The sequence below is a fragment of the Melospiza melodia genome, chromosome 3, assembly GCF_035770615.1.
Source record: "Melospiza melodia melodia isolate bMelMel2 chromosome 3, bMelMel2.pri, whole genome shotgun sequence".
NCBI classification, from domain to species: Eukaryota; Metazoa; Chordata; class Aves; order Passeriformes; family Passerellidae; genus Melospiza; species Melospiza melodia.
Genome location: NC_086196.1, coordinates 15089800 through 15378157, shown reverse-complemented (window position 1 = coordinate 15378157; position 288358 = coordinate 15089800). Strand labels below are relative to the sequence as shown.

At 37.9% G+C, this 288358-nt stretch overlaps 2 protein-coding genes across 4 annotated transcripts; one reads left to right on the top strand and one right to left on the bottom strand.

Annotated features, from left to right (window-relative positions):
* Positions 1-55123: 55123 nt before the first annotated feature.
* Positions 55124-74900, bottom strand: DDX1 (DEAD-box helicase 1). The gene is made up of 26 exons (XM_063150858.1): positions 74842-74900; positions 72868-72919; positions 71928-71991; positions 71394-71423; positions 71087-71183; positions 69563-69610; positions 69350-69433; positions 67932-68015; positions 67439-67515; positions 66123-66195; positions 65934-66010; positions 65110-65224; positions 64480-64618; positions 63397-63457; positions 62147-62245; positions 61374-61463; positions 60598-60786; positions 59528-59579; positions 58959-59105; positions 58223-58314; positions 57643-57715; positions 57142-57214; positions 56983-57025; positions 56662-56757; positions 55793-55913; positions 55124-55447 (listed from the first exon to the last, which is right to left on the bottom strand). The coding sequence occupies exons 1-26, from the start codon at positions 74855-74857 to the stop codon at positions 55317-55319; spliced, it is 2223 nt and encodes a 740-aa protein (XP_063006928.1). The 5' UTR covers positions 74858-74900; the 3' UTR covers positions 55124-55316.
* A 2094-nt stretch (positions 74901-76994) lies between these two features.
* NBAS (NBAS subunit of NRZ tethering complex) lies at positions 76995-236875 on the top strand. 3 transcript variants are annotated; one of them, XM_063150855.1, is made up of 52 exons: positions 76995-77138; positions 81591-81645; positions 82329-82365; positions 84062-84139; positions 85073-85120; positions 86183-86226; positions 86605-86738; positions 87425-87558; positions 87677-87775; positions 92082-92220; positions 93651-93716; positions 97205-97333; positions 99192-99255; positions 100513-100706; positions 101787-102044; positions 102838-102963; positions 104231-104382; positions 105143-105277; positions 105547-105625; positions 106339-106440; positions 106738-106874; positions 121080-121163; positions 121579-121732; positions 123085-123270; positions 124242-124415; positions 125369-125502; positions 126239-126301; positions 127045-127167; positions 128652-128754; positions 131009-131232; positions 133552-133664; positions 136171-136284; positions 143263-143376; positions 144274-144431; positions 145771-145869; positions 152180-152347; positions 152936-153049; positions 153303-153426; positions 158269-158345; positions 158862-158999; positions 173891-174120; positions 177091-177201; positions 180333-180583; positions 182557-182891; positions 191415-191633; positions 191878-192080; positions 198920-199009; positions 201283-201478; positions 216393-216532; positions 221570-221714; positions 227603-227731; positions 236114-236875. In XM_063150855.1, the coding sequence occupies exons 1-52, from the start codon at positions 76995-76997 to the stop codon at positions 236387-236389; spliced, it is 7143 nt and encodes a 2380-aa protein (XP_063006925.1). In that variant the 3' UTR covers positions 236390-236875. The 3 variants fall into 3 exon arrangements, with proteins under 3 accessions (XP_063006925.1, XP_063006926.1, XP_063006927.1); XM_063150856.1 differs by lacking the exon at positions 127045-127167; XM_063150857.1 differs by lacking the exon at positions 152180-152347.
* The last annotated feature ends 51483 nt before the right edge of the window (positions 236876-288358 follow it).

The window sequence follows — 288358 nt, the reverse complement described above, 5'->3', positions numbered from 1 at the left end:
AAAGAACCCAATTTTCAGGTTATTTCTAAAATGAGGGGGAAAATCGTATGTACACATAGTACTTGAAACTACAATAGGAGAAGAGTTAGAAGAATTGAATGTGAGCAAAGCTGGACAGACAGAGAAAGAAATGCTGGTTAAAAACTTGTGATTAAATGAGATTTGTAACAAAATTTCTCCAGGTCCTATTCTGTGCCTGATTTTATTAATTTTTTGTAAAAATAATTTGTGCACATGATTAAGAGATTAACAGAACCTCTCCATGAAAACCCCACTGTACTGCAGGTTGTTCTTCATGACACAGCAAGGAGGAAATGTGTGTCACATGGGCCAAGGAGGAAATGTGTGTCACAGTTATCTAAGGTACTTCCATCACTGAGAACAGAAATCCTGGAGTTGAACTTTGATGATCCTTTTGGGTCCCTTCCAGCTCCAGATATTCTGAGTTAATGTCCATCCATCACCACTGTCATTTCTATTAGTCACCCCAGAAGGCCCAGAGAAGAACAAGTAGGGGATGTAATTTTATCATCAAAAGTTACATTTTAAATAGAATTTTCTATAAAATAAGTTTTTATCATCTTGAAATAGCAGAAGGCAAGAAAGACCTGAATATCCTTATTCTGTCAAATAGTGTCATGTGACTCTAAGCAGGCAAAAATAATCTTAGTGTGCTTCAGGCAAAGTGATAGAAATAGAGACGTGTTGATGTCATTATATAAGGTGCTAGAAAATTCTCCTCTGAAGTACTGGATCCAGTCCATGTTCAAAGACTGTGAATTTAAACTAGAACAAACTTGGAGAATAACCTTCATACAGATCTGTAAAATAAAAGTGGAGATAATATATATGAAATATCATAAATATGTGTAAGCAAACATAGTGCAAACCACCAGAGAGAAAAAAAGAGCTATTAAGTTAATAGATACTGTTGGCACAGTAGCAAAACGGTGTGAAGCAGTAATGAACACTTTTAAACTGCAAGTTAGGAGATTTCTAATACCAGGAGCAGCTTTCAACCAGAAGCAGGAGGGTGGGAAATCTTAGCCAATTTTATAATGAGTCTTGCAGAATTTATAAACAGGTTTCAGTTGCCTATAACAACAGGGAGCAGAGCTTTATGACCCACTAAGTTTTTCCGGCCTTATGCCAACAGATGCAGAAGGCACTGGTCAAAGAAATTCTGCTTGTTCATTTAAATGGGAAGTTTTCACATGAGTTTTATAGGTATGAACACTGGTTACATGTTTACTTTCATGGTATTAAATGAATGCACTCATTGGTGACTGTTATTTTGAAAATTTCTTATTATACTTTAACATTATTTTTAATTGTACCAGTAAAATTAGTTGTTTTCATTTATAATTGGGCTATAAGTAGCTTGGGTGTCAGGTGTGCTTCTTATTATTCCTATATGTATTCATATTAAGACAAAAGAGAAAGGAGAGATGCTTAGGTTGGGTTTGGATTTCTTTTTGCTTTCCCTTTGACTTTTCCTATGTTGCTATTTGTTGAAATACAGTTTTATTCACTGCATCATAATGTTCCGCCTTTGTTCCTGAAAGAAATAGAATTCAAGCCCTCCAAAGTTGAATAAGTTACAAATGTAAGTATGTCATGTATACGTCTGCAGTAGGTCATGTAATTGATTCTTTGTGTTTTGTTTAAGGTAATTGTTTTGCTTATTTATGTTTAATGAGGAATTAAGTTAATTTTTATAAAAATTAATAAAATCAGGAAACTCAGTTATTTATTACTATAGAAGCCATTTTAGCAGTCTTTTCAAAAAGACATAAGTAAAAATCCTTTCATTGCGACTGTCAGACAATATGTTTTCCAGGTCTGGTTACATATGCTAAGAGTGATAGCCATTAAGTGTTATTAATTATTTCCATATGAATGAAAATAATCTAATAATAACAACAATAAAATAGTAATTAGTGATATAAATAGTAATTAGTGATATCTATTAGCACAGATTTGTATTTATTTATATCACTGCCTCCTACTCTGATTTTCTCTTTCTTTTTCTTTTCAGTTTTCTTTTGTTTCCCTAAGTGTATTCCAAATTCAGTCTATACAAACCTGGCATGGGGTCGCAGAAATTAAATGGTGAAAAAGCTGAAATCAGTGGAACTAAGATGAATTTCATTTATATTCATCTTGTTGAGGACAAGGTTCTACACAAATAATAAAATTGTTTTAGTCATGATCTAGAAGACTGGGCTAGCAGTATGGCTGGGGATGGAGTATGGCATTAACTAAAATTAGGATTTTACTAAGCAGTGGTGCTTACTTCTGTGTTTGAGCAGAAAAACACCACAAGCAACATCTGCTTTCTCAGATAACTTCTATCATTCTTTCTCTGAAAGAATAAAGGGTACTGAAGATTTAAAAGCTGTGGAAAAAGTAGAAAAATATCAGGTCACTTGGCCCAAATCCCAGATTAGGTCAACCACTGCCCCTTGAAGAGAACACTGAATTCCCAGCTCTCAATGATGCCATGCTAGCCACTGGGAAGCATCATTTCTTCAGAGCTGATTTAAAAAAAAATAACCCAGAAAAAGAACCCAAGATTCCAAATTCCAGAGAGAAAAGTTTTACTTTGTCTTCTAAATCTGAGGAGGTGTGCTGCAATTTCTTACATTTCTAATTCTAGTTTTTAGGCAGTGACTATTATAATACTTTAGAGCTGTTAGATTTTTAGTGAATAAAAAAGGGCCCACTATCGCAAAAGGATGAGTACTTTGTCCATTACAGGATACCAAATTGCTTTGTACCAGTGTGCTGAAGTGTACATAAAATCTGCAAACCATCATTAAGAGGGTGTGCAGATGTGTGCTACTCAAACAGGTATGCCCATAAAAAAGGTTGCCATTTACTCATATCCAGCTGGTCATTACTGCATCTTTGGCAGAATTTATTACCCCCACTTAAATTTGCTTACAGAGATGCTCACACGAGCACTTTGTATCTTCTGAAGTGAGCTGAAATATTTTGGCTAATGGATCTCATCATTAGTACTGAAGCAAATCAGGCACCAGCCACGAATGAGTAATGACTGGATCCAGACCAGAAAGAAATAACCTGGTTGTTGTTTCCAAGTGACATATCTCAACAACACATTGTCACAGAGTTTAATTCTTCACCAAATCGGAACGACAAATTTAGAAATTACAGATAGAAGGAGGCCTGAAAGAGACCTGACCAGGGCATCTCATCCCTTTCTATCTCCGTATTTCTATGTCATTCCTGACAAGTTCTCGTCCAACTTGTTTTTCAATAACCTCCAGTGATGGAAACTTCACTTCCCAGGCAATGCATTCCAGAGCTGCACTCACCTTTCTGTTAGGAGGTTTTTCCTGTCATCTGATCCAATCTCCCTTGTGCTAATTAGAAACCTTTGCTGTAATCACAATATATTATTCAGAAGGTCCACATCCCTCCTGAGCTGTGCACAAAATCAGACATTAGTGCTCCAGCTGACACCTTACTAGTGCCAAATACAGCAAATATTTCAGCTGAATTAGAGATAACACTCCTATTTACTTTTTTTTTTGTTTTTTCAGAAAGGCATAACATTCTTGACTCTTGTCCAGGTTTTGAGCCACAGTAACTCTCAGATCTTTTTGTTTAGCCACACATATTTCAGTTTTTACTTACAGAGAAGAATTCTCTGTGTGTCATTTTAGAACTGTGTCTATTTTCTCTGTGGAACTTTTGAAAGATTGTGATCTTACCTAATGATACAGTCTGCAATGAGCTAGAGACTGGACAAGTAAAGTCCTTAAAACCCTCTCAACTTGAAAAATTCTACAATTCTCTGACTTTCTGAGATAATTTTGAACTTGGATTCTATCCTACTATGTACTCAAAGGTTGTCCATCTTGAGTCATTTGCAACGTTAATAAAATGATTATATCCTTGCCTTTCAATTATTACAAAAAACTTGGCACAGTTTTTATTCCAGGACACACCCTTTATTCCAAAATTGGATATATTCTGCCAGACTGACTATGAACCACTGCTAAAATACTCATGAAGTGTGGTAACTGCCATGTAGCAGTAGCGATTTTCCTTGCTCAAAACAAGTTAGACATAAGTGTAAGAAGTCTGAAACTCTCCCAATGGCACCATTTGTTAACCAGCGGCTTCTTTTTCAGGAAGGACCTGTGCTCTCCCCAGACTTTTACTCACTCCCAGAAGATTTTACATAAATACCACCAAGTCCAGGTCTTTCACCATCCTTCCCAGAGATGTATGGTGTCTCATCTCTTCAGCATTATTCCCAGCACTAGTACGAGTTCCTGCATGGTTGAACATCAGCATGAAGCAGTAGCCACTGGGGCAGATGAGCCTCAGCAAATTCTTCATACCATCCTGGATTAAGAGTACTGTCAGGGCATACAGCTCATGGAACGTCAAGGCCAGTACTCACGTGTATCACTTCCACTCTCTTAGGACTCAATTGTAAAATAATTCTGTCTTTCACAGTCTTTACAGTTCCGCACTGCATCTCACAGCCTCTTGCTTCTTTACTACTGGAATGAGAAACCATATGCTCTCAGTTCCACCATCCTGGTGTTATGGAGGTAGATTCTGCCTTAAATAGAGAACATCAAACTCTAAAGAGCAACCAACTGTAATCAACTTCAAAAACTCCTTTCCTCTTTTCCATTCTGTCTAGCTTCCTATGGGACCATGTTTCTTCTAATTAGATCTGAGTCAGTGATTGCATTTAAAGCCATCCAGACTGGTGTACAGCACCTCCTGTTCTCTAAATCTCCTTGTGGAAGTAATGAATGGACTTTGCAGCTTTAAACAGTAGCCTGGTTTTTTTCATGACTCAGCTGCTACAGATGCATGCAAGCTCACCAGCTCCTAGGTTTCACACCAAAATGATGGCCTTGGTCCTCAAAGTGGATCATGTCTTTGCTCCTGTACCCCAGCAGCAGAGTTCTGGCAATAATGAAATTATTTCTTTGACATCCCTGGTTTTGCTGGGACGTGAAGAGCTGAAAATGCATCCAAGATGTCATCTCTTAACAGATTTTATTTGACAGAAAAAGTAATGAGTGAATTTTCTCTCAACAAAAGTCAGTTTCTCAGGTTTGAACATGGTCTCTAAAAACTGAAGCAATCATTTCAAGATTGTTATTTGTTTAGGTGTCAGAGTCGTGAAAGATAACTATATGAATGTATAGATACACAGTTGGTAAAAAACAGAAACAGTGTGATGAAAAAGAGTGGAGAGGAAAAAAATTAACAGCTTTGTTACTGTGTGTAAAACCAGTCCAAAGTTCCACAGACAGATTAGGAGAAGAAACAATAGTTTTTAACTGTGCCAGTGTGGCTTTGTAGCCACTGCTCAGGTGATGTCAGGGATGCCTGTGATACTGGACTGACAGAAGATGCACAAAAGGTGTATCACATGGCAGAATAGGTACCTCCCTGTACATGTATTTTTTTCATAGAGGGATTGAAGTCTGTTCAAGCACTTTGTAGCATTCAGGGAACACTGTTAACACTTCTCTCCTTCCCTCTCTCTCATTAGATAATTTAATCTGGAGAAGGTGATGTGATGGTTCAGTTGTCTTCTTTTCTTTGCAACTTCCTTCCATTAGCTGAAATGACTTTACAAATGACATGAGATTGTCTTCACTGAGATCTGTTGAAGAAGTTGAATGTAGGAAGCAGAATTCGAAGATTATGATCTTTAAAATTTGAAGATTTAAATCTTTTGGGAATTATATAAGTACCTGTTATTTTCATAAATTATAATTTGGGACATTTTGAGACAAACGTTCTCAAGAAAAGTTGTAAAACTACTCTAAAACTTAGTAATATGTAACTATCTGTGCATGCAGGACAATGTGTTTATTTGCTAGGGGGGAAAAAACCCCAAACAACTCTTGGCACTAGAAGGTTTTAAATTTTTGTTTCTCCTCCCTCCCTTACTAAATCCTGGATCAGCCTAACATGTATGTGTTTTCATCTAAGCTAAGTGACAGCATTGTAAACCTAACCTCATCAACATGCTGTAAACGCTTTGAATTAATTAATTAATTTCCTCTGGAAATCTGTTGTATCCTGCATTTCACTTTAACCCCCTATGAAGAAGGCCCAACATGGAAGTATCAGTTAGCACCATAAGCACAGCTCAGTGACAACTTTGTTGTTAATGAAAAATGGTTACTGCTCCACACGGAAGCCCATTGATGTTGATACAGCCAATGCTCCTGTGAGCAAACATCTGCTCTGTGTTAGATGCTGATCCTAATTCTCAGTCAATATTTTTGGACACTGCTGTTGTTGATAATTTATTGATATTACCTGGGTGTTCTGCAAAGCTGTTTTGATGTACGTAAAGCAACGTTTATTTCATAATAATTTATTAATACTACTTCAACTTATATTGTCATGTTGGTTTGGTTTGTATAGACACACATCATTAATACTTACATACTTGTTTAAGCCCCATTTGGCTCTTTTAAATGTTGCCATTGGAAGAACACTATCACTGTTCATTTGTGTGTTCTCTGTTCAAATCTGCCAAGATGTGGTAATAGAAGTACATGCAAAGAAGACTTTTCCACATCCAAAATAACATTATAAAACTAAGCCTCAGTAATCCACGTCATAGGAGTAAGGGGACTAGAGACAAGAAATATCAACACTGTCAAAGTTTAAGTACTTGCCTGCAATGCCTGTATTTGGAAGATTTTTTAATAAAATGGCAAAATACATTTTATACTTATTTGATAGTAAGGAAGGAGCTGCCATCCACCAGACATTTGTAAGTAAAACTATATTGGAACCCATGCTGGTAATGTTACAAATGATAAAAGTTAACAAGAGTGTTCTGGCAGTTCAAGCAATAGTGAACTTAATTGATTAACCTGAAGAATTGCACTGCTTGAGAAAAAAGGTGTCAGCATGAAGAGGCTGTTAGAACAAGCAGGACCCTTAGGTAGAGTAACAAGGGAAGAAAAACTCAGGTTAAGGGTAATTACACGAGTAGAATTTTCCATCTGGACATTTAGATTTCAGTGGATAGAGAGGCAAAAAAGCTCATGAAGCCAGACAAGTGAACACAGAGAATGGCAGCAAGAGTCAGAGAGAGGGGCCAGAGAAAATTAAAAGTGGCTGTAAGAAGTCAGATGAGGGGCAAAGTAAGAAACTAAACTGTGAGTGGAGGAAGGAGTAGAACCTGGCTTGAATCCCAGGTCAGGTGGGGAACCAGGTGAGAGAAGACTTCCAGACTGGGCTGAGATTTAGCAAAGACTTTGTGAACAGAGGGCAAGAACCAATGTACTCTGACCCTGAGAATGGCTGGACTAAGGGGATTTAAAAGGGGTACACTGGGGAGAAATAATTCATACTGGTGCCACTGAGAAGAGAGTAAAGGTGGTGGTGGAGGGGGGAATAAAAGGTTCTTAGTAAAAAGCCCTAATTATTTATTTCTTAATTTTAGAATGCATTACTTTGTATCTTTAAATGTGGGGAGATAGTGGTGAGATATGCACTGTAAATCTAGTTGATCAGAGGGAGGCTGTGGTTTGAAACATTTGTTAAGCAATGAGAAGATCTTGAACATCCTCTTTTATAAAGAATCCTTGGTTGCTATGGAGGCAGTTTCAAAAGTCCTTTGTTACAATATGTGTTTTCTGCTAATAAAGAAAAAAGAGGTCATACATTTTTGGCTCAAAGTCGATAACCAAGAAATAAAAAAAAAAAAATTATTACTGAAGGGATGGAGAATCAGAAAGTTAGGCAAAAACATGCTGCCCATAGGGAAAAGACAGTCTGTAACTACGGAAAGAGGAGACAGGTAGGAAACAAAGAATGTACATTTTAAGAATAGTTTTCACTTTTTACTGGTTATCTATTTGCAGAAGAACAAACTTCATGGGGAGGGGAAGGGTAAGCTTGCTCTGCAGTCAGAAAATCAGACCTATGCAAACTAAGGATGCACTGAAAACTTCAGAAAAATCCATTTATCTGTTCCAGAGGGCACCTTTCTTCCGCTGCTCAGAAAGGTGTCTGAGCAGTTTTCAAGAAAAGAGAAAGAGGCAGTTCATCCCAGGGTGTTTCTCTTTCTTACTGCACAATACCAAAGGACTGTGTTTAGCATCAGTCTAGAGTTCAGGCTCTTGTGGCTTAAAGAAAAGGAGAGCAGAAGGTGTGGGCTCACTTTTTAAACCTCTTTTTAATGAGTTAGAAACCCCTGGTGGTGGGTCACCAGTGCAAAATGCGCCCTGGCAGTTCTGTTCTGGAGAAGCTGCGTTGCCCCTGCGGAGCACTGCTGTCGGAGAGGACCCTGCACATGGGAGAGAGCTGCCGTGAGCCAGAGAGCCCCCGGGGTGGCAGAGCAGGGGCAGCAGAGCAGGGGTGGCATCCCCAGGGCAGGCAGGGCCCATCCGAGCCGCCTGCACCTCTGTGAGTGCTGCAGCCCCATCGTGTGCTCGCATCTGAGCCCGGCGAGGAGGGGCACCCACTGCTGTGAGAGGGGCCCGTGAGGGTGGACTGGGGCTGGAAAGCAGATGTGGAAAGCAGATGTGGTGTGTGTGTGCCTGAGCAGAGCAGAGTGTGACAGCAGGGGCTTGGGAAAGAAGTCTCAGTAATGACTGTGTTAAGATATTTAATAAAGAAGTTACCTAGTGTAAATAAATCCATATGTTTCGTAATCCATAGTCCCATTCTGCTTCAGCATCTGGCAGTGTGGGGATTTAGCAGTGATAGAATTAATGGTATAGCTTCCTATGATATTTAATGGGGAGTAGAAAACAATTAATGACTTATTTTAAATGACAGTTTCAAGAACAGTCTTCATTAAGGAAGGCTCACAATTAAAGGAGATTATGGTTGCTAAAAGCCAGGAAGAATTAAACTAAACAAGAACAACTTGGAAGAGGGATGCACATGCATAAGTATGTGCATTTGTCTTTATGTACTATTTGTCTTTATGTACTATTATAATTAGGAAGGCTCAAAACTTGTCATAGAATTGATTTGGGGAAGAAAAGAAACATTTTGGCTAGATTGTGTTTTCTGTGCTAGAAGTACCCATTTTATCTGACTTTTATTTAGTTTTGACATTTTTTTCTGCCCTCTTAGTTCCCTTTCCCACAACCAAGCAGCAACTTTGTCAAAAAAGAGCAAGGAATGGACAAGGAACAGGTGGTGTGGGGGCTTTTTGCTAGAAAATACTGACAAAAAGTGTTTCTAATTTGCTTGCTTTGCCAGTGAACTTTTCAGAAGAAATAAATAACCAGCTATGTCCTCAGTCTCTATGGATATACTAGGTCAAGTAGCTTGTACACAGAGTTCCTGTTTGCCTCTCGTTCTAACGCTCTAGAACCACAGAATCATAAAATGTTAAGGGGTTGGAATGGATCTTAAAGATCAGCTGAATTTTTATTTCAAGAAAACAAGGCACAGCTTCTAGGAGAAGCTTCTAGGAAGCTATTGCTTCTTCTTTTCTTCTTCTTTTTTTTTTTTTTTTAAGTAGAAAGTTCTTTAAAACACTCACTGAAGAAACCATTGGAAACAAAACTGAAAATTACCCCTTTAATCATGAGGAGTCTGGCCATGAATATTCAACTCTGCTCTTTCCCCTGACTCTTTTCTTTCTCTGGAATTGTGGTCAGTACTATTCATATTTTCTTAAGGTTGACCACATCTAAGATTATGTGGGATGCCTCTGAGATTGTTTTGAAAGCAAGTTCATAAGAAGAGTGATAGTTGCAGTAAGACTTCAGCACACTCAAGGAAGCCTGTGACCCCTCTTCAAAAGGGATGGTACACTGCCAAAGTAATTTAAATAATGTTGTCCAGAAAGCTGTTTATTATTTATGTAGTTATCTGAATGTCCTTGTTGATGAAAGTGTTCTGCAATTTTCAGTGTTCCTTCACAATTTCACACATCTCTGACCTTCCTAAGGGAGGAAAATATCTGCAAATTTAATACAAAGTAAAAATGTTAAATAGGAACATTCATAGCTTGCTAATCATCACTATAATAACCAGGTGTGTTCTGGGGAATTACAGCTGCCTAAGGGCCACAAAGTTGCTCAGCTATTTCCTACTGGTTTTGCCCCTTCAGGAAAAGGAGTGTCAGGACCTTCCTCTCCCCAGCGGCTGGTTTGTAGGAGGGTGGTTTAGGGAAACCACAGAAGAGAGGGAAATGGGTTTGCTGCCAGCAGCTAGCCCTAGGGGAGACAGGCATATTGGTACTTAGCTTTGCCGTGGCAGAGATTTCTGAATTTAAAAAGTGCTTGTTCTTCACTCAGCCAGGCACCCCAGAGGCTTCAGTGGATACACAACAACCGTGCTACATGCCGCTACAAATTTTTACATCCACGCTAGCTTGAACTTCCCCCGAAAAAAATGCAGTCCTGCGAGATTTCTTAGAAAACCCATCACTCCTGTCCCAGTGCCGGAGGTGCCGGGGCTCAGCACGGCTGCCCTGGGCTGGAGCCTGCTGGGGGAGCCCAGGGACACCCCAGGACACTCAGGGACACCCAGGAACACTCAGGGGCATCCAGGAACACCCAGGGGTACCCAGGGGTACCCAGGGATACCCAGGGACACCCAGGGACACCCCGAGATACCCAGGGGCACCCAGGGACACCCAGGAACACTCAGGGACACCCAGGGACACTCAGGGACACCCAGAGGCACCCAAGGACACCCAGGGACACCCAGGGATACCCCGAGATACCCAGGGACACCCAGGGGCACCCAGGGACACCCAGGAACACTCAGGGACACCCAGGGGAGCCCAGGGATACCCAGGGATAATCAGGGGCACCCAGGGACACCCAGGGACACCCAGGGGCACTCTGGCCTTTTGCTGTGTGCACAGGTCTTGCTGTCAATTTAGTTATGATCTTCTCTTTCTGTTCTAGTGAGTTCTGGTGATCTCCTGATTTGGCTTCAGAGAGAGTGATGAGTGGTGAGGATACACTCACCTTCTCCCAAGATGCAGAATGTTGGTCAGAACTAGTCAAGTTGCTCTGATGTTCCTGGATATATTACATTCTCTCCAATGGTTAATTTGTATGGGAAAATTGTGCAGCTTGTTTACACACTCAGATCACCAGATCTGTCTGGGGATGGTAATCCCTGAACCATACTGGCAAGGATGTTTCTGTGCTTATTCTTCACCTCTTTGTGGCATGGAACATGGTCCCCTAAGATCATCTAGAGGGTTTAAAGAGTCCCAGCACCTTCTCAGGCACTGTCAGTCTCTACTCAGTCTCCACTTTCTGCGCCCCTTTGTCATTGCAGCTTTTGGTCTCATACTGCAGATCTTCAGTAACTTCGTATGGTGGTGGAGAGGGGGTTGCAGAGACATGTAGAATAAGACCTTCCTAACTAATCCATTTAATGCATGGTTTCCTATAGTTCATAGAACCACAGAATCATAGAATGCTTTGGGGTTGGAAGGGACCACCTTAAAGATCCTCTAATTCCAAACCCCCTGACACAGGCAGGGATGCCAATAGTTTATATGGCTTGGCCCTGCTATCATAGATGGTACTTTCCAGTCCTAGTGTAATAAAAGTAGAAAAACAGGGCCAAAATTGGAATATTAGTGATACCAATAAAGTGTTGTGATAAAGTAGCAGACATGCTACAGAGAGACACGCCATGCATTGTTAATGGCTTTTAAGACATTCCCACTCCAAGAGAGTTCTTCTCACCTGGGATCCTCTGAAGTCATTGAAGTCACTGTTATCTCATTCATCACTGATGACAGATGAAGCAAAAGTTGGCCATACTCTTAATTTAGTCACCTCAGTAAGATTTTTGAATAAACATTTCTCTGCATGCTGCCTCCTCCAGCCTTTCCTTCTTTTAAGAAGTTGTCAAGTACACCAATATCATATGTAGTCCTGCTAGGCAGAAATAAGCCATGTTCCTCAAGCACAGTTGTTGGAGCAATACTACAACATCTATTATTTTTAATGTGGACAGACTCATCTGAAGAGAATGAAAAGATACTTTCCATTACTTCTTCATCTCACTGCAGTGGGAAAAAAGAGAAACCAAATGTACTTCTTCTGTGCTTCTGGTTCTTTTGCAGAAGTGTATTTTCCTAGAACTTTTTTGCTTTTATGCCCTAGGGAGGAGTGTTAGCAGAATCCAAATATTTGTATGTTTATTATTCTTTGCACATGTATTTTCCATTAGCATCAATGGAATTTAAATGTGTACATAGGGAAGGGAAAACAAACAGTTAATGATCTAAGTGAGAGAAAGGGAAACACAGGCCTCCCAGAAATCCAGTTAGCTGTGGGGGGAAGGGGGGGAAATTATTTTCCTGAATTAATTATATGAAATAGAAATGGAAAAGGCCTGATGGGATTGGATCCTTTTCCTCTGCCTTCTGCAGGAAAGGGGTTGTATCTATGCTTGCCTCTTCCTCTTAGTACATTATCTACTCTTGGAGATCTTCAGTGAATCAAATGCCTACAGAGCCTTTTCATTGGCAACTAATTACCATGACTGTCAAGAAATGTTTTCCTGATGCGCAACTTTAGAAAGAGAATTGCTTCCTCAGCTTGGAAAATACATAGTAAGTTATTTGTTAGTTAACTGTGACAGAGAAAACAAAGAGGTAGCACTAAGTGATCACAGAATATCTCAAATAGGAAAGGACCCATAAGCACCATCAGGATGCTCCCAGAAGGAGAAGTAGGTCAGCCTTGCAGGTCAGCCACCTTCAGAGTGGCCACAATGAGACATTACAAAAACACAGCTTTACTTTAATTTATGTCCCTGTGAAAGGAGATCAAAAATAAAGTAGTCCATCTCATAGTGAAAGAATATATGTTGCAAAGTTCATTGTCTCCAAAAATCCCAAATAAGCAAAGAAACAATGAGTAGTGAGTCACAGCAAGTTCAATGTTGGTGTAAGCAGAGGAACAATTAAATTTGAGGTACTTAAAGATGTTTGGATCACAGAAAATTAGATGACAGAACAGCACAGCAGTACTTTTCCCTCCCATTCCAGCCCTTCCAACATTTCATTTGGTGACCCCTGATGTCTCATTTAAGCCAGTGCCAGGACACTTGAGCAGCTGGAGCACTGCAGCTGCTGGTGCCTTCCCAGCAGGTATCAGTGATATTATCAGTGCAACTAAGCAGCTAATGGGCACCAACACATATCATTGGGAATCTGGACACTGGTGCAGATGACAGACTCTCAAGTGACCATAGAAAAGATAATCCTTCTCACAGAACATCTGAAAATATTTGTTTGTCTATTAATTGTGAACACCTTTCAGAGCAATGAGCTAATCTATCTGGAGGCAGGCATTCCCAGAAAAGCAGAGGTGGAGGAGGTGCATGTGTCACTGCCTCCATCTTTGGGAAGGGTTGTATCTTTTAGACAGAATTCTTTCTCTGCTTAGCAGCGGTTAGTCAGGAATTTACTTTGAGCTGTGGTAAATGCCAAGACAAGTTTACCCCTCTGTAAATTTAGCTAAACTCATAATATCTTGGAATTGCACTGTAGTGCCCAGCCAGTCTATTTTTCCCATTTCATTAAACTATCAGTAACAATATTAGAGGGGAACTCACAGGAAGGAGGTGACCAACTCATTTCTGGAACAGCAGCTGACCTATATCCTCAGAGGAATAAGAAAGCATTGATGTCAAGTTAGGAACAGAGAAGTACATTTGACTGTGTAAGCTCAGAAGGACAGGTAAAGTTGAAGAAGAGTCTTAGTGAATTAATGCCATTAGGGATAGTCATGATGTGATAGTGACACTTTTATTAAAGGATGAAAAGTAATGCTGTACTTTGGAAATATAATGTTCTCTGATATTTTAACTGCTATATCTCCAGGATGATCATTATCCTTTATTCACTTCTTACATTCATTATTATTTTTCACAATGGAACCTATTGAGCTTTCCATGGTATATTTCTAAATTGTTCTTGAAGGAATGAAGCAGAATATAATCATTCAGAACAAATGAGAACTGATAATTAAGAAGAAATACTTCAGTAATTACAAGGTTGTTCAATTAAAGTAATAAAGAGAACCAGTTGTGATTGATCCATTCAAAGTCATGGTTTATTTTTACAAAATGGATTTGATTTCTGGCTAGCTGGGAACAGGCAAGTGATCTCAAGGCTGCAAGAACAAGATAAGGAATCTGAAGAATTAATTACTTGCATTCAACCTTGGCTTATTTGCAAGGGAGAGTTGTTGTTAATGTAACAACTTTGCACCAGTGATTTCACTAAGATTTCAACAGCGAAGCAAACAAAAAATCTCACGAAGAAGGAAGGATAAGAAGGCAAAGGAAGAGAAGTCCCTGCTAGTTCCAGGCTTAGAGAACGGTCACAAGTAAGACTGATGGACAAAGGGAGGCTGCTGTCAGAATTACAGAGCCTGGAGTACTGATTATCTCATTAATGATTCAACAATTTCATGGAGTGTTTGTTCATAGATTTCAAGTATTGGTTTCTACACCTAAAGAACAATTTGAATAAAAGAAACTCAGAATGATACAAACTAGGCATTACACCATCTCATTTGCTGAATTAAGGCCACAGGTCTAGATTTTCTGCCTTCTTTATTTGGTGACTGAGAAGTCACAGAGCTCAGAAAAGCAGTGAGAAACCTCATACACTAAGTAAGAAGCTACTTAGAGTCCCCAATTTCTGAAATTGCAGCCTGCTTTGAAATCTTTAGGCCAGCTCCAAGAGACCTCTTGGTGTATCTGAATACAAATATAAGGATTCCCTAAATAAAAATACCAAGCACCATCTAGCATAACTGATTACAAATTGTCTTTAAACATCACCAGAATAGCTGTTGCTGCCCAGTTTTTCTGTAATGAAAAGGTGATTGCAGTATTCAGACCAAAGGAAGTGCAAGAGCCAGAATTTGTTCTTGTCTGTCTGATAATTTTTAAATTTATAATTTCCACCTCACCAGGAAGTTTCCTTCTGGAAAGAAACAGTTCTTCTAATGCTTTCCTGAGAAACATTCTGCAACTTTCTTGGTGAAGACAGGCCATTTTCTAGGAAAGAAGGAAAGTTTAGCAGGGTTTTTTTTAAACACCATTGCTATGATAGAGGTCAGAAAAAAAATATGTAGAAAAAAACCCCCAGTTTTGAACTATTAGTTTCTCTTCTGCAAAGAATTTTCATTGTATTCTATTTATCAGTGGTAATAAACCTTCCTCCATATCCATGCAGAAGGATGGAGTTGAACATATTTTCCTGCTTTCTCATATTTTTTAGGTCATTACTGCTAAACTTGTGAAAAGAATTACTGAAAATTAATTGTCCATAATGGTATTAAAGGACTGTACATGTAAAGGTATTTGGGGAAATTTAATTATGTGGGACTTGTGGCATTTATATTTGTCCAGTCAATAAAAGCTGATTTTTATGCATCTTTACCTGTTACTCTTTCTTTTTAACATCCATCTCTTCTTTCATTAGAGATGGAACATGAGGAAAAGTGATCAAACACCATCTTCAGAAGCAGTTTTTGCAGGATGACTTGTCAAGCACAATGAATGGAACATTTCATTCTGTTAAGTGAAAGGAAACTTAATTGATACTTGAGAGCAATTCCTTTGACAAGTAGAGGTTTTTACAAAGTTCTCCTACCCTACCCAGAATATTGTTCACTTCAGGGATGCTAAATACCAGAATGTAAATTGAATGTATTTTCTGATGGGCCTGAGACAGCAATAATTTCTGTACCTTGGTAGATGTGTTTCAAAACAGAAACATAAAGGAAAAAACAGCTTATAGAATATATAAGAAATATTACACTGCTGGTCCTATCTGCCTCCAGCCTCCCACCATGCTTCAGAGTCCATACAAATGACTTCAAGTACACTATTATTTTGTCTTTGCTATATACAACGTGATAACTCCTATATTTCATAGCATATTTGTTTTTCAGGTTTGTTTAACTGCTATATTTTATAGTATATTTGTTTTTCTTTTCCCATAATAGAATTGGGCTTTAGGTCTGTATCTATAGCAGGATGAAAGAAAATTGTCTTTATTTTAAAATTAATTTTCTTGTATTAAAAAAGCTAACATTGTCAAGTTAGCTTAAATCAGAGAAATTGAAAATGCAAGACTTCAGAAAATGTCAAGAGTCCACGTAGTCCTTCCTGTTTTCTTGGAAGCATAAGAAATTAAGCATAAGAGATGAAAATGATTGAAAAACCTTGCTGATTATCCCAAAATCTTTCTCATAGCAGAAGTCAACTGTGTGGTCATGTAGCTCCTACTAATTTCTTAGCATCAGGAGTTGAGTTAGCCATCTGTCCCTTTCTCTGGGGTCACTGCCATCCTTGGCAAGATTTCAAAACTCTTGCCAAGGTTTTTCCTATTTCTTCCCTCATCGCTTCCTCTTCAGACTTAAGGATGTAATTTGTGTAGGCCTGGCAGAGCTCTATCCACTTAAAACAGCTATAATTGCCTTTCAATATTTTGCTGCCTCTGCCCTCAGGAAATTTCCTGTGGTCCCTTTTAGATTTCAGCGCGTCCTGCAGCAAGCCGACCTCTGATCGCAGCTCTCGGCTCTGCCTTACCCTCTCATCCTCCTCTCACACACACTTTTTGAGCAGACTCTCAGCAGATCTCCCTCCCTAGCCTTCCTCTTTACTTGTCTCCCCCTTTTCATCTGTCTTTTCCATCCATAAAAAGTGTTTGAGGTGCTTAGTGGAATATTTCTCTTGGTTGACAGGTTTTTTTGTCTCTTTTCACTGTGTCATGAAAATGTGATGCCAGAGGCATATGGATGGTGGCAATGGAATTGTTCAGCATGCTAATCATTGCTTTTGTTATGTTATTAGCACTCTTATCTACACTGGTTCTTTAATGGTAAAGAAAACAGAAAAGCAAACATTTTCAGAAGTATAAATATGTACTTGTATACCTAAATCCCACTGCCTATCAAATTTTTACCCTAATAACTGTAGTTTCTTCTTTTAACATTAGATTGAACTTGACAGAACTGCTTTAAATCATCCTAATTTTTTACACAATAGGCAATTTTGGTCGTTATTTTTAAAAATTAAAGAAAGAAAATATGTCCAAACCATGCTATTTTATATGAAATTAATGCTCTACATCAGGAGACATCTTAAAGATAATTGACATTAGATCCTCAAGCCCATAATATTACTTCCACTTCTCATTCACATCTACAGTGTGGAAATGCCTGGTGAGTCAGTGCAAAAAGCCAGCATGGTCTACCCTTTGGTATCTGTTTTTTCTTCAAGCACTCCTCACATACAAGAATCTTGATAAAATGCAGTCTTGAAACACCAAAAGCCTCAAGTCATCAAAAGCTCTGTTTCACCTGAGAATCCTGTTCAGTAGGGAAACATTTATCTGCCACTGGAATACTGTCACCACCTGCAGTACACTGTGCTGCTGCCACTCAAATTTACATATTATTACAGAGCAGAGGAGGAAAGAGTTTTCTGCACTAAGAGGGATTTTAAGATCTAAAACATATTTATCCCATTTAAACTTTACAAGTTTATTACAAATGAAATGCTCAGGGCTAATTAATGACAAGAGCTCAGAGTTTTTATTTTGTTGGCTGCACTAACAGCTGGCAATTAGCCTTATAAAAATAACCTTTTGCTCAGTAAATCCCACTATTCTTACTTTGAGCGAAAATGCAAAGAATGTATCCAATTCTGATGCTCTCTGCATAGCTATACAATGACAGACACCTTCATGTTCAAATGCTTCATAAGATATTTAACTACCCCCTCTTAACTGAGAAACATCCCCAGAGATGATTAAGCTACACAGAAAATCAGTCAAAACCTAAAGCTTAACGAAAGTTTCTGACCTCTTGCACAGTCTGGGTAAAACCTCTGGGTGAAAAACCTTTTCCTGATATCCAACCTAAGCCTCCCCTGGCTCAGCTTGAATAATACATGGACAGAGAAGCACATTCCTGCTGAATTACATACCATATATTATATAATGTTGTTATTGGTTTTATGTTGGGTACATGAAAACAGGTGATACCTGTCATGGCTGGAGTAAGGGATGTTTGTAACTGCATTGCTCTCACAGAATATACACACACACACACACACACACAGGTTCTCAAATTGTTCAACACCTCTAAAGGTTTTATTTCAAGTGCTTCACATTGTTACAGCAGTTGCATATCACATACTCTTTTTTCCTTTTCTTTTTTCTTTTCACCTTCTGTTCTGATTTATGTCACATATTGGGGCCTTTGAGGTTTTGTAGTCTACAGAAACATTTAAGACATGTTTGGATATATCTGATGTCTCTTTATGCTCCATATCACTACCCATTGCAGTTGAAACTCCTTTACCTAAAGTCAGCAGAGTTCTTAGCAGAGCCCATGGCACTCTCTGGTGCTCTGCAGCTTGGAGCTGCTTTGATACTTGGGGTTACTTGGGGCACTCCCTTCCTTGGTTCCAAGGCTTCCTGACAGTGTCCACAGCGCTGGCATTTTGCTACAGAAATGAGGACAAGGCACTTTGGAGGTGAAGGAGCAGTGCCAGGCCAGAAAGCTGCAAAGAACCCAAGAAATTTAAGCTTCCCACTCCCACTGCTTCTTTCTTGTTGCTGCGCAAACATTATCCCTTGCTCAGCGACAGCAGAGAAAGAGCAGAAGGCTGTGCAGGTAGGAGGCAGAGCCTGGCTACTCAAGCAATGCACTCACTGCCTGTCCTCATCTGCCATCTCAGGCAGTCTGTCACTGTAGGCTACTGTTTACTTTGCCTGTGACTAAATAAGCCCTGTTGGTTGGGCTTAAATTACTATTCTTTCCCAATGGAAAGGCTTTGTGAAAAATGCCACCTTTCTCACTGCAGGTTTCAAGGCTTAGTGTTTTCTATAAGTACTTCAAAATCACTCATAAGCATTTTAAAGACCTGTGACATCGAGGACTGCTGATTCTAAAACAGGATGAGCTTTTTAATTCAAATAATGGTAAAGTCTTACAAAATGCTTATGCAACCTGACTTTATTTGACTTTTATTGTCTTTTCTACACAGATACCCCAGTCTGGGTGGTTAGTTACCATTATAGCTCAGGAAAACTGTCACTTCAGGATAAAAAATGTATTTGCAGCTCTCCTTTCTGAACATAGAGATGTTTCACAGCATCCTAATACATGTACAAGAATTACACTGATGATATAAGCCCTGTTGCCAGGATACTTTTGCAAGACATTTTTCTTTACTTGTCAGTTGAAAATGGTGTGAAATAGCTGTTATTTAAAGTATTTCAAACTACTGTTCACCCATAATGCTTTAAGCAGCACAATAGCTAGAAAGCATGAAGTGGAACATCAAAATCTGTATGAACAATGCTTACTATTAATATTATACCTACAGGATGATTTCAAACCCCTCAGTGAGCTGAGAGAGAGGTATGACCCCCTGAAGTATAATCTCTTTCAAAACTCCTATGCACTAATTCTGTCTCCCACCATCTGCTTTATGGGAATGCAATTTCATATAAAAATGGAGTTGAGTCTTCTAGATTACAGAAAAGAAAGAGGATTCAGCTACAAGACCCATTATGTACCCCCCATGTAAGTCAGGGGTAGATGCTGCAAGCCAGTGTCCCACAAAAATACATTTTTGAACAGAATTTCAAAATTTCTGAAGCATTCTTTACACCGAGCTCTTCAGTGAGCTGCCTGGAGTCACAGTGTTCAACATCTCAGAAATTGTTTTATCAGCATGAGTCTCCAAAGCTCTGTTGCTGTCTGATATTCTAAGCTAAAGCATTGAGACAGAAATTATTTCTGTATCCCACAGGGCACAAAGTGCTCTGTGCAAGGGACATCACAAGGGAAAGGCAGGGATGTGCCCTAGACTGAGCATCACCTTCCAGTGAATTGCAAAGTGATTGCAATTCAAGGGAACTTGGCTGACAACAAAGTCTGACACTCAGACAACAACAAAACCCAAAGGGTATAATTTCTCTGCCTAATTTACCTTCAGCACATAAGAGAGTAATCCCTGCTGCATTGATCTCTCCTCAGCCTTTTTTACCCTGTTACTGCCAGAACCTGAAGATATTAGATATTAGATTATGATGGGACAAACTGTGGGTTAAGGGGGGTAGTTGACACTGTGTAACAGCTCAAGCTGCTTTACACAGCTTTAAAATATAAATACAAATATTCTGTGTGAGCTATTACTGTCATTACCTGAAAACTTACATCTGAGCATTTTAACTAGCTGAAAAGGTGTGCCTTTTTCATCCTCCTTGGTGGCCACAAAAGTAAAGAAAACCACTGCACCTTTACCTTAGTCTGATAACTAAATTCCTGTTCTGCTGGCATGAGCCAAGTGATCACAACTCTGCTAACATGGAGTAAAAGTGATTTGGAAAATTCTCTGTAAACAAGTTATCCTATGTATACTAGAAAATCAGGGGAGCTTGTGTACACAACTGTGCGAGAGCTAATCCACAGAACGGTGACAAAAGGAAAGAGCTAAAGCAAAAAGTAAACACAGGATTAAATGGAAATCTTTTCATATTAAAACAGGATACATTGTAAGGAGATGAATTATTGAAGTAATCCTGACATTGCAGACACTGCACTGATACAGTTTTTAATGTGAATTCTCATCTCAAGAGTTTTAAAGACCGGTGGATATTTGGGGGCTCTCAGTAGTTTCTGCTTAGCTGTAGAACACACTGTGAAAGACAGGTCCTGCCTGCCTCTGTGCTCTGTTCCAGTTTGGAGCACACACACACTGGACTTCATTTCCCTCTGAATCCTGGTAATTTTCTGTCTGCAGAGGATGAAGTTTATTTGTGACAAAACATAAAGGGTGTCCACTGGAGGAGGCAAAACCCAGTGAGATTATGCTCACTATGTATGCAAGACTGGAAAGAGAACCCCGTCCCTCTGTTCTCACCAGGGGCAGCCCTTGACAGTGCGAGCAATTAGCAAAATTACCAGGGACACTGAGTAAAATTCCATTTCATGAGCTCTTTTTTTACACAGAATTTCCTCCACTTCTGCCAGAATTCTATATAATGTAATAGAAAGAGAGGAGTGAAAATTGGCTTTGGAAGACACCAGACATCCATTGCTGCACTAATTTTCCCATATTTCCTTTCTGCCAAACCTGTTCTGGAGATGTAACTACAATGAAATTGTGAGACAAAGCCACTTCTTGGTGAGAGGGGTGTGTATGTTTACACTTCATTTAACAAGGACAGAATTCTGTCTGTACAACTCAGTGAGAGTCATAATCCACTGCAGGAAGCATACAGTTCACATTTTTGTCTAAGGCAAGATCATAATATTTAATGCAAGGCTAATAAATAGATCTTTTAGATCTTTCCTAAATTCTTGAATATAACAGGAGCAATTAGCATTGTACCATTTGTATGTTCAAAACCCACACTTGCTTGCTTGACAGTCATGCTCCCTCTACCTTTATTTTTGCCAAGGAGAAAAAAAAATGAAAAAATCTTCCTTGGATTCCTTGCAGTTCCAGGTGTGCTGCCCTTTTCTGCTGTGACCCATGGCTCTGGTCACATCCTCCTGTCACAGGCAGTCATGCACAACTCCACCAATGCATGTCCAGGAGTGATCAAGGATGCCTCCTCTGTCCTCTCCTGTTTTTTTTCTCAGTCACAACTTCCCTTTCAGTCCAATGCATATTTAATTTTGCTATGATTTATTCCTACTTAGTGTGGTAAGCATACCCATTAACTCCAAAGATTTCTGTGATTGCCTATAGATCATGCACACACTTTCAGGATGCTGTCAAAATATTTCAGCATCAGGCTGTCATTGCAGATAGGAAGGCTGGCATTTTTAGCTCATCTTTCTCCCTTTTTTGTCTGTGCCCCTTGTGCAAGGATTCTTTCTCTCATATTTGCTTTTTGCAGGGCGTGTTTCCAATACTGTTTAAAGTTGTGACCTGTGGTGCAATGTCGAGCTGGGGAGCAGTCACCAGTGGGGTGTTCTAGGGGAAAATACTGGGGTCAATATGGTCTAATATCCCATTAATGATCTGGAGGGTGGGATAGAGCACTCAGATGATACAGAACAGGGACCAATGCCTGACACACCCTGTGTGTCTCTGCAGGCTGGAGAAATGGGCAAACAGGAATGCGATGAAGTTCGACAAAAGGAAGTGTGAGTCCTCCACTGGAGAAGAATAATCCTGTTCACCAAAGTGGGGGTGACTGCAGACAGTCATGGAAAGCAGATTTGCAGAGAAGGACCTGTGGGTCCTGGTGAACAACAAGCTGGAAATGTGCCCGTGCACTAGAACATCTTAGACTGCATGAAGTGTTGCCAGCAGGGTGAGGGGGTGATCCTTCCCCTCTGCTCCACACTGACAAGACACACCTGGAGAGCTCTGTCCAGTTCTGAGCTCCCCAGAACAAGAGGAGCATGAACACAGTGGAGACAGTCAGTGAAAGGCCACTGAGATGCTTCAGGAATGACAGCATCTCTCCTATGAGTAATGTCTGGGAGAGCTGGGACTGCTCAGCCTGGAGGACCGAGGGCTCTGGGGAAATCTCACTGTGGTGTGTGAATACCTGATGAGGGGAGTAAGAAGGACACAGACTCTTCTCAGTGGTGCTCAGCAGGAGGACAAGAAACAACAGACATGCATTTTTTGTATCCAAACATTAGTAAAAACATTTTTATGATGAGGGTGGTCAAGCAATGGAGCAGATTGGTTGTGAAATCTTGGTTCTTGGAGTTATGCAGGGAGGGGCCAGCGGGACGTGGCCCTCAGCAAACTGCTCCAGCTGACCCTGTTTTCAGCAGAGAGCTTGATCTCCAGATGTCCCTTCTCATTTCAATTCTTTTTAGTCTCCTCCTACATTACCCATCATGAGGCTTGTACTGCCTACTAGGGGCTCCAGCTAATTTCCAGTTTTCCATAGAGCACAGCACCAGCGCACTCTGTAGTGCAGCACTGTCCAGCATTGCAGTCACAAAGAGGTGCATGACAGTGCCAGCAGCCCACAAACACTGAGGCAGACCATAAAGTGGTGTCATATTTTAATGTCTATTTTAATAGGATTATGGAGGAAGGAGTTTATAAGTAAGAAATTTACAGATAAAAGGAAGTAGTTTTAGTAAAACAACCTACTAGTTTTGGAAGCTGATGTCCTGAAAAATCTTTAATATCTAAGTTCCTTCTTACTTTTTCCCATTTTTTCAGCCTGACAATCCTTAGAAAAGGACAGTGTCCTCTAAAAAACTGAAAAAAAAAGTATGGCTGGTTATTATTCACAAGTTTCCAGAGTTTCCATTATTTTCGAAAATGGGTGGTTTCCAAGCAAATTATTTCATGAATTGTAGATAGTCACTGAAACAACTTCAGCAAGTTCAGAACAACACAGCTTCAACATCATAGCAGGGAATTGAGAACTGTAGAAAACCATGGAATTAGACACACTACTACAATCCCCAGCAGTATGGAGGATCTAGATTTTGTTAAAGTTCCTGCAACCCACAAATTTACTTTCCTGGCTGGCTGAAGGATAAGATCTGTGTAAGCTGTTAGGTAGTAACTAAATACTTTTATTTTTTTCCTCACAGAAATGGTAATTGGCTGACCACTGTACAGGATTCTCCTCATGCAGATTCATCCCTTGTGTCTACAGCTCAAATGAACTCCCTGGTCGTGCTTCAGTGGAGGTTCCTGTTCCCTTAGGTGGAGAGAACAACAGCAGATGTTTGTGATTTCTTTTCCTTGAAAAGCAAGTTGGGCCTTGCAAAGCAAGACCAACAATTTTATTTTTAACTGAAGTCCACAAATATCACAGGATTCTGGGAAACTCCAGAGTTTCTCAACCAGTAAGAAAATATCTTTATTTTAAATATATCGTAGATTGAATGTCATGGAGCTCTGTCTCAAAAAGATAACATGATTAATGGGAATGTTTGATCCTTTCTCCTTGAAGTTATTAACAAAGCAAATCATGTTGGACTAATCTCTAACACATGCCAGTATTTGAAGAGTTAATTAACAAACATGGTGCAAGGAAGAGTGGTACAGGGATTTAATACCACTCAGGGGCACTAACAGAGAAAATAAAACAATTCTGCCTGTGTAAGGAGACTGTAAGGAACACAGGCACAGCTCATATGCATTCTTACCCAAACCCCTATCAAAAATCACATTCCATACACATGCAGGTAATTTTTCAGGATATTACAGTGCTATGTTTATATATTTATATATTTTTGTCTTGTAAGGGTTTCTATTTTGTTTTGAGATGACTCATTTCTGGAATTACCTAAACTGTCCTGATGTTTATAATAAAAAGTTAAATGGAGTGTGAGGACAAATTGGTCAGGTAATCTTCATTTTACACTTTTTAAGTCCTACCCTATCTCAGTCTCAATCTTACAAGTTTTTACTTTATCCCTCCAGCTCTCCCAACACATATGTACTTCTCTCCTGTCCCTACCATCATCTTAATTTTCACCTCATGACTACTGTGATTATCCACTGGTCAGAGAATGTCCACTTTAAATCTCAATATATCCATAGCAGGACTTTTTGATGTTTCAAAGCTGATGGTTCTTTTTTTCCTTTCAAAATATGAACAAAACCAGTATTTTTGAAAAATTACAGTTTCTAAAAATGTGCATCTTTTTATATATTTTTAAAGTTTTGAAATTAAGCAAAACATCTGATTGACTGGGGAGCAAAACCAGAACCACAAGATTTTCATTAAAAAGACATATCTTAAATTATTTCAAAAATATTTCATAAGTGCCTTCAAAACCTGATCGATTTATGTTCAAATTAAAAAATAAAAAGCACTCAAATATACATTTAAAAAATCTTAATACATGTCAACCTATTATAGTCAGTCCTCCACATGGTGAAAATTCCTCCTAACTACTTGCAATATTTTAAACAAGAAATTAAAATTACATTAGAAAAATTAAATTTTTCTGTTAGAAGACTGTTCTAAAAAAATTATTTTAGAAAGGGACACAGACAACTGAACGGACAAAAGTTCAAGATAATCACAGTGAGTAATTAATATGTAGTAATTGAAAGGGGGGGGAAAGAGATACAAATGCCATTTTGTAATCTCTTAGTTTTCGCTTACTTTGTTTCAAATATGTTATTGCAGTCATGCCACCTGGTAAATTGTGTAATTGAGAACCAATTTTTCTCCCAGTATGACAGAAGCTGACATGTGGAAAATACTTTCCTTCCTGACTTTGAAGAGGATGGAATGGAAAGAAGCCTCATTTTAAATAACCTTCACTTTTGAAAGCTTTAATTAAATCTTTACTTAAATTCATGCTCACTTTTAGTGATTCTATCAGTTACACTGTCCTGGTAAATGGAAAATTCATGGGCTACTTCCAGAGAACAATGGACTCACCGTTTGGGTTGTTTTGGGTTAGAATGGAAATTAAAGCCCATCTAATTCCACTCCCCTCTGCCCTGGGCAGGCACAGCTTCCACTTGGCCAGGTTGCTCAAAGCCCCCTCCAGCCTGGCCTTGATCCTGCTAAAATGTTCATGTTTGCATATAGCAAAACTTATCTTTGCCCTTGACGATTCATGTCCCCATGCTCTGTGTCATCTATTTCACCCTTGAATATACTCTTTGTGAATGACCTCCCATGTGTGGTTTGAAGAATAACTTCCACTCTTCCTAGTCACAAAATTCTCAAATTATGGAAATGTAAAACATTTAGATAACAGCTCTTATGTTTTGAGTAGGCAGTCTAAGAAATAAAAGACAAACATTTAAGTCAATTAATTCTATTAAGCTCAAGAAAATTACCATTTCTTTAAATAGTCTTCATGGAAAGTTTAAGATTCATCTTCAATATCATAGTCATTTTATTCAAGGAAAGAGTAATGTTAGTTCAGAATCTTATCTTATCATATAAATTAAATACATGTTTCTATGGAGAACACATCTGACCATAACATGGAATTTAAACAGATTCCAGTAGTACTGCTACCAAAATAATTCACTCCAGCAATGGGAGGAAATGAGTCATAATCAAAGAGGGAGATGCAAGTAAAAATTCTTCAGATCCTGTTACTGGTGCTGATATTCTGTGTCCTTCTGGAAATTCACTGCGCTGGTTTTATTAATGATAAAGCAGAGATTATGAGACTTTCTTCACAGGGGAGTTGTGAGGATGCTTATGAAGTGCTCTGTATCTCCAGGAAGAAAGTCACTGCACAAGTACAAAGTATGAACAATTTCTTATCATTTCTACTATAAACAACTGATCTACTTGCTTATTTCTATAGGGTAGATGATTACTCATTCCTCCTTTACAGGATATAAAGTAGCTGCTCCGTTAAACAACAGTAAAATTTAAATGTTAGAGATATTTTGAAGAGTATCAATATGGAAAAGGTTGGGGGAGGGGGCAGGGAGGGGGCTGCCCCTGCCATCAAAGTATATCCTTTGCACATTCCTGGCACTACATCAAGGTTAAGTTAAAAGCAGCACTTGAAGGCAGTTGCATGTGGTAGATTGTACAACAAGGCTCATTAGCCAATGGTGAGTCTTATGTAAAGGTCTTTAATGTGGTACAATGGCATTTTTCAGCCTCTTTTAAAAGGGAAAAAGTTAATAATGTGAAAGTTTTATTACTTTTATTCTTTTAAAGAAGTGCCTTTTTGTAGGGAAACGTTGAGGCTAGTTAGAGCAATAGCTCAGGGAATTTCCTTCACTCTGGGAAGGACTGCAATTATAGAAGGGGAAGGGACCACAGCAGTAAACTGGCAACATACCAAGGTCTTAACCCCTGAGACAGGAGGTGGAGGAATAGGTGTTAGCAGTCTTACACAAGTCCTTAAAGCATAAACATATGGTAAATCCATTACCTAAACTACAAAGAATGGAACCTTGCTAATAAACCTATTTACTAGGTTAAATAAATACAGAAAGTGTTTTAAAAAGGCGAGCTGTGTGACATTTTAAAATCAGACATTTTTCACTTGTCAGAATTTGTTGTTGGGAATCTGTGAAACATGATGGCCCTTCCAACCCCATGGACACACACAGTCCTGTTCTGCCCACTCGGCCCCAGCTCAGCACTCCCTGCCACCACACGAAACCAAGAGCATTTATTTCTGAGGTCCTGTGCCACTGCCTGCACAAACACAGTTCATCACCCAGCTGGCTGCTGGCACTCATGATGAACAATAGAATGTAGGTAAGATTCAAATGTATTTACCACCTTGTTGTGCAGCCCTGTGCTCCATGGCATGTTTGATTTTATCCAGATAAAACACTGGTCCAGAAGTAATAATATTGAGCAGGCAAAAATTCAAATCCAGTGTCTTTAGCGGTGGCATGCTGCCAGTAGTTTTAGCAACAGCTCCACAGATCATTTTTGCATCACCCTTAGTACAAATATGTTATTAGATAGGTCATAAAGGGTACTAAAGCCAAGGAGAGCTGTGTTTTACAGTTACTCTCCCAAACAATTGCCCTTCTTTGAGATGTGGGAATGGGATATCCAGGAACATATTTTAAAACTTCTCATAGTGGCTTGATGGATTTGTAGCAGAGATGGCATTAATCCAAAGCCAGCTGAAGTCAGTGGCTGATTCCCTGCCCAATCTACTCCCTTTGAAAGTAGGTGGTGTGGACACACAGCTGAGGTGGCCATGGTGGCCGTGGTGGCTGTGATGGCTTTACAATCAGGTGTCTCTGAGGTGGGGTGGCTGCTCAGGGGCAGTTCTGTTCTGCAGAATTCATGTGAATTTGCACTCTCACTTACCAGCCTGTGAAAGGTACTCCTTTGCTGCTGCTGGTAAGTGATGTGCTTGTGATGAAATTTGTGCTGCATCAGGTTAAAGTTTTACTCAGGAAAGAAAAAGGGCAAAAAAAAAAAAGGTTTGAAAATTTCACATGCCTTTGGAAATCCAGTAATATTTGGTCATTAACCTGGCTGAAATCCATCTAAGTGTGTAGTCAAACACAAGCCACTTGTTCTCAAGCAGTGTTTATGGAGAAGGAAGCAAGGTGGGAGATCTATTACTTTAGCTCATACTCCCCATCAAATCTCCCTCTGTAAATACACAGTCAAACATTAATGATGACCCTCATCTGCTTCAGGTTCATTAAGGGAGATGCCTGTGCCTGCATGGAATGCCACTGACATCTAGCATGGAGCTGTAGTGCTAACAGAGTGGAGAGTAGCAGATTTAAAAGGACTAAATTATTATCATTTAAAAACATTTTATTATACAAGATAGGTAACAAGCTGCAATTTAAATAAAGTGCTTCAAATTATGTGGTTGTATTTCTGGTTATATTTGAAAAAAAAAAGGTCAGTATGAAGTTGCAGTTGTAACCATTAGTTATGTGATTTTAAAGAGTGGCAACATAGAAATAGTTCCCTTGTGGTAATTTTATGTTAGGAGTATTCTATTGTTTAACAAATGCTGAGGGAAAATTATTTGTTTCTTTCAATAAAAATATATCAAAAAAGAAAAAAACCTATGTAGATTATAAGGTCATTCTTTAACAATGCTGTTATTTGTGATGAACTCCTATCCAGCTGCTGATGTGACAGTCTGTATTAAATGACAGCATCAATATTGCACTGCACTCAAAAAACCCCAGGCAAATAGAGAAATCAAGTGTTTTAACTAATGCCATTCCAGAACCATCTATATATTTTATGCATATGAGTACACCAGGAGCACTTCATACACCAGCTGGTATTGGATAAGATATTCCTCAGCATTTTAAAATTATTTCAATACTGTAAAACAGAATAACATATTTAGATAAAACTTTGGAACCATTTGGTATCTCAGAAAGTTTTTATTTGATTTTCTCTCCAATTTTCTCCTTTTTTTGGCAAAATTTGCCATATTTTTAGCCATCACAGATTTTTGATGAAAAAAAAAATCACAAAAGCAACTCTGAAACTGGATACAGAATAAGGCAGATCTGTGAAGGGTGATCGGTGAACATCAGGAGTTCTAAATATGCAGATGGCATAAAAGCTTCTAAAATAAAAAGGTATTGTGCTTGGTTTTCATATGACAATAGTAGCTCGCACAAGATATCAGCAAGATGTGGATCTTGCTGATATCTGCTGGGATGGTAGCACAGCCTTTACTGTTTTCAGATGATCCTGAGCATACTTGTAGGAGCTTAGGGTGTTGGAGAGGAAAGAGCACACAACCTCTTCTTTTTATCGCCTCTCCCCACAAATGTGCGCGGGGTGATGGGGGCCATTTGCTCCTTTAAAGCTGTCACTTTGATAGGCACAAAAGGATGGGAGCCCTCTGGCCAAACACAGACATTTGCACCTGAGTGACCCAGGTGATAAAATGGGGTGTGAATGACCCAAAGGTTAGGAAGGGATGAATTACCGGCTGGAAATGCCTGTCAGGGTGGACTATAAAAAGAGCCAGTGTGGGTAGCCCAGAGGTACCCACCTACATACACGACTTTTAAAGGTGTTATGAATCTTTCCTGGAGCACAGAAGAACAGATTGGGTTTTCCTGAAGTCTTATGGAAACCTGAGTGTTAGGAGACATTAATCTCCTGTCTCTCAAGAGATGATCTGTCCACAGCGCACGGATACAGCAGAAGGCCCTGCTTATCTCAAATCACTGAGGCAAGCAGCAGAAGTTGCACAGGTCCGGAGCTCACAGCCCAGGAAAGCCCTGCTGGGACAAGCAGCCAAGCAAAAAATGGACCTACTCGTGCATTTAGTATGGAGGTTGTTTGTTGTTTGTTACAACCATGCCTAAAATCACTGGTAGTACTCTATGAGCTAAATATCCCTTACAGAAGTGCTGGGAAGATTTTAATGTTCATATGCACAGTAAGCTGGAGTCAGATGCACACTACAAGAGGTCTTTTTCAGGCTATGAAACCTGAAAACAGGTTAGATGAGTGATATGCAAAATCCCCTCATAATAACCATCTGGTCACACAGGAATTTGCAGTGTACATTAGGTGTTTAAATATTGCACAATAAAGCAAGTATTGGATAAAACCAGAAATACTGAGGGAATGAGCAGAACCCCAAAACTTTCTTCCCTTGGCAAAGTAACCTTATCCTTTTCTGCAGAGCAAGACCACTTCTATCTTCCTTTCCATACATAAGATGTAAAAGCCAGTCATCTCAGAGCCTCAGCAAGTTCTGCTGCCACTAAGCTCATGTGAAAGGCATGCAGCTCTGTTTCCTCTGGCTGTGCTTAAAATATCTCTGAAACATCTAAGAGACATCTTCTTGTAAGACTTCGTTTGGTTTTTTTGAATTTAGCCTTCAGAGACATCCGAGTCAGAGCTGCAGGTAGGCATCTAAGCTCAAGATGAAACAGCAAACTTCACAGGCATCCCTCTTTCTCACAGTTCTTGGATGCCTTGTCAGTAATTCCTCTGCCAGCAGAACAGCTGTTTCACAGGACACTGTCCAGTTTAATGTGCGTGGTGTTCAAACCGATTTGTCTCCTCCTAGTCAATGTACTTTGAGCTATGGTGTCTGAGTCTGGGTGGTCAATGATGCTCCTGGAGCCAGCACCCAGACACCAGGAGTGACAGCAGTAGGCAGTGGCATGCCTGAAGGGATATTCTTAAGCTGATCACTCACTAGCTCTTTTCTTTCTCAGAGGCAGAAGCTCCACAGGACCTCTGTGAGGCAAACTGGGCAACAGTAATAAGCCTAAAGACCACACAGACAGAATTTTGAGGAACTTAACGGGGAGAGCAAATTCTTTCTCTTTGCATCCACCTGGCTGCAGTGTGTTCCAAGCCACCACTCATCCCTGGGGGCTCCCAGCAGCACAGGGGGCTGCAGGAGAACCTCTTTCTTGTTAGGATTTTATACACAGCACTCTGAGGAACTGAGCTACCCAGGTGTCCAAATGTAGATATGAACCTGTCTATTCCTGGTGTCTCAACACAAGAGTGGGTGAAGGCAAAAATCACATGCATCCAAATGTGTTTGAGGTTAACCTTAAACTGTGCACTGCAGGAGGTGTTTGTTTATTTTTTCTCAGCCTGTTTTCATAAGCACTTTCTAGTTGATTACCACAGTCTCTCTTTTTTTCCCAGTTTCTAAGGAAAAACTCAAAGCTCTCATCTCTTTGAATGCCGTGGTTGACAAATCACTGGAACCATCAGCCCTTGCTGCATGTAATTTTCTGGGAAAGAAAATACAGTTTTCTAGAATAAACACTTTCAAAAGGATTATTTGTTTAAACAGTCCACATTTTTCAGAAGGGATTATGATATTCATAAATTCAAATGTGATTGTTAGTATGTTCTGAAGAGTATATTCTCATTTTCTCAAGGCACCAGGACTGCTATATGTACTCATTTACAGTGGTACACAGCAGGTGCTAATGAAGCAGAAATGTCAATTTATTGTGAATTTAAGCAAAACAGCACAAGCACAAGATCAATTATATTGTTAGACATGTCTGGTAGATTTTAGGGGTTTGGGATTGCTTTTGTTTTCTGTAGTTACATCAGTCTAAAGTCTGATTACAAAGAAAATCTATACTCAGTTTTCCTTCATGTTTAACTCTGTTAGGGACAGTGGAACTAACACATAGAATGTAATCATTCATTCCATTTTTTTCCCCAGTAAAAAAGAATATATGTAAATCATAAATGATGGTAAAGCTGACTGATTAGAACATATTTTAGATATTTAAAAAAAAAAGAGCAACAACTACAAAGCCTTGGTTCCTGCATTTCTTGCAAATACAAACTTGCTGTTTTCACTGGGCATTTCAGATGTGTGAGAAATGTATTATGGAATCCTTAAAACCAAGATTTCAATCATGCCAGTTTAAAACAAGGAGGCGCAGTCAGTCTGAGGACACACAGGTTTTCCAGCACAGGCATTGGTTTCTAATGGACAGAATTTACTGCTCAATCACATTGTTACGCAACAGCGGCAAACCAGATTTAGCTGCTACTTTTTCAAAACAAATATAGTTCTACATTTTACACCTTAGTCTGTTCCTGTGCTTGATTAAACATTTATAAATAGTTCCCCCTACCCATCCTAGAAATGCTTAGGGTTCAGAGACAGTATCTTGTTCACGGCACAGTCTATTGGAGTGGAACTGAGAGACAAAATTCAAGCAGATTCTGTAATACACAAAATAGAGAGGAACTGAGGTCAGGAGTTTGACTTCTAGATCCATTGTTTCATTTTATCATTCAAACATTGCCCCAGACTGCTTTGTAATTCAGGCAGAAGAGAGTCTTGAGACTGATTTTGAGTTTGTAGCCTGTCTGAGAATTTGCTGAAAACCAAATCCTTCTCCTAGGAGGAACTGGATAGGGGATGTAGCAGGAGCAAGTCTTATAACTGGTATGAAAGAGAAAGTAATAACATGTATTTTTCGCAGTTTTCTAACAAGAAGAATTAAAGCCATTGCATCTTCACTACCTTTTCAAAAATGATCATCAATCAAAATAGCAACGATGGGGCTTCCAGAGAAACTGATGGCTCCAAAATGAGAAGTTTGTGTTGCAATTTTACCTGCTTCAGCTTTTCATTGATGGTCATATCCACACAGCACAAATTATTTCCAAAGGCCTAGACTGCCAGATTTGGCAATCCATTTTTTTGGTGCTTCCTTACTAGAAATTTGGAAGAATCCATTCTTAGGGGTGCTGAACAGCTGCTGTTCCTACTGATATTAGTATCAATAAAGTCTTTTTTGATTCAACTGAAGATGAGATTTTGTTCCCTTTCCTCAGGTGCATCTCAGGAGAATGACCACCTTCTAACTTGGACATAAGTGAATCACCCTCGTCTCACAGAAATTATTCTCCTTGAATTTTAGCATGACTCTTTCTCTTGCTGTTTCAGTTTGCTAAAACTGAGTCCAAGAACTAAATGTAATAAGATTAAGACTGTATAATAAATAATATACCAGATTTTTATGACACAAAACAGTATTACAAACATAATCTTCTCCAAGGCATGGAATTTGATATTGCAAATAAATGTACAGTAAGTTCTTTGTGCATATTGGGACCTATGTGTATTCCTGATAAAATGCCAGCAATTAAAATGAAAAGACAACATGTATAGCAGCTTGATGGGGTTTTTTGCTAGTGAGTTGGATCGAAAGAAGTAGAATGTATTTGGCAAAGAACAGCTAACCAGCATTAGGAGATTCTGTAATCCAATTGCTAATAGATGATCTGCGATTGTTTTCTTGGCATTCCAGAAAATACATAAACAGCTTCCTGTGTAGATTAAGAGTCAGAAGGGAAATTAATGTATATTACAGCAATATGTGGATAACTACAAATTATTTTACAAAGGGGAAAACCTTGGAACTACTCTGTTGTTATTGATGGAAGGTTAACCTTCCATCCACTCCAGAATAAAGCTTTGACTCAGTAAGGATCACAGGAGATGACTCTAAAAATATCTGAAACGATTAGGGTTTGCTGTTGCACTGCTGTTATTTAAGGGAATGGATTTTTGCATCAGAAAGATGTTGTGCTGTAGAATTCACATTTCCAAATAATTTTCTGATAAATGCTTCATAGAACTTTTTCTGCCTGTGTAACAAGAAGCGATAAATTCACAAGTAAGAAAAACCTACCACCTACTGTTACAAAAGAAAAGTGTGACAGAGAATATGGAGTGACTGATGAAAAGACAGGTGGACATGGCTGATGTTCAGTATCCTATTCCCACTGTCAGAAGCAGAGGATGAGGTCATGTTGGTCATTGGTCTGAACAGCATGAGATTTCTTATATTCCTATAAAATATTTCAGATGTGATTGCTAGATAGCAAGAATGTTTAACATAATTAGGGAGCATATAAAGGATGAATGTGCAAAATTTAATAAGCTATTTGTGGTACTAAGGTTATTTGTTGTTTAAGGTTTTGTATGGAGCAATCTGTGCCTACAAAAACATGCAGACTGTGCATGAACAAGAAGCCTTATATTTGAGATATAGAAGACTACACTACTGGACCACCAACAATTTAAAACAGAGATTAATCTTCAGTGTTTCAGTCATCTGAATGGATTGTTTTATTACTCTTCTAACAGGAGTTCATTATCTCAGAAAATCTGAAGTATCTGGGAAAGAGCAAGAGCCCCTTTAGACCCACATGGTGCAATTGCAAGGGAAACCTTTCTCAGCATCTTCCTCACCAGTCCTAGTTCCAGAACTGGACCCTCAAACTCTGTTAACAAGCTCATAATTGACTCAGAAATTCATTGTGATATATCAGACTTAAGTGACAGTTTCTGGAAAGAACTGGCTGCTTGAAAATCTTTCTCCTGCGGAGTAATTTGGAGTCCTTAGGTGATGATTTCAGTGGTTCCCTCACAGAGTTTAACTCACTGTTTGAACAGAAGTCACAGAAGCCTTGAAACACTCTGAAACACTCTGGAAACAGACTGAACACTCTGAAATGGGCTCTCCCGGTCTCAATGTATCCTCTAATCTGACATAGGAAGACACCTACATGTGCACATGTGGCAGCCAATATACATCAGCAGTTACATTCTTGTTCCCACTTTCCCTGTGTTTTGGCACTCGAGTGCCATCTCTAATAAACAACTTTCTGTGGCTCAGGGTCACGAAAAGCAATGAGGAGCTTTGCTACAAGCTCATTACTACACTTCAACATCTTGATGTATTTTGTCCAGATGGCAGTGCAGAAATAGATCCCACTGCACTTGATTCCATGTAATCCTTAGAAATCATGGAAACATGGAGTCCTGGGACAGCAGTGCTATTATTGTTCACTTGAGAGAATACAAAGTACTGGGACAGAAGTACCCTATACCTACACACAATACTGACTTCTTTTCATTGAAAGCCTGTCTTAATTTTCTCATTGAAGATATCCCAAAACCTCAAATAAATTAATTTATGTAAGCAACTTACATTTTCTTTTTCTTTAATCTTTCTTTGACAGTTGTTTCTGGGCTTGGGGAAAACACTAGGCCAAAGGATGGTATTTCAGAAGCAGTGTTTTGTGCATAGGGTGAGCTGATTTGTATTTTATAGGTGATATGCATTCTCACTATTAAACTTACACTGAGGGATGAGAGAATATAAATGTATTTAATTTACAATAATCTGTGTAGAAACTATCTTCTTACAGCCATAGCCATACTTTTAAACAAAGTACATTTCCTAATTGTACATTTGTTCTTTCCATATCTATGAATTCCAAGAAATATATAGGGATTATATATTTTATATATATATATAAATGTACATTTATATATAATGCATAGTCTAACTTTAAAAACATTTTCTGCTAAAGTTAGCAACAAGAGTAGAACATTTCTAAATAAATATAGAAATTAATCAGTGAAAGAAGTTAATATCATTTACACTCAGATAAGCGAACAAAATTAAATGTTCCTGTCCTGGTATCTAGACCAACCACGATTAATAGGCTTCAACCAGTCCATACCAGTTTTATCTAGTGCTTAAAATGTTAGCTTGTCTTCCATTGTAAGCATCAAATATTTTTTCTGTGATTACTCAGTTGTTATTAATTGTTTATGTAATTGCAATTGTAAATGGAATGCTTCACTGATTCAGTAATTAGGGAGCTTGATTTTGAAATAATTTATTAGGTCTTAATTTATGTGCTGTGAAATCTGTTAGATCATTTGCTAGTCAGTATGTTGTCTAGAATAAAGGCATTTCTACAAAGGGATTTTAGGGTGAGGGTCACCAGTATAATCAGAAACATACTCAGTCTGGCCTCCAGCTAAAGATTATATGCTTTTAAGTGTATTTCTGTTTTGCAAAATGGCCTTTTGAAGACTTAGCCACTCCAACAAAATTCCTTTTTTCTATATAAAAAGAGAAAAAGCAATTATTTTGCACTGTTGTTTGACTTCCCACCACCACCAGCACCCTGTCCCCTAGATAGATGACCCAGCTGATCAAGTGTGAGAAGTACATAGTTCTCTGCACTGACCTGCCTGAACCTCTGGAATGAAATCTTCAAAGTTAGAAGCAAAAGTTGGCATGAAGACTAAGCAGGGATTTGATTAAAGATTTGGAGTTACCCACACAATAAATTGAACCAAACTGATTTTTGTCATGTACAAAGGCACACTTATGTTTTCCACAATGCATGGAAGGAAGTGACTGACATCAGTTGGCTTTCAGTGTTAATTTATTGTATTCATCCATACTCTTATTATAATAGAGGATTTGTCAGTATGTTCACTATAAAAAAGAAACCCAAAAAAACAGCCAGGACTGGGGCTGGGCCTTTTTTATTGTCAAGCTCAGCTGTTACAAATGATATTTGACTGAAACCTCAAAGCTTGTCTGCTTGTTCATGACGCTCTGAAATGGAAACTTTGCACTTTGAATGTCTTTAGAAATGTACATGTAGAGGGGTTTAAGGAAAAACATGGGGCTGCTGAATATATTGCTTTGGGCAGGATTTATCTGACAAAATATATATATCTATACGTCAATACATACATTTGCAGCTGTCTATATTTTAGACTTCTGTAGATGTCCATAGGTAGATGTCAGTATTTCAATTAATCACAGACTCTACATAATCAAAGAGAAGTGTGGTTCATTTTAATCCAAAGACAGCAACTATAAAGTCTGATGTCATGGGCACACCCAAGAGTACTTGTGAGAAGGGAATTAAATGTGACTGAACTGCAGTAATATAAAGTGAAGTGAAATGAATTTCACAGGAATGACCTGTAGTTTAATGCTTTGAAGGGGCTTCTTTTATCCAAGAGATTACCTCTTTAGATTTTTTCCTCCATTGTTAATGACATTTCATAGTCAAGGAACATATTTTCGAGTAATCTCACATATAAATATTTTGTCTCTGGACAAAGATGTAAACTACCATAGTTGTATCAATGACCATGGTCAAGAAATGTGCAATATTCAAGTTCATTGTCATAAGTGAAAATAAATTTAAAATACAAAGCAGGCAAAAGTCTGAGCCTTTCACTCCTCTTTTATTTTTCTTTCCAAACCTAACTCTTCATATAGTTACAGTCATGACCTATGCAACCTTCCTTTACTCTATAGTGTGTATTCAGCAGAAACTCCTAATTAACAACTCTCCACGAATATCAATGGTTCAATAAACAGAAGTGATAAGCAGATTTTTTTTTCTCTCAGAAGTTTTTTTTCTGGAGCCTGGAGAAAGCTAAAAATAAGTGGAGTGTGTTATTAGGAAAAGGAAGAAAATGCACATTGGAAATAGAGCAGGGTAAAAGACAGAGGGAGAAACACAACTAGTAAACATATGAAGAATAATTTTAAATGGGAAACAGAGAATATGGAAGCACATTTAATTGAATTTTATTTGTGCAATAATTTAAAATTTCCCTCAGATGCAGTTCAGTTCTTGGATATATTAATAGGATCTGCTGAAACCAGTGGGATAATAATGAAGGACAGATTTTCTCTCTGAAACTGAGATGGTTATAGTGTCAGCACAATCTGCAATCAGTGAACTTTTCTTATCTGGGAGCTTCAAGATTAATTCCTAAAAAGACCTCTGAGAAGGCAGGCACAGGACAGACATTAATAAGGAAAAAGACAACTGTTCTTCATTTAGTCAGATTCCAGAAACTTGCTTTATCAGAATAACTGAAGCAAAGCAGAAAAAAAATGTGTATTGAGAAGCAGTTGTCAGAAATTTCCTTTAGGAGCTTGTGATTTACAGCTGAATTTTATTTCATAATTTTATAAATAATTCCTTAAAGATTCATCCGTTGTTCTTCTGTCAATACATTTCATTTAATGTTACCTTCTTTAAGAACATCTAAGCAAAGTTACCTGCACAATATCAAAAGCCAAAGTGACAGTATGGACTTTCTCAAGACCAACAAAATGCTTGTCAGGAAACAAAAATCATGATTATTTCTCTCACATGCTTGTTTTTATTCCCTACTTGGCTTGCTGCTACATTACCTGGATTCCCAGGGGTTTTCTAACTCTCAGCCAATGATCCTCACCAAGGAGGAGGAGGAGGGAGGGAGTGTTACATTTCTGTGAGAATCTTTGCAGTTTGTTGCCACCGAGTGAATTGGAACAATTTGGCTTTGAGGAAGTGATTTATATACACACATCCATCACATATAACCTGCTCTGCTCTGTTAACTCTCTGTTTGATCTCTGGAGGGTTCAGTAGATTAGGGAGGGTCTTCACACAGAGGTTTCATTAACAACCAATTGCTTAACCTGGCATGACTCCTGTTTGTGCATTTGGATGCTTTAAATTGGGAAGAATAGGGGGAAAAATTGTTAATGGGGATCATTATTTACCAGTCCAGGAAACACCAATCATGCTTTTAGAGAGAATATGCCTCCCATTTCCTCGATTTTATGTTTTAGACATTGTAGAAAACAGAATTGAGGTTTACAATTTGAGCCATTCAAAAATGGTGATCACAGCATGTGAATTCTGGCATACAAAGTATATCAGTAACCAGAGAGCATGAACTTAATTAAATTCATTATTTAATTACATATCCAGCCATAAGCTGGAAACCTGAACATTACAACCCAATTTAATGAGATAGTAAATGCAGGCCAAGCAGTCATACTTTTACATATTCCAGATTAATGGGTCTCTGGTTACTGTCACCTGTTTGTTCAGGGTGGGGGGAGGCATTTGATCAAGTCAAAGAGTTGATATTATTAAACAAAGTTAAAGTTTGTTATAAAAAAAAAGTTAAAGAACAAAGTCAGAATCATAGAACAATATGACTATTCCTGCTACTGGTGGGGAATTTTGAGATATTAGCAGCATGCAGTTTTGGAAAACATCATCCAGAGCTGCAGCAGGGAGTTCCCATGCAAGCATAGTGCACTGTGTCTCTGCACTCTCTTACAAAAAAGGGATATTCTGTTAATGAAGGATTCAATGTAGTACTTTATGATATCTTTATAAACCAAATGCCTGGTTTTAAACCAGCAAAGTGCTCACCATACTTTAACAGTTAACAAACTAGTGAAAGCATGTGAAAATTAACAATTTCTTGTTGAACTCAAGAACCTGGAAGAAAATAGGTATTAGTAATTTTTTGGAAATATGTGGAGAAAGTTGGCAGAGCAACTGTCAGGGTTTATTAGTGGCAACTATGGCAGCAAGACAGAAATTTGGCAATGATTATTAATATTTATTTCAATAACAAAATATAAAGGACAGTGTTCCATTCTGTCCTAATATTTGAATGCTTAAATATTATCTGTTATTAATGAATAACAGTGGTCCAATATATCCTAAATTCTGCCTATCCCATGCTCTCAAATCCCTCCCACCACAGATGTCCAGAAAAACAGATGTGCTCTGTAACATGCCCTGATATTTAAATGATAACAGACTATTGAGTACAAAGCTTTGGAAATTTATTCTCTCTCATATTAAAGTTACAATTCAAGCCTCAGTGGCATTTGCAAATGTGGTGATAACACATAAGAAAGAGAGAGAGAGAGAGATTGGATTTAGTACTTCATCGATAAAAAGCAGCAACCTTAAATGTATAAAGAATTTTATTGGTGGTCTGATGCTTTTCCTGTAGAATTGTTTCCTGTGTTTCCTTTACCTTTCATTACCTTTCCTTTTAAGCCTTCCCTTAAAGCCTTTAAATCCCCTGTTCAGTTTCCCAAAATGAGCAGTCTCTTTCCCATGATTGTATGGGTATGATCACAGCTATATTCTTCTATATTAAACTTATCAAACTAAAGATTCTCTAAATCTAATGGAAAACAGAAAATTTTGTATCCATCACAATGTTTTTGTTAGCATTATCAATCACATCCTTGGATATATGTTTATTATCTATATGCAGTATTCATGCCCAGATATAATACTATATATCCTTATCTTTATATAATTTTGAATTTTCCTCTGTTTTCTATAGTGATCAATTCTACAACACCAGCAGCAACATTTAGAACCCCTCTTCACCTTTAACACCACAACATTCCACCACTGTTCCTCTGATTTTTATCTGTCTCACATGTTATCTGTTGTCCTGTATTATAGCTAAATCAAAGTTTGTGTAGCCAGGGCTGACCCTACCAGCCCACTACCTGGGACAAGGAGCTTTATCTGTTAGTACCACACAGAATGACAAGCTGCAAGTTAATTTCATTTTTGGTGAAAATAATTTTATTCCCGAAGAATAAAATTACATTAGAAGACATGGAAAGAAAAAGGTTGTGATCTATGATTTCTGTATTTAATTCATATGTCTTTTACATATTTGTGGGAGGTAGAATAGAATGCAAGCTGTGGGGGATTACAATCTTAAAAAGTGGTTTTAGCAGTTTTGTAAAAGGACTATATATATTCCCATATAGGGTCTTTCCCTGGTAATATTCTTTGAGCTCATGAAAAACACTGAGTATTTGTTTATTTGTTTGTTTGCTGTATTGAAATCAAGCTTTCCATGATGATTAACATGAACAGGAGCCTTTAGAGATTTATTGCCAGAATAAGGAATGTCTCCTCTGATCTCTCCTGTAACAAATTTTAGATCTAGCCCCTCAGGAAACAGAAAGTACATAGTAATGAAATATTGGAGATTATTTTCAGTATGAAGTTACCAAAACCAGATATTGATTTCTACATTTTCTGGTCATGCATTTCTGGTTAAACATGAACCTTTTATTACCAGTTTTATCCTGACATTTCATAGTGGCTTACACAGGGATTACCATCAGATGTTGAGCATTAGGATGCATTGGCTTCTTAGGTTTACCTTTAACTGAATGTGTCTCAACAAAAAAGGACTGGGTGAAATACTGAAAAGAAGCTGTTAATCCAGCTGGGCAGATGTACCCAGCAGAGAGAGAAATGTGCTGCCACAAAGAGATAAAGGATGCACATAATCTTCTTTCTGCAGCTAGGTACACTCACCATGGACTTTTGCTTTAGAAATTAAGATACAGACAGCATTCATTTTCTATAAAAGATGGTATAAGATTTTCCTTTTGTTGTTTGCCAAATGGACACCCACCTTCACCCACAGCCAGCTCACACTGTGTTGAATCAGGGATTGATGCAGAGATGGAAACAATCAAGGGGAGCTGCAAGTACCGCAGCCCATTTCAAAAGCATTCCTTTTCCAGGCCATCAGCTGCAGCAGCAGCACAGGAAGCCTTCCCTGATTTTACCACTACTGAGCAGCAATTTGATGGTGTTTATGCATGGCAGGACCCCACCAGCGAGGAGACCCACAGCTCTGAAGCACCAGAAGTGGTGTTCAGAGGAAGGGTACAATTGACAATGGAGCTGTTCACGGCACCAGAGCTGCAAGCCCATCAAGCATCCTCTCTATCACATTTATTGCTCTTTATTCAGCTTTAAAGAGGCTTTTTTATCCTGCACAATTTAGCTGATATATGTGCTTTTCTGCTATTTTTCTTGTTCAGCAAATGAACATCGGGTTTGACAGACATCAGTGGGTCTAAGGGTTCATGGGTTACATTTATCTTAAAACAACGCTACAAGGCTTATCCCATGCTTCAGCACAGGCTGTCAAACATGTTTGTCCTCCCCATTACACTAACTAAAGCTGTTGTGTCACTGGGCTCTTCATGTCCCCTTTTCAGCTCTGCTAAAGGTCCCTTATCTTGTACTTTCATGGCATAATATCTGATGCTGAAACCACACGGAGAGAGAAGTCTTATGTGTGGCCCCCAGGTGAGCCTGTAACACCATAAATGTAATATTTACCTCAAATATCACCCTCTTTCACTTGTGTCCTCTGACAATGCAGCCCTAGTCCTGGATTTTGCAGTGAGTGCCATAGCAAATAGACATTAAACACATGAACAGGATTTTGCTTGATCCTATGAGAAAGCAAGGTGGGGAATCTGAAAATCATTACTGAAAGATTAAGATCTGCAAATAAGTATCAATAGCACTAGTGAAAATACAGAAGAATTTCCCAAGGACTTCCAAAATGCATTAATGAATAAAGTTTCCCCTGCATGTTCAGTTGATGATGATGTCAAAAATATTTTCCATTTTAATAGTAACTCAGAAAGGTACTAAAAAGAAACTCCTAAATATAGAGTTTGGAGTGTCCAAATAACTTTCTGTAAAGGTTTCAGGGACAGGTTGTGAAGGAACCCTTTGGACCATTCATGGTTATTTTCAGTACATCATGAAACAACAGAGAAATTGAGGATATTTTAAAAGAGCAAATAAGACAATTGGATAATTATAGGCCTGCCACACTGACATTGATCCTAAGCAAAAGAGCTGGCTGAAGCAGGACTTGATTAATAAATTAAAGGAGGAAAATGTAATTAATGTCAATCAACATGGGATTACATCAAGCTAAACTGGTAGGTTTTATGATGAAATTACAAGTTTAGTTAAAAATAGAATCACAGAGAAATCATATATTTAGATCTCTTTATGGTATTGATTTGGCACTGCCTTATTCATCTATTCATTTATTAAATAAAAAACTATGGTGACAAAAATGTAGCATTGTTCATATCAGCAAAATTATGTGACTGAGAGGTCTCCATACACACTGCAATCCATCACTGAAAATGTAGGGGGTTTTTGGATCCCCACAAGTTATTTGTATCAAAATCTAGGAAAAAAACCCAAACAACCCAGAGTGGTACAAGCCACATCATAACCCAACCATAAACAAGTACTTTGATCCTAAATATGGCCACATATATAGTATTACCTGTGAGAATAATCACTCCTCTAGGTTGTAACCTCAAACAATCTCTGGAAGAAAAAAAAAGGGGAAGAATTGGAGGCAGAAGTATCAAGTTTTCAGCATGATTCCCTACTTTAAAGGATTGATACCATTACTGGCCACAGAAGGAAGGGAGGTTGCATTAACTCTGTGCTTGGAAATTCTGCTGGAGCACCCCTGGTGTTGATACACAGACAAAGAACAACCCTGGAGACTTAGAGTTTGAGTAGAAGTCACAGGAATGATGTGAGGATTAGAAAACTTCTGTGTGAGGTACTTGAGCACTCAGTAAAATAAGTTTTGTCAAAGAAACAAAGACTGACTGTACCATATTCCTTAGGTACTTATTTAGGGACAAAATTTAATTACAGACAGCTTTTCAGTCCAGATAAAAGTGAAGTTTCCATTTCTATGATCTTAGGTAGAAAGGTTAGACCAGCAATTAGATAAAACTCAAAAAATAACTCAGAATAACTTACTCTTAATGGATTCTTTCCTTTCCTCTCTGGCCTATTCCTTAAACCAATGAACCTTTAACTCTACTCTGCACAGTTGTGCTGGGAGGTGAACATATTCTCTCCCAAAAGCAGATTAAAGCTGATTGGGTGCTGTAATCTCTAGTGGCATGGAAGAAAAGGATTTTAAAGCTCAAAGGCAGAGAGAATGTGCTTTTCATTCCTCTGGGTAATGCTCTAACCACCCATCTACAGGGCAAAAGCCATCACTGGTGATGATACCACTTTTTTGATGAGAAAGGAAAGAATGTTGCTACATTTAATGTAGAACACAGTCATCCAAGAATACCCCCATCAACCTTGTTCTAAAAGTATTTGCAGGCAATTTAGACAAAGCAGAAATATTTAGTTTCTGGTCCTTGAATACGGACTGAGCAGACCCCAGCTTCTCTCCTGTCTTATTGATCCACTTTTGATTACTTTCTGAAGGAAGGTTTAAGGCTCCTGAAAACTGTGCAATTCAGGAAGGAAATCATTTGCAGAACTGAGACAACTTTGGACTTGGAATCTGAAAAATAATTTTTAGGACATCAGGAATTTAATTTCAAAGTGAAGATGGACTTCACTGCTGTTCTAGGTCTTGTTCAGAATCCCTTATGTTCCATCATGGGTGCAATTTTTATCTTGTAATAAATAAAAAAATGCATTTGGAAGAAAAAAAACTTAATAGAATAAACCCATGTGTCTTTTCTTATAGATATGAACATGTTCTCTGATCATCATGATTTTCAAAACAAAAGGGGCATACAACAATATAAATGAGCATTTATACAATAATCTATAATTTTGCATAATTACATAAATATACTCATATCCAGTAGGTAACTTCCTGTAAATCTGAAAATGAAAATTTTAAATCTACATTTTCACTTTTCTCCTTTAACAAAATTAAACTTCACAAATAGAACTTTATATATGGTTCTTCCTACATCAGTGCAAGTTTAGACAGAACAGACAATCCAGTAGCACTCAGCAGGGGTCTTGAAAATCCTGAAGAAAATAATTTAGACCAGAATTTCCTACCTGAGCTTCACAATTCTTTGCTTTTACATTTTAGGTAGACCCTTAGCTTTATTTAAATGGGGTTTTTTTGATTGCATCTCTAAAATATTGAAGTTTAATATATACAGCATCATTACCTTACATTGTGAAAACCACAAAAGCATAGGAAAGTAATAGCTTTCTTGACACACAAGAGGATTAATTTGTATGAATTGAATTTTTCTGTGGTCTATGAACTCACATTTCATGGAGAGGTCAAATTTATAGGTGGAAAAAAATCCTCATCCAGTTAAAACTTCATAGAAGCTTAACATAGAAACATGAGAGATGTGTGCTCCTAGAATTACCTTTGCAAATTAAATTTCCAGATGGAGCTCATTTGAGAGTATACTTGCAGGAGTGATTATTTTTTAAATAATGCTACAATTTTATTTAGTACATGAGTTTGGTATTTTCTCTCTTGCTTCAGAAAGCTATTATCAAAATTGTTTAGACACATAGAAAGCAATGTAAGCTAAAGGATGACCATTTTTATCATCAGCAAGTCAGTATCTTTTAGACTTGTATGACTCAAAACTTCCACAAAAAAAAAGTGCTGCTAAAGGCAAAAGCATTTTACATCTATTATCATTAGCACTTTTCAGTAAATCCCTTGTATTTGTAGAAAAAGTAATAGTACATAGCACCTTTTACTTTTGCTGTGTACATTAGGACACAGCCATTTGGGCTACCTCCATGATCCTGATGACACCCATCTATAAGGTACAGGGGCACACAAAGACTTCTTAAAACATCACTATACAGACTGCTTCTCACTTTTAGAAACAGATTTTTGAATAATTATTTCTGAATTTTTCTCCAGTACTTATGTAGATCAGCTGGATTCCAATAGTCATGGGGTTCCACTGCTGTCTTTCAGCATGTCAGGCTACAGTAGGGTTTTATTTGTCCACAAATCCTTAGCTAAGTACTCCTTAGTTTATTTTGATCAACTAAAATGACAGCAAAGGGATGTTGAGGCAAACTAAACTACCCAAAGGCAATTTTTAAAATTTTCCATTTGGAAAACATATGCAAATCTATATGGGTATAATTAAAACACATCCAGTACCACAGCAGAAAATGATGCCTAAAGAAGAGCAGGGGCTATAATTCTCTGTGAGGGTGCCTCTCACAGACAGGCTGCAAGGTCATCCCCAGCTAACCACAGGAGCACTCAAGCATGTGATCTGTCTGGGAGCCTTAGTGGCAGTAAAACAGGCTGCATCCTCCCACTCTTCTTTAGGGGTGTATCAAGGCACACTGTGTTGATAAAAATCAGCATTCCCACATTCACCCCACCTGTCCAGGAGACTCTGTTGGCCATGAAACATGATTGGTCCTGGTCAGAGCCGTCCAGGCTGACTTCTTGTTCCTGATCTGTCAGTCGGGATACACAATAATCACTTAAAAATCACAGAACACTTGCTCACTTTCAGAGAGCAAAGGAAAAGGAAAAGCTGGAAAGGGACTTTTTACGGGGACATGTACTGATATGACAAAGGAAAATGGCCTTAAACCAAAAGAGGGAAGGTTTAGATTACACACCAGGAGGAAATTCTTCACTGTGAGGGGGCAAGGCACTGGCACAGGTTGCTCAGAGAAGTTGTGGATGCCCCATACCCAACAGTTTTCAAGGCCAGGCTTGATGTAGCTCTGAGCAACCTGGTCTAGTGGAAGGTGTCCCTTCTCAAGTCAGGGTATTAGAAGTAGATGATGTTTAAGGTCCCTTCTAACCCAAATCTTTCTATGAATCTGTAAAAGTGTGCAAAACAGAAAATTAACAAATAAATAAGTAAATCGATCTTGCAACATTCTCCTAGACCTTCACAAAGTACAAACTGTGCCAATCTTTGTTATAAGAGAAACTATAAACCAAAATGTAGTCCCCAGCCTAGTCCTCGGCTGTGTGACAGACCACTCCTTAGCACAAGAGGGAATTTAGTGAGTCTTTCAAACAGCAAAACCACACACAGAGTCAGCCAACTAACCTGCAATTTAGTTATTCCCATAAGTTCTTGTCAGTGTGCACAAGTAGTGTTATCACCTATAATTGACTGGAGGACTTCAATTATGCTGGTAAATTTAGCAATAATTACACATCTTTGCCACCATTCAGGAATTACCTCTCAGGGCATGGAATCTGTTTATACTCACTTCCAACACATTCAGCCTTGACGTGTTTGCTCAGCTCCATGGGTTCAACCAACCATAACGATCTCGTTCCTTACGTGAAGTGTTGTGCTCCAGGAAACAGCATCTTGAACCACACCGTGGTTTCTCAAAGAAACCAGTGTAACTATAAAGGACAATTTTTTTGGCACAGAAAGAAAAGCACCTTTTATCCTCCTAACACAGCAGAACTTACGAAAAAGAATTTCACTGGCATAGGAAATGGGTTTTGTGGTGGGTAGAGTGGATGCCCAAAGAAATCTGGGATCATCTTAAATACGCTCCTTTCTTCATTATGCTCATTATTTCTCAATCTCATCCTTCCTGTTTGTTCCTTCAAAAGAATGTTTTTGAGCCCAAGAGTTCATATCATTCCTTCTGGGAGAGCAGTGAGGAAAATGAGCCACTCTTGACAGATATCAGAGGGCATCACTTCAGGAAAGCTCTCATCTACCACAGTGCCAGAACAAGGGCTTTAGAAAAATAAAGCTGACTGTGCCATGTGATTCACCATTTTTTCCTCCAGTCAAATGTAGAATGATTTACAGTACCATTCCACTGCTGCTCTTAGTTTTGCCCCTTAGGTCTCATGCTAGCAAGTGTTCTGGGAGGAATGTTGTCCTGTTGTACCCTCCTTACCTGGCAGATATCTTCGCTCTTCCCTTGAGTACATCCCCTAAACCAGAGGTAAGGGAAAGCAATACCAAGACATCTGGCACAGGCAGGTGAACCAAGAATGTGATGTATCATGCAAAGGGAAGTCTGAAATAGGGTCAGTTCATAAAAAAAGACAGTGCTTACTTGTGACACACAAGTGCAAGCAGAACTCCAGCTAAAACTTTTCACATCACTGTATCAAACTAAGCCTTGGATGGGCTGTCCTTGCCCACTGCTATCTTCCCCCACCAGTTTTTTTCTTGTTAAAGTAACAGATTAAATTAGTAAAACTAAGGCAAATTCCTGACACTGGTCCTGTGAAATGATACATACATGCTTTTTAATACAAAAAACTTTGCAGAATAAAACCTTATAAAATCTGTATGGCAAACAAAACAAAGTACTTGCTGCTGACACAATACAAAAACATTTATATTTAACAATATAACTAAGATAAGCCAAGAACACATGTAATACTGGAAATTGTTTCTCATAGCAGCAACACCTCTGGAAATCAACTCCTTCTTTAAAACTTTCTTTCTCCACATCAAACACTTGTCAGGAGTGCTGTGGCTGTTCTCTTAGGAAACAACAACCACTGCGAGACGTAATTTCTGTCTGAAGGTTAATTAGTTTAATGCAGGAAATAGTCTAGTGGAGTTGGGGATTTCTTCTTCAAATAAATGAGTTAGAGGCTTGAGTTTGGTAAGAATTGCCTAAGAAATTGTGGCTGTTGGATGTGGTACTTTGAACAACAGAGCATCACTATACAAAAGGAGAAACAATAGCATTCCGCAAGTTCTACCTGAGTTGGCAATTTGTTAAGTTTTTTATTAAACACTTAGAAACACTGGAATAGCCTCATTTGGGGGTGGAATTGCTTCCTGCTTACTTTTGTTACACTCTATTTTGTTCAGTACAAACCTAATGTGAACCAGAACGTAGCTGAGATTGGAATTTGTGAATGAGCTGCAGAGATTGACATCTTGCTGAAACACAGATGCTGCAGTGAGAGGATTTTCCATCATGGCATATCAAACCACATTATTTTAATTTGCCTTCAACAATAGCAGTATGCAAGAGAGTAAAGAGAATTTGTATTTGCTGTATATTGATTTGCACAGTCAAGATTATCACAAAGATTTAAGATTGTAAGACACTGATCTCTGAAGATCGTAACCTTAAAACCAGAGCATGTTCGGGCACCACAAACCTAATTACCCCAAATCATGTAACTTATGGAAACACTTATGTAGAAGATTATTTTCAAGCTGGCAATTTAGGTCTCAATCAGGATTTGATTTGCATTCCTTCTTCAATTTATGGAGTTTGCATTTCTTCCTTATCTTACCCTGATACATTTTCTCCTCAGCCCATGGCTGTAAACTAAAAGCCACCATGGAAACAAATCCTGTTGATATAGGAATAAAAGTTAACTCACTTTTCATCAGTAGGGTAACAGGAGAGGCAACTGGATGCACACAGGGTCTAACAAGCAAAAAGGTCACTTTATCGGATGTCTTACAAGAAAGGAGACAACTTTAAGGGGGTATTATATAGGCTTGATGAAAATATTTTGTATACAAACACATATTTCTGATTGTTTCAGTAGCCTGTGCAGTGTTTACTTGGACAGCTTCCCAGGGATTTCCTGCTTTTTCAAGGAGACTGCATCCTGGAGCACAGCATTTACATAAGTCACCTACACGATAAATGAGATAAGTAAAACACATGGAGGAAGCTTCTGATACCATAGGCATTATTCAGGAGAAAACCCCAAGTTTAATATGGAAAGATTAGCAACAAACTTTTTCCTCCTTTTGATATAAAGACTATTTTTAACCCATCAGGAAAAGCTGTTTGAACATACCATAGAAAAGTTAAATCTTAGCAAGAAAATACAGAAAAAATAGATATAGTTAACATATACTAAGCACGACATAGTTTTAGAAACTTGGACTAAATGCAGTCCATAGTTAAACACATCACCTGGCAACAATGGCTGTTGGCAAAACTCCTAACCAGAGTTTGGGCTGCTGACAGAAAACTACAGATGACTTCAGACTATTTTATAATTTTGAAACTGATTTTAAATTCTGTTCTCACTTTTTAGACCATTAGAAATACCACAAAAGATCAGTGCTTAGAGGTGAACAGACTATCTTTTTGTAAAACTTACTTATTTTTAACCATTTCAGCCAAACACAGCTTAAATTCTTGTTATAAGGAAGAGCAATGCGAGTTGTTGGTTTTTTTTTTAAAAAAGGTTAAGACTCAATAAATAAAAACCCCTTAAACCTATTACTGCATTTGGTACAGGGCTGGTGAAAGCATAACTGCGTGTGCTATATACTAACAACTCTCTACTTCCTATTTTAAATCACTTAATTAAAAATACCATTATTGTTCAGCGGAACTGTAATAATCAAAAAACAATCACAAAGGTTTTTTAGTAGAATAGAATAGAATAGAACACATTGCTTAAAACCTAAATAACAGACTACTCATCATATTGATATACACCGAAGAGTCAGAAATGCCACTGAAAGCAATTTGGATGCAATTTCTATTATTATTTTAATATCCTACATGATATTCTTCATTACTCATACAAGAAGTTGAAGTAATTCTAACACAATTACAGCTTTGGTTAAAAGGATGTTGGTTCCCAACAAGGCATCTGTGGAAGGATGGTTTTAATTGATACCATCCAAATCTTCTATGAGCAACAATCAACAAACAGAAGGAAGTTACCACTGGACAATCCACAACATTGTAGTGCTCTCCAAAGAGAGCAAACTGAAGAGGAAACACAGTTTAGGAAATGTAAGGACTATGATGTTTCCATATGTGTTAGAGTTTTTAAATTCAGCTCTGTTTTACACAGAGGATGGTTTAGGTTGTCCAAACACAAGCTTTTCATGCTGTTTAGACAGGGTACCTGAATTTTCTGTCTAGTACTGGCAGGTCCAACATAACACCTACAGAAAGGAGACCTGTAATTTCTGGAGAGGCAAGATTATCCTGTCCCACAACAGTGTCAGCTCAATGTTAGCTAGAATCTGAATTCCAGCAATCTATTCTCCATGTATTAAGTTAGCTGTTAGTATTTTTAATTTTTCTGCTAAATAATAAATGAAGAAAATCCCTTCAGGACAAGAGAAATTTTCTGCTATACACCCTAGGCACTCCAGTAAGCAGCAGTACTCAGCAGTCATGGGATACACTTCATGAATGTACCTTTATGTTCTCCCATAATAACAACCATTATGAAAAAGACAAATTCATTCACGTGCTGAGTATCTTGAAACAGCATTTAACATATTACTGCTGCAAAGATATTATGACAATTCTTGCCAGTCTTGGCTGACATTCAGCTGATTGCTACATCTCTTTACCTCAGTTTTTCCATCTGTGGATCTGGACACATTTTTTAGAAATCAAGAGATATAGACAAAAATCACTGCAAGAAGCAGAGTGAGTTTTAGACAAATTTTAATAAGAAACGATAAGGACCCTGCTCATCATTGCCTAAATGCATTAGTTACTGCAACAAGTAGCAACTCTGAAAAGTAGCAAGTTTTTGCTTTTAAACAATGAGTAGAAAAAGCATTATTAGAGAACTCCTTACAAAAGGTTTCAATCCCCCTCGCCTCTTGTATAACTTCATTTTGTCAACAGACAAGGGGTGGTGCAATTGCAGATATAAAGGTTTTATCACATTCTCCCTAGCTGTTACACTTTTCCCTAGCTACAGAGGTGTAAGGCAGCAGGCTACACAATTCTTGGCAAAGTTCATCCTTCGACTCTTCCACCTATTTTTCCTCTTTCTTACATATACCTAATCTAATCTACTTGAGATGCAGCTATTTTGCTAACTGGCTTAAGCAGGAGCCCAGTTTACTGCATTATTTGGATATTCACATATGGTAGTGACCACAGGCCAATTACCTCTTCAAACAGACCAGGCACGTTTATTTGTGTGTGTGATTCCATAAACATGAGAAGACTGAAGTACAAGTCTGTGTTGCCAGCAGCAATTTTGTCTGCTTTCACAGTAGCAAAACAGAACCATACTTAAAGCTAAGGGACCAGCAAACTCCTCCTGCCTTTGGAGCTTGCTAAAAGGGGGCCCCAGCTCAGCAGTTTGGACACTGAGTGGCAAACACCATCTGTATCCTTTTCCCTTCCATAAAAGGAACCTTTATAGGAGTGTAAAGGAAAACAAAGAAAGATTACTACTAGTAGTTATAAATGAATAGTTAATCATCCAATAAGAATGCGAGTTCTCTCAAAGACATTGTGCTAAAGCAAATTAGTCAAAAATACAAAGCTATTGAACAAGGGTGCTCCAGTAACCAAGTAATAAACTCAAGAAACCAAACAAAAATATCTCCCAAGTCAACTTTATAGCTGTTATTAAAATAAAGGTTAAAACTAGAATTTGTTTGGTTTTTTTTTTTTTTCATTTTACTCAGGCTAATCTTGAATTTCTCTTTCCTTCCTTTTGGTCAGGAAAGCTGAAGCACAGCAAGAATGTCTACATAGGATTTGCTTACACAATTTTAAAACCAGTAAATGCAACAAATATTGCCAGGGGCACTGATGAAAGCCTATTTTTTGTTTCTGTTTTCAGTTCGCAAGCCCTAGAAATCAGCACTGAGAAGAAAAATAAACACAGTTTTGACATGTACAGTAGCAAGAATTAGCTTTGTACCCAGACAAGGAACAAGCCCTTTAAAGCAGAAGTTCGTGGATTAGCAATCCGAGCAGCTCACATTGCATGTTTATTCAAGCTGCGACAAGAAGTCAGGCAGTGAAGCAAGGGCCCTTCATTGTGAGTGTGCGTTCCACACAAACAGCTCCAACAGCTTTAAGTTCTTTTTAGTTTAGGAGTTTGTTTGTTTCTAAAGAGAAAAAAAAAAAAAAAAAAAAAAAAAAAAAGATAGGGAGAATGTAATTGACCCGGTTGGGAGCAGCAGGCTGGGATGGGAAAGGGGATACGCGAGACGCGAGCACCACCACGAGGCGGGCAGGGCTGAGCGCGGTGCGAGCGACCCTCGGGACAGACAGACAGACAGACCGGCCGGAGCCCCTCGGGACAGACAGACAGACAGACCGGCCGGAGCCCCTCGGGACAGACAGACAGACAGACCGGCCGGAGCCCCTCGGGACAGACAGACAGACAGACCGGCCGGAGCCCCTCGGGACGGACAGCCAGCCCCGGCCGGAGCCCCTTTGGGACAGACAGACCGGCCGGAGCCCCTCGGGACAGACAGACAGACAGACCGGCCGGAGCCCCTCGGGACACACAGCCAGCCCCGGCCGGAGCCCCTCGGGACAGACAGACAGACAGACCGGCCGGAGCCCCTTTGGGACAGACAGACCGGCCGGAGCCCCTCGGGACAGACAGACAGACAGACCGGCCGGAGCCCCTCGGGACAGACAGCCAGACAGCCAGCCCCGGCCGGAGCCCCTCGGGACGGACAGACAGCCAGCCCCGGCCGGAGCCCCTCGGGACAGACAGACAGCCCTGGCCGGAGCCCCTCGGGACAGACAGACAGACAGACCGGCCGGAGCCCCTCGGGACAGACAGACAGACCGGCCGGAGCCCTTCGGGACAGACAGACAGCCCTGGCCGGAGCCCCTCGGGACAGACAGACAGACAGACCGGCCGGAGCCCCTCGGGACGGACAGACAGCCAGACAGCCAGCCCCGGCCGGAGCCCCTCGGGACGGACAGACAGCCAGACAGCCAGCCCCGGCCGGAGCCCCTCGGGACAGACAGACAGCCAGCCCCGGCCGGGCACGAAGCACACGCGTGCCCAGCAGCACCCCGGGCAGATACCTACAGAGATGCGGACAAAAATCAGCTAACTTGATTTCCACGAGAGAAATTATTTTTTCCCAATCACTTGGAGCATTCCAATGAGATGTACAGCATCACCTGATTCTGATTTATTTTTCTTGGGTATCTGTTGGCTTTTGACATCCAGTACAAAAATATCTTCATAGCTTTGACTGGTGTGAAAGCAAGTCAGTGCTTGGTTCAAGAGAGGCAGTTAAAGCTTTTAACTGGAATCATGCCAGTCTATCTTGATATGCCTTATCACTTCCTGTAACCAGGTATAAAGGCATGTTCATTCCCAAATAAAAACAAGAGGCAGGAAACATCATATCAGGGAAAATTGTCTGCACTTAATTCAGTGTAATTTCATTCAACTTGTTATTTTATTTTGGTTTTTAAGATTTTTAATAGCCATACTTGCTTTCTGGAAAAAATATCAAGTTTTCCAGTAAGTCCATCTTACTGGTTTAAGACAGCAGTAACAGCAGTAACTGCCAGACCCCTCCAATTGCTAGTTTATATGCCATCTGATCTAAATACTTTTCCTAGAGATTACTGATTATGGCAGTGGGGATTTTCTGCCATTTAGCACATTTAAGTTCTTGACATCTCACAACCTTTGAAGTCTCTCAACCAGAAACTCCCCTGTACCTCTTTCATCCTACTGCATTTGAAGGCATATCAGCAAAACTCTTCTGAAAGCAAGTATACATCAGGCCAGTGTAGTAATTTCAACTCCAGCACCAATACAAAATTTAGGTAAGAATTGGCATTCCTAAATTATATGCCTAAAGTAATTTTCTTTTCTAGCATCATTTTTTTAGCCCTAATTAATCATGATTTGTAATTTCGATACTGAACAGCAAATCTTGAAAGATATCAGCACTTGGGTAACATATAGCAAATTAAGAATGTCACATTTCAACAAAAAGATCAATGCTCCTAAGACTTTGATTCCATCTACCTACCATTTCCCTGTGATTTAGAAGTATTTCCCAAGATATATGTCTAAACTAGATGAAACTGGTTTTAATCTTAGCTTCAACTGGCAAACATGAATATCTAATTCCTTCTGCACCTAAATGATTTTCAGCATTGCAATAAACTAATTTTGAAATCTGTCAATCCTAAATCAATCATTACTTTTGTCTGAAAGGACCAACACAACACGATAGAACTTTTCTTCCCAAATTCTAATGATAAGCATCCCATGTAATCTCCTCTCTCCTTGGGATCAAGTAACATCACTAATTTCTGTAAATGCAATACTTTGTTTAAATTACTGAGAAATCTATGGTTTTTATTATAATCCTTGGGTCTTTCAGTCTGCCCCCTTCCAGGTAACACTACAAATCATTATTTGCTCAACCTGAGTTTAAATTGATTGTCACTGCTTTTTCAAGGGGATGGAAAATTCTGTGAAAAGATGACTTCACAAAGAAGGCAAAAGCTAACTTGGATTTGAGGATGTCTGGCCTTCCCAATGACCTGAGATATCTGGATGACAATTTGCAGGCAAAGTCACTGAAATTTCTAATTATCATCAGAAGAGTCACTAGAGAAAAAAAAGCTGAAAAGAAATTCCAAGCCAGACTGCAGGATCTTCAACTGAACAAATTCAACATGCCTGAAAGCAGCACAAGAGGCATTAAATATTTCAGCCTATACTGCTGCATGAAAAAGCTTTTCCTGCAGTTTTATGAAATGCTTTGATACTCACACGGTATTCCCCTATGAATTCAAAAGTATTGTAGAAATCTTTGTAACAATATTGCTACAATATTGTACAATCCATTTCAGAAATTTAAGAACAATTAACTGTGAGAAGTCTAGAACTATAGAATCAAAATGCAGTTATCAGCCTAGATGTAGGGGGTTTAGGATAACAAAGAGCTTCATCAAATACTTACTTGAGATCTGGGGTTTTTTCTTATTTAGTATAAATATAAACAGCTGTCAGAATGAATATGAATCTATCTTTAGTCAGCCCAGCATTAAAAATTTACAGTACACAAGTAATTATATAATTTTAAATGTAAATAAATAGAAATATAAACTTCTCCTCCCATATCTGCCTAACTACCCTTGTACTTTCAATAAATTAAAAAAATCATGCAAAGAATGATGCTGCAAATCAATCCTTTAAGGCAAAAAAAAAAAAAAAACAAACAAAACCATCTTTGACTTGTTTAATTTTATTAGAACAGCTTACTCAAAGTTAACAGTGCTGAACACTCTCTTCCTCATGCAAGAAGTATATTTAGTTTTAACTGCTTTCTAACTACCTCTACTCAGAGACAGTGTGGGATTTTTGCATTTGCAGGGCAGAGCATTTTTTAACTCAAGCCTTCTCTCCAGTGTGGCACAATCAGAATGTTCTGAACAGCTGGTTAGGAAGATAGCCAAGATGCAAGAAAGATGTCTGAGCCTCCTTTTCAAGGGCAGCCAACTCTTGTACTGTAGGTGCCAGAATATCCACATGGCCTTTATACAGTCCACCTGCCAAAAGAGATACAATCTAAATTACATGTTCAAAGTCACTTCAGCAGAACTAACAATGCCCAACCACAGTCATTCAGAGAGTTAATTACTTTATTAAAAAAAAAAAGCACAAAAAAAACCAGAACAGGTATACACATACTCTTGTCACTTGCAACCTATAGGCTGCATGTAATGCTGCATGTAATGCAGCAAATGACAGCAAAGAGCTAGCAGCCTTTTATAATTCATTTATTTATCACCTATTTTTTTTTATTTATAGTCTATTATTCTGTAGTGACACAGGAGACAACAAGGAAACTGAGCACTGCATAGCAAGAGAACTTGAGAGCAGTTCATCCTTACCTCCCAGAGCTCTCTTCTGCCCATATGTAACTTTCCCATCAAAATCATCCACTGGTACTTTTATGTCTGGTTCAACTTGGGCAATAGTGCAGTTTAAGTGTTCTTCAATCTCCCCCAGCAACTAAGAGAAAAACCCCAAGAAGTCTTTAAGTACTCTTATGGTCCAAGACTAGTCCAACTAGGGTTCAGAACGGTCAGATTTGAGTAGTTTGGACAGGAATGGTACACAAAACAGTTTGGTCACAGATACAGAAGACTAACACCTTTTTATTAGCTCAGATGACACAACTTCATTTCCAATTTCAGTGTGGTTTTACCCTACCTAGAAGTCTTCATTTCATACACTACCCTACTTGCATGAATGAAGCTACTTTATAACACAGCTCATAGTCCAAGCTTATTTTACCACAGATGAGGTGTATTTGCCCTTCCTCATTAGAGAAAGAAGGCAAGTACTGCTTTTTAACATGCATTCATGGCTGGTACACAAATCCCAATGAAAACCTACTTAAGAGATAAACTATTTCCAGGCTAGACAAACAACAGTTTTAAGTGACAATTTCGCAACAAACCATCTAGACTAACATTCTCTTCAGGATATATATCTTAACAGACTTTGATTAGGAAGACTATAAGGAAACTGCAAGTAAGATTCCAACAACATTGGCTGGGAATATTAAAATAAATTTTTATAATTAAACAACTTACAGAACATGTAACTTGAAAAGTCTTCTAATTTCTTCTTTAAATGTAATCAAAGGTTACAAACACCCTAAGACTAGATTTGTACTTCAACTACACAGGCGAAACAGGAACTTTATTCTGGAGTCTGTTAGAGGAATTGGGGAAGATTTAAGAAAAATGCTTACCTGCATCTCATTGTACCATATGGTACAACCTCCTTCTTCCTTCAGCCTGGTGTTATAACACCCTTTTCCACGACTACTGCATACATGATACCAAACCTAGAAATAATGCAAAACGACCTCTAAACTTTGTGAAATAGTGTAGTACATTCATTTTGACTAATTATAGCATGAAAAAGAATTCAGGAATCTGTTTATGTTCTCCTTCATTTAAGTAGGGACAAAAGAGGAATTTTTCAATGTAGGATAAGAAGGTCTGATAGCAGCTGGGGACAGAACCTCAGTAAATAATGTCTGCTCATCTTTGCTTTAGAGTATAATTACCTTTTCTTTTTCTTTTGCCACAAGGGAGATTGCCAAACCCATCCTGAAACATTAGGAGACAAGGGAAGGAGAAATGCATTTCAGTAACTATTGCCAACTTGTGAAACAACAACAACAAAGCTCAAGAACACCTGGTGGCTGCTCTGAACACACACATACCTCTCAGCTCTGCCGACTCTCCCAATTCGATGAACATAGTTCTGTTTTTCATCAGGGAGTGTCACATTGATAACTGTGTAACACAGACAGTTCACAGAGAACACAAGATTTTTTTTTTTAATGTATGAGCTAAGGTCAGAGATCAGACACCTAAAGTATTATTTTCATTGCTGCAATTCCACTCCTTAGTCTATGTACATACTTTATTACAACAGTTACAGGTACAACCTGCAATAAAGGCTCTCACACTCTAACTGCTTTCTCTCTGATTATTTTTTGGCAAGAATGGAAAACCAAATTAATGATTCCCAAAAATGTCAGACAACTAAGTATTTGAGAACTTATGGTGAACAACCAAATTAAATATTGCCTAGTTTCAGCCTTTAACATCTACATCTCTTAAAATTATGCTATAAGCCATATTTATTTTAACTACTGGACAGGCAAATATATTGAAGCTCCAGTGCAATTCAACAGGTTAAGTTTAAAAAACTGTCTTACCATATGGTACACCATGAATATCAATTCCTCTAGCAGCAACATCTGTGCAGATCAGGAAACGGACATCTCCTCTCTGCAAAAACAGAGCTGTAATGAAGTGTGCTAAACACAGCAAGCAAAATCCCAAGCAATTAAATCATAGTCCTTTGCACTTCACCTTTAAGAACACTTCAAGTAAAGCATGAATAGTTTGGTGAATTTACATCCTTGTTTCTTTCCCCAGAACCATAAGGCAAACAAAACCAACAAACAGTTTCATCAAAACTAAACTGTAATACTGAAATGTTTTTAAGTGACCAAGTACTAAAGACCTTAAAAACCAGTGTAATTACTATAGAGTTTAAAGTTAGGTTTTTATTTCAAAGTAAGCCTACTATCTTCTGAATTCAAACTCACAAAGGTCATACTGATTACTAGTGCAGACTTCCACCTACAGAAAATGTGCCTTACAATTTCACGAAGTGGGACAGAGAGCATTTGAATGCAATTTAATTTAAATAGAGAACTAGGAACACAAATTAACATAGAAATTCAGATATTGGGAGGTGAGGAAAAAGCCTTCAAGAATCTGCTGCATCACCTTAAATCTTTCCAGGTTTTGCTTTCTTTCTTGAGGTTTTCTATCACCATGCAGACAGACACATGAGAACTGATGTCCCTTCCTATCAGGGCCTGAAAGAATGTATATGCATTAATTACATCACATATTAAGCTATGACACAAAACCATACAGAACTGGAAAAAATTTCAGAGGCACTGTGGTTGAAAAAATACGCAAGACAAGCAGTAATACACAATTTCTCCCTCCTCCCAAGAGCAGACCTATGCAGGCACTTTTCCGTACTCCTTCCTGTTTTAAGTTTCCTTGTTTCTACAAATGCTTATCTTCACCTTCCTCCTCACACATTGCTTTCACTGTTCCTGTGTTTTCTTTCACATTTCTCCAATGTCTTTTTAGGTGTGAACATCTCTTCCCATGTCTCTTCCCCTTACTGACTATCAATTTTACTAGCATATTTCAGCAGAGGCACCATATATCTTCTCACTGGTTCAAACTTTGGTGCATGATGGGTTTCCATTCATTTCAGAACTATCTGGAACAGGTGCAAGACAGTTCACTGCTTTCACAAAGAGAACCCCTGCAGCTGTCTGCTACAAAACTCTGAATTTTATGCCCAGTCAGTATGCAAAAAAACTGAAGCACGATTTTTTTGTGCTGTGTCCCAGTACTGGTGATCTCTATCATACAAATTTGGTGCTGAAAAAACACAAAAGTGAGAAATGTGAGCTGAATAAGGCTGACATGAAAACATTACCTCCACCCTGCTGGATGAAGTATTGCTCCATATTATCACAGTCTATTTTAGTCCTGCAGAAGATAATGGCTTGATCCATCTTGTGCTCTTTAATTGCTCGAACAGTGTATTCTCCTTTTAGAATTTTAATAGCTTCAGACCACATTTCTAAATAAAAATAAAGAAGTTATTTCACTCAAATTGTTTAAAAACATGAAGAACCTTTGAATTGCATATCTTTGAAGTTCTCTAGCCTTCAAGTACACAGTTAAACTTTCATTATTAGAGTAAGTAAGCTAAGCCTTCAGTTTCTACCTCTCCATTCCACGCTCCTGTGCTCCAAGGTGACACAATACAGGAAGAATAAAAGCACTCATTTCTTATACACACCAACAAAGACTTGCCTACAAATCTGCAATATATATATTCAAGTCTCTTTCCCACTTCCAGAAACACGTTTCTCTTCAAGACATTGAGAATGCAGAAATAAAATTTTGGAGGAACATGACTCAAGGCCAGTATCTACTACAATTTACCTTTATTTCAAAACATTTACAAGAATGTCATGATTTCTTAGTGTTGCTCATTACCTGGAGTGTTGGCACCAGGCCGTGTATTGTCTTTTGCATGTACTTCATCAGTCTAGGAAAAACACAAACAAAAAAGCCCCTCAAGTCAGTAGCCCACTCTTCACAGAGAAATACTGAACTCCATTAACTTGTGACTAGGAAGAAGCAGAAGTTTAGAAGTAATCTTAGCATTCTGCTCTCCTACCAGCCATGTTTACCCACCTTTGGCTACAGGAAGGTCTTGTATTTAAGAATACAAAACTTATATTCATAAAAAAGGGCAATAAAACTATGTAGCCACTGGATAGGAAACACCTTTGAACAAAGTGAAGAATTGAAAACACACAAACAAACCAGAATAAAAAGACTTTGCAAAATATAGTTAAATCACATAAATAGCAATTCCTTATCTTTTCCCCTACACTAGCCTGAATCAGATATAAACTTAAAATCCAAAAGAAATAAACTCACACTAAGACTTAATGACAACACATGACAAACAGATGTTCCAAAGACAGAGATTAAGAAAAACCATAGATTTGTAACTGCATCAGAGTTGCCAAGAACAAAATATGGTTCCAGGTTATTCAGAACTTGAATACTAAAGACCTGAACAACCAACACCTTCTCATGTGAATAGGTGTCAGGTGTATGTAGAATCTGGAATCTCAAATGCAGTCTGATAGTGAATCCATTCCTGTAAAACCTCCTCATCTCACATGGGTTGGAGACAGAGCTACCTTATAGAATGACCCATCTTGGCAGGCTTATTCCCTCCTGGCAAGTCAGAAAAGAGATACTAAGTACAGTTAGGCCATGGACCATTAGCTGTGAAATGAGTGAAAAAGCACAATGCCATGGTTCTCTAGTGCAAATCAGACTGTTACTCTATCAAGCTCCTCCTCAGTCATGTTTGTAACACTGAGCTGTTCAGAAACAGTTATGACACCACTGATATGATGCTGAATACCAGGGAAAAAACCATTTCAGATTAAGCTGTTTCAATAGCCAGCAAAGATCCTTCAATATTAGGCCCCTGTTCTGAAGGTTAAATAAGGAAACACAGACAAATAACCTCAATTTTCACTTACTCTGATATGATTCTTGCCGAGCCTTTCCCAGAGTTTATCAGTTTTTGGATTTACAGGCACAACTACATGGTGTACAGTTTCAGGGACAGAATCTTCTCCTTTCAAATCTACCCAGGTAGGAAAATGCATGATTTTTTCGGATAGTTTTTTCACATCAAAAGAATGCAGGGTTGCAGAGCACACAATCACCTGAGAAGAAGAGAGTCACATGGATACCACTGAAGATAAGATCCTCCCAGTCCAAGAAGGTGAGAGTAGAACTGTATGAATGTTATATAGTTGAATAGCATAATATAGCAAAACAGAAACTGTTTGGATCTCCTCATCACAGAACCACTCAGTTGGCAAGAGTCAGGACACAAAATAAGTTGATTAACTATTCTGTTACAGAGACCCAAAAAATTACTAGGAATAATGCAAAACTATTGAAAGCTGATGAATCAAGATTATTAATATGTTAGAAATCATAAAGTTTGTGTTCAGTCATGTTTGCTAGATTTATATATAAATAATTCAAAATAAATTGAAAACTCCTGAACACTAGGCTTCAACATCTAGGAGGCTAAAAATATTTTCACGGGCAATTACTGAACTCACTGAACACGTGTTAGTTTTGGACAAGAGCTTTTGGGAACTCCAAAGAAGCATGCTCTATGCCAAATAATAGTCAACAACTGAAAGCAGAACACACAACACACCCCCAAAAATATTTAAGCAAAAAAAACAAAAAAAAAAAACCCACAACAAAAAAAACCCAAACCACAAATATTTTATACCTGGAGTCTCTTTCCATCTGAGGTTATCTGAGGAATTTGACTATGGATTCTGTGTATGAAATCTGAATAACCTTGGAGGAGAAGGCCATCCTGTGTGGGGATGAAATAAAAAGAGATGAAGCTACAAATCTCCTCTCATTTCTCAGTCTTTACACTTGAGTTAGATAAGCAATACAACCCTTGTCTCAGAAGTTCCTGCTTTTAATTAGCTGGACAGGTCAATGCATAGCAGGGATATTATTACTAAGGAGGAAAACCCAGTAAAAATGTGGAGCACTTACATTATAGCTGCTGAGAAGCTCAGCAGCTACTCCTAGCTAACACCCCAAGGCATTTGATCTTTGTGAATATTCAGATGTACGACCAGAGATCAGAGAGATGCCCTTATTTCATAGCACATTCAGCACAACATTCACTGTCCTCAAGACCTGCTGGGTTAACTAACATTTATATTTTATCTTTGTCCTTCGAGCTCCCTGCAGTGGCAGGGACAGACTTCAGGATCTTGTAAATATAATTTGAAATGCATTTTCCTATCAGAAAAATTCAAAATAGATTTAACAGAGAGGCCAGGAGTGTGGGAGGGGAAACAAAAAAAAAAAAGTAGGTTACTATGGTTGCAAACAAGGAGAGGATTAAGGTGGAACAGTCTATAGGTACCTAACTGTTCCACTGAATTATCAAATACTATAGAATAATCACGTTTCACTTTTTTGCAATTATCATACTGCATTTAAGAACAGAATTTAAGTAGCACTCAGTTCTCTACATACAGCTTCATCCAGAACCAGGAATCTAACTTGAGATAAATTAATCTTCCCTGTTGAGACCAGGTCATCCAGCCTTCCAGGAGTTCCAACAACAATATCCACCTATGAAGTACATAAAGAGTATGAGTTGGTCCTGTAACTAACTAGAGACATGAAAAGTTTTATCTAAGCTTAACAATATGAAACAATTATCAGTATAATGCTTTATTTTCTATTAATTATAACTTCATAAAATCCTAGAGTAATTTGTGTCAGAGGGATCTCTTGAGATTATCATTTGGTCTCCACTCCCCACTTTCACATGCAAATCAATGACAATTTCTAGGTTACTTTAGGTAGCTGCCTAATACAATTTTCAATACCCTTCTGGAAAGGGATCCTACAACCTCCTCTCTGGGCAACCTGCATTTTGGTTCTAAAGTCATTTCATTAGCAGAATCTACCTTAGGGAGGAAGCCTTCCCTTTTTTGGGAAGTGCTGTGCCCATTTTTTCCTTCCCTGGATCCCAAGCTGTGTAATCTTGTTATCAAAAGCCAACAAACAGATTTGTTTTTAAATGGGGATAAATTTTTCTCAAGGTGGAAGGATACAAAATCTACCAACTACAGAAATAACTACAAATTTTGCCAGACAGAAAGGTTCACAATCAAGAACTTAGCAATCACATGGAAGTCTAATAATCTTCCAGTTCAAGTAGGCTTAACAGAAAATTTTTATTTTGGCAGCTAGAACCACTAGAAAATTTATCAACAGTGATGTGCTTTCACTTCCAAAAGTGAGTGTTAAATAAAAAACATGGCCCTGTGACTCTGTTCTCCCTACAGTGAGATTGAATCAATTGTACATTCCATGCTGCTGAAACCAGACCACTTCCTTCTATGTGGGACTGATTTGTAGTGCAGGTTCATCTTGATAACTGCAGACTATTATTATTCACGAAAACAGGACAGAAGTTAATAGGAAAACTGCCTTGTTGTTAAAGAACAAATGGCAAACAATTGAACTTTCATTTTAAGATTTTCAGGAGTACTCAGGCTCCAAGAGAACTTAAGTGTATAGGTACTTGTATTGACATGGAAGTAAAGGAACAGCTGCTAGACTGCTGCAACATGAGCTTCCTATCAACAGTACATTTTCATTTCAACATGTTTATTATTCTTATTACATGAGTTACCACCATTAATATCCTCTAGCAACATCATCAATTACTTGGAACCCAAACTAATAAATCATATGAAAAAAAGGCAACTTACACCTTGTTCCAGTACAGAGAGTTGATCTCTTGCAGCCACTCCACCAATAATAAGCAGTTCCCTAAAATTACATCAATATATTCGACATTTACCCATTTACTATATTCAGAAGGTACACTCAGAATCAGTCTTCAGACAGATGTTTTTATTGATAGCTGACAATTAACAGCTCTGAACAGTAATTTCAAGAACAAAATAATAGAAAAAATTAATTTTGAAACTCATCCTTTCACATATACTGTACTTCAGTTCAAGTGAAACTTTGTTACCAAATTGTAATTGGATGTGATTATCACTGTTGTTTTAAGCAAATTAGCACCGTAACAAGTTTAATCTTACAAAAAATGTTTCTTAAAAATCTCCAAGATAATGTAACTTAGTTCACTAAAGTTTTCCTGTGTCTTGAAAGTTAGAAATGCAAATAACAGTAAACTAAATTAATCGTTCATTGTAGCCTGCCCATTCCTATTGCTTAGTCCCAGCAATTCTAGCAAATGAACTCTTATAAACAGATTGCCGTTTAGAATTGGGAAATGTTTAAGTTTTAGAAGCACAGTTGTCTCTCAAAGCAGAGACAACTTAAACTCAAAGCAACTTACAGATGAATCATTTTTCAGAATTGCACCTCTACGATAATTTGTCCTGTAAGCACATTAATTAAAGAGAACAGACCCTGTATACAACTATTTGAGGGAGATGAAAAACAAACAAAATGAGGGGGTAGAGGGAGATGGGGGCATAGGAAAATGTTTAGAAGAAGGGCAGTAAGCAGATAATGTTTATAACCAAGAGAAGCATGTGAAGTGTCATACTAGTTATCACTGATAATTAAAAAAAAAACACCTACCCACCAAATTTCTTGTATGAGAAAAAGGCAGTCCACTGATAAAACATACCAAAAACCCCTAAGTGGTCTAACTGCCGTTGCATAGCCAGAAGTTTGGTTGGTAGCAGGTTATTACTGATATTATTATGGTTGCAGATCATGGTTCACTTACTACAAAGTGGAACCTACTCCCCATCTCCCCATGAAGTTACAACCATGGAAAATACCATAAATGCAACTAACAAATTCACTTTTACCTTAATTTGGGATTATCAACATATTTTTTGAACTGCTTCACATTGTTCAAAGTTTGTTCTGCCAGCTCTCTTGATGGTTCTACAATCAATGCTTTTGGAGCATTTGGCAGGTTCTGTGCTTGAACGACTTGGGCATTTCCTAGGTGGACAAAAAAAATCACCATTAAGACAAACTACATTCCTATTCTGGAATTTTTTACTGGAAACAGATCTGGATTTTCTATTAGTAATTAAAATCTAATAATTTTAAATGCTCCATTGAAAGGTGATGTGATTGCTTTCTCAATTATGAGTAACTTCAGAATAATGATCAGAACTTACAAGTGGGTGTACTAGCCATGCAGGATAACCCATTCCATTGTGGAGCATAAAGACAGAGACATTTTTACAGTAACACTGTTGAAAAACTTAGCTGGACTTATTTTATGTGATATACTTCTAAATTCAAAATATGGAAAACTACTGGTGGTTTAACAGTAAGAAAATCTGGTATACTTTCAAAAAAGCATCAATATTTCTTCATTACTGCTGTATTTAAGATCTTTCTGATTGCAATTAAAGAGATTCAAAGATGCTCTGCAACATAATCTGAATATAGAGATAAGAGAAGTTTGTAAAAACCCAACCTACCTGAGTGTTGTGATTTTACAACACTACCCTCAGGAGCCTTGCAAAGGCCAACATAGCCATCTTTTGGTGGAAACTTGAAATCTTCTTCACCAAAATTGAATTTCAATTCGGCATTCTAGGTTTCAAAGAAGTTGTGTCATACACACAGATTCAAGAGACCGCATAAAATGAGCAACAACTCAGTAATGAAAAAATCAGATTGAAAAGGAGATAAGCAAGGTCTTTTCTTCTCCCATCTTAGACATTCCTCTTCCCCAAGTTGCTGGAACTTAAACTCCCAACCAAACACACAGAAAAAATCCAAAAAACACCCCAAATAATTTTTTCTGAACTTGTACATCTTTGTAACTACTGAAAAGATTTTTTTGTTAAAATCTCTACTGCTTGAGAGACAGACTCAAGAAGACTAAGTCAGAAAGATATAGTACCACCTTACAGTAATGTTAGAGTTCAGAACAAATGAAACAGGCTATCTGACTTTCAAGCTATTTGCTTGTATCAGTTGAATGGCAGTATACAATAGTTTATAACACACAACATAGCACTGTTATTAGGAATTAGTTGTCCATTCTACCTATAAATTCAAGATTAAAATTTGAATTTTAACATTTAGCTTAAATGTAAATAATTCAAAGCTATTTTATTACTTAAATGGTACTCAAAGCTACTTTATTACTTCAGGAGTGAATACTGGTAAACCAAAGAAAACTGACTTTACATGCACAACTGCAGTAACTGTAAGTGGCTATGCAAATTTTATACTTAAGTATTAACAAACCGGGAAAAATTATAAAAATCTTGGACATCTGCAATATTCCTGTTACCTTCAGTACACAAGCTGCAAAAAGTGCTTGGTTCCTTATGTGTGGTGGGATTTCAAATGCAAGGCCAAGGTCCTTCCCTGAAAGTAGGGTTGGTTCAGTCAGACTCAGCAAGTGTGTGCATTTCTCTCCTTCCCTCCCCTCCAGTGAAAGCATCCAAATAAAATTCCAAACAAAGAGAATAAAACTTACCATTTTTGGAAAATTTTATTTGTCCTTTTTCTGTGTCTAGATAACAGCCAATTGTATCATGCATAGTGAACTCCTGCAAAAAAAAGATGTTTGTGAAGCCAAGACATTTTCTGTGCATTAAGACAACTTAGTGCTTATATTCTGTCAGCTTTTAGTGTTCTCATCTTTCCCTAACAAATGCTGATTATTGACAGAAGTCAAGCAAATTCAATTTATTTCAGTCAGACCATTGTAAATAGGACACACATTTTTATTTGATTACAAGTCTTCAGTAAACTGCCCAACTGAACTTGATATTTAAACATTTATTACTGCTTAAAATTTACATCAGAAACCAACACAATGGCAACAATACATTTAAGTAATTTACCTGGAAGTATTCTGCATTATGGAAAAGCACACTATCACATATTTATTAGCCAATGTAAATCTAAGCTTAGAACACCAAACATGACATCAGAAAACTGTATTTTAACTATAATAAAAGGCTAATGCTTGAAGATGACACTATATGCATATCATGTATGCTTAAGTGCTTTATTTCAGTAACTTAATCTGCTAATTTTAAAAGTATTCAATAACATTTATACATTATTAAGTGCTTCCAATCAACAGCTCAAGAATCCCTGTTAAACAGGCTACAGTAGTCGTAAAAGTTGCAGGTTTTATGACATTGTGGTGTTATTATCAGCACAAAAAAATTAGAGTTTCTGCTTTAGTACTCATTTATTTATGCTTAAACATCTCAGTTCCACTGCTACACTACACAAAATCCATTACAGATATTCCCAGCAGACACTTCAGAAGTGTACATTAAGGTAATGGCAAACCCAACTCAATAGCCAGAAGTAGTGCACTCTATGTTTTAGTAGAAATTAATAATGCCTTTTGACAGATTACAGAGTTGTGAAATTACTTCTATTTTAACTTCTAGTAAACAGAATATGATGCCCTCACTTGCATGTATATACAGTGTAAACATATGGGTTGATTTATTCAAGCTAAAGATGAAGTCAGTCAAGACAAATCTCAAGAGGTCAATTAACTTTTAACCTGTAACACACAGCAAAATTTTAACTTCTAAATAAGAGTCAATATAATTGCAGTATAACCACTATCATGTCTCAGCTTATAACTGTTTTGTTGAATCTTTTAATAAGCTTTTATGCAAAAATGCTTCAATGTTCCATTGCCCTTGTGCCCAGTGAGCCTCCCTTAGCAGTGAGCCCTATTTCAAAAGACAGTTGATTGTAACAGCACAAAACTAACATGCAAAACTTTAAAAAATATTTCTGCCAAATGCAATTCAAGCTTACCTCACCATAGCTGTCAAATTGCTTGTTGTGAGATTTCTTACCAGTGCCACCAAATCCAAAGCCAAATTTATCAGTGCCTGAAGACAAGACAATAGGTTTTTATCTTTTGGTTGACACATTATGCTTTTTCCTTTTGGTATTAGCAACTGAAATTTCCAACACTATCACATAAACAAATAACACACAGTGCTAACCACTAACTTCTGACCTGGATGTACACCAAACCAGATTTATTGATTTTACCAGTCTCCAGTCATCTTCATTAAAAATAAAAAAAAAAGCATAAAAGGCAGAAAGTCACAGCAGACAAGAAAGCACTGCCACAACCAAAGACTTCCCCTTACAGGAATTAAAATACTTATACAAAACATTTTCAACTCCCCAGTACTGGGATCCTTCCCGAAGACTTCATTCTCTGCAACACTGGAACAGCACTCCACCCATTCCATGTCAATATAAAAACTACCTATAGGTTCTTCAGAAGGAAACTCACCCAGATCTAGTGAAGCCTGCATAGTTGACCAACCAACTCTGCACAAGCCTTGGTCATGACAGGAAACTTCATAGTAGTATTTGCCTTTAAAAGAAAAAGAAAGGATCTAATACAATACCCAAATTCATTAAGGTGATTCAGTCTTGCTACTTCCAAGACCATACAAATCTAACATCCCAGTCCTGCTGAAAGTGCCATGAAATCCCCTACACTGTGTTTGTGTGAAAAGGTTGATTGTATACCTAGGTAGGAAACGAAGAAAGAGCAGGCAAAAGGGACTCACTGAGAAGTAGAGTGTGAAAGGCTCTAAAGGAGTGACGAGCAAGAGAGAAGTGGTCCTACTCAATGCACAGGACCTGATAAAACTCGGGACACAAGGTTCTGCAGAATCAGAACCAGACCAGCAGCATGCCCCAGCATCAACAACTCCTTGTGCCACTTGAAGAATATCCAGCTGGCTGTTATGTACACACAGACAACAGAAATATCTGCACACCCCATTAAAGGAGACTGTTTAGGGTCTTGCTGAACATGCTCCCAGAACCACTGGAGTATCAGGATGACTCTACTTCTGAGTCAAGTGTTAGGGTTGGCCTCACACCTACTGCTACAACCACAGAACCAAGAAATTTTTGAACATCTGCATGAAGTCTGTGAGGAAACAACTCAAAGTACTGTGTGTATAGCCATTTCCTAAAAAAAGGCATTCTGATGAATATTATTTACAATTCTGCCTCCTGCAACTCAGTCTCCTATTGATGCCTGAAGATTTTTAGCTTTCTCTGCATACTTCATGTATTTGTAGCTTAGTAGAGTGTTAAATGCATAGGTATAACTTCTAGTACTTTTCCAGTTCTCTTTGCAATAGGGAACAAACTGTTTGATACATTCTTAGAAGTTTTGTTTAGTCTTGCTTGTTAGTTTACCAAGGACATTTTATTTTGTACCACATATCGTAGACATAATAAAGGCAGAATCTGAGGACCAGGGGGAAGACTCCAATGGGGCAGAATCCAGGGGGAAGGGTTACCCAACCAACTGCTCCTCTATCTGGAAAATACTGGCTGGATATTCTAACTGTCCAATCTTATAAAACTACAGGAATCTAATTTGGGGTGTGGCTCTCACCATATTGTGCACCTGAAGGCTTTCAAGTAAATGTTTGCTTTTCTATTATAAGTTTAAGGTTGTTTGGGAAGATTTTGTTCTACTTTCAGGCATCACTATCAGGGAAACGGTAATTTACAACACAAGGAGAACAAAACTGATATGTAACTTCCAAGTCTTAAGCTACTAAATTTGGTCAGATGGATAGAAAGTTTTTAATGCAACCATCTACATTAACAATGGCTGACCAGCAGGCATTTCAGCTGAAACTTTTCTGGAAGAGTATTCAAAACACATCACTTTATATGTACCTTTAGTCACTCCTCTAGTCGCTCTGCATCCATGCCATTCTTTTATTTCTCTGCTTTGACAACACAAACCATCCGATCCAATTGCTGAAAATCACAAGACAGTTTTAGTTAAAGAAGTTGCCTGCTTTTAAAAGAAAACTTCATGCATTCTTTCCTCTAGTTTATTCTTTTTTACCAAGCAAAAGTTCTGAAGAGAACAGCAGGACAACTCACCAAAAGCTGATCCTCTGTCATAGGGGTTCATTTGCCATTTATTGAGCACTAAGTTTGAAAGACAGTAACAGAAAAAGCATTTAATCCACAAAGCAAGCCTGAGAAACTCAAATTAGAAGCTCAAATTGTTTCTAGAGTGTGTGGCTCAATTTTCTGGGGAAATATTTTCATTTCAATGAAATTCATATAAGCTCAAATGAAGGCCTACAATCTGAAGGAAGGGCACAAATGCTTAATGCAAACAGATTCTATGCAAGTTTAGATTATTCCATTAAGAACACAGATTAAGTTACTTAAAATTGCAACTGCAAACAATGAAGACTTTTATAAAATAAGGTGCTTCACACAATCACCATCAAATTCAGATAGAAAATATCCAAAACCATATTAAGAAGAACAAATCTGAAATGCATTATTTGCCATTTCTGTTCCAAGCTTACATTAAGGTATCCTTCAGGCTGTAAGCTAAAATGTCATTACTAAGGAGCTAAGATACATGCACATAGAATTTTTGACTTCATTTTTCATATGCCCAACAACATGCTATAATAAAATACATACATGACTTAAAAAAAAACAGGTGCCATTTCAGTTAGGTTTACTGAGTGTATTTGTGCATTCACATTACATTCTCTCAAGGAGGATTTGATTTTAACTTTTTTAAAGTTGACTTTACTGTCACCAATGTAGCAGTAGTTATAATGATGACAACTTCTATAACATCTTCAGAGTGTTGTTTGTGCAAATACTGTTCATTGACATAAAACCCAATCTTACCAGTACCAAAGAATGGACATGGTTATTGGCTTTACAGTTTCAAGCCTAATTAAATGGATGCATAATAGACTCTCAAATACTGTGAGGATATTATCATAGTTACAATCCATTCTATATGGGTGAGTTCCAGCCCTATGCATTTCCTGCTCAATTCAATGTTTACTAGAAGAAACAAGATTATCAATTATTCAATTCCAAACCTAGGCAGGTGCCAAAAGGAACACAACAGATCTACTCAGCACACCAGAACTGAAAGATCCTACACTGTTATCCCAGCCACACAAAAATATGTTTGAGCCCAAAAGAGATTTCTGCTCAAGCTCACTTAAGAGGCCCAAACCAACTCCATGGTGTCATAGCTGGTCTCATCTAATCCTGCAATAGAAAGATATTTTTTAACTCCTTCTTTTAAGGTGGACTGCTACCACTTCACATCTTGCAAGGCATTCACCTAGTATGAGGCTTCCAGAAGAATGCTGGAAAGCCAGGTGTGGATCAGCCAGCCTCAAGCTGAAAACAAGAGCATTACTAAGAGTCTGCAGTCAAATGCACACCAGTTCTTCCCATGATTCCACCACTAAATTTATATTCTCTGTTTAATAAAACACTAAATGATGATATTTACATTACTCCAAATTATGGAAAAAAATATTTATCTAATGGCAGGTTAACTTTACTTTTAAAAGTGACAAAATCAACACAAGTTAGCAGAATTTTGAATTTAAGGAGTGTGACACAAAAACTTACCTGCCCCTCCAGTTTTAATAGTGGCTTTTCCTTTCTTGCCTTCCATTTGGTCTTTCAGTGTTTCATAAACAATCTGGATAACTGGAATGCTGAAAGCCTAAAATGAAAAGTAATTTTCATTCCACAAGTTATACACTTATTTCCAGCCTCATTTTTGGGTGCAATACCCACAGCCAGAAATACTGAAATACATTCCTACATATATGTTGGTAAAGACTATTACCAAAAATGCTTAAACATATATAAACATTCTTCCTGCATTCCTTAAAGACTATTACCTTCTGCTAATATAAATTTCATTACTTACACCAGTTTTTCCACTCCCAGTTTCAGCAGCCTATAGGAAGAAAAACACAAGAGTTTTACCAGGACCGTAAGGTCTGTTCTAGAATTCTGTTTTGATAAACTAAGTTTATTTTCTAGGAAGTATTATTTTGGCTTATGGAATAAAGAAGACAGAGAACCATAAAAGACATGATGAACAAGGCATACTATTCTGATACTTTCAAGACTATTGATACTGCAGCATTGGCTTGGGCAGTATCAGCCATGTTCCATACAGAGCTGGGTCAAGTATTTACAGCCAAAAGGAGCAGATAAAATCAGACAGCCCTCATTTATGTGGCAGTGCCTGTCAAGAAGCCAAAAAATAAAGCCTAATACTCCCAGATTTCATCTGCAAGAACAGCTGGAAACACATTAGTAACTCAAAGAGAATATACTTTCTATTGAAGCAGGACAGGAGAGCAAGTCTAACTATGGACCCATCCAGAAAATTCACCACACAAGCAACAACTGAAAGACACAGGATTTCTAAGAATAGGCTACTCTGCCTACATACCATAAGCACATCACCACCTCCTAAGATCAACGGGATGGATTCTGCTTGGATATCTGTAGGGAGACTACAGGAAAGAACTCATTAACACAAAAAAATGTTCTACATCAATAGAAAAAGAAATTTTCGCTTATCTAGAAATTCACAGAAACCAAATCATCTGCAATATAAAGCAGGTAACTGCTATTTCTCCTGGCTTGCACTGGATTCAGCTGCATCTTGGTAAGAGCACTACAATTCACATCATTATGCTAAACTATAAAAAAAACCATTATTAACTATATATTCCTTGTCTTCTTTTCTTCAAACGAGTTTTTCTTTAAAGCCACTTATGCTGACCTCATTTACATGATTCCTGTACAAAAGTGGAAAAAAAAAATTAAAGACAACTAAGCTCAAACAGCATTTCCAGACAATCACAGCTAATTAATATTCATATGAGAAGAACTACATACATTAAGTTTGTCCATACTGACAACTTTCTGAATGACGATTCAAAACAAACTGAAGTAAAAACATGTTGGCCAAACAAGTAACCAAACACAAGAATAACAAATTTTTTACAAGACTGACACACATGCACTAAGTTTGAGAAACACAATCATAGATCAGTCTGGAAAACATGCACTAAACTAGCATTAATTATGTGACAGTATTTCATCTAATAACCCCATGATACATATAAATAAAGCACAGAGCCTTCTGTGAAACAAAAGAAGTCAAGCACAAGCGGTGACACTCTGCCTGCCCAAGGTTAAATGTCAGAGCTGCAGTCACAGTTTGTGCTCTTCAGTCTCTCACACTGCAGAGAAGCACGAGAGATGCAATGACAGTTTAAGGAAAACACACATCCAATTTGCTTTAATGTGACAGCAGAGGTGCGTTAAGAAGCATGTCATACATTGCTGAAAGGCAAATTAGAGTTTGCCACACTCCTACTTACAGCCAGTCCATCTCCTCCACTGCTTGAGCTATCTCAGGCATGACACCCATTTCTGTAAGACAAGCAAAGAAGGATCAAGCAGTGTTATTAACCTCACATTGCCCAAAGATTGCCAAGCATCAACACTTCCAGCTACAGACAGAACCATGGAAAACCACAGAAACCAAAAAACATGCTGTTTAGGGCAACAGCATGTGCAGCCTTCACTCCAGCACCCACTGATGGAGACGTTCTCCCTCCCTCACAGGCAGCTTTGAGAGCTGTTCCCACTCAGAGCAGAGTAAGTGAGGCACACACAGGGCACAGGGGCAGATACAGACACAGCAGCAAAGTGAACACTGGGAACAGAGCACCATTCCAAGGGCAAGGTATTTATCTTTGCACCTCTAAGGAAACTGCCTATGCAGACAACAGGTCAGACTTGTAAATCACAAATACCCAACTCTCCCTACGGCTGAGGTGCAAACAGTAGAAAAAATCTGATCCTCTAAGGACTCAAGTTCACCAAATCTCGCCTGACAATAAGAACACGGGGCTTTGATTTTGACAAAGTTATTAATGACAGCCATCTTTTAAAGTTTTTTTCTTGGAAACCCTTCTAGCAAGCTCATCTCAAGGTCTGATGGTTGTACCTCAGACACAAGTTAAACATGGAGCAACATGCTTGTACATTGATGAACAAATCCTCTGTACTTAAAAAGGAAACAAAACAAACTTGCAGCTATTCAATACAGGCAAGAGGAAAGCAAATCCTAAGCAACCCAAATGCTGGTACCATCAAAATTACAATTTCTCTGTTGGCTGTTGGCCATCTCCTTGGGTACATAAGGTTACTTTAAATCAATTCCTTCAGCTACAAACATGCACCCTTCTGAGCAGAGGTTTCACACACTGGCCTCGGCACTGCCACATGCTTGCCACAGCAAGCACATGCACACACACTGAGCTGGGCTGCTGCAGGTGGGTGTGCACAGCCAAAGATGATTATTATTATTATTCTTCCACTTGCTATAATACAAATGCTGTAAGAAATGTGTTTTATTTGTAATGTGATTGCAGGAAGCTTTAATATTTTAAAGTGCTGGACTCTAATCCTAAAAAAGTAGACAATCCACACAAGCAACAAAATCAATAGCAATCAAAATCAATTCCTACTAATTCCAAGTTGGAAACAAATCCATACTTTTTTTTCCCCCATATACTTCCAACTCACACAGTTTAATTCAATATAAAGTACACGAATTTAATCAAACAATGACACCATGACATTTCCCTCAACTACATCCAAATTAATCCAAACTGACCTCTAGATCTCAGGAAGAAGCTTCAGCATTTCCCCCCGATGATAAGATGCAGAAAGTTCAGTTAAAAGGAACAAATTAAAAATCCCATGTACATTAAAACTTTACAGAACTCTGATCTTGGCTGGCTGCCTAGTTCTACAAATATCTACAGGGGGAAGGGAACACAAAGAGCGATGCTTCCTCCTTTAATAGTAAGCTTTTGGATTACAGTTTACTATTATATACACCTATATAGTTTATATAATATATATAGTTTGCTAAACCGTATCGCCAAGCAGCGCTTCTCTTACAAAAAGCCAGTTATTAGCAACTGCTATACAGAGAGCAGTTATGATAAACCTCCTGTTACTGAAACCAGCCAGCATGAGGAACGAGCCTAACTTCTAAGCAGCCCCTTTGCTAGATGCGCATATGCAATAAACCTGCCAAACCATTCCGACAACCACTTCTCACAGCCCACAGAAGGCCGAGAACACGGGGAGAGGCACGCACATCCCCCGCAGGCCTCGCAACCTCCAGCCTGATCTATGGTCAGCCACACAGCCTATCGCGGGCGAGGCTGGCAGGGCGGCCGAGGAGCTTGCACGGTGCCTCAGGGAGCCCGGGAGCCGGCGGGCAGAGGCGAGAGGCTCCCCCAGGGCCGAGAGGCCGCGGCCCCCGCGCCACGTACCCGAGAACGCCGCCATCTTCGCCGCGGGAGCGCCACGAACACCGCAGCGCGCAGGCGCGCGGCCCGGCCGCCGCTTTATGGGGCCGGGTGGGCGCAGGAGCCGCCGCGCCGCGCGTTCCGCCCCGGCCCGTGAGCGCCCCCGGGTACTGACGGCCCAAGGCGCCTCAGACTCAGACACACCGCGGTGTGTGTCGCATATACACGAACAAGGATACTCTTTATTCGCCAGGTTTTACAGAAACTTCTCCAAATTCTGCACCATCTTGTTCTAGGGTAACTTCTACTGACATTAAACGCAAGAACCTTCGGGGTTTTTTAAAAAACAGAATGAGATTGCAAGTGCAGAAGTGCAGTTTCTACAGTTACATCAGGAGCCAATGGTGCATTTGTCTGCTAAGTGGAAGGCACGGCATAAATCATTGCCTATTGCTTTCCACTGTGAAACACAGCCTCAGTCCTTCTGAAGGCAGCATGAGACACAGACACATCTGGGTCAAAAGCTAAAAAAAAACAAATCAAGCATCTCTGACAACGTACTTCTCTTGGGTACTGTGTTGCAATTTGAATACTGGTTTTGTCCCAATAGATTGTTTCAAAAATTTTTTTAAACTTGCTGAGCGCCACTAGCTGTTAACTTACACTGTAGAAACTGGTATCATGCAGAGAAAAATACAGCAGGGTACTCTATACCCTTCATACCAGGCTGTTTGCATTGCAATGGTTTCTCATGTATTAATAATTCCTTTGGGAGTATCTTCCTTTGATGTGCCTCTTTTCTTTCACTATTATTCGCTATATCTGTCAATCATTAGTTTGCTTGCTTTCAGGTAAATGACAAAACTAGAGATTTTTTTTAAAGGCACAGATATGAATAATGCACAGATTCAACCATGACTCTAAGAAAACCTGTTTATAGGCAGACCTTGATATCAATATATAGTGCTGCTTGTTAGTGTGGAACGTGGAGTGTAATTTACGATACATCTCCCACAATTTTTTGAAACTTACAAACAAAATGTTATACTATTTACTATTGCTTTACAAGCTACATTGTCAAATATAGTTAAAAATATAGAAACAGCAAAAAGGCATTTTTTCTCAGTAGTTGTTTCTTCTTGAAGTCTTTCCCAAGCATCCAACAGAGCTTTCATATTGCCCTGAATCTTTAGTTTCAAAATTTGTATTTTTGTTTAACCTAATTCTAGGATACACAGTTGCCTACAAGAGCTTACTAACACAAGAGAAAATTAGACTGCAGGAGCATAAGTGTCAGGGTGTGAAGTAATTTTATTTCTATTTTACAAATGCTTTATAAAGTCACAGGAAAGAGGCTGAAACATCAGTTCTTTCACAATTATTTCACAGAACCAGGTTGGGAAAGATATCTGAGATAACTGAGTGCAACCTGTGATGGAACACCACCTGGTCAACCGGACCATGGCACTGAGTGCCACGTCCAGTCCTCTCTTAGACAGCTCCATGGACAGTGACACCACCAACTCTCTGGGCAGCCTATTTCAATGCTTAACAACTCCTTCTGTGAAGAAATCCTTCCTGGTGTCCAACCTGAATCTACCCTGGTGCAGCTTAAGCCTGTCGGCTCATCCTCTTGCTTCTTCCCTGGGAGAAGAGACCAAACCCCCCGGCTCCAGCCGCCTTTCAGGTGGTTGTTCAGAGCATTAAGGTCTCCCCTGAGCCTCCTTTTCTCCAGGCAAAAACACCCCCAGCTCCCTCAGCCGCCCCTCATCAGACTTGTGTCCCAGAGCCTTCCCCAGCTCCCTGCCCTTCTCTGGACACGCTCCAGCCCCTCAATGCCCTTCCTGATGTGAGGGGCCCAGACTTACAAACAAGCTCATTTTATCTGCTTGAGAGAGCTGAACGCTAGGAACTCTAACTCGTACGACTGAAATATTTAGAAGTCCTACGTAGCACCATTAAAGCCGCAAGAACCACTAGCGAGAAATCCACCTTTTGCCTTTTCCCCCACTGTTTGCCCCTATTCGGTAAGGGCGCAATCCATATCCCGAGGTCTCGGCTGCACCGGCGTTCCCCGCTCCGGGCCGGCGCCGCACGAGTTAAAGGCGGAGCGGGTTGGCCCCCGCCGGGCGCCGTCGCCGTGGCGGCGCGGGGAGGGCGGGACGGCCCGGCCCGGCATGGCCGCCACCGGCGGGGACGGCGGCGGGGCGCCCCGGGAGCGCGGCATGGCCGGCGCCGGCGAGCAGGCGGAGGACGGGGAGGAGAACATCCTGTACGACCTGCTGGTCAACACCGAGTGGCCTCCGGAGACGGAGGTGCAGGTGCGCGTGGCCGCCGCACGGCCGCGGGCGGGGGAGGGGACCGGCCCGGCCCGGCCACGTTGGCGTGGGCGGCTCAGCGGCGGCGCTCCGGGGGCTGCGGGGATGCGCCGGTGCCTGCGGGGCGGCTCAGCGGGATGGCCGCGCTGCTCCTGGCGGGCACACGGGCTGATCGTGCCACCCTCGTCCCCTTGTGCCTTCGTGTCACTTGATTCCCACCGCGGCTTGTGCCGCCTGGGATGCCTTGAAGTGTTTTTTGCTTATTGAACAGTGTATATCGCGTTTTACTGTTGAGCTGGCACAAGCTCAAACCCAGCATTCAACTATGGTGACTGATGTCCAGGTGTCATCTCTAAAAACTGCTGTGCAAAGAGATGTGGAGTCTGTGCTGGTGAAAATACGACCTTCGTTGAGTTTATCTTGTATGAGGAGAATTAGATCCTCCCTCTGGACTCCTGTATCAGTACAGTTCTGTCTCTATTTGCAGGAGTGGGGTGAAAGGGAAAAATATTTCACTTTTATGTCTGCAACGAGCACAGATACCCATTTCTGATTTCTTAAGCCAGCACTTAAGAAATCACAAAACACTGTTCTTGTACTGCAGGTTTTTAGTTGTTTCTAGCTGTTCTTCTTCCCAGGTCACTAGAAGGGCTGAGAAGCTCTTTCATCTTACCTTTTTCATGTTTTCCTCTGCAATGTGCTGAGCTTGCTGCTTCTGTGTCTGCTCTTGTCTGACTTGGATACAAAGGATGCAAACAATGTGTTTTTATTTCTTTCTTGTAGTGGCTTTTCAGTCCACTGGAGTTTTTAATACATTTCCCCCTGAAAGTTGGTAATAGAAGCATTTTAACAAAGTTTTGTGCTTAATGCGAACAATTGAAAAGAAAAGATGTAAAAACATCACAAGTGGAAGAATGTACCTGTTAAAAATTACTAGAACCATGCTCAAAAAAAATAGGTTTTCATTTATCAGAAAGATTTTTTTTGTTGTTGCTTTTGATTTGTAAATCCTCAGTTGCAGCAACAGGTATGGGTGTTTGGAAAACATGATTGCACTATTACCGTTTATTAGCTTAATAGGTTATTAATCGATAACCTATTAGGTTAATTACCTATAAGGTAATCGATAGTTGCATCTATTTTAATTCAACTGTGTTGAGAAATGGTAAGTAGTCTTTGTTTTTAGTAGCATATGGAAACAATTTTCCTGTTGCAAACCATGAGGAGGACTTAGGTATGATGACACCAGGCTGTGGTTCTACAGCCCTGTTAAGGGGGCACATTTCTGACAAGTGCCTTTTCTGCTGCCATTAGTGTTCTTGAAGTTGTACAGTAAGTTGATTAAAGAAGTGATTAGTCTGAGACACAACCGTGTTGTTTCATCTCCTTTTGCCAAGTGGTCCCTTTAATACCCCTGTAGGTACCAAGGGGGCTGTGAATGGTATGTCAGTGAGGTGACACCTCTTCAGTGGCAGCATGTGGGGGTGCCAGTTTAAAGTGACTGTGTAACCACAGTCTGAGGGTCCTCATCTGCCCTGGTAGTCAGAATTTCTAAGCATTGTTGAATTCTGCTTGTCAGCTTAAGCAGATGGTGCTGGTTATTTTAAACTTGGTATTTCTTGCCTATTTTTTTTAAAGATAATACCTGTTTTCAATAGCAGAAGTTGGAAGGTTTGAAAATACTATGCTGTATAGTTTGCTTGGATTTACATTCTTTCTGGAAACTGTCAGTATGAAGGACATTTCTGATAGTCTTTTTACCATTTTAGTGGGAAATTGATTTTATGCTGACAACATAGGCAAACAGATTATTTTGTCAGTATGAGTCAGGTTTTGCCTTAAGGTGTCTTAACAGTGATATTACTTAGTTGATTGTCCTAAGCCACTAAGTGTCCTTAGGTGACTTTCCCTTTGGAACATCTGTCTCTTTTAATCCTGTTTTTTTCACACTGTTTGGAAAAAAATCACACCCTACTTTCTTGTAGAACTGAATCTTTTGGAATAAGTGAGATACGGAGTGGTAGAAAGGGAAAGAAAGTTGAATGCTGCGCTGTGAAATGAAATTAGTTGTCTTCCTATGCAGTAATTCAGGCTACAAAGCCAGACCTTAAAGTTTTACAGGTATTTATTGACTTTATATTTTCTGTTATTTCATTTAGGATGATTAATTTTTAATTGCAGAGTACTAGAACTTACAGCTGTAATTATTGGAAGATGAGTCTTGTGATGAACATGTGAAATCTTGTTACATTCAAGACATTGATGAAACTGGCATGGATCTCTTAGACTGAATGCCCAAATTTGCTTTAATTTTAATTTTTGTCAGTATTGTCATTTACCTGTACTGAACGTTCCAGTAAGAGTTTTTTTGAGGGAAGAAGAGGAGGGGTAGGGGAGGTTACAGCAGTTATTTGTGAAGGAAACACACAAGGAATTGATTTCAGCAGAGAGGAGAGTGGTGTGAAAATCAAGCAGTCCGTGTTCTGGATGTTGATGCCATTGTATATAATGCAGTGTTTAAGAACACTGATATATATAATGGGAATAAAAGGAATTACTGAGTAGTAGATCCATGAAAATAGTGAATGAGGCAGTGGCTGTGGGCAAGGTTGCAAGAGAAGACTTGTGAAATGATTTATGGAAAAAAAGGCTTATTGCCTCTATTTCTCTCTTCTTCAATTTATTTTCCAAAATGTATCACCTGGTCTTGTGGTTTTGTTTTTTTTTCATTACAGTCTGATGTTTTGAGATTTCCCCAACACTCAGCAGCTGCTTCCCCCCAGTAAACTTGCAGGGTATGGAAGAAAATCCAAAACTAAGTGGGTGTCTTGTCAGCAAGAAAGTTACTTAGATTTTATTTCTGGAATGCTGTAGGGAAGGAGAAGTTGAAATTGTTTTCCCAAGAAGGAACAAATTAAAAAAGAACTACAGGATATCTGGTAACCACTGCTATAGCTGAAATTATAAGAGTATATTATAAAAGTAAAATTTGTATCTTCAGGATATAACAGTAAATCAGTTTTGCAAAGTGTTGAAGATGTGTGGAATAGCAGCCTGTAGTTTAGGCTCAGGAGCAGACACTTTAAATATTAAAAAAATTCTAAAGAGATGTAAGCAGTTTTAGGAAATGTTTTTTACTGGGAACTTCCCCATAAACCAAAAACTTTTAACAAGCTCTGCTTTTAAGGTCCCTAGGAAATTGCAGCTCTCCCTGAGGTACTAGGGTAGCTGTAAGAAATAATTTATGCTCTCGCTTATGTTACTGTAATGCCTTGTTATTTCCTGGCTGATCAACCTGAATGTAGAATGTTATCTATTAGTACAGCTGTGTTTGCTTCTTACATGCTGCGAGATGACAGCCTGGTTATTTGAAAGACTGTTTATGGATTGCTAACTTTGCCTGGAAAACTAATCTTTAATAATTTAAATTTGGGAGCCCAAATATTATTTTTAAGCATTGACATACTGCAGAATGTTGATAAATTTGTATGTCTTTCAGTGTTTACTACTTTGTAACTTGGTGAGGTCTGAATATTTCAGTTAACGAGAAATTTGGTCTATGTATTTTATCTTGAATGGAAGAGAAAATTCAGTCATTGCCTAATGCTCAGTTTGTGGTGCTGTAATATTCTCATTAGAAAGGTATAAGCACGATTGCTTATTTTTAGGATTTGTTTGTGGATCCTTCCTTATTGGTTATCCTTGTTCTCGTCTCAGTTTTGTATCTTTTTTTCTGCTTCTTACTGGTAAATAATTTTATCTCTTCTTATAGATAAGAATATATATCCTGTGTTGTTTTGTGTTCCTTTTTTCTGTGTTTGGAGAGTGCTTTCATTTGTGTAGTGACTGCAATTGCTCCCTTTGCCTAAAGTAGAGCAGGGCAGGTGGAAAGGCTGTGTGAGATGCTGTGGAGTATAGGTGGTTATCTGAGTGGCCATATTGCATGGTACACAATGATGTGAAAAGGGGGCTTTTTTCAGAAATAGTTTGTTTTTCTTGATGTTTCTGAAACTTTCATGAGCAGTCTTTAGGTAACTTAGCACTTAGATATTAGCATAATATGTTGCACACCAAGTACTTTGACTGCTAGGCATTACAGATCATTGTGGCATTTATTTGGCATAAAAAGAGTGCTTTATAATACCTTACAGGAGAACATAATCAGAAGGCAATGTCTTTTGTTACTACCCAAAGATTGAGGCAAAGCTGAATCAATAGACAATCTGTGGCACATTTTGTTTATTGCATCTTGGCATTGAAATGATTTGGCATTATTGCCTGTTTCAGCTTATGCAGTTAAAGTAGACATTATATGAAGTGGTGAGTAATAGCAAATACATAAGGAACTTGAAGGCTAGGAGCCAACTTAAACTTAATCAGTGAATGTATGTATGAGTATTGTATTTAAGTTAAAATGTGTGACATGCTGTCTGATGATTATTATTGTAATTGCAGCCAAGAGGCAACAGAACACATGGTGCATCATTTATCATCTCTAGAGCAATTGCAGGTAAATATTACTTGTTCCTGCCTTCATGCCTTCTAAGACTGTGTGGATTGCTTGTAAATTTTAAAATTTCTGCCCTTTAGAGTGCCTAATGATGGAAGTAGAATACAGCATTTGTTTTCAGGAAGATGTTTTCTGATTTTGAAATGGCTGTGTTATTTTTATGTCAATTTTGTGAGCATTCTTGTCTCCCTTAGTTTGTTGGGACAAATTAATAAACCATACATCTTAGAAATTAACAAGCTCTGTGTTTTGCAGAGCTTGTTAATTTCTTGCACAGCTTGTTTTGCAGAGCTTTTTTTGTGTTTGTATTTGAGCAATTTTTTTTCCCTCTCTTAACATGCTTTGCACTGGGTTGTCTGTTAGTTCTATGAGGAAGTTTTAGATTCTGATGATGTTACATTGCATAAACCAAGTGTTAAATGGCAGTGACTGAATTGTATTTTCATCCAGTAGGAATTTCTCTTAGAATTTAAAAAAATGTGCAGTGGATTTTTTTCTTGTTTGTTTGTTTAGTTTGTTTTTTATTTTTGCATTTATTCTAACATAAGAATTCGTTGTCCGAGTATAAAGGATATTTCCCTCAATACCTTTTTCTTTAATGAGAATTTGAGATTCCCTGTGCAGTAACCTGGAGTGGGTTTTAAGACTACTAGAGGTGTAATTTTTACCTCTTTCCATTATAGGTCCTGCATTATTTTTGCTTCGGTACATCTGGTACAGGTAAGTTTTACAAGAATACTGCAAAAAATATTGGGTAATATTTTTATAGCTTTTTGATTTGATGGAAAGTAATTCCTGATGGGAGTAAAACTGAACACTTGTTTAGAATATTGTCCAAGGAATGCTTAGAATACCCACTTTTCATAATTTGAGTTGCAGCTGAAGTCTAAATAGAAGAAGACTGGTGTGTACTAGTTTGACTTTGTGCTTTTATCAGAAGCTGAAGTAACATTGCAGTTGGAACAGGTTTCTCCAAACACATATTTGTCCTTTCCACTCCCAGCTGAGATACTGCCAAGGAAGCTGTTGTGAGGTTTTTTGTTAAGCCTCATTGACAGATATGATGTCATGACAGAGTTCGCTTCCTTTGGAGTAGTAATTTTGAATTTTCTTTCTTTGACAATTCAAACTCATACGAAAAGCTTGGTAACTGTTTGAGCAGCACTCATGCCATTTATAAATTTAAGTTTTGATTCAAAAAGTCATGAAATGGTCCCAGAAATTTGTTGGGGTAAGTACAATGTTTCTGGAAAATCAGTCATTATATGGCTCAGCAGGTTTGAAGATAAGAGTTTCCTGTTTTAAAGGAGAATCTGTTATGTGGAAAGGGACATTAATGTGACTTCCTGTGAAAATGGTAGTGTACTTGAATTTGGCAGGGAATACTCCTTTCCCTATTGCTAGTGTTCTACTTTATTTTTGTGCACCTACTGCCCCCCACCCCTTTTCTCATGAGGGATTGATGTTTATGGGCAACATATGGTCATGTGAGTCTAGTTGTACAAACTCAGTTGTAGATAGAATTCACCTACTTTTCTTCCCTCCCTACAGTAGTCATAGTTAAAAGCGAATTTCAAGCTTTTATAATTTATTCTAGTTGCTATTTTCATGTATTTGATGAAAGAGTTTTGGAGGGAGCTTGGGAGGCCTCTAGGTTAAAGTCCACTAAAATCAGGAGAACACTGAATTCCAGCTGAGTTCCTTGCGGCTCTGTCCAGCTAGGTCCTGGAAAGGTTAAAGAATGGAGAACCCAGAGAGTTCTCTGGTCAGCCTGTTCAAGTGCCTGACTGTCTTCATGGCAGTGAAAAAAATCTCTTTTTAATGTCATCTTGGAGCCTCCTTGGTTTTGAAGTTACAGAGACATTTAGATTGGAAAAGACCTTTACAGTCACTGAGTCCAACCGTTACCCCAGCACTTCCACGTCCTCCAAAGGGTTGGTCATAGTTTCTTCTGTTCCAGCCACGTACCTCTGTTGCACCCATCTTCCTGGTATCAGTGAGAATGCTGCTGTTCTGTTATCCTGAAGCTTTCGCTTTTTCAGGCTAAACAAATAAAATTCCCACAGCATCTGATGTATTGTAGGGCAAGTACTTCAATCCCCTGATCATCTTGGTGCCCCTCCTGTTTGCTGGTATTCTTCTTTCAGTGAGTGTAGCAAAACTGGCTGGTGACAGATTGTAAAGAGTGATAAATGAATGATTAGTTCCCTTAATATGCAGTTTTGTTCTGTTAGTAAAAACAAGGCTGTTGTTAGCCTTTGTCGTTGGCAGGGTGCAGTGTTGATTCATGTTCAGTTGCAAACCCTCTCAGGTAACTGATGGGTGCCTTGAAGCTGAGTTGTGTGGTGTGTCTATCTCAGGTGCTGCATTGGTTCTCTATGTGTTCTGATTGATCCTGATGGTTTTGGTATTTCAGCCCTGCAAAGTTTTCTCTGCCCACTGGACTGGTTCGCCTGGTTAGTAAGCAGATCAACTGGCACCTCGTACTTGCAAGGTAACCAGCTCCCATGCTTTGCCATTTCTGCCAGGAGTGAATGTATTAATGCTTCCTCTGCTCCTCCACCATCCCCACTCAGCCATGCTGAGTTGGTGTTGTGCTGAAGATGTGCTTTTCTTTCTGTTTAAGAGAAATACTGGAGGCTCTCACAGGTGGCCTCAGTGTGCTGCCTAGGGGCTTCTACCTGCTTCCCTTCAGTTAGTGCCCCTCTCACTCAGGGCTGAATGTCTGTCTGGCTTTTGGGGCAAAGTGACTTGCAGTGCAGTCATTTTCAATTTCAAGTCCTGAATTTAGTTGATTAAAGACTTAAAACTTGGCAGGATGCATAATTTTAAAATAAGCAATTAATGTTTGTGGAAAGTGAATGCATACCTTCAAGACTTGTCTGCTGTTCCGTGCACAGAGAGAAGTGAGTTCCAAGGCTAGAGCCAGCTGTTCTGCAGGAATTTTAGCAGCATCAGTGAGATCACTGGCTTTTAAAGTAAGCACAGAAAAATGGTTCAGTGACATGGTTGCATGAAGGTAGTAGGGAAGGTTTTAGTTTATGTTGTTTGCAAAGACACATAACTTAGTGAATTATGATAGTTGTTTATACCAGATAAAGCAACACATAGTTGTGTGCATTGCTGTTGTAAAATTATCTATAAGCAAATGCTACTCTGACCTCTCATGCAGTGGGATTTTAGACCTTGTGCTGTTTTCTTAGTGCTGCTGGAAAGGAGTGGCAGATAGATTTCTCTGAAATGAAAGCAATATCATAGCATGGATATTTGATTTTTAATAAAAACCCAATATTTCCGATTTTAATATTTTTTAATTTTTAAATGAGGCAATTTATATCTAACCATAGAGAAAAGTACCTAGGACTCTGATGCACATTCTGTAAGGAGTGGACTTTAAATGAACTTTCACATCTGTTTTTTCTTTCAGCAATGGTAAATTGTTGGCAGTTGTTCAAGACCAATGTGTAGAAATCAGGTAACTTAGTATTATCTGTTACTTCAGCTCTGGAGTTCTGACAAAGTGTTTCTGGTCATTTGCTAGCAATACTTTCACAGATTTATTTTTTTGTTTTGCAATGTTATATATTGTGAAATTTATCCATGGAATGATCGTAAAACCAGGCGCCTAAAAAAAACAAAACCCAAACCCAACATAAAATGTCCTTGACTCCCTCAATTATAACAGATGTGTTGATATAAGTATATATTTGTATCTCTCTCTCTGTTTTCAATATGTGAAAGAAAAACAATCGAGATCCTCAAAAACACTCAGCACAAATGATGGTCTTTCTAACCTTTGCCTTTCTGCCCCCTCTAGAAATTCTCCCCTATAAATGGGACAAGGAACTAGTACCTAGTGTTCTTCTCTTGGAGTAGCTGGCATGTCTAATACTTCACCTTATTTCACAAGTGGTGTGGATTGCTGTAAAGACTGATGCTTTCCCTTTTCTTGTGCTCTCTTAGGAACAAGCTCTCCTTTGCCAGTTCAAGAGCACATTTAGCTGTAGAACAGATCTTGATTGAGTGTGTTTACTTGCTTCACAAAAATCCATTTGCTAGAAGGTCAGACCTTCCATTTATATGTAAAAGAAGCAAGTGTATGAAAATTGTTCAATCAAAAGTGGTGTGAGCACCATAAACGTCGGCTTAAAGACTATAAAATAAATCTTGTGTTTCAACTGTATTAATGTAACTATATTCTTGCATTGTTTCTAAAATTGTAACCTAGAGAATACTGACTAGGTTTTTTTTTTCTAAAGTTATATGAAGCACTGAGATGATGCTGTCCTATTTTGTACAGCATTACAAGTAAATGAGAGATGTTGGTATTTATGAAGTTGCAGAGTCTCTAAAATACTATTGTTAGTTACTGTAGCTGCCTGGAGGGTGAAAGTTACTATCTGCTTTTTTGAACAAGGAGTTAGAGGCATGCAGGCCTTTGAATTGTGCATTTGGAATATTTTTATAGTGTTCTGTTACAGAAAATTGAACAGTGGATTTTTTTGTATCTAAATTCATAGGAGTCTTATTTCTGCAGGTCTGCAAAAGATGACTTTGTATCCATAGTTGGAAAATGTCAAGGTATGGCAACCTCTTCATTATTACTTAGTGTCATCATTGTTATTCATACATTGCTAAATGGTGGTGTTGGTTTACTTCAGCTTCTTAAAATCATTGGAAAGAATCTCTTAATAATTTTGCTTTGTGACTAGCTCTGTTACCCTCTCTCTGCCACTTCTTTCTATTCTGAGTATATGAAACCTGAATTTGCAATGAAATTATAGTTAGAACTAATGGCTCTGGGAGACATACATGGTTTTTCTTTCTTTACTCTCCTCTGAGAAAAGCTTGTAATGCTGCTAAGCCCCCTGCATTTTTTGATGCAATTGGCTTTTGGTTCTGTTTAAGGGATTATATTTATTTTTTGCTTTTATTAATAATTTTATTCTTTTTTCATAGTGCCAAAGGATCCTAACCCTCAGTGGAGGAGAGTGGCATGGAGTCATGATTGCACATTACTTGCTTATGCTGAAAGCAGTGGAACAGTCAAAGTGTTTGACCTGATGGGTAGTGAGCTTTTGGTCATTTCACCGGTATGAGCTCTCTTGGATTAAATACCAATATAGTAGAAATTTTTTTAAGGATCATGGGTAATTTCCACTTTTTGACCTTTTTAAAGTCATGGCTTAGTTTGCTATAAATGCTTACACTGAATACCACACAGAAATGGACTTTAAAAAGTTCTACTATAATACACCCACCATAGGATCAACAAAAGTCATGTGTAACCCTTACAACAGCATAAAAGATATGTTTTACATCTGTCCTAAATTGTGGTACATCTGTAGGTGCATCAGCCAGTGGAAGTATGGAATCACCACAATTTGTATTAATAGATAATAAATCTGGACTTTATATGCAGAGTCAAATTGTAAATGAAGAAATATTTCTGCCAAAGTACTTTGCTTGGTACAATATTAGATAATTGCTGTTGACAGGCCCCACACAATATATTTTCTATTTTGCATGTTCAAAGGGTGTTTTGAACTGGTTTGTGAAGGTGGCTCAAGTGTATTTCCTCAATATATTGTCTTTGCAAACATTGTAATTATATGATTTCTTGATAATCAAGATAAAAGGAAATGTATTTAGTTTTAACTGAAACTTTATTTTTTAAATACAATATAGTTAATTTAACTTTCTAGTTCTTTCAGTAACAGAGACACTTCTTTAAAAATTCCCTTTCTCTCCCAATGTCTGCCCTTATTTTTGGGTAAAGACAGCAAGTTTTCCAGGCGATCTGAGTTACGCTATTGCTGGATTGATCTTTCTAGAATACAAAGCAAGTGCCCAGTGGTCAGCTGAGCTCCTTGTTGTTAATTACCGTGGAGAGCTGAGAAGTTATCTTGTGAGGTAAGCATAAATTTTGACTTGCTTTGAGATGCCACAGTGAACTTCAGAGAAATTCTTTCTACTCTTTAAAGAATATAAATCTGAAGTAACGCATATCTTTTTTTCCTGGCATACCTAGTGTTGGAACAAATCAAAGCTTTCAAGAAAGTCATAGTTTCAGCTTTGGCAGCCACTATGCCCATGGGATAACAACTGTCATTTACCATCCTGGTCACAGGTAAGTGTTCTGTTTGCTACTTGACATTGGTATGTAAATGATGAACAAAAAGTGGCAAAATAAACATTGAAGTGTGTTCGATAGGGAGGGGGAGAAAAATCTATTCCTGCTAAAATTGGTATTAGGGCATCAGTGATAACAAGTCATGTTTCTTTCTACTATGAAAGAGGAACCTTAGTTCATCTCACTTGACTTTCATTATTCTATTAGTAAAGTTATGTCCTTTTCTGTTTGAGTACCTTGCATAAGCAACATGCACTTTTTAGAATGTCAGGAATAGGTTCAAAAGAGGTTTCTGAATGTGATGAAAGATGGGTAATGCTGAAGGGTAAATTTAGGGGTTTTTTTCTTTCTTTTTTTTCTTTTGTTTGTTTTGGGATTTTTTTTTGTGTTGTTTTTTTTTTTTTTTGTTGTTGCGTTTTTCCATCTGGAATTCACTGCTGGACTTACTGGTGAGCTCATTGTAACTGAAATAAATCCTGGTTAGCCTATTATATATGCTAAAAATGGGTCCACTTTTTTAGTATCAATTTGTTATGTACCAAGATAAACTCAGCAACTCTATTTCTCTTCAATTGTAGGAACCAAACTTTGTTCTAGATATTTTTCTTGTATTAGATCTGCTAGGATTGAATCTTTCAGTGCAATATTACATGCAATGTTACATCACTGTATGTTTTTAAATGGAAATTAGGCCTGGCTATAAACTACCAGAAGAAACTCACTGTTGAAAAAACTTCTTCTCATTCTTCAGTATTAAATGAGCTGTCATATCTATCTTAGGAAAACAAATTATTATTAATGAGATGTAATGTTCTTCTAGCTTATTCTTTTGAGAGATTATTTTGTATATGGCTTTTTCTTTCCACTTAATTAATATTTAGTGATTTCACATCATTATTACTCAATATACTGAATTTACAGTTTTGAGGTAATAGTTGTGGGTTATGGAGCTTTGGTAGCACTCCATGACCAGACAGCAGAACCAACCCCTTGTATCGTTTCATCAGATCAGGTTTAATGGTTGTAGTATTTCCTTCTATGTGCAGCCTGTTGAGTGGCTTAGTAAAGTTGAAAAATTGACACTTGAAAGAATGGATAATTGGATGGAATGGATGGAAAACAAAAGAACCAGAGTTTTTCCCCTGATGGATGCAAGTCTTTTCCGTTTTTAAATGTAGTCTGTGGTAGAAAGCTTGTAAATTTGACATTGGAGAATTCTAAATTTGTGGGTAAAGTCTCTTGCTGAAACTTTCTTGTTATCCCAAAAAACTCTGGAAGTGCTTGGACACAAGTACTTGAAAGTTGTGCATTAAAGAAAATTGTTGATATGCCTCAAAATTTTAATTTTCAATAATGTGTTTGATCACTTAACACGTGTTCAACTTTGTCAGTTTGTGCTTTCTTGCATTTAATTTAATTTCAGGTGGTGAAATTATACTGATCTTTCTTCATTGCTTGTAAGGCTTGACTTACTGCATTACTGTATTACTGTGTATTTGCTCATGACCCATTATAGTGCAATAAAATAGCAGTTAATAACTTAATTTACTTAATTTTTTCAGCTACATGTATGATAATTGCAAAGAGACTATGTCAGTAGGGAATGTTTCTGAATCTGTAGGAAAACTTGAAACTATACCTTTTGGAAAAATCCAGTGATGACTTTTACTGTTGTGGAAAAGTATTATGTACCTTGAGTTTGATATCTAGTGCTGGTGTTCTCTTGTAATCCTGCTTTCGTCTAGGATGGAATTTACAGTGCATTTTAGTTGACAAAACTTAAATGTCTGCTTCATTGTGAGCTCTTTGTAAACTCAAATCCAAGGTTCAACAGCTGCTTGTTTTGCTATCCTAATCTGGAACTGAATGTGTCATTTCTGGGTTATCTGCAATTGCTGCAGAATGTGTTTGATACTAAAGTATAAAGTTTGCAATGAAGGGCTTGTGATGGAGGAGTTAGAGGGTTTCAGATTTATCTAAAGTTTTTGTACCAAAATTGCTAAGTAAAGAAGGGCATATCAAGTTTTTCTCGATTACCTCAACTGAGCTTGTTCTTGAGACTGGTGTTACACTGGTTATCTTCAACCCAACTTTGTACAAACCTATGGAGTGGAGTACAACTGAGGTACTGCAAGAGCAGCCAGTTTTTGCGGCTGGAGGAACTCTTTTAGATTATCTAATCCACTCCCCTTCACCTCAGTGTCAACTAGAGGAGGTTGCTTGGAGCCATGTCACTGCAAGTCCAAGACCTGCACATCTGTGTCCTCCCTTAGGAGCATGGTCTGTGTCAAGGCCTCTGAGGTGCTGGGGAGCTGCTCCAGAGGGTGCTGGAGACTGAGCCTGGCAGCACATCACTGTGATTTTTTTTAGATCGTACACAAATACTGGGTCTAGCCATCTTTTTCTGCAAAATGCTGCACTCTAGGCCTGGCAATTACATAGTTGTTTCCCATCTTTTTCTGCAAAATGCTGCACTCTAGGCCTGGCATTTACATAGGTCTTTTCCCAGGTTTTGTTGAAATGGTTCCTGACCCCTGCTAATCAGGTGTCTATCTAGAACAGAAGCTCAAAGCACCCTTTGATTAGGAACAGTTGGCAGAACTTGCTAAAAGCTTCTAAAGCATGCTGGCTAGCTCTTCCTGTCAGTGACAGGCATTGTGAAGTTCCTCAAAGGCTTTCCAGGAATTCTGTGATGGTCTCAGGAGTATGTAGCTGTTTAAGGATATAGGAATGAAGCCTGGAAACTGCTGCATGTTGGCTGGGCCATGTGTAGAGTACATGTGCAAGGAAAAAACATTAGTCTTCCTCAAGTTCATGTCTCTGGTTGCAGTTTTTGGTGAAAGTGACTTCTTTTTTTCTGCTGTAGGTTATTCTTAACACCAGAGAATAACCAAAACTCTTGAGAACTTTAAGCATCATTCTTGAGAGAGATCTTACCACTTTCTACAACTATGTGAAAGGTGGTTGTAGCCAGGTGGGGATCAACCTCCTCATCCAAGGAGCCAGGAAGACATAGAAGAAGATGAGGCTTAAGCTGTTCCAGGGGAGTTTCAGATTGGACATCAGGAGGAATTTCTTCACATTAAGGGTGATTAGACATTGGAATGGACTGCCCAGGGAAGTGGTGCAGTCACCATCCCTTGAGCTGGTCTAGTTGACATGGTGGTGTCTGATCATAGATTAGTCTTGATGATCTCAGAGGTTCTTTTCCAGCCTGATGGTGCGATTTTGTCATTCATCCATGGTATAAAATTATCCTGCTGTAGGTTAGTGACTAGCAGGAGACTTGGCATGATTAAATAAGCTTTACTGATCTCTTAAAAAGGATTAAATGTGGAAGGAATTTTTTTTTCCTTTATTCTTTCTTTGACTTTTGGAGGTGTAGTTTTGGCATCCTGGTGGCCAGAGCTGTGCTGTGTGAGTGGCAGCCCCTGCTGGGGGCAGAGCACTTGGGGAATGGTGCAGCCTTGGGAAAGGGATCATGCAGCATTCCCAGGGCAGAGTTTGGGCTCCTGCAGTTGTGCCTTTTATTGTGGATACTTTACCTTTTGATATGTGATTCATTACAATCATGCTTCCAAACAGACTACTTTTCTGAAAGTTTTCATCAAAGTAGTGATCAGTTAAATATAGAAGTGCTTGTTAATAAGGTGAAAGGGCTTCAAGGGCAAATACTGTGATACAGCTTAGTGTAATAAAGACAAGTTTAGTGTAATAATTACAAGACTTACATAAAAGTTTTTAAAATGCCACCTGTGGCATTAGTGTAATGATTACAGTTTAGTGTAATAATTACAAGACTTACATAAAAGTTTTTAAAATGCCACCTAATGGTATGCAACAAAAGTATTACATACTCATGTATAATTGGTGCAGTGGCTTTAGAAAACAGAATTGACAAGCCTTAATGTGTTCAGTTCTTCAGTGAAAGAGAAGTAGCTTTTGTACAACATCTGAATAAATGAGAATCTGATGCTTAAACAGAATGATTGGAACTTGTTATATGCTTAAGCAGTAATTTTTAATCATTTTTGAGGGTAAGAAGGAAACTCAAACTTGTGGCCAGACTTATTGTATTCTAGATGTTGGGAATTATGCTACGAATAACAAATGTTACTTGAATAATATTGAAGTTTTTTAGATTTAAGGGTATTTTTTCACAAAGTTTATTGGGCTGTTAAGTGTCTTGGTATATTTAACCTTTTGTTACCCCAAGCAAACTGCTATAGACTTAAGAAAATTAAAAAATATGTGGCAGTATGGCAGTATATGAAATCATAATGCATCTTTATATCTATTACAGACTTCTCCTTGTAGGAGGCTGTGAAACAGATGAAGATGGAGTATCTAAAGCAGCTGGTTGTGGAATATCTGCTTGGAGAATTCTGTCAGGCTCTCCCCATTACAAACAGGTCACTAGTTATGAAGATGATGTTAGAACAGTAAGTTTCTCTCCTCATTTTACTGGATAAATATTGTCAATGGAAGGTCAATAAATACCTCTTTATGAAAGACGAATTTAGTGGGATGTTTTGCTATTTTCTAAGCTATGATACATATGTCTAAACAGTTATCTTTTTCCCACAGCATCCATTTTTGCTTTTTCTGTAGCATGATTTGAACTTTAAGTTCTTAATTATCACTTGTGGTTTTAAAACCAAAAACAAGAAAGGAGTCTAAATTTCCAAGCTACAATATTTTTTGCTCCTAGTTGTACATTGGGATATATTACCTGTCTTTGTTGGAGAAAAGTTACAGTTTGTTCTTCTGTTACTTCAGAACAAAAGGCAGCACGCCTGAAATAAATATTTCAGTTTAATTATAGCTCTTGATTTCTTTTGCTTCTAGTAGAAGTAAATGTTTGATTTGGTAACAGCTTGGTTATACTGAAATAAATTTACTATATTCCAGGATAAATTCCAATGTTTACTCTTATATAGGTATTGCTTAGTATTACAAGTGAGTTGTTAATTTAATTGCAAATGAGGAGTGCTTTTCTGTGACATGTATACCTACTGAAGTTGATAGAATTATACAAACTGGATTTTATAATGCTTGCATTATTTTAAAGTAGGCAGTCTTATGGAAGTTTAAAAATAGTTACATCACAGAATAAGCTGAATTGAAAGAGACCCACAGAAATCATCGAGTCCAACTCCTGGCTCTGCACAGGATACCCAGAGTCACACCGTGTGCCCAAGAGTGTTGTCCAAACACCACTTGAGCTCTGTCAGGCTGGAGCTGTGACCACTTCCCTGGGGAGCTGCTCCAGTGCCCAGCCACCCTCTGGGTGATAAACCTTATCCTGATATGCAACCTAAACCTCCCCTGGCACAGCTTCAGGCCGTTCCCTCAGGCCCTGTCCCTGTCACCACAGAGCAGAGATCAGTGCCTGCCCCTCCTCTCCCCTCCCAAGGAGCTGTAACTGCAGTGAGCTCTGCCCTCAGCCCCGTCCAGGCTGGACAGAACAAGTGACCTCAGCCGTTCCTCACAGGCTTCCCCTCAGGGCCCTTCACCATCCTCGTGGCTTTCTTTGGGCACACTGATGGCTTCATCTCTGCCATATATTGTAGCCCTGCTGACTCATTCAACTCACTGTCAACCAGGACCCTTTCTGCAGCACTGCTCTCCAGTCTCTCATTCCTCAGTCTCTGCACACAGCCAGGGTTACCTCAGATACACAGTCTGGCACTTGGCCTTGTTAAACTTCATATGGTTGGTGACTGTCCGTCTCTAATTTGTTAAGGTCTTTCTGCAGAACCTCTAAAGAATCTTGCAAAGTTATTTTAGTATTTTAAATATTACTTTATTTTTGGTGGATGGAACTGTGGGAGATTGTTTTTCATTGTATGATTTGTTTCTGTTCTTACAGGCACAGAGAAGAGGATTATTAAGGATTATGAATTTAAGATTTTACAGCAGGCGAGGAACAGAACAGGTATTAAGATCTAGGTCTACCTCAGAAATGTATTTTACGAACGTAATTGTCTATTAATGACTACCTGAGAGACTGACTGCAAGTAGGTTTTAATTTATGCAACTTAGGAATTAACATTCTATTAAATTAATCAAAAAGCTTTAGCATTAAATGGAGTAGCTTGCCACTTACTTGGTTTTCTTAAAAATCCACTTAGTTCATTTGCTGAAGTTTGAGTCACTGGGTTTCAGGAAGAGGTCTAGAGATGTAGAGTTCAATATTAAATGTAAACCCTTATTCAAAAAAGAAAGGATTAGAAGCCACCTAATTATTGTTAATGAATGTGATAATCAGACCATGTTAGATGTGTTATATATTCTACAACACGAAAGTAGATTGTAATGATGTTTCTCAAATAAAATATATGCCCAAAGAATAAGAACAAAACTCAGCCTTCTGCACTACATGTGTTTCACTAGAAAACAACAAAAAAGCCTCAGCCCACAATTTTCACACCATGTGGGAAAGAAAAAATTGGTGGATTCAAACTAATAATTTATGGCTTAAATAGGGCAGACACAAGGACTTTACTTTTACACTTTGAGATACTATGGAAACATTTTGCTTATTAGCTTCCAATGTTTATTATGGGTCAGACTTCTATTCCCAGGAGCCTAATGAAACTGCTGATCAGAATCAACTTATTCTTAACAAATTCTGGGTATAGACCATATGTTCTCCTCTGCCATGAATGAGTGTTAAACCTTGAATGTTGTGCTGAAGTGTAGGTGTGTGCTTTCTGTATTTCTAAAGTGTTATACGTGGTGCTCATTCATGGCTTTCTTCTACATGCCTTAGGAACTTCCCATGCAGTACTGCTTTTCCTTTTCTTATCTCTTGTCTACTTGTCATGTATAGCCTTGGTTTGATTCCTTTTTCTATCCCCCTTTCCCTTCTTGTAAGAGAAATTGTTTTCCCTTCTTTGGCTTTACAAGGAAAGAACTGTAAAGAATCTGTCTACCACCTTCACTCTGTGTCCCTCTGAGTGGAAAAATGGCTGATCTGAGTTAGAAATGACCTTAATAGATTCTTGGGATGTTTTAGGTGGCTGGTTGAAAGAAGTTGCCTGCTTTATTGGAAAGGGAAAACAAATCTTTCTGAATCTTTCTCAAGGGTGGAACAGGGAGAGATTTTATTTCCTTCACTGAGAATGCTAAAGATAAAGCTGACTTAAGCTTTTTTAGCTGAAAAGCTTGTATTGCATGTAGCTGTACTAAACTTCAACTTCATTGCGCTTGCCAATACTAAATTAATGAAGAAATATGGAAACTTATTTATCCTTGAATGTTTTGATCTAATTTCAGAGATTATGGCTTGAATATATAACGTATAGTTTTTATTCCCAGTGTGAAATTAACATCCCATTTAAAATATGATGGACACAGCAGCTAGAGGACTTGTATATTACAACTGGCTACACTGGGATGTGATTCTTAGTGTTGTTAAATGACACTTAAAAAATGTGAAGTGCCAGCCTGCTGAGTTTCTCTACATCTTTTGCTGTTCCCTTAAGCTGATGAGCTGTTTACAGGGGGAGCATTGCCTGCTTTGGCAAAGGACTGATTAATTTTTATAGATAACAGGACTTGGGTGATAAATTTGAGTGTGTTAATGACCACCCAATACCTAAATCTCACAGCCAGAGAATTATTACTGTCTGCTGAGTAAACATTTACTTCCTTTCAAGATCAGTTATCTGAACAGGTTATATATTTTACCTCTGTGTTTCTGGGTGCTTTAACATCCTTTTGTTCTTTGTCTGTTGTGCAGGCAAATTAGCTTGTAAAGAGAGAAGTTCCATTAGAAGGCATGTACAATTCCTGGGCAAATTACAGTTGAAAGTGCAGTACTGCAGCTGCCTAAGAATATAGTCAGAGAATATGAATTTTTTTCTAATATAAATAATTCTTAATGGGTTTAAAAAAAAACCTTAATGCTCTCCTTTTCAATTAAAAACACATTTTAGGCATCGATTTAAGGAGTGCTCTCAACAGCTGCAAACCACTGTACAACAATAAACATTTCTTGATTGTCATTGCTTCTCTGGCATACCTAGCACTTTAAAAAGACTAAGAAATAAAATAAAAATAATAGTAAAAAAAACCTCCCAAGTCCCAACAAACACACTGACCTGAAAAGAATATTTTTTATCTTAAAATAATACCTACCAATAACATTCTGCCATTTAAACTTCTTAATTGATGGATGTCAGCTAACTTTTCTATGCTTCGTTTGTGTTGGGATATTTTCTGAGAGGGGTGGTGCTGGCCTAAAAAAAAATTGGTTAGCTGCGTGCTTGGAAAAATTTAACTGTGAATCTTTATTAAAAGGTTTTTTAAAGTGAGCTAACAAAATGGAATTTTATGAACAATGTAATTTTTGGGAATCTGTATCCTGCTGTCTTTTAGGGAAGATGGGACACTTTAAGAAATGAATGATCTTCCTGAAAACATAGTAGAGAGGGGTGAATAAATGTAAAATGTATTTTCGGAAATTGTCATTTATTGCCAGTGTCACTAAATTTGACTTTAAAATGTAAGTGTGTATTTAGAGTGTCTTGTGGAAATAGCATACAGATCCAGTTGTAAATGCACTGGATTTTGTGAATCCTTAAGAAGGTATTTTGCCTCTTAAAGTGTCCAGAGCTGATGGAAAACTTAATCTAGGAGAATTTTTGTAGCCTTAAAGAAGTTAATGTACAAATGCTGAATTAATTTATCTATATGGACTTAATCTGATATACACTATGTTACTACTTGGTCTGTTGTCACTCGAGGTTCTTGGATTTTGATTCAGTGTCCTGAAATGAACAGTGTTCTCCTCCAAGATCTCTTATTGTCTGATTTCTTGTATCCCTTTTTTTGCTTTCCTTTAATTTAAGAATTGGATTTGTAATAATACCAACCTGTAAGTTTGCTCCCAAGGAGGAGGAGTTGTACTAAGCTGTGGTTTGGTCATAGTCTTTCTTGAAGACTATTAAGGAGCAATCAGGACAAGAGAGTCAGAATAGTAGAAAACTGAGGCTGCTGGATGTTTTTTCTGTGCAGAGAACAACCTGTGCTTTTCCCTTCAAGCAGCTCTGCATTGCTGTCAGGGTGTTCTCTTAGGAATGCTGCACTTCCAGGTTTTATTTGCCATATAACGGTGTGATACAGAAGTTTACATTCCTAAAGATTTGCTCATGCTAAGATAGTGTTCTTCCTTTATGCAGGTTGTTTTTATTCTTCCATGTCACAACTGATCTCTTACTTTTTTCTTTTAGAATAAGGGTTTTTTTGTTTGATTTTAATTTAAGGTATGTTAACTTTTCAGGGTGGAAGATTGTACAATTTTTTGTTTCTCTAAAAGAGAGGAAAAAAAATGTATTTGGAGGAATTTTTTGGGGTATTCCTTGGTGTATATTTTTATTATGTTTGTTTGTTTATTTGCTTGGATGCCATGTTCGGCAGGATGGAGTTTTCAAGATGAATCTTTCTCCTGATGGAGCACTTCTGGCAGCTATTCATTTCTCAGGAAAACTGACGATCTGGTCTATTCCATCTCTCAGACAACAAGGAGAATGGGACCAAACTGCTCAGGTAAGAAGAATGTACATGTTTAGAAACTTGAATTATATATCTTACTCTGCTCCTCTAGAATTGTGTTTTTGTAGGAGTGAGAGGAGTTCAGGTAACTGTGTGTTAGCTACACACAAGCTTCCCAGTCAGCTCCATGTTTTTCAAGAGCCCTATACTTACATTTATTATAATCTTTCTATGTTACTCCCATGAACTGTGAACTTGAAAAATTAAGAAAAAGAACCAATCATGTTGCAATGAATTTTTCATGAGGCATTTTGGTACCAAGTAGGTAACACTGTTAGAATTAGACTACAACACCATTAGACTGAAATGCAGTTACAGAAGAGAAGTAGAGGCTAACATGGCTAAATTTGTTTCACTGGTTGAAACTAAATTCTGGATGTCTTAGTGTATTCTATTCCTCCCTCAAAATTTACCATACCTGATTCCAGATGATGCTGTAGAATATTTTCTTAATCAGTTTGCTGTTAAGTCCGATGCTTTCTGCAGGAATTATTTGCAAAACTAAGTAGAGGAACTTTCATTAGGAATTTCTCAGACACTGGCAAACTTTTAGTGACTTGTGTGAATTAAAACACTGGAAATTTAAAGCTAATTAGTTTTCAAAGAAAAAAACCCCAACTGTATTTTAATGAGGAAATGCATTCTGAAAAGTGAAAAATCTGAAGTGAAGCACACTAGTATGTGAAGTGTTCTGATTTTCCTCCCATTAATTTCTTGACTAATAGTTAAAGAAAGGCTTTTCACTTGGAGTACTGTATGCTATGCTCTGAACCTATGAGATATAAACCAATATCCGTTCCAAGTAGGGTAAACAAATGGGATCGAAATGTAATTTCAAGCTTATTTAGAAAAGCATTTTTAAACAGCAACCAAAACAAAATCTCAAAGAATTTCTGTTCTAGTGTTGAGATGAGTACTGTGTCTATATATGCATATCTATTTATCTCTGTTTTTAATATATACTTCAGACAAATTTTGCTCAAGGATGCTTACAGTGAATTGTATTTTTTCTTTGTTTTTAGTAATAATGAGTATGTATTCTGAAGGAGCATTCAGGACTTCATAATTCAGTGAGGGTGATACAAAGGAATATTTAGTGCTTGACTATTCTCAAAATTTTTTTATAGGTGAAACTGGTGTCCAAGTATAATGTGTATTTTCATAATATGTGTGAAATTAAATTAGACTGGCCTTATGTTTACTTTTAATTAGTAGACTCTCCTCTTTCTACTGAAAAATCAAGTCTGAAAAGCACCTTCTGCTTTATCCAAATGTGCTTTAGTTATTTCAGCTTCCTGTACTTCCACTGTGTTGCACTTGGGGGCAGGATTTCTGTCACTGCTAAGTCACGTTTAAAATAACAGCACTGCAACCTAATTCTAAACCTTGTGGTGCCTCAGTTAATAATGCTGCTGCTTTTCTTGCACTAGTCTTCAAAGGGGCTTTATAATTATGAAAACAGCTGGGGAAAATGCTTAGAGAACTGTGCTAGACTGTCACACAGGGCCACTACACAGACTCTCTTGGAGATTATTTTATGTGCCTGCAGTCCTGTGTATAGACATGAAAAGCTAACACTTGGCTTTTGATTGCTGGTGAGGAGAACCTTTATTTCTGAAATCTTTTGGGTATGATTACTGTTTAAAGCTGGTCAGGCCATGACTTGTGGTTTTGGTTTTTTTATTTTTCCTTTTAATTGTCTGTGGAAAGGTACAATGGTGCTGCAGCAGTTGTATATTTATGCTTGAGAAGAGTTTGAATTTGTAGAGAGCATTTTAATTGAAAACTGAGTGGGTCAACTACAGAGTAAATAAACGGATTCTGTGTTACTTGCATGTCATTTTTTTTTTAGCCCGGCTATGATGAGCTTAACCCAGACTGGAGACTCTCTAGTGAAAAAAGAAAGAAAATAAAAGGTATGCAGTACAGTTAGATCATTATTTTATATCACTGTGGAGTTAAAAATAGTAATGCAAATACATGAGGACTGAAATAGCTGAATTAAATCTCAGTCAGGGTGCCAATATTGCATGATTTGAATTTGTAGCATGGTAGATCTAAATGACTGTCACAATAGGTTTTTTTTCAGATTCTCTTTTCGGAATGCTTATATAGCTATAAAAAAGTTGGTATTTCAGTTAGCACAGGATTTCATTGTTTCTTCCTGTAAATGTCTAATAAATCTTGAAAGCTACTTTAATTAAAAGATACCAGTTAAAATTCTAAAAACAATTCTAAAGCAATTTCCTCTAACTGGATTTACCTCATCACACTCTATTATTTTCTGAAAGCTCAGGCCAGTCTGAGCAGCCATTTAGCACCTGGTTATTGCATGGCTGTTCCAAGAGTGCAGAGATCAATAGCTATTCCATGATCCATTTGCTGCTGCTTATACACATCTATATTATTAAGAAATTCCTGCTTCTTTTTAATATTTTCTTTGGAGAGATTCTGTCTTCAGGTTAATTCATCTGACTTCATACGTAGGCACTGCTGGTTAAGCACTATTTAAAAAAGGAATAATCTGACCTGTTTGTTAGTGCTGTTTGGGAAAAGGTTGTTTTCATCAGAGAAGAGGGAAGTGACATGTGGGGGCGAGCAGTATGATCCCACTCTCTGATGAGCCCTTTATCCCAATACCCAGTTACCACAATCAAGACAGTGACTGGAAATGCTATAGCTTCCATCCTCAGTCCTAGAAACTTTCTCGTTTACTTGGTTTTTTAGTTTAACCTTCCTAACAACATCCTCTTGGAATATCTTGATATGTTTACTTGTCCTCAAAAGTACTGTAGCCTGTTCTGATTTTCACTATTAGGTTTGTTGTCATGTTGAGGATGGCCTGATAGGTAATGAAGTAGATCTTTATCATAGATGAAAAATCTGTTAGTTTTCGTGCAAGTTAATCAGTTCACTGTGAATTTTTTCCAAATAATTTATATATATTATGTTTGTAATTGTGACTTTTTTTTTTGTTCTCAACAGCTTTATTTAATACAAATATGGTTTAGTAAAAGATAACTGATATAAAATACAGACTTAGTGAACCAAAGTTGCAAATATAACAATAAATATCTGTTAGATTAGACTGTATTTCTTCATAATGGCAGTCTCCTCTGTTCTTACCTGAGGTTTAACATTATCTTTCTTTATATGGTGCATTCTTATTTTAGATAAAGAGTCCTATTACCCATTGATAGATGTAAATTGGTGGGCAGATAATTCTGTCATCCTTGCTCGCTGCTCTGGTGCATTGACTGTGTCATCAGTCAAGACATTAAGGAACCTGCTGGGAAAGACTTGTGAATGGTTTGAGAGTTCTCCCCAGGTCACTTCAGCTCATGATGGAGGATTTTTAAGTCTGGAGGTGAGCAATGCATAAGCAGGTATCCTTGTGGATTGCAGTATAACAGTTTGCTCTTTTATATGTGATCCTTAGGTAGGGGGTTAAAATAGAAGATGTTACTGCTAATAGGAAAAGTGATTCTTCTTCCTTATCTGTAGATGGGCATTGCAGGCGGGTTCCGAACTTGCTGCAGCTTAACTGTTCTAAGAAAAACTTGATCAAATAATAAATAACTTGTGGAGAGTAGAAGCAAAACTCCTGGAACGTTGAGTCTCAATGAGAGGAAACTTGCAACAGAAAAGAATTTGTGTTGACAGTAACCTTGCATTGTATGTTAGTGTTCTGAAGAGCATTGCAACCATCCCTCTTCCACTTTGAAATGCATGACTCATAAAGAAGGAGTGAACATGTTTCACTTAGACATGAGGAACACAGTGAAGGCAGAGCCACATAAGAGATATATATTTTTTGTTTATTTTTAGTAGGATTCCAGAAGGGAGTAAAGGGTAATAAAGTTAACCAGTAATTTTCTTTATAACAGAGAAAATTACTCCTTTTTAAAGCTTATATTGAAATAGGTCTTAAACATCTTAATCAAAAGTTTAACATTAGAATCAGAAAATCTCAGTACAAAGCTTGTGTGTATGTTTTTGGCAAGTTGTATTGTTCTGGAAGTAATATGTACAGCTTGTGACTGGCATAACATAGCCTAAGGATGTAGTCTGAGATTGCATTGAATAGAAAACCTTGATTTGAACAGCTGAGAGTTGAAAACACTCTTGTATGCTGCAGAAAGCTATAGAAAGTGTGGAAAGCTGTCTCCACTGTTCTGCCTTATCTTGGCTGATGCAGGAGGTGTAGGGTAAAAGTAGGTTACTAAGAAGCCTTCACTTTGGTAGGTGAGGGATGAAACCTCACATCCAGGAGACAGATGCAGTCAAGGTTTGTGGAACAGGTTAAGCAACCTGAGAAACAAAGGGTTTTAAGGAGAGAGGGAGGAAGGATGTTGATTCTGTAATTTGAAGTGGAAGATGTACTCAGTTCTTACTAAACTAGTTAAGATGTACTAGGTGGATGCTTCTTGTTCATGTTTTCTTGCAGTGTGAGGTGAAACTCGTTCCAAAAAGATTGCGCTTGGAGAGCAGGCCTGGTGATGAAGATGAGGGAGATGATGACTCAGACTCAGATGAGGAGACTTCTGCTAAGGACAGATACTTCAGCTACCTAAAGCAAGGCCTGTACTTTGTAACAGAAATGGAACGATTTGCTCCTCCACGGAAACGGCCACGTACTATTACAAAGAATTTCCGCCTTGTCAGCTTAAGATCCACAACTCCAGAGGAATTGTACCAGAGAAAAGTAAGTCTGGAAGGAAAAGTAAAATCTCTTTTAATCAGCTTTATTTAGAAAGAGCTTTTTCTTTTAATTCCTGCTGTATTGACAAAAGGGTTTAGGTGCATATTTCTGAGAGTCTCTTAACTCTCAATGTGCTGTGTCACCTGATTAAAGGGATCCTTTTTTAAAAATAGCAGTATGATAACTGAAATGATGTGATGTTTCCACTGGGAGTCATTGTGTATCATTGGCTTGGCTAGTCTTGGACATGTACTCATGTGTTTGCATGTAGTGCAAGACTTGGCAAATATATTGAATGAAATCAGTTTCACTTGTTGTTGGCCCAGGAGTGGGTTAACTTACAGTCTTCTGTGAATGTTTTGCCTATTTTTTCAGATATATGTAACACATTAAGCCTCTGAGTCATTCTTACCAAACAGATACTGCTCTGTTTTTAGGGATCTTGGACAGACTGCTTTGTCTGTGCCATTCCTGTTGTTCTGCTGGTAAACCAGCCCACTCTGTAACTCTTACCGTTCCCAGGGAATGCTGCTGTCAGACTAAATTTGATGTATATCTAATATAATGTTACCTAAATAACATGTTCCTTTTATTTGAGGGGAAAAATCTTTGATTTTCCAGAGGTGTCCATCAGATCTGAGTCTTACTTATCTGTATCTTGAACCAGTCTCTTTCCTACCTGCTTATGCATACCCACAGTAATTATCCCTCTGCCTCTTTCAACACACAGAATTAACAATTCATTGTTCAATATGGAAAATCAGATGACTTTAATTTTCATGTGTTTGCTTTTTAGATTGATAATGAAGAATATGGGGAAGCTTTGTCTTTAGCTCAAACATATGGCCTTGATTCTGATCTTGTGTACCAAAGACAGTGGAGGAAGTCGGCTGTTAATGTCGCTTCAATTCAAGACTATTTGGTGCGTTTGTGTTTTGTGATTTTTTTTTTAAGGCTTTCTTATCAGACTGTCTGTGTTATCTTTACAGGAATGGAATTCTCAATTGTGTTCTAATTTATGCAATGTGAATTGGTGGCAGTTTGAAGAATTGCTCTGAAAATTCCATTTCATGTCATGTGTAAGAGAGCAGTTTAACTGAAGCCCTGATCTAGAAACCTTGGCAGCGAATGAAAGTCTTTTGGAATATTTTCTAACTTCTGTTAATAGCAACACGCTTCCTGTGTGTAATCTCTTCCCCCACATGCCGAAATAGATTATTGCCTGGCAGATGAAGAATAATAATTGGAAATATCAACTGTTTATACTTCAAGTTATTATAGAAAATAAATTGTGAAGGTGAAGTTGGTACAGTAGCTGTATCACAAAGTTTGAATAACAAAATTTACAGTGAACTCTGCAAACTGTAACTGATCTTTTCAGTAGAATTCAACATGGGGTTTTTTTGGCTTGGAAGAAAAACTACTAACTCAGCAGAAAAATGGTGTTTAAGTTGTACAACCTCATGGTTGTGGTAAACTATTAGTAATAGAAATGTACTATTACTATAGAACAGTAATATATAGTTTAGTATTAGAATAGCAGATAGAGTATGGTATTAGTAATATAGGTATATTAGTGTATATATAGTAGTATAGATAAGGTATATCAGTCTAGTATTACAAGAGATCAAGAAAAGTGTATTCTATATCTTTTCAAGTCAGATATTGACTAAATGTTAAAATTTAGCCATTCTGTATGTGATCTGTAATGTCAACCAAAGATCAGCAGATAAGGCAAATATATTGTGTAATTTGGGTGCCTTTTCTGTCACAGAATCTTAGTGAATGTGAAGAAGATGGTATTGAAAATTACTCTAGTGCGGTTCTGGAATTTATACACTTGATGTATAAAACATGTATTTTATCCCCAAACCATCACATTGTATTTAGTGTAAAAAGGAGTAAAGTTAATTAGAAAGTGCAAATAATTACTTCTGTTCCAGTTGTGGAAGTTCTCCTAAGTAATTTGATATTTCCATGCCCTTTTCTGCCGCATATATATTCCCCTCTGAGGGGATTGTGTTTATTTTGTTCTCATCTCTTTTGTTGGTTTGCATTGTCAGTCACCAGGGGAGCTTGACATTTTCTTAAGAGGACGAAATACATGAGAAAACTTTATTGTAATCTCTGATTCTGTTGCTTTGGATTGGACTGCGTAACGTTGTGTCTGTTCTCTTGTTCTTGGACAGAGCAAAATCAAGAAACGTGCATGGGTTCTTCATGAGTGCTTGGAAAGAGTTCCAGAAAATGCAGATGCTGCTAAGAAGCTGCTTCAGTATGGCTTGAAAGGCACAGACTTGGAGGCTCTTGTGGCCATAGGAAAAGGAGAGGATGGTGGCAGGTTTGGGAAGAGTATTTTTTTTGTTTGTTTTCTTTTTAAAGAATGGTGTATAAAGTATTTTATGGTAATTTGGTAATTTTTTTTTTTTGTATCAACCACTAGTGAAAATATTGGGAAGCTTTTGTAGGACATAAAGAAAGGTCATGCTTTGACTCAGACTTATTATATAGATGTCCATAAAGTACCTATATATTTTACCTATGTATGTATATAAAATACAGTGTTCATTGTAAATATATGCCCTGTAATTTCTTCATCAGAGGGAATTTCTGATGTCAATATTTTACTATGAGAATCTGTTTCCCTTGCTGCTTCTGAAAGCTGCAACTAATCCTATAAATGTGTTTGGTTATGTCTTAGTTGTATTGATCAAGCAGAAGCAAGACACAGTAGAGACAATTCTCCTCAGTGTTCAGTTTCTGGTGGTCGAAATAGAAAGCGGCTGTTCTTTGTGCAGTCTTCTATTGCCATTGTGTGCTGGAGAGCTGCTGCCAATCCAATTGCTGGCTGTGGAATTTAGAAACTTCTATCAAGTTTGGTTTTGGTTTGTTTTAGGGAGGGAGTGGAAACAGAAGTTGATGTCTCTTGTTGGCTTGGGAAGAATCCCTGCTTGTTTAAAACACAAAAATTCAGTATTTTTCTATAAATATGCAGATTTTTAGTCAAAACATAGACAAAAGGCTGTTTTAATATGTTTCTTCAAAAATGATTTAATTTCTTTTTTCCCCCCTTTTCTTAGATTGTTGATTTTGTCTTCCAGATTTATCTTACCAGGGGAAGTGGACATTGAAATTCCCTATGAAGACCTTCTGTCACCAGATGAAGAAATGGATACTAGAAAGGAAAAGGAGGCCAAAAAGCGTCAAGAACTGCTAGCATCAGTAAACTTCTCAAAGTAAATGAAATGTTAAGCCATGTTTTATTCAGAATTATAGGTTTATAATAACTACACAGTTGCAAGACCATAATTACTCATATATATTATTCCTACTAGAAAAGTGGTATAAATTTTAATTGGCATTATATTGTGTCAAGTTCTCGGTTTAGTTAATTTCTTGATATATCCCAGTGCAAAAAGTCATTAAAATCTGTAACCTTTGTCTTCATAATGCATGTGACATAAAATATTAATGGCAAATGTGAAAATTCCTGTTCTGAACACAGGCTGACCCTGGAACAGAAGGAGCTGTGCCGTAGCAGGCTGAAGCTGTTAACTTACCTTGATCGCCTTGAGACCTATGAGGTGAGTTCTTCTGAGTTCTCACACCCCAGGTGTTCCTGCAACTTTTGCAGCACCTCATCTTACCATTTTTTGTTATTTATTGTGGTATTAATGTTTATTGCCTTGTTGAAAGGCTATAAACTCCAGTCTGTCACTGGAGAAAAGTAAGATGTTTTCTGTTTGAGTGACTGTTTCTCCTGCTTCACTGTTTCCAAAGGATGGCTTCTAGTCTTGAGAGGTGCAGTTGGGCAAAAGCCTGCGTTGAGCATCCTGTGTCTGCAGGGAATTGAGTTATGCAGCTACATGGGATGTAGAGTTCAGGCACGGTTACTGTGATATCCCTGTCTGTCAAATTGACAAGTTCTGTGCAGGTTCTCTAACAAATCTTTTTCTTCCATGAGCTTACAAATGTGAAAGTTTTTGGAATGTCAAACTGTATTTTACTAGGTTTTAAAATTTAAAGTTTGCAGTTGGTAATGCACACACTCCCATTTATGGCTTTTACCACATCCCTGTAATTAATGATGTCTAAACCTTAATTAAAATAAGGCAGAAAATGGTTTTAGCTTATCAATCAAAAATGCATCTGTTTTTTTCATACTGAAACAAAAAACCCAGCATACTTTTCAGCGTATATCTCAAACTTACTCATCCTAGGATAAAAAGATGTGTGGACTTTTTGATGCTTTTGTAAATCTTGTATAAAAAGCAGTCTTTTTTTTTTTTTTTTGAAGGAAATCCTTGGAGGGCCTCATGCAGCTGAACATTACGATGGAGAATTCTTTAAGAAGTTCAGAAATCAGAATATTGTACTTTCAGCAAGAACTTATGCTCGGGTATTAATATTTATGTTGCTAGAATCCAGTGTTGTTTTGATATTGCTCTTTGCACTAAAGTGCTTTTTCCTCCTCCTTTTGAACTTGGTTGAATCTCAATGGAAATTTAAGAGGTAGTGTCTTTGATTTTAAATAAATGAATGCTGTGACCCTGACCTTGTTTTTTTGTTGCTAAAGAAAATTTTAAAATTAACTGTTTGTTGTATGACCTAAACTTTCTTGCTCATTTTCACTACATTGCTCTATTTTCAGTCTAAATCAGTCTTAAGCTCTGCAACTTACTGTTCTGTTCTTTAGGAAAGCAATGTGAGAGCCCTGGAAATTTTGTTCACTTTCCATGGATCAGTTTTACTTCCACACAGACAGGCAATTCTCTCCAATTTCCCGGAGACCACTTCACCACACGAGTATGCTTTGCTGTTACCTGAGGCTTGGTAAGGCTGCATTGATAGATACTAACTCAAAGGGAGAAAGTTTTTAGATTAATACATAAATTAGTTTCCATGTATGGCACTCTGTTATTGGTTATTATCTGGAATCAAGAGAGCAGCTTTGTCTGTATGGGTTTTGAGTTTACCAGTCATCGTTTTCAGCTTTACTTTGTGCCCTTTGTGGAATCCTTTTGGTCGTTAACAGGAAAGTTGGGATCTAGAGGTTCTTTACTCCATTACATATCTAAGAGGGAACATGGATTTGTCTGACCTGAAACTGCCCAGATTTTCACCTGTGTAGTACTGGTCTTTAACTGGCTTGTGGTAACAGCCACTGTTAGGAAAGGAATAATACAAGTGTTTAGGTCCCTGGAAGCAAATGCATTTTTCTGGATTTGTTTTGTGAAGTAATTTAACACTTAAGCAGTCAGTAACTTCAGAAACATTTATCTAATTGGTACTAATTCTTACGTAACTTGGTAAGGTAGAATTTTGAAAAGCTTCAAATACAGACTTTCCTACTGTTTCATTTCAGCATAAAAGCTTATTTTATTGTAAATTTTATTTTTCTAAGAGAGTCTTCCTTGAACATCATAATTAAGTTCTTCATATTAATTAGAAAAATTTTTTGCTTTTAGAGTGTTTCTTTTCAACTCTTCAATTATGATATTAGTTTTGAAGCAAATTGTTCAGTGCTCATAAAGAGATGGACAGATTTCATTATTTGGTACTTTACAATAGGACTTTGAAGCCTTACTTAAAGAGGGAAAGTTTCTAGAGAAGCTAATAGAATTTTTTTGGTAGTCTTCCATTATTATAGTCAAACTTTCCACTTCAAGGTTTTGCCAGTCCCATTTGGGCAATTCTTCTTTTACAATAGGGTTTTTCAATTCATTCCCCTGAAACTTTTCCTAACTCAAAATACTTACCAGTTTTGTTGTCTCTCAAGAGAAAAACAGTCTTTCATGATAGCTAATGCTTCCCTTTTTATTTGTTGGTAGTATTAGCAACACATTTAGTGATTTAATTAAGGTAAAAAACCACTTGTTTTATCCTTTTCTTTAAAGTACAAGTTAGGACCATGAAGAGAAATTATTGAAGCGTTTATAAAATTGGTAAAACTTACTCAGTTTTTCTCTTTTTTTAAGGTTTGGAGTGTGATAACAGGGAAGAGCGGTCATCTTAAATGTGGTTACGGTCCATTGTTGGTCATAAATAGGGTCCTTGCGTTTCTGAAGGGTTATTTGTTCTTGGTTTTGTTGTTTTTCTTTTTGTTTTTATAATTTTTTTTTACTTTGTTGTTCTGTTTGTTTACGAAACTGACTTATGCGCCAAGAGACAAGATGACAGCTAAAATAAAACATTTCACTAGTGATCTAGTAGTAAAGATGTGAAGTTATGGGGTAAGAACTTAGTTTTGTCTGCTATTGAAAAATGAAAGTATATATTTTGAATTTTTATTCTCATAGCAGACAGAACTTTCCAGTGCTAGGATCAGGTATGTGCAGGTTCACACTTTTTATCCTCCAGGTTGCAGAATAGACAATACTGTGTGTCTTTTGAAGTTTTTGTCTTTGGACAACTACAAAATGAAGATGAGATTAACACAAATCCCATACATTTATAAAACCAAAAATACACTGTATATTTGATATAAGCTTTTCCTAAAACTGTTTCTCTGCTACAAAACTGATTGCTCATAATGTTGTTAAATATACTCCCTAAATCAATACTTTAGTAATGTGATTAAATATGTACTGATGGCAGTATCTATCAATGAGACCAATATACTAATGAAATAGATTTAAGTTGTGGAAAGTGAAATTTTCTTACTATTTTAAGGCAATTCTGGCAATTCTTGTGTCATATGAATTGAAGAGAATTGAAGTTCTCAGTAATTTTTTGTGACTTTATTGTCCTTGTCTCTCTGGTGGTTGTTTTTTAGGGAGTTTATTAGGATGGTAAAATTACTGACATTCTGTAGATATGGGCTCTCTAGCTTATGTAGCTTGTAGTTACAGGCATCTCAGGACAAGCAGTGAATCAATGTTGATGAACTTTGACTTTAGGCAAATAGATTCTGAATCAGGAAAGGACTGTCTGGTTTTCCTTTTGAAATTTCACAGTGTTGCACTTGGGAAATAGGGGGTTATCCTTCAGCAGCTTTTTACCTCTTAGTTGCAAAAAAGGCTGCTCTCCAGTGATTTCTCTTAGATCTTTGTTTTTTCTGAAAATTTTCAGTCGCAGTATTTGTACCAGTAGATTTCAGTAGGGTATTTGGTGCATGTGGTGAGACCACTGGCACAGATCAGCTGATGGCATTGCCTGGTCAGGAGTGCAGCCTGATCCAGTGGCCTTGCTTAAAGAGCACCTTGTTCATGCCTTGTTGATGCCTTTGTTGCTCAGTTTCCTGCAGCTCAGACCCCTGTTGATCAGAAACGGTTTTGGTGGAGGTGTCTTCTGCATCTTCCTATATGGCTCTGTGTGTGTCTGTCTGTGTAGGATGAAGTTCTGTTTTGAATTTACCATATTGTTGTGTCTGTGTACGCTGCACACTTAGAACAATAAGGGGGTTGATTCCCAGCTGGAGCTCTGTGAGGTGACACTCATCCCTGTGGGAATTCACTGCATTGCTCTATGCTCACTTAGTTCTTCCATCTCAAGGGATATCTGGCAGAGGAGAAACATGAGATTGTGTAGCAGGTGCTGCCTTGTTAGTGCATGGAACAGATGAAGTGAGTAAACAGGCACCTCCATCTACAGCCCAGGGTAAGAGCACTGAAACAGTTGCTTGCTTTGCACCTCCACCAACATGAATACACATTCAAGTGCTTTATATGATGAACTTCCTAACCAGTAAGAAATGTTTTTGTGAAGGTTGTGTTACAACTGTTCATCTGTGTCCTTCAGTTCACCTGCCAGCTCTAAATTCTAAGTACCTGCTGAAAGAAAGGTTCCTTTGGTTAGTGCATTCTGTAGGCATAAAGTAGGTGTTTTTCTTGTATTTGGACATGTAATTTACATCAGGATGGCATTTAAAGGGCAGTGTCACAAAAATTTGAGATCTTGTCAGTCAAGGAAGAGCTGGCATAACAAATGGAGGAAAAAAGTAGATTTTTTTTCTCTTTTGTGACGGGTTATTAGGAAATACATATATTTTTTTCCTGTATCTGCTTGTAAAAAGTCTCAAATGGTAGATATACTTTTGTTTCTCATTTTTGGCACATATTTTATAGCTTAGCATCTTTTGGGGTCACTCAGAAGAGTTCAGGAGTTCTGTGTCTAAGCAGGGAATTTATTTATTCATGAGACTTCTGCAAAAGTCTGTGATTTAAGTAAGCTCAACAGCTCCCTAGTTGAGAAGGAATCTGAAATAAAAAGACACATTGGTGGCTGTAAACGGTATTGGTTTCAAATTGGTATTGTGATAGATGAACATTATTTAGTAATGTGTTTTTGTAGAATTCGGATTGTAGTGTTTTCCTACTCTTTTCATATTATTTCTCAGCTTCTTTTATGTTGATGGCTCCTGTATCTCTGCTGTCTCTTATTGAGATTCATGCTCCTTCTCAAAGAGCCATCAGATGCACAGACTACATCTGTTAAGACAACTAGAATGAAGGTGGTAAAAGTTCAGGCATTCAAAGGAGCTGATAGCTCTTTTTAATCTCTCTTTTAATAGCTATAGCTAGTGTTCTTAATCTATAGTTAAGACTGTTGCCCTGAGGTTTTTAAATGTGATCTAGGAAAACAGTGTTTTACTGCCATTATAAATATGTAACCAGAGTATTTTTCCATTTTTAAAAGTTTCTTATCCTTTGTACTAGGCTTAACTGCTGTATTATAACATTACTGCTCACATTTTCAACTCACAGAAGTCTGGAACTTCAAATGTGTGGTTCCCTCAGCAGCCATAAGTCTGCTATATTGCACATTATGCTATAGTAAAAATCTTCCCCCTAAGATAGCATTTTTTTATGTTTCTGTGTTTTTGCTTTTTAACTTTTTCAAATACCGGTGTTCAGTTGTGACATAAAATGAATTTTTACCAGAGTGCTGGATGAACTCCATTTGCCTGATGAACTGGGATAGGAATGTGGAAGTATCTCCTAAAAACTTAGTGAAGGTTTTAAAACCTGAAAATTTCCATGTAGTTGACTTTCATCTGTGAATGAGTAAGTACTACTAAGAGTTCATAAGCAGTTGACTTTGCCTTTTCCATAATGATATCTTCTCCTGAACTAGGTTCTTAGTTATTGCCTGTGGCACTGTAGCTTCAATAAAGCTCTTAGAGCTTCATCTCTTCCCTTCCTTATATGTGCATGTAAATAGATTTGATAATGGAATGTCTGTGGAACTGTCTTAATATATAGTCCCCTCTTTTTCATATTATTTTTTTTTCTTGTGAAGCTAAACTGCTTTTGGTTTTAGTGTCATTCAGAGGTGTTCATGTTAAAAGAATTAATCTCGTGGTTAGTTCCCTTTTTGAATTTGCTTGAATTGATTTGTATAGTGCTACAGTGAAAATAATAAGGATCTGTGTTTTATATGCATGTCTTTTATCTTTGCACTAATAGGAAGAAAAAAACAGTTCAGAGGAAGAAATGTAGTTAATTTCAATGATGTATTTGGTAGAAAAAACCAGCAAATCTTACCTTCTACTATGAAGTAGAAAAAATAATTTTTTGAGAGAAAGATTAACTTGTCATGATGACACTCATGCTCTTGTCTGGATTGACTTCTGGTAGGAGCAGGGAAGGTTCTTGTCCATGTTAAAATGAAGCAGTGATTTGGAGGAAGAGAGACTCCTCTGCAAGCTGCTTGTGTGTGAATCTGTGATAACAACAGGAATAGCTCATTTATAGCCAGGAGGCTGCTGCAGACGGTGAGCTGGTGAAAGTACCATAGATGTTGGTTGTGAGGAGCTTTTGAAGAAGAGAATGAGAACTTGAAGCCGTGAGGGAGATGTGGAGAACATGAACTGTCAGGGAGGAAGGAGGGAGCTTTCACAGAACCTGCTGTTCTGGAGCTGAGGTGTCATTTAGCTGAGAGAGCCGAGTATGTTCAGCATGGAGGAGGTTTCAGACAGGCCAGTGGCAGCCTTCACATAACTTCCTGTAGCATGTGAGTTGAACTGTGGCTGTTTATCCACAGAACATTGACAGGATTTCCTTTGTATTTCTGGCTAGTTAATGCTGGACATATTCTGACTTCATCTACCATGTGTGTCTCTTGCCTGCATAGTCCTGAACTGGGGTTTGGCTTGCCTTGTCCAGTCTTCTGGTGAGGTGTACCACTGCTGTTGTCTCATCTGTTCATTGTTCTTTTACAGGGTTTAGAATAAAATTTCTCCCAGGAACATTCATTATGCTTTATAAATGTACACTTCTGAAGTAGTATTTCATGATTTGGTGGCAGACAGCTTTGATCTTACTTGGAGTTCAGCTTTGTCTTTAAAATAGCTTTCAAAAAATCAAAATGGGCTATTGCCTTACAATTTTAATTGTATGCATGAGGAAAAAAACCACAGTGAGCTTCTGAACTGTGCTTGTGTGGTGTTAGCTGACTTTTCTGATGTTTAGATTATTCATTCTAGGTTGTTTAGGAGTGAAGAAAGTTTCCCTCTCCCCGGATTTTATTAGAGGTTAGCCACATCATTAAAACATAGCTTGATTTGTTAATATGAAATCAGTTACAACTTTCTCCTCTGGTGGCAGAGCTGCTTCAGAATACCTGAAGTAGTCACTGCAGTGTGCATGGCAGGGATTCTGAAGGTTAGCTAACTGTGGTGGCCAAAAGCTGTGGGATACCTTTTCCACTGGTTTATGCAGACCAGCTTTCCCAAAATGCAGGATGTTTTAGGCAGCAGCTGCACTTCAGTCTTGATAAATTTGTCACACCCTATGGGTATTTCTGGAAAATGAAGCACTTCTCTCTCTCTGCTCACCACTTCTGTATCTGGTAGTATATTGAGCAGTTGGAAACCTAAAAATACATATAATCAGTTCTGTAGTTACGTTTACTAATTAATTGTTCAAATTCTATAATGAAAGAGGAGAATGCTTTCATCCACTATGAACAATGCAATACATATCCCAGCTGTTTGAGACTGTATATCTTGGATGCATTTCTTATATTTCATCCTCAACTATGGAATAATTGTGACATAACAAAACTGTTTTAGAGATATAAGAAGTGCAGAGCAACAGAAAGCGGTGTTGATTTCCTCATTGCTATCTGAGAAGACACAGCCTTTGGACTACAGAGTTTCTAAATTAAAGGAAAATAGAATATTTTAGTTATTTTATATATGTAACACACAGGCTTCCAAATGAGGAATAAACGAGTGTTTCTAACTATTTTTCAGACAGGGAGACATGATTAAAAAAGACAGCAAAGGTTTATCTACTTCCAAAATGTCCCAAACCTACTTCTAAAAACATCAATGTCTTTCACCAAAAAGATACTGTTTCATAAATATGTTTGGGCAAGTTGCACTTTGCATTCAATGTGGATGAGTTTACAAGGGAAAAGATTTAAAGAAAAAATACTCTGAATTTTCAACTTGAAAAGTCCTGGAGACAGGCCTGTTCTATGAAATGCTTAAAAGGGGAAAAAAAAGCAAACCCACACAGCTGGTATTGGTAATTGAGTGAATTGGAATCTGACCTTAAAACTGAGTTAGACCTTCCTCTTTTGAGAGCCTGTCCTTGGAGAGAAAATAATCTTCCGGATTCAATAAATGCAGTTGGTATGATACAGAAACTACAATAGCAGGGACTTCTTTTGTCAAAGAAAAGAATGGGAAGGATTGCCAAGCCAACATAAGCAATAGAGTGAAAAGAGCAATACAGGAAAAATCAGCTCTTTTTGAAGAAACAGAGCTGAATACTTCCATAATCAGTCAATTTACTGGATTTCAATCATATTTATTCTGCTGTTGAAAAGAGAGAAGGTTAGAAGGTGGGGGAGAAGCAGTGGCTCAGGAAAAATAAAAAATACCTCACAGCCATGCTAATACTTGCATACAATGATAGTATGGCACAGCTGATAGTTTTGTTTGTTGGGAGAGAAGGCCACCTGCCTTGGTGACTGCAGTGGTCTGTCAGCAGCCATGTCTGGAATTCCAGGTGCACATGTCTCTGACCTCTGTGGGGTTTCAGTTACAAGAACAAACCTGCAGAGTTGTGTAGCACCAGGAGAATGAGCTCTGGATCCAGTGCACAATGCATAAACAGCAGGCTGTCTGTGCATTCACACCTCAGCCCTGCTAGATCTCTCTCTGGGGTGCAGGGCATGTGTGGAGGTTCTGATGTGCCCCCATTCAGCTGCATTTGCTGTACAGGTGTTGTACACAAAGCATTGTAGAAAAATTGTGAGTTCCGCCTCTTTTCAGATACGTGTTCACTTCTGTACCCTTTTGTTTCTTCTGTATGCATGAATTTTCAGACTGCAGTGGTATTTTGACACCTGAAGACTTTTTCAACTGACTTGCTTCCTTTTTAACAACTATTCCAGAGTTTTGTTGCTCTCTGTTTCTGCATGAGTCACTGAAATAACTGAGAATAGAAATCCAAGGGAAAAAAAAATAATCTGTGCTAAAGCATAAGTATCAGTTAAGAACAAACCTTTTGGTAAATGTTGAGATAAATATAGCATTCTAATCTTTGCCTTTATAGAGGGCTTAGGTACAGGGATGTCTCATCCTTTGTTTGTGTCAAGACTGGTTTATTCCAGTCCTTGTATGTAATTTCAAATACAGGAGTTTTTATTAACTCTTCAGAATGAGGAGAGATAGTCAGGACAGTTCAACACAGTCATGTAGGGGGCAGGAGGAAATTATATATTTTATTAGTATTGTTGAGAAGGTGAATGGAGATAGGAGTCATCTCTGAGTGCTCTGGGTTCTGCTAGGGTTTTTTTGTGTGTGTTCTGAGCTCACCAAGAAACTTACATGTTAGAAGTAACTTTGCATAAATACTGATTTATACTAGGATAAAAAATATAAATATCTTGCAGCTGTATCTTTATTGGTGGTGTTTTCTTTAAGCATTTAGAGAAGATGGTTTCTGAATTCTGCTTGACTCTTAGTGAGAAGTTAAAAGTCTGAAATTCCTCTCCCAACTTACTCCAGTGGTGAACCTGAATACTTTTAAAAAGGCAAATGGAGCCAGAGCAGAAAATACTTTAAAAAGTATTTTCCATGGCTTATTCATACACCTGACTTAAAATATTTAACTCTTAACTTTTTCTGCTGTGAGAAAGGGGAAAAGATAGAGGTAGACATTTTGTAGTTAAGTTTGCACTGCATTTCATTTCTTCACCATGAAATGAAAAATCTTTTCCTCTTTAGTGTTTCACAGTGAGGTCTTTTAATAAGCTTTTATGAAAGACTTCTGAAGTATGCATTTAGCACTTCAGGAATTGAGATGCCTGTACAACTGTGGGGTTCAGTCCCGAAAAACCTTATGCTGAAACATGATATTGGTCTTGGTAGACTTGACCAGAAGGCAAATGGCCAACAGTAGTTTTCAGGAGAGGAAAATAGGTACAGGCAAACACACTGCAACATTTACTTGAAGTTTCTCAAGTGAGAAATAACATACTTCCATAATATATGGCTCAGATATCCTCAGCTAGATATTTTCTAGATGTGAACTTTCATGAGATTTTATTCCAGTACAGTATTCAAGTACATGGTGGTTTATCTTCTATGCCATGCAGCAGGTAGTTAGCAGCTCAGCTACATATTGTGTAAAACAGCATCTGCTGTTTATTGTAAATGAGGCCCAGTCTCATCAGTATTTACAGCATTGTAGGAAGTAAGTACAGTGAAATATTATTTCCTATTTAAGTGAAATGATAACATGAACAACATGGAATCAGTCTTGACATATTGTTTCTTTCTTCTAGGATTCTTCACTCTGCTCTGGCATTTAGAAAAGGGACATCATACGCTTCTTGCCTCTAGTCATTCATATTGCTTGTCTCTGTACTTTTCACCTTTATTTTTATTGCACTCTTTTGAGAAAACAGCTAGAGAGTTGCACATTGCTTTGTCCCTTGATGGATTTTGGAGTTGCAGAGAAAGGGGAAAGGAAAGCAACTTTCATAGAGGGCAAAGCCTGGGAACCTGAATTGAGTGAGATCTTCCTTAACTGTTTTTTTTTTTTTAAGCAGTAAACCTTCAGCTTCAGTTGACATTATAAACCTGGGATGTTAGGGAAGTTATTTTTAATGTAGTCTTTATGTAATTAATGACTTCTGCTCTTCGGAAAGGATTCTGTTTTAAAGTCTATTGAAAAAAATATTTTAAATAGTTGGTATTTAAGGGCAAACCCAAGTGGCTTTTGTGTTATAGAAAAGGGGAAGGACGGGATAGGAAAGAAAGTATAAATGTTTAGCTGGGAAGAGCAAAATGCAAATTATTTTCTGAAAATATTAGGGATATGGAGTAGTTGCATGTCTGTAAAAAGAAGCATTTGCTAAGAACTGTTAACTTTAGGCCAAGGTGAGTAACACTTGCATGAAAATTAAACTTTTTAGTCTCTAATACATGTATGTGAGAGTGAGTAAAATAACTCAACTATGTTATAAATAATTGGAGGTTAGAAATGTGTAATTTGTATTATTACATAACTCAGTTAAAAATATGCAAGTTTTGCCAAATTTAGTGGTAAGCCTTTTATGCTACTGAATCTGTAAAGAAATGACTTCTTATTTGGAACTATATGTCCTGGATGGAACTTCACCACATCTATGGCAGGTATGCTGGATGTGACAGCAAAATTATGAAGAATATGTTCAATGTGGTATTTGGCAGTGGACAGGCTTGGGTCACTAGAGTTTTCTTTAACTTCTTTCTTCTTTTGTTTTCTTTTTCTTTTTCTTCCTTTCTAATTTCATATGGAGGGAATTGTAGCATTAGGGTTGTGTGTGTGTATTTTGAGATATTCTGGCTCCTTGTGATACAGATCTCATTCATGCAGGGGTGGTTTTAAATTTACATTCTAAATATCTGTATTTGTTTATTTGTAGTAATTTTCTTTTCACATAATTTTTTAGTCTAAAGAGAAAAATGTTGAAGTTTAAATACCCATGAAATGTGTGTACCTCTTTCCTTTTGCATGACTATTTTGCATGACTTCTTTCTCTCAATAACAACCAAAGCAACCACTGGAAGAACACCTAAACCAAAGAAAATTTCTTCTGGGCTTCTGAGATTAGATAGCAAGATTTATTTAGGTGGGAAGCTCTTACTTAAGAGAGTCATGAAAGTGCAGGTGACTACTGGGAACAAGACTTTGCTTTCAGAGTAAATACAATAAGTGACATGTGCAGCAATTTTCTTAAGGAGTCTTGCTGTAATTATTTACTTACTGGCTAAGTAATTGCTCTACTGTCAGGTAAAGGCATCAGAGACTCTTGCACAAGCCAGATTTTGGAAGAGAGGGGTAGGGGTATAGTTTGTGTTCTCTTTAATGGAATGATGGAATAGGTTGTTTTGTAAAAGACTCTTAAGATCAAGTCCAGCTTCAAACCTAACACCACCAAGTTCACCTCTGAACTATGTTCTTAACTGCACACCTCCATGTCTTCCAAATACCTTTCAGTGGTGGAGACTCAGCCAAGAGGCGAATGAGAGAAACTGACAGAGGGTCAGACCTTGTTTTACAGGTTCCTTGGTACTCTTTGGGCTGTTCTTAGTGGAGCTGTGGGTAGGAATGGGACTAAGGGAAGGGCAGGATCTAGTGCATGTTCTTTGCTTTTTGATTCTTCAGCCTCTGAAACTGCTCAGGCCCTCAGGCTGCTTTTAGAGCTTCTATTGCCAACTGGTCCTTGCCAGAAGCTGAATATTTCTTGCCCCTGTAGTTTATAAAAAAACAATTGCTATTCTGTTGTTTTACTAATAAAGAAATAATCTCAAATGGGCCTGTTGGACTTGACTACATCAAATAATTTTAACCAAGTACATTACAAATTTTGGGGACAGAATAATAGTTAAGACATTAGTTTGTAAGCTAATGTTGGAGGAAAAAGCTATCTGTAATGTGAAATTGGAATTGTTACCTGAAAATCTTCTCTTAATGTTATTCTCTCATAGTAGTTCTGGTACAGTTTTGCAGACATTTGAAACAGCTGCTGAAATGAAGCCCTTATCTGTTTGCTGTATAAAAGCACCTTTTTTCCCATTAAGAAGATATGTTAATTTTAAAAAACCCCACTTAATTCCTCCCAAAAGAATGACGACAACAAAACAACCCCAAACCAAGCCAACCAACTGAAAAACCAAACAAGGCCTCTGTCACATGAAAACAGGAGGTCTCCTCAAACCCTTCATGTTGGATTAGTCTGAAAGCCTCATGCTAGACCAGTCTGTCAGTGTCTCATTATGGGGACTCTTCATGGAGTGGTGCTAAGTGTGAGGGCAGTTCTGTGCCAAACAGAGACCCCTCCTGGGTCTGCACACCCTTATTCAAGTGAGTTCCCTGCTGCCAGTGGCTGACAGCCCCCTTGAAGGACTCAGGCTTGCAGGTTATGGAATAACACTCTTTGTTAATAAAATTGTGACAGTTTAAGGTTCAAGGATTGCTGGTGATAGTATCTGACTGCAAAAACATATTCAAAGCAATATGGATCACATAATGTAGCTCTACTCCCTAACAAAAGTTAGCTCAAAGTTCTCGTTTGGTGTGCACAGAACATGGTTCTTACCCAGTGGACATTCCTGTGGGGGAGAAGACAGGTTCAGCCCATTGGCTGATCCCAGAAGTTGTGATGGAGTCTTTCCTGACTTCTCCTCATTCTTCTATGCTATTCCTTTACATTTAAGGAAGAAATTAGTATAAAGGTATATACTTTTATACCTATGCAGTGAGGGTTGGATGTATCTTGGAGGCAGGGAATGTTGGTGTAGTAACTGATACAATGTTGGGATGGGAATATGCACCAGTCCAAGGAGAGTATTTTTCCCACGGTTGATGATTCAACAGCAAGATATCTTCCTTTATCTCCTTTGGGTTTTAGCTGCTCTGGGATTTACCAGCTAAAAAGTACTGCTGAATTCCCTTCTCTACAAGGATTTCAGCAGAGCCTGGCCATGGTGTCTACACTCTGCTCCACCTTTCATTTAGGCCCCCTTGGCACCTATTGCATGGGGGAAATCAGGCACACTGACCTCATTCCATGCATAGAGGAGCAACTGCATTTTCCTCTATAATTTCCATGCTGTTACAGCTGTGTGTATAACTTTGCACTTTGCTTTAATTTAGCCCCCAATCTTTTCCCCACCTTCACACTCCCTGCCTCCCCAAACAAAATAACCAGCCAGCCAACAAACGTTCCCTTCAAATGTCTTCTTAAGCTTACTGGGAATGAGAAAAAGTTTGCTAATATGAAATTGTCTTAGACAAATTTTATTCTGCTTTCTTTTCTGTTAAATAGAACACAGAAAAGGAGAACATTATCATTGAAATATCAAGTCCTGCTAGTACTGTGTTGATTTTATATTTTGGAAGACATTATTAATCACACTTTGGCTTTTCTGGTATTTGACATTTCAGCTGATAAAGAAAATTTTTTAACTACAAGCTGGGCCTTCCATAATAACATTCTCAGGTATGACATTTGAAATATGACTGTATTAATTTAGTTTATGAAGTCAGTTTTAAACATTAAATTATGTTATTTAAGATTTAAACAACTACAGCACCCCTTATCCCCAAAATGTATTGGCTGATGATGAATCTTTCAAAAATAAGAAAGTTGCTTTATTCCTGTTTACACCATAAATGTTAGTTTGGAGTTTTCGTTATGAATTATTTTTTAATGATGTTGCTACATGGTCCAAAATTATAAAGACAGCCATAGAGTATCTTGTTCAGGTGAACTAGAATTGAAAGCAGGTGTTACTATAGCTCTGACACAGGAATTGGCAGTTTTCCGTCCTCACTCCTTCATCTGTTTGACTTCTATAATCTGCAAACCTGTCTCTACCATTTTACTGTTGGATTACTACAGCATGTATAATTTGGAGGGTTGGAATGACTGTGTTAAAACATAATGTATTGCTTGCTAATGCACAGAGGAGGGAAAGAAAAGAGTGACCAGTGTTCTGGGTGAGATGTGTATGGGGCAGGGCAGTTTATGGGCATGCCTTGCTTTGTTCAGTGAGTTTAATGGCTGTTGCTAAACGGGATGGAGTTACTGATTTTTAGCTTATTGTTTCAACTCTTCCTGTATTGTGAAATTGATTTGTTGGTTGGAGCTCTGTTTATTTTTAAGGTACTGAGTTACAGTGCTGCTCTTCAAGGGATGAGAAGATTGAGTCAGTTGTTAGTTTATAAATAGAGCTGGCCTATGTAGTATAGCTGTTGCTGTTTATTTTCAGGGTGAGGGAAAAATGAATTAAATTTAAGATAGCGTATTGTTTCGGTATGCTGCACCTCTAATGTCTCTACTTTGTACATGGTTTGTTTCCTATTTCTACAAGTGCCAGAACCTATAAAGTTCTTCTCTTCCCCATTGGTTTATGTTCTGCATAGCTTGACATGGTTTTCTAGTGTTTCATGCTGCATAAACAGCTAGCCTTCTACACCAAGCCATAACTAATCATTCTAGTAATAATCCGTGATGTTCTTAACCTGCATCTTAAACAGGTTTTATTCCCCTTCAACCTCAGTATTTAGAAGGTGTTTCATTGTAGAAGCTTGTAGTCAGAAACTCAGATTAAACTTGAGATAAGCACAGCAGGACATATGTAGTTTCAGTATGAAGATTTGTGCTAAAATTTGAATGATTTTTTTTTTCAAGTTGTGAATATCATAGGTTTTTACTCATTTCAGTCTCTTGTGACAGCGTATGAAGTCAGAATACTTAGTGTGAAATGCTAAAAACTCTGAAAATATATAATGAATTTTTTCCTTTGTTTAAAGCATGGTCAGTAAGGAAACTTATTAATTTTTTTTATTTGCTCTTTAATGGTATAGGTAGAATATGGGTTTGTATGGATAACATGCAGGGAAAACCATACTTCTAAAGCTGCACGAAGAAGTAATGAATCTTAAATAATTGATACTGTAATTGACTGACATGCCTTTTATCAATTCACTGAAATATTTTTGTATGCTTTGTATTCCATTACTTGAGTGCCATAGAAAATTAAAAGGACATAAAATTATGTAAAGCTTCTCTTTTTTGTCATATCAGCTACAAGAAGGGGACATTGAAAATTCTTCCTTGGAATGAGCAGAAACATCGTGAAGAAGACTGGTGTGAAAAACAGGAATGCAGGTAAGTATATATAAAAGCAAGAATTTGTTTACTAATTCTTAAAATGTGGGAATTGACCCAGAAAGACCCACTATTTTTGTACACACTAACTTGTTTTTTCAGCTTTCTAAGGGACACTGACTGAGCCAAATGGAAAGCAGAGGTTGTGCAAACCTGGATCTTCAGTAGAGAGTGTTCTCTTTCATGATCTGTCACATGTTTGAATTCTCTTACTAGTTCAGTAGAGAGGATTCTTTCTTTCATGATCTCTCTCCTGTTCAGAATCTTTTAGTAGTTCCTTTGCTGACAAAATCTAACACTCACTATGGTAGGTTGATCGTATAATTTTCTTTCAGAAGTTTTAGGAAAAAGACTGATGTTAAAAAAAATTAGGTAGATAAGTATATACTTAAACATATACTTCTTTTTTTTAAAGGATGGTTATTGAACCGACTTTGCAAGATGAAGGCCAGTTTCTGTATGAAAAACAACCTGAGTTACTGAAGTACAGGACTACTGACCTTTCTGTAGATCTCGTCACAGATTGGTATTTGAGCAGAGCACAGGAAATTGAAGAATATGCAATGCAGGTGAGAATAGCAGTGAGGAAATGATGGCTGAGCAGCCTTCTCCAACAGAATCCTTAACAGTCTTATGCATATTAATAGGACACTTCTCCCTCAGTAATGTACACTCTGTCTCAACTTGATTATGGCTTTTGAAGTACTTGTTTTTTCTTCTGCAGTGTACTTAGGCTTGTTCTAAAGTTTACTCAGCCAAATTAATCCATAGAAATAAATAAGGAAGCCACTAGATTCTGGTTTACCATAGCAGACAGTAGCTCTTTTGTAATCCATGAAAAGTGTTTCCCGTTGCATTTTATGTTTGCAATTGAGGGAGGGAAAGTTGTGCACAGCATGTTGGGAATGTGTTTTATGACCTGTCACACGCTGCTGTGTTGTGTATATTGATACATGCCTGTCACACATGTCATTCTCATGTCAGTAAATGGTACTGTCATGATTTCTTCCTGGCAGTTTTTTGTGTTTCTATGGGACTACTATGCAGCTTATTTCTGCTTGATTTTCTTTAAATGTTAAAAGTGTTTGAAGCTCTGTTGCACATAAGAACAGAGCTCATCACTCGTGTGCTCTGGTATTTTATTGCTTCTCAAGCCAATTTAGCTGCATGAAAAGGAGGGTGACTGAAAGTATCACAATAGGTTAGTTCTGATTATTGGGTTCTTCTATTCCACAAGTCTGCACTCCACCAGGGCTCTTTTTAATCATAGTTGCCTGTGATCTTAACAACCAATCAGTGGGTATGGAAATGAAAGCAACTTCCAAGGATCAGTTAAATTATATAACATACAAATTACATTGCATTCTGCTCTTCAAGACTTATGTCTGCCTTGCTGAATATTTACAGCCAGTATTGTGTCCTTTGAAATCAAAACAGAACCTTTCATATGAAGGTAGTTTCAGTCACTGGAGAAAGACTGTCACTGTTTTTCATGATATAAAATGCAACAATTAAAATTACTAAATCATGGTCAGCTAGAAAAGTCATATTGCACATCAGTTACCTGATTGTCTTAGTTTAGAACAATCCTTCATATTCCATATGCTGAGATGAGCTGTGTAATCTCCAGAAGGACTAATGTTCTAATTTACATGTCTCTATATATGATGGTTGGTTAAATGCATGCATCTTGGTTAAAAAGATCTAGCAATATCATCCCCTAAGATTAAGCATTTTGTGTGCTCTTCATAAAGCTGAGAAGGGCAATTTATTTAGGAATATGCAGTCCACAAAAAATTCTAGGAACTTCAAATTACCTATTAAGCAACAGGGGAATAAAATAGATGCACAGAAAGGACTCAGATTGAAGGTGGTGTTTGGCAAACAGTTGTACAGCAGTGTTTTTTGAATTATTTTTCAGGTTGACTGTGCTCTGTCCCTTGTTCGTCTTGGCATGGAGAGGAACATTCCTGGTCTGCAGGTGCTTTGTGACAATCTGATCACCCTTGAGACAGTGGTTTATGAGACTGATGGTGATCGAACTTTGACTTTGAAGGAACTTTTAGAGATGAAGGACATTGAGAAGCTGAGACTGTTGATGAAGAATGTAAGTATTTTCAATAAATCAATAAGTATACCTTGAAATCCAGTAACTCAGATTACCCTGGATCCTTTGTATATAAAGATGCTCTTTTTTTTTTTTTTTTTTTTTTGGTAGTAGGGTTTATTTCTTTTCCTTTCTAAAAAAAAGCTAAATTAGCTCAGTTTTCTCAAAGACCCACTTTATCCCTGGCTGAGGACTCAATGTTAATAAATCCTACTTGGAAAGCTTGCCTTTTCATTGGCCTATTTTTTTAAGGATCTTCAGTGTAGCTCTTGATGATGCTGCAAATACAACATTGAATGATTGAATGTGTTGCTTGGATGTTTTTTGGTGTCTTTAAATATTTTCATGAAATTTTTATATTTGCCTCTGCACCAGATGTGTGGGTTTTGTCTCTGTACTGAGCTTGAGCATGGAATTTCAGAATAGAAAAAGATCTCTTGGAAGGGTTGCAGAATAGCTAGAGATTCAACAGGGATCTGAAATTCAGTTGAAGAACACATAAGCACCAGAGGAAAATAGGAAAGTACTCAGAAATTAAATATAACTATTTGTTGTTTTGTTGGGGTTTTTTTGGGGGGGGGAGTGGGTTGGTCTTCTGTTGTTGTTTTGGTTTTGGTTTTGGATTTATGTAGCCACTCATGGCTTGTTTTTCTATTTTGCATTCTTGTGAATTGCAGAAGGCAATGCTACTCTGACATGCTTGCATGGTCTTTCACTCATTCTGAAGCTGCAGGAGGAAGGCAGGCTTTCCTCACATAATGGCCTTCCCTCCTGTTCTGCTCAGTTTCCCCAAGCCATTGGGTAGCAGGAAGATTGTTTCAGTGTTTCATGATGTAGTAATCTGTTTGTGATAGGTGAAGATAACTGTTTCAGTTATATTGATCAAAAAAAGTTCCATTTGTTTTTTGCATTTCCTGCTTGTTTTGGACCTGTTCTTAGATTTCCTCTCTGTAACTCTTTGTGCTTTCCAGTCTTCAGATGAAAAATATGTGAAGAATGTTTATCAGTGGATGATCCCGTTCCTCCACCGCTGTGAAAACCAGTCCCCTGGTCTTGCAAATACCCTTTTTAAAGAATACTTAGTAACATTGGCAAAGGAGGACTTGACTCTACCTCTGAAGATATTTCAGAATTCAAAGCCTGATGTAAGTAAAGAGCTCTGCTGATGATTCTACTAGTTTCTTTGGAATTTCTTGTCCTGGAGAGATGAATTCAGAAATAGTTAGTTCATCTAAGTCAGATCATCCTTCTAATCTTTCTCATTTTCTTGGACCCAAGATTTGTTATGTTTTGAAAATATAGAAAGGTTTTGCCATAAATTATAATGCAGCTAAACTGTCTTTGATGAGACTGTCAAACTAATGTAATAATGATTCTAGCCTAGTAGAATAAAAATTATTGAATTGATTCTTCTTCTAAGCAATTTCCTGGTGACCTGTTTGAAGTAAATTCTTGGCATATTTCCTTTATAAAAAGTGGATATGAAAGAGTTTAATGATGTCACTTTTTTTCTTGAGGAATTTTACTAGGAGTAGATTTCAAGTTACTTCCCCCTCTCCTGCCTTCCACAGCAAATGTAAAGAATAAAGTGGGGGCCATTAGAATTGAGGTGAGAGATGAATGAGTAAGGGTTGAAGTTGCCTTCTGTGTGAGTGTTTCATGCTGTTTCTTTGGCTTAAATAATTATTCCAGAGCACACATGCACATATTTGCATGCTATTGCAATGAGTGTATGGACAGAAATCAGCCAGCAAAGCACAACCACAGCTCTTTTATGTATGTTGGTACTGTTGTACATATTAAGTAAGTCTGACAAATGTTTGCAGCAGTTGCCTTCCTCTGTCCTGCATCCTTTCCACTTCTCAAATTCAGAAAGGGTATAATGGCATACCACTGTTCTTTCAAGTGTCTGCACTGCAGAAATCTAGCCAAGATAAGTTTCTGGTTGTGACTTTACCAGTTTGTTAGCAAGAGACCTTCTAATTGCACCTAAGACAATTTATTTACTTGGAGTACACATATTTTTATATTGAAAAGAAAGTTAACTGTTCAGTTAGAAGCAAGAAATAAAAACCAGTTTACATTCTTTTCTTGTTAGTGCCAGCCAAAAATTATTCCTGATCAGGACCAGCTTATGATTACAGCGTTGGAGTGTATTTACAGCTGTGAGCGAGATGACCAGCTCTCTCTCTGTTATGATATTTTGGAATGCCTTCCACAAAGAGGATATGGGTAAACATTTTCAGCTAGTTTTTTGTAAATATTTTAGAAATATTAAATATGGATGTTAATTAATGCTTTAAAAAGGGCTGTTAAATTACTAAAGGATAGACAGAGTTACTGGAATATTCTGATCACCTCTGAGCTGCTGTGACTGTAATGTGTGTATCTATAGACTTCTGCTGTGTGCATATTCTACCAGTTACGGCAGCAAAACAAAGGTTAAAGTAGCAGCCTAGACCCAGGCTTCTGTATTGTTTCTTAGACTTTTACAGTCTGATGAATTGAGACCAAATTTTAGTGCTGTCTTACTGGTTTTGTTACAATCGTGGCATCTTGCCCTTAACTTAAAAGCAGCAATAAGTCCCTGTGAGAGAGGGGAGATAGAAAAACCTATTGAGGGACAAGTAATGCTCAAGAAAGGGAAAGCTTGAAGAGGAGATATTCTGTGATCTGTGAGGTGCAAACTATTCTTCCAGTATCTTTTACATGAAAGAAGAGAGAGCCTGAGAAAAGTCTAAGGAAGAAGGAAGACCTTTGCTCTTGGGAGACTGAGGGGGACCCTCTAGATTTTAATTGTCTTTACAGCAAGTAGCCCAACAGTTTTAATATTTGCAGGTAAACATATATTTGATTTTAATCCTGGAGTCAGACTGCTTATCTTCATATCTATGTAATACGAATTACAAGAGGAAATGATAAGGAGTATGTGTATATGTATATATTTAATTGTGTGATATCATTGCAGGCCTGAAACAGATAAAACTAAAACTCTTCATGATGAAGTAGACGAACTGGAACAAATTCTTAGGTATTTAATTTTGCTAAAATAAGTAGTGTATTCTTACAGAAATCACTAGGCATAGCCAGGAACTCTTTATGATAAGAAACTGGAAAAAATACTTACCTTTTTTTTTTAATGCTGTCAACAAGCTGATCTGGTTTTTATATTTGGAACATAGACATTTTGAGTGGTTATATCTATTTGACTGTTATACATCTCTGAGATACTTTTCTTGGAATAAAAGGTTGGGGGGTTGTGTTTTGTTTTGTCCATTTTCTTGGGGTCTTTTTGTGGGGGGCTTTGTTGGGGATTATTTTATTTGTTTGATTGGGGGTTTTTTGTTTGTTTTATTTCGGTGTTTTTTTTTTTTTTTTTTTTTGTTGGGAGCTTTGTTGGGGATATTTTTTAATTTGTTTGGTTGGGGATTTTTTATTTAGCTTGTTTTATTTTTGGTGGGGTGTTTTTGGTGAGGACGAAAAGGGTAACCTGAGGTATTTGTTTTGATCTTGATACTTCATAATGCTTTGAGTGATTAAAGACTAAAACTGTGAAGGTGTGTCATCAGGTATTGGTGGTATATGTTTACCATCCAGTAGTAGTAATATATTTTAAAAAACGTAGGTGATGTTACTGTGGCTAGTTGATACTGTAAGGGATTTTTTGGGACTGTCTGCATTTGCAGTGCATGTTTTGAGAGCTTTCAGAGTGCTGCTGCTGCAGCAGCAGCTGCTCAGCTGTGCAGGGCTCTGAAGGGCTGGCTGTGTTTGCAGCGTGGCGGAGCTGCTGGAGAAGCACGGCCTGCAGAAGCCGGTTTCCTTTGTGAAGGACACCAGGGACAGCGCCGAGGAGGCTCGGAAGCTGATGGTCAGGCTGACCAGGCACACAGCTCGCAAGTTAGTATTCCAGGGGGACTGGGCGAGAGCAGGGGAAGGCACTGAGGTAACAGAGCCTGTATGTACACTGCCTGCTTCCTGGTAGCAGGGAGCTGTGGTGTTCACCCTGCAGGCAGTGTACATAAACACTTTTGTTGAGCTGGTGATTAATGTGATTAGTGTTTTGGCTGCATTCTCCACAGTCAAAAATCTCTGCCTGCCTTCAAATCTGCTTTAGTATGTTCATGTGCGAGTAAACAAGCTTAAAATGCATATGGCTGCAAAATACTGCAGGATGATGAACTGTGAAAGTTAACATGTTGTAAAGAAGATCCTTTAAGACCTTTAGAATTTTATTGAGAGTGTAGGATTTGTAAAATAATTCTTTGGTTTTTTTGGCATGTTTTCTTGGAATCCTTGTAATAGGGTAATTTATTGATTTTAGGTATTGATTCTACCAGTAGAATATATTCCCATTTTTCAGTTTGTCTAGTTTGACTCATCTTTCATTTAACTTATCTTTCAAATGCATATGAATTGTTAAATGGCTTTTGGTATAAGCAGGTAAAACTTTTGAATCATGGAAAACCAGACATAACTGTGGGTGATTTCTTTCTTATTTAAAGCAAATATGCACAACAGTTTTCCGTGATGGTAGAGTGTTATTTATATTTTTAGTAGTTTGAAAGCTTTTTAAGACCTTTAGAAACTTCACTTTAGAAAGATCAAGACAATGCCTCTGTAGGAAAAATGTTGATTTTTCCACTACTGTTGGAGACCCTTTGTTTTGCCAAAGTAAAAGCTAATGCCACATGAGAAAATCACTATTAGCTGGAACTAGCTCATGCAATTTAAAAAGGTCTTTTTTTTTAATCTGAAAGGCTCACGATAATGTCAAAAAACATTCATAGTGTTTTTACTGGTAAAAGTTTTGGTAGAGCACAAGAAGTTGAAGCTTTGTGGATAAGCAGAGATTCATAGATCCAGAGGGTCAGAAACCTGAATACCACTCAATTTTAAGAAACAAGATCAAGTTGCAGCTTTATTCTCCTGTGATTGCATGCCATTGATTAGTCCTTTGAGACTGCCTACAATGAACAGCAGTTTAATGAGCCTCAGTTGCTGTTACAGACTTGGTTTTGCCCTGCAGTTCCCAGATCAGCAGGAAGATAGCACTCCCAACTTCCTGATGTATTGTGGAACATTATCAATACCTACTTGGGAGATTTTGAGAAAGATGGCTTAAATCCCTGTCTTATCCCACAGAAAACAAAAAAAAAGAACTTTGAGTATTGCATTGTTTTCAAACCATTTTATCGCACAGATACTGTTTTAATATTCAATAACATTAAAAGCCTTCTGTCTTTGAATCACTTCTGGTTAAAACTCTAATTAAATATTGAAATAAAGTTTAGAAAACTTATATTTTTGGTGATGGAAATCTACTGCTTTTCTTTGAAGCTGTATTGGAGAAGCGAGTATTTAATTTTAAAAAATGTTTGTAGGCAACCGTCCGTTGGTGAGGCGCAGTGGAAGGAATTGCTCCAGGATATGTTGGACATGCAGCAGAAAGTGTATAGGTGCTTACATTCAGATACTTGCTATGAGGTGAGTTTTTTGTCTTCTTACTGGCTTATGTCCCAAGTAAGCTACACATTCTTATTTCATATTGTTGTTCACAGGTTTAAATACATTTTTCTGTGTTAATACTTGGTTGCCTACTGCCTTTTTTTCCCCAGTATTTTATTTAAGTAAAAAATTTCTGGTGTTTATTCATTTTATCTAAAGCTCCTCTAATAAATACTGTGTATATCTTTTATTAAAATTCAACTTTTTCAAAAGTTGAGTCAACTTTGTGAGATTTTCTTACATAGCCTGTAATTCTGTGTACAAATGTATTTAGCAATAAACACTCCAGACTAATGAAAATAAAATGTTATCTTCACTCAAGCATTTCTTAAACATGGAGTTTTGGTTTGATGATATTATCCAAGATCATTATAGGATTATGGACTTTCTGCTGCTTGCAATTGAAGTAAAATTATGTGAGATGAGAAATTTAATTTGAATGAAGGTAAAAACCCTTGCATGTGCATAAAGTCGAAACCAATGTCAGTATTTGCAAAAGATTGCTGTTAGACAGATGTAGAATTTGCTGTGACATATATTATTTATTTACATTTTCACTTCAATGTACTGCAATTTATTACAGATGCATTAGTATGTCACCTATAATTAGTGTTTATATCAATAGAGAAGCATGTTTTATTGCAATTTACAGAATTAATTGCTTATGTCTACCCCTCTGATTAGCTCTTAGGAGAAGTTTTAAAAGCAAATCAGAAAAAAAAAAAAAAAAAGAAGGAAAAAGACAATGCTATTCAACTTCTATATAAGAAAAATCACTCCTTTTCTGTAGTTGCACGGCTAGAAAAACTGCAACATGTTTAATAGCCATGTTTTTTTGGTGGGCTACAATTTAGGGTACTTGAATTTTTTTGTAAGTGCATGTTAAGAAATTGTAATACTAGCGTACTCTGCAAATAAGGCATTTGCTTTACTCAGATCTTAATGTAATTTTTCTATTAACATTATTTTTTAACTCTGAAACATGATTAAAAAAGAAACACAATGAAGGGTTTTGGAAAAAAATATTACGTAGGAGTGCTGAAAATGCTTTAAATGTAGTGCTGTCATATGCAATTATACTTTGATGACTTCAAAATTGATAAATTGGTGAGGCAGTAAGGATTTGCAATCCCATGTGAGGTTTGGCTATTTTTAGCATGATGCTTGCTTGCTCTCTTCTTTTTCCATGCATAGTGAATTCTGTCTTTTTGGCTTCATAAATTTTGAGAGAGGTGAATGTTCTGTGTGTGATCTTTGAGGGGGAAGCGTCAGCTATGATATTTTGCATCTCTTGCTGTTCCTTGAGGGCTGGTATGTTGTGAAATGGAAGATAATCCACTTGTGTGATGTTCTTTAAGAACCACTGAATTGTTTTCCTTTCCCAGAGCATGATATGGTTTGGAGAGGGTCTTCCTAGACAAGAAGTATCTTGAAATAAAGTGTGATGGGATAGAGTGCTAAATAGTCTCCTTCATGCCCTCTTTTCCATGAAAGATTGGACCAGATGATCATTTGAAATCCCTTCCAACCTTGGCTCTATGATTCATTTATCCTCTTGAATTTATGAACTTTTAAACCTTTGATAAAGGCCATATTGCTGCAGCTGTGGTATTTCTGAAATGATTACATTTTTTATGGTCCTTTTCATTAGCACAGTAATGACTGTGCTCAAGAAAAAAACAATTTTTTTAAGGAATTGAGGTTGAGTGTCTTAAATTGGGCAGAATTTCTACCTTGAAATAAATCAGGTGTTTTGTGGCAGATGCTGCATTATATGAGTTTGCATTCTTTGAAGATAGTCTTGATGGAAGTTTAAAGAACAGCTTATATACTCAGTTCTAAATAATTTTAGTTACTTTAGGAATACAGAATTTCTTCTCTTACATTGTTGGTTTTAAGGTCTTAATAATGAACTGCCCTTCCAGATTCTTACATTGTATTAATACCTGAGAATGTAGGTATATTTTGGTGTCTTAAGTCATACTGTAAAAAGACAGTTGATATGGGTTTTTTTTTTTAACTTCCAGCAAATAGAAACTAGCTACTAGTTAATTTTAGCTTTACTTCATTGTAGAAGTACTTCCCTTGGTAGAAGTTAGGTTTTCTGCTTGGACTGAATATATTCTTTTGATTCAAATATCCTTGTATTCAAAGGGCTTAATGCCATACAGTACAGATGCCAATTTGAAGCTACTGCTCCTGCAGATTTTTCAATTACTGTTCTTTCTTTTAGATATTCACCGAAAGTCTCCTGTGCTCAAGCAGTGTTGACAATATCCACCTGGCTGGGCAAATGATGCACTGCAGTGTTTGGTCAGTGGATCTACCAAGTTCATCAAAAGGGAAGCCACAGTACCGAGTCAGCTATGCCAGAAGCATTGAACTGGTTTTGGCTGCTGGTAGAGAATATTTCAATTCTTCAACCAGTTTGACTGATAGCTGTATGGAATTGGCCAGGTACCTTTACAACCATCCTATGCATAAACACAACTGATGTAATGTTGTCATAGCATTATTTGCTAGTATCACTCCCCCACCCAGTCTTCTGTTGAGAATGTTTTTCATAAGCAGGCTCTGGAAATACAGAGTAGTGTTGCTTTTCATGCAAAGAGTTTAAAGACCCCTTTAATGCCTAAGGGTTCTGTGACCAGCTTTTCTCTTAAGGTTTTATGGTGATATTTCAAAATATATTTAGCTCAAATACTTGCTATGAATGTGTGACCCTGTGTTTATTCTGTTTAATAACATGCTTTGGTTCTCCTCTGAATTACTTTCAATCAATTGTTTCATGGTAACTTAACTTGAGTTTCTGTGAGTGATTGTTGTGTGTAGGTCTCCTAGTAGCCTTTGTGTACGAGTTGGTTTAGGTAGAATGTATTTACAGAATCACTAGGGTGGAAGAGGCCTTTAAGATCATCAAGTCCAACCCATGCCCTAACACCTCAGCTAAACCATGGCACTGAGTGCCACATCCAATTTTTTTTTAAACACATCCAGGGATGGTGACTCTGCCACCTCCCCAGGCAGACAATTCCAGCTTCTCTGTAGTTCTTCTATTCCACTCCTATTTTAATATTGAGCCTGAAGTATTTGTCAATATGCCTGAAAAATCTGCTGGATTCAGATGGGATTTTCAGCTAACATGCAATTTTGTTTTTGATTTAAAATGTTTATTAATTAACGAGTGGAGAAAAAATAGGGCAGGCTGGACAAATCAAATATTTTCCTAATCTAATGTGTATGGTGATTTTAGCCATTTAAAATGAGATGACTTGCCATTTGGACGAGCTCAAGACATGAAGCTCATAATGCTCATGAAGTTCAGCAAGAACAAGTGCTGGTGCTGCAGCAGGATCTGGGCAACCCCTGGTGTCACTCCAGGCTGGAGGATGAACAGATCAGAGCAGCCTGGCTGAGAAGGACTTGGGGGTGCTGTGGGTGAGAGGCTGGACATGACCCAGCCATGTGCCCTTGCAGCCCAGAAAGCCAAACGTGCCCTGGGCTGCATCCAGAGCAGTGTGGGCAGCAGGGGAGGGAGGGGATTCTGCCCCTCTGCTCTGCCCTGCCCTGGTGAGACCCCACCTGCAGGGCTGCACCCAGCCCTGGGTCCCCAGCATGGGGAGGACATGGATCTGTTGGAGTGAATTCAGAGGGATGAAGCACTCCTGTGAGGAAAATCTGAGGGATTTGGGGTTGTTCAGCCTGGAAGAGAGAAGGCCCTGGGATGACCTAAATACCAGTACCTGAAGGAAGCCTGCAAGAAGGACAGACTTCTAACAAAGGCATGTAGTGGGACAAGAGGAAATGGCTTCAGGATGGAGGAGACTAGGTTTAATTTAGATGTTTAAAAAAAAGTCTTTATTGTGAGGGTGGTGAGGCACTAGGACAGATTCTCCCCAGAATTTGTGGATTCTCCATCTCTGAAAGTGTTCAAGCAGCTCTTGAGCAACCTGGTCTAGTGGGAAGTGTCTGTGCCCATGGCAGGGGATTTGGAACTAGATGATGTTTAAAGTCCCTTCCAACCTGTGGCCATTCTATGATTCTGTGATTTTGCATGTTCATTTTCTTTGTTCAATGTGCATTAGTAAAACAACATGTGACTACACTGTACCAGAATGCAGCTTGTATTTAAAAAAAAAAAAACTATCTAAAAGCTTATTGCAAGAATATATTATTCATATGATTTAAAAACTCTATTTAGAATAATGTGCTCTTAATAATTTCATGCATTAATTCATCCTCAGAGGAATTTAGTGGGGTTTTTGTTATTTTTTTAATAAGCTTTGTTTTATTTTCTGTACCTAGTTGAGGAAACTGAATTTGTGACAATGACTCTTAGTGTTTCACTTCTGTTAATTTTTTACAGTGTTTTGCTTTTATAACTTCTACTATATGGCAATACCAAAACACTATAGTGGTAGAAGAAATATTTCCCAAAATAATTATGTATTTAAATACATAAACCTTCAACATCATCTGTAAATTCATTGCAGATCTAAATTCAGGAGGGTTTAGGGGATGTGCTTATAACAACCAGTAGAAGGCTATGCCAAAATAGAAATTCATTAAAACATTTAGCCAGCTATAAGAGATGAACTGTATCAAACACCTCACATGTGCATTACAAAAGCACTTAGTATTCTGACATTTCATAAGCACATTTAATTTCTGCTGGTGGTTGTTTTGTTTTATTTTACTCATCAGTTAACTTCTCCCACAAGTTTAATTTAAAATGTTTTCCTCAGACTTCAGAAAAATGTGTTTGTTCTTATTTAGGTGTTGTCTACAACTTATTGAAGACAGTCCAAGTGCTGTTCAGGAGGAGTTGGACCTCATTCGTGCTCTGGGTTACCTGGAAGAGTTTGGTGTGAAAATATTACCGCTGCAAGGTACTGCTTAATTTTATTCTTCCTATGATTACTTGAATTATAGGCATAAATATGCATGAGAAATAGTTACTATTACATAAGTGTGCTATGATTAAAATAAAGAGTCCATATACTGCCTCCAAGCAGTTTACAGGCACATAGAAAAACTATATTTTTAATAGAATTTTTTAGCTTGTGAGGTAAGAAAAAAATTTGCATATGGTGTCTTTGTTTTTTTGACTTTTAACACAACTTTAAAATAGAATATCAAGTATATGAAACTCCTGGTGATTGAACAGAAATTGAGCTCATTTTTTATTTACCAAATAATCTGCACTTGGCTGTGTGCTTTAAAATAACAGGTATGAGAGAAGTACTTCTTGTCAGGCAGTTTTCATGTCTCCACTGGGCTGTTTCATTGTGAAGTATATAAAACCCAATGACAGTGGAAGTGAACTTTTGCAAGGTATTTCTTCTGATTCTGTGCTAAAACGAAATCTTTTGTAGCTCCAACTGCAGTGGAACAGAAAGGTGTTGGACAAAGGTTGGAAAGAAGTTATGATTATGTACAATGAAATTGCATGAACCCTACTCATGGAACTGGCAGAGATGAGCACTAAGACATGAGATGTGCTGATGATAATGTTTTGCTTCTGGCATTGTGCAGAGAAATACTGGGATTTATGGAAAGCACTTCTGGTACTTTCCATATCATGGAAAATGAAGTAGATGTTCTCAGCAGCAGTTGTTACATTACTTTGGTGCTCCCTTTTTGTTCTCTTTTTTTCCAAGTATTTATTCAAGTGAATTGATGCTCCAAATGTTATAATCAGAAATATTAACATTTCTGGACTGAGAGTGTCTGATTTTTAGATCTTGCAGTATTGGTCTGTTGATTTCTAGAGTAAAATTATTTTTCAGTCTGTTTGTTCAGCCTGTAAAAGGGTACATGTATTTTCTTCAACTTGTTTTGATGTGGACATGGAGATATCATTTAAAAAAAGTAGTGACATAATGCTGCATTAACAGAATGTGTAATACAACTGATCTAGATTAATTAGAATATGTGAAATCATGCATGTAATTTCATTAATGATCCTGACATCCTTGCTTCAGTATCTTTCTTGTAAATCAAATTAATCTAATAAGATTAAAATTATGTTTTCAAGTTTTAATGAAAGCCTTTAAATGATCTGTTACTTTGATAGAATGTCATTAAAGTAGCACTAAGGATCAGCTGCAGCAATAGTCTTTTAGCAATAGACTTTTGTTTGCAGTTCTGTGTTTAGTTGTCTGTAGATCTTCCCCCACTTCTATTTTAGCAAAGTTAACAGTTTAAGTTTATGGACTATCATTATGCTATGTTGTAATAAAATCGGGTTTGAAGACTCAGTATTAAAATAAAATGTGAAGACAAGTTCATCTTTAAGTGCTTGACCCACAGTATTATATCAGATTACTTTTAGTTATATAATGTATTAAAAATTCCTGCTTAAATAATCAGTGACTGAAAACATTTTCCTGATGAATACTAATATATGCCTGTGATAGAATGTTAAAAATGAAACTAAAAAGATGACCTTTTCCTGCTCTTCCATTCTTATTCATTTTAGTCTAATTTCCAGAATTAACAGTTTTCATTATACTAATATGTCTTTGCTCTTATTTAGAGGCCTAATATCCTGTTTTAAGCCCAATATGCTAATGCAGAGTTTATCCCCATGCAGCCATTCACTCTTACTGAGTGTTAAGTGGGATATCTGCATGCTGTTCCTCTGTGTTCTGAGAACTTGCATAGTATGAAAGCATCACCTTTTAGAGCAACAGCCTGAGGTTAGCCACCCACTAATGAGCTAAATAGAGCACTTGAATCAGTTAATGATATTAAATTATGCAGTTAAAATAGTTGTTTAATTCTTGGTATTTTTTTTTTAAACACAGTACTGATTATAAGCTGCTCAGGATATGGTTGAAAGAACCTTGTGATTTGCAAGCTATCCTTCCACTTCCTCAGGAAATTTTAAAGTAAATTAAAAAGAGCTGAAGCGTTTGCTAATGACAGTTCTTTCAGTCTGTATGATGTATCTTGTCCATGCTAAATAAATGAAATCTTAGTTGCAACATTCTAAACAAAAGTTAATGCCTGTATTAGCAGTCTTACGGGATATTGCAAAAATCATAATTAAAAAAAAAGTATAAAAGTATATCAGTTAATTGTACACATTTTAAAAGAGTGAATGTGAAAACATGAAACAAAAAAGAGTTTCCATTCAGGTCAGTTCTCTCTTTTTGCTCCCTTCACAGCCTGACTTGCTAATGATTGGAGCTGGATATCCTGTGGTGTTATTTTAACTTTTCTGTTTACAGGTATAATTGAGGATCTGCATGCAGGCAGCTTTGAGCTAGTTTTCAGATTGTGTTTGCATTCTTATATTCCCCAGCAGTCCTTCTGCCCTGTGCTGTTTGAGCAGGAACACAGCAGTCAAGTTCATTTGTGCAGTCTCTAAACCCGTTCTCCTTTCAACAGTGCGCTTGTGCTCCGATCGACTCAGTCTCATCAAGGACTGTCTGGCTCAGATGTCAACAAACTATAAACAGCCTGCTAAGCTCCTGGGACTGGCAAACCTGCTGAGAGTTGCAGGTAAGCTGTACTAGTAAGACACTGAACTGCAGTGCAATGAACGTTCATGTTGTGCTTTAGGGTATTTTAGGTGATGGGTAGAATATGAATTCAAAGATACCACTAAAAAGTCACCTGGAAGAGCAGTCATTGGGGAGGAATGAAGCATTTCACATGAGTGGAATATTTCATCTGTAAAACAGCTGAAATGGTCAGCTGCTGCATTCTGCTAATACCTGAAATAAAAAAATGCCTTATCCAATCTAGAATTGGAGTAAAGGCTGATTTCAGATTGGAGGAGTTGTGGCTGAGAATATCTTGTTTTACAGTTAATTGGTAGGGAATTTACTGAAATTACTGTGACTGCTATTACCTCTATGAAAGAAGGTAGCCTGATTTAATAATAGTTTCATTTAAGATACAGGGGGAAAAATAATCTGTAAAGCATGAATTTTAGCTGTTACACTTCAGTCTAGGCTGCATGTATCTCCTTTGGGCACTAAAAATAATGCATTAAGTTGAGTATTCATTTGAAGAGCTTCAAAGATTGAATCCTGAGGATATTAAGGAAAATTTTTTATGGCCTACTCAAAGTATCTGCCTTTTGATTTTTTTTAATTTTGAAAAATACTTAATCAGTGTAGCTGTAAACACCATACTGCTGTATCTTTAGGCTGTAGAAATAGAATATAGAAATATAAAATATTTTATATTTTATGGCAGGGCATATAAAATCAATGCATTCCGGCTTTGTTATTAAAACATGCCTGGCTAATTGTTTTCTCCCTCTCTATTTGTTAAATCATTTAAGATTTTTTTCTCACATTTTCATGAGGCTTAATACTGGCTATTTTTTGCATAGTATTATAAATAGGAAGGGAGATCCTTGCGACTGTTGTGTGAGGTTGAGAACAGAGGTATGGAAATTAGGCTGTTGACCTCCCAAGATACCTTGATTCTAAGGAAGGGAGTCACAGGAAACATCCTCACTCTGGTCAGCACAGCATTGCTATGTGAAGGGTGGAGGATGGGGTGGGATGGTACCATGATGAGTAGCTGGATCCAATCTACATATTAAATATGTAATCCATAGAAAAACTTGAATGACAGTTGTAACTTCTTTTTCTTTGCTTGTAAGGCTTTTGGGGAAAAAAAACAATTCTCCCTTGGTTCATATGACAAGATTACTGTACTTTCTTTCTCCTCTCTGCTTTGTCCTATGAACATGAAGTTAAAATTCATGAATTTTTCTTAATATTCTGGGTTCTTTGTGTTAATGCTGCTGATTTTTGTTTTACCTTCTTTTTAAATCTTAAGTAATTATCTTTGTGTGAAAGAAGGAAAACCAGTATCCAGAGACATTCTATAAAGCTTTGTCCAGTAGTGTTATCCTAGTGCCTTAGCTGTAGGATTTACAGTGCCCTGGTATGTGCCTTTGAAAAGAGATCAAACTCGTGGCTCCCATCTCCAGAGACTGAAAGATGGCAGTCCCTGCATAGTATGTGGAGAACTTCAGGGAATTTTTATAGAGTTCATTGATACAGTGGTGTCCGTGTGCTAGTGTTACAATCACAGTGACAGCTACTGAATCACCACTGAAAAGAGAGATTTAAGATGTATTTAAAGCCAGATGATAAAATGGCCCCCCAGTTTTTCTCTTCCATGCACTTACCAGGCTAGAGAAAAGCAGAAGATGAATGTGTGAGATGGTAAATTTTTAAACAGGTGAATGATTTAAAAACTACTACTTACTCAACTGGTGACATATATACATAGGAAGTGTGGGGCTCTGACTTTAGTGGTTAATCTTGAGAGTAATGCTGATGGTTGCTCCTATGGTAAGTTGGGAATTTTAGTAGTAAAATTATATTTCAAGAGTGAGTAAGGAATACGCTATTTAGACATTTTTCTCTTATGCTAAATATACAAGTAACTTGGTCACTTTCAAAGTAATCTTTTGCTTATAGAATAACATTTATTTATCTCAAAGGAAAATACAGCAAGACAACATTTTCAGTAGTGACTTTCTGTGGTGAGGGATGTGAGGTGTTTTTTAAATTTTGTTTTACATACGTAGTTGTAAGATTTTGTGATTAAAAGCCGTTTTACTGTCACTGAAGGATAACTAGTTGTATTGCTTATAATGGAAAGCTGTCATCTGTAGAGAACATTCATTTATGAGTAAGATACAGATTTGGTACAAGAATGCCATAGTTGTGAATTTTATTTAAACCTAATTTTTATAGCAGATGGTCTATTGAAAACAGATTTATTTAATTTTAAGAAACTCATTTTTTCTTAAATATACTTGTTTGCTTGTTTTTCTGGATTTGGAAGCTGTAAATGGCATACCACTGTTACTGCAAATTTTTTGTGTCTGGCTCTCTAGCCCACTGACAAGTATCCACAGGATTAGCCAGTAGCATACAAAAGAAACATGATTGTCTTCGTTTCAAAGCATGCATGTAAATACAATATTTTCTCAGATTATTTAAGAAAGGCTGTAGAGTGTTACTCTTTGGTCCTTTGTATACCTCTGATGAGTGATGGAATAGGTAACCTTACACTGAATTTAAACATTCTTAGAATTTGAGTAACTAGGTTATTAATACCTTTCAGAACAGTTTTTAACTGTAATGCTGGTATAGCCTTAATCATAGTCTGTAATGAGGAGCACTGTTTAATTTGATGGTAGAGATTAAAAACAGGATTTCTACAGGAAATGTAGAAATGGTATTTATGTATCTGTCAACTTGTAATTTAAGTTACTGAGTTCCAATGAATTATTAATATTAATTAATACTATTAATACTGTTTTTAATATGATGAAGAGTTATATTAGGACTTGGTAGCCCTGTTGTGTGATAACAAACACTAGTATTATTCCACAAATTACTTTATAGACAAAAGGGCAGATTCTAAGATTTTTGAATTAGCGTACTTTAAATTTAATATTAGAAAAGGTGAACCTTCTCTGCAGTTTTAATATGGATAGTCTTTGTTTGCAGGTGTAAAACTACTGGAGAAGGATATCGTGATTTCTAACAGCTTCTGATGAAAGCAAATGGTTTTGTTGAGATATTTTGGGATAGGTCTGGATTTTGAAAAAGAGGATTGAACTTTACACGCTTAATGAAGAATTGGATAAAATGACGCCAGGAGAAAGATTTGAGTTTTGTCCTTAATTGGTTTTCACTGCTTACACAATTACCCTGATCTATGGGTCACCTTTGCTATTTAAGAATTCTGATTTTGTCCTCTGGAACATACTTACTGGTATTGGTTATGCTAGTTTGAAGTTGTGGTCCCTTCTGTTCCAAATCCACTTTGTAGAGTATTGTCTTGTGTTTTGTCTGCTCAGTGGAGAAATTTGTTTCAGTATTTTCCCCTCTTTGCTTCCCCTGCCACTCCGCCCTGTATAATTACTGATTGGAAAGACCTGCTTGCTGCATCTGTCCATGTCTATGTAAATTTTTAATGTGTGTGTCCATATAGAGCATAAAGTAAATGCTGTGTTTTATTATATGTAATAGATAGCCTATAAAATCTTAAGAACATACATATTTTAATTTAAATTTTAAAAGAATGCATTTCTTGTGGATGCAAGGGTAGATTGCACAGAGTCATTATTAAGGAGCTTTGTGAAATATATATTCTGAATACGGTTTGCTTTGAGAGCAACGCTGAAAATTAGTAATAGAATTTATATTCATATTTATCAAAGTTAAAATCTTGCTTAGGTAATGATATATCAGCTAACTTCTTAATTGCTTTAAAGTATTCGATTAATTTCAGTGAACTCTACTTAAGCCTCATGTCACTACCTCTGTAAAGTAAGCCCAGAACTGTTATCTTAATTTCACAGATGGGTAAAGTGAGTGAGGAAGAATGTGCTCAGCATGACAGCTGGAAAATCTGCACATGCTCAGGGAGCTGGAGCTGCTCTGTGTCTTGCAATCCTCACTTAATTTGTGCTCTTTGTTAAGAATGGGTGTGACAAATTCACTTTATGCAATTACTTGAGTAGATGTGTGCAAAAAAAAAGCAAGGAAAAAAGCTTCTGTATCAGAAATCAGGAGCATCCTCTCTACTCTTACTGTATGTCAAAAAGATCTGCTGAGTGTTGGTCATTATTTCCTTTGTCAGACTCTCTAGAAATGTCTCCATTATTCCCTTTTCTCTATAGTAAATTTATTTAATTTTAATATCCATAAGTGAATCTATTAGCTTTAAGCTTTGCTGAGATTCCTTAGTTAAAGCCTATTTTTGAAATCTGTTGTTCTTAACATTGACTTTCTTGCATTTGGAATTAACAATGTAGATGGCTTCTGATCTCCTAAATCTCCTCAATCTAGGTGACATGGTATTTCTGAAGTACAATGTTGATATGATTTGACTTCTAAGTTTTAATGGCATGATTTCATTCAGGATAATGTTATTTTATCCACTCAAAAATAGCATGCATCTTACCCAAGGTATTTCAGTAAGATTTTTTTTTTCATATAATCCAGATTGGATCCAAGCTTTTAAAAAGTATTTCAATATCTTTTATTTCTCAAGGAAAAAAAAATTCTATTGTTTCTGAGCTTGCATGTTTTATCTCTCGTTATTTTTATTATAACCTCAGAATCATCTAGGGAATCATCTAGGTTATCCCCTTCCACTTTCCAGTTTCTGAATTGGAGTCTGTCAGGTGTTACCATTAAGGCTTGAAGCAGAATTACTATGTAATATAATCAGGTCACAATTTGAAGAATTTTGTCATTCCTGTCTTGGTTTTAAGTCATGGATAGCTGTCAGTATGGCAAGGGAGACAATTTAGACTTTAAAACTTTTCCTTTTATGAGACTATTATTAAAATACCATCAAATTATGTGTTTACAAAGCTGAAGCAGTGAATTTTTCTATACCTGAATGGAAGATGATGACTAAACTGCAGCAGTGAGCATTATCCGTCACTGCATGGTTAATGAAAGGTGTGTGGGAAAGGACTTCACTCAGGGATTCAAGGAGTAACACTGGAGCCAGTGATTGTTCTCTGCCATAACAGTGAGTGCCAAGGTAATGGAAGTGTTAGTGAGTTATTCTTTTATTTTTACACTTGTGCTTTTTAAAAACATGCAGAGTTGTATTCTGCATCAAAACTCCTTGGCTGAAACATTGGGGATGGGAGATCTGATACCATACAGCTGCTCAAGCACAGTTAAAGAAACCCTTCCTTGATCCAAATGTTCTTCCTTTCTTTCTTTCAATACCACTCATTTTTAAGTGGGCATAAATAGCAGTGATTATTTTGCCTGAATCTGAGGGATAATAGTTTGATTGTTTCTCTTGACTTTGCTTTGTGTCTGCTACTTAGTCAGATGTCTCTGTAAGAAGTCAAGCTGTCAGGGTGAAGTGGGCATCAGGAGTGGCAAGTACGTGTCCCTCGCTTAGAGAAATGACAGTTCACATTTAGCTTGTGAGGATAGAAGCATCTCTTTGTCATCTGTAATTGCTTTTGCCCGAATGAGAGGTTCCCAGGTTCCAGAGGGCATAATTTTGCAACAGGAGAGCCTTGAATGTGATTAATTTGCAGCATTGAGTGCTGGCAGTATATTGAGCAGGAGGCTGGAAGATAAAATGATGGGAAGCTAACCTGTTCTCCCAGCTGAGTTAGTCGTGATGTGCAGGGATTAGGGGAGCCTTGATTGAGTTCAATAATTAGGGTAACTTCACTTGCCTGAATGTCATTGAAGTGCAACTGCTACAGCTTTCCTTTTGAGAAAGCTTTAAAAAGAAATTTACTTTGTCCGTGGTGATGGATCTGCAAAGTGGAGCTAAAAATAGCAGCTATGCAATTCAAGAACATGTACTCTTTAAATGATTTTTGAAACTGGAACTGTTTAACCTTCTGAAATATTTGCATTTCACAAGTTGTAGTAATACAGTTTCATAAACCAGTGCCCTTTTCAAATTACTGTAACAACACTGACTGCATAAAATTGCTTTTAATAATAGAGGAGAAGCATGAGCAAGAGGCTTGCGTTTAAAAATCCACTTGTTTTTATTCTAAAAATTCTTTCCTAAATTAATAGTTTATTTTTTCTGTGCGTGTTTTGTCACCTTCTTATAGAGTGCATGGATGTACATAGTATTTTGAGCACAAGACTGGACAAACTAATGCCAGCAAATTGTTCACTCTAAATTGAAAAAAGTTTAAAAAAATACAGATTACTAGTAAAGGGTGACAGATATAAATGTTATTTGTATTGACTATAAGTGGCTTTGAGATGGAGATGAGCTGTCTCATTAGATTTTCATCTGTGAATGCTGATGTAGTAAAATTGAGGTCAAGACATTTTTCTACAAAGATTCTTGATGAAACTTTAGTCAGAAGACTTCAATAGTATCTAAAGTCTAACTTTTGATTCATAACTAGTGGAAGAGGCATTGTCCAGAAGGTCTGGTGACTGAGATGGAGGTGGTATGCAAAAATTAGTTTCAGTTCTACTCACTCAACTTATGAGGTTACAGATGTTTAAATGCTTACATTTTCTGCATCTCATGCATTATTTGGAGCCATGAAGTGGCAGTTTTAAATGGGTCTCCGTATATTATAAGAAAACAAACATTTCAATTATTTTCTTCTACTACAGTACAAAGATTATTTTTTTCAGTGTCAGGATTTTGATTTATATGTCACTTAGCTTAAATATCAGTTTTGATCCTTTGGCCAACACATAAATACAATTTTCAAAAACTTCTTTTTTTTAACCTTGACATAACATGCCAATTGGTTTGGGGTTTTTTGCAAGCTATGGTGCCAATGTTTTTTTTAAAATACTAGCTCCTTTTATTGTTTCCTTCAGGAAAACACAGGCAATTTTATTTTTGTTTCAGTTTCAAGAGGGACTTTTCATGTTGTGGTATATAGTTCTTAAGAAATAAAGTGGCAAGCTTAAGTTGACCATTAATTCCAGTTAACTAATAATAAGTTTGATTTTTTTTTTCTTACAGGAGATGATCAGATGGAGAGAAAAGGTCAAGTTCTAATCCTTTTAGTGGAACAGGCTCTCAGTTTCCAGGACTACAAAGCAGCTAGTATGCATTGCCAGGAGCTCATGGCCACAGGTGAAGTAAATAAATACATCATGCATGAGGTGATGGAGGTGGAAATCTGAGTTCTGACTTTTGTCTTACTGTGAGGTGTGGTACTTCAGATTGTTCCATTTCATTAAAATAGCAGTTACATCTTGTTAGTGGAAGTGCACTGGCATTGAATAGAGACACAAACAGCAAATACTGCATGGAATAAGGGTGTACTGAACTACTGGATGTGTAACCTCAGGCAGCTTTTCTGAATGCCTCTGGGAACAACAATTTCTACTTCTTTCTACACTGTAGCCTCCTCAGACAGGTAAAACCTTGCGACTGCAGCGAGCAGGAAAGTGCAGGTCTTTTAGAAGTCTACCTTTCTATCAAAACTCTAAAGATATTTATATGTTTGTGCTATTTATATGATTTGTGTATGTGACAGTATGAGTGAAGGTAAATGAAACACATGTGTCAAAATACTAAGGAAGATGGGATTGGTTTCTTTGGTTCTTTTTTTCTGCTTTGAGAATGAGGGGTGGAAGTTCAGTATGTGTTGAGATTTTTTTAATATATCAAGTGTTATATATTTTATACTTTGTTTTTGTTTTTTACAGCCACTCCAGCAAGGTATTTATTATCATGCACTGAAATAAATGAGGATTTTCTTATTGTAATATGTAAAAATATAGGATGTAAGCTTACAGATGTCTATTTTATTGTTATCTACAATATGATAAAAAATAGTCTTTTATGTATTTGGTCAGTCTCAAGTTGAGCATCATCTCTGTTTTATGGAGCCTTTATGGTTCCTTTTTCAGGGGATGTTAAGCCTTGACAGAAATACCACATGCCCTCCTTTATCTCATCCAATGAGAACCGGGCAGCATCCTCCTTTCAGTTGTGATAGGGAGTGTGTTTTGTGTTCCCTTGTAGGTTATTCTAAAAGCTGGGAGGTGTGCAGTCAGCTGGGGCAGTCAGAAGGCTTCCAGGAGCTGGGCATGCGCCAGGAGCTGATGGCCTTTGCCCTGACACACTGTCCCCCCTGCGCCATCGAGGCGCTGCTGGCCGTGAGCAGCTCGCTGCAGACACAGGTACCTGCCTCTGGAGCTTCTGTTCAGTGCCTCCCTAAGTGAAGGGCACTTGGGCTCATTTTCAAGCTTGTTCCCTTAAGTTCTACCCTCCAGTATATTTATATTTGTTCTGCTCTGCTCTTCCACTTTCACTGTTATATTTCAGCAAATGAGGTCTCTTTCTAAGCAGTTTTGTCTGATGAATTGGTTTCTGAAGTGGAAGGGCAGTTGTGTTTTCTGTCTTCAGTATTTTTCATTTCTTTATTGATTGCCTGATTTAAACATTTTATTTAAAAATGCAGTTGGTGAAATCTCAAAATATTTTCCAGGTATTTATACTTTGTAATTCATCTTCATTAAATGCCCACATAAATGTGTATTAAGGGCTTATTAGATGATTTTTATGATCTTTACCCAATATGCAATGAAATTATTTTCTCACAGATTTCAGTGATGTAATGGTTTTAACAATGGCAAGAGGCTTTGTGTCTGAGCAGTCTTTATTAATTCTGCAGTGACTGACTTGATAGAGTCACATGTTAGGTGTTGAGCTGATTGCAGTATATATGTGAGAACATGTAATTGTGGCATTTAAATACAACTTATGTCAAGGTGACATAGCAAAAGTTTTATTTGAAATTGAAGGGCAGTAATTTAGGTTGTCAAAATGTTAAATTTCTGTTCACTGTAATTGTGGCTAGGCCTACATACTATGACTTGTTTGAGTTCATAGTTATCTTAGTTGTCTAAGAGTTCACAGTGTTCTTAGATTTGTAATTGTATAATAGAGACATCTTAGAGGTCTTTGGACACAGAATGTAAGAATGGGGGAGAAGGGAGTCATAGCTACAGCACGTGTGCAGCCTGATTAAGGCAGCTGCAAGAGTGTAGTCTTTTCCTTAAAAAATGCCCTGAACAGAAGTTTCTGTGAGAATACAAGCAATGTGAGAAGGTGGAAGTTCTGTGCAGAAATTCTGCTCACAAAACCATTGTCCTGTGAAACACCTGTCTTTGTGGAGTTACCCAGTGCTTCAGAGTCTCAGTTCAGAAAATGGAGGTTTTCATGACATTTCTTTCCTCTACATTGTACAGCGCGGTACATAAAGTTAAAAAAATAAATCTTAGTTTTTGGGAAAAATATTGAACAAAATTCATGGAGAAGGGAAGGTCATTTTGTCTAGGGACTCCAACAGTGAGAGGATGTCAGAGATGCTGTGTTTCCTTCTTTGCATCTTCTCTTGCCCCCTTTTCTGTCATGGAAGCCTTTACATCAGTTTCTTGGGTTTTCTGTGAAATCAGTCATAATTCTTTCATTGGCTTCTTTGCTTGGCAAAAGATAATATTTATTTCATGTTTATAGATTCTTTATCAGGCTGTGAATTACCAGTTCCTTCCTTCTGAAGGAGGTGAGAATTCAAGTATCTCTGGGCCTTCTTTGTTGATCAGTAAGGATACAGAGGTAAGTTTTAATGTGAATTTTAAAGGTAATAATAAAAGACTTGATTCTACATTACTCTCAAGAATGACAACATCTGTCTGCTTACTAGATAGAATGAGCAACTACATTAGACATGTAGTACTTTCTGTTGTTAGATTAACTTGAAGATTTTGCTTCTGTATTTATACTTTGTTCTGAGTTTTAGTTGCTTCTTCCTACAGTCTTAGTGCCATTGAAAAAAAACCATAAACCCAGAGGCAGGAAAAGTGCAAAAAAACTTATATTAAAATAAACATTTATATTGGTTTAGTTTTTTTTTTTTTTAATCTGTCTCAGTTTCAAAGCAACAATTTTAAACCTGAAATACATATTTAACCAAAAAATGTTTTTTAATTAAACTTATTTTTCCCCTTAGTACTGTGCATCATGAAGTTTATTACTTGTTACTTTATAATGTACATACATTGCATGTGAAATTATTTTTATGTGTAAGATCAGAAGGAACCTTCAGTTCAGGCAGGACAACAGAAAACAAGTCTGATTATTCTTTCTGCTTTTATATCAATTATTTTATGCCTATATGTGTGCAATTGCAAGTACTTTTGTCTCTTTAAAGAAGATGTAATTATTTACCTATTTGTGAGAACAGGAATGTTTTTCACACTCTTTGAACTGGAAAATTCTGTATTTAATGTATTCTTTTCTCTGTGTTTGGTTTAATGAAATAGGTGAGTGATAAATAAATCTAGGGGTGAGGAGAGGGGATCAAAAGCCTTAAAGAAATACAAGAAAGAAGAGATTAAAAGGGGTGGTGAAAGAGGGAAGGAAAGAAAGAAAGAGAAGGTTTGTGTTGCATAGGGTGGCTTTTTGAGAAATTATGAGAGTTCCAGCCTCCTTGGAGAATGTGTCCATATTTTGTGTATGATTTTTATGTATGTACATATGTATATGTGTGTGTAAACACACATGTGCATGTATATGTATGTATATACATGGATTTGTAGACATACCTGTAGATGTATGTATTTGCATATATATAAAATAAAGGACAGGAAGATAAAATAACACTACAAACAGAATTCAGAGGAATAGGGCCAACATTTTGTGTCTGCCAGAATCATCAGTATGAAGAACAAGTCTGTTTCACTGGCACAAATGCATTTTATTTTCTGGAAATCCATAGATGCATCTCTCTGAGTGGGAGGTTATTAAGTAGATGTTAATAAAATTTATATGGGTGTGGATGCATATGTTTACAATATTTTAATGTCTATAAAAATTTGTCATGCATCACCTTTCATCTGCTGAAGTACTGTATTGAGGCAGAACAATTAGACATGCATATAAATGATTCAAAAATTTATTCAAAGGTTTATCAGAGTTGAGTAAACTTGCTAATTAACTTTGCTATCATTTCAGTTTGCATATTGGAAGCAATTTTCATTATGCTGGAGAATTGACATTCAAAAATTTCTCCAATACAGCTTTCATTTCCCCACCCCCTTAGTTGTGGTTGATTGTCTCTTTAGAATTTGAAGTAGGTAGACAATTGACCTGGCAAGTTTGTATGTTGCTGCACTGAGGTGTATTTTCTTTTTCTTTAATAAGGCTCCTTGGCATGTCGTGTTTCAGACTGTTACACTAGGAAATAAAGTTTTGTATATTTGCTAATTTTTTTCCTTTTGTTCTCTCCCAGTTGACTTGATAGGGATTTAGAGCTTTTTTTTTTTCATTTCTTGGAATGGCACGGGAGGAAACATAGCCAAAAATTTACTCACTGTAAAGCTTTGCCATTCTTACAGACATCTGCAGTGTTAGAAAACCAATATATTTAATAACTGCAATCCTTGTAGTCACACTTCATCTAATTCCCTGTGCTTCACCTTCATCGTCTTGCACAGAATTTTTGTTTCTTTAAAGAAAAAAGAAACAAAGATTTTTCTCCCTTTTCTTGTACTCCTTTCACTTACCTCCTGATTAAGTTACAGAATCCTTATTTCAGGGAATTGACAAATGGTTTTTCTCACTTACTGATACCTTTTCAAATTGATGCTCTAAGTTTTCTTATCCTGACTTGATTAAGGTGTGGCATACATGTATTTGGGTCTGGCATACATGTGTTTGGGCATCCCTTTTTCTATTGCATTCAAAATACCTACCTGTAAGTATATCACTTCTGCTTTTTAAACTTTTAGTGACCTTTTTCTCTCCCTCTTACTTGTGTCTAGCACTGAATTATTATTCTCCATTACCATTTCTTCCCTTATGTCAAGCAACATCCTCAGCTGGTCATACTTTTTCATCAGCTTTCTCTTGGTGAACTCTTCCCTAGAAATTCCTGATATAATTTCATTTTTATTCAATTTTTCCTCCAAACTATTTCCCCTAAAACTTGCAGAAATCTTGATAGGAGTCTATATATAGTCTATGTAGTCTATATATATCATAGACTGCTTAGAAATGGTTAATTTAATATTCCTCTCATGATGGCTGCAGCATAACTTTTCTCCAGGTTTTTGGTGGTCCTCCTCTAAAAGAAATTAATGAATGCTGTGATAAAGCTGCATGTCATTATTCTGTAGGAGCTAATGCATGTGCACAAGCTTTGTGTCAACTTCTCACTGTTGTCTGAACTCATGGAATCCATTTGAGAGGTTATGCTGTGGAAGCTATCATGATTCCAATGTACAGATTGTTTCTAAGCAAAATGTTAAGTTTCACCAATCCTCATCCTTCTTACGTCATCATCTTTTTTACTTGTGTGTGCTACAAATGCCTAAAGAACGAATCTTGTGCTTCTCAACCAGAATATCTTGGTGAGAAGATTAAGTTCTTGATTAGTGAAAAACCTTTCAGAATATTAATGGTAAAATTATTAAATTCAAATAAAATCCTTAGACATGAGATGCTGTGTTGTGTATAAGCACAAAACAATATTAATCAGTTGCTTTGTGAGCTCTGAATTTATTAAATCTGCATAATATTTAAATTATGTTTACATCTGTTATAAATTATTATTTTTTCCATATCTGAATATGGAAGCGTAATTACTGTTACATGGCACATCAACCCAAGAGAAATTAGGTTCAAAGTTTTATTTTTTAATGAACTCTTGATAGAAAAGCAGATGTATTTTCTAGACATTTTCTAGAGAAATTAATATGTTCAAATTATAAGAATTATTTTCTTATAATTTGAACAGATGTTTAGATTATAAGAATTATTTCCTTAAAGGCTTCTTAAAGAAAAGAAAAATTTTGATTAACAGAGCTTTAGTGTCTGCTTTTCCAGTTTTCCCAAGCACTATATCTGGGAAAAGACAGGATCTCTTAGAACATTTGTTTACATTAAATTGGTAGGTCACACATTGTTATGCCAGCTGCTTAGAAATTACTAGAGAGTCATGATCAGTTATGCTCTTGTCCTTTAGCTGCTGCTCCAAAATGTCTCTGTCAGATCTGCAGGTGTTAAGCAGCTGTCTTAATCACTGCTGTATCTCTCAGGCACTCATCAAAGCCTGTGTTTCAGCAGCTGAATCAAATGCATTGTGTCTGCTTAAGACTGGGTTACTTCTTTTTTCCCATGATGTTATGGCCCTAGAAAGAGCCTGAACATTCAGTGACTCTTGAACGTTAGTGTTGTCATCTTGAGCTGAATCTTTTCCATAGTCTCTCATTTAGGGTCTGGTTTGTCATTGCAGGACTGGAGCTTTCACTTGGAGTGGTTCATAGCTGTAACAGACATTGAAAAAAAAATTTAAAATCCCCAATACAAAACCCTCCAAGGCACAAAAGAACCACATGTAGGTTCTGCATGAGTACGTATGTAAAAGAGGCTGTTTTAAATTCCTGTTTGGCAATGGAAGTACCAAAAAGGGAAAAGGAAGACCTAAGATGTGATGCTCTGTTTTCGAACAGACTCTGTTCTATCTCTTTTCATTTCCTTCATAGTCTTGACATAAAATGATTCTTAACATACAAAGTGTATGCAGTGTATGGTTTTTGCAAGTTTTAATCCTTGCACCTTGACTAATTGTCATCAAAGACCAAAACCAATCCTAAAATCCATGCTGCTATTGTTCTAGTTTATTATTGTCTCTTTTGTGGCTTGTCTCACAAACAGTTGGCTTTGTTATTTGTTCTCCCATGAGACTGTTTAGAATTATATAAGTGTGTGTAGGAGCCAAGGTGTATATAAATATAAAAATACGCTGTATATATTTATATAAGTATTTTAGCTGTTATTTTAAAGTAACTTGATAATTCAGAATTTGCTGGTTGTCTTTTTTTATACCATTTAGATTCAAGCCGATTTTCAATCTGCTAATTTGTCTACTATTTAATAATTAAAGTTGTTTTCTCGAGATGGGATCTCCAACCTTATTTAAGAAATAACTTATTTTGTGAGAGATTGATTTGAGATAGCAAAAAGTTGTAACCTGTAAGTGTTGCTGTTCCAGGTACAGAGTGAAATGTCTTCTCAGAAAACAGAATTTCTGTTTTTTGCTGAAAAACTGTAATTAGAGGGAAATTATTTTTAAACGAAAGTCAGCAGAGTTTGTCTGATAGTAGTAGTGCCATAAGCATTAACCCCTGCATACAAGTTGGCTCATTAGTTTTCATACTGCTGAAGGAGGCTGATTTAAAGAAAAGTGCTTTGCTCAAATGCAGTTGATAACTTGGGTGGGATGTTTTTTTCTCATTCTGTTTTAGTTTGGTTTAGTTTTGGTTTAGTTTTCCTCCATGAAAAATCAACTAGGTGTGTTGCAGCATCTACTTGAAAATGGTGGCAGAGAGGAATTAGTATTCTGTATTTAAAATAAATTACAAAAATTTGTCTTACTTAATACTTAACATGGTTTATTTAGAAAACACATGAACAAGAAATTCTCCCCCCAGGCCACCAGACCTAGGATTTTCAGTTGCTTTTCTTTTTTCAGAGCACAAAATTCTGACAGGTTGTACTTGGCATGCACTTTCTTAATTTGGTGAAGCAAGAGCTGAAAGTCCCAGTTTATCCAGTTGACTCATTAGTGGTGCATCTGTGAAATGCACAAAATGATTTCAAAAAAAATTAAAACAAATGCTGAAGGACTAAAGATGAACCTGCTACTTCAATGGTCAGCTTGATGCAGTAATTTACTGTACGTTATAGTAAAAGGTACTAAAAATAAGGTTTTCTACATGAAATTATATTTTATTGAAGCTGATATGTTTTTCCTCTGAGGTTACAATGGATAATATTTCTCTTCAGCATAATTTGGCATCCTTTGGCTCTCATGTTTGAGGTTTTGTCATTAATTAGTAAATTGTAAACTAATACTTTCCACGCTGTTATACAGGTAGAATTTTTCTGTTCCAATATACTTCAGTGTATGGGGAAATTAATAGTAGGGTTGTTAGGGATAACCATATGGCTGTTAAAGTTTGCTATATGAAGGAAAATATTTGTTTTTTGTTGTGAAAACAGTGTGTTTACCTCTGTATGCTAATTATATGTTTGTGATTAATGTGCACGCATTGTAAAGCATGCAATTAACACAAACCTTTGAGAGCTGGAATAGCACAGATCAGACAACATGGATGTTCTGGGTATTTATTTAAATGCTTTACATAGGAAGAGCTGGTATAGAGAGCCCCATTTGTGGAACATGTATCTACTCTTAAGAGTGGAGCGATGTGTGAGTTCATACTAAGTGAAGGTATATGTGCATGTATTGCAGAAGGAGTTCTTGACTGAGAAACAGTTGGGATTCTTGTAGTCCTTTAGGCTGGCTGGTTTTCAGTATTTTGCGTGCCAGCTGCAAAATTTCAAAGCTTGATGATACTTTATTACTTGGTCCAGAGATGTATATTTACATCTCTACTATTTCCCCTATTGGGAGTTCAACTTAATTAATGCTGCCTCTGTAAAAATACAAGGTTGGCTCTAATATCAGCTTTCTTGAATTATCAAAGATTAACTTTAGTATACTCAATCCTCATGTTTGTAGAGAGGTGATTATTTTAGTGGAAACATTCAACATTTATGTAGAACATTGCCATTATAAACTTTGGAATTAAAACCAGTGCAGTCTGTGGAAACAGGGGATGATAACTGAGTAAGGGGCCAAATGTTGTGCTGATAACACTGCTTACTTCACAGTGAAACTCCTAAATCACTTTCAGTTTGTCTTTTGTTTATTTTTGGCAACTGCTGCCTGAATTAATGGTCATTGAAGTGTGTTATTAATACAGTGTGCCTGAACTCTAATGCATTTGTTTGGCTTTAGGTCACTAACCTAATTACAGCAGGAGTCTAACCCTTGCATTGTGTGTTGGATATGTCACAGGATGAAAGCAGCGTCTCCTCTGGCCAGTCCGCTGATTTGTTGTACTGGACGACATCCAAAACCATGAAGGTGTTGTCCAACACAACTCTGACTACCAAAGCCATGCTGCATGCTGTCAGTGATGGGCAGTGGTGGAAGAGGTCCTTAACTTATCTGCGACCACTACATGTAAGGGATTGCTGATGTGTCCCCAGATGTTTACACATTTGTGATACATTAGTATAAAAACTCGGCTCCTTTGAAGGAGCTGATAGCTGAACCCTCAAATCCATAAACAAACTACAGACATCATGGGACTGTTTGCAAGGAAATCCCAGTGAAGCAAGGAGTCTAAAGCTGTTTTCTAGTCTATTCTCTCCTGTTTTTTAGCATAGTGTTAGAAGGCCTAATTGAAATTTGGCAGAATTTTAAAACTTCGGGGAGCAAAGCACAGTAAAGCCCACTCTTTAAATACTGTCATCTTGTATTTAAAGCTGTTCCTTTGCAGTTTCTCCTTTCTACTTTCTCTATTTCAGTGACTTTCTATAATGTTTGTGCCACTATTTTCTGTGATACTACTTTTGAACATGATTCTCTTTCCTTTTTTAAGAATACTGGACTTCATTCAAAACTGGTTTATGTAAGATGACTCCTTTGTTGCTCCCCACTGAATTCAATGATCTTTTCATTTACAGCTGTTTCCCTTCTGCATAGTGTTAACAGCATTTTTATGAGCTTTTTTACAGCTATAGGCTCAGCTATGCTTATTTTTCCCAGGGCCAAGAATTTGGAGATGTATTAAAAAGTGGGTCTGGAGAAAATGCTACTGTGGAAAAACAAGGCTGTCATCCATTTTATGAGTCTCTAATTGATGATCCATATATTGCAGAAGTAAGTTACAGTTACAAAGTCTGCAGTTTTTTGTTGAGCTCTTATAATCAAGTGAAAATACAGAGTTTTTGATTATATGTGTGACTTGAAATTCTGCACCATAGTAGGAAAAAATAATTAAAATTAAACATCATTAGAATTAAACAAAGGAAAGCAAATAGAGGAACTGAGTTAAGCAGCTGCATGTGATGCAAGTGATCCAAATAAAAGTGCAGGTGTAGAGTGCCTATGTCAGTTGTCTTTTTACTTCCAGTCTGAGGTCAGCTATGGAACATACCAGAACAATTCCTTGGAAAGCTTTGCAGAAGTGTTGCTGAGAACAGGGAAACTCGCAGAGACAAAGAGCGAAGGAAAAGACCTACTTCCAACTACAGAAGGTATGGACTTACTGGATATATTCCTTCCATGTATAGGAAATACAGAAGTATCTGTGGTTTAAGTGTGGAGAATTGTACAGAACAATCTGAAGTATTTTCTGGGTGTTTTGCATGAATTGTGATGTGGTTCAATGGCTCTTGTTGGTAAGAAGTCTTGTTAGAAGTAGCTGCAGTGTTTTCAAGGGAATTAGTGACATAGAGTTGCTCAGCAAAGACTAGAAAAATGAAAGTTCTCTTTAAATAAGCAGAAATTGTTATTTGGGAGTTGGCAATGATAGGAGGAATTGTTGAAGGTTTCCTGAATATTACCATATACAGTTCATGGGAATTTGTAAGCCATTATGAGTTATTTCTCTGTATGTCTGCATATTCAGATTCTGTGCCACTGTTTATCCAAGTTTCAGTATTGCAGGTTTATTGTAGTATTTTATTTGTCAATTAATGCTTAACTACAGCTTCTGGAATTGTCAGAATTTTTTGTCTTCTTCTGAAATGTCTACATGTTACAGATTATATTTAATAATTTTTTAACAGAAGCAATTTCACTTTTTAAAAAAAGATAAAAACCACCTGTGGTTATCTTTCCTTTTGGATATCTTCTGCTGGTTTAAGAAATTAACTGTTTAAATATTACATGCTGTTAGTGTCTTTTGAAGGAAGATATATGTATTATACTTGGCTTGTGGTAAATTCTGTCGTAAAAAATGAGTATATTAAATCATTTGCTAGATGAGAAGTTTCAAGACAGGCTTTCCTCACAAGCCACACATTTACTCAAAGTGTTTCATGAAAACCAGCATATTTGTCTTACCAAGTGTATGATTCAGTAGTCTGAGATATGTGGTGTTTGTACAGATAACTGTGTAGTTCTAATATAACAACACCGGGAATCAGAAAAGGTTGGCAACAGCTTGTATAAACTGGGTGTGTGCGTATTTTGGTCTTTACATGCTCTCTTAATGCAAAAAAAATCCTTTAAAATCAGTACTTAAAATCTCATTTGTTGTATGCTGAATGCTCATAGGCCTTAAGCTTTGATTCCAGTGTCTTAAAGGAGGAGGGGGGGCAAGGATTAAAAAGTATTTATTGCTTCCTTAGGGAAAATTATTTACTTGGCAGATCTGTGGAAATAGTTCCTGCTCTAACTTGAGTAATTGGAGCTGATTGTTTACAATTCAGTGGCTGCTTTTGAGATGGAAATTTCAGTGTTGGGGACTTTTCCTTGAAGAAGAAAAGAAATTTTAGATTCTAGCTTCAGTTTTTGAGCATCTATCTCATTCCTTTTAAGTGTGAAGAATAAAATTTTTGCCATTAAATACTTCTCTTCCACCACTTTTATTCTGTAGTCAGAGTTTCACTTAAGAGTCCTTCCAGCTGTGCTCTGAAACAGAGTTCTCAGTGTTTTCCTCTGGCAAAATGGACTGTGTTTATTTTGAACTCACCAGTCCTTCTGTATTACACCTTTTGGTAGTCAGTAAATTGTTCTTAAGCATAACATAGCTTTCTCTAAATAATTGGATTAATAATTTACTATTTGTGGTGTGTTTAGCCCTGTGTTAATGGTATTGGATCCCACCTCTTCCCCCTTAAAGCTTTGCTTTGTCAATTCTCATGGAAGTCTTTATGATGAGTTAACACATTCAGGATTGTGCAGATTGAAAATATACCTGTTGATAGCACACTGCTGAAGTTTAAGGAATCACACAGATATGAATCCCACTTATTATTCTGCATTTTTACCATTTTCAGGCTTCCTGTACATTTTTGGGTAGGATTTTGCCGTACAAAACTTGAATGCTGATATGAGGTGTCAGCTACTGCACTGGTCTAGTAACTGCAAGGATAGAAGGTTTCAGTTGATTTTGCTGACAAGTTTGAATCCCAGCTGTTTGCTTCTAGCTGTCTTGTAGGACAGCTACAGCAGCAGGTTTCAACTCCATCAAAAGAACTGAAGAACCTGGAGGGAGATGCAGTTTAGCAAAGAGGTCTTCGTTGTACTTGGTACTTTTTCTTAGGAGAGGCTGGAGTAAGCATCAGACTTTATTTACTATAACAGTGCCATGTGCAGTGTGAGAGACTGGCTAAACACTTCCCCACTGACCGTATGCATCATCATAGAAGGGTAGAATGGTTGGAAGGAATCTTAAAAATCATCTCGTTTCAATCCCTTGCCATGGGCAGGGATGCCTTCCACTAGACCAGGTTACTCAGAGCCCCATCCAGTCTAGCCTTGATAAAACTCTGTAATAAAACTCAGGATATCTTGCTGCTTTTTTGGATTGGGTAGTGTTACAAGCCTTGCATCTTGACTTTTCTTGTCCTTGCTATCTGGATGTAGGTGGTAAACTGAGTATTTCCAAGTGAAATGGTAACTCTCATCCCTCTGAGTCCTGTAAAGTGCCCCTTCCTCAGCTGTGGGCTGATAGTTCACCCACACTTGGTGTGGCTCAGGCCGTGTTGTGCATCTCTGTTTAATAGGAGTTTTGTTTCTCCTTAGGCCTTAGGGATTGATCAGGAGGTTGAAGATGAAATTTGAAAAGATGGCTGTATATCCTTCTAACCAGATTAGGCACTAAACTCAGAGTAAACCCAAGACAGTCAGTCATACCTATTAGTCCTCAGGGGTTTTGGAGCAACTAATACCTTAAGGTTCCCCATAATTTTGTGGTTAGTTGTAGATATGTCTGTTTAACTGCAGTATATGCTTCTAAGTTTATTGAGATTTTATCATGGACTAAATGAACAATTGAAGACTCAAAGCAGGTTTTGCATTTTTTTCAGAGGAAAGCCCATCAAAAGTGAGTTGAAACTTCCTGTGTATGGAGAAATTCCAATTTTCACAGATAAACCATTTTTTTGATACTTAGCATCTCAAACAGGCTGTGGCATAAAGACCTGCACAGAAAACGAAAATATTTGTAAAATCAAAATATTTTTGTGTTTCTATGAGAAATTAGTGCTTCAGGACAGCAGCATTGGCATTTTGCTTGTCACTGCCTGCCCTCCCTGGTTTGCCAACCCTGTAATGTCTAATCCCTGTGGCAAATTCCAGATTTGGTAGTGGTCTGAAATGACATTAAGTTCCTGTAAATTTTGTGAGGATAGATGATAGGACAGAATGGCATCCTGCTGATGTTTGGAGCCTGTAACTTGAACTCAGCCCTGCTAGATGGCAGAGGATTCTTGCATGGCTTCCCTGGGAGACAGAAAGCTGTATGAAATTATTTTTGCATACATGTATTTGTGTGTATGTAAAGTGCACATCTAAGTATGGATGCATGAAAACCTATCATGAACACATTAGCATGCAGAAAAATTACTGATTTTTTTTTTTCTTGGAAGGTATGAAAATAGAGGCAATTCTTTCTTCTTACATACGTTCTGGGAGTTGGGATGCCATTGTGTCACACTTCATGCAGAAGTGTGAAGAAAATCATATTGTTTTCTGGCCCTGTATTGGTGCTGTGTTCTTTGTAATTATTGCTATCCTAATGGTGAAGATCAGTTTTTGCAAGTAGTCATGTTGGGGATGTTAAGTTGAAAGGGAACCCATATTTTATTGTGTACTCAGAGGTTTTACTAGCATTAATTCTCCAAAGAAAGGGAAAAGAGAGCAGAACTGAAACTCTTCCTCCTCACTTTTTTTTTTCTGTTATCAGAGGAGGAGCCAGCAATTTTCATCCAGATTTTAATATTAGATATTTCTGGAGTTCTTACTATCTTTGCTTGGACAATCTGTCAGAAGCAAGAAGCTGTCTGAAGCACAGTAAAAGCCATTTGAAGCATAAAGGATAGGTGCTGTTGGACAGGCTTATGTTGCAGCCTCTGTGGTTACTTGTCACATAGAAATTTAGTGCTTGTATCTGGCTGAGGGCCAGCATGTAAATCCACTTCAGGCTGATGGCAAATTAATGATAATCTTAAAATTGTAATTGGTCATTCAAGCCTTTTATAAGTCATTCTTTGGAACAAAGAATTAACTGTGGGAGTGTGTGCAGAGTAATTGGGTTTTTACCAGCATGCCCTCCAGAGGAGTTTATGTAATGTGGGAATTAACAAACAGGTGTTTGAGACTTCCTTGAAATAAACAAAGAGCTAAGTTGCTGCAAGATAGCTTGTTCCTATTGAAATAATATTGTTATTAATAACATTAGTAATAATGTAATCTATGACAATGGAAACAACCCCTCCCCCCAAGTGTGATATCTATAATGCAGGAAAAGCAGGTGATTTTTGTGTCAGTTTTACCAGAAGTATATGAGTTTATAATCAGAATGCTTATCCTTTAATGAATTTATTAAAATTGCTGTAGTACTGATACTTGTTTTCAATATGTGGCAGAACATTTTTGTGGTGTTTCTTATGATACTTGTGATTTTTATTTTTTGATTAAGGCAGAAGTTTTTAATATGATTTGTTATGTTCAGTAATGAGGGAATTTGAGCTCAGGCTTGAAGAGAAGACATTTTGTACCATTCCTCTTCTTGGTATCTTCGAACCTTTAGAGCATTACGTTACTTCATTGATTTTGCAAGCAAAATATTTGCTTCTTGGAAATCAGTACAGGTGGTTTTGTTTAGCATTTGTTGCTGCATAATCTCATTCTTCTTTGGTTAATGCGTCAAACACTTTCCCTGGAAGTTAAGGTAAAGCTGTGCTGCAGTTTAATTATATATTATCTCTTTCTGGATTGTGCTGATAAGTGTTTAATTAAGTATATCTGGAGTGTTTCAAGCTAGTGTCTAATAAAATATAGTTGCCCTGAGAACATTTCATTTGCTAGCTCTCAAGGCCAAGAGGGTCAGAAATCCAAACTTTGTGTCTGCTCCATCTCTGTTGCAGTTCTGCTACAACTGGCAAGTGATGCTTTACCAAAAGATGCGGCCTTGTCTCTTGCCTATCTGCTTGCACTGCCACAGGTATGTTGACAGGGGCTTTGTTTGTGTGTTTTTGCCAGGCAAGACTATTCATAGCAGAATTCCATTAGCAAATTTCACTTCCTTAAGGTATTAAAAGCTTAAGTATTCAAATTCATTTTAATACACATTTTTACAGGTTGGGCTGGTGCATGTAAAGGAAAGTGAACATATGCCATTGGATGTTCCATTGAGCATGGCACTGATGAAAAGATACATTTTCCTACATAAAATAGAAGTTGGACCACCAGACTGACAATTCTAATGTAACTCAGAAATGTGGATAATATCCTTGTGGTATAGAAGCAGCAATAGTGTAGTTGGAAAAATATTTTGGTTAGGTGCAAGGGGAAGAAATGTAGAATTATCTTTATGTATGGAGGTTATCGATTTACTTCTGTGCCAGAAAAACACAGAGCTATTTCTAAATCATAGCAAGTAGCTTTTTAGAAAATTTGTACACTTAATGTTGTATGCTTACTAGTTCTTTCATGTAAATGAATTCTCTATTTCTTCTAGGTTGTAGACGCCAACAAATGCTTTGAAAAGCAATTACATTCTGCGTTATCTCTCCAGCTGGCAAGTTATTACTATAGCCTGCAGATCTATGCTCGTTTGGCACCATGTTTCAAGGACAAATGCCATCCTCTCTACAGGGTTAGTACTCTTTTCTTTTTAAAGCCACATTCATTAATGTTCAGACTAAAAGCTATTCTAAAAAGCCAGTACATGAGTTAAGCCTGTTAAGGGGCTGATCTGACTTACACTGTAAGCAGACTGTTGTGTTACACATAATTATTCTTCTACAGTGCTGTAAACAAACAAGTACTTCACAATTTGTGGAGGAGTTTTTGAAGCACAATATCAAGTGTCATTTTTAGGTAACAGCACTATCAGTCTTCAAAGTAGCTTATAAGCACTAAGCAGGAATGAGTATAGCTTATGCTGTTACCTTGCAATACCGTGTCCAAGGCAATATAGTACTTCCCAGGAAAAGTAAAGTCCATTTCAACAGAAACAGTGCATTTCAGAAAGTTTCCATAGCCTCACCTAGGGTGTTTTAGATTGTATTTCAGTTTACATATGGTGTTTTGAAATTTATCCTCATTCATAGGGAAATTTTTTTATTTCCTTTGACAAGTTTCTGTTTTTGGAATGGCACTACTTTGCCTGTTCTCCATTGACAATGCTTAAAGCAGTTTTCATGGTGAAGTCTGTACTAAATGGAAGAGGTGGCATACAAAAGTTTAGTAAGGAACTGATTGCCATTCTTACTAAGGTGCCTGCATAAAACCCCTTGTTTGCTCCAAGAGAGTCTTTCTGAATTTACACCAGTTCTTTCCTCCTGTGAAGAAGCTCTCTGGACTGTTTGCTTTTCAGCCTGTCTCTAAACTGTAGCTAAAAGAACACTTCTGGTCACAAGTTTTCTGAAAAGGAAGTAATCACCACTGTGGCATGAGAGAATTGGTTTTTACCATGTTAAGAATGACTCCTGATTTACAGCAGAAAGCCTGTTTTGATATTCGCCCAATTCTGCAATTAGGAAGCCTTTCATGTTCCTGCTGAGATGTTCATTTTACTTTCTTCTGGTTAGATGCTAAAGGAAAACATAGCCACAACTGTGGGGCTTGAAAAATAAGTTGGTTGTGAAGAATTAATTCCTGTTTGTTAAAAAGTTTTCTTTGAGCCTCTACATCTTCCTGCTGCATGATAACTTTAATGAAAAAAGTTTGTGGGTTTTTGTGGGGCTTTTTTTCTTACTTTAGCTTTTTTAAATAGTCCTATTTTACAGGAAAATCTAAGCAGCCTTTGGAAAGTGCAAGTTACAAGAATGAGGACAGAGATGTTAGATTGAACTATTTGTACTCCCTACTACTAAGCAAAGTCTTATCAATGGCACCATGCAATTTATCTCTTAACTGTGATGTGATCTTTGGCTAATCTTTTGTTCCATCTTGGTAAAATACTGTATGTGACTGTGATAAATAGTGGATTCTAAGTTGTATGCTAGAAATAGTAGGTTCTATGTTTAAGCTACTTTTAAACAATAGCTTTTGAAAACAACTGTAGAAGAAGATTGAATGAAGAGCACACCAAAAAAACCAGGAAAAAAAACCCACCAAAACTGGCCTTTATGCCAGTAAAAAAACAACATAATCAAATACTAATTTATAATTCATTGTTACTAATTCCAAGGGTATTCAGTGAAGGAATGTCACAGAGGTAGAAAACAAGAAATAGAAACAGATACTTTTAACCAAAATAAACATGCTTGTTTTTTTTTTCCAAAAGCCCAAACCAAAAATGCTAAATGCCAGATTTAATGTCCAATTTATGCTTAATTTTTATGCAAAACAGACATTTGCTTAAATTTACATCTTAGATGGTGTTAATAAAGAATGGGTCCACCTGCAAGTTTGTTCATAAATGCTATTCTAGTTTGTATCCATGGGAGTAGATCTAGCCATGAGTTTTGGGGGTTTTTTGTGTTTTCTAAGAGTTCTGTGTGAGGAAAAGAAAATTGATCTCAAACTTCAATGAACATGTTACACTCAGCTGGAGATGTCATTCTGTAGTAGATTGTCTTCTGACTCATGGCACTGGTGACTTGCATCATCTTTATCTTGTGGCTGTTTGTGAAAGCAGAAGTGCATCCCTAGGTCCTTTGCCTGCCTCAAAGCTGTACATTATTCTCAGAAGGAATCTGAGTGCGTTTTTGTCGATGAGAGTGTAAAGACAATCCTTGTTTTCGCCCATTCTCACTCTTTACATGGCCAGTAAATCTGGCACTTCAGCCACATGCTCAGAAGGTGAAACCTCAAGATCATAGAGCATTTGTTTCTGTCTACTAGCATCTGAGTCACAGTAGCTGTGATTTTTCTAGTCTGGTGAATCAAGTAGTATACTGTTGGAAAATGATCTGAATTTAAAGGAAACTGTATGGAAGCATGGAAAAGTCTACACATTCTGTGTTTCTCGTTTTAAAATGACATTGTTTGAAAAGAGCTCATGAGTGCCTCTGGCAGAACAGGAGAAATGTTGGTAGAATGGAAATGACAGAACATAATGTTACAAGGATAATGAAAAGTGCAAGGAGAGCTCCTCTTCTGTTGGCTAGGACAGACTTTCAAGACTTGCCAGTTAGTCAAGAAAGATATTTTGAAGCAGTGATTGGGTCTGTTGCATGAAGGCTTGTTTCTTTTTTTCTTTGTTTTAGTTGTGATGTGAAATACTGACAGCTAATATCTATGCATCAAACCAGAGTCATAAATTGTCAGAAATTCTCACTATCACTTTTTGTATTGTTGATGCCCAAAAGGAAATCATCTTGATAATTTCAGTTTCTGGTAAAGTTATTATTTTGCTTCTAGGACAAACAAAGGGATCTGGCTGTAAAGCATTACTTTATTTTGTGCCCAAGACAATTTCAAATTTTAGTTGTTATGATAACATAAACATAACAGTCACACTTTAAGGCATCTGAGCTATATTACTTTCTTGTCCTGAGGAATATATTAAAGAAGCTGTCTAACCTAAGAAAACTGCAGATAAAGGTCAGAAGAACAGAGCAAAATTTCCAGGAATGGAGTGTATGTGAAATGTACTGGTATGAGAAGACTAATTACCCTTTGAGGACCTATATTTGTTTTTGGTTTAGGTCTGTAACAGGGTGGGATTGCCTTTTCATTGCAGCCCCTGTGGTGCTGTGCTTTTGCATTTGTGGCTAGAAGGGTTGGTAACATGCCTGTTTCAGCTGTTGCTGATCCTTGCTTGCACAGCATCCAGGCTGTTGCCCCACTGCCACTCTGATTCACCTCACAAATTCCCGGTCTTGATGAACAAGAAGAAAAGCTGTACAACTGACCAAGGAATTTGCTGGGTAATTCTTCTTGTTAGCAGCTTATCTCCTCATTTGTCCTATCCTGGTGATCTGATAATTGACCAGAATAAATTGTTTACTCTAGAAGGGAGTGAAAATGCTTAATTATCCTGAGGTTAATTAATATGTTACATTCCTGTCCTCATGCTAATACTCTGTAGTTGAGGTGCTTCTGTTGTTTTGAAGAGGATTATTTTACTGACCTCAGCTGAGGGGGCAAGGTTTTTTTTGGAGCATCAAACAACAGGTACAACAAATACTGCTAAGTTGCAGAGGTGAACAGAAATTTGCACATAATAGCAGATGAAGAGATTTGCTGTTAGCAGAAAATTCTTAGTTTTTTATTTTCTTCCCTTATATGTTACTTTTCAGTCAAGAAGGTGAGTTTGATTCCTGTCCATTTGTGCATTGCAGCTGACAGTATGTTGAAGTGGTAAGCTCAGAGATTCTCCTTAGTGATACTTCTCTTGCTGTGGCCTAAAATTGGTGAAGAAGCTGAGAGTTCAGTCCCACAGAGTTAAATAGCCAGATATGTATTTATCCTTGTATATGACAGGGCACATTTATACAGTGAACCTGTGCTCTGTGCACTTAATCTGCTTCCCTTTTCTGTTACTTTCTTCTTTGGAAAGCCTCTGTCGACATCTCTAAGAGGCAAAATTTGGTCAAAAGAGGAGTGCTTTGAACTTGGAATGGAATGTGTGGAAATTTCTGTTGGTCTGCCAGGATTTCCTTCTGCCAGCATCACGTGGCTTCCAAGGTTTTGTTGTTTGTTTGTAGGTGTAAATTGGTATAAATTATAAATGCGGTTATATTAATCCAGAAATGTAAAACTCCCAGCCATGGTCTGTATGCTACAGCTTTATGTAATATTCCATATACAGGATGTTGAAAATAAAGACTTAATTTGAAATGGAAATAGACATTATATAAGAAGGCTGCATACAAGAAAAAGGGAGGGAGGCAGATCTGATGCATCTGATAACAGATCTATTACCCTTACTAGATAAGGTCCTAATGGCTTTAACCTGGTACTCTAGTGCAGCAAAGGTTTAAGTCTCTACAGGTGGTAATCTCTAAATCTCTTACTGGAATGCTCATTAAACAGTTGCGTATTGTTTTGGATATTCTGTCACATTCCTAAATTATGACTTCAGTTTACTAGAGATAATATATACCTTTTTAATCTCAACTTGCATTTATGTACATAATGTTTTACATCATGTGCATAACTAACATGCAAAACTGACAAACGGTGTCAGGCAGTCTTGTTTCATTTTGTCAGGACATTCAGCTTTCCATTCATAAATGCTATGGCTAGCACTAGGGCTGTTGTAGATGGTAAAATGGTAGTGCTCTTTATTTTTGGCCTATGATGGGCTTTAAACTTGGAGTTTTTTAAGTCCTGATTCAAGCCCTCATCTCCTGCTGTCATCTCTTTCTGTTTTGTTTGCGATGCTGAAAACTAGCAAGTTTCATTTGGCAGTGTGATTTTTCCTTGTTGTTTCACTGTTGGAAATTTCTGTTTTATGTTCTGCATCAAGTTCAAGTTTCTTTGCTGGTCTTTGGGTTGCTCCACTTCTCTTTCATGCTGCTGGTTATGCCTAATAGTTCTTAGTGTTTTCTATCCTACACTACTAACATGTTAATAACATGTTTATACATGTTCAGGTACTGATACTCGTTAACACTTGGCGAGTGAATCTATTGAATTTGATGATACTTCTGTTTCCAAGTCCAGTTTTCTGGACTATTTGATGATACTTCTGTTTCCAAGTCCAGTGCATACCTGATAGTTAGAAAAGCAAATACCTTGAATATATGGTGCGCTATTCACTCTCCCATTGGTCTTCCTTTGTGCATGTAGACTCTGATGGAGGGGAGAACCAAGGAAAAGGAGGGCAGTGGCAGAAGGCACCATGAATGGGACTACCAGGCAGACTAACTACTGATCTGGGGAGAGTTCAAAGACCCTAGTGTCATCAGAATCCTTCTCTAGATCATCAGTAATGGATTCTGAATAAAAGTGGTCTCAAAACCTGCCTCTGTAGTACTTGCTGTTGACTCTGTCCTCTCTAAAAAGCAATCTCCAAGCTTCTATCTCTTGTTTCACCAGATTTCAGTTAGTGAAAGGACAATTCTTCCAATCCATTAATAACTTCAGTTTTCTGGTTAGACTTCAGTGTGAAAACTTGTGAAAGTATTTTGCAAGATTTCTGTGTATTTGATTTCGTTTGTCTGTGTGCTCTTAGATACCCTCATAGGCCTCCAGCCAGTGAACAGAGGCCACGCTGATCTTTTCCCACCAATCTCTTAGTGCTCAGTGGTCTTTAATATCTGTTATATAGTCTGCCATCTTACTAGGGATAGACTTTTGACTTGCTGGGCTACAGTCCCTATGAAGATCCCTTTTACATCCTATTTTTTCAGATGAAACTTGCACGCTGGCATGTTATTTTTAAAAATATTTGTTGGTGCATCTTGGCCTGCCATTTACCATAATTTCACATTTGTGGTCCTTCAGAACTGAGGGATGAATGCCAGCTGCACATAAATGACACCTTCCAGATTCATTTAACTCATGGGGCTCCTCTCCCCGCACCTTCAGCAGTGAGGGCTGACACAAACATCTCATGATTCCTACTGCTGTGGACTTATTCATGACTGCTCCTTCCACACCTTTTCTCCATGGGATCCTGCCACTTCTCTAGCTGGCTTCCTGATTTTGAGCACTTTTCAGAACTTTTTCTGTCAGCTTTACCATTCTTTATAAAACACGTTCCTGGTGCTTTATTTAGCACTTAAAGTTTCCTTTCTAGCTTGTCATATTTTGTGTGTTTTCCTCATTGATTTGCTTATTTTTCAGTGATGTCTCAACACATAATCACACATTTTCAAAATGAGTGAATATTTAAGCTAACAAAAATGGAACACTCTATAAACTGTGATGTATCCAAAGGCTTAAAGCTCAAGTGAGCTCTCCTGAACTGCCAGCAAATATGGTTACTTTAGAACATCATCTGGTATGATCCCTGAAAAACTAATCCAGCAATTAGGGACAATGCAGCCAGATTGTGACAAGTAGATTCTTTTGGTTGTGATGTGTTCGATACAGATAAGCCAGTGTTTCACAGATCTTTCTTTGTTAAGAACACAATATGACAAAGTATTGCCATTCTTAGTTGGGACCAAATAATATTTAGGTGACTCAGGAAATACCCAATTGTTAAATAGTTGTTAGGTGTTGCCCCAAATCCCCTGTTTCATTTCTTCAAGATAAAGTGTTATGAAATGAGACACTTATGAAATGAGACACTTATAGTCTTGCTTATTTCTATTTCTCTAGGGTTATATGAGCTATTCTGTCAAATCCTACTTCTGAAAGCAGAGCAAGTGTTGTTCTTTAGACAGCTGTTCAGAAATTTTCTTTTAGAAAAGAGGATCTTCAAACTAGCCTTTCATTTCAGCAGTGTTGAGTTTTAGCTTGCCCACATTTCTCTGGAGACATAGTAGTGACTTTTCTTGTGAGGGAGATAGCTGGGATAAGTGCTAATGCTTTTCCTTCTTGTGAAGTTTTTTCCCTCTCTGGGACACAGTGCAGAGGTGACCAACAGCTTTTTGAAGCAGTCTTACACTAGTCAAGCAGTTTTATCTTCTCTTTTACCTTCCTTTTCCAAGCTTCTGTAACTGTTTTCTCCAGTCAATGAGCATCATAAATTTTGCAGGCAACCTGCTTGAAATTTGCTAGTCATCCAATTATTAAGAACATTTTAGCAAAATTTCATTCATCTGAGTTGGCAATACAGGTTACCTTTCAATTGCTGAATTTCCTTCGGGTGAGAGAGTAGGCTTCTCCGTCCCTTTGGTTTTTAGTTGTTTGACTCCTTGCTGGTGGGGTTTGTTGGTTGGTTGGTTTGGGTTGGTGTTTTTTTCTTTTACATCTTGGAGAATTGAGGCTAAATGCTAGATTGGCCTCTGTATTTAGTTGAGGAGTCTACTAATAAAAATGTGTATCTCAATAATGTAATGTGGTCACTGAGAAACTTGCACTTCTGAGAAGTGCTAGCAGTGCTATTGGATCAGGATGAAAAATATCTGACTTCTTGCATTTTAATAGCTGTCAGGGAACAGGTAGCTAAGTGTTCTTGTAGCTCATAGGATATCTAGTTTTTAATCTTTAAATTAGTAAAATATATAAATATTTGCATGTATCAAGTTAAGTAACTGTAAAAATTAAAAAGAAACAGTATTGTACTTAATCTGAAATTGCATAATACTGCAGTAAAGTTTTGCAGTAGGAGTGTATGCTTGTCCCAAAGTCTGTATATGACTACAGTTGCTACCATATAGGTCAAGATAAAAGGCATATTCTGAAAGAATAGCCAATTACATCATTTATTCAAAAAGAAAGCACAATGATTTGTTTTTTAGACAAAAGGGAGATAGACAGAAGGTTAGGATTATTACCAAAAACATGGCACTTATTTACTGAGAGTAATGCTGACTGCAAATAGGAAATGAATTATATGCTATGAATTTAGTAGGCACTTCACTCAAAACCATGTAGTAATTTTCTATTTTCAGAAGTGTTCTTTCAGTTGACACTTTAACCTTTTATATATCATGTGTTATTTTCACTAAAAGAGCTGTCAGATGAAACAATGAGATTTTTCTACCTCAACCTGACTTATCAATCAGAAAATCTGTAAGAGAGCACAAGGTAGGAAAAAACCTATGAAAACATTTACTCTTGGGAGAAATTATTGCTCATTCTTGTTGGAATAGCTGATAGAAATCAAAGCATAAAAGTGTTTCTCTGAGGAGAAGCTTGACATCAGCCAGTGACGTGTGCTCACAGCTGAGAGGGCCGATTGTGTCCTGGGCTGCATCAAAAGCAGTGCGGGCAGCAGGGCAAGGAGGGCATTCTGCCCATTCACTCTTGTGGGACCCTTCCTGCAGTGCTGTGTCCAGCCCTGAGGCCAGAACCTCAGAATGGACATGGACCTGTTGAAACAAGTCCAGAGGAGGCCACAGAGATGCTCAGAGGGAAGGAAAGTCTGAGAGAATTGAGGTTGTTCAGCCTGGAGAAGAGAAGGATCAGGAGAGACCTCGTAGCACCTTCCAGTACCTGAAGGGGCTACAAGAGATCTGGAGAGGGACTTCTTACAAGGCCATGAAGCGACCAGACAAGGGAGAACAGGTTTAAACTGAAAGAGAAGGTAGGTTCAGATTAGGTATGAGGAAGAAATTCTTCAGTGTGAAGGTGGTGAGGCACTGGAACGGGTTACCTAGAAAAGGTGTGGATGCCCCATCCCTGGAAGTCTTCAAAGCCAGTTTGGATGGAGCTCTGAGCAGCTTGGTTTCGTTTCAGCTGTCCCTGCCCATGGCAGGGGTCTTGCAACAAGAAGATCTCTAATGTCTCTTCCAATCCAAACAATTTTGTGTTTCTATAAAAACAGCACTAGAGCAATTTGTTCAACTCTTCAAACACAAATCACTTAGCATAACTATAGAAACAACTGCCTGGACAACACTTCTAATTACTTTTGTTTTATTATGGAACAGCAGCCTCTTGCAATTTTTGTTGGTTTTGTTCCTGCAGCAGTGCTGTGATCCAGAAGTGATTTTCTTTTTTTATACTGTCATTCATCTGGAATGAAACTTTAAAACATTCAGGGAAAAATGATACATTTGCATGAAATCTATGGTAAAGGAAGGAAGGGAGGCTGGGGAGTTTAAATCCACAGCTGCCTTTCTGCATCTACATAATCCAGACACAAATTTTTTAGTATAGTAGGAAATACCTTGTTTGCAGTACCATGTACCATACTGTGGTGAGAAGCATTTTTTTAAGAGTATGGCCAGGCTTTAAAACCATTATACTTAATTATAGCTGAGACATTAGACTATGCTGCAGAAACTTCTGCCAGATGATTTAAGATTTTAAATCTGAAACAGAATATTGTTTTAATGTCTGAATGTGTAAGACTTACAGGTTTAACAATAGAGATGAGCCATAGATTCTCTCCTTCATTGTTAAAATAAGTTTGTACCACTTGATCCTGATGCATCTTGTAGCTTACAGAAGGTATTGTGGTAGTAATTTTATATTGACCTCGTGTGAGTGATGAGATCTGCTGCTTCCTGTAGCCTTTTAAGAAATGGTCGTGAAAGTTGATCCTGACCAAAACTGTTGTCACACAATACGTGTAGCCGCAGCAGTGGAAGGAGAATAAGGCTGAGGTATCCTCACATTTGAGTTATATAACAATAAAAGTTTATTTCTGAGATGTTCTGGTCTTCCATTTGAGCCATATGTTTTGTCTTTTGCTTTGGGCAGATCAGATGTGAGACAGCTGTGATATGGGAGGTTGGCTACCCCAAATTCATGTGGTGCTGTATCTAAGTTAGAGTACTTTTGATTCACAGCATGACGAAAGTCTAAGTTGAAGACAGGTGTCATTAATTTAATTAATGAAAAGCTGTCCTGTGGAGAGATGGAGAGTATTTCTTCAATGAACAGGCACGTTCAGGATTTTATTTCTTGGGTGAACTATTTTGTTCCTGTAAATCTTTTTTCCTGCTTCGGTATGTGAGGAAAATTATTGTCTTATGTGCTTCACTTCATTCTTTTTCTCTTGCCTTCCCCTCCATCAAATTTGTAGCACATTGAATCTCTTGCTGCAAGGACTGTGGCAGTTGCTACAAGGATTAGGGACAGCTTTCCTTTCTGAAATATGAATGCATTCTAGAGGTGTGGTTTGGTTCCCAGCTGCACTGGTGATGGGCAGTAGCTGCAGAGGCAGGGAAATGGGCAAAGTGCAGCTGTGTGTGCAGCAGGATCCCCACACCCTGCTCCCTGTGTGTGTGCAACAGGAACCCCACACCCTGCTCCATGGTGTGTGTGCAACAGGAACCCCACACCCTGCTCCCTGTGTGTGTGCAGCAGGAGCCCCACACCCTGCTCCCTGTGTGTGTGCAGCAGGAACCCCACACCCTGCTCCCTGTGTGTGTGCAACAGGAACCCCACACCCTGCTCCATGGTGTGTGTGCAGCAGGAACCCCACACCCTGCTCCCTGTGTGTGTGCAGCAGGAACCCCACACCCTGCTCCCTGTGTGTGTGCAACAGGAACCCCACACCCTGCTCCCTGTGTGTGTGCAGCAGGAACCCCACACCCTGCTCCATGGTGTGTGTGCAACAGGAACCCCACACCCTGCTCCCTGTGTGTGTGCAGCAGGAACCCCACACCCTGCTCCCTGTGTGTGTGCAGCAGGATCCCCACACCCTGCTCCCTGTGTGTGTGCAGCAGGAACCCCACACCCTGCTGCCTGTGTGTGTGCAACAGGAGCCCCACACCCTGCTCCCTGTGTGTGTGCAACAGGAGCCCCACACCCTGCTCCCTGTGTGTGTGTGCAACAGGAACCCCACACCCTGCTCCCTGTGTGTGTGCAGCAGGAACCCCACACCCTGCTCCATGGTGTGTGCAACAGGAACCCCACACCCTGCTCCCTGTGTGTGTGCAACAGGAGCCCCACACCCTGCTCCCTGTGTGTGTGTGCAGCAGGAACCCCACACCCTGCTCCCTGTGTGTGTGTGCAGCAGGAACCCCACACCCTGCTCCCTGTGTGTGTGTGCAGCAGGAACCCCACACCCTGCTCCCTGTGTGTGTGTGCAGCAGGAACCCCACACCCTGCTCCCTGGTGTGTGCAGCAGGAACCTTACATGCTGCTCCCTGGTTGCCCTTGCTCATGTGCTGTCATCTCCTTGTTTTGCTAGCCATGAAGATGTTGCTTGGTGTATGTGTCTCCCTCTGGAGCATGAGACCTTTCTTAGGATTGCTTAAAATGGTGTAAAAGGAACCTGGTGTTACAGGGATCTGGGCACAAGGGAGCCTGTCCTCTTCCTTCCTTTTGGATTTCTGTGGCTGAATGCAGTGGCAGCTTTTGTCCATTGCCAAAAGATTACAGTTCAAAAAGTGATGGAAATGCTTTGCAACCTCAATCCAGAGAGGTCTACCATGTCAGTTTTGTCTTTGAGGTGATTATGAGTAGATTGGCCTCTGATCTAAGCAGTTTTTCTGATCACTTTTTCTGATCATTTTTGTACTGCAGTCTGTAGATTATTTACATTAAAAACAGAATCAAAAGAGTAATAGGTTATTTAAGAACAATTGGATGGCTTCTTGGTCTTAAAAGAAGTAAGCAAGCCAAATAGCATTACAGTGATCTATTATTATATTGGTGATAAAGTGTTCACAAGAGAGCATTTTATTTATTTTTTATTTTATTTTTCTTTTTAAATTAGTATTACCATAGTTGTACAATTATTGCCACTTCCTGAGCAGGAGAGGAGCAGCATAGTAGATCATATTTTTTGTTTGTTTGTTTTTTTAAATTTGTTTCTGATGCATATGACTTAATTAAGTCTTACATAGATTGGAAGAGGAAAGAAGGCATACCAACTTGCCTGGAAAAAAAGCCACAAAAATGGAAGATTAACTCAGGCATAAGAATGAAGATATTCCAAGATCAAAATCTCTTATTTGCTTATAAAACCAGTGTTGCTTTTATACTATCACAGTGGCTCACATATTGAGGGGCTTCACTGATGTCACTTCCAGAGGGTGACCAGAAAAAATGCTTTAAAACATTTAGTCAGGTGGACCCTGAATCCCTGCTGAGGGATTGTTAACAACCAGTGGGGCAATAGGGATAGAAAGACGACCTGTGCTGAGTAAATGACATTTAAGAGCATGAAATGAAATTAGCTTTGTGCTGAAGTGATGTGTGCTTTTTGTTTTCTCTCCATTCTTTTTTTTTTCTTAATTCCTAGGTAAGGCCTCTGCCAGCACAAGTATAGTGTTAGCCCAAGAGCTGAGTGAAATGCATGGGCAGGGGTTTCCTGAGGGATTTCCCCTCGTAGTGCTAGGGAGGCTTCTGAGTTAAGGGTGTTAATACATTTGGGTCAGCTCTTTGGCTTCTTTGGAAACTTACCCTGTGTTTACAATGTACGCATGTAAAATGCCCTTCCTGCATGATCACAGGAGAGAAAGCTTTTTTCAGACATCTCTCTAGAAGTACTGGAGGAGATTATCTGGCAAACTGGGGAGTTGGACACCTAAGCACAATTTCTAACTGGCCAAAGGACTCTGAAAAACCAAGAGAATTGTATAGTAGCTCTTTGGGGGTTGTTGGTGTGGGTTTTGACAGGTGATGTTATGAAGGGAACAAGTTGAATATGGCATCTTATTGGTCTTACTTGTCAAAATTAATTTGTATTTACACAAATTGCTGTCTGTTACAATTTGAAGGATGTCCAAAAATTGAAAAACTCTGTGAATGTTGCAGTAAGATTCAGACTTGACTGATTTTACCGATTTTTGTCATGGCCAGGTACTGTTACTAGCTAGTTTTTGCGGTTTTTTCAATTAAAATTTGTTAAAACATTTTTTAAAAACTGGTGATGCAGCTGTAGTGATTTTTCTTTCTTACTGTTTCATTAGAACAAGCATTATGTCTAATTGAATTAGCTATTTAATGGATGTAGAAATAGTTTTGCTTTTCTTCTAAAAGATATGCATTATTAAAAATGTGAAGATGTTAAAAAATGAGTACTTAAAATTAAGAAAAACAAGTTCAATGCATCTTGATACCAAACAGAAGACTGTGGGATTTCTCTAATTTCGGATTCATATGCTGCGATAGTTTAGGCCATAGGTTTTTTAAGAGATAAGAGGATAACACTTGATTGAAAGATTTCTCATGGTGAATAGAGTAAGACAATCTTTGGAAACTACTTGCAGTAAACAAACTTCAGTTGTGTTTTCTTAATCTAAATGTATAATTTTTATCTTCTAGATTGAATAGTTTGCACTTTATTTTGCCACATATATCTGGGGTTATATATACATGGGTATTCACATGGTGTCAGATTCTTTTATTCTAGATTTGACATTAGTAAGACCAATAGACCCCAAGACGTTATTTCCAAATAAGGTCCTTGGGACCATAAACAGGCAGCATGGAAGATTACACACAGGTGCTTTTACGGAAATATACCACATGGGCCCTTAATGGAGAGAGGGGAAAGCTAACAAAAGAGAGAAAATTTACTCCCATAGGTTTCCTGAGGAACCTGCCTTTCTCAGTGCACCGGAGGTTTTAGGCAGTTATGTTAAACATGTTTCCCTGTCTTGCTCTGACTTACCCTGTCTCCATGCTTTGTTTTCTGGTGTATCACATAGAATGAGATACCAGGGTACATAATAAGCTGTGGATGGGTTTCCAGCTGATATAATTGTGTTGTAGAGGCACTGCTCTGCTTGCCTGTCTCTTTTTGTGAAGTTTTATTATTCTACTACCAATCTCCTAAGCAGTCTTTAGAGAAGTGCTGCTGTTGTGTATAAAACCAATGAGTTTGCAATGTTTGGAGGGCTTCAGAAGTGCAGAGTGAAGAGGAAAAAGGATGCCCTGTAGCATTTAATGTGTCTTGGTGAGCAGCCTGTCAATTAAGATACTTGGAAAAAAATCAATTTAGAATCACCAGCAAGTCACAGAAAAAATAAAGCACGCCTCAAGGTTTAAACTTGGTGCGTGTTTTACGCAGCTGTGCACTCAATGTTCACAAGTTTGTCTTCTAATGTTGCAGAATAATTCTGTAGTAAAAACCCGAAGTATATTGCTCAGGTACACTCAACATTTTTGAGATCACAGCAGTTACATCAGCTGTTTCTCTTAGGAAATACTTCATCTACACTGGATCCTAAGATATTTTTTGTTGACTCTTCTGTGGATGCCACACAGAAGTCACAGTGCATCTTTTGGGCATTGAGTTGGTGTTGCCTTCATTTTTCATGGAAGAGAGAAATCAAGGTATCAAGTAAGCCAAGTGTTTAGATGTTACACAGAGCTCTGTTCAAGTGGAGGTGCCTAGGCATAGCCACTGTCCAGATGTTGAGATAAATTGGAACACTCCGCAGTACATGCATTCCTTTTTCATGCTTTGTGTTCTAAATTGTTGCTTTGCTATGAGGATTTTTTGACTACAGAAGTTAATGGTTTATAACAGATGCACTTGGTGTGTAATTTCTAACACAGAAAAATAAGTTTTATTTGTGATTAAGGTATTTTGAAAAGTGAGGTTGCTTACTTCATAGATGATCAGTGTTTTATTCTTTGAGGATTCAGAGTATAGGCAATGCTTCGAGTAATTTGTGGATACTGCAGTACTTCTTTGAAAGTATTAGTTCTCAACACTTAAAAGCTATTCCTCTCTTCAATCTTATATCAGAAATTCAGTAACTTTTCTTTTACTTCAGTGTTTGATTAATCAGTTACCTAGTTTCAATGTAAATAAAAGTGAGGAATTTAAAAAGAAATAAATTCAGTCATAGTGAAACATTTGTTACTATTAATTTGGTGAGGTAAGTTTGGGGTTTTTAAAAATATTGGTATCATATGGAATAGTCTAAAACATTCCAAAAGGATAAATTATGGTATCAGAGCACATGGGCCTTACAGAAAATTTTAAATTCTGTTTACTTAAAATTTCTCAGAAATGGAAACAAGTTTCCTAGTTTTGAACACAGGGGTCAATTATATATTGATAATTCTTTGTTCAGAATTAACAGGGATTTTTTTTTAGTTTGTTGTTTGTTATTTTTGCAGGCTGATCCAAAAGAGTTGATTCAGATGGTCACAAAGCATGTTACTCAGTATTCCCAGGCACACTGGCCTGAAGAAATCAGCAGTTTGATAAATCAGCTGCATTATTACAATGAACGACTGCTGGACTTCACTCAGGCTCAGACTCTGCAAGGACTTGGCAAAGGAGTGGACGTGCAGAGATTCACAGCAGATGCACAGTACAAGAGAGAAACAATACTAGGATTGGCAGAGTAAGTAATTTGTATTAGGTTTGTTTTCTCTGTTTCAGGATAGAGTAGCTTTAAGCTTTAAATTAGGAGAGTAAATGGAAAGTAGTGCTGACCTTTAGAGAGATAATTTACTTGCTTTTGAGATTTACACTGTAATACAGCTACAATTGGAACTTTTTCTATGTAACTGCTCTACTTAAATGAAATGTTGCTCAAATAAATGGATTTATAATTGAATCTATAACTCTTCACTTACTAACTTCTAATATTAAAATTAATCAGGGATTAATGAAAGCAGAGCATAGATGAAGGTTTGGTCTGTTTCCTTCATCTCCTGTAAACCTGCCCTAGCAATCTATTAAGGTATGCCCATGCATCAAAGTTTGGAATGAACTATAGTTGAAAAAAAAAAGAGTTGTTAAACTGTATTTTATTCTTAATAATTTATTTAGAACTGCTGTATATCACTTTATTTTTTCCATGTAGTCATTTGGAAGTGTTTCACCACATATGTTCTGATATTTAGCATGCTTTTATCTCATCTTTCAGAAATCCAGAATACAAAAAAAGAAGGATATAGGATAGTACTTTTCATATTAAAAGTACCTTTAATTAATACCTGCATGCAGGTACTTAAGGCTGTGAACAAGTCATGAATATGACTTATGTTTTAGGGACAGTCACAGCTGACTAGTTGACACACTGTCAGAGAAGGAGTTCTCTGCAATAAGAAGCTTTAAATATAATCTCAGAATTTCAGCTGATGTCTGCATAAAGCTTTTGAAGAGCATATTTAAATATTCTCAGTTTTCCACATGTGTAGCTACTCATAGCTACAATTCCAATAGAAATTTGCTACTAAATGGAATTGATATACCAAATAAGAGTGGTTGTATAAGGTCAGGTTTTGGACACAAAGCTGATGCTTTATCTGTGAAATTTGTTCCTGCATTCATAAAAATAGCTCTTGTCGCTGCAGATTTTGTCACTGCATTCATAAAAATAGCTTTTAATAGTCTTTTAATGTTTCCATTCAAATTGCCTGCTTTGTATCTATTGTTACTAAGTTCATCTGTCTGGTGTGTCAGTAGGTTACATCTTGATGACTACCTACAGAAACTTCAGTACAAGTAGTCTTCTCTTATTACAGATACTCACTTTGATTACAGCAGGATAACTTACATTTTCACCCCAGAGTTTATAGATACTGTCTCTTGTAAAATAAAGTAAATATGAAAAAAAAGTTCCTTACAGTAAGTAGAAGTAAGAACACGATATGAAAGGGTTAGAAGTGGCACTTCCGTATTGGGCATTTGCAGAGATCCAGTTAATTACTTGTTCAGCTTGCAGCTTCCTTGCTTTAATCTTCTCAGTGGAGTCTTAATCTGCATTTTCTAATGGAAAAGATGCACAAATTCAATGTAATTGTGTAGCATATTTGTTCTTACTTTTTAATTAAGTGCCTCATGTTTTTTAATCTTTCATGAAGTGCTGTTTGAAGGAACAACACCTGGAAAAGATTACATTTTATTTACAAAACAGCTTTTTGGAGCAATTTGCTAAAACTAGCTAACTGGTACTAGGCTGCATTATCTTCTGTATTTGGTGTATATCTTTGGAAGCTGTTGTTTATTGAGTTTGCGCCACTCTTGGGTAAGCAACACCAAAATACATCCAAAGTGTGCCTGTGCTCACCTTCCGTGAGGTCTCCTTTGGCAGTCCTTGGACTCAGACCAACAGGCAGGCAGGGCTGGGCGTGAAAAAGGGTGTGTAAAAGAAAGCTGAAAGTTCATTTTTTCAGCTTTTCATTGTGCAACAGCTGCTTGCTTTTGTCATTACCTTGACAATGAATAAATTGCTTGTACTGTTCTTCATTTATATGGTATAATTTCCATAAACCGCCACTGCCTTAGGCTGCTGCTGCATGCCACTCTAAGACAGAAGGGGAGGATTGTGGTATAGCTGATAAAGTTCCAGGAGGAAAGGATTCCACTAGTTCCAGGAGCCACTCCTGATTTGTATGATTGACTGGATTATTTTGCAACTAAAGCATTCATACCATCTTCCTCTTTCACTGAATCACAGAATGGCTGAGCTTGGAAGGGGCCTCTGGAGGTCATCTTGCCCAAACTCAGGCAGAGCCTCCTCAAGGATTCACATTAAGTACATTTTAAAGAAGTTGTTCATGACAGACCTATGAGGAAGTAATTACACACAAATAGTGTTTTTCTTGGAATTATCCTGGAGATAAAAGGTTGAACCCAACCAAACTGTGAAACCAAAACCCAAAAATCAGCCTTAACAGTATTGCCTTTATGCCAGCCTAGAAACAAGAACCATTCATCTCTGTTTGAACCAAACTATACTGGAGTAGTAAAGATTAATATGAAGTTAACTTTGAGCTTTCATATTTTACCATGATCTCCATCTCTTGTTTTGTGAAAGGGTTTATGCACTAACAGAAAAGTAGTTTTTAATATTTTAGGACAGAATGAGCTGGACATCTTCACTCCTTTTAGTCTAAAAAAACTGGGAGTGTTTTTGTCTGTGAACTACTAGGAAGAGCTTTGAGGATTTATATACCAGTTGTGCTAAAATACGGTGTTGCAACTAAATCAAATAAATGCTAACTGTGATGAGTTACATCCTTCATCACTTTGTAATTGAAATGGAATGAAAACTGAGATTTTTGCTTTAACACAGTGTTGAGTAGAAATTGCCATTGAGAACCAGTGTTTGTGGTGTAGGTTCCTGTCTTTGAAATATCTTTGTAGTTTTTTTTCTTCTATTTATTTTTTCCCAAATGGAGCACCAAGTATAAGTAAATGCAGAAGGACATGCTTAATGTATTTTTATTTAAATTTTTTTCTATGTTCTTGTTTTATGAAAAAGACATAGTAAGTTTCTAACATAAGCATTTATTTTCATATTACGTCTCATAGGGCTTAACATAACTTTTCCTTATTTTCTCTCATGCCTGTCCTCAACCAGGACACTTGAAGAAAATGTCTATAAAATTGCTGTTTCTTTGGCTCAGCGATACAATGTTCCACTTTGGGAAGTTTACATGACCCATCTGGAATTTTTATTCACTGACAGTGGGTAAGTTGTCTCCTCTGCAAATGCACATACAATTCTGTTACATAGAAATAAATGCTGAAGTATGACATAATTTAATTATATTGGGAGTGGAGTTTGGGTTGTGTGTTCATTTGTCTTGTGTTGGGATAGTATGGGAATATTTGTCTTTTCCACGTAATGCTTCTGCAGCCAGCTGTGAAAGCTGCTGTTGCAGGCAAGGTTAAAAGTCCATGTGTGTCTTACTGTTCTTCAGAGTATTCCAGGACTTTGTTTCAGTGTTCAAGTTTCCATAACTTTGAATGTTGAGTTCTCTCTTGCAGTAGCAACTTATCCTGGAGTTACTCTGACAGTCCCTGTAATATATCCTGAAACCTGATAGTTTCTCTTTTACTCTTTTTTGCTCTTTATTGACCTGTATTCTACATAATAGAGGAAATAAATATATCCCTATTCACATTGTGCATTTGTTCATATTAGTTTCATTTTTTGATAGAGGCAGGGTTTTTTTTTAAATAATGTTTTACTGAAACTGTTCTAGCCTAAAAGATTATGGCAGACCAAGCGTGGCACAGGTGTGGCACAACGGGAGGGGTGCTTATAATGTCTGTTCCACAGTGGCTTTAGGACCTTTATTTTTAAATTTATGTGTTTATTTATTTTAACCTCTTACATCATGTCAGGCAGTTTTTGCCTACTGAAAGAGGAATAAACCCATTTGATGGAAGACCAAGCTACTTGCCTGAATAGCACATGCAGATGACAGTGATGTAGAACTCCCTGTGTAATGCAGCAGCTCTTACCTACTGTTCTGACAGATATGATGAAATGAATTTGGTTTGTTTCAAGTGTTGCAGTCTTAAAGCACCTTTAGCTTGCAGCAGTGTTGGAACGTCTCTTAACATTAACAATTAATTAAAAAAAGCACTGAAACATTTTATAAAATGTGAGGCATAAAAAACAAAGCCTAGTGAATTGTCTGGAGAAGATGAAATAATGTTCTGAGATTTTTCTTCACTTCCTCCAAAAAACAGAGAAGTCGTACCCTCTAAATTTTGATGCTGCTAAATTATTTACTGCTTTAAACAAAACAGACAGTCAGGTTATAAACATGGCAACACTGGGCTGAGTGTGAAAGAGCCAGCTGCCTTCTCTGAGACTCGAATATTACCAACTGTTTTGCAACAGTTTTCTATTGTTTTCTTTGTTCTTGTCCTCCTTGATTTAGTATTCATAGAATTCTGAAATCACAGAAGTACAGAGTAACCATATTTTCTCTAGTGAAATTCAAAGAAAGTCTTAAAAGTTGATGTATAATAGCATGATATGCTGCTGAGCATATTTTTGTATCATAATCTCATTTTAAAATTGATTGACAGCAAATGACCATTACAGTATATTTGAATCTTGGGATTATTGCATTAATAATAGATGTTTCATTATGCATTCATTCTGAACTGAAATTAAGTTTATACTAAGACTTCATCTCTTTAACCAAATACACAGTATTTCTGTAAGCCACTTTACATAGGGAGAAGCTCAAAAGAGCTTCATAGTTTGAATTAACATAGTTTGTATTAACTATTCTTTTGATTATTTGGTGACAAAGAATTAATGACTTTATTGTGAAATATGAGTCTGGAAATTGTTCAGAATGACATTTTATAAAAAGCAAGAGAAAACTTAGTTATTTCTGTTGAGGAATCTGATCACATTTGATTATCAAAACTCTATAAAATGGAATTTACGATTTTAGCAAAACAAACTTTTGTCTATCACAGAACCTCTTGTTCCAGAATCTTTCTGAACACCACCATAAAATCTTCCTATCTGCAATCAGCCCTGCCCTAAAAACACTGCAAACATCTGCCAATCCTGTTCATGTACTTTAATGCTCAACTGGCTTTTAGTTTCAAGTTTGGGTATGAACACAAAAAAATAGTCATATCACAGTCTTGAAGTACATCAGGTCGAAGTGTCTGCTTTCTCCAATATGAAGAGTGGATGGTTCTTTATTTCTATTAATATTATACTTGTTTTCATTAATACTGTAGAAAAAATAACAAATAAGAAGAATCTGTAGAATTAAAAGAATGCTTGTAATGTTAACCATCTTGGGATAGGTCACAGATGTAAAAATAACTAAAAAATATCTTATTCTCCCTAAGAAATCAGTTAATTTTTAAACTGAGAAGGTTGTATTTGTGGTATTTGCTATAACAAAATCATCTTTAAGAATGAAACAGAGACATTTTACTTGGATATTAAAGAGAAGCACTAACTTACAGCATGTCTATTTGGGGATGGAAATTACGAAATTCTAATTTAATCAGTTTTAAAGTAGATTTTCCTCAGATTTAGGTAAAACTTTGAGTTGAGACAGATAAACTTAAGATGATATGCACCCATATGCACCCATTTTTCTCCCAGCCAAGGGAAAAAAGAGTGATTATCTTTTATGTAGTCAGCTGGAGGTGTCTGAATTCATACTGTGAAAAGGCTAATGTATTCTTTTCAAAAGATTCAGGAAAGAATTTCCTGAAGCAGTGAGACTGACTGAGGTCAACCCAAAGCTTACTGATATTTTCATAAGCTTTCATGGATGATAATTTGAGAAGCAACTCGTGAAACTGTCAAAGTCTTGGTAAACTGTCCTAAGCATTAATAATAGTGCCAAACAGATTAATTGCTGGGCAAGACCAAACTTTCAGTAATAATATCTCTCAAGATGTGCACAGGTACTCATCAGCTACAGAAAACAGAATGTAATGGATTGGGAAAGCTTCTAACTGGGCAGTAGGATCTTTGGACATCATTAAGCCGCAAGTAGCTGGTTAATATATTTAATAAAGTCTTCCTTCACACATGTCCTGGATGTATTTTTTCTTTTTACATATAGCTATACTCCCAGATGTGAAATCCTGCTTTGAATTCCACTTCAGTACTCGTAACCCTTAATCTGCATGTCCAACAGGTAACAGGATCAGGAAATAAAAGAGTTGCTTAGCTGTTGTTTATAGAGAGTACAGTTATCTAAGTGTTTGTGAGTGAGACCCTAAAGAGAGGGAAGGATTGTCCTCTCTCCCAGGTGTGCAGCTGTAAGAGTCTTTCATGGAACATCCAGGCCTTTAAGCAAAAGTTATTTCTAAACACAGGTTATCGACACTGCAAATAGAAGAAAGAGCACAAAGTCTTGGTCTGTTTGAGACTTTGAAAAGCAGTCCTGAGACCTTTCATGAGCACATGGCTAAATATGTTTACCCAAGTATTGAAGGCCAAGATCACCAGCGGTTGCTTTACTATTTTACACTCCTGGAAAACTGTGGCTGCTCAGAAGTGGTGAGCCATGCTCTTAAACCTGAAACTCACATACGACTCCTGAAAAAATTCAAAGCGGTTGCACCAGGTAAGAGAGTACCTGTTGATTTCTTCATCACTGTATTTATTACTTTATGATGTAAGTATTGGGATGATTATGCTCAGCTAGTTTGTTTTCCTGGTAATTGTTTCTTTTCTGTGAGCAAAGGAGATGAATACAATTAATATAGTTGCAAGTTCTTTTTCTTTGTTTTACTGGAAATTATTTGATTACAGCAAGAAAAAGCAAGAACAGGTTTCTGTTAGTGATGCAAATTAAAATTATTGGTGATATTTCATAGTGAAATTTTAAATGAAAAATGTCAAGTTCCTAGAGTATAATTTTTAACACTGCAAGTTTAACATGAATATTCTCAATGGGCTTAAGAAAGTTTACCTTTCGAGAGTCTGAATTACAGAATATATTAGGGACTTTATGCATTTTGTGTTTGTTTGTCTGAAAGAGGATAATTTTTAGTTATGTTTTACCCGTGATACTACCTTTTCCTTTCCCAGAATTACAGCGTTGTTTGTAGCCCTACATTTTCAGACAATTACTGTAAAATACTCCGCTGCTAAGCATTCAGGAACTTGAAATACTACTTTCAATTTGCTTGTTAGTTGGATACTTTCTTGAATTTTAGTTATACAACTCCAAATCCAGTTTCAGATTGAAAAATACACACTGTATGGCATTACCTCCTGTGAGGATGAATTAATTGATCAGTATTGGAACCTAATTTGATTTGGACACTAACTGTGCTGCAAAGTTTGAAGAGATGGTGCCTATGAATTCATGTATTGCAGGAAAAAAAAAGTCAGTTTTTGGAGAGGAGGGGTAACCCTCAGTTCTTATTGATATTATTCAACAATCAAGTTCTGTGATGCTTGCCAAAGAAAATTCTGCCATGAAATTATTGTTTCATTCATTTATTTAAGCAATTTATTAAAAAAAAAAGTCCTGGGAAAATATGTCAGACATAAATTCATCAGTTTGCGTGGTAAAAAATTAAATCTTTGTACTACATGCCTAATCAAAATTCTCAGTGTTCAGCACAGTTTAGAGGTAGGAGTGAAGGAACAACAGCTAAGTGTTTGCAGAGGTTGCAGGCCCAAAGTGTATGAATAAGAACATGGCAATAGAAGTCAGTTACTTCAGAAATTATATGCAGAAGAAAACAAAATAGTATAATTTCTAGAAATACTTCTGTTGTTGGTAAATTAATTGCAAGGATGTTCTTCCTCTGGGAAGCAGAGTAGTAGCATGACTCTTGATTATATAAATATTGATGTAAATGGATCTACATGTCCTATCTCTAGCTGACCTTATTTAGTTTACTTGTAGTTAGTGCCTCACAATTTTTCCTAAGCGGTAAGTACCAGTTGTTACATGATCAGAATACATATTTTAAATTAATGAAGACTCATGCTTTGACTTGCATGAGGTTTTGTGGGATTTACATTTAAGTTCTAGCATGCTTCTATATACTATATATATGTTCTTGCTTCTTTGAGAATCTGCTTTTTTCGGGTTGTGTCATAGAATCACAGAACAATTAGGGTTGGAAGGGACCTTAGAGATGAATTAATTCCATATCCCCTGCCATGGGCAGGGATACCTTCCACTAAACCATGTTACTCAGTGTCCCACCCAACCTGGCCTTGAACACCTCCAGGGGTGGAGCATCCGCAGCTTCTCTGGGCATCCTGTTCCAGTGACTCACGACCGTCACAGCGAAGGATTTCTTCCATGTATTTAATCTAAATCTGCCCTTTTTCAGTTGGAACCCATTCCCCCTTGCTGGAGTGATATATAATGTTAAAATACGTTCCATGGATTGAGAAATTTCACATGCACCAAGACATCATAAAATCTAAGTCTGTCAGTATTTATGTTTGTAAAAGGAGATGGGCTAGAGTCTTTTTAGTTCTGCAGTTGCTAGTGTATTCATTATTTCACATGTCATTTTGGAGTAGATGTAATTATGAATAACTTTTACCTCTTTCTCCTTCTGTCCCTAGGTCTTAATTACAAAAAACTAACGGATGAAATTGAAAACCCTCTGGAAACATTGGAGCCCATCCTTACAAGTCAAAATATCTTATCTATTTCTAAACTGGCTCCCAAAATTCCTAAAAAAGATGGCAGCATGCTGTCACCAAGTTCTGTTTATACTGTGTGGTTGCAAAAACTTTTTTGGAATGGTGATCACCACCTCATTAAAAAAATACCAGAAACCATGGAGGAGTGGCTACATGCATATGAAATGTGTTCCAAATACTTTGATAGACTCGATCCAGATGATATTGCTACTTTCCTTGATGAAATTACTTTTTCTTCCAAAGCTGTCACAAAGGTAAGGAGATGTTTTTAAAGAATTTTAGTCCTCAGGTGAAGCATATAATATATGAGCTCAATATAGTATCAAGAAGAAAGTCCCGGGAGATATTACCGTTTTCATTTTGCAGCATTTGAAGATAAATTTGTAAACCTTTCCCTGCCTACCTTTTCTTTTTATGACAGCCAGTATGAAAAGAAAGGAGTTTTATTCACTTAGGGAAGTTAGATCTGTGCATGTGAGAGTTTTGATGGAACCTCAGAGACCTCATGTGCTCATTCAACTGAGAATAAGATATTGTGTATTTCATAGAGTCATTGAGTAGTTTGGGTTGGAAGAGACCTTAAAGACCATCAAGTTCCAACCTCCCTGCCATGGAGGATTTCAGCATTTCTTCCATCTATCTTATATAATATAAACCTGGCCTCCTTCATTAAAGCCATCCCCCTTGTCCCATCACTACAGGTCCTTTGGAAAGCTCTCCTGCAGCCTCAGCCTAAAGTGTTGAGGGCTACTCTAATGTCTTCCCAGAGTCTTCTCCTCTCCTTACTGAGCAGCCCAGCTTCTCAGTCTGTCCTCATAGGAGAGTTGTTGCATCCCTCTGCACATCTTTGTGGCCTCCTCTGGGCTCAGACAGTCCCACTGTCCGTGTTTGACATAGATGTTAAACAGTGCCAGTCCCAATACCAGCCCCTGAGGAGTGACACTTGTCCGTGCTCTTCATTTGGACATTGAGCCCTTAATGCAACTCCTTGTATGCAGCCATCCCAGCCAGTTCTTTATCCACCAAGTGGTCCATCTGTCGTATCCATCTCTCCAGTTTGTGCATCATGCTGAACAGTGTCAAATGCTTTGCACCAGTCCAGGTAAATGACACCAGTTACAGCTCCTCTTTCTTCATCCAACAGTTCTGTAACCCTGTCAGAAAAGACCACCAAATTTGTCAGGCATGATATGCCTTTAGTGAAGCTGTGTTCGCTGTCACCAGCCACCTCCTGATTTTCTGTGCCTTACCATAGTTTCTAGGAGGATCTGCACCATGATCTTGCCAGTCACCAAGATGAAACTAACCACCCTGCAGTTCCCTAGGTTGTCCTTTTTTAAAAATGAGGACTATTATTTCCCCTTCTAGAGTCAGTGGGAATTTCTCCAGACTGCCACAACTTCTCAAATGGATGGACAGTGGCTTAGCAAATTCATGCACCAATTCCCTCACAACCCACAGAGGCATCTGTTAAGGACTTAAGACTTGTGGACCTTCAGGTTCCTTAGATGGTCTTGAGCATGAGATTTTTCTGCAGGGGCTTATTCTTCACTCTGCCAGCCCCTTCATTTGCTTTCTGCAACTTGGGTAGCATGGCTGGACCACTTGCTGGTGAAGGCTGATGCAAAACTGTTATTGGTGACACTGTTTTCTCCATGTCTCAGGTAACCCCACTTCTTATTTCCTTCCAGGAAGGACCCACATTTTCCCTAGTCTTTCTTGTCTCACCAATATACCTACAGAAGCTTTTCTTGTAGCCCTTGGCATTCCTGGCAAGATTTAGTTTGAGCAGTGTTTTAGATTTCCTAACCTGATCCCTGGCTGCTGGGACAGTTCCTCTGTATGCCTCACAGGGTACCTGTCCTTGTTTCCACCCTCTCTAGGCTTTCTTTTTAGTGTTTTTAGTTTTTCCAAGAGCGCCTTGTGCATCCCTGTAGGCCTGCTAGCATTTTTGCCTGACTACTACTTCTTTGGGGTACATTGTTCCTGCACTTGAAGGAGGCTATGCTTCAATATCAGCCAGCCTTTTTGGGTCCCTCTTTGCTTTATCCCCTAGTACTCTACCATGCAAATCCTTGAAGTCCAGAGCAGTGAACTTCCTGTGCACTCTCCTCATTGCACTAAGGATCTTCATGGCTGCTGCAGCCCAGGCTGATCCTGATTGTCACTTTCCCCTCCAGTTCTTCCTTGTTGGTGAAAACAAGCTCCAGCATAGCACTTCTCCTAGGTGGTTCCTGTATGACTTGGAGAAGGACATTGTCATCAGTGCATTCCAGGTGCCTCCTGGATTGCCTGTGCCCTGTTGCATTCTCACTCCACCAGACACTGGTGTGGTTGTATTTATTTACTTGCGCTCATCCTAAAATTCATTGTGCCGCAGGCTTGTGCTTAGTACCAGGCTTTTGCATTCAGAATAAGGTGTTCCACAGAGAAAGTATTCTGGCCCAATGCATGTAGTTTCTCAGCATTGTAATAATGTAAATTATAAACTGTTGTAATCTCATCTGGCTGAAAGCCTGGTTTTGAAAGAATGCACTTTCAATGCACACTTATCTGTTACCAGATATTACCAGATGTGGAGTTTCTTTTTGCCCAGTGAAACCTACTTGAAAGGCTATTTCTAGCATAAAAATTTAACTATGCTTTCTTACATATCTTTATTGTGAAGCGCAAAAGAGAAATGAGATTTCTTAGATTTTACTCTATTAAAAGATCTAGAGATGTCTTCACTAACTTTAACTGAAATGAAAAGGCAATAGTGTCCAGGGGTTTTTTTTTTTGTGTCTATCTTCTTTATTTTCGTTTGTGACAGTTTTTCTGAGGTATTTATACACCATGTTTAATGAGGTGAATTTCAGTTTGTTCTGTCTTTAAATACTGTTTTAATGTCCCCACAATATTAGTATAGGTTTATTAGAACCCGTCTAACCTGTGTCTATATCAGAAGTTGGTGAAAAAAATTCTAGCTGGGTTAATAAGAAACTTTGTCAGCACAGAGTTTATGCTGTGATCTGACTGTCAGAGTAGACCAGCATGTTTTCTTTAGTTCCATCAGCTGTCTCTGAAGCCTTTTTAGCAGAACTGTTGTCTTGGCTTAGGTGTTTTGTTCCCTTCTATCTCATAAAGGTACTTTTTCATTCTTATGAGCAATGATTCCGACTCCTCCCGAGATGTTAATTGCCAGACTTGACCCTGAACTGAGGTAGCAAGGGCATGGCTTGTCTAATGAGAACGATGTACTGTCTTTACATGTGGTCATTGCTACAGACTACTTGAAACTCTTGCTGTTAATGTTTCTTGAGTATTTCAAGGTTATTTCTCCTTTATTCCAGATGAATGGTACAGGGAGAGAGTGGATATCCTCCACTATGTGTCTGTTTTGAAACACCTTGATTATTTTCCTTTGTTTCTGTTCAGGATTCTAATACATTTTCTCTACCCTCCTGAGAGTAGAGAGAAGGAGTTGTATGAAAGAAACACTAAGGGCAAGATGATTGTGGTTTGTGGTCAGGCAGAATTTTGTAGTAGAGACCTGTTAGCTTTCTGGCCATGAAAGATGCTCAAGAAGTGCTTGAAACAGTTGGTCATATCATCTAATGTGCCATGCACTGGGTTTGGGATTCACAGCTTGCAACTAGTTTTGCCTCAGGATCCTGTTCACTTCTCAAGTAGAATTGTACAGTGAGAAATTCTATCATTGTTGACTCTGGAAACTTATCTCTGAGGTCTCTTTCCTCCATTTTTCATCTGGAAAACACTGCCTACATAAAAGCAGCCTTTTGACTTGCACCTGTTACTTAAATTTTATGTGTTTCGAGGGTGCCCTGGTCATGTGCTCACTCTTTTAATCTCTAATTCAGCACTTTCTTCCCAGTCTAGTTTTGTGACCAAATACTTTGCTGTATCAGTTTTCTATTCCTACAACAGATGCATATTTAAGTATTTCGTGGAAGTGCTGATACTTAGTCAAAATGCAAAAAAAACTGGTAGAAATTAGTAGAAATGAGTTACCACCTGAAAGATGAGACTCAGTTCCCAGGCCTTAAGGGTTCCTTAAATGGTCACATTGTGTGGTGGGAACTGTGTGAGCAGAGATGCATCATAGTGGGACTTCAGAAAACCATAGACTTAAAGTAACATAGTTAATGTTGTTGAAGAAGGTATAGATTGATGCAATATTTTTTTGTGTTTGTGGTAAATGAAACAGGCAAGGACCTTAAGCCTTTGTCAGTGCCATCCTCACACATTGAAGGGCTGGTCCCTTGACCACAGAAGCTCACTGCTGCAAGCAGTAGAAAGGTTCCTGCTTGTGGCACTTATACTCAGATATGCTTTAACTCTGTATAACTATTTAAGTCTTTCTGACTAAATAATAAATCATTCAGTCTCTGTAATGTTAAGAAAAGGTTGTCTGTGTGTATGGAACAGATTTCTTTCTAAAGAGGAGATATTCCAAATATTCTTTGGAATGACTGCTCATATTTTTGCATGCATTTTGAATCTGTCACCTTTTTTCCTCAGCAGCTCTGTTTGCTTTTAAATAATGTTGATGTCATAGTTTGTTAATTATAGCAATGTTCACATCAACTTCTTACCATGATGATTTTCCATTTGTTCCTGTTTCTGTGATCTTTGTGAAGCATTTTAGATAGTTCGGGGATTTTTTTTAAATTCCTTCATTGCCAGCATTTTGTTCATTGTGCTAGAGAGTTGGTTATGTCTTCAAAGAACCATCTGTTGTGGAGCTCATAGGTCATTGCCCTGATGGTTTTTTGATTAACAATACTCTGGAAAAAAAGCCTAGCACAAAAACAACACAACTGAAAACAATATTTTTAAATCACTCTGTTTTCATTATTGAACACACGCTACAAATGGAGCTTGGCACAATATGTTGATTAAAAGAAGAAAAGGCCACAGCTTTAGATGGGAAAACAGAATAAAAAGCAGTGGTATCATCAGTCTGGTCTTCTGTAGAGAAAGAGAAGCTGAAATTTTATTTACATGGGTACTGTATTGCAGACTTCCATCAGACTACAGCTGATGATGTTTTTTGTTTAACATTCCATCTTTTATAACTTCTTTCCCATATTGTGATTTAAAAGATTGAAAAGAACTTTTCTTGCAACTTAGTGATTTCAGTTGAAAGGTTGACTTATTTTCTCCGAGTCAGTAGTACTCTTTTGACCACATACCAAAGAGGTGTGGAATGAGAAACTGTTACAACTGAACATTACCCTGCATCATTTTCTTGACTTTAGAGACATTAAATGCTGTTTAAAATAACTGTATTAAAAAAGCTCAGTTAAAAGAAAAAAAAAAAGGCCAAGGCCAGAATATTGTTCACTGTCTTTTGTCTGGCTGATTGGCTTAATGCTGTATAAAACACTGAGGAAGACAGGGCATGACATTGCCTGAAGGTGTACAAGAAATGTTCTTACATAGCGTGACTGCACTCAGATGTTACTTTTTGAATTACTTGACTTCATTTTATCACTGTGCTGCAGTTCAGTTGGTTTGCCTTGCCTGACCTTGTGTTGTTCATGGATATTGACAGTACTTCTTTTTCTAGTATCAGTGCAAGTTACTTTCTTGTGCCTTTCATTTTATATAGTTATTTTAATTAAATCTGCTTTGAGAATGGAATAGGAAACTTTACTAATATCTTTTCTTTAACTTGTTCCTTAAACTTCCATTTAAACTTTTTCCAGATGAATTTTACAGGGTCTGGTGGGAATGAAGTTAACTTTCATCATAGCAGCCTCAATGGGGCTGTGCTTAGGATTTGTGACTGAAACAGTGTTGATACCACACTGGGATTTTGACTTGCTGAGCACTGCTTGTACGGTGTCAAGGCTTAATTTTTATCTCAAACCTCAGCCCTGAATAGTCTGCAGGTAGGCAAAAAGTGGTTAAGGGACACAGCCCGGACAGCTGACTTGGGCTGGCCAAAGGTGTGTTCTGTGCTATCTAATGTCATGCTCAGTGGTAGCAAACAAAGAGTTGGGTGAGATTAGAGGGATTGAGCACCTCTGCTATGGGGAAAGACAGAGAATTTGGATTGTTCAGCCTGGAAAAGAGAAGGCTTTGGGGTGACCTAATTGTGGCCTTCTAGTACCTGAAGGGAACCCACAGGAAAGATGGAGACAGATAAGAGCATGATGGAGACGGGACAAGAGGGAATGGCTTCAAACTGGAGAGTAGGTTTAGATTAGACATTGGGAAAAATGATTACCCAAAGAACCTGCAGATGCCCCATCCCTGGAAGCGTTCAAGGCCAGGTTGGGTGGGGCTTTGAGCAGTCTGGTCTAGTGGCAGATGTCCCTGTCCAAGGCAAGGGGGCTGGAACTAGGTGATCTCTAAGGCCCCTTCCAACCCAGGCCATTCTATGATTTTGTGATTTGGCAGCAGGAACTGCACCCAGCTGTTCCATCTGAACATCAAAACCCATTTTTCATTAGAAGGATGAGTGAACACTGGCACAAGTTGCACAGAGAGGTTGTTGAGTCCTCCCACATTGGAGATACTCAGGAGCCACCTGAAACGTGGTCCTTGGCCACTGGCTCTAGGTGGCTCTGTTTAAGCAGATGCCCTTTTTTGGCCCCTTCCACCCATTCTGTGTTTCAGTGTTGCTGGCATCCCAGGTTCCTGTGTCATTAAAAGAAGTAGAGCTGTTGCCATAATCTCACACTTGCACGTTAATCACTGACAACAAGACTAGCAAGGTCAGCATCTTCACATACAAGTAAATAATAGTCATAGTATACTTTATTAAGAAGTACTTATGTACTCTGAGGAGAATAGGCTTATGAGATGAGTTTTTACCCTGAAGAGTAAAATCTGTTGAGGTGAAATAGTATGTGATGTTCTTTGGTTTGAAAAGAGATTTTTGGGATTTTTTTATTACACATTATAGTCTATAGATTTTCGAATCTTCTTAAACTGTAAAAGCTTTTTAAATATAAAACTTCACATGCAAACAAAGCTTGAACTAACCCCTAAGCTACGTTTTTATCTCTGGTTCTGATACCAAATCTCATTTCTGAAGCTGACTAGAAGTACGGAAGAGAGCCAGTCACGGTTTGGAATAAAATAACCAGAGAAATTATATGTTCATAGTGCTGCATTTTGGCACTATGCAAATGTGAATGCAAAATTAAAACAGCCTTGTGAAAAAGCTGTATTTTCTTTCTTGGTTTTTTTTTTTTTTTTGAATCTGAATGCTTTATTCTGCATGTGCTTATGGCAACATGACTTCTAAACTGGCAGTATATTGACACTTTCCTCTAGGATATAAGTTAGATGGAATACTTAAATTGTTTGCTTTTTGCATCACTCTTAATTGCATTTTGAACATTAGAATGTACACTAGAAGAGAAAAAATTGAAATATGTAGGTGTTTTCTTCTTTTATCATCTTTATAAAATGGATATATAAATCCAGCTGTGGTTGTTAGATTTTAATGTGATGTGGAGGCTATGAATTTTTCCTTGCTTAGAGTAAAACCTGATATTGAGGCCTTGTTCACAGTAACAAACTCAGTTAATTTGAGTGGGAATGGAACTCTGTTGCATTTGAAACTGTATGGTAAAATTCCCTTTGTATTGTGTTCAAACTGGCAAACTTTCTTAGCTCTATCAATAATGTCCACTCATTTTGCTTTCATCCTTAAAATATCCAGTAGACCATTAGTGTGGTTCACAGCAATAGCACAAAAAACCAGGAGTAATCTATAGATCTTTCACTTGTGACTATTTATCTAGGGAGTTTTACAGTATGTAAACTGTAAAGCTTTCCACTAAATAATGCTTATCAAACTTTTTATGGCTTTGGAAGTAGCTAGTTAAATTCATGCTGTAAACATCTCTTGGACTTTGTATGAATAATGCTGTAGCAGTTTATTTGCCTTCTTTTATGATAATTCATCTTATTTCCTATTCACTGTGTCATACAGATTTAAGCATTTTTATTCTATTCCTTATGTATTTCAACTTGAAAGTTAAAATTGTTTATGTCTTTGCTCAGTATTGCAGCAACAAAACACCTGATGTTAAAAGTACCCAATGCTTTGGGTTTAGAGTTCAGGCAGAGGACACTCCCACCCATTGGAGAGTATATTGCAAGCATTGTTAAAACGTACTTGAAGTTACAAATGAGCAAATCGTCCATGAATATCTAAAATCATACTTTAGACTTGGTTTTGGACTTTGAGCCCAAGCTGTGTCTGACAGAAAAGTCAGACTTTGTTTCAGTTTAGTGCCTAGATACAGCTGGTTGTACAGGTCTTTAAAAGTATTTTGTATCGTTACTATTTTGTATACCTTGGGCTTTAAATAGATTGATTTAAAAATTCTCAGTCCTTGTGGGGTTTTTGCTTATGGTTATGGTCTTATATTTTAAACAGTGGTCTAAATCTGACAAAACTAATCTTAGGTGAGTTATCAGTCAGTCTTGTAAAGCAATTCTCACACATCTCTCAGTGAAGAACTGGAAATGAAAGGTTATAAGGTGGCAGTCTACAAAAATAATATAATTAGGAAAAGAAGTTCATATGGTTTAAAATGAACATGAGTCAGTTAAAAGAAGGACAGCAGAAGAAAGTAAAGGAATACTGATCATTGTAATAAATGACAAGTCAGAAACAAAGTTGTTTCCCATTAAATACTTCTTTTAGTTTTATGCTGTGTTGTGGAGCCACCTGACCTCTTGGCACTGCTGTAATACAAATAGTAGTGTACAGGTAATGAATGAATAAATAATTAAGCAATCTTTTTCAGCTGCCAGTTGAAGCCAGGATAGAAGTGACTAAGAAGGCTATTAAGGCAGTCAAACATCTTTCTGAGAAATCAAGAAAAAAAACTTCAGATAATGACATGAAAGACGCTGAAACCCCATCTGCTAATTATGAAGAAACACTGAATCATTTGCAACAATCTCTTGCTCATCTGGAAACACTCACTCACAGTTTTATCACTTATTTGAAAAGCAGCAAACAGGTAATGATTACTGATCAAGTGCTTGCTTTGAGTGTTATCATGACTAGCAGTGATAGACATCAATCTTCTGTCATATTTTATTAATGTTTTCTACCTTTGCTTTTGTTGACCTGGCTTTTGAAAATTCAGTTCCATCAATCTTTTTTTTTCTCAGTATATGTTAATTCCTAGCAGAAAGAAGACTGATACAGCCCTGTAAATAAGCAGTACACTGATTAGTGTTCCAAAAACTGTCTGTTCACAGGATGCACTACAGAAGTACGGCTATTTATATGATCTGTCAAGGTCAGAGAAAGAAAAAATCCATGAGCAAGCAGTAGCCATGTGTATAGATGGTCAGCCCCTGGACATGGTGCAGCAGTTGCTGCAAGTGGCTGTTGGAGATCTAGGCCTTTCTCCTCGGGATATTGTCCAATGTGCTATCAAAAAAATTGTAGGTATATTAAGGTAAGCACAAAACTTCCTTAACTAAGTATAAAAATCTTTCTTCTGGATTTTTGAAAGGTTTTTTCCCAATGTGAGTTGGTGTGTTGGTTTGTTGTGATTTTTGTGTGGTTTTTTTGTTTATTTTCACTGAATACTTGTTTACTTTTAATGTCTGGATTTTGCAGTAAGAGGAAAGCTTTTTGTTTATGTTTATGTTTTTGTTTACCAGTAATTTCATGTTATATTTTTATGAGTTGGGAAATCCTCAGCAATTTGAACAAAGACAGACAGAGCTTACAGGCGCTTTTTAGTTAAAGCATTGGCTTTACAGCGTTGTTCCATTATGTGTATGTGCCCTTGGGAATTTTTGTAACATTTACAACAGCACATAATTCTTCCTGCTTAAACAGAGTTAAAAAGCATGTTTATTGGAAATAGTAACTCGTGCAGGTATTTGGGCAGCAGAGGCCTAGTAACAGCTTCTGCCACAACATTGTGTCCTACCAGAAGTCATGTAATTTCCATCTTTGGAAAAACTTGCTGAGCCATTTCTAGGAGCTGGGCTTTTTTTGTGCTGGTTGGGTTTGGTTCATTAGAAATATTTTATTCCCCCTCATTTTTTAAGGGAATGCAGGGAAGCAGGGAGGATAATTTTATATAATCCATTTTAAATTGAACAGATACTTCTCATTTAACTATTCATGCAAAACTCTATTGTGAAGTATTTCTGTTTCAAAGAGATGTATACATGCATGGATGCAATAAGTATGAAAGAGTATTCTGCTGTTAGATGTCTGGTAAATAATGTTTAGCACTTCTAAGACCAGTTTAGAGAGATAAAACTTTGAGAATTTATCCTGTTGTTCTACATGCAGAAAAATTATATGGGCAGGATGATCTGAATGTATACACCAGTAATTGGAAAAGAAGTCTAGCATGGAAAGTTTGCTATGGCTCTACTGTTTCTTCAGCGTGCATGTATATATTATAGCAGATTGAAGTGCCACAGATGAAAACAGGGTAGCCTGTCAAATTGTTTGCAGTCCTCTTTGGCAGAAAATTGATTTCTCCTGTCACTCACTTTAAGAATGTTCACAGCATCCCCAATGATGATAGAGCTTTTGCACAGCAACATAAGTAATAATCTTTCTTGTCTGGGTTTGTCCATTTGAAGAAGAATAATTTAGCTTTAGATAATAACTGTCCTGCTGTTCCTGACTAGCAGTGTGATGTATCTGGATACAAAGCTCACAAAGTCCAGTTATTTTGACTATAATGAATCTCATTAACATGCAGAGTATGACAAACCTATCAAAATTCTCCTTTCTACTCTGCTTCTTATCAACACTTTCCTGCAAACTGAAATTCTTGTTCTTTATTTGCATTGCAAGGCTGGGATGGCTGCAAGTTGATTTAAAGTTCTGGGACAGTGACTGTCTCCAGTAACTCCTATGCAGCGCTTGACTGGAAAGAGGGGAATGACTGTCTCATAGAGAAAAGTGTAGTGGCAAAGGTGGGCAAATGAGTTGGAAGTTTCAATTAAGATGGCTTGGTGTGTGTTGTGACCTTATGTGGTCAGTAGAAATGTTCCACTCCCACTCTGCCGCGTTTTTGGGAAAGGATGAGAAAGATAATTTTGATATCATTTTGATCAATGGAAGGTTTGTCTACTACAATTATAAAGAACGTGAAGTGAAAATCTAGCATTGGCTAAAATAGAAAATACTTGAGACAATATCCTCCCTATGATGAAATTCAGAAAGGGTTAATATTATAAAGTACTACATATAATCTAAATATAGGGAAGAATTAAAAGAAAGGTTGTTACTTGACATCTCTTAAGCCTGCTGGTATTCCTGTTGTTGTTATGAATAAAATTGGATTAATCTCTGTTTTATGCTCAGATGTTCACTTTCAAGATACAACACAAATTACAACATCTTGTTAAATACTTGCATTTCTACAATTAAAGAAGCAGTCTTGCCTGTGTAGCTGGGAAAGGCAAACTTTTACTTGATCAATGCAACATTTCAAGGGAGTACCTTTTTTAGGTTTATTTACTGGAGCTTTGATATGTTACACAGTGTGGTTATTTTATACAGTAGTTTTGAAAGAGATTTTGTTGGAAAATTCTTTCTTTGACAATTAACCTTCACAGTAGCAGCTGGAAGGCTGTGACACTGAACTTGGATTTCCTATAGCTGTGTTGACAAGAAATGTAATTAAGGTATTGCAAACATAAGTGGAGGAGGCCTGTATGGATGTGAAAAATTATGGTAATGTCAGTGATTTGCCTGAAAATTAAGCAACAGTCCACCACTTCTGTGACTGAAAATATACATCCTTTCTTTCAGTTGCATTAACTACAACCACCCTTCACAGTAAAATATCTTTTGTTATTAGCACATATAGTCATTCTTGCAGAAGAACCTTCTAGAAAGTAATGTCTTCATGAAAGCTGAAGTTACTGTTTGGCTTCATTTTACAGCAGTGTATGATATGACAGGCTTAACAACTTTGATACCTTCTCTGAAACAGATTTTTTGTTAAATATAACATAGTTATTTGCCTAATCTAGCATTTTTAAATTTGTAAATCATTAAATTGCAATTTTAAGAGCATTTTAAAACTACTTTTGTCTCCATTAACTCTAGTTTTGGCACACAGAATTCAAAATAGAAACTCTTGCATTGGTATGTGTAAAAGCTCTCCACAGAGCATATTTTCATATTTTACATGATTTACATATTGTGCACTTCCTTGTTTGCCTGTAGAAACAGCCACTATAAATAAAAATCAGTTGCCTCTTCAATAGAAACCATGAACTCGTGGAAAACAAAACAAAATATTTTAGCAACTATGGTCTCCTGATTGGTCTTACCTAAGACTCAATTTAATTCCTTGCCTATCTACCATCTCTGGCATGGTGGATAGGAAACATTCCATGATCCATGACTGCAGGCATGTCCATGGTTGGTCAGTCAGGAGAGACATTTTGTCTGTTGAAGACTTCATGGTTTCCTTCACCTGCTGCTCCTAGAGTTCTTCTCTTAGATGTCCACAGGGATATAGTGTTTTATGAAATTTCACCAGGCAGTGAGCAGGAAAGGTTTGGTGGAATTTTGAGTTCCTTGTTTAATGCCCGCTGTTTGTTGAAGAGGATAAATCCAGCTTTGTTAGAAAGAGTAGCTACATTAACATGGAAAAGAAAATCAGATTTTTTATTACCCCATCTCATTTGAGCAGAGGTAATATAGAGTAATTTTGTAACTTTTATATAATGATTTTGTGGTATTTTAGATGGAAATAATGGTTTACCATTAAGACATTTATCCCCAGCTTTGAATGGTAACACCATTAGCCTGTTATTTCCTTATTTTCCTCATATTTAAATATGACAAAGCACAATCAGAAGAAGGAAAATAAAGCTGGAGTATTTTCAATGAATACAGTAATTAGGTTAAAAATTTAGATTAAGTTAATTTATTCTTCCAAGTGTTCTTTGTACTTTATTCTGTTTGAGGAATGTGATTAAATATGCATCACTTTTTCTAACACTGAACTGAAATCAAAATAAGCCTTTATCAGTGTAATTACAGCAAGCTCATACCTAGGAGTTTTGAGGTGAACACTAAATCATGTTCTGTTGTTTAAAACATCCATAAAATAGCATATAATCTGTGTGGAAGACTAATCCTTCATTAATTATATTTGTTTCTGTTAGTAGCTGCTTATTTTTAATCATTAATTATTAAGAAAAGAACAAGGCAGTAATCTGTGGAAACTTGACAGGATTATTTGTCTCAAGAGCTGTCATCTTTTTTTAGTTCCTCTAACCATTAGGCAGTAAAGGCAGTATTAAGCTTAAAAATGGATAGCTTTCAGTCTTTTTAGCTTTTTAAAAGATTTCCTTATTCTAGATAATTTTGGCTTACTGCTTAGATTAACCTTTTTTCTCCTTTCCCTGTGCTTACTAAAAGACACCTGTCTGTGTCTGACAAACTTGAAGCTTCCTGTAAGTGTTCATACATCTGCTATTCTGGAAAATCAACTTCACAGATGTATTGCCAGAAACACTGAATTTTTGTTTTGAGAAATGCCCATTAGCTTTTGTAGATAGATTTCTTTTGACCCATTTTGGTTTGGTTTGGCTTTTTTCGTTTGTTTGGGGTTTTTTTGGCGGGAGGGGGGTGTTTTGTTTAGGGTATTTTGAGGAGCTCAGAGCCTGCTTGTGACAGGAGCTACCAACTTTCATTTCTGATTAGAGATGAAGGTTTTTTGAAGAGCAAGCGCTAGTACTGTCCAGAACTGATCTCGAAATTGAGAATACCCAAAATATAAGGTTTGCTGGTCAGTTTCCTTCGATATGGTGTTCATGTACACTAAACGTAAGTGAGTGCAAGCAGAGCAGTAAGAACTCACTTTCTGTACACTGTACAATCACATAATAGTTTGGTCTGGAAGGAACCTTTAAAGGTTATCTTGTGCAACATCCCCTACAATGAGCATGGACATCTTCACCTAGATCAGATCACTCAGAGCCCATCCAATCTGGCCTTGCATGTTTCCAGCAAAGGAGCATCCACCACCTCTCTGGACCGTTTGTGCCAGTGTCTCACCAGCCTCACTGTAAAACTTCCTTCCTAATATGTAGTCTGAATTGACTCTCTGGTCTGTCACCATTTTTTCTTATCATCCCCCTTCAAGTATTGAAGGGCTGCAAATGTCCTGTTTATTTCTGTTTCAATACTCATTCTCTTCTTAGTGTGCAAGCTTTACAAGTATTCCAGTTTCCTTTTCATATGCCATGTTAATGCCCATTGTAGATGTGTTTTTATTACAAACTTAATTGAAAAAAGGGCACAAAAAATGGAAAATTGAAATCTGACCTGTAAACAAATCACTAACAAAATGGCTTATAAAAAGAGTGTTAATGAAGTGTCTTATATCTTTCTTCACTCTAGGGATAGATTTTTCTAGCTTTTTATGTTTTAAAAGAAATTGAAAACTCTCCTAATGCACGTAGCCAGTTGCATAAAATGATTTTTTGAATACTAGTCTGCCTTTTACCATTTCCACACTTCTGCCCTAAGGGTGTATTTTTTTTTTTCTTTTTCCTAAACAGAATGCTCAGTTCTGTTACATCTCCTTTCTGTGAAAATACACTTTTTTTTTCTTTTTTTTGCCTTCTGAGGATGAAGTTTTTGGTAATGGATTTTATCTTTTGGAGACATATCATGTATCTGAGAGTTTAAAACCCTGAATATTTCTATATATTCTGTACTATAAATTATAATTTGGCTGTTTCCAGATATTCTGAAGATTTTTAGAAAAATATTGAGATTCAAGCTTCACTCATAAAAAAGTTATTTAGCTTCCATATGCTAATACTGGTACTAAGAACAGCATTTTATCAGTCATATGTACAATGTATTTTTTGAAGGCAGTGTAATCTGCCTTCTATGCCTATTTCAAACTTTAGAAGTGCAATATAATAATATAAAATGAGCATGCTAAATTTTCATCATGCAACAAATCATTTTGCATCTGTTCTGAATAGACTCATATTGATTTTTAATCCAGTGTTGTTCACTGGAGTGGTGGCCACTTACTAAGAAAATAGGAAAGATGAAAATTCTAAATGCAGGAAGACATTAAAGGTTATAAAGATTTAGGTCTCTATTCCATATGATATAATCACTGTCCAGGAAATATATCTGTCTTTCTGACGTAGTAAATGACAAAACTGTAAATATTCTCTAACTCTTGACAAAAAATATTTTGGAATATCACAGTTATTTTTGCACATTACTATCAGCTGTGTAGTATTTTGGCTTTAGATGGAACAGTCAAATTAGTCTGGGCATGTGTTTGTTATTGGAAAGAGCAGAACTAGGAAGAGGCTGACATTTTTCGTATCAGAAGAGCTTTGACATGGTGATGACCTATGGAGAAAATACCCTTTTCCCTGGGTTTTTCAAATCATCTGCAGTCAGATAACTTGGTAACTATTTGTCTTTTTTTCTCTCTCTTGAATGCAGCTTTGACAAAGTAAGCCAGGCAAAGCTGTTGTTTTTCCAGTTCATCCAGGCATCATTGCTGCTCAAGTGGGGAGACACTTTGTGTTGCTGCTCAAGTGGTTTCCATGGGGAGACAAAGGGCAAAATCTGTCCCTCTCTCAGCACTGAGTCTGTTTAATGGAAAACCTTAGCTGAAAATGTCACTTTCATTGAGTTAGGAGCAAAGCTTGCTTTCCTACTAGAGTGGCTTTGGGTTGTATGTTTGTTTCTTTTTGCACCCAATTTTTACAACCTTTTAACCTCCAAAAGAAAACTGTATTTTAACTGAAACATCTTGGGATGGGAGTGGTGGACATTTTTCCATTCCTCTGTGCACAGAAGCTGCTGTTCCATGGTGGCTTGACCCCAGAGAAATCAGCAGATAGGATACTACTAACTCAGGTTCCAGTTGAGCTAATTTAAGCCAACAGAGATGCTGCAAGAGGATTTGGACAGAAAGTATGGTGACATTTATTTATCACTTTTAGGTCCATTTAGTTCATATTGATCTTTAAGGTGGTGAGATTAGAAGTGAATATTCTGCTGACCTAATTAATCTGTGTTAGAAGCACTGAACTTTAACTGTGCTTTTCCTTTCAAGTTTCATTTAAGAGTTCTAGTATTTTTTCCCATTCTTGTTGGTTTTTGCATTACTCCGACATAAAAATAAAGCTGCTAGTTAAGAAGTGAAAATTGAACATTCTTATAATTATTGATCAATTCATATAAATACTACAAGTGCAAAAAATGAGATATGGTATTAGGGACCATTTTAATTGTGGCTTTGTCTTCCCTTAATAGTGGAAATGGTGACTCATCTACAACAGAGAAAGATCCACTCAGAGTCCTTGAAGGTATAATTTCTGCAGTGCATGCAAGCGTTGAAAAAGGGTAAGAGCTTCCTGTGTGGATTCTTTGGGTGAGACTTTGAAAGATGCTTCTCATGAAATCTTTGAAGGTACAATACTGAATATGGATGATTTTTCTTCATGGATATATATAATGGGTTTGCACTTAATTTTCTAAGACTTTATTCTGGAACGGGCTATCATTTTTCATGTTAGAAGTCTGAGCCCTGACAGAAGCCTTTACTTGATCATTTGGAAGAAAGCACTGAACCTAAAATTTAGATAACTGTGTATTATAGTGAAATGAGAAAATGGTTTTTCAGCTGTGACTGCTGCAGATTGTTTATCTACCAGGAGCATGTCACTGCTTTTGTTTTAATTTAGTTGATAAACTGCAAATTATAATGATTCACTTTCAGATATCGTAATTTAGATATCTAAGTTTGTCCATATTTGTAAAGTATAGTGCAGAAATAATTTTCCAAATGCTGTATGATGCTTCACCACATTTTTTTCTCCTCTTTTGGGAATGTCCTTACTTCTGATCACATAATGGCCTCTATGTCTCACTGACATTTTCCATTTCACTTCCTGTAAAGAAAAGGAAGAAACAAAAAAAAAAATCCTTTTTTTACCCCCAGATGTACAAATGAAGAATTCATGTATAATAATGATAATAAGATTCCCTACTTTCTGGTCGCCACACAAAAACAGTTACACTATTTTTTTGAGGCTTCTGCAATGAAACTAAATGAGTTGAATGTTGGATACTTAAGTAGACTGAATTGGTGTAAAGATTTGCCGTAAATATAATTTGCAGTATTCTAAGTTATAAAGGACAAGCCAGTACTATTTTATTCTGAGATACACTTTCTGGAGTCTTTTATTTGTATACTTCATCAACATTTAACTGCTGAAACAGTAGTCTGGAGTGAAAGTAATTATGATTGCAAGGGACTGTTTATATTCCTTTAAATATTTATTTATTAACTTAAAACTCAGCTACTCAATTTATGAAACAGAAATATTTTCCTCAGGAATACATATGTAAGCCTCAAGTGCACGCTCTACAAACTCTTGAAATATTCCAGCAAGTCCCTTTAATTCCCAGACTTTTAATTTACAGTTTGAATGCCACCTGTTCAGCAAAGGCATGTCTAATTCAGCTGGAGTTCTGTGCTAACAGCATCATTCAGACAATATTAAGCCTAAGTAAAATTGAAATCCCTGTAATATGAAAACCTCACATGTCAATGTTCATTATTTCATAGCTGCAGGACAGGTTAACTTGGTATTTTCTGTTTCATATTACTTTCTCGACTGTCTTGTTAAGACAAATAAGGGAACATTAGTTACAAATCACATTCCACCAGGAGCCCCTTGCTCGGCTTCTTTTTTTAAGAAAAAAGTTTGCTTGAGTTTGAAACATTACTGAAAGTTAAAACAGCATTTACTCATTTGGTATCTGTTAGTTTTTAGCCTCCAAGGGACAGCCCAGATTATTCTGTCTCCAGCTGTGAACTGCTTGGTCAGTTCATGGTGATCTGTGAACTATGAATGCTTCCCCACAGTTAAAATGTATTGATAGAATTCACTTTCTGAATCAAATTATTTACTTAAGAGTTTTCCTAATTAACAAAGTCTGACCCCGAAACTTAGGAATTTTAACATCTCTTTTTTTTTTCTTTCTAAGGATTTTGAACTTATTACAATCATTATCATGCTAAGAACTTAGAATGATCAAGCTGGCTAGAGATGGTACAGGAAAAAAAAAATAGGACTAGAGCTGTGAATAGGAGAAAATAATTTGTGTGTGTGGAATGGAAAGAAAGGGCTTTTAAAGGAAGAAAAAGGGTGCAAGGTGACAGTATGAATAAGCATTCCAAGATAAGTGTCATACTAAAAATGTAAGCATTCAAGCTGGTTTTCCATAAAATCAGATGGTGTGGTAGTACAGGCATCAGTCAGGCCTGTACCACCCAGACCCCATGAAAAGTCTTGGACTTCCAGATGCTGAAAGCCAGCACCACTGTATGGTACCAGGGTAGTTTATGGGAGAATATGTAAGTCTACAGATGGATTCCTATGGTATTACATGGTTGTTTGAAGTCCAGGAAAAGTTCTTCTGCCACACAGCTATGCTCCTGGTTTACAAGGGTTGGTTTTCCTGCAGCCTCACAGAGGTCAGAGCTTCCATTTCCTGTTGTTAGGTATTTCTTACAACCTGAATGTGCTTTTTAAGTTTTAAAAATGCATGTAGTATTTTCATTATGATTATTACCTGAGACTGTTTAACACAGTATTATTTAATTACAGGGAGAAAATAGTTTCTTCAGATGACCTTCTGGAGTGGTTGAGACCTTTCTGTGGTGATGACTCCCTGCCAGTGAAGCCTCGCATCAGGGTATTGCAAATTCTGGAGCAAGCCTTCCATCTCAGTGATGAGGATAGCAAGCTGCTTGTGTACTTCAGGACACAGGCTGTTCTCAGAGCCTGCTGGCCTGAAACAAAGGTATTAATACTGATTGCTGCAAATTACAGCATTAAACTGTTTTGTGTGTGAGGATTACATAATGGATCACTGGTCTGCAGTATATGGTTGTGATGCATCCTGCTGTCTGGAAACTAATCCTACTTTCCTTTTTAAATCAAACTTCTGATACATTCTGATTCTTTGGAAAACAAAGTTACATAAAAGTAAACGACTTCTCTAATTTTTGTTTAGGATCAGGAGTACATGATACTGAACTTGATGAAACACTAGTTTTCCTCCATTTCAAACATTGACTTTGATGTTTTTGTATCTTCTTTCTTTTCTGACCATTTTTTTCTGTCAGTTTTATCTTCCCTCTTTATCTTCTACTTGGTGTCACATTTTGCTCAGAATTAGAATGATAATTACTGGCCACTGGCCAGACTCTTTTAGTCTTGAGCCTTTAAATATTATTGTATGAATGTGTAGCAGTCTTGAAATCATGTGAAATACCTCTTGCTGCATGTAGAATTGTTCAGAAGCAGAGTTACTTTTTAGTCATTTTCTAAGTGCCTCTCCCTATGCCAAGACCTTATAGAACAAAAATAGAATATTTCTAATAGTTCCCAAAAAATCTATGAAACAAACCCACTTTATATTCATATAATACAAAAGCAATATCTCAGTTTTGACTTGCTGTGCTAAATTCATCCAAGGGAGCAATCCTAATAAAAATCTTAAAAGGTAAAGAAAGTACTTATCTCTTGGTTTCTTTGGAAATCACTTTTTCTTTTGTATTTACAGTAATGCCAGCATTTAACTCCTCAACTACTATGCAGGTGTCTGTGATTGGATTCTTCATTTCAATCCTTTGTCAGTATTTGTGTTGCCTGTGACCTGCTTTCCAATTCAAAATAATTTCCAATTATAAAACATTCAACTAGAGTATGTCTTAAGAAAACAAGATACAAGCAGATAATAGCTTTCAGCCATGTTTGTAGAAGACAGAAAAAGAACCTGTATTTGACAGAAGCCTTATGAGACTCATTACAATTGTGATTTCACTTTAAATATTTATCAAATTTTTTTTTCTCCCATAATTTTGTATGTCAGGATGTATAACTTTGCAAAAAGAAACTCTCATCCATTTGGTTACAAAACCTAATTTTAAGACTTAATTGAATGCATTTCATATGCTGCTGTCTCATGTGTAGCTCACTGCCCCCCAGAACCCCCAGGGCTCCCTCAGCAGAGGTGAGACAGCCACAGCTGTGCTGTCCCCGCCTGTGCTGTTCCAGGAGCTGTTAAACCTTGTGCAAATTTTGCTGCCTCACTCTTCCAGCCTGTTCAGGCCTCTCCATATAATCAGCTACGTTTGGTTTCCTGAAGGGATTTATAGAATACTCCTAGTTTCAAGCAGGAAAACCTGGTTTTCTTTTTGTGAGGGAAGAAGTTTGTACTGGCTGAGCAACAGTTCATCTGCTCATCATAGAGTTGCTGATCACTTCAGTGCTTCACACTTTTTCTGATGAGTAAGCAAGTAGTGCAAGAAGACGTAATAAAGCTTGAAAAATGCACTAGATAAGCTCAAACCTTTCAGAGATAACTGTATGAAAATATGTACACAACACCATAGTACTAATTTCTCTGTATATACTATTTATTGTTTAGCTAAGTGTAGAAGTAACTTTCATGCTTAACAATAGTTAAAGCAGTGCTTAAATGTACATACATAGAAATCATTGGTTATGCACCCCAGTTTCTGCAACAGAGTGCAATTATAAGAATCCTATTGGAATATATTAAAAGTTATTCTCATTTTCATGTCAGCTCAAGCTCAGTGTGGTTGATAAGAACCCTTTCTTTGCTTCAAATATTTTGTGCTAGGTAACTAATGTGTTATTAGACAGCACAGTCATGTTGGCTTGTCCATTAGATACCTGTCACTGAAAGTCAAAGTTCTTCACAAATGTCCAAGAAAAGAAATAAGTGGTCTTAGATGTATTTATTTTGGATTTTTTCCTCTTTTAGTCAGCTGATGTCAAATGCAAGTCTACAAACTGATACGAGAAAAGGAAGTGATGGCCTTGTTTGAGGTCTTACTAAGTTTGCATATTTTGTGAACTAACAAACAAGGAAAATATAATCATAAAATAACAGATTGAAAACTATACATGTCCCAGTCCTTTAGGTATGTTAGTGGAACAAGAACACTGCAGAAGTCAGTGCTTTCATGGTTGCTGGAAAGCAAGGAGAGAGGTTTCTGTATGAGCTTTGGCAGAGCATTATGGTTAAGACACAATTTTCTCATGCAAGTTCACACTTCAGGTACGAAGACCTTTAAAAGCAACCCTGTTTATACAGGAGGGAGTATTGAAGGACAGCTTAAAAGTTTAATCAGGTTGCTGAGTAATCCTGGAAGAAGTAGTAAACAGGAGGAATCTCATCTTTCAAACTATGTCAGTCTGCCTGCCTTGTCTGTAGGCATCACTTTCACTAGTATCCCTCCACCTTTATCAATTTGGTCATCCTTTCTCATCCAGAAAAATAATTTAAAAAATCAATCACATCTTAAATAAGTGGGGAGGGAAGGGGCTGTGGATTGAATGCTGGTTTTAGATTTTATAGGAATGTATTTAAAGGTTGGTTTTCAGGGCTTTTTAATGAACTTTAGATTGCAAATAGGTCAAAAATACGTTCATTATCTTGCTTCCAGATTGTTGTATCATTACTTGTGTGGCATTTCTTACATGCTTTTGGGGGATCCCTCTTCTCCTATAGCAGTCCTTGGCACAAAAAGGGACAGCAGATATTATAAAGTATGAATATGGATTTCTATTTAATAAAGATAATTTTAATGATATTGCAGTGTTCAATTACCAGAAAACGTGTGAAAGCCACCCTCAGTGTGCCTACTAATCCTCTTAGACAGGCTTTGCATACATCAAGGAGGGACTTAATATTTAATTATGCTCTAGGTGCTGTAAGTAGTGGTCCCACAAATCAATGTGCTGGGAAACAGGCCAGCTCCTACAAAATTAAAAATGTACTTTATGGAAGCAGCTACCTATCAAACATTCAGAAACACAGTGATTTCCAGTTCTCTAATGATTAGTTAACAAAATTAAAAATTCAGGGGTCCTCATTTTTCAAAGGCTTGAGAGTCTTTAATTCACATTCCAGTAGCATCCCACGCTATGGAGGAGGAGGAGGCATGCCTTGTTTTAATCCCCTTGATGAATTTTATCTGAGCTCTTCAGGTTCTGTAATTTTCTAGTTAACTGGTGCATGAAAAATATGGGTCAAAATACTGGCTTTTTCTATATTAAAAAATGTTGGTGGGGGAAGAAAGACATCATTTAGAATGTTGGTATCAAAATTTATCTTTATTCATCTAAGATGGGAAATCCATTTCTTTTCAAATAGTATAAAAATATAGTCTGTAATGACTCAGTAGTGTCTAACGAGCCTGAAGTGTCAGCTAACAGGTTGTGTGTTTGTAGTTAGCTGTTCAGCTCAGTGACCAGTTACAAGGCATAGGTTACAGAAATGAGCTGGGGTTTGCCTCAGGAAGTTACAGGGGCACTAAAAAGCTTCTGGAAGTACACCAAGGCTTACTTTCATATACAAAGTTATTCATTGTGAAGCTTCTACAAAACACACCTTTTCTTAAAAGGATTGTTTCATTATTATGCAAATGCAAAATGTAATTACTACTTGCATGCCACTTAAATGCAAATAGCTTTGTCATTTAGAGAAGGTAATCTCATTTAGCCTTCTCCCTCATATTGTTGTATTATAGTTTTTTCATGATCTTGGGGTATAGAGAGCTGCTGAGGGCTAAATGGTTTTGAAAATTTGAAGGAATGTCTATTAAGGATTTAAAAGTGTAACTTTGGGCGCTTCTCTTATTTTTTTCTAAAGTTTAGCTTTGAAATATTGACAGATTAATTGGTGTTGTGTGTGTGGGATGTGCCCAAAACATTTTCCTTCTTTCCTGCCTGTCTGGCAGTTGATGTATGGCATATGCAAAATTGTGTCTCAGCAACCTCAGTAATGTCTGCATTGACTTTCCAAGAGCTTGGGGTGACTGTCAAGACTCCATTGCTGCTTTGTTCATCTTTTAACCCTGTTAATGAAAAATGGCGTTTCTTCATACTAGTTCCTTGAGAAAAATCTCAATGGGAATATCAATGTCCAGTGATTTTCATCTTTTTCCCATTTCCTCTTCTTATGTCATAGATTTAAACATGAGAAGTCCATTTTGTTGAAGCCATTTATCAGGTAACAGTGGAATGTGTATTTAGTTTGATCTGGCAAAACACAAGGGAAGGAGCTGTATCTGTTTTATCCTCAGCCATCTTTTATTTGTGAAAAATGCTTAATTAGAAGGAAGATTTATGTTCCTATCAACTCTGAGTCAATTTGTTATGATGTTGTTTGTAATTCTAGAGACATTGTTTCTCTGCTGGTAATGCATAAAAATTAAGCTTAAGAAATTTAATTTAAGTTTTAATTAATATTTTAAAACACTAATTTCCACTCCTTGAAGATGCAATTCATCCATATGAAAACATGTGATTTTTTTTCAGGGAACATAAATTGTAGCGTGTATGATTAATTAAATACTTTTAGATGCAAATGAAATATTCTCCATTAACTACACAAGTATAGCTGATAACACAAAGTGTAGAGAAAAGCAGCAGTGTGAGTGCACACAAGTTTTGAATTGAGCCCTGGGCCCTGCAATGCTCTGTGACCAGTAGCAGTGGCTTCAAAGGAAGATAAGAATGTTCTGGAGTGGATTGATGGGGGATCATTCACTTTCTCTCATAGGTCTTTTGTAATGAAGGTTTAAGTGCAGAATGGTTGAAACCGTGTATAATCAGTTTTGATCCCAGAAAAATTAAGAGCTTATTAGCAATATAATCAGACTTCTGTTATTATATTTCAAAGAAATCAGTGGATAAACTGTGATTCAATCTTGGGTATCCCCTGCTAAATTTTCAGCCTTAGAACACACCATGCATCACTGAGCACAAAACATGCTGAAACTTTGTGAAGGAGGGATGCCATCCAGAGGGACCTGGACAAGCTCAAAAAGTGGGCCCATAGGAATCTCATGAGTTTTACAAGATCAAGTGCTGGTGCTGCACCTGGACCAGGGAAAGTCCTGGTGTCATCCTGGGGGATGAACAAACAGATCAGAGCAGCCTGGCTGAGAAGGACTTGGGGATGCTGTGGGTGAGAGGCTGGACATGACCCAGCCATGTGCCCCTGCAGCCCAGAAAGCCAAACGTGCCCTGGGCTGCATCCAGAGCAGTGTGGGCAGCAGGGGAGGGAGGGGATTCTGCCCCTCTGCTCTGCCCTGCCCTGGTGAGACCCCACCTGCAGTGCTGCACCCAGCCCTGGAGTCTCCATGAGCAGAAGGCTGTTGGAGTGCATCCAGAGGAGGCCACCAAGATGATTTGAGGGAGAGAGCACCTCTCTTGCGAGGAAAGGCTGAGAGAACTGGGATTGTTCAGCCTGGGATGACCTAAATATGGCCTTCCAGCACCTGGAAGGAGTCACCAAAATAGATGGAGAAGGACTTTCTGTAAGAACCTGAAGTGACAGGACAAGGGGGAATGGCTTCAGACTGGAAGAGAGTAGGTTTAAACTAAGTGGTAGAAAAAAAATCTTTACTACGGTCGTGGTGAGGCACTGGAACAGGTTGTCCTTAGAAGTTGGGGTTGCCGCATTCCTGGGAGTATTTTAAGGCCAGCTTTGAAGGGGCTTTGAGCAACCTGGTCTAGTGGAAGGTGTGCCTGCCCATGGCAGGGGTGTTGGAACTGGATGTTTTCTAAGGTCCCTTCCAACCCAAAGCATTCTGTGGTTCTGTGACTTAACCTTTTTATGTGATTTGTTAAGTTTTGTGGTTTTTTAGGATATTAAAATCCATAAAATCAAATTTTTTATTCACTACACTTTTTTCCCTTATTCTGTTGTTTACTCTCAGTAACCAATTCCAGTCACACCTCCTCCACAGCTTTTTCTCTCCATAAGTATCCTCTCGTCTATCTCAAAACCCACTGTGATATGTAGTACACCTCCTGAGAAAGGTAATTGGAGAAGTGAATATGCTGTCCTTGTGGAAATTAAGACTCCATGGTTATGCATCCCAGCACCTTGATTGCTCTCTTGACTTCATCTGTACATCAACCAGAGGTCTCTGGATTTCATTCAGCGAGGCTCAGGTTACTGTTTTGACTTGATTAGACTAATTTAGCATATTTTAAAATGCAGTAGTGTTACCATTGTTACATTTTATTTGCCATCATAGAGTCATTTACTTACCTAAGACTTTTTTTAAAGTCTTTTGGAGGTTTCTTTTGACATAAACTAGCCTTGACAATCATTTGTCTGTGTTTTTGTCTTTTCCATGCTTGCAGTCTCCCCAAAACATAGTTTATGTAAACAAGGAAGCAGCCATAAACCCATGAGAAATTCTACTTTTTACCTTTACTATTTGGTTATAAACCGCTTTTTTTTTGTTTACATTTTTGGGTTTTTTTCCTCTTAGTAGATTATGCCCTTCAATGTTTCTAGTGAGGAATGTAGTTCTAAGCCCTTTGAAAATGTAAGTAAATTGTAAAACTGTTTTTCTTTAGGCATTTTTAGTGTTAGTATCTTAAATGAGTGTGTTTTTATTAATAACTGTGACAATAGATGCTGTCCTTTTTTCCAAACAGATTTCTTATTCCATCAGCCATTGTGCTTGTTGACAATTCTTATTTAGAGATCTGCAAACTCTGTATCATCTGAGTGACCTCACTCAGGTATTCTTGAAATAGTTCTTACTTAATAGGAATTTGTGATATTTCACGTTGATTGAGAGAGTGAGGGGCTCTTTTTCCACATTGCTGCTATTGTTACTCAGGGACCCAGCTATCAAGACTGTGACTGCATCAACTACACCAAATCAAAAAGAAAACCACCAACTGCAGTGCTTCTGTAATGTCATTTGGTATGACAGGTGCTGCCTGCCCTATTCAGATTATTTTTATGGCTGCAGCAGAGCTACTCACTTATTTCAGATTTTACAACCTAAATAATTTTGTGATAACCATCCACCTGGTATTTTATTTGCTCCTGCCTAGATCATAACAACAATGAAGGAATTCTTCTTCTTTTTTAACTGGAAAGAGTTATAATACTGAAAGAGTTAAAATACTGAAATAACTGCAGTTGACAACAGTCTTCTGTTCCTGTAAGACAGTGTCTTAGTTTAGTTGGAGTCTTTCTTTTTAGAAATATATCTTTGACTTTTCTAGTCCTGCCTATTTGCAGGAAGATGTTTTGGAAGTACTAATTCTGAGAATGTTTCGCTTACATGTAAACAGCTTTTAGAAGAATTTTTCTTTATTAGCAAGAATTGCAGACTTTGGTTATCAAGACAGCAGTTATGCATAGGGGTGAATACTGTGAGCTTGTGGATGCTGCTTGATGGTAGTGATGATCAGAAGGGAAAATTAGAAACCACTTGTGTATGATATGAAGGAAATGGCTGAAGCTGAGTTAACAGCTTAAAAGACATCTATAAAGATGAAAATCTTGTAATTTCTGGGCTGGATCTTCTAATGTTGTTGTCTGGTCTGTTATTTATATAATGTATAAATTCTGAATTACAAAACAATGATTAGTAGTTGATGCATACACAGAAGATTACTTAACGTGCCTGTGAGTCACTCATGTTGCACAGGTGTTAGTTTTAACTATACATGCATCCAAATTTTTACATATTACCACACACCTGGTCAAGATACAATTTAAATAATGTGTGTTAGTCCTGTCTCTTTCAGTTCCATCTAGCTAGCTATAGGAGTCTTTCAAAAGCATCTTTTTTTTCATTATTTGCTGTTATTCTCCCTACCAATATCTATGTACAGTCCTCAGAGTTTTTCTCTGTACTTGCAGATTAGGACATAGTCTCCTGCAGAATTCAAATGAATGGATTTTGTTTTCTGCATGAGTTACTCATTTTTATGCATTAGGCAACACATTTGTGTTTATTGAATCTATATGCATTTCTTAGTGAGCTGCATATGAAGCAGATAAGGAATTAAACAATATATAAATCACTTCAGAAGAAAAAAGTTCTTGAGTATTTCTATAAGAACTCAACATGTGGCTGAGCCTTAGTTTGATTCATCACCAGTAGGCTTCTTGTTGATTTGTTTTTTTAGCTTGAATCTCATAACTTGCATGTCTTGTACACTGGCTTTAATTTAAGCAGGATTTTACCTGTTCTATTGTGTGCATCTCTTTAGTTTCTGCATGCAGCAAGCTTGCATATGTGCTCAGAATTCAGTAATAGTTTTAATATGTGAAGCCCAGCTCTCAGGAAAGTGCAAGAACGCCTGACTTCAGAGTTCTTCCTCCTCTGGGATATAAGGCACGGGTTGTGAACAGTGAGTTTGTTCATGCAAAACCCTTGATTTTAGTTTTAATTTTGAATTGATTGCTTTAAGATTGTAGTTTTGATAGCAGACACTTCCCTCTGCTCTGTCTGCCAGTGTTTATGGCTTTCAGTCTAGGTCAGAGCCACCCCTGGTCAGCGAGTTCAGCTCCTGGCCCTGCACAGGACACCCCAGGAGTCACAAGTCACACCCTGTGCCTGAGAGCACTGTCCAAACACTTCCTGAGCTCTGTCAGGCTGGTGCTGTGCCCACTTCTCTGGGGAGCCTGTTCCAGTGCCCCCGAGAACCTTTTCCTAATATCCAGTCTAAACCTCCCTGACACAGTCCTTGGAATGTGGTTGGGGATTTTCGTATTTTTTTGTTGGTTGGTTTTGTTGTTTTTAAGTAACTATCCCTTAATAAAACTTACTTTGCATTAACTGGGAAAACTCCATAAGCATAGCCTCACAAAAAGCTGCTTTCAAGCAGGGGAATTTAATCTGCAACAAACTGAATCATGTTTTAGCTGTTGTGTTTTTTCATTAAACAAGAGCTAAATCCTGTCATTTTACAGGAGCATTTTGTGAGGCAAATGAAACTGGTTTTTAAAGTTGCCATGTCTCAGCTGTGACTTACTACCACATAAACTTCCATTTACCAAAATGTGTTGAAAGTAGAATTATCAAAGTGTGAACTAGGCTAGATAAAGCAAGATCAAAACAGCCTATTCAACTCTGACAGGCTCCTTTGCCCTTGACTTTCTCCATCCTGTTTATCCTGGCCCATATGCTGGTGGACCAGTGGCTGAATGATATCGTGGTTTGTTTTTCCAAGCCTGTTGTTAGTCTCCCCAGCCTGACCCTGTTGTGTCCTGGAGGATTTTCCCCTCAATCACGATTTATAAGATGTTTAATGTGGATTTTTTTAAAAGAAATCCTAGTTTAGAAATAATGGGATGCTGGTGTATGTTGCAGGGTATAATAGCACTTTTGGTTTTGCCTTGAAAAAGGGTTTACTGTTGCTCTAGCATGTGAAAATCTTGAACAAGATGTTTAATTCGTGCTTGTGGTTTTGCATTGTTTCACAAGTATATAATGTGTCTAGCATCAAAGCTGATAGGATTTCTAACATCTTGAAACAGTTTGAAGATGATGAAATAAATAATAGCCTTTAAAAACTCCTAATCTTACATGTGCAGAGTCAGTAGCTGTGCAATTTCAGGAAGAGTTGTATAGTGTTGAAAATTGTGTTTGGTTTTTGGGGTTTTTTGACTGATTTTTGCCATTTGTGTTCATATTAGGAATAATTGACTTTAAAATTTCTATTTAACTTGTAATTTTATATGTCCTTTGTAAAAAGCGTTTAACTTTGCAGCCTTGTACTGGAGGTAGGTTTCAGTAACTTACATTTGTGCAGACTTTCAGTAGCTCCATAGATACCAGCAGAGCAGGGAATGACAGATTACAGCCTGTCAAAGGAAGGACTGCTTTCTCCAGTGGCCAAACCCTACTGGCCTGTTGTATAGGAAGGACAGTATTTTCTTTGCTGATTTAGTTAATTAGATTGTGAGCTCTTTGGGGCAAGGCTGCTGAATTTTTGAGCCGTGAACAGCACATCAAGATGGCAGTTACAGGAATGCAATCAAATTGCTACCAATCCTTTTAGTTGTTGTTTATAAACCACGGTAAGCCCTGTCTAATAAGTGGAAATTTTAGCATCAGTGTTCCCTATTTCAAATTTGAATAAAATCTTGGATGTCACATCTGCCTATTACTTTGAGATGCAGCACAGATAAATTCTCTATCACTACAGCTTGGGCAGGGGGGTGGGGAGATGTATAAAATCAGCATTTTAGAAGGAAGTTCTGAGAAATTGCAGAACAATTGTCTATTGTAGCAATAAGGGACCAGTCAAATGCCTGCTTAGTGCTTCTATTTTGAATGCCATTTTAATTCAAATTTATGCTGCAGTGTTGAACATGAACATATTTTGAAATACTTACATTTACCATCTGGTAGATGTAATAAAATTAATTTTATAATCATGTAAAACAATAAGATTTTGGTTGCATTCCTTGGTAATGGTAAATTTTTCTGCCTTGAGGACAGGGAGTTGCTTTTAAGCATGGATATAGCTTTTCTCAATAAGCAAGCAATTATAGTGAAAATATTTTTCTGATTTCATTTATAAACATCCTTATAATTTATCTCCTTTGTAGTCAGCAAAATCTGTTGATGAAAGCTGTGACTCTGTCACACTGACACAGAGTAAAAATTGAATTTCCAGAATAGATACCAGTGGGCAGAGGGAGGTCGGAGTCTGTCTGCATTAGTTTTCCTGCTCACCATTCTCATACAGAAATAACATTTTTCTGTTATCTCAGAGGAAGGAGAGAGTTGAATTGACTGGATCTTTTTATTGGCATTTCCATTTTTTTTTTCAAACAAAAGGCACTCTCATCAACCAAGTCAGTCAGCACCAGATTGTCAAATTAAATAGCATTAGCAATAAAGCATTTACAGGTCTATCAGATGTGTCTGTCCTGTTGGATCAGGAGACCATTACATTAGTGGATATCTGTAACTTAAGGACACAGTTCAGAAACAGCAACATTTCAAAGTTGCTGTAATACTGGTTTTAACTTTGATTTCAGGAGTGAGATAATGTACCAAACTGAACCACTGATTATGCAGTGTTTTAGTTTGGTACATTATCTCACTCCTCTGCCATGCCAGAGGCTTTTTTTTATCAGTCATGTGTGATTTCCACAGTTTTATTAAACTTCATCATTCTTCAAGTGCATCATCTTACAGTTTTTGTAAAACTTTAGGTTTCCAGAAGCTACATAACTAACTTGTGAGGCAACTTTTCATATTTGGACTCCTTCATCCATACCACAGGTGATGAGTATGAATCAAATAACAAATCTGTAGAATAACATTATGATTCAAAACTTAGTGCATTGAAAGTCGATAAACTGAGTGCCTTCAACATTTTGGGCATCTAATAGGATCTAATCTGTGAGGAAAGAGTCTTGTAAGATAAGTCCAAAAGATTTGATCATAAGGCAGAAAAGTTGGATTTATTTGAAGAGAAATTTTAGGTGCACCGAGTTTTTAATTCAACACTGAATCTCTCATAGGCTATGACAAGCTCATGCTGTTTGTGAAGCCAGTATTTTGCTTTGTGAATTTCCTGTACGATTTTTTTTTAAAGGAACCATTACCATATGCAGATGTTTGTATATTCTCGATTCTGAACATATGTAGTCCCTCAGTAATGAAATTGTGTGTTTTAACAGTTTAACATAAGGTTTGGCTTTACTTAATTTGTGTTTTGTTTTATAATCTATCATGAGGATAATTTCTACAATTAATTCCCCTAATTGACTTTCCCATTGTAGTAAATATTTGTGCAGCCTTTTAATGAGAAACATGATGCCAGCTGTGTTCTACTGCCAAAGAGACTGCCTGAAACTGAGGACAATCAAGTCAGAATTGAGCAAATCTGTTGTTAAAACTGAAAACCCTGCTTCCCTTTTCCTTGCTTTTGTTGTTTTGTGGTTTGTTTGATTTTTTTATTCCACTTGTTTTTCATATTTCTTTCGGTTCATCTGAAGTTCATGCCTAGCTATGGACCTCATTATTCTGTTTATTGACAGGTTCTTTACAGGCACTTGTGTTAAGAGGGCTCTGAGCAGTTCATGGTGGGTTATCTTGGCATGATTAACCTCAGAGTGATTTAGAAAGATATTCTGGGGTTTTGTTTAAAAAAAAAAAAGAAGAAGGGAAAGCAGAGTGCTATTGTCCCAGTACCCTGTTTACAACATTCAGAGTCATCTGAATAGATCATCCAAAATTGCTACAAAGAGAGTGTTCAATTAAAAGTGGATTTTTTTTTTAATCTATTATTTCAACAAAACAGAGATGACTAGCCACAGCACCTCATCTCAGCTAGCTTTCACTTTGTGAAGGTGAAATTTCTACCGTATTACACAGAGCTTGCTCTGTTTCTGCTGTTGGGAGGTATCTGCTTCCTCACTGTGCTCTCCCCAGACTCAGAAAGCAAAGACAGTAATACAGAGCAAAATTTAAGTTCTCTGAAATTTTCTCTGTGTGTTTTATATAGATCAATCCATCTGTCTGTCTAGATATATGTATGTATGTATATACATACAGACACATAGTAAATATAAATGAAAACCTCATTCCTATGTGCCGTTTCAAAATATTGCTTCCTTCTAGCAAGGAACTGTCACTGAAATCTCTCTTGCTTCACATTAAAGGGAAGTGACATGCATCTAAAATGTCATAAAAAGAGTGAATTTTCTCTAGTCTTTTAAAAAACACAAATCATTAACACCATAGAAAGTTCACTTAATTTTTATTACTCTTATTGAGAAACATAGGTGACTTGAAAAAAATGCCATTGTAGAGAGAAATGCTGCAGAAATGCTCTCTTATTTGAGAATAGAAAGGTAATTCTTCTGATTGACTTCAATTGAATTAGCATGTGTTCTGTCATGAGCAATCATGTTGCAAGGATCTAGCTGTCCAAAACACAAAATTATGGTGCCAGATGAATTAAGCTCATAAAAAAATGTAAACCAAAATTTGTAAAGATGCATTATTAGGCTGAATTCCTGGAATTCAGTTCATGTTGAGTAGGATGTCTGATCTGCTCTCTGCTACTAGTAGGGGACTTCCTCTGATGGCTTTTCTCATGTATTCATACTGTCTTTGCCATTTATTGCCATTTTTATGATTATCATCAGAAAGATCTTAAAATTTAGTCTGTGTTTTGAAGTAATGTGCTGTTTGTGAAGATATAGTAAAATGTACTCAGTGGGCCGTCCAGAATGGTATGTACTTGGTTTCAGAATATAAAGAGCTAGTTTTCTGAGAAGAGGTTTGGGGATGGGTAAGCAGTGTGAGAGCTTCTGTTGTCTAGCTAGTACTTAACTTGCTAAGATGGTGAATTTTTTGGAGCCTTAGAGGTTAAACTCTTCCGTTTCTTTTTTCCTTTTTTCTTTATCTCCTTTCTCTTTTCAACCTTGCCATTTCAATATCTAGTATTATAATACTATATATTATCAAGTATATATATTACAAGTGGGTAACGGATGTCTGCTATGTGACATTTGCAGTAAAGAAAAATATTTCAAGTGGACAGATCTAGGGAACATTTTTCACTATCTGAACTGTATGGTGCTTTCAGATATGCTCTGGAGACAGAACCAAACAGTTTTTCAACACTCAATATTTTAAAGTCACAGATTATGTAGGCAAGTCAATAAATGCATCAGTAATGTTTGTTTTCCAGCCTCTTTTGAAAATTTGCCCTTGATTTATCAGAGCCACTTTGAAGAGATAGGGATGCGATCTTTAATCTTTCAGAGTAGCTGTAGAACTAAGGAAGACTTGGTCCATGTTTGATGTCTTAGAACTACTTGGGCTGAAACAGAAAAGTTAACATTTAATGCTGTGTATCTTCAGCAGAATTATAAGATGAAACTGAAGTGCTTGATATTCTGAAAGTTTCTGGACTCTGGAAGAAAAGTTCAGCATTAAAATGTTAGTAATACAGAGGGAGCTACTTTGTTTATTGTAACAAATAATTGTTAAACTCTAAAAACTTGTGTCTGTCAGGTAGGCAGTGAATTGTTATTCCGTTTGCAAGAGCCCTCCTGGTGTGATATCCAAACTTTTAAACAGCAGTTATTTCTTATTTAGTAGCAAGTTGGTTCTCATTTACAGCACCCTTCCTTCGACAGTCAGACCTTTTACCCTGCACATATTTACCATGAAACTGCAGGCAGTAATTACGTTTAAAAGAACCTGTCATCAGCTGGAGTGAATTCAAGTCCAGGCAAAAGCTGCAGGTTTGCAACAGAGATAGGCACTTGTCCCAAGACAGAATTGTCTGGGAGCTGATAGGGCAGTGGGGTTTTTTTTCCCTTAGGTTCAAACACCTGTGCAGAGAAATACTGTATTGTTAGCAAGCGTTCTTTGCTGGGGAGATTAATTGAGAAGCATCTTTCAAGGCTCTTTTCTAGGTGACAAGAGATATGGTGCTGTAAATTCAGATCAAACTATTGAATTTTCATGGATGAGGGAGAGTAGTACATATTGGGAAAGCACTGGACTTAGCCATTCTTTGAAAATGTGTGTGTATATGTCCAAAAAAGAAATTTAAGGAATTTTTGTTTGTTTGAAGAAGACAGAGATCTGATCCTCTGAACTAATCAAAGAATGTACTTGTGTGAGATTACGTTGTTCTAGGAATGTCCACCTAAGTCATTCCATAGCTTCTGTGTTCTCGCATTTTCTTTGCATGTAGTTGAAAATGAGAGGTAAGAAAATGGGTTTCTGGGAAAATTATGTTCACTGTGTTTCCTGCATTATTTTGGAACAGTGATGTTCTTCACAGATAGTTTAGCAATTGCTTTTGAATCATTGATTTCTGCGGGTAAAAGAATAATCTGGTTTAGTTAGTTTGTTTTTTGTCTCTTTCAGGTAGAGATAACAGATATTGAAAATGAAGAAAAAAGATACCATCTCTTCCTGGGACTTCTAGAGTCCAGTCAGAGTCTGTCTGAGTTTCAGCACTTGGTCCTGCTGCTTCAGGCTTGGCCGCCAATGGACAGGAGCAACGGGTGAGTGTTTCTTCAAACAGCCATGTAAGAAAAGAGTTCAAAGTCTAGCTTGATAACATGTTGTTCTCAGTCCAGTAGCTGAATAGTCAGTGGCTGGTAGGAGTGCATCCTTTGGAAAGGGTCATACTGGGAAGAATAAATGGTTTATTTAAAGCAGAGTTGAATCAATCCGTTTCTCGTAAAACCTGTATATACACATATGTAGTCTCTGTGATGAAGGAAGGCAGAAAAACATTTTATTGCCTGAACTGTAGCACAGGACAGTGTTCTATCTACTTATTATTTCAAGCTACGTGTTTTGCTCTTGTTTTTAGCAGTATAAACAGAGTCCATAAAAAAAGAACATAAAGTTCTGACTGTTCTTTATATTCAAAGTTACACTTTGCAGAAAGGCCTCTGAAAGGTGATGATGTTCAGATGGATGTGGCAGGCAGTCTGCAGGAGGCCTGGGAGGGTAATGGTACCATGAAATGGCACTTCTCTTGTCTAGATCACTACCTGTTATTTCTGTCTCTGAATAAAGCATCCAAAGCAATTTAAGATTAAAACAATTATTATCTTCAGAATTGCACTCATAAAGTGGATATTAACTGGAAGAAGTAATTTGGAACATCCAGACAATTTTATTATAGGCAATAAAATGTTTTATCAGTTCTTTGGGTTTTTTTCTGTGACTTTCTAAATAGATTTAAAGTATAGAATACAGCAGCTAAATTTTTAAACTAATTTTTTAACTAATCACTTCTAAGATAAAAGTATTCAAATAAACTCGTGTGGAGAGGCAAGGATCATGTATCTTTCAGAGAGCAGTAATATTAATAAATTTTTTGGCTAGCCGTGTCTGACAGTAGTTAGGTTAGAGTTATTAAGTGGTATTTATTTTGGATTACTTAGGGGTGTTGATTACAACCTATTTTAACTTGGGGATTACATTCACACACAAAGTGTTTATGTACGTTGATTTTTCAGAAAAGTTAAGGCTTATCTTTTTCTGAAAAGTAACTATCTTATGTTCATGTAGAGAACTGGTGGGTTACAAAGTAATCTGTAAAAGTTTTTCACATTCAAGCTTGCACTTTGTTTGGAATTTCTGGATAAGCAATAACCTGAATTCTTTAGTGACAGTTTTACAAGCCAAAAATTGTTTTCAGTACATTAGGAATTACAAGGACTGCTGTGGGATCTGTCACAAATTCATATTTCAACTTCCATTTTAAGTTTCAGTTTTGATTGTAATTGAAAATTGGATGCCTCAGTGTGTGGGAACTGTCAAATTTTTTATAATCTACACACTACCTTTAACCAAAATCTAAAACTTAAAGAACGAAAGGTCAAGTGAAATACTGCTGCAATTAGCAAAATCTGTTTTCTTTGTGTTGAACAGAAAGACGAAAGAGTTTGTGAAAGGAAAGCCCTTCTTGTATATGGGCAGTTCTTGTCTACCGTTCTGTTACAGAGTACATTAAAAAAATACATTATTATATCTACCTTGTTATATCTACCTCTTGGTGTTATGTTCCTTCAGTCTGACTTCCTACAGTGAAGACCAGAAAGAAAGAAAGAAAGAAAAAAGGCGTAGTCACAACTAACTGTGGATCAGATTTCAGAGTGGGGGATACCTCTTCCAGTTCATCAGTCTTGGAAGTGAAAATTTCTGCAAATACCTAGGTCACCTGTATCATAACTCTTTTAGAGTCTAGAGTAGTTATTATGGCTCCCAGGCAATTACACAGTCACAGTTCTTCCCTCTTTTCCCCGTTCCATAATTCCACGTTAGCAGCATTCAGCTATGCTTAGCAGCCTAGGGGTTTATGTGTGTATGTGTGCAAGTGTTCCTGAGCAGCCGATCTTTAGGATGATTGGGCGTAAAGAACAGGAGCTGTTTTCTTAGTGGTATTTTCAGCCATTTCATTTTAAAGCAAGTTGTATTAACAAATTTATGAGCAAAGAGGCAAAGAGGAAAGCACCAAGAAGTTAAAACTATGTGTAATAACATGTTTGTTTACTCTTTACTCTTTTTTCCTCCTCTCCTTCAGAAGGAGGGTCATTATTGCTTATTGTTTCCAGCCAATGTAACAATTCTTACAGGAACTGGGGAATTTGAGTCATGTGAATACTTAGAATTTAGGTTTTCAACCTAGCAGTAAATATCTAATACTTAGAATTGAATATAAAGCTGGAAAACACAATTTACATTCTGTAAAAAGTTTAAAAGGAAGGAGAAATAAAAGAACTAAGATTTGAGGGAGTTTTTGGTAGGCTTTTAATTTTTGTAACCTCTGTGTTAGTAAGTCCATACGTAATGGTTTTTTGATTCTTGTTTTCTGAAACACTCCAGGTAAAATAATACTTATTATCACAAGTATGATTCTCTTCTTGTCATAATATGCTGTGTTTACTGTGAGAAAACTGAGAGGTAGCTTGGTTGTTTCAGTCAGCATTCAAAGCTGTACACTTCTTAAAATTTTATTTTCATTCCCTTGTTATGCATGCATGCTTCTCCACCCAGATGGCTCATAGTCAGGTGTCATTTTAAACATTTCATAAAGGTGTTTCTTAAAAAAAAATCATTGACAGTACCTGAAGCTCTGCAGTCCTTTGGAACTTGCTGCCTACATTCAAAAGGCATTTTTCATATTTATTATAAATATTGATAAAGTGTTTTGGAACTGAAATAACCCCAGTGTTAGAGACTCAGTACTTTAGTTCACTTTTTTAGTCTTAATCCCGGTTTTTCCTCTTTTGGCGTTGGGAGAAAAATGTAAGGTGTTTCTGCTGTGGTTTTGAAGTAATTGCATTTTTCATGATGAGAAATAATTTTTTTACAATTACAGTTACTAAAGTAAAATTCAGGAGAGAAGAAAACTGAATTTTTCCTATTGGTATCAGATTTTGGTAACTTAATTTTGGTTTTAATTAGCGATAGGAGATAGTTGTTAATATGGCACAGGAGTTATAAGGAATTGTGATGAATAAAGCTTTATGTATGTAAACTATATAATCTGATACTTAAATAAATTTGCATATGGCAGGCCCTTGTGGCCTTGCATATTTCCATTTATTTCTGTGTTTTGTAGTGTGATTTTTTGTTTCCTTCTTCTGATGGAAAATTCCTAGAGATTTTCTTAATGTGCTCTGGGGGCAGCAGCTGTAGAAATGGAAATTGATTTTGCCTCTGAGCCTCCAAGCGAGAAATGGATCACAGAGCAGGAGCTATCCCTTTAACCAGTGGCAAAGATGGAGTTTCAGGGATTTTTTCCTTCTTATGCCATGACTGGGGATTCACAGATTCAGTGCCTCATGTTGTGTTTGCTGAATAATCTGGCATCTTGGGGTTCGACCCATCACATTGAAAGGAGCAGAGAGGAGGAGAGCTCTGCTGTTCCCAGCCAGACTTCTGGCAGCTCTGTGCTCAGTGACTGTGACTGATGGAAAGGCTCAATTAAGTTGTCAGAAGGAAGAAAGACAATGACTTCTATTTAACTTGCATTCAGAGTTTCCCACTCCTAGCTTCTCTGTCTGGTTTTCGTGTTGGGCTGTAATGACAGCTGCATGTGGGGCTGCCTTTACTTGTTTACAGTGTGTACTTTTGGAAGTGGACGATGAGCAGGAGAGAGCTTTTGTGTATGAAACAGTAGATATCTGTGGTTGTCCCCTCCAGAGCTGTCAGACAGACACTTGGTATGTCAATCCAAACAGACTCTCTTAACAGACTCCATTTACAATTATATTAATGTGTTGCTTTAACAATTGCTGCAAAATAATAACTTGAAAAGCAGCACTTTGACAGCACTTTACTGCTTCTTGTCACATGTACTAAATGAGCATCTTAATTTTCACTAAATTATAATACTAAATTTCCACTTTTGGTCCTGCTGTGAGTTGGTTTTTTTGTTCTTCTGTTTTTTTCTTTTAAGCTAAAGTGGAAAGTTTACCATGTCTTTGGGATGCTGATTACTGACCAGAGAAATTGATGGGGTGATTTTTAAAATAGCTCTTGTGCCTTCTTAAGTTTATGCACAGATGAACATAGAGTTTGTGTTATTGTGGCTTAATACAATCATTATATAAGCTGTAACTGTGCATGCTTTTAGCCCACTGTAGGTGGGAATTGAAATGCATCAACTTAATTTACATTAGAAAAATGGCAGTGTAGGTGTGTTCCAGTGTTGTGCTTTGTGCTATCAGTTAAAAGTGGTCTGTTACCCATTTCTGGCACTACATCCACTCCTAGTCAGTACACCTGTTCCTAACAAAAGTATCCAAAATATCTCCTTGATCTACCAAATAATGACTATAGGTGAAAAAATGTAAAAATGTCGCAGCAACGGGAAAAAACTGCACAGTAAACACTGTGTTTGCTATCCTGCATGATGAAATTTACTTGTATCTACTGTCTGCCATCTGTTTATGTCTGATTCTGTAATGGTGACATAGCATGAGGTTCTGTGAGGAATTAAAAGAACATTTTAGATATGTAAAACAAATGTAACTGTATTGATATCTACTAGCAGAGTTCAGATGCAAGTAACTTCACTTCCTTACCCTTTTTGGATGGGCTGTGGAGAAAAGTTTATTTTTGTCTATACTCATTCGACCTGAAAATTAAAATGTGAATCTGCCTGTATAGTTTCCTCTCAGAAGCAAGAGACAGATACTTGAGAAACAGAAGCTGTTAGAATGTGATCAAAGCAAACAAAATTAGGAATGCTGGATTCCTGTCACCCCTCCCTTGATACCACTCTGCTTGGGAATTTAGTTGGTGTGAAGCCAGGACAAGATCCTGTGCTATTCCAGTGTGATCAGTCTTTATCTGGTGTCTAATTCCTGAGGGTTTGCAATAAGCATGTCATAATTCCATGTAATTCAAATTTCTTTGTTGTATTGAAAGAGTGATGGCATTATGGACAGTGACTTGTCTCAAAACTTTAATGTTTCTTTCATGAAGTTGTGCTTTTAAGTCACATGAGAAGCAACCTACAGAAAATGCTATATGTGTATTTATATTCTATATGCATCTCTTTTTTTACCGGTCAGATCATGCACAGATGATAATCCATGGGTGAAACTGGGGACTTTTATGCTGCAGAAGTGCCCACCTGAGGAAAAGGAGAAGACAGGAAATGAAATTCTGAAAATTTGCCGTTCTTTGTATGAAACAAAGCACATGCTCCCTGTCAAGGTAGGTTTTAACTTTGGGTGTCATGTTTATGAGTCCTGTTTCAAGGTCCCAGCCACAGGTGAGATGTTGCTGTAGTGGATCAAGTCCAATGGAGAGCTAACAGCGAGGCTGAGAACTGGATTCAGTCTGTCTTGAGAAGAGTTGACTGTGGGAGATCAAGTGTTTAAGTAGTCAAATGAGGAAACAAGGAGAGGAATTAGTGAGTCTCTTTTCAGACATGCTCAGTTATGGAACAAGAGGCAACAGAGACATGTTACATCATCAAAAACTCTCATTGCACCCAAGGACAACATTTTTCATCTTTAAAGTAGTGAAATATTAGAATGGATCTATCTAGGGTGGATGCCTAGAAGAGACAGGGAGAATCTACCTTTGTAGGTATTTAGGTCTTGAGTGGATCACAGGCAGTTTAATTTTGTTGGACTTGCTTCAAGTTGGAGGCTGGTTGGATTAGCTGATCTTTGTAAGTCTGTTTCAGTATAAATTATTCTGTAATGTATTTGTAGAAAGGCTTTAATAATCTATTATAATTTAAATCAGTGTTGCAAAGATTGTTACTTGAAATTTCAGTAATTCTCTTACCAATAAATCCTTAAAGATTTAGTGAGGAACCCCTGAAAAACATGGCGATTGAAAAAAAAATGCAAGTAATTGCTAAGTAGTAACTATGATATTCTAACTTGTCTTCCCTAAGTATGTATGTATACTTCAATACAAACATCTCCTAAGTATAAAATTATTGGAAGTGTTTTGTATGTAAACACTGTATATTAATGAAGACAGTATGGAGAAGTTCTTAATAAACTTCACACAATTTCAGAGTAGTCATGCATATTTTTAGTAGGCTGATTAATCTCATATAATTATCTTTATGCAGTCACTATCTGTAATAGAAAACAGCTGATGTTAGAAAGAGAAGCAGAATAAAAACAACACATTCTGTTTAAAATACAGACAGGTGGGTGTGTGGGTTTTTGTTTGTTGTTTGTATTTTTTCCTAATCCAACACACTCATCTGAGTCAAGTTCTGAAATCTTTGTAAAATGGGATTCCAGAAGGTGGCAGTAAACTGAAATAATAAGTACATTTACTAATCCCACCAAACCTCTTTGCTGGAAGGCAGGTCCCTGGGACTGGTATAATTATATGTAACTTTTCTTTGTAAGGTGCTGAAATGATACATTATAGTTTGTAAACTCATAATCTTAGTCTGCATGGGAGTAGCTGAATTTTGTTGAAGTAGAATGTTCTGCCTCACCTCAGTGACTGAGGGAGAAAAATCCCCGTGAGTGTCACTGTCATACAGCAGTCAGTTCACCAGGAGTTCTGCTCAAGGAGGGTCATGGTTTGCATTTCTCTTAGTTGAGTAAACTTCTCCATGATCTCCATGGCAAGTCACTGTTTAAACAGAGTTTTGGTATTGATATACAGCTTCGGTTGGAAATGCCTTGCTTTGTTTTTTGTTTTTTGTTTTTTTTTTTTTTTATATTACAGGATGTTGAAAGAGCTCACCATGTAGGTATGGCTTTACAGGTACAGATAAGAAGTTATTCCAGTCATCAAGGTTTAAACAGCCTTACTGATGTAAAATACCTTTTTATGGCTAGAATGCTATGCAGTGACAAGAAGTTGCACTAAAATGTGTATAAAATGTGTAGCTGTACAGTTACCTACAAACACAGGCTGTATTCCTGTAAGTCACTGCTTGGGAAGAGGAGGAATGGCATGTGTGAATTTAAGTAATTTATTTGTATGTATGTCAACAGTACTTAGGTGCTCAAAGATTTGCAGCTCTGTCGATGAATAAGGTGGAAATGTGATCACTGACAATTAACCTGTTTAGATGATTTGACATTTCAGTATATAGACTGAGTAAGATGACAAATCTGGAATGATAGAATTCTAAAAACTGAAACCAGTTAATTATCTTGAAAAACATTTGCCATTCAAGTTCTCCCCCATTACAACCTTGCCAAAGATTGTAATGGAAAACACATATAACTTCAATTCTTGTGGTCTAGAAGTCAGAACAAACATTTTTGGATATAGTCATGAAGGATTTAACTCTTTTTTTTCATTCCACTCATTCCATTCCTACTATCTATCTAGCTTTTTAAGCCAAGTACTTTTTAAATGTCTTTTGGATAGCTATATAGCTTTAATTGTTCTGTGTTTGCTTTGTGGGATGGTATTTTGTGGGGTTGTTTGTTTAGGGTTTTAATTTGCAGTATTCAATGGATAGATACCTGCATTCCTTTTAGTGGAAGAAAGCATTGTTTTATTTGCCTGGAAGACACATGCTTGGACTGTCCAACATCTGCACTGTCTGATTAATCTCTTTAGAAAGGGATAAATCATTCTCCACCCCGTAATTGTTAAAAATGTGACTCCTCTGAATATCTCATGTTCTTCTCTCAGCCTGTGGGTCATGTGTCAGTTAACATGGGAGAATGCATCTAGTCCCTTATCTGTAATCACCCTGAGGTCCTAGAGGCTGAGATACTTATCTCCTGTAATAATACAGCAGACAGTTGGTCTCCTTTTTTTCTAATTTTTGTAGCTAGTTTTTGTTGGGATTTATATATGATTTTAGATTGTGTGATTTTGTCCATACACTGTTGTGTCTGCTAATTTTCTTCAGATAATGTTGAATTTAAATGGTGTTTTTCAGTCTGTTTTTAGCCTCTCCAGACATAATGCTGTTTGTACTCATTATCTGGCCCTTCAAGCCATCCATGAAAATACTGAATAATACTGGACCCAAAACAGACTCCTATGACATATGGGTTATTTGCCTTGCTGATGTCACAGTGAGCCACTGATAGCTGCATAACTAGAGAGAAGACAAAAGTTGTCATACAGAAGTTTCAGCTAAATAATGGTAATTCAGATTTTGAATTGGGCTTCCCTTGGCCTTTTCACAGATAACATCAAACCCCCTCTAAGCAGTGCCTCTCATGGCAGGCAGCAGATATTTGAATGCTTTCAACTGCTCACTGCACAACAGAAACCCATTTATGTTGCTCTGAGAAGTGCTGTGGGTGATGCCTTCTTTGCTGGGCTTGGGTTTTCAATTCCTGTCCAGAGCAGCCCTGTAGTCATTAGTGGCAGTGATACAAGTTGATACGTGTACTATTTGGACAGTCTTCCATGGCTGGCAAGCTGTCCAGTCCCTTCCTGTGGAAAAAGAAATGCAGTTGTTGGAATGTGTCTTTCTTCTTCAGAAGAGATTATGGCTTCTTCTGTAATTGGGTATGGTAGTTAAGACTGAGTATGTCTGCTAGACATGCTACCATCAGGCAGAAAGTTATTCTACTTGTCCAGCTGGTTTTGAGAGGGAAGTGTTTCCAAGCATGATAAAATTGCTGTTTTGCTCAGATGTATTTTATGACTCTCAGAATTTATTTTTCTGAATATTGGTGTGAATACATTTTCAAGAAAAGACGTGTAGAGTGAATCCATGACTTTTCATTCAGTAAGTTTGCTAGAATGGCAGGTATGCAGCTCAGAAGCAATCCAGTGGATTATGAAATTACCATGAGTTTAATAAGCATATGAATGCTCAGACAAAGCTTAATGCATTTATTTAGTCTTCTTATTCCTTGATCCACATCATATCATTCACAACAATCATGCCCATTCCACTAAATTGGGAGGAGCTGTTGACTTCCTCAAGGACAGAGAGGCCCTGCAGAGAGACCTGGACAAATCACAGGGATGGGCAATCACCAACTGTGTGGGGTTTAACAAGGAAAAGTGCTGGATTCTGCACCTGGGATGGGGCAAGCCTGGATGGACAGACAGACTGGGGCAATGAGAGGCTGGACAGCAGTGCCACAGAAAGGGACCTGGGGTCCTGGTTGATGGCAAGTTCAGACTGAGCCAGCAGTGCCCCGGCAGCCAGGAGGGCCAAACCTGTCCTGGGGGCATCAGGGACAGCATGGCCAGCTGGGCAAGGGAGGGGATTGTCCTGCTCTGCTCTGCACTGGGGCAGCTTTGGGTGCCACAATACAAGACATTAATGTATTAGACTCCAAGGGAGGGCCATGAGGATGGTGAAGGGCCCTGAGGAGAAGCCTGTGAGGAGTGGCTGAGGTCACTTGGTCTGTTCAGCCTGGAGGGGGCTGAGGGCAGAGCTCACTGCAGTTACAGCTCCTCGGGAGGGGGAGAGGAGGGGCAGGCACTGATCTCTGCTCTGTGATGACCGGGACAGGACCTGAGGAAATGGCCTGAAGTTTTGTCAGGGGATTTAAGTTGGATATTAGGAAAAGGTTCTTTCCCCAGGGGTGTTGGGCACTGGAACAGGCTCCCCAGGGAAGTGTGACAGCACCAAGATTGACAGAGTTTATGAAGCATTTGGACACTGCTCTCAGGCATGTGCTGTGACTCTGGGGGATGGTCCTGTGCAGGGCCAGGAGCTGGACTTTGATGATGCTTGTGGGTCCCTTCCAACTCGGTATATTGTGTGATTTAAAGCATCAACAATCAGTAGCAGTACTGAATATGAGTTTAAAGGAACAAGTCTGAATAAGAGAACAAGGCTTGCCTTAGTGACTCAGAGCTTACTGTGATGGAATATATCCTTCTAGGCTGTTTTTCTTGAAGGTATAAATTTGGAAAAGCCAGAGAGCTTCCTGTCCCAAGCAAAGCTATGTATCTGTGCAGTACCTTATAGTTGAAATATTTAATGTCTCCTCATCTTCAAATAATAATTAGGCTTTTAGGCTCATGGCTGCTGAAACTATGCTACTAAATGTGTGAATCATCTTGGTCATTAAATTGTTACAGTTATCATTAAAGTTCAAAAGACATAAGAAATACATGACTTGCATTCTCTTAGCTTAATATTTAGCTGATGAGCTCCTTTGACAATTGCTCTCAAATTGTTAGAGTGAAACAGAGAGCATCTCTTAAGAGATGGATACCATTTTCAATGTAACTATCATACAATATCCAGCGTCCCTTGCGTAAAGTGCCTTGGAAATTGGGACGTCTCTGATGGGCTTCGTTCAGAAGTGGTTGTGACAAGCAACCTAAATTCTCAGAAATGACAAAAAGGGAAAGGAAAGTTATAATTTGATTTATAGTATAATTTGTAGGTTGAAATACTTTTTGACGTATAAATGGACAAATCACTACAATACTGAGGAAAATACAACAGCTCACATGTAGGACATGTTGTTTGGTTGTTTAACTAAGGGACAAGGTAAAATTTTAGAAGTACACAATAGATTTGTTGAGGGATGTTCTATAAAAAATACCTTATGTATAAAGGAATAAAACACCTTATTTTAGAAGGTATTTTCTGGACAGTTTTATCTTGAAGTTGTGTGATGCTAAATTTATGGTGTATTATCAAATATAGGAAAATAGATCAATGGCAGAAACTTAATTTCCTAAACCTATATTGTGTAAAATATTGTATAAAATTTTGAAGCTTTTTGCAACAGAAACATTATTCAGCTCTGGTATGTGCTGTCATTTCCTCTTTTTTCTACTTTTTTGATTGCATAATTGAGTTACAGAATTGTCACAGGTGTCTGTCAACGTTTCTTTCTGTGTTTTGCAGTATTTCAGTAAGCACAAATATGTTAGTCCCACAGAGAGCTGTGGGACTGCTGTTATTTTTCAGTAAAACTCCTGATTGTAATGGTGATTCAGTACCTGCCTTGTCTTAATATAAGAAATGTTGCACTTTAACCCGTATTCCACATTTTTAAAATTTGTTCTTTCTAGTTTCCAAGGATTTGTTTCCAACAGGGAGTTCATTTGTTGTGGAAGTGTGGTTTTCATTTTGCATTTGACATAAAATTTTCATAAATTTCATTGTGAATGATGATGTTAGTAACTTCAGCGATCACACTGAGAGAATTTACTTTTTATTTCAGTGTATAAAAGAATTATGTTTGCTGCTGCTTAACCAGTCCCTCCTGCTGCCATCCCTGAAACTGCTGGTAGAAAGCAAAGACCAAGACCTTCATGCTGTGGCACTGGAGCAGATAACAGCTGTTGCTAAGGTATGAACAGTTGAATGAGCCACCTTTCAGAGGCTGAGGTAATAAGTTAGCTCTTTTATCCTGGTGTAGTAAGCAGAGACTGCTGAGACACTTAACCATTGTTAAGGTTTTGCACAGCTATTGTGTCCACAGTGAGCAGTAACACAGGGCTGGTAAGAGCTTTTATACATACTTGAGTGATTAAACCTCATAGCACTTCCTTTGAATACTTGGTGTATGCTGTTTTATGTCAGTGTGGTGGAACAGAAACTATTCTGATACATGAAGTAGGTTGTTACCTCTGTGTTCATATTCCCTCACTTTGGGGTTTTTAAAGTGATAATAGTATGTCGGATGACTCAGCTTGTTTCTGACAAATGTGGCATGTGTTTATATACACTTGGAGAGCTGTTATGTCACTGGTTTTGATGTGATGGGATGTTCGGGGACTTTCCTGCCATTCTAAACAGACTTGGTGCCAGAGTTTCTGGAGGAGAAATCTAAATACTGTCCTTTTCTTTGGGCAAGAACTGGAAGACATTAATGCAGATGTCACTTGCTATATAACATTACATAACTGTCTTTTCCCTGTACATTTGCTTTTCAGCAAATAAGAAGGAATGCCCTAAAAGCTGAAATTTAGTCTCCTAACCACAAATTTTCTATGTTTTTTGCAAAACAATTGCATAAATATTAACCACCAAAACAATAGTATATTGATTGTTTTCTTTTACCACCTGCAATTTTAGATTTTATTTCTACAAAACAAGGCTTTTTGGTAACTTTTAAACAAGATGATCTCATTGAAAAGCAAGCACAAATCGGATAATCTAATATATGCATGTACTTTCTCATCTGTGTTCTTGTTAGCCTTTTAAAATTGACTTCTTTGACTAATTCTGAAGCTTGTCAGCAGGAGTAAGTGTCCAAATACGTTTTATTTAACTATTTTTAAAGCATAATGCTGTGCAGTAGCACTTACTGAATGGTTACTAATTGTATTGCTCTTGAAACTGGCCATTTCTTTCTAGTGTGCTCCAGCTTTCCTACACTCTAGGCTGATTACATTATATTGGAGTTTTAGGGCCAGGAACCTTATTAACTTCTTGCTGGTATAAAGCATTTTGTATACCTGTGCATGCCCAAGATAATTTTGGGTTTTTTTGGCTTTCTTTTACAGGAGGCAGCTTGATAAGTTGTTTCTAGTTTTTCCTTCTAACTTCAGTATTAATTTGAGCATATAGTTCTGCAAGAGTGCTGAATAACCTAGAATTTTTGAAGCAGTTAGCTTTGGTCTAATGTTTTACTTTAAGTCAATGAAGATTTAAATGTTGACTTTATTACACCAGGCATAGAGCTTAGCCAGTACCTGGAATGTGACAGAGTTAGAAAAGCAGCTAGTACAGAAGAGTGCTGTGCTAAATGTAAAAGCTGTTCCTATATTGTATAAAAAGTACCTCTTACTCCTTGTTTTGTATGCATCTCTTATGATTACATTGTTTGCTGTTGTACTGAAAGAGCATATATTACTTAGCTATGCCAATGTTGTTTATTCAGTATCATTTTCTATGCATACTTTTTGCATTTTAAAAAACAGTATTCAGCATTCAGGCAGTTAATGCTTTTTGTCAAATTCTAAATTAATTTTTCATAGGAAGGCCATTTCTACTTACATTAAACAGGAAACAGACAAATAACATCTGGCAGAGGGGAATCATGGCTATTGATTCCCCAATCCAGTGCTAACACAGCTCCCAAACATGGCTGTGAGAAAAATACAGCACTTGCTTGCTGATGGGATGTATTAGTTAGCCATTTGTTGTATGCTGCTGACAGCTTTATGGATGTTTACAGTTAAGGATGATGCTGAAGTGCTGATACTAGAAATTGTGCAGCTTTTGCCTGTAATAAACCAACCAAGTTTTTGCGTAAGCTTTTTTGAAATTGCAGACCCCTCTTTTTATTGTGTATCTTTGAATGAACTGCCACTTGTCTTTTCTGAGTAACAGAAATAACTGTTCTTCCCCTATGTTGTGTACTGTGTGAGTAATTTAAAAAAAACCAGTTTACCTAAATAATCTTATTGCTGCTAATAGAACCCTTAAAAGTCAGATTGTTTTTGAGAGGGATTTCAGTGTTGTCTGTGCACTGTGCATTTTCAGAGATGAAAACTGATTTTTATACATCTGAGAGAGCAAGTCAATACTCTATTGCCTGTTGGTACCTATAATGTTAAAACAGCTAACAAGTGGGGGCTAATATAAGCAGTGCAATACTTGTTCAATCAATACTTTAATAGAAAATGGAATAAGCAAAATGCTTTAGTCTGAAAAAGTACTTCAGCTTTATTTGCATGTTATAATTTCAGTGATGAAGTACTGAATCTACCTTCATAACATGTTTTACTGAAAAATGTAATATGAACAATCACACATTTTGTGTGCAATAATGGAATTTCTAGTGTTCTCCAGTGTATGCCATTTATGGCTATTGACTTTATGGGGTTTAATCTTTTAAAAAATAGTTACATTATAAGCTAATGGTGATTATGATAAAATATCTTTCTCCAGTTTATTTTTCCAGGATTTTTTATGTCACTTGTTTCTTTTCCCCTTATTTATTTGTTCTAGAGATCTGTACTCCAGGAACGAATAAAAAGAAAAGCATTTTCGTCTCATATTATATTGGAGAAGGGAATACTCTGGGAAACTGCAGTTTCAGTTCTTTACTGCTGTTAGGTCATCAGAAGCCCTTCTCTTTCATAACTTATGGGGTTTCTGATGCAGGAATTATAGGTGAAATTTTGCTTGTTAGTAATGCCAGAGCCTCTGGATGCCTGTGCAAACAGTGCTGATGGGGAATTGGATCATCTAGTTCCAAACCCTGCATGGGCAGGGACACCTTCCACTAGACCAGGCTGCTCAAAGCTATCCTGGCCTTGACCACTTCCAGGGCTGGGGCATCTACAATTTTTCTGGGCAACCTGTTCCACCCTCACAGTGAAGAATTTCTTCCTAGTACCAACTCCATGCTCTTGTAAAACATCCCTCTCCAGCTCTGTTGTACTGAAAGGCTGTTGTATGGTCTCCCCAGAGCCTTTTCTTCTCCAGGCTGAAAACCCCAGCTCTGTCAGCTAATCTTCGTAGGAGAGGTGGTCCTAAGACAGTCTTCATCACCTTCTCTGGACCCATTCCAACAAGTCCACGTCTTGTGCTGGAGGCTCCACACCTGGATGCAGTACTTCCAAGTGCTCTCATAAGGGCAGAGGTACCACTTGAATGCCTACACCTCAGTGCTTGGAAGCAGATATTAACCAATACCTAAATAGGAAAGCCAAGGGAAAAAAGTCACTTCTCCTTAATGTAATTACCCCCATTAGATCTTTTACTCGTAACCATGGACATTGTGTGTGGGCATCATGCTAAATCTACGCTGACAAATTCTCCTGAAGGAGAGATGGATATGAAAAATGAAAGCTGCTCCCATTTAAACCTCCCAGATTTTACTGTAATGAAAAAAAAATTATCACCCTTAGCATGGAGTTCTAGATAGGCATATAATGATGTTTCTCTTACATATACACTCTGATTCTGGCATTATCGTGGGTCGTAGTGTATTCACACAGTATGGAAAGTGGCTGGGTGTTAATTTGTGCAGAAGATAACCTGCACCTCTGAGACCTCTTTAAACTGCAGTCAGCTGCATTCCACATCACTGGAACAGTGATTCTGGGATTAGCAATATTCTTGGTTTTATAGACTAGTTAGTCTTGGGATAGCAAGGGCTCTGCATCTGCAGGCAGATCAGAAGTGATTCATTGGTAAGATCTTGACTGAGCTGTCTGCCCAGAAAAAACAGCTTTTTAAAACTGGGATAGTAAGGTGGTTGTTTTTGACTTGCTGGGTTTTACTGTCTTACAGACTCAAAAGAATGATTTTGAAAATGAAAATGCAGTGTGTTTAGGAGTCTGTATCTACTGTAGGCTAATATTTGGTATGTATGGCAAGCAAAAATAATTCTTGAGGTTGATTTCCATTAATATTTTTTAAAATGTAACATTTTGAGGATCAAAATGCCATCTGGAACAGCATCCTGGCTCGAACAGATGGAAGAATTACAAGTCCAGTGAGGAGTAAGAATGGGGCAGATGTACAGTATTTCTTCCTCTGAAATACTACTTTCCAAACTTTTGGTTATTTTCAGCTGTATGTATCTGCTAAGTAATTGCCAGTGGTTTTCTTTTCTTGGTTTTGTGCAGTTTTTTCTTAGACTTGGATGAGCTTTTACATCTTCAAGTATCATTTGACAGAGAATTCAAGAGCGAAAAAAGCCTTTTTTTTATTTTCTTGTAATCTGATCCCACTAGGGTAATTTGATGCTTTATATTTTTTACTGTCTTAATAAGATAATGTTTTTAATTAATCCCTTTATAATTTTGGTGATGTTGCTATCTGCCCTATGCCCTTGGAGCTGTCTCTTTTTTAGTTTGGAGAGTCATAGTTTTGCTGAGCAATTTCTTGCATAAAAAACTTACTGTACTCTCTGTGGTGTAGTTCTTTAAAAATATATGCTTTCTGTGTTTGCCTTTTATATTGTTTTAGTAGGTTTTTTTTTTACTTTAATGCTTGTTGTTCTGATTTAAAATTAATTTTAAATAAATGTAGTCTTAAGCTACAGTTACAATGATTTAATTTAAAAAAATCTTACAGTTCTATTTAAACAGAGCTGTTCAGTGTATAAGGTGTCTCAATTGAGGTTTGTAAACATGTATCAATTCATTGACAATCTCTGTAAGTTGTTGTCTTTATTTAAACTAATGACTAGAAATGTTTTTATATGTGCAGTTGATACCCCCAAAATTGGCATGACCTGGAGCTGTAAAACTGGTAAATCAGTCAATTGAGCTTTCTTTGCTGCCTATTTTTAAATGCAATTCTCATTAACCCTTGGTGTCTCTGTGTTCTTCCCACACCTGCCAGACCCCACACGACTTCCCAAAGAATGGTGGAACAGACAGTGGCCTTAACTGCACAAAATGCATTCACAGGGTCTGGTTGCCATCATGTGTCTCCATCCAGTTGCCTGGAGACAACTAAATTACAAAAATTTCCTCTTCCTTACCAGGTCTTCAGACAGTTTGCAAGTCAGAAAATGGGAAATGTTAATCAGTTTAAACCTACTGATCTGTTTGGGCCTAAGGATGAGCTGTGGGGCACAACCCAAGAGCCTTTTTGTGAGCTGTGTTGTTACGTGTGAAACCACAGTGATCTCATTTCTTTGTGAGTGCAGACAGGTTTCTCTGCTTGTGGGTTGCATGGGTATCTTCCTGCCTGTAGTATAGCTCAGATGTGTAATGGTCTGTGCTAGGAACAGTCCTCTTTCAGATTTGTCTCTCAATTTTGTACATTTGTGGTATATAAAATCACACTAATTTAAAGCAGTTTTTCTTAACTGAATAGTAGCCTAAAAAAAATTTAATTTAAATCTTGCATCTGCTTAATCTCACTACTGTAATTCCTATTTGCATTTTATGTTCATAAAATCAAACAGTGAAGCCCTGTGTAAAGTCCCATTCTACATACAAGTTAAGAACAGACCACACAGAGCTTCAAGGTGCGAGAGGATATCCCTTCAGCCCCATTTCAGAAGAGATGGCAGCTGTTTGGATAATGGCTTAGTGTGCTCCATGGTGTGCTGCAAGATGCCAACACTAGAAATTTTGGAATCAGAATTGTTTAGGTTAGAAAATACCTGTGGAGTCTCACCATGTCCAGCTGTTAACTCAGCACTGCAAAGTCCTCTCTAAACCAAGTCTCAACCACTTCCCTGGGCAACCTGTTCCAATGCTTGACAACTGTGTTTTGCTAATACCCAATGTAAACCTCCCCTGGCACGACCTGAGGATGCTTCCTCCTGTCCTGTCACATGTTAATTAGGAGAACAGGCTGACCCCCATCTGACTGTAATTTCCTTTCAGGCAGTTGTAGAGAATTCACGGGCAATTCAAATTTCCCCTGAGCTTCCTTTTCTCCAAGATAAGCACTCCCAGATCCCTTAGCAGCTCCTCATATGTCTCCAGAGCCTTTCCCAGCCCGTTGCCCTTCTCTGGACGTGCTCCAGCACCTCAGTGTCTTTCTTGCAGGTGCAAGGTGCAGAACTGGACACGGGATTTGCGGTGTGGCCTCACCAGTGCCAAGTGCAGGGGACCATCCCTGCCCTGGTCCTGCTGGCCGCTCGATTGCTGATCCAGGCCAGGATGCCACTGGCCTTCATGGCCACCTGGGCACACTCTGGCTCATGTTCAGATGTTTGCTGGCCCATTTTATTTAATGATCAGCCTGTCTTCAACAGGAAAAAAATTTCCATCATTAACTTTTGGCAGTTATTAAATAATTGAAGACTAAGATTGGAGAGGCTGAAGGCTGGACATCCCTGCAGTTCTTAGAACTGTTTTGTAAACTGGACCTTCTGTGCTAATTAGTTTAAAAATGGCTTGATTACAACTGTGAAATGTCACTGCCAATCTCCCTTTGTGCAGTAGTTATGCCCTGTGTAGCAGTTGAATTGCTCTTCAGGGGTGCTAAATAACTTATCATAGGGTGTTTATTCCTTGCTGATACCCTGGTACCAATCATGGATGTTAGCACATAATTTTTATAGAAAATTAAGCAGAAAGTAATCAGGCAATTTTCTTTTTGCTTTTAAACTGGGAGGTGGTTTTGTAAATGTACTATAATTTGATAAGTTTATTTGTAACTTAATAAGGTGCACTAATTGAAAACTAGTGCACCTTATTAAGTTACAATAAAGTAACTTAATACTATTGTTTAGCCCTCCTCTGGTCCTGTTTTTATCACAGAATCACAGAATGGTTTGGCTTGGAAGGGAGCTTAGAGATCATCTCGTTCCAATCTCTTCCCTTCCACTAGACCAGGTAGCTCAAAGCCCCATCCAACCTGACCTTGAAACACTCCCAGTAATGAGACACCTGTAGCTTCTCTGGACAATCTATGCTAGTACCTCACCACCCTCACAATAAAGAATTTATTGCTAATACCTAATCCAAACATGTCCTTTTACAGTTTCATCATTCCTCCTTGTCCAGTCAACCCCTGCCCTTGTAAAAAGTCCCTCTCCAGCTCTCTTGTAGCCCTTTTTAGATACTGGAAGGTGCTGTGAGGTGTCTCCAGGGCCTTAATGTCTCCAGTCTTAGCATCTTGCTCTGTCCTCATAGGAGAGGTGCTCCAGCCCTCTGAGCATCCTGGTGGCCTCCTCCGCACTCTTTTCAAAATGTCCATGTCTTTATGTAGGGGATCTCAGAGATGAGTGCAGCACTCCAGGTTGGGAGGGCAAAGGGACAGAATCCCCTCCCATGCCCTGCTGCCCACACTGCCTGGGATGAGGCTTAGGATATGATTGATTGGCTTTCTGGGATGTGAGGGCACATGGATGGTTCATGTTGGAATTCTTGTCCACCAGCACCCCCAGGTTCTTCTCCTCAGGGCTGCACACAATCCATTCTCTGCCTAGCCTGTACTTGTGCTTGGGATTGCACCAGCCCAGATGCAGGTCCATGCACTAGGACTTGTTCAATTTCATGAAGATTGCTCAGGGCCACCTCTCAAGCTTGTCAAGGCCCCTCTGGGTGGGGCCCCTTTTTGGTTTGTATGTAGTTGTTCAATTGTGCTTCATTAAGTGGTAAATTAACACAGCACTGTATTTCAAAGAAACCAGGAAGGGCATATCAAAATTAACTGAAATAGAATTTAAAGTATTCTATAATGTTATTTGCAAAGCTACAGACAAGATTCTCAAGAGAGAATTGTGTTCTCATATATCAAGTTACCACATTTTTTTGTGGCATCCAGGATGTCTCTCAGAGGTAGCAGCTCTGTTTCACATCTTTCAATATGTTACATTCTTTTGAAAATCTCATCCTTGCTGTGGGTGCTGATTGAGAGTGTGAATGTTGCCTGTCATATTAACATGTGAAATGTAATGCAATATATTAATATAAAGAGACCAAAATTTAATATACTCTGCTCTGACCTTCTTCAGATTGTCATTCTTGATATGGAGCTAAATGGTGTGATCTGTGCTGCACTGGGACTGAAAACCTGTGAAAAGTCTATAAAGCTGGTGGTGTAATCGCAGACTGTTAAGCATTCTTATTCCTTAACTTTGTGCAGGTCAGATATTTATATTAATGTGGTAGAGTGTTAAAGACATACCTTTACATATTCTGACATATGCAAAGCCTGTATCCCTGTAGGTGATCTGTGGGGAATACTCCTCTCACTTTGAAGGTCACACTGTGCAGTCAGAGCCATCATGACATGTCCTAGCTGATGGCTGTACCTGGTAATTAATTGTTAATTACTTTGAATTTCTCTTTCTTTGCAGGTTGATGATTCCACTTGTGATGCTGAAATACTCTCCTTGCTCCTCAACGCCAAGCTGGTGGTGCAGTGCATGTCCACGGCCTTCTGCCCACGCCTCATTGACCACCTCCTGGCCAACCAGGGGCAGGGGGGCTGGGATGTGGAGGAAATTGCTCAGCAGCTTAAGGAAGCAGGGTTCAGTGCAGAGGCCGGGTCTCTCCTCATGGCTCATCGAGGCACCCATCCTGCACTCAGGACTTTCACTACTGCCCTTCAGGCTGTTCAGCACTGGATCTGAAAATGTTGGACTTATGCATTTGTCTGCATATTTGCTGGAGATCTTACACAAAAGGGAGAAATTGTTGCTCTAGTAAAGTAACAAAGTGAGTTATTACCTACATTTTGTAGAAAACACACAGCACACAGTAAATTCCCATATACTTCTAATTGTTTAAAAAACTATTGGTGCAGACGGTATAATTCTGTTGTATGATTAGCAAAGCAATGAATATGATCATCCTTTCAGATCAAAGTTAAATGGTTACACTCAGTTACGTATAAATGAAACATTAGTGGGGTGGCAGGCTATATACAATTTGTCTTAATTTCTGTAAGTAATTTACTCTTGTCATAATGTAAAACTAATGTAAAAATATAAAGATATATATAGAGCAAAAGAAGTCACAAGAGTGATTTTTGAGAATTTCAAAACCTTAAAATTCAGTATTGTGCAATGTTGTTATCACAGCTTTTGTTTGCAATAAATAAAATATTTTGCATTTAATGTGCTATCTCTTTCAGCCTTTCAGGCACATAAATATTTTCTTTCTTCAGCCCCTTTTCTGAAATTCCTGTCTTTCCTTACTGATGTTTATTCATGAGGACAAGCTAAAGTTTAAGAGATATTTTTCTCCACCATTTCGGAAGCCCCATCTTAAATCCTGAACATGTGTTGATACCATTGTGAATGTACTTTCAAAGTATTTAGTTACATTTTTCCTGAGTTATGAAAAATTGCATAAATGTGTATATTTGCAGAATTACAGAATATGCTAAGTTGGAAGGGACCCACAAGCATCCTGGAGTCCAACTCCTGACTCTGCACAGGACCATGTGCCTGAGAACAGAGTCAAAATGCTCCTTGAGCCTCCGTCAGGTTGCTACAGTGGCCACTTCCCTGGGGAGCTGTTCCAGTGCCCAGCCACCCTCTGGGTGATAAACCTTTTCCTAATATTTGACCTAAACCTGCCCTCACACAGCTTCAGGCCATTCCCTCAGGTCGTGTCCCTGTCACCACAGAGCAGAGATCAGTGCCTGCCCCTCCTCTCCCCTCCCAAGGAAGCTGTAACTGCAGTGAGCTCTGCCCTCAGCCTCCTCCAAGTGACCTCAGCCGCTCCTCACAGGCTTCCCCTCAGGGCCCTTCACCATCTTTGTTCCCTCCTCTGGACACTCTGCAATAGTTTCATGCCCTTCTTACATTGTGGCACCCAGAGCTGCCCCAGCACAGGAGGTGAGGCTGCCCCAGTGCAGAGCAGAGCAGGACAATCCCCTCCCGTGCCCAGCTGGCCATGCTGTCCCTGATGCCCCAGGACAGGTTTGGCCCTCCTGGCTGCCGGGGCACTGCTGGCTCAGTTTGAACTTGCCATCAACCAGGACCCCAGGTCCCTTTCTGTGGCACTGCTGTCCAGCCTCTCATTGCCCCAGTCTGTCTGTCCATCCAGGGTTGCCCCATCTCAGGTGCAGAATCCATCCATTTTTCTGCTGAACATCAGATGGTTGCTGATTGCCCGTCCCTCTTGATTTGTCAAAATCTCTGCCTTCAAGGGAGTCAGCAGCTCCTCTCAGCTTTGTCTCATCTGAGAACTTGCTCAGTATCCCTTCCAGTCCTTCATCCAGGTCATTTATGAAGATGTTGAAGAGCTCAGGGCTGAGGATGGAGGCCTGTGGAACCCAACTAGTGACAGGTGGCAAGTCTGATGTCACCTCATTCACTGTCACCCTTTGTGACTGACACATGAGCCAGTTGCTCACCCATCCCATTATGTGTTTATTCAGCTGTGTGCTGGACATTTTGTAGAGATATTTCCTGTAGGAGAGAGAGTATCAAAAACCTCACTGAAATCCAAAAAAATTACAATGCTCATCCTGTCAAGGTGGGTTACTTTGTCTTAAAAGGATATTTGGTTGGATAAGCAGGACTTTGCTTTCGTAAAGCCATGCTGGCTGTGAGCAGTGACTGCATTGTCTTTCAGGTGTTCTCAAATATCTCACAAAATAAGCTCTGTAATTTTACCAGGGACTGATTCTAAATGCCTTTCTGTCTCATTAAGACAGAACAATTTTTTTTGTTGTTTTCAGAGTTTTTTTTAAAAGGGCACTGTTTATTACACTGCATTACCTGAAGGGTTTGATGTTTTGTGTTTACAGACACTCTTAAAATTAGTCTGTGAATCTTTTGCCTAATCCTGTGTTCTAATTTTGATGTAATAATGTACAGAAACATTGTATGTTATAAGATCCAGAGGACATTGGAAGCAATCTCTAGGGTAATGTACTGTAACCTCCTGCTTAAGGCAGGATGCCTGTATGGCTGGAGTAGGTTTCTCCAGCCTACATTCAGTTGGGTCTGAAAAACCTCCAAGGATAACTGTGTTGATTGTTCCCATGTTGAAAAGCTTCTTGTTTGTCCTCTTGGGATCTGCTTTGTTTTACCAGCTTTTACTGACTGTGAAAATGGCTCAGATGTCAGCCTTACTTCCCCATTGCACAGGATTTGTAATGAGACTTTATGGGAGGTTATATCATCCATGGATTAGCATACATTCCAAATTCCAATTTCTATCATTCAGCTATATTGCCTTAATTCTGTTCTCTTATGTTGGCAGTCCCAAGAGCCCCAGACTAGTAAAGCAAGCATATTGGAGTTGCAGAGGAAAGAAAGGAAAAAATTAAAGAAGGTAATATTACTACCAAGTGGTAATCAGTAGATGTGGGCAAACAACATGCACACCTCCAGCAATAAAACTTTGAGATATTCTGTAGAAGATATTTCAATACTTTACAGTGAAGCCTTTTGGCCTGCAGGTTTTGTTCTCATGTTGGTAAATCCAGTGCTAGATTTTCTGACCATTCTTGTTCAGGATCATGAGGAGTTTGTGTTTAGTGTCAATCTAAAACTGAGCTGTAGAAAAACCTCTAATGAGTGTTATTGATCTCCTGTCCATTTTCTCATTTGCTGGCATTACAAATCCATGATCAATACTTTCCTTGCAGCCTGTATTATTCCTGATTTATTCTGTATTCAGAACTTTCACCTGTAAGAAAAAGTATTACTTTGGTATATATAGCCAAAATTATCAGCCTATATTAGTATATGTTGCAAAGAAACTTTAAGAAAAAAAGAGAAGAGGCACATAACAAGAACCTGTATCTCAGTATCAGCCTTTTACTATCTTCCGTACTTCTGTTTTGCAGAATAACATTTAATTCTCTGGGATTGAGTAGGATACATTAGCAGGTGCTATTGAGTTGGGTTTGGATTCTGGTTTTTGTTTTCTTTTTTCTTTTTAAAGGTTAAGAAACTCACCTTGGTAGTAGTTTTAGGCAGGTTGTTGTTATACTGAGCACTGAACAGTTCAGTTCTGTCAGTTTATTTGATTTGCAATTGGGATTTGTTCATAATACAGCGTAAGCGGATTTTCTTTTCCTTTTTTACCTCAAACAATTCCACATTCTGGAGATTTTTCTGCTCCCAAAAGGAAGTGAATAAAGAGTTGAGTTGTGTCTCCAAGAGCAGTGCTTCCTAGGGCAATTAATCCTCTTTTGTCTGAAAGACACTGACAGCGTTTGGATCTTTTAAGGAGCTTTTAGCTGCTTGGGAGACAGAGCAAAGCAGCAAAATATATCACCTTGCTTTTGAATAATTAGAACCAGAGATTAGGGAAGAAAGATCATAACTCAGAGTTTCTTTTTCTGCTGGAAATACTAAGTATAGCCAGTATGACATTGCGATACATGCAGAGTAGACACTTCTATTTATAAACAAATGTTGCAATTTGTTAACAAAAGTGCAATTCAATGAGTAGGGTGGCTACATGTGATTCAGATATTTTCCTTGTATAGTGCTAGTTCTTGTGATTTACTGTCTGTGACATTCTGCACAGTGAGAAGATGCTTTGAGAGTGGCCATCTGGTACCAGAGTATGGCCACCCCCAGCACAGAAAAGACATGGACCTGTGGGAGAGAGTCCAGAGGAGGCCACAAAAAGATCAGGAGGCTGGAGCACCTCTCCCATGAAGACAGGCTGAGAGAGCTGGGGTTGTTCAGCCTGGAGAAGGCTGCAGGACACCTCATAGCACCTTCCAGTACTTGCAGGGGCTTGTAAGAAATACGTTTTAGTTTAGTTTATTTATTATTTATTTATTTAGTTTAGTTTATTATTTAGTTTATTTTAGTTAGGATAAAGTTTTTAGTAGGGTCCATTGTGATAGGATAGATAATGTAGAAGAGGGTTGATTTAGATTAGATTTAGAAAGAAGATTTTTATAATGAGGATGAAGAAACTGGCACAGGTTGACCAGAGAGGTGGTAGCTGTCCCATCCCTGGAAACACTCATGGTCAGGTTGTAAGAGACTCTGATATACAATTGAAAATGTCCCTGCTCATTGATGACCTTCAAAGGTCCCATTCAACCCAAACTATTCTATGAATATGGATACCTGCATCATAGGGGTAAGAATTCCTACACCTGCAAAAACACAATATTTTTTTTGTATTTTTTGTGTATTTATTGAGATATGGAAGGCAGGAGCAGAGCTGTGCCTTGTATCAAAGGTTGCAGACACACCAAAAGTTCCGGGGGCATACAAATGTTTCTCAATTTGATTATTTAGCTATTACTGAACACCTGAGGTAGTGTTTGCATAGGATTATTTCGTTTGACACTGAGCTCCCTTTCCACAGTGGTAGCAGTAATCTGAAATTGCTCTCTGTGTGTTACAGTTAATTTATGATTATGTTTCTCTTGTACATCTGTGGTTGTAACACTGCCCTCTCCTCCTTGGGCCACACCATGATCTCAGAAATGCTCATTAGGCCTCAGCCTTGATGAACAGCAGCTGGCTGAGCTTCTCTTGAGCTTTTCAGAAACACTCTCTGCTCCCAGGAACTTGCACTGTCTGATGAGCTCCTGGTTTTAATGAACAGCCTTAGAAACTTAGAAAATGCCTGAATAACAACCCAAATGGAACAACATTTTTGTAGCTGAACTTTCAAAGGAAGTTACTGACCTGAATTGTGGTCAGGATGGGAAATTGCTATGACTAAAGCCCACCCTCTTGTGACCCTATGAACAATGGTCACAAGTGAGACCCCCTGAGCTCTCCTGGACCACAGTGGGCTGTGGCAACATCTCTCTCTGAGTGAGACACCACTGTGAGCCAGAGAACCCTCACGTTTATAGCACCTCTCTCTGAGTGAGACACCACTGTGAGCCAGAGAACCCTCACGTTCATAGCACCTCTCTCTGAGTGAGACACCACTGTGAGCCAGAGAACCCTCACGTTTATAGCATCTCTCTCTGAGTGAGACACCACTGTGAGCCAGAGAACCCTCACGTTTATAGCACCTCTCTCTGAGTGAGACACCACTGTGAGCCAGAGAACCCTCACGTTTATTTGGAGAACAGCTGCCAGAAGCTGCCAGAGCCTGGGCTCATACCCCCACTCCTCAAGGATCAGCCTTCATCCTCTGAGAAGATCCAAAGGCACCCAATGTGAGTACTTCCCTGAAAATATGGGGAATTTTCACAGGGATATATATGCTACATGATACATATTCCTTTAAGTCTGTGTGTGTGTGAGTATGAACACGTTAAAGCCATGTGAATATTTCTTAAATTCTTAAGTACATTAGATTCATAAATGAATTAGGTCTAAAAGTGAGTTGCCATTGTGCTATGGTAAATTCCACAAGTATCTTTCATAAAATTGTTTAAATTAAGCTGTTGATTAAGTGCTGTTAAGTTTAAGTGCTGTTAAAAACTTCAGACCTAAGCCATTGGTGACATGTGGGGCTAAGTTTGGCAAGGCTGACTCAGTGGGAGTTGATCACTCAGACAATATGTTTCATGAAGACTTTCAACATTTTTTTATCAAACCATAGGTCTCAAAAACTTGTCTTCATTACCACCCCTCTGATCTCTGAGGACCTGCTGGAACATTCTGATAAATTCCTACACCCTTAATACAACAGCACTTTGATGCCTTTATAATCTTTGATGCCCCTTTTGTAGACACAGAAAATAGTAAACCTGAATGTCTTTGGCAATTGCCTGCACTTGAAAACAGCCTGCTCATTTTGCTGGAGACGTGGCACATGATGAAAGCAGAAGTATAAAGGTCCTCTGGATGGTCAGAAATAGGCTCTTTCTTTTAACTTGGCTAAAACATCTGCTGTCGTGGTTCTATTCTCCACAAGAGCTCAGTGTCCTTAGCTTTCATGTTTGTCCTCAGCAATGCTCTATTGTACCGGCTGGAAATGGAGTATGGAGTTTGCAGAGTGAATGAGCATCCCTTTATAGCTGAGGAAGATTTTAGCAATAAAAGGACAGAGCCTCATCTTTCCTTAGTGCTTAGGAAAGTTGTGGTTTAACTACAGCTTTCAGCAGATAATTATGACAGCTAAAACTTTAAAAATATGAATCCCTCTCAAAGGCTTTCTGTCTGCCATGACATTCAGAAACATGAAAATCTCACTTACTTTGATTTCTTCTTATAGTGATAAATTTCATCTGTCATTTTCTTCACTTGCTTTGAGATTGGCTAACAAAGGGGATGGCCTGGTGCTCATGCTAATGACTCTGCTGTTGAACAAAGCAGGGTATTTTATCATGTTGATTGAACCTCCATGGGACACACTAAGCTGTGCAAACAGAAGATAAAGTCTGACATTACGTCCGGCTCAATCATAGCTGGATCTGACAACCTGGTCAGCATTTCTACCTAAAAATAAAGACTCTGCTTTCTGGAGCTGCCTGGGAGCAGATGGAAGAGAACCTGACAGCTTCCCTGTTGCACAGCCATGTCATTTCCATATCCCAGCTTCCTGTACCATTTCTCAGTAGCAGATACAGGGTAGTTAGTGTAAATTTTTGGTATATGCTGTGGGTTGACCCTGGCAGGTGGTGGCAGGTGCCCACCAAAGCTGTTCTGCCACTGCCCTCCTCAGCTGTGCAGGGGAGAGAAAATATTAAAAGGCTCTTGGATCAAGATAAGGGCAGAGAGAGATTACCCTGCATTGACCATCACAAGGAACACAGATTCCACTTGGGAAAATCAGATTAAGTTATTGCCAATCAGACCAGAACAGGGTAATTGGAAATAGAAACCAAATATTAAAACATCTTCCACCCACGTCTCCTGTCTTCCCATGCTGAGTTTCACTCCTGATTTTCTCTCCCTCCTCATCCCTGCTGGTCCAGAGGAATGAAGAAATAGAAAATTCATCATAAATAAAATTTAACGTAAAGAATGTGATTACCACTGAAATGGAATTGTCTGCTCAACATGTGTTCCTCTCGCTCTGACATCAGCATCTTCTGCCACGCTGTGCTGGCACACTAAATGTCTCTAAATGTCATTTTAGACTACCCTTCTAGGCTTCCCATGCTTTCTGGGCACAGTAATGGGAAAACCAGCTCTACACAGAGCTCTGATTTATAGTCAAATGGCCTTCATAATCCAGGTACACAAAGATTCACAACAGCCTTTTTTCCTTGACAAGCCTTATCTGCCTAATGTGCATATAAAATAATTATTCTAATGAGCAAAACAGATATATGCTGTTTAAAATAAAAAAGTAATGTTTGAAAACAAACAAGCAGAAGGAGTTTAGTCTAAATGGGAGAACAATAAAGAACACAAGCTGTGAATGAAACAGAGGGGTGATTTTAATTATTCTGATAGTACCATCTGCACTGGCTCTGGCTAGAGAGGAACAAGGACACAAATGCAAATTTCAAGAGTGTGTGTGTATCTGAATGTAAATTTCAGTAATGTGTATGTGAATACATTCAGTATCCTATATAATCTTGAAAAGGAAATGGAAGTGCAATTCAAGGTCGAGTCCTGGGATGTTTCTTTTGTGACCTTTTCCATTTGATTAAACACTTAATGGCCATTTTGTCCAAGTGATGATTTAAGTGTTGCACTGGTGAGGTCACACCACAAGTCCTGTGTCCAGTTTTGGACCCCTCAAGAAAGATGTTGAGGTGCTGGAGCGTGTCCACAAAGGACAATGAAGGGGTGACAGGTCTAGGGAGTGAATCCTATGAGCAGTGGCTGAGGCATCTTGAGGTGCTCAGCCTGGAGAAAAGGTGTCCCAGGGGAGAAAACTACTTGAACTCCCTACAACTGCCTGGAAGGAGGCTGTAGCCGGGTGGGATTGGTCTTTTCCCAGTCAACAAGCAACAGGGCAAGATGGCATGGAATCAAGCTGCAGCAGGGGAGATTCAGGTTTGACATCAGGAAAAATCTCTTCACTGAAAGGGTGGTTAAGCTTTGGGATGGGCTGCCCAGGGAGATGGTGGAGTTACCATCCCTGGGAGTGTTCAAGAAATGACTGAATGTGGCACTTAGGGGCTATGGTCTGGTTGCACTGGTGATGATTGGTCAAAGGCTGGACTTGATGATTTTGGAGGTCTTTTGCAACCTTAATGATTCTGTTGTTTCTGATAAAGACACTGCAGAGAAAAGTAGAGTGAAAACAATCCTTGGTGATTTTGGACTTTGGAGCTATAACATTACAGCCCTGTTCTGTACCAAAAATGTTCCTAAGATGTGATATTTTTCAGTCTTTGGCACTTTCTTAGACTGTTCAGAATTTCTGGACATAAGTGGATGAAAAAATAGAAGAGATTGTGAGATACTGCTTTCATATAAAGCAAGTCCAGTTTGAGATGGTTCAAGATTCAAGATATTTAAAGTTAGAAGTTTTGGGTTATTGTTAGCATTATATCCCGGTATAATCTATATCTCCTCAATGATTTGACAGGTCTCCATAGGAAACAAAACACCTAGGTAAATATTTAGGTCCTGTGTTTGCTCTTTTATTGAGCATAATGATGGAGAAATACCTGGAATGACCACACCAGGCAACTCTGTTTAATTGTGAGATTTTCTAAAACATCTACAAGATTAAGGAGTCTGAGGGTCTTGGTCTGGAGAGGAATGACAGTATTGCATCTTCTTCGTAGAAATGATCAATGAGCAAAGGGAAATGAATGAAGATGACTACAAGCTACCATTTGTAATTAGAGCTCTAGGTTTTTTAATTACTTGTTGATTCCTTCAGGTTATTTTGCTTTTAGATGGCAGTGTTAATTATGGTAGTATTCCCAAGACACCCCGGACTGTGAAAACTCTGCATCTACATTCAACAGAATATTTACATTATGTGTTAGAAATTATGTGCTTAGAGAAAACGCACAGTGAAGGAATTGTGACAAAATGATTTTTGCACAGATTCTGCTCAGCATCTTCTTGGCTTTGCCAACATGAACCTTACCAGACTGAGATACCTTTTTGGTTTTGTTCACCGAATTGGATTTGTTTCTTTCACCACCTTTATCCAAGGATTCTTAGTTTAGACTGAAGGTTGGTCTTAACATGCCAATTATCAGGGAAAATATACTGACTAGGAAGGATATGCTGCCTCTGGTTAAATGTCAGCACTCTGTTTATGCCCTGGGTCTGGGCAATCTGGCTCTCTATTTCTTTCAGAGGAAACGAAGGACTATCAATGACAGCTTTAAGAACATCTCAGTTTAGAAAAGGGCAGGAAGTTATTTTGGAACTTTTCTCAGTGGTTTTCAGGAGGACATGAAAAACACAATATTTCTTCAGATTTCATATGTATCAAACAATATTTTAAGAGCAAAAAAAGAGGGACAGACTTGGTTTCGACTCATAAGGTTAGTTTGCTGAAGCCTTAGTACTAGCCATCAGTCTTCTGAAGCCAGAGGACTGGTTTTCTTAACATTCCATAATCATAGTTATGTATAAAACTGTCAGCATTGAAAAAATATAGGGTAAAGAAAATAACTTTTGCACTTAGCATTTTACTAGCTACAGCAGCATTTGAACACATTTATAGCTAATTCCATGAAATACCACTAAAATACTTTCCAGTTGCCTACATGAGACCTCTAAAAATAGTTGACATTTTGATAACTTCTCTGTATTCTGCTTTAAATGTGGCGAATTATTATTGACTTTAAAAGCTGGGTTTACCATTCTGTGACCTGAATGTCAGAGAAGTAAGGGAAGAGAGCACAGGTCATGTTTATGCCAGTGTCGTAGTTGTAGCTTTATCAAAGAGCAGTGCCTTATACACAAAGCAAAGTGTGAGCACATGCAGCTCAATCTCTTAAATTTCCAGCCTGAAATGCAGGGAGCACTTTTGAAAATTTTTCCTTGCTCACTCAGGTTCTCATTCATCTCAATGTATCTAAAAACTATTGGGAAAGCCTCAAGGTCTTCAGGACCATCAACAGTAGAATAAAACAGGGAGCAGAATCGTCTCTCTATGTTAAATCCCCTGCTATTGCTGTGATTGAAGGCACTGGCAATGTTCTGCATATTTCATTTTTTTTTCATGGCATTTTGTGGCATTTGAGATTTTCAGCAAGGATTTAATTCTGTTCTATGCTGTTGAGAATTTCTGGTGACAGCATCGAGTAAATGTTCTTTCTGTTCTGATCTATTGTCCCATGGATGTAATGTGTCCCGAGAGAAAACCAATTGGTACCAACAATTAAAATTAGCTGGGAAGATCTATTTTCATTACTCTATTACTTATTGCAGCTGCTACTTTCAGCTTTTGGTTTTGACCACAGTTCAAAAAGTAAGGATTGCATCTGCAGGTGAACAGAAATCAGCAAGCTGGATTTTGTTATCCCAAAACAGCGGTGTGCTCCATCAGATCAAATTTCAAACCTACAAAGACTTAACCAGAGGAATATTGTAACTGTGGGGAAAAGAGTGGAATAATTCCTGGCATCGCTAGGACAAGCTTGAACAACACAACCTCTTGTGTTTACAGAGCTGCCACTGAGGATTACTGAGAAGTGTCCCACAGCCATGCATGGGAAGAAGTGGTTGACAGCCAACATCTCAAAGCCCTGCTTCACTGATGAGTTTGGCTTAACCCTAGGCCTGAGAGCTCTCTCCTCGATTAAGGGCTAGCATTTAGCACTGCTGTGGAAAACAGCTTTTTGGGGCTGTTTGATATCATGGGTGTTAGCTTTGAGTGCTTGGAGCTGGCAGCTTTTCCAGCTTCGAAGAGCTGTGGATCACTTTGTGTTGCTGTATACATTTGTAACTTTGAGACATTGACCTTACAGGAGGAAATCGCCCTTCCCCGTTCTTTGCACGTGGTTTGCACGTGAACTATTAAAGGTGAACTGTGGAGCAGATGAAGGAGGCTTTGTGTTTGCTTCTTCTCTTGCATTATGCCAAGATTTTTCCCTATTGGCCTGGAGAATTTTAGCAGTTTTTACAACTGCTGTGGCCCCAGTGATGTACAGGGATGCACAGTCACAGCTTCTAACATTACCAAAAAATTTGGCAACCTGAAGTAGGGCAATATCTGTGTATCAAAACTGTAACAGTACTCTGTGTATCAAAACTGTAACAGTAATTTTATTGATTTCTTTTTGGTAGTCACTTTTTGAAACACCCTCTGAGGAGTAATTTAATTGTAGAGACCAGCAAAGAGGATATGTAACTTCAAGACTGATGGAACCAATTGAAATTTGAATTATCTTCTCTCTTTCCAATGACTCTTTATCAATGAAATTTTTATTAAGACTACTAAAATTACATTACTAGTGTAATTTTATAAATTGGATACTACTTATGTATTCAGCTTCCTATTTGCAGAGTTCATGAGTGAGAAGGTGGTTTTCCAGAGGTGTCCAGAAACTTTGCTGCTTGGTCAGCCTGTTCCTCTCTTTTAGAGCAGCCAGTAGGCTCAGTCAGATTATGGATACTTCTTCCAGAGATTCACCAGAAGAAAGAACAGGTCCTTTGGCTCATCTTTCTATTGAACAAATGGAAGAAATTTCCTCTTTCTAGAGCTATTCCAGACATTTGTGATGGAAAATCAAATTAATGAATGTAGCCTTACTTTCCTGTTAGTTTCTTGCAGACAAGCTTAGAATTTTAAGATTTTTCAAATATTAAAGTTGCTATTTTTATATGAGTTTTATTCTCCAGATTGCTTACCACAACTAGTTACTTTTATGAGCTTCTAAGATTTTTAATTAATGCTCATTTGGCTAAGAGGATTTTAAAGGCCAATACAAAAGGCCAATACACGCCATTGTTTCACTCTGGAGTACTTAGTAAAGCTCTTATAATTTTTGCTGCTGAAAGTGCATTAGCATCTGTGTTATGTAAATTCCATAGATATCCCTGTGTTTAACAGCAAAAATCTCTTTTACAGATGTTTAGGATAAAATGAGAGGATCTTCAGACCCCAGGACTATGAATTCATGGCTTGGATCCTAAAGCCTGTTTGTGAGTATTTTATGGCTTGGCCCAGGTGGGTACTGTGAAATAATCTATTTGCCAGTAACCAGGTGATGTTACACAGACGTGTTAGGTCTCTACTCTGATTTAGCAATGATTTGTCTGGCCTGGAACTAACTCTATATGGTGCTTCTTATTAACCTGTAGGAAGGAGCAGGGCTTGTCCAACCTTCTGTCTGTAGCCTGCCAGCAAAAAGATGGGTGAAAGCTCTTGCTCATAAAAAGATGGATGCAGTGTCAGCTCTTCCTGTGGCTAGGCTGAGTTTAACAAAACATTGGTGTGATGTCTCCTTTCCCTCTTAGACCTGGTGATTCCTGTGAGTCTGAAGCTGCAGGCCTGAATGGTCCTATGCAGGAGTAGGTTGACTGACAAAAGATTTCTCCTTTGAAATTTTTCAGCTGGACCAGTCTTGGAATTATTGGACAGAGGATCAGCCCATGCCTTAGGTTTAGTGTTTTCTTTAGGGCTACTAATGTGGCTTCTTACCTAATATCCTTCCCAGTTTTGCCCCACAATATTTTGATTAGGCAGCTTCTAACCTAGCTGGTTTCACAACAAATAGAAAGGACATCCTGTGTCATCTTGTGCCCCGTTGTAAAATATTATAAAGTCCTTTAAAATATTATTAAGCCATGATAGCCTTTTTTTTCCCCCTTACCAATTCTTGTCTTATATGTACCCATACAAAAGCTTGTCCCTTACTGGAAATAAATTTATGTAAGAGAATCTTCTTTAAAAAACCTTATTATTAAACATACAAGTCCCCATGGTCATCCTATCACATTTCTGCACTACAGAATGTGAAGTCCCTTTTTCTGTGGGCAGGGGCTTCTCTGGGATTTTGTACTGTTTCGGGTGTGTGCATTTCCATTCCTTTTAAGCTTCCTACCTTCCCACCCCACATCCATCATGTCTCTGGAAACCCTAGCCCAATTTGTAGTACCAAGTCTTCAGGACTCATTTGTTTCTTTGGGGATGTTGTGTGTTTTTTGTTTTTTGTTTTTTTTTCAAAATTTAATACCTTTAAAAAAATTCTAGCTCAGCCTAAGTTATGTCAAGTATCACTTTATCCTTGAGTATGATCTCTGTGCTGAACAGTAAGATGCGTCTGTCTTTTCTCATTAAACCTCTTCCTTATCCTTGACTTTGAGATATTATTTTCCCTCACTGCAAATTCATGTTTTCATGGATATTCTGGTATTGTATTTGACATTACAGTGCAAAATGTCTAGTTAAGGTAATGAAATCTGCTATCTAGGATGAAAAACCTTGAAAAAACAATGTCCTTGGTAAGTCAGAAGAAGTGGCATGCTCTATCTGCTACCACTCTGCTGCTATACTATTTTCAATGTTAACATCAGAACTCCAAGTCTGATGCATTTAGCAAATAGCTAATTTGCCCTTAAAGTTTGTCATTTTAAAAATAGCACTCCCAGCCTCTTGTAAGCAAGCAATTCCAAGTACATAGCACAAATAAATTCCCTGCAGATCCTTTTTCATCCCAGTCATTAACCAAAGAGAAACCAGGTCAAACATCCCAATCACTAAGAAAGTCAGCCCAGGGTAAACAGACAGGAGCTGGGCTCTGCACTGTGGGTATTTACCCTGCCACTCTGTTTTGAGCAGTGGTGTGACAATAATAGAGGCCAAATTAGAAGCTGTGCTAGGTACTTTCCATGTTTAATTACTCCTAGCACTTAACTGACATCATGTTGAAAAGCTTTGTTTTGTTTCATTTTCCTAAAACTGTAATGGAAAAACATCCCTTTCTCAAATTAACTGTTTGCATTTTGGGGAATACCTCATTGTTGCCTCTTTCATTATTATGAAATTTATATTTTGAAAGGCTTTTTAAAACATTGTCTTTAGTTTCAACAAATAAAATTCTTTGATTTCTCTTTCTTCATTTTTTCTTCATGTTATTTTTAAAACACCTTCCTTGCTTTCTCCTTGAGTTGCCAAATTTTATTTGAATTACTGTACTATAGTTATGGTCTTGTCAATACTTTGCAGAGTAGAACAGCTACTTTTCATGACCTTCATGAAATACTTCTCTACCTTCATTAGAGAATTACTTTTGCTCTGTACTCATGCTCTCAACTCATTTTATTTGTGGTTTATTTTAGCCTCAGCTATGTTTCTGCAGTGGTTCTGCTGTGTAAACAGTCTCATTTTTATATTTACTACTTTAATTCTTCTTTCTCAGGTGTACCATTTTTTTGGTTAAATTTCATGGCATTTCTTTGATAAGGGGCTGTAACCATGTCCTTGAGAATCTTTAAGGTGTTTCAGCATCCAAAAATTGGTTTTGCTTTCAACTGTATCACTACAGAAAATTCAGAATATAATTCAAAACATATGACAGAGCTCCTGTTTCATCTCCCACCATTCCAGGGTAAAAGTAACTATTAGTAACTATGCTAGGAACATGTTGTGGTCTCATTATTGTCACTTGGTTGTGCAGGCAGTTAATATTAGCTTTGCCTAAACTATACATCCCTAATTTTCCTATGTAAATATCAAATTCCAGAAGTTTTACTAAAGACAAGATGCTTAAGTTAAACTTATTCCCCCTAGCCTAATAGCCCTGTGTATTGGGCTTGTGTGGCAAGTTGGTGCTGGCTGGGAGGGGTCACAGCTTCCTTGAGAGGCAGCCCCATGTCCAGCAGAACCAATGTCACCCAGCTCCAAGATTCACCCACCCCTGCCAAGGCTGAGCCCATCAGCAGTGGTGGTAACACCTCTGGGATCACAGAGCTAAGGGGAAAGGAGTTGTTGTGCAGGAGCAATTGTGGCCAGAGGGGAGAGGAGGGAGAATATACGAGCAGAGCAAGCCCACAGGCACCAAGGCCAGCGCAGAAGGAGGGGCAGGAGGTGCTCCAGGTGCTGGAGCAGATTCCCCTACAGCCCCTGGTGCAGCCCATGGAGAGGCAGCTGTGCCCCTGCAGCCCATGAAGGACCATGGGGAGTAGGGATCCACCTGCAGCCCATGGAGAGGCAGCTGTGCCCCTGCAGCCCATGAAGGACCATGGGGAGCAGGGATCCACCTGCAGCCCATGGAGAGGCAGCTGTGCCCACAGAGCCCATGAAGGACCATGGGGAGCAGAGATCCACCTGCAGCCCATGGAGAGGCAGCTGTGCCCCTGCAGCCCATGAAGGACCATGGGGAGCAGAGATCCACCTGCAGCCCATGGAGAGGCAGCTGTGCCCACAGAGCCCATGAAGGACCATGGGGAGCAGGGATCCACCTGCAGCCCATGGAGAGGCAGCTGTGCCCCTGCAGCCCATGAAGGACCATGGGGAGCAGGGATCCACCTGCAGCCCATGGTGGACCCACAAGAGAACAGGTAGATGTCTGAAAGGGGCTGTGACCTCATGGGAGGTCTGTGCTGGAGAAGGCTCCTGGCTGGAGCAGCTTTAGTGGGCTCCTGGTCAAGCCAAAGTCAATTCACCTCACCCTGTCAAAGAAGTAAATTTCATTATTGTGCCATCATGGGCTTTAGGAAATCCATTTTTCTATTTATTCTCATGTTATTATAGTGTTCTAGCTATAAAAGAAGTGTTTCAAATTTTTTTCCTCTTTTATATATCAGGGTTTGATCTTAAATTCCCTAGCGACTGATGTATTTTTATTTCCTTTTGTGTAAAGGTAAGAACTTTTTTTCCTCTGGAATGTATCTTACCTTCCTTGAGCTCTTGAAGGAAACCATTAATTATTTGGAGGCTGTTTGGCATGTTCCTGACATTTATTCAGATACTTAATATTTATCTGTATATCTTTTAACTGCATTATTTTCAGCAGTTTCAGTTATGCAGTCTGGGCAATACAAACACTGACCTTACTCGTCTATTCCTCCTTAAAACCTAAGTCTCTGGTGATTTCTTGGCATGAAGCTGTGCCAAGGGAGGTTCAGGCTGGACATCAGGAAAAGGTTCTTCACCCAGAGTGGAACAGCTCCTCAGGGAAGTGGTCACAGCACCAGCCTGACAGAGCTCAAGAAGCTCTTGGACAATGCTGCCCAAGATGCTGAACATGGTGTCACTCGTGCAGAGCCAGGAGTTGGACTTCAATGATCCTTGCTGGTCCCTCCAGACTCAAGATGTTCTGTGATACTGTGATTCTTTCCTGATAAGCACAGTCATAAAATCTTTGTTTAGATTTTCTGCTAAGGCTATATCTGTTCCAAAAGCTTTTTTTGCACCTTCATCGTCTAGTAGCCCTAGAGACGCTCTTGTCAGGCTTTCTACTTCTGTGAAGGAGTAGTTTCTATTTGTTTTTATGCCTTTAGCAACGTTTTCCTCCAATTTTTTTTGCTTACCTTAATTTTTCTTTGAGTTGTTTTCTCCTTCTTTATTTGAACATGACTCAAAAGACCATCTTATTTCTAGCAGCTTATGCTTCATCCCTGCAGACAATCTAGTCCTAGTTTGTGTTTCAGGAATGGCTGGTTATATTTTCAGCTGTTAGGATGATATATTTAAACCATTTATGTCATAGTTCCAAATTTTGCATCTTTTGAATTTCATGTGTTATCTGAAAAAAACTTTTTTTTTTTTTTTTTTTTTTCTAAATTTATTTTTGTGTGATGTCTCTTTTAAGATAAAACACTTCATTAAAGCTTTGGGGGAGAGAGCATTCATGCTTTTAACCTGATGAGTAAGTGAATGCATGTATGAAAACCAAGAATGCTGCCTAATGTAGCTGTGGTTCGGTTTTGTTTGGTTTTGTTTTGTTTAGATTCTGGAGTTTTACTGTTGTAGTTTTTCTGTTGTTGTTTTTGGGGTATTTTTTTGTTTTCATTTGTTATTATTGTTGTTGTTGAAGTTTTGGGTTTGTTTTTTGTTTTTTTTTCCTGCTCTCTTTGTTGAAGAGCGGCCAAAGTCTGTTTTCCTGTTTGAGATTTGACATCCTGTATTCGAAGGAACACAGGCCTTATGACTTAATTTGTAATTTTTGCACTACGATTTCACTTTCTGTCTGCTTCTCCACTAAGTGGTAAATGCAGGTGGTGCCATCAGGGAGGGAGTTCTTTAGTGTTTTGTGCAGTAACTTGCACGTTGCCTCCAGAAGCTCTCTCTTGCTGTTCTCTGGATTATGGCATGTTACTGTACCATTGCTGCTGTCCCTGGATTTGCTGTTCAGGTGCTGTCTAGAACAGCAGCACAGTTTCCTCCTGGTCAGAAAAGTCACCAGAAGGCTTTCTAGCAACAAAGCTCTTGTCACCAATTGTCTTGGTGACTGGATCCTTCAGCTGCATAACCCACCTTTCCTTGCTCTGTGAAGGGTGAGGACATTGCAGGGCAGTGCGTGGCCATTGTGTGGAGTAGCCATCACCACAAATGGGCTTGGGGACATCGTGGTCTTCTGAGACTTCTCTTTTGCATCATGAATATTGTGAGCCTGCAATGAAATCACGGCATCTCCAGACAGCATTCCTCCTTTGGCTCATAAACTCTACCAATAGGAAGCTGCATAGATAAATGTAATCTTAATAAAAATGGTATTGATAAGGTGTCCTATAGAGTCACTTGAGAGAGAGAAACAAATTAAAATCTTGGTTGGTTCAGTAAATCCTAGAGCTGCACATCACTGTAGAGGGACTTTAGGGTGCCAGTAGTCCTCAGACAGGCAAGGTGAGCATGAGAAACATCAGTTCCACTGATATGAATGTGAATTAAGTGCTCAGCCTGCTCAGGAGCTGAACAATTCCCACCAGCTACAGTACTGGGACTCTAAATGCCTTTGAAAATCAGATCCATCAGATTTGCAATGTGCCATACATAGATGAATGAGTGGTTATTTTGGGAAAGGTTGGTGCATGAGTTATACAAGTGGGAGACTCGATGTACAAATGATTTTTGGCATAAGAGAACTAGAACTATGTCAGGCAATCCAAGGGGTCCTGATTCCCACATCAATTTCTGAACTGTTCTTTTCTTTTGTTGTTTTTTCTAAACACAGTGACCTGTAATAGATTTTATTTCTGTTTCAGTGCCCTCTGGTGTCCGTATTTTCTTTTGTTTAGTTCTGATTTCTTCTTCCATTTTCTGGCATACTTATGCACTGAGATATCTTTCAGCTCAGTCCCTTTGTCCCCTGCACTGTTCTCTCTGACAGGTCCCATTTAACAATACTAGTCTGTCCTTCTCTCAGAAGTGTTTGCAATGTCCTTGGTTTGTGTTATTTATTTATCTCTGTCTCCTTTTCATCTCTTCCTTATTCTTTTTTATAAACTCCAAAATCTGAGGTTTACTATTCCTCGGACCACGCACCTGCAGTGGTTCCCATGGCAACATGATTCTGCAGCCCCCAGCTGTTTCATTCCTCATTCTTATTAGCAGTTTGCTGGATGCTGGTAAAAAATGCTGTGGGTTTGGAGAGGCAACCTTGCAGCTGAGAGCACGAGCATTTAATTACTTTGAAACTGCTTGTCTGGTTGTAAGTCCAGTCACTTTACCTGGGTGAGAACACAAGCCAGCTATGACTATTTTGCAATCTCATCTCATTAGTTGTGCTTCCTTGTAATCTTTGCATATCTACCTTATGCTTAAGTTGATAGCTCATACTCAATCCAATTATTTCTTATGATCTAAGCATGTTCAGATTGCTCTCATTTTTCCTACGTCTTTCAGGAAACCTGAAAAATAACTGCATTCCTTTAAAGGAAATGTTTTAAAAGCTTACTGCAGACAAGCAGAAGCTGGGCTGTCAAACCTCCTAAGTGCTGTCACAAAAATACCTCCATCATGTCCCTGAAAGAAAAGTCCTTATTACTTTGTGATGGGGTCTTGAGCAGAGATTATATTGAAAGAATATAATGATCTTTCCATCTGCAAATCTGTCTTAGTTTTATGCCCCTCATCACAGTGGAACTTGAATGTCTAATGAAGAGAAATGGTGGTGAGGATTCAAGGAGAAAATCAATCTTATTTTACTTAGGTCTTGCCTAGCTTCAACTAATAAAAGTGCAGTGAATTAACACCTGTTGTATTATTGCCAATAGAAGTGGTGCTGTCTTAAGGACATTGGCTTTATATTTGTTTTATTATTCCCATGAAAAAAAATGCAAAGTAAATACTATGAAAAAATATAAATAAACTATTCAGTTTTTTTTTTTTTTTTTTTGTAGCTGTACCTAATACAATTATATATATCTAAAACAATGGGTTAGACAAAGATACACAGTTTGAAGTACCAGTAACATGGAAGATATGGTTTAGCTAGAAAATGAATTCTTTTGACAGTCAAGCAGAAAGGAAAAAACCCCTCACATATTAAACCCCTGGTGTCAGAATTTGAAGAATCAAGTTATAAGAGAAAGCAACAGAGAGGAACTGTCTGTGAAAATAGGAATTTTAAGATGGCCAAGTAGAAGTTTTTTTGAAATCCAGACAGATGCTGGATAAAGCCAACTAGATGAGCCACGTTTGTATCTGGTTCATGAAATACAAATTTATTGAAATAAAAACATCATTGAAAGGTGTTATTTTGATAACTCTTTAAAACAAGCTTTCAACATAGTTTAAAGATGACTGTAATCTTTATTTCTAAACTACTTCACTGAAAGAATTATTTTGGCTGCTTTTATAGCTACATTAAATTGTAAGAATTATTCAAGTGTGATATCATCAATGGTATAAACAACATTATTGCATTTTGTTAGGGCTTTTTTTTTTTCCTTTAGAGTTTATCTTATGCTTAGCTCCATAAAATTATTTTAAATAGACCAGAAATTCAGTGTCCTGATTTTAGATATATTTATAAAATTGTAGATTTTAAAATTTTTTCTTCTAAATTGCTAAATAGACCAATTTATTTTGTATTTTACATTAAGAATTTATGTTCTATGTACTCTAAAAAACAAAAACTGGAGGGAATGTGAAGGATCAATTACTTGCTTACACATTACTTCCTAATGTGAAGGGAAGAATTAGTAAAATTGTTGGTATCTTGCAGTTTGCTTTTTTCTTCATGTTGGAATAAAGATATGATTTTGAATGAAGGATTGTTCCCATCATCTTTTTTAGTTTTCACAAAGCAAGTAGGCAAAAAGGCACTGCTCTCTTTTAACTGCAGCCTGGTGAGCTGGATTCTCCTCTTGTGGCCTGGTGACCTGCAAAAAGATTCAGCACCTACAGAATAACTGAGGGGTCTTATGAGCTTGGGGGTGTATTTCCCACCCCACAGACTGTTCTGTAGTCCTGCCTCTTCAAGCAAATTCTTGTGTTCTGAACAAGTGTTAATGAAGATATCCTAGAAACCTTTTAGTGGGGGGGAGGTAAAAAACCCCCTGAAAACTGTCTACAGAATATGGGCAATACAGGAGTTTTACAGTTCTTGGGTATACAGCAGATATTTAATTATTTGATTGAAAGTCTTTATTCTGTGTTTTGCATATGTACATATGTACACATTTACTACAGAATTGGTGCTCAATAAGCACCAGCCACAGCTCCTGTCGAGTGCTGAGACCTGCACTGCCCTCCATAAGCCTGCAGTGCCCTGGGGGAGGTTCCTCTGCACAGCTGAGTGTCTCAGCAGGTTTAGTGTTTGTCCTGAACAGATGGGTCAGGTTCATGGGATCACTGAATAGTTTGGGTTGGAAGGAGCTTTAGCAGGTCACCTAGACCAGGCCTTCTGCAGTAAGCAAGGACATCTTCAACAGGGTCAGGTCACTCAGAGCCCTGTCCAAGCTGACCTTGAACACTTCCAGGGATGGGGCAGCCACCATCTCTCTGGACAGCCTGTGCCAGTGTCACATCCTCCTCACTGTAAAAAACTTATTCCTTATTCCTGATCTATACCTACCCTCCTTCAGCTTAAAAACATTGCCCCTTGTCCTGTCACTACAGACTCTATTAAAATAAAGTCTGTCCCCATCTTTCTTATCAGCCCCCTCTATTTACTGAAGGGCTGCTGCAGCTGGAGCTGAGGACATGGGCACAAGGCCCAGAGCTCTGCAGGCAAAATTGGGTGTGCAGGACCCCAGGAAGAGTGATTACAGGCTAGAGCAGGAAAAGACTGAATTTTAAGACCGTATCTTGTGTTTCCCAGATCTGCATTGCTCTTCTGTGAACTTCAGGTTGAGTGAGTAATCAGAGCTGTGTGCTGTTCTAAATAAATGGAGCTATCTGCTTTTTGAGTCATTATTTAATCACTGAAATTAATTTCGTTTTCATAAAGGTGTAGTGTGTGATTTGGGCTAAAAAATATCTGCTTTCATTCACTAAAACTTTCTCTGCTTCAACATCTTATTTTATTTTTAAGGATTGTCCAGTAGAGTGGACACAAGATATGGATAAGTAATTAATTAATTGTTCTAAAATTAATTCTAATTCTTGCTTTATAAAGGAGAAGTCCTGCAGGTTTTAATGTATTGCTCTATTTCAGCCCCAGTACACTCAGAACAGTATAGCTGGAATGTGTTGAAAAAAATTTAGTTAATGATTCAGAACATTTTTCAGGCCAAAATGAACTTGCTAATTGTGGAAAGTGGTGATTTATGTATATATTCCTATGTGGAGTCCAATGGTTTATCTATCTGTGCATGTCCACACACTATGATAAATACAAAAGGATTCAAAAGTTAAATACTTGCAAAGAAAATAAATTATACCTGTATTGCATATCCCTTTCTGCAGCCACAAAATCCATAAGCATTAGATTAGATTATGGAGGTAGGGAGGGTGGGAATGCCATTTAATTTTTTTTCCTCGTCTGCCAGGTTGGAAAGAGTCACAGCAGACAGAGAAAATGAGTGTAGACTGACTATCCACAAACACTACTTTCACCCAGCTGCCCCCTGCAATTTCAGCATGGTGTTTGGGACTGAACTACCTCTTCCAGGTAGCAAATAAAACTTTTGTGTCAAAACAGTCACAGTTCAGCATTTGGCTTCTTACTGCTGAATTTTTCTTGTTGAATGAAAAACGATCCTATCAATGTCACTTGCAGAATTCAGACCATCTGATGGGAATGAGAGAAATAATAGTTTTAAGCTGACAAGGTAGGCTTTGAAATAGTCATGCTGCTGCTTTATGGGAACATTCTTCTGCTGATTTTTTTTCTTAAACGTGTATAGTATAAAAACTATCTCAAGAAAGATTTGGATTCTGACATGAGATAAGAACAGCTGTTGTTAGTGCTGAGAGCAGCTAAGAAAGGCCACTGGCATCTTTTGTGATATGACTATAATATCTGTGATATTATGCAACCATGTCTTGTGCCTGCACTCTGAATTTGCCTGGGCTACAAAAGTTTTCTGGTTTTGTATTTTTTTTAAATATTTTATTATGGTGCTGTAAGTGGCCCCTGGTGTGTGTACAGAGGATCACACTCACTTGCCAAAGGGAGAATGATGCTATGTATCCAATATGTGCTCTTCACACAGTAAGGAGACAGTGTGGTCAATGTGCTGATGGATCTTGTCACAGGCAGATCAAGACAGAAACAGCAAATCACACTGAAACTAAAAAAGAAATCCCCAGGGACTTGCTGAGCACTATGGAATAGTTGCCATAAGCATGCTGTGTGAGGAACAAAAGCAATTACAAGTTAACTGGCTTAATTGGTCTGGTGAAATAGAAAGGAGATGCTGGGTTGCATGCAGAGAGGCTGCCAGCTGGGGCTGAGGAGGAAGTGGCTTCAGTTGGCCACAGCTGTCACCCTGAAATTGCACTCCATCCTTTTGAAATTGCACTCCATCCTTTGTCTTCCTTCTGCCTGACACCTCAGCACAATGGGTAGTTTGGCTTTGTGCTTCTTTGATTCTAAAGCACCTTCAAAAACTTCTCGTGGGACTGCCAATATTAATGAAGAGGATTGCTGTATAGTGAACATCCATAGTCATGGATGCTGTCCTGGCAAGAGATTTCCAAGACTTAGCACTCTTTTAAGCCTCTCGCCAGTCTTAGTTGAAAGAAAAGTTAATTTGCATTCACAAAATCTTTTCAGACTTACTGGGACAAGTCTCCTGTCCCAATAGATAAGAGTGCTGCACTGAGCAGGTGACACTCCATTCCAGACTCGGATGAGGATTAGATTTATAAAAGCATGTGCTGTCTTGATAGGATTGAATTTAAAACCAGAGCATTTAATATCTGAGACTAGAGTCTGCCTGGCCCCAAGCACAGGGCTGTGCCCCATACAGGGAATAACCTGGCTCAGCTCTCTGAATACAGAGCTAGCAGCTATGTTTCTCATCAGATTGCTGGGGCTGTGATTTACATGAATTTGGACAGGCTGTTAAGGAAGTCAAGAATGGTCATGAGAAACGTGTTTGGTTTAACAAACTAGTTAGAAGTGCTGATGCTTCTGGAAACAAAGTTCCTTTATATTGCCCGTGGAACACCTAGTGAGATCCAGGGTAACAGCTACCCTTGTGAAAGAGAAGATGAAATAAAAGATGATTTTATTACTTGAGGAACAGCTTTAATTCAGTCTTACCTTTCCATAGTGGCATATAAACCTTCTGTGTGTCTTGGCACCAGAAACATATTAACAATGAATAGTTTTTGTTGGTGGTTTTTTTGAGATACCATCTGTGCAATGAAATGCAGATCTGCTGGAATGCTTACGTTGTGGAAAACAGAGCTGGAAATGGAGTTGAACTTTACAAACAGTTGGGGTCAATCTACATATAGCAATTACTTTTGTTGTCAACAGATTAGAATTACCAGCTCAGAAAGGTTTAAGAGAATTGGGCCTCTTTTAAAATGAAGTGTAAGCTACATGTAAATGAGCTGGTGCTGCCTCAAACTCCCTTTCAGTCCTACCACGTAAGACAGGCTTGCAGGGACTCATTAACTACCTTGGTGTGGCTGTGGCAGGAAGCCCCAGCAGAGCCTGAAGCTCCATTCCACTGGTTTATGCACAAATACATTGTCTGCTGGTGTCTGTACCACAATGGCAGAGAAGGGATGTCAGTCCTCGGGATTCTTTCGCAGGAGAAAAAAAGTTTCAATCAGAGATGTGCAGTAATCATGTACCATTTACTTCTCATTAGTATTTACTAGTGGCAGCAGCAAGTGTGCTTGGCTGATAAACTAAGTCAGAAGGAGCAGAGTGGACCCCTCAGTACAGTCAGGGTGGGAAAGGGCCCATTAAAATGATAAGACACAGAGACTTTATCTGTGACTCAAGACTTAAAATGGATTTAATAGCTGCTAAGCATGCTGTTGTTTACTGAAAGGTCAGCATGTCTTTACCATGAATGAGATAGCAAATTTTGCACTGTTTATGTTTTGAATGCTCAATGAATGCATAACAATAAAATCCCCCAGACATATGACACCATTCCAAACTACTGTTGAGTCTGCCTCAAAACTACCCCTGATATTTTTGTAAAGAGGACCAGGCACAGACATATCTAAGTAATAATTCTCTTGAAGGAGCAAGAAGTGAAAGCCTATTCCCTCTAAAGTGAACCCAATGGTAAAGTATGCAGCAAGAACCTGATTTACTCTTGTATTCAACATTTGTCTTAAGTGCAGTGCAAATGAAATGAGGCAAGGGACCTTTGTAAGCTCAAGTTGCCATCTGTAGTAAGAAAAAGAATATTAGGCTGGAACTAATTACATGACTTTAGGGATCTTACAAAAGGAATATCCAGAGGATCCTCTTGGTGATCCATTCTTTTTCACAAATCAAGGTAGGTGAAGAAAAGAAAATCCTGGAGCTCAGCCAGGGGTGATGTGGATGATTTAAAACTAAAGGTCTTGTTTCTGAAAAATGGCAGTACCCTGGTCTGGTGCTTCAGCCAAAAATGGTTGTAAAATTGAAATTGTTCATCTTCCCTTGAGGGCACTAATTCTGCCAGCCAGCAACTATCTGGGACAGCCACAAGTGTCTTAGAACAGCAGCTTGAAAGGAGACAAAGTGGGTGTTAGACAAACTCAGTCTTCCATGAATAAGCTGAGCAAAGAATCATTTGGCTGTAAGTTCTTGTTTCCAGGGCTAAGGTGTCTCATGCAATGAAGTCAAGCAAGGCAGCAGTGTTTTCTTCTACCTAGTCAGAATATATCTTTGCTCTGGTTATAATAAATATGGAATATGTTTAGAACTCTTTAATTTTTCAAGTTTTTAATAGCATATTTTTTCATTAAAAATGTCCAGTTTTTCACTAGATGAAGTGTTCCTGGTTTTTTCTGCTGTAGTGGTACAGGTAAGCTAGATCCTTGGGTGCTGGATAAGGATTGTAGAGAGTAGGATAAGAGGGTAATTTTCATCTAACATTGCCAAGTCAGTGGATTAGTAATTTAAGTCTTTAAAAATACAATAAAATTACTGAGAACTTAGAACTGATTCATAGCTGTCTTACAGTGAGAAGCTTAGGCAGATGAAAGTTCTCCAAAAGAAGACTGTGAGGTGTTTTGATATTTGGGCACAAGACTCTCCTAAGTAGAGCAAATGAAGGACTGAAAATGTTTTGTTTTTACAGGTAAGTGTAGAACTATCAATACGTCAAAGGCTTTGGCTGAGTCAGACTTTTTTTAACAGTAGAGATAATAAACCACTTCAACAAATATTTTTTTAAAAAGTAATTTCTTTAACCTTTTACTATTTTGTTGGTATTTTCTCTCAGATGACCAACCTTTAGTAAAACTCATTTAAAATTTTATGCAGTAAATGCATGGAGTAATATCTTGTCAGGTGAGCTGATCTCCAAAATTCTTTCCTTTAGAACTTAACTAATTTATCCTCATCTTATACTCAGTGCCCTTCTGCACACAGATGTAGATTAAGGCACATAGATACCCTTCTACCTCACCAGGTACTGTTACTCACATGTAAAGTCAGCTAGAAGGTGTTCATTCTTCAGTATCTCTCCTATATTAATTTATTTGGACAGTTTTCAAAGCTACTTTTTGAATTATTTTGTCCACTTCCTATGATTTTATCAGCTGAAGAAAGCCTCATTGTGCTTTCAGATTACATTTCCTGTACTTGTGTGATTTATTTACATAATTGTTTCCATTTAGAGATTTCACTGCTCACTAAAACTGGGATGTGTTACTGCAGTTTTATAACTGAGAGAGTTCAAGAACATAAGGTTTACTTTCAGACATGAGCTAAGATAATGAAAAATATTATTACCACCATAACTTCAAGAAATGCATTGATTAATATTTAGTAGAAATAACCCTTTATTTACTCTGATACTGCAGAAATCCTGTAGCATCAAATTAAAGCCATTTTGGCTGGCCATGGAGCCCCCCATATAGGAGAGCTACCTAGAAAACTTTTACTCTCCCTTAATGCTTAATCCTATGCTGTTCTTCATGGCTGTGATTCTGCAGTCACCCAATAGGAATGTCCTGGAAAAAAAATCCTACCCATAACAGGAAAGTTATGTAAGTATGTTGTAAGCATTGTAAGCCAACACCAAGAAACTGAAAAGGGAGGAATATTGAAAGTCCTCATGGCCCCTTCCATTTCCTGTTCTGAGGTCCAGACACAGTGTGAAACGTGTTTCCTTAAAGTCACAAAAGTAATCATTGCTCCAGAGGTTAAGTAGACAAGAGAAAGGAGAGGAAAGATGTATTTGCAAGGAGAGATGGAATGATTCACGTGTTCTGACACCTGACAGAGGAGGAATGCTCCTGAGACAGGAGCAGAGGCAGGGACTAGCAGCACTGTCCTGGCATCTGGGAGTGAGAAGGTATGGCCTCTTTGATTTCCACACCTGGTTTATAACATTGGTGTCTATTGCTGTTAAAAGAGCAGTGTGTAAACAGGAGAGTGCTCTAATAATTACAAACATGTTGGGTAAAACTTTTAAAACTCATCTAGTTTGTGTATGCATGCCTGCCCAGCAAGGCAGGAGTCTTGCAGAGAAGAGTACACAGGCAAGACAGAATCAAGAAGATTGTTTCAAAGAAAAGAGAAGGAATCCTTTTAGAAAACTTTTTTTTTTTTTTTTTTTGGTGGCATTCAGTGTGTGAATCTTGTAGGTAATGTCATGCCTTCTACAGGAATTAAAAGTGCTGCTGGGTTTCTGTGAGAGGAGGCCCAGCAGGCTGACCCCAGGCTGGCTGCAGTGTGAGCTGTCTGGCAGAACAGCATCAGACCCATCTGCCCCAGCAGCAGAGCCTCCCACGCATCCCCTGCTCCAGCCCTTGCGCCAGGCATCAACGTTACAATGATTTACACTGGGGTAAACATCAAAGGGACACCCTCTTCAGGGTAAAACTGAGTCGGGGTAATCCCCAATATTGTATCAGCAAACATTACCAGGAGTAAGGAGTGGGTTTTATCTGAAGTATTTATCAATTTTGTGTCATTAACTGTCTTTGCCTCTTGAATTATTTTGGATTCACAGTTTGCTGCAGAGTTGTGTTGTCATTTTCTCTCCTTTGCCTTTCCTAAGAATTTAAATGCCTGTTTGCAAAAATTCAAAAGACACCACGAACAGATAACCCCTCACTTTCCTCTGTAAGCAGAAAATCCTAGAAATGAGAGGTGGAAATTGCTGGCATGTCCTGTGTGCCGGCAGGAAAGGTGACAATCTGGAAAGCAACTTTGCAGCAAAGGACTTGGGAGGCTTCATGGATCCCAAGGATCCATGTTCATCCCATGGATCCCAGATGAACATGAGCTAGCACCAAAGGCAGCAAACAAAAAAGGGACAAAAGTTCCCCTGGCTGCACTCAGGAGTGCTGCTGGTGGGATGAGGGACATGACCTTCCCCTGGACACAGCACTGATGCAGCAACACCCAAAGTGCCGTGTCCAGCTACAGGCTCTCCAGTGCCAGGGAGGGGAGGACACAGCGGAGAGGGCGCAGTGAAGGGTCTGTACATACCTGATGATACAGCCCAAAGAAGGTGGAGCCAGACTCTTTTCAGTAGTGCCCACTGGCAGAACAGGAGCCAAGAGACACAACCTGAAACACAGGACTGCCCACCTGAACATCAGGAAACACTTTTCTCAGAGAGGGTGACTGAGCACTGGCACTGACAAGACAGACCCAGCAGAAGAGATAAAGGATCTTGGTCTGCGTTTTAACCTCTAACTAATTTTGTGATGGATCTTTGTTACTTGTGTGAACAATTTGTTCATTTCTCAGGTGAGGAACATCTTCATGGTACCTTCAAAACAAGCTTTATGCTTTTAAAAACCTTAGAAGGATTAAAGAGCAATAAAAAAGAAAAGCATGAGGATTCTGCTTTTGGAAGTTTATTCTGTGGTGAGAAAGAAATTGTATTATCTATTTCACATGTGCTTAACCAAATTTCTATCAGCCTCCTGAAAATAAAGTAAAATGTCCCTTTCTGATGAAAAGCACCTCAGTAAAACCAGTTAATGTGATTATTATGAGTTTATTTGGATTCAAGCAAAGTCTTTTCATGCTAAAGAAATTTTATTTGGCAGTATTTAAAAATGACGGAGGAGCTGGTGTCTCAAGTGCAGTATCAGAGGAGATGAGAGCTTGGAGGGAAAAGCAGTTGGTGCTTGTCTCCCACTGGCTTGTCTAATGATGTTTTGATTTGTATAATTAGTAGCAATAATATGGGTGCCCTGGTAAAATGACTATATTCAATTTTGTGGATCAATAATAAACACTACCTATATATATATAAAATATATGATAGCATATATGTACAGGCATTATTTAGACTCAAGTGAATTAAATTCAAGGTCTTGGTTCTAGTAAGTGGCTTGATAAATTGAAGCTGTTAAAAAGCATCTTTTCAAATACTTTTACAACTGTGGATGAGAAATACTGTAATATCTAAGTATTTTTATCGTAGTAATTTACATTTCATCTTTAAACTTTTGATTAGGACAGACTTGAAAAAAATACTTATTTAATATTGTATCAAGGTAATTCCCATTTGCAATTAATTTAAATTTATTTGCAAATGAATATTCAATAATTTCTGTTAACCTGCAAATTTCTGAAAACACTGGTTTTAAGGACTCTACAGGCAGTAGTGAGCTTTTTTATTCTTAAGTTGACATAATATTTAGAATCTTTCTAAATATTTGATTTTCTCTCCATTTTTTAACAATAAAATAACATTCTCAAATTCTATCTTCTTACAGACTTGCCTGTGCTACAGATACTAGGAAGCTTAGCATATCATATTGATACCAATAGTCCAGGGATATAAAAAATTCAAAAGGGTTATAATTGTGGCCTCCCCTTACCTGGCTGCCTAAATGGAATTTAGCACAAAGTCTTAATGCTGTTGTGTGTTTTTATTTTTGGAGCCTTTGCTACCAGAACCTCCTGGGGAAGTTTTGTACTGTTCTAGAATGAAATGGGTTCCACCTCACCTGGTAACTGTAGCAAAGGTTGATCCTCAGAGTTGAATCAGCTGGAGAAAAGGTAGAAATCTTAAACTTCTAAAATTGTAATAAATTGCAAAATACAGGAATAATTACAGAAAGATGAGAAAATATAAGAGGTGTTTTCTCAAAATGTTAACTATCCAGTAATCTTAAATATTTCATGCTGAACATTCTGTGAGTAAAACATTTACATTGCAAATAATGACATTGTACTGTGACAGATCGTGCAAACTGAAAACTGCATTGTACTTGGTAGTCTGGCATTAAAATAGTTCTTTATTATAGCTTACACACGTATCATTAAAGATATAATTCTGAAGGAGTCCCTGGGATGACAGAATAGTGCTATCCTCTTGTCTCATGTGACCATTGCAATGCTTTTTTATCTCTTTTTTCTTTGAAAAATATCAAAGAATAAAACTATACTTACTGATAATATAGGGATATATTAATAAATATTGGGCCCTGGAAGCTATTTCATAGATTTACCTGTTTCAGAAGTAGATTTGATATGTTTATTCCTGACTTTAATTTTAAAAGGAAGGATACAAAACAAAAGCGGAAAGATGATTACTAAACAAGAAACCTGCAACTCCTGTAAAAGCGTGCTCCAGAATTATTTTGTTGAATGTCCCCAGATGGTTAAATCTGTTCTGCCACCTGTTTATACATCACTATTTCTTTGCCTGAGGAGAAGGTTGGCTGTGATCTTGGGTCTGGCAACAATCTATGACTGCCAGTTCATGCACCTTCGCAGGTATGTGGTTGGTTTGGGTCTTTTAGGGGTGGTGGGATTGTTTTTAAGTTTGGTTCGGGTTTTTTTTTTAGTATAGTGTCAGTGTAGGGCAAAACTAATGGCTTATGGCTGCCAAAAGAGTTTGATAATGAAAGCTCCTTATTTTTGATGGTCTCAGAGTACGTTTTTGTCTTCCCACACAAAAATGTGAAATGTTTGCGTTGTTTGACCTGAACCTACCTGAAGATGACAATATGAAGGAGACTGACACACTTTATTGTGTTCAACAGGCATGATGACAAATATGTACACGCTTGCAATGGCCAAAGACTGCATTGTGCATGAAAAAATATGAATTCTGAAAACTGTGAGCACCAAACAGTGCAAACAAACCCCATAGTTACAGAGGGATGCTGCAGAGCCCCAACAAGCTGCTCCTCCTCCTCTTTCCCAGGCCAAGAGTTAACTTTCTGCAAAGTGTCTCAGCTCTGGATGCTTAGGGCTCTGTGAGTCACATTCCTGCTTCATTCAGGTGTGGCTGCTGCCTGGCTTTTATTGTGCTTTAAAGTGGACCCAGATGCATTTTTGAAATGTATATTTAGAAGAGCATATTATTGGCATTGCAAAGTCTCAGAATATGGAAAATTAGCTTTCTTCTGCTCTGTTCACTCTGGCTCTGCTTCAGCTTCCCTCCCAGAGTCCCTGAGGGAAGTACTGCAACCTTACCTCTTGCCCTGGAAGTCATGGTACGTGTTTTCATTAAGGTAGAGGGAGATTGTGGGAATTCTAGAGGTTTTTTATAATTTAGCAACCTTCTAATAACCTGTGGCTGGGGGGAAATGTTGTGAAACTTGCATTTCTTGATAATAATGGCAGACAAATAACATGATTTTTGATCTGTATTACTTCTGAGATTGTTATTTCTCCTATGAAATGCCATGATAATAGGAATGCTTTCTTCTCATGGTTATCATCTTCCTACAGTAATTTTTAGCAGCAATTGTCATTGCTTGTCTTTTTATTTAAGAAAAAATTTGCTATCTTAGTTTCTATGTGATTGGGAAAGGTATGAGCTTCAGAAGCAAGCTATTTCCTTTGTCAGAGAGTTGTATGCACACAAATGCATGAAACTCATCCTTGATCTTGTCTTGAACAAAAAAAGATTTATAATGAAAAAAATCTGCTGATGACAAAGTCAGAATACTGGAGAACAATTATGGTTTATCCTGTCCTTGGCTAGAGACTTCCAGCTTGCCTCCAGCCCCAGTCTGCCATAACCAAGTCACAAGCACAATTTCAAAGGAGGTCACAAAGCCATTGGTAACACCAGCACAAAGTGTGTTTTTCAGGATGAGCTCTTGTAGTCATAGCTGAATATTTTTATATAGTGCAGACTTTTGTATTTATTCAATTTTCTTCATGAATCTCAGCTTGAGTTCTCCTGAATTCCAGCAGCATCAGAGCAAAGAGAACCAAACCAATAAACGTGTCTCAGCTCAGTGGAGGAAGGGCAAAACTCCAAGTTTCCATGTAGCAGGTTTTGAAATAATGGTGCCTCACTGTGGCAATTTCAGGCTCACTGCCATTTCTTAATCCTCTTCAAGGCCTAATTTTTCATCATAGTTGTTATAGTTTTATTATTATATATTTTGTTATAGTTTTATTATATATAGTATTATTAAATATTTTGGGAAATCTCTTTTACTATTTAATACTATGTACTACCTACCCCAGGCTGATGGAATAGCTCTCTTCTTCCTGGGATGGAGGAACACTCAACATATCCATGTTGATTTCACTTGTTGTATTTGTGGTGCTGTTTGAGCTGAAATAAAAAAAAAAAAATTAAAATCTGTTACTAAAGAAACCCCTTCAACAGTCAAAGAATCTGGCTTAAGCAGAGTACCACTCAAATTCCCATGACTTTAAGGAATTAAGCCCAGTTTAGTGTTATTCCTCTGAATAGGAATACGAAATAGGAAGGCATATAAAAGTGAAATAGGAAAGCAGATAAAAGTTTGATGTCATAGAATCATAGAATGGCTTGGTTTGGAAGGGACCATAAACATGATCTAGTTCCAGCTCCCCTACCACGGACAAGGACAGCTTCCACTGGACCAGGTTTCCCAGAGCCCCATCCAGCCTGGACTTGAACACTTCTAGGGATGGGGCATCTACAACTTATTTGGGCAACCTCTCCTAGTGTCTCACCACCCTCACAGTGAAGACCTTCTTCCTAATAGCTGATCTCAACCTACTCTATTTCAGTTTGAAGCCATTCCCCTTGTCCTGTAAGTACAGGCTCTGGTAAAGAGCCTCTCTACCATCTTCCTTGTAGGCTCCCTTCAGGTGCTGGAAGGTGGAACTAGGTCACTCTGAAGTCTTCCCTTCCCTTCTCCAGGCTGAAGAACCCTAATTCTCTCAGTGTTTCCTCATAGCAGAGGTGCTCCATCCCTCAAATCATCTTGGTGGCTTCCTCTGGACTTCCTCTGACAGGTCCAGGTCCTTCCTGTGCTGGGAGCCCCAGAGGTAGATGCAGAACTCCAGACTGTGTGTCATGGGAACAGTGTTCTCTAATTTAATATTGCTTCTAGGACATAAACTGCTGTTTCTAGCCTGCATCTGCATTATTTCTAATAGTGTGTGTAGATCTCCTTCTGGTCACAGATCTGTTGATGGAGGTTGAATCTATTACTGCAGTTATGCCAAGGGCTAGGTATAATTTGCAAGTAAGTATATATGAAATATGTTCTTCTTCTTCTTCCCATCACAGAGAATATAAATTTTCTGGATATTCTGCATGTACAGCCTGATTTGTTAACTCTGAATGCTCACGTTCTCTCCTTTCAAAGACTCTTCTGTCAGTGAAGCAGGGGATCATCCCATAAACAATGTCATTTACTAGTATTTAAAAGGATTTAATGTTTCTTTTCTGTGCAAGATTTTTGCCACTTGCTGAGAAATAATCCCCCAGACTGGCTCTTGCCATGAGGATTAATACTTCCCTAAATATCAATATTAAAGTGTAAAAAAATCCTTCATGCCCATGTCAGATGCACTGACCTTAGTTTAGCTTTTTTTTTCTGCTGCTTAAGCAGTTGGAAATGAACTGAGCTTTCTAATCTAATTCCAGAGAATTTTCATGATACAGAATCATATGTATTGAATAATAAACAATAGTCTCAAACTGTCTATTTCTTGTTCTAAAGACTGATCTTAAAAACTACTTGGTTTTACTTTTTTACTGTAAATGCAAAGCTGTTTTCCCACATTTGCTTTACATATTCTATTAATTAAGGTAAAATAAAATTCATTTTGGACCTGAAAAATGCTATTTCTTTCCTGCAATCTGCATTTATAAATTGAATTAGCTCATTTCAGTCAACTGCACCTTCCAATTTAAAACTGTCAAAATAAATCATAATCACAAAAGATATCTCAATAAACAGGCTCTGATAATCCCTGAGAGGACATTTCAGAGTCAGCAGACTTTTTTTCACCATCTTTTTTCTCAAGGAATGACTGAATATAGGCTTCTTCAAGCGAAACTTTATGAGTGGTAGTCCAGAATTCATTAGAAGATCCTTTTCCCATGTATATTTGACCATCCTATAGGTATTCCTTTGAAATGAGCAGATCAAACTGTGCTTGTAGTGTGCTCCATAGATTGCTTTCAATAGCTAAATGCTCAGACTAGTACAGTTACAGCTCAGAGAGCTTCAGTTGTTGACACCATAGAGTTGATCTTTATCTGGTATGAAACCAGATTTTCATGGAATTAACTTCTTAGTTTGATGAGAGGTTTTGTGTGAGGAGCAGCAGAGGGAGCTGGGGGTGTTAAGCCTGGAGAGAGACTCAGGGGAGACCTAATTGCTTTCTACACCTCCCTGAAAGGAAGGTGTAGTGTGGTGGAGGTAGGGCTCTTCTCCCAAGTAGCAAGAGGCAGGACAAGAGGCATCAAATTGTGACAAGGGAGGTTTAGATTAGGTATTAGCAAAAGTTTCTTCCCTGAAAGGGTTATAAAGTGCTGGAATTTTCTGCCCAGAGAAGTAGTGGAGTCATTATCCCTGGAAGTGTCGGAAAAATGTATGGGTGTGGCACTGGAAGACATAGATCACAGAATCACAGAATGAACCATATTAGAAAACACCTTTGAGATCATCAAGTCCAACCTATGATCTAACACCTCCTCATGGCACTGAGTGACACATCCAGTCTTTTTTAAAACATGTCCAGAGATGGTGACTCCACCACCTCCCTGGGCAGACGATTCTAGTGCCCAATCTTTCTTTCAGTGAAGAAATTTTTCCTGATGTCTAACATGGTGGTGGTGCTGTGTTGATGGTTGGACTGGATGATCTTAGAGGTCTTTTCCAACCTTAACATTTGTATCATTCTATGATTTAACTCGCTTTGGGCTCCTCAGATTTTGTGTTCCATCTGGGAGACAGAAAGGCAACAAATCCCTGCAGTCCTCAGGGGCTAAAGTCATGTGTGATAAAAACAGTTGTTTGAGTGTTCTGGTTTGGGTTTGTTGCTGTTCCAGGAAAACACTTCCATGTTCCAATCTCTCACTTTATGCATTGTCCTGCTTCTTGGCAGATGAAGTAAATGTAATCCTCCATCCATTTTAGAAGATGGATGTTTAGAATCCACAATTTTGCAATATTCAGTCCTCCTTGCCCTGTCTCCAAGCAGAAGCAGGTAAGAATAAATACATGCTTAAGGTCACTTCCTTAGCCACCTCTCAGTTATAAAAGCATTATAATTTAGCTTGGAGGATGTCTTTGGGGTCATCTTGTCCAACCCACTGCTCAAAATTCCAAAAATGGATCAGTTTGTTTTGAGCCTTTTCCAGATGAGATAAGAATATTTCCAGAAACATTGATTCCTTAACCTTTAGGAGAATCATATCCCAGCACTCAGCCACCCACTGAGAAAAACATTGCTGTAAGTTTAGGGTCTATGATAGAGGTGGCATAAAATATGTTTTAATCTCTGATTTAGGGTTATCTAGAAATTTCAGACTCGAGACTAGGAGGCACTGTTGGATTAGGAGTTTTTAATGTTGTAGGACTGTACATTTACCTAAAAACAGGACTAGGGCCTATTCTAATAACCATTTTGACTGCATTTGCCAAGGGCTATTTCTTCAATTCCAGTCCACTAATTTCCCCTGGTCCTTTTTTTTGTAGTGTTCTCTGCTGAATTAAATCTTCTTGCTGAGTCTGATACCTTCTCTTCCAAAGAAAGGATCCAACAGAGGGGTGAGCAACAGAAACTCCCTGCCAAAGAAAGTGCTCAGGCTGCCTTTTGTTTTGGTGTCTGGGAGATCAGTTCCCAGATTTATAAACAAATGATGAAGTAAAAGGCAAAGGAGTGGACAGCTGAGTAGCCATATAATACATGGACTTGAAAATTGAATTTATAAAAGCTGAGGGTGTGAGAATGTGAGAAGAAAGAAGAAATGAGCCAGGAGACAATACTGGAAAGAAGAATATGTGGAGAAAAATAAGAGTGGTTTGTTCTTGTCATATGGAATATAAGATAGCTGTATACTTGTTTTCATAAGCAGATGGTCTCACTTTTTGTAGCAAGTTGTACTGCAAATTGGAAGTACTTCCAAATACAGTCAGGTAATTTTAAACATAAATACAGAGAGTGTAGCATTGACACTCTTTAAATATGTGACTTTTGGATTCTGCCAAATATGAGAAATATAAATCTTTACGCAGCATGGCATATTATAATCCAAATTATTTGACTAAAATGGGTTATGTGGTTCATTCCTTCTTCTTCAGTGTTAAGAAAATTTATACCAAAGGCATAAAATGATGCTATTTGACTTTCTTCCTGGCCAGTTTGTTTACAGCTTTTCACTGCATCTGTAGCACTACATTTTGAGGTTCCTGTATGGAACGTCCTTGAAATTTGTACAGCCAAGCACCTCTGTGCAGCTCAGAGTAGAAATAAAAGACAGACTTTGTTCATGCTAATTTGGATTTAACAGCCAGTAAGGGCCAAGACAGAGAAAGTATTGAAAATTGAGTTACAAATTCAATACGATAATCCTGTAAAAATATACAGATGTTAAAACTCCATATTCTGAATTAAAAAGCCCTGTTCCTCATAAAATCAGTGTATTGTGGTATCTCTCAGTCATAGCAAGGGGAAATGGAAAGTAAAGTGAGAAAACTGGGAAGTAAAGAGAAATAGAGATAGACTGGGCTTTAAAATAGGAAAAATTCAATTTAAAAGGAAAGAGTAGGAAATGAGAAAACAATAAGGGTAGCATTTTCTAGACAAGATATCATAGCATTGATTTTCTAGCTAAATAATTTTTAAAAATGTATTACTGATCATTAATTGTTTTGTCACATGAAAGTTAAAAAGAGAAAATATTAAAATAACTGTCTGAGCTGTTGACAAATTTCATATTTTTCAATATGGATTTGTTTTTAAATTCTTACATTTTCTAATTCTAGCAGACATTTAGTGAATTTATCATTGGGCACTAAGTGATTTCTTAGCCAAATGTGTGCTGACTATAAACAAGATTTAAAGAAATTGAATTTTTATTGTTGTTTTTATCAGTGCTTGAGACATTAGAACACCTCTTCATTTATCTTTTCTGTATAGTGTAAAAGCATGAATATATAAAATAGAATGAATATATAAAATAAATATATGAAACAGAAGAACAGGTCTTCTGAAGAGGTCTTGTGTATTTTTATTACATTTTCATCATTTTAGACCTTTAATTTTTATCTTTTTTGACAAAAAATCTTCTGTATAAATTGAGACATTTAAGGCACTAGGCTTTCCTTCTGTTTAGGATATGGCATTTTTTTCAGTCTGGAGCAATATTTCTAGAGAGGAGAGATGATGAAGAGAGATCTGAAATAAGTAAAATGTGTAAAGTGGCAGCTGGATGCTTACTTAAAAATTTGTATCACTTTGAGAAAGACAATAGAGAAGCAGCTTCACTTCTGGCTGGTATTTTTAGAAGTCTTTGTTTTTGTTTTGCTGTCAGATGATTCAGCAGTGAATAGAGAATCAGGTATTATTTCACTTATAATTAATGAAAATTTTATTAACTAGAACTAACAAAGACTTGAATTGTTGTGGCTCTGGGTTTTGCATCTATCTTCAGACTATCAGTAGTGTTGGTTCCATTGGCCATCTTTTCTAAAATTTCAACATAATAATGACATATATATTTTTAAAAGATCTTAATTTAAATCATAAATATATAATAAGAATATAATTATAGTATACTCCCTTTTTCATTCCAAAATTTTTTCCCAATAATTTCTATTTATAACTTTTAGCCATATTTTAGTTTGCTGTCCTAAAATACTGTTGTGCTTCTTAAGCAGAGAGACATACCTCCTATTACTGTATGTACATAATTAAACAATATAGACCAAAAAAATCACCATCCTTTTGGGTCTGTTTTCTTCTGTGACTTACTGCACCCTACTGGGTTACTGTACATTGGTTCAGTTGCAGTTGTCTACTCTTTATCCACCCATAAGATTCGACTGACCATTGCATATAGAGGCTAAAACATTTGGAGGAAAATTCCAGGCATTGTTAAATGTTTCAATATGCAGGTTAATAAAAGGGCCTTTCTGCAGTCTAGGATGAATTTCATGTGCAGCTTAAGGCTGTGCAGTTCTCATCTTCTGCAACAGTGCCCACACCACCATGTTAGCATATCTATTTCCTTGTGGGCTTCCATCACAGAGCTCTGCTATCACAGGTTAAACAGCTCCCCAGTTACTGATGCCTGGGATGGGTTTTACATAGGCTTGCACATATTTGGTTTCTAAGCCAAATGGAATATATATAAGATCTCCCAGCTGTGTAAAACAGTCTTCATTTAGACGCAAAAGGGTGTGTTGTGATGTCATCCTTGAAGCTCAGGGGGTTGCAAGAAGATGGCAAAGTGTGTTTCACTGTGAGAGTGTCAGTGTTAGGTATTTCCTCAGCAGTAACTGGGGAAGCCTCTACAAGAACTGCTGTAGATGAATGACCCACTATTAGCTGGATTTGAGCTGATGACCTTGACATAAAAGCCTTTATATCTGAAAATTAATCTCCAGGTTTAACTGGCTCTTGACATGTCTGCTCTTTATTGCCTGTTCTTTTACACTGCTGAGAAAAAGCTGGGGTCATTCACAAGTCATTAAGTCCTGGGCTGGTGATACAACTCCTACACATTTTTGCAGAGCTCTTACCTCTTTCAGTAGTTGCAGACTTTGTCACACAGTCTGCACATCCACAAGTGGGAGCAGGACAACTCCATGAGCCCGGTTACTGCCGGAGCAGGAACCAATCCTGCAGGACCAGGTGTGGGGTGGCAACCTTCCCCTTCAAATGCCAGTTCCTGCCTTACTTTGCAGTTATGACTATTGCTTTCATACCTCACTCATGGCTAGATGAGCTCTTCTACATTTATATGTGGTTTTTGTAGCTTTCTAGGATTTTTGCTTTGGTAATGTCAAGTTGCCATCTTTATTGAATACTGCAAATTGCCTTTGTACCTCTGTTATTTCAGTGGCTCAGAAGAAAGACTTCATCCCCTCATACCTACACCAGTGGTATAAACAATTAAATTTCCTTGGATTTGTCAGACTATTTGGGGAAAGAAACTTTCAAGGTAAGGCTCAACTGATTAAAGATTAAGTACAATTTCATAGCTATTTCCTGAGATGAAGTAAACAGAAAGACAAAGAGCTCTTGAGATAAATCAGGTGGGATGTGACAATCTGAAAGGAAAAGTTCAGTTGTGTCCTGTGGTTCAACATATAAAGCACATTATTTGATGGTCCTGGTTTCCTAAAGAGCCTTCTGTTAGGTCTGATTCTTGATTTGTTTATCTCTGTTAAGGACATCAAGCCTTTTCTGTGTCCCAAGGAAGAAACATGGAGAATCCCATTATTTATCACATTTTCCCATGTACTTTCCTCTCTAAACTAACAACTACAGCCAGGCTGATAGATGAAATGATAGAGGGGCTGTTTTCTGGCCTGAGGCCAACTGGCATGGCACAGATATATCCCTCCAGCTGGATTCTCTGACACCCCCAGAACAGGATGACTGTACAAAAATTGTCTGTTGGGGCTCAGCCAAGTCCTGAGCTGTATGCACTGGGGGGAAGCCTGTGCTGATGTGACACAGAGCTCACTAAATGTCAAAAAGTACAGACAATTGCATGCTATTGCTTCAGCCTGTGCTCTCAGCCTTTTATTTCCTCAAAAAGATGTGGCTAATTTGGATGATTATTCCCATTTCATCCCAAATACTTCCTTTTCATTTTAAGATGTTACATAATAAAAATGGTAATGACTCAGTCTTAGTTTAAGGATTAAATACCTTAAAAGATTTTTTTTTTCACCAGAATTTGTCTTCCTTCCTTGTATTTTATGAAAAAACATGCAATTGTTCCCCCAAGAAAAGCTTGAACCTGTTACCAGCCAGTCTGCAGAAATAATGAATTCCTAACATAGTATGACAGTTATCTTTGCCAATTAGTCCACCTGAGCGAGTTCAGCTAACAGGTGCATTTAAGCTCTGTGAGGCTGCCTTCATCACTCTCTCAGGAAAGAGGACAGCTATGTTGGTTTCTGAATTAGACATTGGAAAAAAACCAAAATACCTGGCTCTGTTGCCTAGCTGTCTCTGTGATTGAAAGCCAGTCCTGCAGAGGCTGGTGCAAAAAGAGTGCCTGAGACTGGGAGTTGTGTGTCTGCCTGAACAAAGAAATGGAAAGCAGCGAAAGAATCACTAATCAGCCCTTATGAATGTTACTGATTTTAAATTACCTCTTGAGGAAAAAAAACCAAACTTTCCATAGATTATAATTAAACTAAAGAATAAGTAAATCTAATTTCAAATGTTAAGGCATTTGTAGCATTTCTGTTGATTTTGCATACAGAGAGAGTTAATATAGATGTGGTAAGGAAATACCAATCCTGCCTGCACATGGGTTTGAGCAGACACATTTTAAGAGTAACTACCTAGGCAGTGGTTTGTATGATATAGCATGTAGAATATGTCACTTAGGTTTTCTCCAGTATGCCAGGCAGAATATAAATACAGAATGTAATACACCTCCATTGATATTTACAGCTGTAAAACATGATTAAAGGGTAAATAAAAAAATACCCTGTGGTTTTAATGTTATTTTCTACATGCCTACCTGTCTTTGAACTTAAATATTAATAAAGCCATTTTACATGAGTAAATTATTAAAGCCTTCAGACCTAGTCAGAACAAAGACATGTCAGAGATAGATTTTGATTTGAAGCTTTGTCAGTTTTGAATGTAACACTCAGGTTTTGTTCTGTGTCATTAGTCAATTTTCTCATAGCTTCTCTGTCAGAAAATTCAGCAGTGTTACTTATCTCTTCCAAAACAGATTTTGGTACCATTCCTTGGCTGAGGCTTCTTTGAAAGAGAAATTAGTTTCCAGAAAGGGAAGCCATGCAATCCCAGGATCCAGTTAGTCTGCAGCAGCTCCCCATCAGACTCTGCCTGATTCCATAGCAGCAAACCAAGCACAACCTGGGGACAGTGTGAGCACACTGTCTGATCATGCTGATGAACTATTAGCATGATCCCTAGTATGTTTTTGGCTGTGTTTTAAAGCAGAAACATTCCAAACAATGGGCGGTCCTGATTTAGCAGTTTGCAGGGGTGAGGAGCGATTCCCAGCGACAGTCTCTGTGCAGCTCCCTCATTTGGGTGGGAACAAATTCATGTCTACCCCCTCATCCTCAGGCTTAAAAATGGAGGCTTGTTTTTTTATCTCCTTGTGTGCATACACCTTCTGACATCATGTCTACCTTCCTTCACTTTTAGACAAAAAATGTATTTCATAGAAGCACCTAAAGGCATCAAGCATATTTGCAGCAGACAGTCGAGCAGCGTAGTGACTCCACTGTAAAACTGACATTCCAAATTTCTGCAAAAGAACAGTTAGGTGAAGACAAGCCCTTATGAGGTAAAAGTCAGGAACAATTTTCTTAGTGTAAAAAGGCTATTTACTTAGTTAAAAGGCATAAGATAATTTACTTTTTAATTGAGATATTTTGATAAGAAGGTCCAATGATAAGGAATGAGATCCAGTGAGCAGTAATAATCCCTAAGTACTTCATTTTGTAGGCAGCACAAGTCATGCATTTCACTACTTAATTGTGATTTTTTTTCCAATTTTGTTGTTGATGTTTTTAAGCTTGAAAACTTGGCCAGTTGCTATTTTGATTATTCAGATATATTTCTGTTGAGTTCCCATTTCTGGAATATTTAAGTAGAAATGCTATTTTCTAAGTGAACATAAATCTGATGTGCACACTTCTTCACACAATATCCTGAAAACATTTGTGAGCTGTGGGCTGATTTTCTAACCCTCTGTCTTGCATTGCTGAATCTTGTACTCACTAAAAGAATCTGCTGAATGTCTTGTCTTGCTGTACTAACTCACTGCTGTGTCATCCCAGGGTTACCTCTTGTCTGCAAAACCTTGTTCCTGGTATTTCCCACAGCTCATGTTATTAACTCACAGAAGGAGCAGATTGAATTTAGTTTGAAGATTTTGAGCTGACAAGTCCTCAGGTGTCCAAGCCTTTTCTTCTCTCTCTGTGTTTCCTAATACTGAAGGTGAAATCTAGGACAAGGAAAATTCACTGCCAGGATGTAGTATTTCCCCTTTTTCACTGTCTTCAAGATTTGTGCCAGGGAGACTTTTCCTATTAAATGACACTAAATGATTTAGGTAGAAAAGCTAAGGATGGTTCAGAAAAATATTAAACTACCCATGTCCATTATAAGAATATTCTAAAGGTGGCCTTGTCTCATCTGACTTAAGACATTTTATGGCAGGATTCACTCTCTCTGAGCTCTCTTTTTAGTTATTGAGGGCAAGATGATCTGATTTAGACTTTCAGCAGAAAAGGAATTAATAAAGTCATAAAAATAACGTGAAAGCTGGGGACATGAGAAAGAATAATGGCCAAAGAATCTTGTTTTCTGCAGAGGCAGCACTTCTGGATCATAGAATCACAGAATATACTGGGGGACCCACAAGGATCATCAAAGTCTAACTTCTGACCTTCACTTGAACTTTTCTTAAACTCTTGTCAGGCTTGGTGCTTTGACCACTGCCCCAGGGAACCTGTTCCAATACCCAACCATGTTGCCATATATTGAAAGAGTTCTAGAATCATTACATTGCAAGGGTTCCACATTGCCAGAGTTTCATACCTCCTTGATGTTTCTCATAGACAGCTCCTCCAGGCACTGACTCTTGCCCAGGTGACTCCAGTTCCCTCAGCCAACCAATCCACTCTTTTATAACACTCTGCTGATTGGCTACAGGTGTGGCCTGTTAACATCAGGCCTGCTCCTAATTCTTAATAATTGGTTCAGTTGCAACTCTTTAGGGGGTAAGATTACATTCTATACCACTTTCATTTACCGATACTGTATCCCCCTACACAACCACCCTGTAGGTGAAGAATCTTTTTCTGATATTTAATCTAAACCTCCCCTGACACAGCTTCAGGCCGTTCCCTCAGGTCCTGTCCCTGTCACCACAGAGCAGAGATCAGAGCCTGACCCTCCCAAGGAAGCTGTAACTGCAGTGAGCTCTGCCCTCAGCCTCCTCCAGGCTGAACAGAACAAGTGACCTCAGGCACCCCTCACACGGCTTCCCCTCTTGGCCCTTCACCATCCTCATGGCCCTCCCTTGGACACTCTGCAGTAGTTTAATAGTTTTAAAAGTTAATATTGTTTTAACATATTAACACACAGAGCTGCCCACAGCACAGGATGTGAGGCTGCCCCAGAGCAGAGCAGAGCAGGACAATCCCCTCCCGTGCCCAGCTGGCCATGCTGTCCCTGATGCCCCAGGACAGGTTTGGCCCTCCTGGCTGCCAGGGCACTGCTGGCTCGTGTTCTGCTTTGTATCAACCAGGACCCCCAGGTCCCTTCCTGTGGGGCTGCTCTTCAGCACAGGCAGTAGAGAATCCACATGTGAGGCAACCCTTTTAGAATCAACCCAATTTTTAGAAAATATACAATCAGTCAACAATAGGCATGAATCCAGGTAAACCAGGTTTAATTGGCACCTCTGAGATCATGGAACGATTTGTTTTATTAAGGACAGTCTGTGATTGAGATGAACTGAAAATGAAGTGTTGAAAATTAAACATCATGGTTTAAAAATATTCTTACTCTACACTACCAGCATGTTTGGAATAGAAAAATAAATGATCTTATGATTATGACACTTTGTTTAATGCAATTTTTTCCCTGAGTTTTTCCTGTACTCCATCTCATTTCCTCTGTAACCCAAATTACAAGTGGAGAGCTCTCTATGAGCCACCATGGTCCTGACATGCTGTTATGACCAGCGCCTGACTTTCATAACAGTGGACATTGAACCCATCTGTCCTGGAATGTAGAGATACTGAATGGGAGCTTATGCTGGGGTGTTTTTTTTCTTTAAAGCATAATTTCTCATTTTGACCCTAAAAAATAATTAATCCATTGTAGAACTCTCTCATTTGAGTATTTGTAAAGCACTGTCTGAGGTAATTTCAGAAGTGTTCTCATTGATAATGTCTGAAAGGTTTATGACATGCCAGAAGACTGAAACTGCACAAATATGGTGTGCAAGAAGTGGGAAAGGGAAAAGGAAATGGGGATTATAAACCTGACACTTATCTTCAATTTCCTCTGCAATTCTGGATGGTAAGAGGCCTTTCTACAGAAATAAATTGTAGAGATGATACATCTTAGCTTCAGAAAAGCTTTTGGCATTGTTTCACCCATTTTACTTACAAGAAAAGCTGTTGAGATGTTCTTGAGGAAAGTACCATAGCATGGGTGAAAAAGTGTTTGTAGAAATGTACAGAGAAATTTCATGGTGGGCTTTTTTTTTGTTTCGCTTTTTGTTTGGTTGGGTTTTTTTGGTGGGTTTTTTGTTTGTTTCTTTTTGGTTTTGCTTTCTAGGTTTTTTGGGTTTTTTTTTTTTTAATGGAAATATAAGACATCTAGATCTTGTGCTGTTAAATTCTTCTATTAATCACTTCAATTACTGTTGTTTCAGACTACCTGAAACCAGGAGATAATGAAATTATTTTGAAGTACAGATTAGAATTCAACAAGTCTTAAGAGATTGAAGACATGATAAAAAATAAGACAAATCTCTTCAAGACAACACAAGGTACTGTAAATTGATGGGAACAACTAACTACAGATATGGATCTGTAAAGTGATGTAATTGCACTGTCTGTTTGTCTTGGTATGGAAAGACAGGAGTCTGCTAATGAAGGCAGGAGCCTCCCCTGAAATGGAGAATGTAAATCCTCCCCACCCCTCCAATGGTACCAAAATTGCTATAAATTTTAAATTAAGGGTCTCTCAGGCAAAAATATGGGAGCAGGAAATAACAGTTCTTTAATAGGGAAGGGGAAAAAAAAAGATAAAATAAACAATGCAGCGCACTAGAACAACACTGGCAGAGTCAGAACCCAACCTGACACCCTGTGGGTCAGGGTGTTGGTAGCAGTCCAAATTGGAAATGTGGCTGCAATCCTCCTGAAGTGTCAGGTGTGGTTCTGTTGGAGCAAGGGGGTCCTGTAGAGAAGGATGTATTCTTCCTCTGAAGATCCAGTGGAAGAAGAGGCTGCTGCTGTTTCTCTGGGGAATCCCGTGGAGAAAGCCGTGCTGATGTTTCAAAAACCTCAGGATTATATCTGGGTAGCAATGCTTGGCTCCTCCCTCTGGGCGGAGCATCTCACAATGGGATGTTACAGTTCTTTTCAGTCATGCAGTGACATTCAATAGTCTGTTATCAGCAGATGTCCCCTCCTGAGGGAGGTGTGAATGTGGTCACTCAAAGAGAGAGATAAGGCAAACTGCCCACTTGTCAAGGATAATTTGCCATACAGATGGTAATTGAAAACATCTTGCATTGCAATCTGGAACACTGTTACTCAACAGCCTTTCCCAGGAATGGTTCTCTTCTGGGTAGGAATGGACTTCAGGAAAGAAGAACAGGAGGTGGTTGAGGCAATATGATATGTACAGGAATGACTGATGACTGAGGCTGTGAATGGGGATGCAGTTACTGTCCACAGTTACACAGTTTTGTTGCAAAGAAGGGGAGGTTACCTTTTCTACAGATTGAGGGTAGATAAGAAGTAACCTGTTTGAGTTGCCGCAAGAAAAAAATCAGTTTACACATTTAGAAAAGATATTTGGAATACTGGAACTGTAATGTAATGCTGGAATAAATCTCCTGGGAACTTTGGAGATTTCCTGCCACTGAATAACTTAAACAAAAGAAAACATTTGAGAGTTGTCAGCTTAGATAAGTTTTCAGGTCCATTTTTGCACCATTTAAACTGAAGTCTGTAAATTTGGTGGATTGTGTTTTCTGTGGGAAGCAAAACTTGAAGATTTGCTGAGTGTGTGTGAATTGCTTGGCTTCATTACTGACTGAATAAAACTTTCAGCACTGGCCAATTTTCACTCCTTATTTCCATAGAAAAGACTAGGTAGCAATAGCTGTGGATATGTGCTTTCTTGAAAAATGCTTGATCCTTTTTTACAATCTATTGTTTTTATGAGTAATATAGAGAAAAATAAAGAGTGGTAGGAAAATCCCATATGACAATTCCTAATTGGAATATATTTCCTCATCCAAGCTAATAATTTACATTAGTTGAATAACAAGCTGGGTTTTAAAAATGCTCATTTGTTGCTTACAAGGTAACAGGTGGTTGATTTGTTACCAGATGTTTTTAGAACTTTAAATTTTAGCATCATTGCTTATATCCTGCTATCTTCCCTAATACAGTATTTTTATCAGCTTCTTGTAGGCTGAAAATAACCTATGGTTCAATATTATTTTCAGTGAAAGTGAATGTTTCTCTCAGTATTTTTTTGACCTAAGAATATTTTTGGTGCTTCACTAGCACAGGGAGTAAATAAATAGGGAGAATACAGGATGAAAGAAATGCAGCTAAAAGTTTTTGAAAAAATAAATGATATATGGCACATATTTTGTGCAATAAGCAGGATCTATCTATTAATAAGTCAAAGCACATTTTTTTAAGATATTTCACAAGTGCTCATTTGCTCACTGATAAAACCATATTAGCCCTTCATACTGATCCTCAGCAGTCCCACAGAACTTGGTTCCAGTATAGGATCCTGCTCTTATCCATTCCACCTGAGATGATGAATAACAGCTATTTTTACACCTATTTGAATTTAATATAATTTACAAAAGAATGTTGGTGGTGGGGTGTTTGATTTTGTGTATGTGTGTTATAAAGAAAAAACTGGGATTTTTTTAGTATGTTTTTATTTTTCCTATGGGTCTGCAATGAAGAAAGATGTTGATCCACCTTGGATGAAGACTTGCAGTCCTGATTGTCTTCTATGCCTTTACATATTCTTAAGATGTTGATAAATCTTTTCTAGATGGTGATTAGATGTTTTCTTGTCTGTCTCTGAATGACACAACTGTTCAGCACCTCATCACATGTAATGCAATCCATCATTATGTAAGACAGACAACTTGAGTTTTATAATGAAATTGAATGTTTTGAAGATTTAGACCAGAAATGAAAATTGAATGTTTTGAAGATTTCGATTAGAAAATTGATACTTTTATCTACTTATTTGTAAATTAATAATTTACATTAGATTTCTGTGCATTTCTATTAGTATTTCTTGTATATATACTGGTGCCTTTCTAGAACCTGCCATCTGTTAAGAGGTTTTTTGAACTTCTGATATTTGTAAAGGAGAAAGCTCTCAAGCTTTATTCCATAGCTTGAGGTATGGAATTTTCATTGCCTTGCATTCATTCAATTATGCACCTTTAGAAATTGGCCTGTCCATCCTCAGTTGCATTTTCCAGAAAAGGTTTAGCAGTTTAATGGAACAATAGTGAAGAAAGACAACATTTACAGGCCTGAAACAGACCACTCCAAAAGCAGGAGTAGTAAAATTTATTGCACTGGAACTTTGTCAGAACAGTTGTCATGGGACTGAGGTTTGAGTGGACATAGGGAAAACAATATTGAATCTGTTCCTGAAGTTCATGTACTGCTCCAGCTTCTCTTACAGGAATTCTCCATCATTCTCTGGGAATGATGTTCTTCATCACAGCAGAAACTCCTTGAAACTGGGTTGGGTTCTCTTCCTTATTCCTGGAACCAGAACCACATCCTCTCTTTAAGTCAAGAACCTCCTGGCCACAGATGGAAGACTTGTACATTGTAAAGACAGGTAGTGAAAAATTAGAAAATGAACATATCTATTTGGCCCTTTACCCCTTTCAATTCAGAAGCTGTGTGGGTTATAAACTCTACATATACACTCCCCAGTCTTTTTTTGCCTAAAAAAACACCTGCCTCACTCAGTGAAAAGAATAGAAATCTAAAGGGAAGGATCAACTGAGGTTGTTCAGGTTAACACAAATCTTACATTTCTTTTTAGTCACTGAGAACATGAACAACTGTTTTTCATTAACATGAGTTTTAGCTCTGTAAACAGGCATATAGTAGTTGTAAGGAAAGGAGTGACTGTATACAGGAAGAAATCTGTGCAGAAAACACAATAATTTTCCAGGGATTTATGGACTATTTCTGATAGTTGCTGTAGACTTCTATGGGTCTTCCTGTGTTCCCCAAAGTGAAACATATTTTTCTTTCCTGTTTCTTTGCCCTGTTTCTAAAACAGAAAACTGCACAGTGCACTGGGACATAGAAGGTCTCCACCCTACTTATGTTTTATAGTTCTTTGCCTTTAGCTTGGACAGCTTTGGGGCTTGATTTTTTAAAATGTCTTATCTACAATATAAAAGAGCAGCATAAGAAGAAATTGGGGAGTTTGTGTGAATCATGACATAAATATTTATATATGTAATAAATACTCTGGTTTTGGGCTTGACATGTCTCAAATGAATAAAATCAAACACAGTAAGCTACTGATGGTAGAAGGGGAACTGTTTCAAGTTTAGATTAGTATGAGATGTGCTTTTGGAGGAGAGAGAATTCCACCTGATTTTTCACATAGTTTCTACATATTGTGAGTAACAAGTCCATTAGGGAATGAACTGAGACTCCAGTTCTCTTCACATTAGTTATCTGATGTTTTTGATAAAGATTTTTAGTTGCTTTTTATATGGTCCAGTGTCATGACAACCAGCTCAGAAACAGATTTCATAGAGAAAGAGTTTATGTCTCATTAATCTCTTGATAGTATATCCACCTTGGCACAATGGGAGTTTTGTTTGGTTTTTATAATAAATCATTTTTATGAAAGTAGTTGGTTAGCCTCATCCCCTCTCTTTATTTTCCTGGGGGGCTTTATGTTGGCTTTTGTTTGTTTGCTTTTGTTTGTGCTTGCTTGTTGTTGTTGTTTGTATTTATTTGTGTTTTTCTGTTTGTATTTCCCCTATGCATAGTTTGAGATATATAATCACATACAGAAGGGACAGTTATTAATTTATTTAGAAAGAAATTAATTTGACATGAAGTGCCTTTGTTTAGAAAAGCATGATTGTATTGCCTTGCATGCTGTGGGGTTTGTGCTTTGAAAATTTATTCCTTTGACAAGATTTAATTAAAGTAAATTCCACATATAGTTGAATGTTTTACATCTTACAAAGAGTATGATTACTAGTGACTGCAAGTTTTGTCATGTAATTGCCTTGATGGTCTTACAAACAAGAGGCTATGACTCCCCATTATAAGCTGGAAGGAGGAGGAGGAGATAAAGATCTGATTATATGACAGAGAGGAAGTTTTATGTCTTTGAAACATCATCTTAATACCTAACAAACTTTGGAAAATAAGTGCAAGAAATCCAATTTGTTGCTGCGGCAAAGAAAGTCACCAGGATGCATCAAGAGGGACATCACTGGCAGAGAGGAAGGCACCATCCCACTCTACTCAGTGCTTGTCAGGCCAGACCTGGAACACTATCTTCAGTTTTGGTCCCTTTTATACAAAGGTGACATGAACAGAATGCAGAGGGTCCAGAGAAGGGGTCCAGAGATGATCCAAGGTCAGGGAAGCCTGACATATGAGGAAAGGCTGAGAGACCTCTCTAGGTGTGCTCACGCCTGAAGGATGAAGATTTAGAGAAGGCCTTGGCACCATGTTCCAGTATTTAAAAGGTGGCTGTCACAGACATTTTTTGTGAGAAATCCTTTCTTTAGAATTTTTCCTTCTGGGAAGCTGAGGCCCCAGAAAAAGAATGCAAACAATGGCTATCTGCTGCTGTGGAATGCAACAGGTGCACCTGTGATTGGCCCATGTTGCATGTTTACAATTAAGGGCCAATCAAAGGCTGAGCTCTCTCTGAGACAGAATCAGAGATAGCTCCTTTGTTTATTCCTTCCTTTTCTATTCTTAGCTTAGCAGCTTCTGAGACTTTTCTTTCTATTCCTATTAGCATAGTCTTAATGTAATATATATCATAAAATAATAAATCCAATTCTGATCATGGAGTCAAGATTCTTGTCTATCTCTTCACCCCCGAGCAGCCCTTGCAAGCCCAGCAACATCTGGTGACCCTGACTGAGGACAAACACCAACAGGTGGCTACAAAGAAGATGGAGTCTTCCTTTTTAGGAGGAGTCATTAGGGGTGATGGGTACGAGTTAGTTCTGGGGAGATTCTGATTGGACACAAGGGGAAAAGTTTTCACAGAGAAAATCATCATCCCTTGTAATAATCTCTCCAGGGAAGTGGTGGATTCCCCCATATTGGACACCTTTAAGATTTAGCTGGACAGAGTGCTGGGCCATCTTGTCTAGATGAAGATTTTACCATGCTGTTACCAAGAAAGGTTGGACCAGACAATTCTTGAAGACCCATTTCAGCTTGGTATTCTGTGATTCTGTTAACAAACAATTTGAATGAACATTAAATCAATACCTTGTTTGATGCTTTTATCTTTTTTGAAATGGAAGTATACATATTTATATTTTTAATGAATGTCAGCTGTTAAAAGCATGTATTTTGAAATATTTGTGAATATTTAACCAGTGATATTCCTAAATATTCACTCTGCTTATGATTGCACCAGTATATGGCTTCATAACAGGATTTAAACATTATTATTCCTATATTATGGTGTAGTAAAAGGTTACTGATTAAATTCAGGGCTAAATGAATAATTTGTTATGGAGGTTAATGAATCTTTCCAACAGGGCAGCTTGAACCATAACTTAACATGTCTCAGAGCCATCATTCTCAAATCTATTTTTTTTCCATCTTTCATATTTTTACCTGGGTCATCCTCCCACCTGCTGCTGCTTCTCCCTGCACCCTCAGCATTGCCATGAGCTGACATCCAGCCTCCTCTGGAGTGGTGACCACTGCTCCCTGTTCCCTCACAGAACTGACCTCTGGCACAGCTGGCTGTGGCCTCAGTGTGGTACAGTCCCCTGAGAATTCTCACAGTCCAGCTCCCAGTGTTTCCTCTACTTTCCCATCGATTGGGTTACTTTCCATTCTCCCACTCAAACTTCATCCATAGCACATCCAGTCTATGTTTGGGGAGGATGGACACTTTTCTTCAAGGACTCTATATGTACACCTCCTCTGCAGCCCTGTTTCCTGCAATTTTCCCTGATTCCTGCAGCTTCTTGCAGATTTGCACCAAAACTGTTTTCTCCTAGACAGGAAACTTGAAACTGATTACAAAAAGATAACATTTCTGAAGTCTTCTTTTCTCATTGTGGCAGGTGAGATGGAAGAGATGGTGATTAATTGGAGCTGCTTTAGTTCCTACTCACATCTTTGTCCCAGTCTGTCTTTAGTTAAATAATGGGCTCTCCCGATGGAAGTCACAGTAGAAAGTCACAAGTAGTAAACTGCCAGTGAACAGAATGATCCAGTGAGAGAGATTTGAAAGAGAAAAGGGGATAGATGAATGTTGGATGGACCATTCTTGGGGATTCTTACAATTTGGAGAAGAATAATGTCCCACAATTCAAGGACATAGACCATCTTTTCATAAGAGATGAAAGGCCAAATGTCATACTAAGGACAACCAGAAGGACTGTTTGAGCTACACAGAGTCTAGACTGAGGAATAATTTTTTACATTCTCTTTCCTGTGTTTTGAAAAATAAGAAGTCTAGAGCTTGACATGAAAATTTGAAATACTTATCTGTGTAATGAGCATATAAAGCTGAACAAGGTAACAGGATGTTTATCAGGCTGCAGTATAAACAGAAAGTCTATGACAAAATGAAAGGATCACAGCAAAGTAAACTCTAGAAAGATTTTTTTTTTAATTCCATTAATGACTAAGCAAATTCAAACTTTCTGGCTAGTGGAAGAATCCCAAAATAAAGATAACTCAAATTTTAAAAATGTCTTCAATATTTATCAGCATGAAACATTACTTGCTTTGTTAAGTTATATGCATATAATATAAGGTGTTTCTGATCTGTTGGTATTTGTTCATATCAAACTGTATCTTGTTAAGTGCATCTACAGAAATATCAAGAAAAATTTTTTGTAGATGTGATGTCACAGTCTAACATTCTATTTCACATTTCTAAATTCCAAAAGCACTTGAGAAAATAATAGGGGTTA

Bases quoted from the DNA above. Each gene is read 5' to 3' on its own strand.
- NBAS (XM_063150855.1), top strand. From the start codon at position 76,995: ATGGCCGCCACCGGCGGGGACGGCGGCGGGGCGCCCCGGGAGCGCGGC. The intron at 106,441-106,737 runs GTATTAATATTT...TCTGTTCTTTAG, and splicing joins CAGCAAGAACTTATGCTCGG to GAAAGCAATGTGAGAGCCCT. The intron at 133,665-136,170 runs GTACTGCTTAAT...TCCTTTCAACAG, and splicing joins GAAAATATTACCGCTGCAAG to TGCGCTTGTGCTCCGATCGA.
- DDX1 (XM_063150858.1), bottom strand. The intron at 61,464-62,146 runs GTATGTAGAGAA...ATCCCCACACAG, and splicing joins TCCTGGTTCTGGATGAAGCT to GATGGCCTTCTCCTCCAAGG. The intron at 55,448-55,792 runs GTAAGGATGAAC...CTCTTTTGGCAG, and splicing joins GCAGAAGAGAGCTCTGGGAG to GTGGACTGTATAAAGGCCAT.